Source organism: Syngnathus leptorhynchus, chromosome 15 (genome assembly GCF_054491065.1).
Source record: "Syngnathus leptorhynchus isolate UIUO chromosome 15, UIUO_Slep, whole genome shotgun sequence".
NCBI classification, from domain to species: Eukaryota; Metazoa; Chordata; class Actinopteri; order Syngnathiformes; family Syngnathidae; genus Syngnathus; species Syngnathus leptorhynchus.
In genome coordinates, this window is record NC_141209.1 from 9,585,001 (window position 1) to 9,835,000 (window position 250,000).

Below are 250,000 nucleotides of genomic sequence, written 5' to 3' on the forward strand. Positions count from 1 at the left end.
CGTCAGCCGAGGAGCTGCCAAATAGACACGCAAACCTAATTAGAGATTAAACCCCACCCCACCCCCCTCGCACACACCTCTGACACACAAGCGCGCACAAAATTCCCTCCAGCCCAGGATGAGGGGTGATTGATATGGCGGCCGCAATCCTTTTATGAGGGAGCGAATATGGACGATCATGTTCCATCTGTCAGGGCTATGTGTGTGCGTGCGTGTGCGTGCATCTCCGTGTGTGTACAGTATCTGTTACATGCTAGTTTTTGTGTGACGGCTGTGAAAAATGTTTCTGTCAAATTGTTTGTCAGCAATTTGACGCACAACAACTTTTTCCAAGATGAAGACTTAATTGTTGTTCGCACTCTTGATCCGAGTAATGGCGGCAGCTGAGCGCGTGCCAACGCGTGCATGTGTGCAGCGCGAGGCGAGCTGCCGAGCTGTAAGCGCGGTGTTAGAGGAGCTTTATTGGAGGCGGCTGGTCTTTCATTACCTGCTGTTCCCCGCAGAGCGGCATCGCGTCGGCCATCTTATTACAGTTTATTACAGCAAAACAGCGGCGGGCTCAATGAAGAACTTCCCTCGAGGGGGACGGCGGATCACAATCTTTCGCCGGCCCAACCGCCGAAAACGTACGAGTAGCAAAAATGCCCTCGAGGTCCGACGAGAAACTTGCGAGAACCCGGGCAGACGTATGCAAACCTGTGGGAGGAAAATAAAAATGTAGAAAGCAAGCCGAAAGCTAAGACGTTGGACTGAGAGCTATTGACAATATCCGACAACAACCAAAAACTACCAAGGACCTACCAGAAGCAGCCCATTCCAACATGTGCGATTTGTGACTCCTCTCAGTTGTCGAAACCGTGGTTTGATTTGTGCCGTTAGCCCTATTGATTTGATTCTTTGTAGTCTTGCAAGAAGTTCCAAGAGATGAACCGATTTCCACGTAACCGCCATCCCGTCCCTTTGCCCTTGTGTTTGTGTAGGTCCGAGGCTAGTGACGGCCAGGCCCTCGGTGACAGTGACTTGGTAATGTCGTCGCCTTCTTTTTCCTTATTTTGCTTCATCTGGAAGGTGCCGATGCGAGCCATGCTTGTCGTCCACTTGCAGGAAGCGGAGGAGCTCCTGGGCCGCGTTTGTCAGGCAGCCTCGGCGCAGGAAGTGGCCCGCTTGGGTCGGGCCCTAGTGGAGCACGTCCGGCTGGTCGCGCAGCGCCGGCGCCACATGGCCGCGCAGGAGATGAAGGCTGTCATGGAGCAACGAGACGGCTCACTCACCAAGGTCTGCCTCACATCTTTTGTTTGTCTCCCGTGTTTGTCATCGGGACGGTGCCGCGCCTCGCCCAATATTTGCATACAGCACCGCGACGTCGTGTTGACTGTTGTCGGCCCGGATGACTCAAAACAACCAAAGCCTTTCTTCCGAGCCTTTTACCTGAAAGGTGCGAGCAAACAAAGGCTCATCAGTCGCCAGTACCGTTGTTTGGACTTGACAAGTCAGTGTTTGTCAGTGACAGTGTTGTCATTGACGACAGTTTCGAGATTCGAGCCTTCTTGAGACTCTTCTACAATCGTAGTCGAAATGAAAAATTTTGAGAATTAGAAAGCGCCGTTCCTTTCTTGACATTTTGAGGGAAACATCCGTCTTGCTCACGACTCCTTGGCCGATGTCCTTTTCAAAAGCGCTCGCGATATCGGTGACTGCTCAATCGTCTTACTTTTTTAAAAACTTTTCAGCTTTATTGTATTTCGTTAATGTGCCTTTAATTTGGGATTTAGCGACACCATTCGTTTTCGTCAATCTCAATTTGTTTCTCCAATATTTCTGGAAGCGCCAAGACGTTTCCGCGTGACGTAGAGCGCCATGTTGGTCCACATTGGTGCCCGCCTCCTTCTCCGCCGCCGCCACCATTAACCCGCCGCCATTCCGCTCCCGTTAAGTCCCGCTGATGTCGGCAGCGCACCATCTATTAACACCCCGCCCCTCGGCGTTAACACCACCCTCCACAGTAACACCTTAATGCTGCCCCGCCCACCGCCTGAAATATGTTTCAAAGCAAGCGTAATCCCCGGCGGAGGAGAAGAGAGCGAGCACTCCATGCTGGAGGATTCCTCTCCTCCCCCCTGCTGCTCGCCGTCCCTCGTTCCCTCTCCTCATCTCTCAGGGATTATCGGACGCCGCTACCAGGACTTGTGGGAAATATTAGAAAAGGGGGCGGGGGGGCAGCCAAGGGGGTGCTGTGCCCCCCCCCACCCCCAAGCCTTTATTGAGCTAATATCAGGTCATTACAAGCTTATTAAATGTGTGCAGCTGCCGCCAGGTTGCCGGTTCCATTCCCCGCCTCCACAATGACCCGCTTGTTTTTTATTTTTTTGAAGTCCGTCCAACTTTCAACACTACCTTGAAAGATACTTTGCTCTCCACGTTCCAGCATGAAGACAAACATTGAAACATGTTCAGCAAAAAGCTTCATTACCAATTAGCATCGCTAACGTCAGGCGCGGCTTGAACGTAAACACCGTGGCAAAATAAAAAATTAAAAGTTGAATACAACCGACTGAACTGTATTTCACAAATGTATAAAATCGTAGCAGTCTTTTGGTCGAGCTCAATTGTTTCAGGGGTTGTATTTCTCATTGAATTCATTTGTCAACATTGATTGTTTAGCTTGCTTGTTTGATTCAATGGTTCGATCTCAGAGCACGCAACCTTGAGGAATCCCACAACGGGGAACTCGTGTTTTCTTGTCAAAACTCAGATGCTCGCTCAGATGTCAACGTCACTCTTTGACTGGTCCGCAGTGTCGACGGCTGCAGCAGGAAGTCTTGCGGGACCGAGAGCAGAGGCCGAGCAAGGTACGCACACACAAGACACAAAACAGCTTGCAGTCTTCCATCTGTTTTATGTGGCGTGTTGTTATTAATGTAGCGCTTAATGGGGGGGGGGGGATTAGTGCCTGGAGACGTTTTTAATTTGACAGCTGATGTTCGATGAGTAGCCGGCCAACAGATGAAAGTCGCCGTCGCCTTTTGCTACACTAAAGCCTTTTGTTCAACTCCGTCTTTGAGCTCATCGCTTCTTCAAAATCGTTGCATACTTCCAAAAGTTATTCTTCCGAGTACATTAAGGATGTCGTCTGGGGGCTTGTCGCTGGTCCCTTTGGGTCTGGTAATTTCTTAAGTCAGGTCGATTATATAAATAATAATTGAATTGTCGATTGTTTGACATTTTTCTCTTCTTGAAGTCATTTGTTGCGCAATGTCGATTGTCAGTCACATTAAAGTGGCGTCGGGTCGCCGCGGTTTCTTTTTCCTTTGCCTAACGGCCGAGACATGACCTTCAGTCGACAGGATAAAAGGTCGGCTCACTGGCGTGCCCACCACTTCATTTGCATATTGGGCTGATTAATGAGCACTTCGTCGTTTGAAGACGCTCGTCTGACTCTGCTGGAGAAGACACACACTGACCCTCCGTTTCCTTCCTCTTCATGACGGGTGGGGGGAACGTCATTAGCTTGGGAGACTTCACTCCTTGTCCCAAGTGACACGGCCGCTTCAAACTGGCAACCCTCCGCCTCGGAAACAAGTCACTACTTTGAGGAAATAGGAGGCTCGCGCACACAGTGGACACAACAAGTGTTTCATTCATGCCGCTTCATTAGCAAGCCGCGTGTGTGTGAAGTGGAATGCTGCGGATGTCAAAAGTCAAACGCTGTGATTGCACGCATATGTAATGAGCGTCTTAATGACGCCGTCTCGGAATCCAGATCAACTTTTGCTAAGCAAGGTCGTGTTATTTGCCAAGTGTCGGTGTTTAACGACTTCGCTGAGGTCAGCAAAATTCAAGTCAACAAATGGAGTGGTGCGAGTGAAGGCTCATGGTTGCTTTGGCTTTCGTCCAATCAGGAAGAACTGATTAAACTTCAGTGGGAGCGAGACGCGGCCTTGGACGATAGGAGGCGCCTGGAGGCAGAGTTAAAGTTGCTACAAGCCAATCACAGGTGAGTCCGTCGTCAGGCGGAAAATGTCAGCCTGTAGAGGGCGCCGTAACGCAGATTGGCTTGCCGCCTTTTAGGTTCGAGCAACTCGCAAAGGCTCCGCCCCCCGATGATGATGATGGCCACTTCCAGGCTCCGTCTCTTCTGGCTCAGCTACAGCAGCTCACCGAGGACAAGCATAATGTGGAGGCGGAGCTTCTACGCTCCCAGGAGGCAGAGCGTGACGCCAGCGAGAGAGTCTGCAGGTAAACTTTATTGATAGAGCCACTTCCAACAACAAAATTGTTTTGACATCCTACACGTCCGCGTGACTCACATGGACGATTTCCACTGCAATATGACACAAACATTCACTTTGACATCACAACGACGTTGAGATTCACCATGACATCATCAGTGGCGCATGTGACATCTTTGTTATTCTCAGTCAGAGGCAAAGTAATCTGCAGCGACGGCGACATGGGCATAACGTGACTTCCTGTCTCATCAGGCTGAAGATGAAGGGATGAGATGGTGATGAAAACAGATTAAGTCGTCCGGGCTCCAACCCGAGGCTTTCTGCTCTAATTTGGCTGCCAGCGGGGGGGCGGGGCCACCATGAAAGGAGCCGACTCGCCGAATAGAGTGTGTTTGCTCAGAGGGGGGGTCGTTGGCCGACTGATGGAATCTTCTCCTTATAACAACTTTTTCCAACTTTTTCACATCACGACATGCATCGCTACTATCTTGGCATCACACGACCAAGACCACAATTGGCCTTTGGAATTTAAAACCAAGGAAATCTCAAGCATTGTCGTCAATAACCCCTTGATCATGAAAAACAATCATGATTGGCAGGCACAATGTAATACGATTGAAACTTGTTTTTCAGATTGGAGCGTCTGGTGGAAGTTTTGAGGAAAAAAGTTGGCACGGGAAGCCTGCGCCCTGTTGTTTAATCATTTGGATTGGGCCACGACATCCTTTGTCGCCGTGACGACCAACGGTGAGATTGTTCTTCAGTGCGTCTTGTCTCAATAAAATGCCATTGAAAATGCAAATAATAGTTTTATTCTTTTTGGGGGAGAGTTGCACTCCAGCCTCCCCCACCTTACGGGGGCCAACCCCAATTGTGTGGTCTCCACGGAGATGTCGGCCGTCTCGCACTCCACTTGGGTGTCCCGCGCTGGTAATCCCTAATCTACTCGTTGACAACAAAGAGCGCCTTTCTTCACTCCTACTTGTGACGCCACCTGCGCACGCCTGCACGCGTTAAACAAGAGTACGGCTTCAAGCCTGGGTAAGGCATCCAAATGGGGTGAAGATTTGCTTACGAGACATGAAGGATTCAAAATTGGTTTCAGACCGAGCTGAGCGTTTTCAAAAAGGATTGAGCTGGAATGATAAAGTTACCGTTTCAAATAGGGCTTCATTCGAGACAGGGTTAGGGCTTCAATGATTTTCAAATAAGCTACAAATGTAGTCGAGGTCTTTTATTTTTTAAAAAGGTCGTGTTAGGGTCCAAAATATTAGGATTTGTTGCACTTCAAATAAGGCTTTGAAACATAGATGAGCGTTCTGAGTTGGGCTTTCAAACATGGCTCGGGCTTTCTGATCTGGAGGGGTGCTGGTGAAAATGAAGCTGTCAAGTCGGGTTTACAGCGTCAAACTGACTTTTGGGCTTTCAAATTAGCGCGTCACTTTGGCTTAGCCTTCCAAATGAAGGTTTTCCAAATGTGTTGCTGGAGGGAGGTTCATGCTAACCCTAATGCTAATGCTAACAAGTCACACCGCCGCGCACAAGTGGGCCTCTTTTATTGTGAAACGATGCGGTGGCTCTTAATTGTGAAAGAGGCTCTTTGCTCTTTTGCGGCCGCTTCTCAAAGGCGCCATTGTCGTTTTATTGCACATCATTAATTCGGATCCCCATCAAAAGCCCCCCCCTTGGCCCTCGGCAGGTCCTTCAAAGTTTTGGTCCAGAAGGTGCACGCCGCGGCCTTTTCTGAAAGCGTGCTGGTGGGGCTGCCTCCCCGCCCGGACCATATGCTCACTTTTGGGCCCCCCCCCTCACATTTATTAGTCCACACTTGTAGATTCTAGACACTTCACACATCTTGCCTCGGGGACGACAAATGAAAAATAGTCCCCTAATTCTGGTACAACTACAGAAGTAATCATTCATTTATACTGTCCCTGTCATGTCAACAAAATACGAAACAAATCATTATTAGTCAGGTTCTTTTGTCTCTCGTGTACGGAAGAGGATTAGGCCAGTGAAGAAAAAATAAAACGAAGGGATTCTGACTTTTTATCTCAGAATTCTGACTATACTGAGAAAAAAAAGTCAGAATCCTGTCACCCCTCGTTTTTTTTTTTTCTTCACTGGCCCTAATCCTCTTCCTGATATCTTCTCTTAGTATTCATTTTAACAAATTATTAATGAAAATCAATGAAATCGGAATTCTATTTTGAAGTAGAAACTAACTGTTCCTTATTTTTTCCTTTTGTGATTGTTTGATTAATTCAATTACTATATTCAAAGTGAAATCCTTATATGTTATAGAATTGAATATTGTTCTCGTATGTATGTACGTGTCCATGTCTTTAATGTTGGATCACTTATCAAAGTAGTTTCCTGTTTTGTATACCTGTTGTACACGGGCAATAAAGGCATTCTATTCTATTCTATTCTATTCTATTCTGTTGTTGCAAAGAACCCTAAAAGATTTCAAATGGTTCCACACAACTTGTATAATTGTTATTTTGCAATGTATTCCATTTCAGGATCAAAATGGAGACTTCTTTGAAAGAAATCTTTTTTACAAGGTGCGGAGAATCTTTTGGAGTGTTTGTATTTTTGTATTTCACTAACACCACCGATAGTGATGGCATGAATGACTCCATGATTCATTTTTAATATGAAGAGATGACAGACTGGCATAATGTTGCGAATTGCCCACCTCTGTTTGTTTGGGTGAGGGTCTCAGTTGACACTCAAGATGAAGTCATCTATGAGCAGCTGTGACTAAGCTATTCAAGCTTAAATAGCTCAAATAAAACTTTTAGCTTTTTAGGTCCATTTTTATTGTAGTCAACTTGGTTGGTTTCACATTGATGAGATCACAAATCAAGCAGTCCAAGCATTGCTGTTTTATTTTGAAAGGAATAAGTTAAAACATGCACAAAAGAGCAAAGCACCCTGCTATTATTTTCCAACTCGCCTCCCGATTTTTGTCAGCATCATGCAAACGTAACAATCTTCATCTCATCATCAAATCGTGGCAGGCTAAGGTCACCGTTTCTCTTCAACTTTGACCTTGCCAATTTTTCATGAACGTCAGACAGACTGACCTTTGACCCTTGCAGATGTTTGCCAGCACCTTCCATATGGCTCACGGTGGCGTAGATAACCTTTCACCTCGACTTTTCTCCCAAAAGTTGCCCGTCTATTTATTGGTTTATGTTTTTCCCGCCATCTCCTGCATCGCCACCACTTCTGTCCGGTTTCTTTGTCCATATTTCTCCGGCTTTTCCCTTACCTCTTGGCCACCGCCACACAAGGAGTGAAGTGAAATTGCAGAGAGCGCAATTGAAGGTGGAGTGGGCATTGCCCTTTAGATTTACACGTGGGAGGGCTGGGAAGAAAGCAGATGATATCCAAGGGCAGCGCGTCAAGTAGCCGTTGAACTGGACCGGGCCGCCGGGAACCAGGGTTTTGAGGGTGTCCATCTCAGCCCGTGGTGTCGCGTTAGGGATCAGGTTAGGGCTTAGGTTAGGTTAGGTTACGTTACGTTAGATTAGGCTGGAAAAAGACAACAGGCGGGTAATGCATCAAAAAGGTGGGAAAAAGGCAGGAAGGGCGTTCCCCGGCTCGCAGCCCTTTCAAGTTGGCAGTTTGAAGTCACCCCACATATTTTGGGGCTCCCTACGAGGTGTTGAGCAGCCCTCTGGGACAGGCGACCCCCTGGTAGTAGGGAACCTCCAGTGGCTCGCCGCCCCGACTGGCGCCGTAGGACGAGTACTGCAGGGCCTCGTAGGCCCTCAGGTCCAGTTTGTGCTGCTCGGAGGACGACATGAGGTTGTTGATGGAGAAGGGGTGGTTGAAGGAGTAATGGGCATCACCCTTCAGCTCCAAGCCATGCGGCGGGGGCAGGGAAAGGGAGGACAGCAGCTGGGGGCCTGGCAGCTTGGTGCCCTCGGGGCTGGGCGGGGAGCGGCGACTGGACGCAAGGCCCGGAGGTTTGAGGACATTGATGCAGGGCGAGTCGCTGCCGGTGCCGCCACGGCGCTCCTTCCTGCCCTCCACCAAGTTCTTCCTGTCGCATTTGAAGCGCTTCTGGCGGCGCAGGTAGCAGCCGTTCTCAAACATGTTCCCGGAGTCTGGGTGCAGCGTCCAGTAGGACCCTTTGCCGGGTTTGTCGGGCGAGCGGGACACTTTGACAAAGCAGTCGTTGAAGGATAGCGAGTGTCGGATGGAGTTCTGCCAGCGCTGCTGGTTGTTGCGGTAGAAGGGGAACAGCTCCATGATCCACTGGTAGATCTCGCTGAGGGTGAGCATTTTGCCGGGCGCCTGCTGGATAGCCATGGTGATGAGCGAGATGTATGAGTATGGTGGCTTCGCATGCGGGTAGCTGCGCCGCAGTGGCTTGGCATCGCGCCCACGGTTGAGGTTCAGGCCGCCTCCACCACCGCCCCCGTACTGGGCCCCGGGACTGACGCCACCGTATGCGTGGTGGTGATGCTGCGCTGCCGCCGCCGCCGCTTGACCCACACCACTGCCGCACGGGCTCATGGCTCCGCCCATGCCGCCGTTGCCCAGGCAGGACACACCCATTCCGGACACGGGGGCAGGGCTGATGCTGGGCCCTCCGTACGCCATGTTGAAGGAGGCCGACGCCGCCCCGCCGGTGGCCGACATGTAGCCGGACACAGAGCTCATTCCCAAACCCGCCGCCATTGGGGAGTATACCTGCACAAGAGAGAAGAGGCACAAGTCGGCCGCGATGTGACTTCCGCTCACATGAGACGCTGGAAAAGTTGGCACTGCTCAACAAAATGGACTCCATTACAAGTGAACAGGAAAGTGACTTTATTGTTCATGTGAGACAAACGACAAAAGATTTCAAGACAGGCCTGCGTGGGCTTTCAAAGTAAGGTTTCAAATTAAGACTAAGGGATGGGTTTAAATCTCGGTTTTGGGATTCCAAAGATTGTTACAGTTTCAAGCTCAGCTGAAGGTTTCAACTCATTGTCAATCAGCATTAAATTTGACACTGAGCGCAAAAGCTCAGTGTCAAATTTAATGCTGAGGTTCTCCCTTTTCAACCCTTTTCGTCTCATTTCGTGTGTATTTTTTGTATGTTGTGTGAGTGTGTGTGTGTGTGTGTGTGTGTTCTTGGGTGTGTTGTGTGTGTGTGTGTGTGTGTGTGTGTGTGTGTGTGTGTGTGTGTGTGTGTGTGTGTATGTATGTTTTGCGTGTGTATGTGTGTGTGTATGTTAGTATGTTGTGCGAGTGTGTTTATTTGTATTGTGCTAGTGTGTTTATTTGTGTGTTGTGTGAGCGTGGTTGTGTGTGTGTAGTGTGCGTGAGTGAGTGAGTGTGGTGTGTGTGAGTGTGAAAGCAAAGAGAGAGAGAGAGAGAGAGAGAGAGAGAGAGAGAGAGAGAGAGAGAGAGAGAGAGAGAGAGAGAGAGAGAGAGAGAGAGAGAGAGAGAGAGAGAGAGAGAGAATTATTGGCTGCAATGAATGTTTCACACTATTTTTGGTACAGTTAATTCTGTGTGTAAGTTTTGAACTTGCGTTGTTGAGTAATTCAAGACTTTTTTTTTGGTGCGTTTTTAACGCTTCATTTTCTGTGTGATTTCCAACGGTTGATTTTTTTGTTTTATGGAAAAAAAATCGAATGAGATGTTTGAACAGTGTCAACTTTGCTTAAATAAAAAATGGATGAGTGGCTCCAGGCGCCTCGGTGGAGCACTGGGTAGCACGTCCGCCTCACAGTTAAGAGGGTGTGGGTTCGATTCCACCTCTGGCCCTCCCTGTGTGGAGTTTGCATGTTCTCCCCGCGTGGGTTTTCTCCGGGCACTCTGGTTTCCTCCCACATCCCAAAAACATGCTTGGTAGGCCGATTGAGCACTCCAAATTGTCCCTCGGTGTGAGTGCGAGTGCAAATGGTTGTTTGTCTCTGTGTGCCCTGCGATTGGCTGGCAACCGGTTCAGGGTGTCCCCCGCCTACTGCCCGATGACCGCTGGGATAGGCTCCAGCCGTGGGGACAAAGCAGTACAGAAAATGGATGGATGGCTCCATGCTACGCACCCGCGACCCTTGTGAAGACAAGCGATCAAGAAAATGGATGGATGGGTTGCATTTTTTTTTTACACGCGACTATTTTTCTAGACTATTATATTTTCTAAATGTGGCTTTTTTTGCGCTGTCAATTGTGTGTGCACGTCCTCGTGCGTGCTTGAGTGTCTGCACGTTTGCGTGCGAATGATTCTTTAATGGCGTTTAACTTTAGAGTTTAAAAACTTGTTGATATCAGCTGCAACATTTTTGATAAATGTATTATTTATTATTTATTAAATTTATTTCAAAGATTGATGGAGGTGTAATCAATATTGACAATTAATATACAACTATTTTGCTTTATATTCTGGTGGAGATTGCGAGAACTGAAATTTCTTTTGTGTCACGCATGGAAGAAAGGAAAAGAAAGATTGGAAAAAGGAAAAAGATTGTACGTTAAAACGTCATTTTAGTTGGATTTGATATCTTTGTGTGTGTTTCTCTTTTTATTTTTTGTTACGGTTTATTCTAAATTGACGTCATTAGTCTTGTATAAGTTTATAAACACGTTCAATCATTTTCATTCATTTTCCCCTCGGTATTTTAATTATTTTTATTTTCACGAAATACCAAATTGTCCGGTGAATTTACAGGCAACAACAACAACAAAAAGTAAACCATTTCACGTGCATGTTTTCACGAGCCAGCTCCTGTTGGATAACTTGACCTTTTCCGATGTTTATTATATTGTTATCAACCTAAATAATGCGATCATTTTGCACTCGCTTTTCACTTCACATTTAATTAAATGCGTTCACGCCCCTCGAGACATTTTTACTCTTCCTCTTATTTTTTACATTTTCCTCTTAATTCTCACGCTTTATTCCCTCTCTTATTAAGAGATCTTATCTCTTATTCCCACTGGCGCTGCATCATGCCGCTGTGTAAAGTGCATTTGATTAAAATAAAACAAAAGTTTCAAAAAAACAGTTTGAATTTAACAAATAGCAAGAAATTATTTTTAGGCGTTTCTACAAAATTCCAAATGCGCGTGGAGTTGGAAACTTTGTCATGCTGGTGATGAACGGGTGCTTGCGCGTATAGTTGAGTGTAATTGTGCGCGTCAAGTGTGCGTGCATGGATTTGCGCGTGTGGGCGAATTGGCGGGAAAATAAAAGGCTTGTGGTCACATTACCTCGTCGCTGTAGAAGCAAGTCCAGTCCGGAGCCTCCTGACCTTCCATCTTCACCGAGCCCAGCATCTCCAACGCCAAAGGCCCAACACGCGTGGCGATGACGATGGTGAGGAAGATGAGGATGCGCCGGTCCTAGTTCTGGTCCTGACAGGAGGACACACACACACGCACACACACATAAGTCAGTGAGGTGACGAGAAGAAAAAAAAAGAGGGGAAAAAAGGAGAAACTCCTCCTGAACAAAGTCCAGCCCACCTCCTCTTCCTCCTCCACGTGCCAATCCATCATCATCATCGTCGTCATCATCATCAAGTTGCATTTGTGCTTTTTTTGTAGCCTTAAAAATAAGTATTTTTTTAAACGACAACGTTTTTAAACGTTCTGTTTCAACAACGCATCACTCAAAATCATAAAAAAGGGGGGGAAAAGGAGAAACTCCCCCTAACAAAGTCCAGCCCACCTCCTCTTCCTCCTCCACGTGCCATTCCATCATCATCGTCGTCATCATCATCAAGTTGCATTTGTGCTTTTTTTTAGCCCTAAAAATAAGCATTTTTTTAAACGACAACGTTTTTAAACGTTCTGTTTCAACACCAACGCATCATACTCAAAATCATAAAAAAAAAAAAGTTTTATTTGTACATACACATTTTCAAATATATTTTGTGGCCATATTTTGATAGAACACGTTTCAATATTATTATGATTGTATATAACTAATAGGAATTACAAGTTTGAATGTTGATTTGACAAGGTATTTGTTTATAAATATTGCAATCAGCGTGTGTGTTGTGTGTGCGTGTGTCTGCGCGTGCGTGCGTCTTCCTGTATTTGAAACCGCATGTATGTGTCACAAAAAACGCAAAAGTGACGTCATCAACTCGTCAAGATTCCATCCCAGCTACATAAATACGACGTCACCAACACTCATGTGGCCAGCTTGTCTCTTTGCTCCGTCTCTTGCTTTTTCTGGCTCCGTCTTCTGAGGCAGCACCAAATGGTCAATGCAACGAGCACCAGAACCAGCAGCACTACCACCGCCCCCACCAGGGCCGGCACCAGTGTCCCCGAGAAGGGCCCGGGGGCGTCGCTCTCGCTGGGTTCGCACGCCGTCTCGTTCTTGGGGCATACGCACAAGAAGGAGCCTGCCGTGTTCATACATTCATAGTGGCACCCGTGCACACCCGAGCACTCATCTAAATCCACGCAATCCCCCATGGTGTCCTTGCGGTAGCCAGTCCCACATGGGGTGCACACGGTGCTCAGGTTGGCGGGTGCGCCGCCCGGCAGACGCCACACTCCGGCCCGGCCCCAGCAGTGCAAACCCAAACGGACTTTGGACCAGCAGTCCACTTGAATCCTGCTACTGTTGTCATGGTCCAGACTGAGGAAACGAGCTCCGGTTACCACGGGGCGGGGGCACGGGCCAGACTCTGATTCTGGACCAGTGTCAAGGCCTGGCTCATCTCGTCTTCTCTCTTGTTCCTTTAGTTCATGTTCAGCAGGTGCAGGTCGAGTAGATTCAGGTCCAACAAGTTCCGGTCCGGTAGGTTCAGGTTTTGGTTGCTCTGGTTCTTGCTGAGATGGTTCAGGAGTAGCAGATTCAGGTCCAACCCTTTCTGGTCCAACAGGCACAAGTGTCGGTGGCACTGGTATTTCTGGTTTTTGCTCAGAGAGTTCGGGCCGAGGAAATTCTGGTCCTTCTACTTTGGGTCCAGGAAGTTCAGGTCTTGCAGATTCTGGTTCAGCTGTTTCTGCTCCAGGAGGTTGAAGTGTGGCAGGCTCAGGACTCGTAAGTTCAGGTCCTGCAAGTCCTCCATCATCTGACTCCAGGTTGCATATGAAGTGGTTGTTGGTCTTGCAGCTGAATGGTACCAGCCCCCAGCTGTTGACTGCGGACCCGTCCAACTGGGCGACGAGTGCCGCACACAGAACTGAGGTGCAGGTCTGTTCCGGCTCATGGGCCCAGCGGGTCTCGCTCGAGTCCTCGCCCCCGTGGGTCCACTTGAAGCCTCTGAGGGGCAACGAGGGGACCACACACTGGTTCTTGGCCTTCTTCAGCCCCACCCACAAGGCGTGGGACCCGGCGGTCAGTGACTTGGCAATCGGAGCCAGGACTTGCGCCAGCTCCTGAGGTTTAGTGAAGGAGGCCAGACCGTGGGGGTGACAGGCTTCCTGTGCTCGCTCAAAGGGCAGCGGAGTGTGACGCACCAAGTAGCGAGGGCGGGACTTGGGAGCGGTGGACAGCGACATCAGGCTGAGGGTGAAAACCAACAGCTGAAGAAAGACGGAACGGGGCGGAAGCAACATGCCTGACACCTCCTACCGGACTGAGGAGGGAGAAACAAGTTGGATAAAATAGATAAATAAATTATGTATGAATTGCTTCAATGACTTCATCTTCTCTTTCTAAATGTTAATAACACAAATATAGTATATTCTATATTGTTAATTTTATATTATAAAATATAACATTTCAAATCTAGTTGGCATACAAAGTGTTAGCGGTTATCTTTCAAAATGATAATATAATACACTAGTGAGTGTCACAGTCTCACAGTCTTACACAGTCTCACACAATCTTACACACACACACACACACACACACACACACACACACACACACACACACACGCACACACGCACACACAGACACAGACACACACATATTCTTAATGTATGTTGTAATTTATTACTCGCCAACTTCTTAACTATGTCAGCAGAGTATGTCAAGTCCATGTCAGCGCAGGATACCAACCAAACCGTTAGCATGTCACACACGTCTACGCTAATCAGCACAAAGCACTAATCAGGTCTCGTCATTTAAAATTTGACCGCATTTGAGAGCTTGTCTCAGTAGGAAAAAAAATGTAGCAGCACTTAATTTTGCAACACAGTTTGACCTAGGAACAAATGACGTGTTTCAAGTAGTTTTTATTTTAGATAAACGAGAACAGATTATTACCTTCTTTTTCTTTCTTGCGTGGTTCCAGAGTGGCTTGTATGGTGCTGAGTGGCGATCTTGCCCTCAGCGCCAAACATCCCCCACCCCACCCCCCAGACCTCCGCCTGCCTCCTCCTGCCCCAACTTCCTGCCAGGAAAGGAAGTGTGCGGTGTCTTGATACAGTCAACAGCCTCAGACAAATCCACAGTTTTTTCTCTCTTCAGGGGGCGACGTTAAGTCCACCGGGGGTCATGTCAAGGCTGCTTTCATTGGGCCTTCCTTCATGCAAGACGACGACATGCTCATCCAAATACAGCTACCACAACACAACACAACACACCGCACACACACACACACACACACACACACACACACACACACAATTACAGGGACGGGAAGGAAGCAGCTCATCTTGTTCTCATCTAATTGATTTTAATGACTCCGAGGAAATAGTCGAGTCTCCAACAGGAAGTGCGTGTTCTCATGTGCGCATGTGTGACAATCTACTTACTCATCCAGACCCTTCACCACTTCCACCTCTCACTATCCTCACTAATCTTATTCCCTCCACAGACACCTTCAAGTTCCTGGGATCCACAATCTCTCGGGACCTGAAATGGACCGGCCACATAGACTCTGCCCGGAAGAAGGCCCAGGAGAGGCTGTACTTTCTGAGACAGCTCAGGAAGTTCAACTTGCCACAGGAGCTGCTGAAGACCTTCTATACTGCCATCATCCAGTCTATCCTCTGCACCTCCATCACTGTCTGGTTTGGATCGGCCACCAAACAAGACAAGCATAGACTGCAACGGACAATCAGGACTGCAGAAAAGATAATTGGGACCAACCTCCCATCTATCCAAGACTTGTACCTGTCCAGGACCAGGAAACATGCAAGTAACATCTCTACAGAGCCTTCTCACCCAGGTCACAGTCTGTTAGAACTACTCCCCTCCAGACAGCGTTACAGAGCGCTGTACGCCAAAACCAGCAGACACAGACACAGCTTCTTCCCCCAGGCTGTCGTTCTGATGAACAAACACAGCTCATAGTCTCAGAGTCATTGCTGTGCAATAACATCCTGCTCTCGACGGTTTATCTTTGAATTGTCAATATGACTATGTGTCCTCTCTGCATCCATTGCAGCCTGGTCATCCTTGAAGAGGGACCCTCCCATCTGTGGTCTCTTCTCAAGGTTTCCCATTTCCTCCTACCTAGTAGGAGAGTTTTGAGTTTTTCCTTGCCGTCCTGGGAGTTTAAGATCAGGGGATGTTTGAGAACAATTGTCAATTTTCACACATAACCTGAATGTTGTTAGTCACCTAAATGTTGAACAGAGGCTGAAATCTACTAGAGTCAAATTCCTTATTTAGCATTCCCAAACATGGCCAATGAACTTCTTGAATCTTGAAACGTCTTGAATCCAATTGTTGTCATGGCAACGCAGTTGCTTCCTGTTTTCCGCAGGAAGTGTTTAAAGAATGGCAGGAAGCCCAAGGTCACTTATGCATGTTGTCATAGTAATAGCACAGATTTGATTTTAGTGGGTTTCAAATTGTCAAACATGTTTTCCCGTGTCATCGCAAGTATCCCCTTGCACTTGAAAAAAGGTTCATGAAGGTCATAAAGCTTTAAGGATCAATGGAAGAATCTGTAAAAGTTCCCTTAGGAGGTATTATGGCCTTGAAAAACATTCATCAAGCATATTTGGATCCATAAGGGCCCTACAAAGATCTGTGAAAGTTTGACATAGTCATTCATCCTCTGACGTGGACCACAAAGATTGAGGAAAAGATTTGACAAGGTCCATCCACAATGAGACTATGAATGGTCAATAAAGCTCCATGGAGGCACCTCAAGCTCATTAAGATACATAAAGCTATATCAAAAGTCCAAGAGTGTGCAGAAATGTCATTGAAATCTCACCAAGATCCACGAAGACCCATGAAGGTCGTGTGTTCCAAAATGTTTATTAGAACAAAGAGCAACAAACAAAATAAGCCTGTCCAAATGTTCCGAACATGATCCAGCAATCAAACCATAAGATGTCGCACACATTATTCATGGCTGAGTCAGGCAGCAGACGCAATACAATAGTGTGTGTGTGTGAGCATGTTAAGCGGCGCTGGACACGGCGAGCTTCTTCAGGTGGTCCATGAAGACCTGTAGGCTAACGTCATCTGTGAGGATGGGCGCGCCCGACTCCTGCCAGCAAAACCCAAATTCATTGAGTCAATCAATCAATGATCAAATGACGATGCGTCACCTGATGGCTCACCTGTCCCCAAGTGTACATGCTGTTGTGCGTCTGCGAGGGGTTGACTTTGGAGAGCAGGAAGCGAGCCTTGATATGGAGGAGATACATTCAAGTTATCGCTGCAGACGAGTCAGTGTCCAAGGCGCGACAGCGTCCCCACCTGGCTGCCGCCATGCTCTGTGTCAATGTATCGCGGCATGGGGAAGCGCGAGTGCAGCAGCTCTTGGGCGTCGTCCACCGGCGCCTGAAGAAGATGCCGGAAGTTCTCGTACCCGGCCATCTCCTGGTACCCCGCCTTCCTCCACTGGGACACAGTCTGACACGCGCACCCAAACGTCACGCTGGGAAACACGCTACATAGGTGTGCATTTGTGCGTGTGCGTACCTCTCCGTGGTAGATGAGGATTTGGAAGAATGTGTCCATGAGTAGGATCCGATCTGGAAGAATGCTGCTGCTGTCCAATAACACCGGCTGTGTCCCATAATCACATCAATAACTTGTCAATCCTTTGCAAAGTTCTCATGAATCATTTGCAGTTGAGGCATTCTAAACTTCCTAAGAGAGGCGAATCGCTGATGGTGTAGGGGTCCACCTGCTTGTCTTGTGTGCCGACACCGCGAGTTCGATTCCCCATATGACGGTGTGTGTGTGTGTGAGTGACGATGTGAATGTGTGTGTGAATGGGGGGGGGGAAAAAAAAAAAACTTCCTAAGAGGCTCTGATATACAGTGGCGCCTCGGTTTTCGAACGTCCCGGTTCTCGAACATTTCGGTATTCAAACAAAAAATTCTAGATTTTTTTGCTTCGGATGTCGGACGAAATTCGGTTGTCGAACCTCGCGAGATGAGCCGAGAGGACCCGCATGCCAACTGACTCCGTTCGTTACTCCATTCTCGTTACTCTGAGGATTGCATCAACTCTAATCATGCCTCCAAAGGAAGCAAGTGGGAGCAGTAAAGCCATCCTAAAACACAAAGACGCTCCTAAAGCAATGCGACAGTGAGCGCCCGGCGCGCTGCGGGCGGTTGCGCGATCGTTCCAAATTAAGCTCCCTGCGCACTGAGGTCCACTTAAATTCTGGAAAGTACATTAGGACTTTAAAAATATTTTCAAAATTTTAGCGACCGCTCTGTCACAATAATGCGACCAGCGCGGTGCAGTTGCGCGGTCAGCGGCGCGCTACGGTTGCACGTTCAGCGGTGCGCTACGGTTGCACGTTCAGCAGTGCGCTGCAGTTGCGCGATCTGACAAAATTAAGCACCTTGCGCACTGAGGTCCACTTAAATTTTGGAAAGTACATCAGGACTTTAAAAATATTTTCTAAATTTCAGCGACGGCTCTGTCACAATAATGTGACCAGTGCGGTGCAATTGCGTGGGCGGTGACACGCTGCGGTTACGTTTTCGGCGGTGCGCTGCGGTTGCGCGATCGTACAAAATTAAACTTCCTGCGCACTGAGATCCACTTAAATTTTGCAAAGTACATCAGGACTTTAAAAATATTTTCTAAATTTCAGCGGCCGCTCTGTCACAATAATGCAACCAGCGCGGCGCAGTTGCATGGTCGGCGACACGCTACGGTCGCGCAATCGGACAGAAATGCGCAAATGAAAAAAGGATGTTTTTTTTTGTTTGGAATGGATTTAATTTTTTTCCCATTATTTGTCATGGGAAAACATCGGAATTTGAACGATTCACTTCTCGAAGGGATTGTGTTCGAAAACCGAGGCTCCACTGTATTTAGTGTGCCACCATCTAGTGGCCATCAGTGGATTTACACCCAAAATAAATGGGCCCAGTTCCAATGAGAACAAAAATTGTGGGCCTGAGCTTGTCAAAGTACTGGCCAGTTTCACGCCAACTTCACTAGAGGCGTCATGGGCACAATAATGACTTGAACGAATGGGCATGCGAGACCAACCTCAGGCGGTCCCTGGAAGGAGTATGCATAGAGGACGGGCTGGATCATGATGAGCGCCTGCGTTAGCTCCTGCCGGTTAAACTGGTGGCGGTAGTACGAACTCTCGTCTGGACTGTTATTGAACACCTGCAGGAAGGGCGAGCGCCTCAGGTGGAACATGAACTGAAAGGGAGTGTACACACATGCCGTCAGTCAGGACGAGGCGGGGGCCTGCCTCACGTCGCCTTGCGTCTCACCTGAGGGTACAGCGAGAACGTCTCAGAGAACCTGAAAGAGTTGGGATCGTCTTTGTGGTAATCGCCAAACTTTTGACACTGGTGGGAAAACAACGGGTGAGCATCTCTCTCTCTCAGTACTCTACTGCCCACGGGTGGCCAAAAGGAGTAGCACAATGTGAATTTGAATCAAAGCAACACAAAATTGCAAATTCAGTCCATCAGCGCACTTTGAGAAAGCGCAACACTGGCCAGTGATATTTTGCAAATGAAAAATGTAATGAATTCAACTTGGACTGATTTGTTGCGATAAGTATGTCGATGAACTTGAGAGCAAAAGGCGAGTGGTGACGGGTGGGCAAGCACTGACCAGTCTGATGAGTTGTCTGTCCAGCCACCTGAGGACGTCGGGCCCCTCTTCCGTCTCGGCGCGGTACACAGCCAGCCGGGCCATCAAGATGGCTGCGGCCTCTTGATCGAAAGACGCGGCGATGCTTTGGATCTGCGTCTGAGCGTCCGCCCAGCTGCCGCACACGTTCAGTCACATCATCACGTGACGTTTGAACTCGTCTTTTTTAGGCCCAATATATATATCAATCGATCACTGATATTTGGAGCCGATATTTGGTTGCAAAGAAAAGTGATAATTTTTTTGTTGTTGATCAATACAAACTCCCACTGGCCGAAACAGGCTCTGTGCTATTTTTTTTATTTTATTTTGTGTGTGCGCGACTTACTTCCTGGCGATGGTGGTCACGCGTATGCGTCGCTGGCCCGACGCGTGCTGGTACTGCGTGACGAACTGCAGAGCGCCACGCCCACCTTGAGGGATGGGGGCGTTGTGCTGGCAACACACACACACACACAAAACACAAAAATCCAACTGAACGATGGGAAGAAATAGTGTACACAACCTTGGTCAAATGCTAGTTTGTGCGAGAAATAAAATCTCTTTTCTAGCGTCAATGTGTCCTATAACGTGCAACACAAATTTCCAATTGGTTTTTGTTTGTGCGTTTTGTTTCTGCTGACCAAGTGTGTTGTGTGTCACGTTTTTACCTGATTGACCACCTCAAAGTAGAGCGCTAGTGTGGTGCTGGGGTCTAAACCACACATCTTCCATTGGCACGTTCCTCCGCAGCCGATCTCCTGCCGCAAACATGAAGTCAAGGTCAGCAGAGGCAAGAGGGTGGGGGGCAGCAAAGGAACACGACCATACGTTTTCAGAGACGCAGGGCCCTTTGGCGTTGAGGGACACGCAGGGTCCGACGGCTCCGGACACTTTCACCTCCCTGGACGTCTGAAGGGAAAAGGATCATTTCTCTTGACAGCAATTCGGCAAGCTCCTTCCTGCTCGTCGCTTGGCCAATGTGGCGGCGGGAAAAGGGGTGGGGTGAGGCCGGGGTCCATACCTTGACCTCCAGCGCGGCAGCAAAAGCCATCTTGAAGGCGCCTTGAACGTCTTTGGAGAAAACTCTCTGAAATGTTTGCTTGAACAACGACGTGTTGAATGAGTCCGCCATCACCATGTAGCCTCTACGTGCCCGCACGCGCACAGTAGGTTTGGAGTTGCAATGTGAAGATTCAACACAGAATGACTGTTTTACAATGGGAAGGGTTCAAAAGAGGCCAGTGTGTATGTGCGCACACGTGTGTACCCCGTGTTGTTGGCACAGCACTTCATCTCCAGGAGCCCGGTCTGGTCGAGCGCACACGCGTAGATGTCCATCACGTGACCGCTAGTCGACGCCCTGCTAGCCAGCGACTCGTAATGCTACCGCGTACAAATCCGCAGGTCAGCAGGCGGTGCGGGACGCCAACACTAAGAAGCCAGCGTTCTCACCTTGGCAGCCTTCTTCATGAACTTGGCGTTGCCCTTTTCGATGTCGTGCCAAGACCTGATGGGGGTCTTCAGCTCGTCGCCCACCACCATGCCGGGACCGTGCGTGGCTGGACCCCCAATGAAGGTCATGATGCGTGCGCCCGTGTTGGGGAAAGTGCACTGGTACAACAACGGACATCAACATGTCAACAATCACTTTTGTCTAAATGAAGCTCCTCAACTCAATAGACTGTTTCTTGACAGGAAGATGCCACACAATGGCTGCAAAGCAGGACTTTGGTCAAAGTGGAGTCAACACTGTTTCTTTTAGGGTAAATAGATTAGGTTGATCATATTATGTTGGAATGTAACCTGTAAAAATTAACCTAAGCTTGTCCTGTCTTAACAAAGTAGTAGAACAAAGTGCTAAGATCCTTTGCACTGATTGGAAACGTGCTGAAATGGCGACCGCTCACCTCCAGCAGGCCGACGGCAATGGACATGGCCACGCCGAGGGAGCGCAGGGGCCGCTTGCCCTGGACCACGGGCCAAGAGTCGCGCTGCAGCTCCCCCAGCAGGTCAGTCAGGTTCATATCCACCTTCTGAACAGGCTGCAGGAACCTGGAAGCAAGCACACACCTAAGTGTTTGGTCCGCAGCGTTGCCACGCAGCGCCGACGCACCGCACCTGTTGTACTGCGGCTGTTGGAGCGCTTGCGATCCTCGTGCCTGGGAAGAGGCCGCCGGTTTGGCCAGCCCCAGCATCTCCTGCGCATTGCCCACAATGCACAGCACATTAGCACAGCTCCCATGGAGCATTAGCAACACAATTGGCATCCAGCTATTAGGAGAATTTGAGTAGCGTCCATGATTAGCATTAGCCCCTGAGCATCACCGACCAGCACCATTTGATTGGTTAGAGTCCGCCTGTTTGCGTACCTGCACCTGCTTGGCACTGAGGTCTTTGGTGCCTTTGAAGACATAACTTTTGGAGATGCCCTCGCAGCCCAGCTCGTGTACGTGGACGATGCGGCCGAACGTGATGAGACCCACCAGAGCCGTGGGGGGCAGCAGAGACAAGGACATCTGCAGAGACTCCTTCAGTGCCTGCAGATCATCCTCCTCCATGCACGTGTCCACCACATACAGGAAGACCAGTGGCATCTGGGGGCCACGCTGAGCGATGCCAACAACGTAACACAGAGCTTGTTACTAATAATTTCGAAACCATTTCTTTATTATTTGACATTGGATTGCACAACTGGTCTTTCAATTAATCTTTCAAGTATTTTGATGTCCACAAAACAAGAGAGAGCTCTCGGTTGGGTTCTAGTGCAGCTTACCTGGACCACATACTCGATGGTGGAGAACTGAGGCAGCAGTTCGGCCGGCTGGTTCACCTCCGAGATTCCCGAGTAGGATGGAGGGAACTAAGAGGAGTGGCGAGAGGACGATCAAGACGGTGGGTGAGTCGAAAGTGGGACCTGAGCGGCTGAGATAACTGGAAGGGGAAGCGGTACCTGGTTCCTCTGGTAGCAGAAGTTGCACGCCCACAGCTTGGCCCGGTAGTCCACTTGGCTGTAAGACAAAACGTGGCACCACTGAATGAACATGGGTCAGCATTTAAAAAAAATTCTGACTCAAATCTGAAGCGGTGAAATTTTGTTGAAGTGCGCATCTGCTTCTGTGCATGTGTGAGTGTGACGGAGTGTGTGCACGCATACCAGAGTGGGTTGAGCACGGCGCGGCACGTGGCGCGGCTGCAGAGCACGGGCTCATACTGGATAGGGGGCAGGTCAGGTCGCTCCTTGAGGGGCGTGAAGAGGGCGGCAACGGGCACCACCATGCGCGTAGCCTCCAGTCGGCTGGATGGCCACACATTCCAGCTGAAGCGCACACCGTCGCGCTCCTCGTTCTGGGCAATGTATTCGGGGAAGGTCGCCATGGCAAAGCCGACCGACTCCGCCTGCGACGGTCACTTTATTAGCAACGCCACAGTGTGATCGTCACGCACTTGTCTCTTTCGTGCGCGGACACACACTTTTCATTCAGAGAAGCAGAAACCAGGGATGAGAGTGGCAAATGTGGAAAAAACACTGAAAAGTAGCCGGGGTCACATAATTCTCCCACTTTCATTCACGATCATTTTGACAGCTCGGACGTAGTTAGATCATCTCAGTGAGTCATTCACATGGAGACGTCGACAGCCCAAGATACACTTATGACTGAAACGGAGCCTTTAAAATGTTCCTCGACTGACTTGACATGTGAGATAGCCGCTGCACCGGCAAGCTAACAGATATCTAGCTAGCTAGCACGGCTCGCTGCTGAGAATAAAAGACAAGCGGAGCAACAAAAAGCAGCCCAAGACAAAACGTCACTCACCGCTTGTCCCGCTCGCTCCTGCAACCCGCTCGCTATTCACGACTTCACTTTTCACGCGTTCACTTTGAACGCCAGATCGGTGCGGGGGTCACTCGAGTGGGCATGAGGAGAGGGACTCTCGGTGCGCACGTATGTGGGCGTGAGCTTGACAACGAAGCAAAACAACATGGCGACGCTGCCACGTCAAGACAAAGATTGCATGGAGAGCAACGAAATAAGACAACTCACTCCATCAACTATTCGGAAGCCCAAAATGTCCCGCCTGACATCATCATCATCATCAAAATTTGTTTTTTCCCTTCTAATTTCTACATTTTTCAACAGTGGGGCTAAAGTACAGAATTGTACACTTTAAACGGAGAGCCGATCACTTACATCAGATAAGTGCACGATTGACAGAAGACATAACTAGAGATTTTTATATATGTTAATGACATAGGTTTTTATAACCTCATGATCTGATATGTGTTTCTGTGCACTTTGAAATAACATATGTTTGTTGATATACTCCCTGAATAGCATAACGACCCTTAAGGAACTATTTAATGCATGCTTGATGTTATTCTAAATCACGGACACTGCTCAAGGTGTCTTAAAATGTTCTGTACTTGGTTATATCTTATGTTTTGATTAATGCTTGATGTGACGTTGTATTTTGCCGAATGCTCGACGCCAGCCTTGGATTACTATTGAATGTTCTGGACAGAAGGAAAATATTTTGACTAACAATGAAAAGATATGGTTGGAAGCATGATTAAACTAAGAATGTGACTAAGTTAGCGAATACATGAAGTGTCAAAAGAACAAACAAACAAATGCATGGTAAGTGGTGAGTAAGAACATTAACGAATTGATGATGTCACACCAAACTTCACATAAGTCTGTACAAAATGACAAAAGTCGAAGGATGATGAATGGACGAGGTGCGACAGTGTATGTGCAAGAATAGAGGAAAATGTTTACAGGAAGGTCACTTGGAGCTCAAACTAGCAGAGGTGCCAGCGGGAGAACGCCAGGAGGAAGACAGCCAAGAACCCGGCCAAAGGTCGAAAGACGGGAAGGAAAACAACTGCACCACCAAGTTAAACACACCGAATCGCCCATAATCAGCACCCAACCCCACGGAACCAGCTCTCAACGAACCAGCACCCACTCCCATGGAATCAAACTCTCCTGCGAACTTGGCCCACCCCAAAGACTCATCACCCATCAAACTCGGCCCACACCGGCATGTGCAACTGAATATAAGATGACCAAAGAACCTTGAACGTTGCCTTTTCTGAATGGAGACTTTCTGCTCTTGAGCATGGTCGCACGAAAGGCCCAGCGCTGTATTGTACTTTCCTAAAAACCGAGCTTTCTTAACAAGAATTGTGATTGAACTCAACCAACCTGTGTAAGTCTAATTTTGTTTCGGTGTCTTAGTCTTTTCCTAAAATTGAAAAAGAAAACGAACACGCAGTGAGTAAATTGGATAACAGATGATTGGCTCTGGCTTTTGCCGTGAGGCGCGGATAGCGCGCTTCCCAAATTGTGGACCAAATCCAACATTAAGTAGAATGAAATGTACTGTACTACTTTCCTTCATATAACATTTACTAAATAAGATTTGAAAGCTTATTTTATACGTGAAATGCAATTCTTAATAAACCCTCTTACCAAAAAAGTGTTTAATACAAAAAACTTATAACTGTTTAACTTTAGTGTTTTTTTAACTATTAAAAGTATTTTCAATAAAAATAAACATCAAAAGAAATTATTCGCTTGACTTGATTTTAAATTCATTCGTTTGCAATAAAGTAAAATAAATAATAGAGTTGGCGGGGCTGTCTTTGGTGGAATGTGTGCAGGATTCTGGTTTGCTGAACTGTTTCTGGACCCAGTGGTTCTGCAACGAGCACACACACACACACACGCACACGCACACGCACACACACACGCACACACACACACCTAAATTATTTTAAAAGAAAGTCGGCCATTTGCAAACTAGTATTTTGTCAAACATCAGGTAAGGCTATATTTTGAGGATTTTATTAACAAAGTCCAATCGTAAATTTCATTATTCTTTTTCAAGGTTAGTACACAGATCTTTGAGTCAGACAGGAAAATGATAAAGAAAAAAAATCATATTGAAAGAATCCCACACAAACAAAAGAGCCGATTTGAGAATGGGAAATTTTTATATTTCATTGTGAAAACTTTCACGATTTATGACGTCACTCAGCTCACATGACTTCCGATTGCAGAACAAGATTAATGGACCAATAGAAACTTTATTTGCCACACCCATCGTCCAGCCGAGGCACAGCGTCTTCATCAGAATTTAAAAAAAAAAAAAAAAAAAAGCTCTTCCATCCAGAGGACGACGGTTGTCGTGGTGGCGTGCAGCTCACATATTGTTGAATCCCATCATGCCTTTCATGTTTCCTGCCGCCCCTTGCTGGAACTGTCGCATCATCGACTGCAGGCCTTGCATGCCACCTGCAAAGTGTGCAAGTCAGAGGCGGGACAAAGTCAAGTCAACTCAATTTGGTGTTTCTTCCAAATACAAACCTAAAAGTAGCCACTCAACTCATGGATTGCCAGCTATTTTAGAAAAGTTTCATCTTAATACACAAAATGTAATGTTCTATACAAAAGCAGACAGGTTGCAATTCACCAGCTGCGATCCCAAGAGACACAATGCCTGTGGCACCTGTTTGTCATTACTGAGAGCGTGGATGAGACCCTCTGGGACTCGCTAACTATGTGACGGAGCATTACCCATATGGTGAAGCACACGGGGGTCCATCATCTTGGCCATCTGCTGGTTGAGTTTGGCCATCTGCGAAGGGTTGACGTTCTTGGACATGTCACCTCCTGAACCCGTACAGGCAAACCGGACACGGGTTACAAGACGCGTGATAGAGGCAGCCGGTCCCGAGTGAGGCGTCACCTTTGAACAGGCCTTTGATGCCGCCCATCTTCTTGACCATCTGGGCGAACTTGGTGTACTGGGTGAGAAGTTCTTGAACGTCCCGCGTGGCCACGCCCGCCCCGCGGGCCACCCGTTGTATGCGGTTGGCTTGCTTGCTGAACAGCTTAGCGCCATCCTTGCTGTCCAACTCTGCACATGATGCAGTCACTCGGGCGGTTACCGTGAGGCTGACACTATGGCGTTGTTGAGCCGTGTGCAACTCGTTTGATTTGTCAAATGTATTGTGAGTTGTTGTCCCCGACACCTGCAACTATTTTTCAGTTGTCGTCTGCAACTGCATTTCTGTTGTCTTTGGTTGTTAACAGACAGCGACCATCAGTAAATTTTCATCAGTTTTGGATCACCTGCAACTCCGTTTAATTATGTGCGAACCGTCCACAGCTATCTGCAACGCGTTCTGCTACGAACAGCGCGGGCGCGAACGGCCAGTCGGAGCGCATCTATGGTGTTTATTTTGTGTCAATAAGTTGAAAGAAGACTTTTTAAAACGCAAGCAAAAAATATCAAGTCGCAAGCAAACAATACCAATTCAAAATACCAAACCGGAAAAAGAAAAAAGAATTCAAATAAAAAATGCCAGATTTTTAAAAAAATGGTGTAAATGGTGTTGATTGCACTCCTTGACATTTTGCTTCTGCTCGGCTATTCTTTGATTCTGCTCCCAGTTTCTTTGATTGCGGTTTTGACACAAACGTGACGTGTGGGTGGGTGGGATTTCCATGAGTGCAAAGAATCGCGGCACAGAAGCAAAGAATAACAGAGCAGAAGCAAAATGTCATTGAGCATTACCTTGGTCATTCATACTGTCCATGATGGTCATGAGTTTCTTCAGCCTGGCCATGGATTCCTGCTCGTTTCCTTTGCTCATGAAGTCCGTTCCAAAGCCCGGAATCATACCCTGTGCACACGCACGCACACATGGCTTGCGATGTAGTTGGTGCTCAAAATGCCAGCAGGTGGTCCTGTGAGAGGGCTCACCATGATCTGTCCAAAGGGCCCCATCTTCATGATGTTCTGGAACTGCTCATACATGTCTCTGAGGGTGAACTGGCCTGAAGGTCAGAGAGTCCACATCAAAGCCGTCCCACGCTGCGGCGGGACGAGGAGCAACGCATAGGCGGCACGCCGCCGACCCCGCGCAAGGCCTCCTCACCGTGTTTGAGCTTGTCGATCAGCTCCTCATTGTCGTCCAGCTTGAGCTCATTGACTCTGTCGATCAGGCCCTCGATGTCGCCCATGCCTGTCGGAAGAGGAAAGCGGTGAGACGGGAGGCCAGCTTGCTTGTGGCCCTTTGACGGGACATCGTACCGAGTAGCTTGCTGACGAACGGCTGTGTCTTGAAGGGTTCGAAGTCGTCAATATGCTCGCCCGTGCCAATGAAGATGATGGGACTGCGGGTTGCTGCCACCCTGACACCAAAACGGCCGCCCGTTACACAAGAAGCTCGAAAAAAGATGGTGCCATTAAGATTTATCGTATGTTAATTGCATCTTTGATGCTGACTGGCCGATAGGGTAAGATGAAAAAAACCATTAAATCAGCCAATTAATCAATTATTGGATTTTTTTCTAAATCTAAAAAATTCTACACTGCTATTTTTCTGCTTACGCGCTGAGAGCTCCGCCTCCTTTGGCGTGTCCGTCCAGCTTGGTGACGATGACTGAGGCCACGTCCACTTTGTCCTTGAAGGCTTTGGCCTGAGACTCGCAGGCCTGACCAATGGACGCGTCCATCACATAGACAATGTTGTCGGGTTGCTATGGAGACAAATGCTGCTGAGGATAACTGACGGTGGAGGTTGAGAAGCCGAGCTGAGCACTCACCACGGCGTTGGAGACTTGCAGCATCTCCTCGAAGAGCGAGTCTTCCTGTTTGTGGCGTCCGCTGGTGTCTACGATGATGATCTCAAAGTTCTCGCCTTTGAACTTGTCCACGCCCTCCGCTGCAATCACCACTGGATCCATTTCTGTATAACTAAAGGCAACAAAAGGTGACACCAGGCAGGGAAAACCTGAAGGCAACACGCGTGATGACACAACTGCAACCTGAATACAACACGGATGAGGATCCGCAAGGCAACGACGACACAGCGGCAGGACGAATCGGAATTCAACTGAGCGAGATCCTAAAATACTTGAAATTCTCAACTCGTCTACGAGGTTTGATTTCACCAGAACAAAATCATGCACCAACGGTCAAGACTAGACGAGGCTAAACTTTACAATACAACATCCCAACATGTCACTTGCAACATATGCTACTCCCTGGACATGAATTTGGACAAAAAATGTCCGCCACGAACATGCGTGGGGTTCCCTCTGTCTCACCTGCCGTAGAAGGGTATCCTGGCCTTGGTGGCGTTCTGCTTGAGCTGATCGAAAGCGCCTGAGGACAGGAGAGACCGCCAGTGAGCGTCAAGCATAGGGCCTTGCCATTTTAATGATCGAAATTAGACCCCCCCCCCCCAAAAAAAGTATCAGATTTAAAGCTCAACTACTCAACAAAGCCTTTGTATCAAATTATAAAGGATGCAAAAAACAAGTTAACTTATTCATATTTCTCTGACAAAACATTAGAATCTGCCTAAACTACTGAGTGCGTGGCTTACCGGCTCGGAAGGTGTCGGCACATATGAGGCACGTCTTCCAGCCTTTACGCTGGTAGTAATACGCCAGCTGCAAGGCAAGACTCAATCTTGATTTCGGTTATTATTGCCAAGATGAGTTGTGTGGAAAGTGAGCAAGGTGGCACCTTGGAGCAAGTTGTGGTCTTGCCGCTGCCCTGCAGGCCCACAAACATGATGACGTTGTTCTTGCCTTTGGAGGGTGTCCACGCCTTCACGCCAGGGTCCACCAGCTGCGGGCATAAAACAACAAAGGCTCCACGCCACTGCCGCCAATTGCGTCATCTCTTTTTTTTGTGCCACTCTGACCTTGACCAGCTCCTTGAAGACTGCGTGCTGGATCATCCTCCTCTTGTTCAGACCCGACGCCATCTCCTCCAGATCGATGGCAGCCCTGCGAGGACAAAAGCGTCGGGATGTCAAAGGGGAAGCACGAGCTGCGCGTTTGTCTCAATCTCACTTGACGTTCTCTCGCAACTGCTTGACCAGCTTGATGTTGACATCAGCCTCCAGGAGGGCGGCGCACACCTCCTTCAGCATGGAGTTGAGGACCTGGCGGGAGGAGACAAAAGTGAGGCCTAATGCTTGACCGGCAATATACGAATCTTGATCTCGTGGACCATCAGGTCCCTGGCCGGGTAGTGGACACAGACACAATGCTCCTCTTTTTGGCTCTGAATGCCACCGCAATGGATGAGATATTGAAACCAAAAAGATGTGCTGCAAGGGCAGAAATTCAGGTGCACTACCTCTTCATTGATGATGGTGGCGTTGCTGAGCGACCTCAGCGCCGATGTGATCTTGCGTCCCAGATCGGCGAGCACCATGATGACGTCTGATGCTGCGCGCCCGCACCGTCCGCGTTAAACGCTTGCGCCTCTGCTCAGGAAATACGTATACACACACGCTTTGATGTGTTATACACGCATGTTATACATTTCAGGATTCAGATAAACACATGGTGATGTTGACACGCAAATTTAAAGTCGAAAAAATGGGGACTAAAATGAACGTGATGGATATGAAACGATACTTACATACAGGCGGCGGAGGACGCTCGATCAAGCGGATCAGCTGACAAGATGAGTGGACCAACACTTCTGTACACTGAATAATTAAAGTACCGTGCAACCGAACGTCACCATGGGAACGGTAGAACTACTTCACATTCCATCCATCCATCTTTTCGTTCTCTCTACTGCTTGTATAGATGGACGTAGTTAATCACCAATGCCAGTTAAACGGGAAAAAAAAGGAACAAGCTGGAAAACAACCAACCACAGATTGTGACGTTCACGTGTCACCAAAATGTTTGGCGCAGTCAACTAATGACCACCTGAGGTCATAAATATTACCGTTGGAATTTGTTCTTCAAATTTACATTTCAGTCAGTGGCTGACGAGTGATTACAAATGCTCGACTGGCAGGCACGTCTTGTCGAGACACAAACAGCCAGCTAACCAATGCTAAGTTAGCAATTACCTCGCATGTCGCGCGGAGGCAGTCCAGGCAAAATCAACCCAAGCGAACAAATACGCAAGAAAAGACAAGAAAAGGCTCCTGAGTCCCACCTGAAATCTTTTCACTCCCGACTTAGTTTGTGCCTCCGTCACAGTTGCTAGCTCAGGCTGCTCGTCATCAGTGCACTAATCCGGAAGTTAGCGTGGTCTTTCCTTCTTCGTTATGTACCGCGCACACGCTCACGTCTCCGGGTCGCCACCTACCGACCCAAGTGATAGTGCGACGCGCAACTGCCTCTCGTGTTTGAAGGCAGTAATGATGTGAATTCCAGTTCTTTTAGGTGAACTGAATCTTTAGAATCAGTTCACTCAAAAGATTCGTTCAACGAATCGTCCCTTCTCGGCCGCACCCCCCCCCCCCCCCCCCCCCCCCCCCCACACACACACACACACACACAAACTGATCTGTTTTTTTTTTTTTCAACATCCCGTGGAAACAACCCATACACATCAAACAATACAACTACACAACCCCGCAACCCCCCCCAATTTATTATATATAATAATAATTGGCTCGGGTAATTAACACATTTCTTTCTATAATAGTGTTGGCATACTTATTGCCCCCCGGCTGGGCGCCTGCACATTGGGGTTCACCCCGGTGAGCGAGAGGGTAGCCTCCCTCCGCCTTCGGGTGGGGGGGACGGGTCCTGACTGTTGTTTGTGTCTATGCACCGAACGGCAGCTCAGAGTACCCACCCTTCTTAGAGTCCCTGGAGGAAGTGCTGGAGAGCGCTCCTTCTGGGGACTCCATCGTTCTACTGGGTGACTTCAATGCTCACGTAGGCAATGACAGTGAGACCTGGAAGGGGCGTGATTGGGAGGAACGGCCCCCCCCCGATCTGAACCCGAGCGGTGTTCTATTATTGGACTTCTGTGCTCGACACAAATTTTCTATAATGATCACCATGTTCAAGCATAAAGGTGTCCATGTGTGCACTTGGCACCAGGACACCCTAGGCCGCAGTTCGTTGATCGACCTTGTAGTCGTGTCATCGGATTTGCGGCCGCATGTTTTGGACACTCGGGTGAAGAAAGGGGCGGAGCTGTCAACTGATCACCACCTGGTGGTGGGTTGGCTCCGATGGTGGGGGAAGATGCCGGTCCGACCTGGCAGACCCAAACGTTTAACGTCTAAACATTTTTATGCATTTATTAGTGAATGAGGCCCACTGTTGGGCATGGATGTTAGCACATTAGCATGTCACATTGTTCCAGAGTAAAACACTATTGCGTGACATTAACACAAATGTAAGCATGTTAACATGGATAGTGGCTAGCATATATCGCATATTATGTTAACATGTTAGCTTGTTGTTGTTTCTGGGTATGATCAATTATGTCACGTTGTTTACAAGCAGATGAAGACAGTTTATTGGTCGGCCTCCAGTTGGAAAAGCAGGAATCCGCTAAAGACGCTAAAGCTGCGCATGTCGTCATATAGTCTGTAGCTCGCTGGCAGGCTGAGACGTACGCGGTCTCCCGGCTCCAGAGGGATTAGCGCGCCGTTGGTGGCCGACGCATAGCCGCCGTGGTCGTTGAGGTCCAGGCTAGAGACGATGGGCTGCTGGTTGCGGTACAGGGTGACGCCCATGTAGCCTTTCAGGAAGTCCGCCGCCGTGAAACTGAACACGTAAATGCCGCCCACGGGGGCTGTGAACACACCTGGGCAAAATGGCCGACCAATCTTTGGTTACATCGTTGTCATTGCCATCGTGTCATCACCATCAACATCATCATCTTAAGGACGGCGAGTTATCAAAGCTCACCCGAGGTCTCGTCGTAAGCGCGTCCGATATTGGTAAAAACCTTGGAGAAGATCAAAGTGGTCTCCTGGTCGAAGGGTCCCACAGATCCCGAATCTGTCAGCGCGGCGGCAAAGGCCACCTTGGTCTCACCTGCCGACGATCATCAATGCCATCGATAATAACATCATCGTCATGCACAATCAACCAAGCACACAACTCTACAACCTGATGTCTGTCTGCCATGCTGCTCCAAAACGTGCAAGCGTAACATCAAATCTGCGGGGACGTCATCAACTTGAGAAACGCAAGTACACACACAAACATTAACACACTGTGCCTGTGTGACCTTCAGTTGTCTCCTTCAAGTCGTTCATCTTCTGGCCGCTCATGTTTAACCTTCTCAGCAACACTGACGGAACAAAATGAGTAACATGAGAATATGAGAGCGCAATTATTAAGATGACTGTCTTATGAAAAGAAAATAAGTGACCTGAGATCAACATGAGGGTTACCTTCAGTGTTGTGCGTCAGTTGAAACTCCACGTTAGAAAGGTGCGTTGTCCGAGCTGAATAACATTAGAACAGCAACAATCATAATGACGTGCCATGCAAGTTCCTCACATTGTCATACAAACCTGTGCACTCAGTCTTGAGTTCTTCAAGAACTTTTTCAGTGATGTTCAGTCGGAACTCCACGGCTACACATGGCGAGATGACAGCATGAGAACGAAATGAGATGATATGAGATGAAATGACATGAGAGCCACATTACCTGCAGTGTTGTGGATGCTGTCAGTCAATCGTGACTCTACGTTGGAAACTCGTGTTGTCTCAGCTGAAGGATGTAACAACAGTAGTGATGAGAATGATGATGATGATGCATGCAAATTCACATGCTTTCATCACCTGTATTCTTCATCCACAGATCCCCCACTTGAGCTTCTGTGAGTTTCAGTCTTTCCGTGACCATCAACAACTCGCCTTACGTCAGTTAAACACTTGTTACACTTATACAGGACCGCCCCCCCCCCCACACACACACACCTCTGCTTTCGGTCTTGAGTTGTTCCTGAAATTTCTCACTGACATTCATTCGCCCATCCAATGCTGCACACGTAAAATCAACAACACAATAGTCACACAGTAACATGAGAACAAAAGTACTGACATAAAAACATGATAGTGACAACACATTAGCGCACGTGCGCACGCACGCACACACACACACGCACGCACAAACACCTGTGCATTCAGTCTTGAGTTCTTCAAGAAGTCTCTCACTGACGTTGAGACGAACCTCCAACGCTACACACAAATTGTCAACATAAGAACAACATGAGTGATAGGAGAACAGAATAACAACTTGAGTGACATTTAACTTCATGTGGGGTCCCACGGGGGACCATACTTTTACCAGTACTCTTTTTAATTATTATATGAAGAGTATGACTAACCTGAGCTGAGAACCTTCAGCTTCTCCACATGAGCTTCAGCCATCTTCACGTTGCCTTCAAGAGCTTCAAGTGGGACGTGGCATCCAATCAGCTATTAGCTTGCATATTAGCATGCTAACATGCAAATAGTGTTAGTATACCTGCGGTGTTGTTGCAGCCGTTAGCCAGTTGCGCTTCCATGTTGGAAAGTTGACCTGATTTGACTGAAAAGTTAATGTCAACATAGAGACCCTGACCAGAACTGCTTGCAGTATCTTGGAGTTTCTAATCTCCAGACTTGAGGCCTGTAGACTCAAGACCTTCAGAGTACAGGCCTCTAGAGAACCTCAGTCAACTGTAGACAGTTGACTGAGGTTCTCTTTCCAGGACCTTTATGAACCTTACCTGATATTTCTGTCCACAGGTCTTTCACATGATTTTTCACCACATTAATTTGCACCTCCAACCCTGCAGACCAGAACCATCTCAGTGACAAACACACACGCACACACGCACACACACACACACACACACACACACACACACACACACACACACACACACACACACACACACACACACACACACACACACACACACACGCGGGTGCACAAAGTGATTGTGTGCTTACTTTCTCTTTGTGTCGCTGTGTCATTCAGCGTGTTCACTACGGCAGCTGAAAGCAAACAACGCGTGAAACCAGAGTTTTGACCCCAGACAAACAAGCCCTCCAGAGCATCGAGACCCCCAGAGTCTAGCCTTCAAACTACAGACTTGCAGAGTCAAAACCTCTTGACCCATCGCCAAGTCAAGGCCTACAGACTTAACACCTCCACAGTTTCAACTTGTAGTCCATTCCCTCAGAATCTAAAATTCCCCAGTCTGGGCCTCCAGAGTCTAAACTTCCAGAAGATAAGAACTGTGGAGTCCAGATCTTCACATTCTAGACCCCCAGAGGCCAAACCTGCAAAGGACTTCCAAAGCATAGTTACCTCTAATGTCCTGTAGGTGTTGTTCACCTGTCATCATTTTGCCCTTGAGGTGCAGTAGTTGAGCATGGAAAACACTCATGTTTTGGTGTATATTCGATGAATCTGTAAAACAGCAAGTTGATGCCAACATGAAGACCTCAGACCTTAGTGGGGAGTAGTAAGTAGGGAAGTAAATAGGCCTACATGGTCAAGGTGGCCTTGTGGTTTATTTCAGTAGACTCACATTGTGCAACTGTACTCCGATTGTCATGGGAAGCTTGTGTATTATGGGATAAGTCACAGGTGTCAAATTCTGCTCACACCTGATTCTAATGATCCCCTCACCAGTAAGCTCTGCTGGAGCCTGATAACAATTGTGATCATTTGAATCAGGTGTGTTGGAGGAGGGGAAACATCTAAAATGGCCCTCCGGGACCAAAGTTTGACACCTGTGCCACTGCAAGTGGACATTGGAGCAATCCAAGCAGACTAACATCGTCTTTACAGAACGTGGTCAGCAAGACTATGAGAGACTGATGTCAAAGTTTGTCAAACTAAAATCAGGAGTCTAACCGGTTTCCGCACGGGACTTTGTCTCCTGCCGTTGGTCGTCTTTTTCTGAAATTAAGGCCGTCGTCTGACCCTGGCTGGAGTTCTGATGGACTTGGACTTCAGTGTCCGCTACTGGAAAGAAGAAAACAATTTTGAGCCTAAGGTTCTACTCAACCTGTAACAGGGAACAGGACCCAGGAAGGGATGTTCACCTGAGCTCCTCTTCCTCAGATTTTCCACCAGGCAAAGTCGAGATGCCAGAACTGTAAGGACACCGTAAATTGATGTTATGTGATTTGTGAGGCTGGCTCCAATTGGCTGGCTCCAATTGGCTGCCTTGATCTCTGAACTTTTACAACCTAACCTGAGCTCTTCCTTTTGAGCTGGTCTAAGGCGCTCTCGCTGGCCCTCAGCCTCATCCTCAGGAAGGGAAGGTCACCCGCCAGGGCTGGGTAATATTTGTCATGGTTTGCAACAAGTCAGTGGATGTCATTGTCGTGGTTAGACACCAGTTGTCGGATGTCGGTCAGACAAAGGATTTGACTCACCTGTTGTCTTCCTCTTCAAGTCCTCCACAGAACCTTCACTGACATTCACTCTGGACTGCAGCCTTGACACTTCCTCTGAGAACCACACAATCAAACATTTGTTACCGTCAATTATCTCACCTGGACCGTGAGATTGTGCAAGAGAGGCAAGCAATACAAAGACAGATGGACACTGGTCCATATGAATGAGAACGCCTACATTGGGCTTCCTACTAGCTGTTGCTGGCTGCTCAAGGGGTTGTCCATATCAGTGACAACGGGAACCCCCGATAGAAACTGCGTGGGCACTCGGGGATACAGGACTTCCTAAGAGCCCCTATTCACTAGCTTGTTTTTTGAGGAGAGGTGTTTGGAGCAGTGGTCAACATTTCACAAACTTGATGTTTCAGAACTAAAGAAAGTCTGGACACTGAAAAACGTGTAAGGGGGCAGTCTCAACCAGACCACGTGCTTAGGTTTAGCCTGTCCCATTTAGATCATCCACAGCACAGGATCTAAGTGAAGTTAGAGGTACATGTTCTTGGTGGGCCTGCATGGAATAACAGGACTCACGCGGTCTGAGTGGCCTCACGTGGTCTAAATGTTCACTGGAATCGTCTAAGTGGACTTACCTTGCCTGTGCTCTTCCCTCTTTTTAAGATCAGCATTGATTTCGCTCAGCATCTTCTTGTCTGCCTCCACCTGGACTTGCAGTGAGTCCAAAACCTGTCTCTGCTTCTCTGCCACCTCCTCACTGTCCCTTAGGCGGGTCTCAATAGTCCGGAGGGCGTTGTGCTGGTCCACCGAAGCTGCCTGTAGACTGAGGACTAGCATCCGGTCCACATCCATCTGGATGTGCATGGCATCCAGCTGTTGTCTCTGCTTCTCCACCACCTCCTGTCCATCCCTCATGCGGCTCTCGGAGGTCCTGAGGGACTGACGTTGGTCCACCACCGCCGCCTGTAGACTGAGCACCAGCTGTCTCAAGCCCAGCAGCTCAGTCCAGATGACGGGCAGTTCAGGGGGCACAGTTGAGTCCTGTGTCCTGAAGGAGCGGTCCCGCTCCCAGGTGGGAAGCAGACCAAAGACTTCTGACTGGCCAATGAGCAGAATCAGAACCACAGAAGCTGCACAAAACTTCATGGCAACCATTTGGACGGCATCTACATGTCCCACAATGCACCTGTGTCACGTGAGTGTGCATCAAAGTGATATTTGTGTGCAGATTACAGATCATGTGACCCACTAGGCTTCTGATGCAGTTTCTGCACATACCAAACATAGCTAACATCCTAATCTGCTAATCTACTCGTTTACATTTTATAACTGGTATGGCTGCTAAACTACCACCGTTTCCTATCACTAAGTTACAACTCTCTTGCTGTGAGGTAGGACATTGTGCCCAACTACTGTAGTAATAGACTACAACTAGTTAAAGCGTGATAGTGGCTACACCACTAGTATTTACTATGCTATTACTGCACTGCCTACTATACTATGACAATACCGTACTACATCACACTAGCACTAAATTACTCTATTGTGCTATTACTATTTACTCCTACACTATCAATCGACTAACTACACTACACTATAGTACAAAACACTGTAATATACTGTTCAAAACGATGACTAAGTTATTTCAATTTTTGACTATCACTCGTATTGAGGCTGGGATGATGTAAAGTGAAGAATAAAAAACAAAAAAGTTCTTTATTAAAAAAGAACATTCCATAGTGACAGCAAATATTCATCCATGATGACTATGAAAGTCTGCGGTCAAATAAAGTCACTTTTCCATTCCAATGGGCATCAATCAATAGGCTGGCTCTTGCCGTCAGCTGCTTGGCTGATGTAACGTAGTGAGACGCAGCCGAAGCATCGAGGCTCTTCGGGACGCTGCCCTTCTTTTACACACTGGCTTCTTTGTGGACCCGAAGCACATGCCAGTACAAGTCTCAGGTCTGGTGAACTTTGTCAAAGCATTACAAAGCCAAAGCAAGACGTTGGGGGGGAAAAACACGTGAAATATTTTCTGCTTAAATAAGTAGAAATCTTTTGTTAACATTACTACACGTGTCCTTGACCACCAACTTAACACAGTGATGATACCCGATTGTGAACTTCCTATAACGGGACGAATGCGCTCGAATTGAGGTGGACATCTCTATGAGAGATGTTTTATATACCAGTGCAAGTATTTGCTCGTTGAGTACTATTCCCTACAGACGTTAGAAATGTCATTTAACACACTAAGAAAAGATTGCAAACAAGTTTTTTTTCTGATGCAGACAATTTGCTGATGTGTCAAACTGCTGCGGTATCGCGCCAACTACTGCTGAAGAGGACTTAGATTAAGTATCAGTGGCTAGTATCGACACTCTCCAGGAAAACCTGATACCTTAACATAATGCTGGTTTTGACCTTATACCTAAATCTGATATCGGTACACCCCTATCCCTTACACCCACTTCAAAATTCCAAAAAACAACCCATAAAGAAATGACAATTCGCCACATCCACATAAATTGGTTGATGGCCCGCAGTATTTTCAGCCGTTGGGCAACGTTTAGAAATTTCAGACGCAAGGTTAGAAAAAAGTGCAGCAAAGTCCGATGCCACCCCGCCAAAGAAATGCCAACGAGTGTGACGGTGATGTCACAGCCCCTCCTCGGCCTGCCTTCTAGAACTTCTAGGTTGGAAAAGGTTAGAAAGAACATTCCATTGGCACTGCACGGCCTCCAGGACAAGTCAGGAGCGACTTGCTGCACAACACCACCCTCCATCCATCTTGTAAGGGCCAAATGTGGACAGGTCAGCGCTGGCCTGTGTACGTTCGGACCCAGGATGTGAAGGAGGCCGCCGCAGATGAGATCATCCCTCCGGTGATGATGGACGGCTGGGACACCTGAAGCGCACTCTGGGAGAGATCCATCGGCTGTGGGCGGGACATCGGATTCAGATCCAAGTGCTGAAACTGTACCTAATGGTGGCTGACGTGTTGCGCATAGAAGGTGGAGAGTACCTGTGATGGTATATCGCAGAATCGCGGACTGGGCACGGTCTCCCAGTCAGTGCCGAGGTCAGTCTCGTCGTCAGTGACGGCCTCATCTCCGCTCTCCTCGGCAGCTCCCGAGGCCTCGGGCTCCACCAACTCCATCGACTCCTCCAGGTCGGCGCTCATCTCAAACGGACCCGTCCTGAAACGGAGGGGACGTGCTCAGCGCTCACTCTCGGGACGACCGTGATATGGTCGCCGGCTCACCTGCCCAGGTTGGCATTGTCGGCCGAGACCAGGAACATGATGTTGCGGAGGGTGTGGTGTGGGTGGAGCTTGTCATAGTCCACATGCTGCACACACCCAGACATCCAGCCCCCCCCCAAAAAAAAACAATGTGACTGAGTCCTTAAACTATGTGAAGCGGTAGAAGCTGGCGCAGTCGCCACAATTACCTGTGAAAAGCACAGGTGCAGCGTGTTGGTGTTGAGCTTGCTGAGTGCGCGCGTGAATCGGTAGCGACTCAGGTTGTCGCCACAAAACTCGCTGGAGGAGGAAGGGAAGAAAAAGTTGAGGATGAGGTCACGAGTCAGGAGCGAGCTATTGCGTGTTTTGGTGCAGCGCCACCTGTTGCACAGCTTCTTGGGCAGTCCCACGTCCAAGATGTGCGACAACACGGTGAGCAGCTGCGTGGCGTAGCACAGAGCGGCGCTGATTGTGTGGGCCGGGTTGATGTGGTCCAGTTCTGAAAGGGACACCGCGGGCGGCACCGGTAAACAGACACATCAGACCGCGCTGCGCTTGCAGACCACCACCAACCCAGGCCGTGCTTGGCGCTTTTCTCGTCCACCCAGCTGTAGTAGGCAGAACAGTCTCCGTTGCTAGGCAGGGTGGCGGCGGGCCCTGCGATGCTGACGCTGGTCTCGCCGTTCTGGTCGTCCCAAATCCAGCGGCCCGACAGGTAGGTGGTCCTGCGCGCCTCCGCCAGCTCGCTCACTGTGCTGGACGTCAATGCTGCCTCGCAATCGGATGCCACGTCGGCGGGGTCTCTGCGGGGTGTGGCGGCGTGTCGTTAGCATGCTTACTGCATCTTGGTGGAAAAGTAGGCCTTTTCTGTTGTGGCTCACCTGCTGCAGGCCTTCTCTTCCCGCGTGGGGAAGATGTGCGCCATCAATTCGGCGATGTGCTCACAGCGCGTGGCCGCCAGCTGAGTGAGTCGCTCGCGCAGTTCTCGCTTGCGTCGCTCCAGCAGTTCGGCCAGACGCCGGTTGTGCCGCTCGATTTTCTCCTGCTTCTGCTGGTGGCGGTTGGCGCGGCGCTGAAGGCGCTGACGCTCCTCCTGGGAGTGAAGTAGCAGCTCTTTGTCTGCGGGATGGGGGTAGCAAGGTGACGCGTAAGGACACATGGTGACACACAGTGATGTGACTTTTGACTTGAACTCAATTAAGTCTAGAGATGACGCAAGAATCGGGTGAGGACTTGAGATGACGCCAGGCGTCCGCTTACCGATCTTGACTTCTTGCCGCGCACAGGTCAGCGCCTGGCTGATCTGTTCCATCTTCACGTGGCACCACATCATTTTCCACTTCTGAACATAGCGTAGTCACAAAGCGCTTAGAGTCAACCTCGCCGTCACCTCCAACTCGGACTCACCGTCTCGTCGGTCCGCAACTTCATGCGCATGCCGTGGACGACCCTGAGGAGTATAGGCAATTCTGTGATCACTACCCAAACAAGTCGACGCGCAAGAAATCTCACCGATGCTGCAGCTGCTCCTTCTCGTCTTTCAGTGTCTTGAGCCTTGCCATCTTGTCTGCGTACCTGCGGCGTGGACACGAGACACAAAGACCAAAAGTTAGGGTCCCATCCAATCCAAATGTAATTCTGAAGCACTTTGAAAAGCATAAGTGGTGTATAATTCATCCACGACACACCGGTTAAAAACAAAATAACATAAAATATGCAAAAAAGCAAAGAAAAAAACAGTACGAAAGCAAAACTCACAACTCTCTGTGCATGGTCACGGAACTCCGAAAGTATTAAAAAGCTGTCAAAGCCAAAGTGTGACATTCATGTTGAATTCTACGTCATAGGGATTAGTTTGTGGGGAAATTGAACGTTGCAAGACTATAGCAGCAAGTCATCACCTCTACGTGCCTAACTGCTAATGGAGCTCCAATTAGCTGCAGTGCTAACGCGACTGACTCGGCTAAAACAACAACACGGACGTAAACAATGGGTGTGGGTCGAATGTGCGAACTTCAAATCAATACCCGAGAAACGACATTTCAGTGCGGGGTTATCCTTAAGAAAAGAAACGAGTGGCTTGGCATTATGTCGTGTTTTGTTAATGCTATGTTTCAACGGATTCCGCGAGCCGATGCGAGCGAGGTGCGCCGTGCCGTGGTGTTTGAATGTTGTACCATCATTTATTGTCGTTTTGGAGGGTGACAATGACGCCGAAGTAAAGAGGGGGTTTGGATTTCGGATGACGTCGCGTCAAACACCGCACATCCATCGGTTTACGGGCGTACTGTGCGGAGGTGAATCGTATATTCCCAAATATGTGTGCAAAGTTCCGCGTTGCTCTCACCTCTCCGCGTTTCTGCCGTCTAAGTACACGAAGTCTCCGGCCTGCACGCAACGGGCACACGTCAGCCTTCTACGGGACGTGCTGCACAGCGGGCACCGCTCTACCGCCACGAAAAGACCCTCTGCGTCATCCACGGACTCCACCATGACGCCGGCGGCTAGGACGGTCTGATGAGTGCGAGGCGGCGCTGTAGGCGCTGTAGGCGCTGTAGGCGCAGGCGGCTGCCTGCCAGCAGGACAAGGGTCTGCTGGGTATTCAGCGAGAAGCGGCAGCCCCGCTGACGTTGCCATGCTTGCGTGTTTATTACCCAACCTTTTTTCCCCCCCTCAATACATATTTTAAATATATATATATCACCTAACGTAACTAGTCCACGACGTCAACGCTCGTAAGGCGTCCATGGTGACGTGACTTTTTTGGGTCGTGACCAGCCAGCAAAAATGGCGAAAGCGTTCGGTGCCGCACTTCCGGGTTCTGTTTTGTTTATGTCATGACGTAGCCAATGCTGGACGGGGTTTCCACTGAACGTAAACAAATATGGCAATGTGTAAACAGATTTGTTTTTCTTCCAGAGTGACAAATACACGTTAATGGTGTGAACGTGATTAAGAAAGAACGTTTATTAGCATATTGACACCTATGGCATAAGATTTTTTATATTTATTTTACTTTTTTGTTCTGATGCTACATGACAAACTAATTGCCAAATATTTACAAATGAGCAGGAAGTGACATCACTGCTTGCGGAAGCCTCTTAAGATGGGGTAGATGTTCTCGAAGGCTTCGTAGATCTCGCTGCGCTCTTTGGCGCCTGCAAGGAAAGCAAATTGACTGGCAGATCATTGATTGATCAAGTAACCTATTGAATGTTGCAGGCACCCAGACTGGCCGACACCTACCAGTCAGGACGACTTTGCCCGACACGAAGATGAGCAGAACGATTCGAGGTTTCACCATCCGGTAGATGAGGCCCGGAAACAACTCGGGCTCGTAACTGCACAGCCGCAAGAACAGTCCAGTTAGCCCTTCAATTAAAACAACAATGTCAATGGGAAACTGTAACAGGAACAAGAACGGTGAACAGGTTGAGAACATGGGGAGTAACGCAATTGAGAACTTCATTTGAAACAAGATTAAAAGTAATGTTGAGAACAGGAACAGGACAGAATTCTAGCAGGAACATGTAGAGTAACAGGATAAAGTACATAAACAGTCACAAGATTGAGAAGCTGAGTATGACAAGTACAATAAAATTGAAAACAGGATAGCAAAACCTGAGCAGGAACAAGAATGTGTAGAGTATAATGATAGATGATCAGCGACATCACTGAGAACCTGAGTAGGAACATGTACAGCATCACCATAAACTTGAGCACACCGACAGTCACGAGATTCAGAGCTTGTGCCGAAACAAGTACTAAATGCGTAGAATCAAGATTGTGATCCTGTGTAAAAACTACGTGAGCAAGGAGTAATAGGCTGAAGAACACAAGCAGAAACAGGAAAATGATCATAAAGAATATGTTGCAGGAATTAAGTGATTGGCAGAGACAGGATGGAGAACTCGAGCCCAATCAAGAGCACCAAGAAGAACACCAGCAGGAACAGTAACAAGACTGAGCGGGAAGATGCAGAGCAACAGGATGCGCGAGGACGTTGCACAGAGAGGAAGTGCGTGGAAGCTGCGACCTGCTGAACTGCTGGTGGGTCAAGACCAGGCCCTCCAGACGGATGGGAAAGCAGACGTCGCAGCTAGCCACCATATTCTGTATCTTGAACTCCAGGAAGCGAGCGGAGAAGCCCAACTTCTGCACCACGCGGGCGTACTTCCTGGCCGCCAGTCGGGACTGTTCCTCACTGCATGCGCTCATATTGCAGTTTTTAAATAAATTAAAAAAAAAAAAAAAAAAGACGACACTGGAGCAGGAAGGCCCAGGCAAACCTGCTTGACTATGCAGACCTACCAACCTCTTTGCTCCGGTGCAGACCATCTTCCCGGAACTGAAGATCAGCGCAGTGGTTCTGGGCTCTCGGATCCTCATGATGACTGCGGCGAAGCGCTAGAAGCACAAAATGCACCTCTAATAATGGTAAACATGCTAGATTAAATATACTAAACCTGGTGAGCACAACATGTTTAAAATAAACATACTCAAAGTAAAGAGGCCGAGCTAAGCCTGGAGTCCAAAAGAAAATGCTGATCTCAACATGCTAAAGTTAACAAAACTAAATATGTTGAGCTAATCGTCCCAAGCTAAACATGCTCAAGGTTGAGTTCAAGCCTTCATCTCCTGAGGTTGTCTTGGGTGAGCTTGATACCTTGGGGTTGTACTCTGCATTTCGGGCTTGAAGGGCGATGAACTTGAGGTCCAGCGGACAACCCAGGTTCACTGTGGAGACGATGTTCCTGCGCACACATACACCCGTGACAGCATGCACTGGATGCCCAGATGCAGCAGGAACAGGAAGAGAAATGTGGACACCCTGAACAGCTTCAAGAATGTGTGCAGGAAAAAGATCATGGACAGGAACAGGATGGAAAACATGACCATGTACACTAATGACGTCAAGAGCATGAACCTGAACAGGCTCACTATGGAGACAACGTTCAATATGGTAGCTGGACGTACTGCAGCTGCGGGACGATCCCTGACCTCTCAGTCATGGGGGTCATGGGCGTCATGGGGGTCATGGGGCAGAAGACGGCACTGTCGTTTGCCAACCGTGAGGATGACGAAAAAGGTCGTTCTTCATCTTCACTTTCGTGGTGGGAGGTCGCAGCGACACTCCCACCGCCTCCTGTCAAATGCACGCAAACCTGCATTAAAGGCATCCCGTACTTTTATTCATACTTTATTTTTCACTGTGCATAATTTTGCCTTCATAGTCATGACACTTACAGGGGACCAGCAGGTGACTCGTGCAATAGTGCAGGTAGCCAGTACCTTCGGTATCCTGTGTGCTGGCACTCAGCTCGTCAGGTAGGAAGCTGAGGTCCAGGTCGTCGCTCAGTTCACCGCTTGCCTTCGGGGAGGGCGGGAGTGGGTCGGCCGAGGTCGGGAGGCCGCCATTTTCCCCGTCCAGGAAGCCAGAGTCCTGCCCAGAAAAAAAACACACCAGTTAACCCTCCATCCATCCATCCGTCCATTTTCTGAACCGCTTTGTCCCAACGGGGGTCGCAGGCGTGCTGGAGCCTATCCCAGCAGTCATCGGGCAGGAGGCAGGGGACACCCTGAACCGATTGCCAACCAATTGCAGGCCACACAGAGACTAACAACCATCCGCACGCGCACTCATACCTAGCAACAATTTAGAGTCTTCAATCGGCCTACCAAGCATGAACAAGCAATGGTTGCCCATCGCGGCTGTGCGCGAACCTGTCCTTTATGTGTTTGTGCATAAGAAACACAAGGAGACGGTGTGCCCGGCCTTCCCACTGCTGTAGATGATGATTCATCATCATGGCTTAATTTTGCAATGATTGATTGGAATAAATCGTTAATCACTCACCGTCACTATCAATCATTTGCAGTGATCACAGCAGAAAAAAATCCACAAAGTAGCCAACAATATGCTTTTCGTCACAAATATTTGAGCTTGACTTGAATTAACTTGATAATCGGCAAATGACTTGAGGCTACCGGCAGGTGTGCCAAGAATGCTTTTCTTTTGTTCAATGAAGCTATTGAAAGCGCACCACTTCGATTCTCCCTCTTGTGATAGCAACTCTGAATAATTGCAATTCAACTAGCTAGCGATGTTAAGCCATCAGCCATGCGGTGAGGCCGCAATAAGTGAAGCGCGATATAGCGAAGGACGCCTCCCCGCGGAGCGTGACTGCCGCTCAACCACTCACGTTAACAAAGGAGTCATCCAAGTAACGCTCCAGCGCCGACTCGTCCATGACTCAGCAAGCACGTGTCAAGACTCCCCAGAATTTTCCTTGCATTGCTCCCGGACAGGTAAGAAGAGCACGGGCCCAGCTGCATCCAATCTCATCATGATGGAAAAAAAAAAAAACACACACACACACACACACACACACACACACACACACACACACACACACACACACACACACACACACACACACACACACACACACACACACACACACACAATTTACAGACAATGGAAAGGCTTGAGGTTTTTATCGTGATAGATTTCAGAAAGTAATTGAAAAAATATTTTGATAGAAAACAATGTAAACCATTTTTTTTGTCTCAACCAGCTGATGAGCAAGTTTTGCAGTTTGAGAATATTGTTTCATAAATCAATTCCAGATTTGCGCATCTAACATGTACGAACAATTGAAGCACAAATTTGTGCAGACGCAGTCAGTGTATGAGGGAGGCCTTAGCATGTCACTGGTGGTGTGGCATGCTAACGTGCAAATATTCGTGCTGTTCTGCCAGGACACAAAAAACAATGGCATCTCAGCAGGAAAGTGGTAATGTACTAGCATCCACGGTAACACTTGCAGACTTTGTTGCAAACATTTATTTAAGAACATTTTAAATATCTGAATAAGTCATGTGACCTGTGTACCTTGTTCAGGTGTCAATCATCCATTTTGTTTCAACCGGTACAGAGAACAGAGAGTGATTGTTTACAGTCAAAGTTTTGTTCAAAGTGCAGTCGTCTCTAAACAATCAACAAGAAGTCTCGCCCGTAAACAGGAAGTGATGTTGAAAACAACGAGAAAGGAGGGGTGGGGGGCGATGGACCTGGGTTTAGGGGGGTGTGAGGGGTCCAAGCTTCCTGTGAACAGCTTGCAGAAGCAGGATGGAGTACTCCTCCAGGAGAGCCACTGTCCTTTCCTGGTCTGCCGTCCCCGCGAGTGCGCTGCTGCCCGGTGCCAATGGCAAGGACTGAAGCTCCGCCCTCATGGACCGGAGGGCTTCAGACAGGACACTGGCCATTTGAATGTGCTCAGGGTCTTCGTCTTCCGCACAAGTGCCACTCACCTGCAGGGGCACAAGAGGAGGCCACGTTTTAGCAGCCCTGAGATGAACGGCAAGCTGAAGTTGGGGGATGGGCGAGTACCTTCCTGTAGAGGCGGGTGGCTCGCTTGAAGCAGCTAAGCATCTGATCAGTCAACGCTTGGCAGGACTCAACGCTGGCAGGCAAGTCTGCGAAAAGAAACACGTCAAATGGACAGGCGGGTCTGCAAGAGGAGGAGAGGACAGAGCAAGGCAGAGGAAAGAACTGTCAAGCCCCACCAATTCAGAAATGTTGCTATCACACTGCAGGTAAAGTCTGAAGCAAATAAGAAGCTCAAGGTGAAACTCACTGTGAAAGCTGTGGGTCTTCCTGAGGCAATGAAAATGACTTTTAGGGTTCGTGTAACTTCCTCACTGATTTTGCTATAGCAACTTGGTTGGTCGTGAACACCCGCTAATAGTGAGTGTATGTGTGGGGAGGACAGATAAAAGAGGTTAGGGGACAGCGGCTCACCGGCTGGTGACAGACAGGAAGAGGAGGGATGATGAAGGCGAGCCCAGACGGAAAGATGACAGGATGAAGGGATGAGGAAGATGAGCGGTGTCCAAACCTGCGTCGTCCCCAGGCATAGTTGGGGGTCCGGGTGGGGGCCCAGGTGGGGGGGCGGTCCTGATGCCCGCGATGGAAGGTTTGTCAGGCAGTAGGGGGAGCGGGACAGCCTGGTTACCTTGGCAACTCGGTAACGAAGAAAGAGAAGGAACGGCCATGGCGTGTGTTTGGCAAGCCCTGGACGCAGCCCCCGCCATCACCCCCACTTGGTTGAGGGCGTCACCCAGCGAGGCAGAGCGGGACATTTTGGCGGCGGAGCTGGCAGTGGGGTTCATGTAAGAGCGCGGCACGCACACTGACGGAGCGGGACACTTTCTGGGCAGCGTCATGGCGGCCATTGCCTGCTGAGGAGACGACCTGGGGCTGGCGGAAGCGAGGTTCTGAGGAAGATGAGCTACAGCTGAAGTGCGTCGGGGGGCCGAGGGGAGAGAGGTGGGACGCTGAAGGGTCATGCCACCTGCCAATAAAAAAAACCCACAACGCTCGTCACCAGGAAGTGAGATAGTACCGTATTTTTCGGACTATAAGTCGCAACTTTTTTCTTAGTTTGGGTGGGGGCGACCTATACTGAGGAGTTATATGTGAATTTTGTTCACAAATCTTCAACAACAACAAAAAAAAAAAAGGGGGGGGGGGGGGGGGGGAAACTGCAATAAACGAACCGCGATGTAGCAAGGGATCGCTGTAATTTGAATTTCAAGTGATCACGGGATGACAAAGATGACGAAGGGCCCCACATACTACCGGCATCATTAGCGGCTTTGTTTGTAAGTGACACGGAGGACGAAGAGTTTGAAGGATTTAATGATTTGGAGTGATACAGAAGGTTTGAAAAACTATTATGGCTTATACGCACGCCCGGTCCTACTCGACGGAGCTTTCTTTCACCTCCGTGGATGGAAGGCGGGGGCCGGTGCTTGGCCGGGTGGGTGTCCGGGGACGGTGGATGGGGCTTGGACATGGCTTTTACGCACGCCTGGTCCTACTCTACGGAGCTCTTTCACCTCCGTGGATGGAAGTCGGGGGCCGGCGCTTGGCCGGGTGGCTGTCTGGGGACGGTGGATGGGGCTCGGACATGGCTTTTGCGCATGCTCGGTCCTATTCTATGGAGCTCTCTTCCACCTCCGTGGCTGGAAGTGCCACCTCCGGGGATGGAAGTCGACGCCGCCACACGCCTGGAAGTCAACGCCCGTGCTTGGGGCTGTGTGGCGGTGAACTATTTATGTTATAGTTATTTGATATATTTTATTTCGTCTAGCAACTTGTATATGTTTTTATCGTTACAGTTCTGTAGTTGTTGCCTCGTTGAACTCTTGTTTTGTTAAATAAAGAGCCGTTTACCAAACCCACGTCTTTGCTTGTATTTTATTAACGCTACAATATAGTTATGGCTGTGGAATAACGACGCGTGTGACATCAGGGCGCACGCGCGGCGTTGTTGACGAAGGACGAGGCATTTGATCAATTAATTTAATGATTTGGAGTGACACAGATGGTTTGATATTATTGCTTATATGATAGTTATTTGATATATCATTTATATATCGTTATATGGGCCTGTGGAATATTTTGAAGTGCAAGCGCACCTGGCCGGCATTGTTGACATAAAGGATGATTGATGGATTTAATGAATTAGAGTGACACAGAATAGATGTGTTATATATGTAATAGTTATTAGAATAACTCTGAATGTTATGTCAGGCCCGTTCTCAGTTCTTTGTTTGTATTTATGTCACGTTAGCATACCTATCGTTTAGCCTGTTGTTACTCGTTCATGTCTGTTCTTGGTGTTGGATTTTGTTGAATAAATTTCCCCCAAAATGCGACTTATACTCCGGAGCGACTTATATATGTTTTTTTTTTTCACGTTATTGTGCATTTTATGGCTAATGCGACCTATATTCCGGAGCGACATTTAGTCCGAAAAATATGGTACTTGTACAGCAGGCTGTAATTGCTTCCAGCTGCCATAGGGTGGCATGGCAGCTGGACGGACATCCCCCTGGACTGAGGAAGGAAGTGCAGCTTATTTTGGGGGGCAACGAAGAGTTAAATATGGGCGTACTCGACACATGCGCAGCTTGTAGCTTGTGGCAAGTAACGGAGCTTTGACGTAAACACCATCGCATTGTCTGAAATTGTGATTTCCATCAAAAACGACAAGTGGAAAGTTCAGCCCTACATCAATGCATTGCTTGTGAACAAATGAAACTCCGCCCAAGTGCAATACTGGAAAACTACCTGGAGCACTCGCCGTCTTCTCAAGGTCCTTGCTCCCTGTGGTGGCCTCGAGGTTCTGCTCCACTTCTTGTGGGTGACAATCTCCCGGTTGGTTGGGAGTCCATGTCACGGTCGGGTCCTGGGTCCCAACCTCAGGCGCCACCGGGTAGGACTTGGTCTCCATACCGTCTGACTTCGGGATGGTTCGGCTGAAGAGCCGAATCAGAAAAAATGTGAGAAGATATGAGAGACGGATCAGAACATTCTGCCGATACGGGTCTAGTGGTACCTGGCAGGAGAGTTCTGGTTGAGCAACCTGAATGACATGCTGAGACTCTCATTGGAGCTGTGCGCGGTACTGCTGGGTCCCTCTGCAATGTCGGCCAGCGTGGCAAAGTGTTTCTTGAGGAAGGTCTCCTGGTCTGGAGTCTGCGGGACCGGACCGGCGTCCTCATCCTCGTCCAGTGAGTCGGCAGCGTCGCTAAGACGATCCGTCTGCTCCGTAGGCTCGCCGTCTGGTGGGACAAATACAAACGGACCTCTTGATTCCTTTGTTCCTAACTTTGAGGATCCTGGCATCGAGGAAGCATCTGGAAGTGAGTTGAGTCTCACCTTTGGCCGCTGCTGCGTCAGGACTGGAGGTTCTGGAGAATCTGAGCGAGCAACCGCTGTCCGGACTGGGTTTGTCCTCTTGTGCACTTGCAGGATTGGCGCCCTTGACCTCAAAGTCACCGCTCAGGCTCACTCTGTCCTCCCATTGGTCAGGAAAAAGCACCGGCTGCTCCCTCTCCACAATTGGATCGGACACCATGGTGAAGTCTGCCTTTGGATTTGCCAGCGCCTCTGTGTGCTCCACCTGTTGGCACCGGTCGGATGGTCAGAAGGTCTACGGACCCACCTGGAGCCCTGAGTGACGGTTTTAGGTCTGACAGAAGTATTTTCTCATCCCAAGAAAAAGTTCTGGTTTTCAGGCAAGGTTCCCGTGAAATGAAAAGGGAAGGTTCTAGCCCCAAGAGAAGGGTGTAATCTTGATTGTTTGTTGTCCAGAAAGCAGGCGCTAGTCCTCAGGTTCTTGTTCCACGAGTGCAGCTGAGATGTCCTCATCAGGACTTTGCGGTGCCCAATTTGGCGTATACAATTCAGCACTCAAAGCGGCTACTACTTGACGTTTGTCTACGCATCGCACAGCTACGGACTCACCTGGAGACTCAGCCGACTTCCCAGCTTTTGACTGTCTCTGTGAAGCCCCGCCTCCGAGGCGATGTCGTCAATTGGGTGTGCCTTCATCGGGATGCGGCGGAGTTTAGCATGAAGTCACTTGCTGGCATTCTGGGATGGGAGTTTAAAACGATACCGGACGCTCACCGCCAACCCGCCATTGGAACAGTACGAGTCCAGCTGTCTCAGGTCCAACATGGATGTCACCATGGCAACATGGCTAGCATCACCATGGCATGAATTCCTTGCCCAGCGGCGGCGAGGCAGTCGGCTGTCCGGCGGAGCCTTAAAAAACGTCTTGCCGTCGTCACGTGTCGCCTCAGCTGAGGGAAAAGAGCCCAGATTAGAGATGCTGAGAAAGCTTGACGACATTACCGTGGCAACACGCACTCGCTTCCTCCTCCTCCTCCTCCTCTTCCTTGTCACTGTCCGATGACATGGCGACCACGCCAGGAGGCCTCGCCTCCCCGGGCTTCCCCGTACGCTGCTGCGGTGCCTGGTGGGAGGAGGCGGGGCCTTGGCCGGGAAGCCTCAGGTCAGCCAGACGCTGACGCATGCGCAGGGTCAGCCCGAGACTGAGACGCCACACAAAGATACAGCTGCACACACGCACAGGCTTAGACTTTGTGGCCGCACCCACAAGAAGTGTGTGCGTGACAAACAGCTGCCGTTTGAGTCCTACCTGTCACCTGACACGCTGATCAGGCGTGTGCAGTCGCTGCTGAACTTCAGGCCAGTGACCACCTCTGCAGAAGATACAAAGTGCGTGAGTGAAACACACACACACACGCACGCGTACCCCGACTCACCCGAGTGTCCAAACATAGTGGCCACACATTCGCCAGAGTAGAAGTCAAAAATGTTGATGCTCTTGTCCGAACAGGAAGTGGCGATGTAGAGACCTGACGGGTCGATCTGCACCTGAGGACCAAAGGGATGAAGATGCTGATGAGCTCCCGTCTCCACGATAACTCGCTCATCACCTTGATGAGAGTTCCATCTTCTCCCAGAGATCCTTTGTAGATTTTCTTCTGCTTGCTGTTGTTGATGTTAAAGATCCTGTACAAGCATCACAGTCATAATCATCATCATCATGTGGGAGGCGGGAGAGGCGGAGTTACCTGATGATGCGGTCCTGGCAGCCAATGGCAGCATACTTCCTGGTGGCCTCCACGTCCATGTCGTACAGTGTGCTCTTTCTCACCACGTGATGCGTTCGCGTAAACTCCATGTCGCCGTCCGTCTGAGACAACGAGCAAGAAGGAAGAGGTCAGAATCATTAACAGGAAGTGACATTATAAGCACAGTTCGGAAGGCGTGACGCCACCTGCTGGCCTGTGCGGAAGTAAACGCTCTTGTCGGCGCCGCAGCTGATCAGCCGCACTTTGCCCTCATTAGCTGAGGTGGGAACGAAAAGGAGGTGATTATGTCACAAGTTATGCGTCTCAGGCGAGCCTTGCCAGTTCACTCACCTGCAAAGCGGATGGCGGTGATGGACGACGAGTGCTCGTCCAGAGTCTGGACTAGACGGTAGTCGGATGCCGCGTCCAACACATGAATCAGGCGATCCCGACTGGCCGTGGCCAGAAACTGCACACCTGACAGACACAAGCGGTGTACGCACGCGCGCGCACACGCGCGCGCACACGCGCGCGCACACGCGCGCGCACACGCGCACGCACACGCACACGCACACGCACACACACACACACACACACACACACACACACACACACACACACACACACACACCAAGTCATGTGACCTGCCCATTTTAGCTGTGGATCCTTTTTGCTGATGAAAAAGCTCAATAAAGGGCATGCTTAAGATGCCACAGGACGCCTCACCCGTGTCGCATTGGGAGAAGTCGAGGGACAGAATTTCGCCGTCATGAGCTTGTACGTTGATGATCTCCTCCATGGTGCGCACGTCATGTACCCTGAAACGTACGCAAGCACAATCATTGACAAGGCGTCAACCTTCTGTTTCCAGAGTGGGGGCGGACACCAACCGAAGGACGCCCACGCGGTCCCCCGAGGCCAGGTGCCGCCCGTCGGGGCTGACCCTCAGCGACCGAATGCCTGCACGGCTCTGGTCGCCGGGCGGCGCGTCTGAAGTGCTTTGCCCCTTCTCGCTGATGGCAGCGAGCGAGACGCTATCTGGGTCCAGGAGGCTGGACGGGTTGTCCTCCACGTAAAGGACCTTGTGAAGATCCTGGGGGTCAGAGGTCAGATTTATTTGCGCGTCTGTGTGTGTACATCTCTGAAAGCATGAAGAGTGCAAACAGGATGGGGCCCTATGATTGACCCCTGAGGAACACCACAGTAAAGACCACAGAACAATATCTTCTATTTGAAATATCAAATTGATATATGTGCGTGCATACGCGGCTGAGGATGTTGTTGGGGAAGTGGCGAGTGTCTAAATTCCACACACGTATGGTGTTATCCGACGAGCACGACAGGAAGCATCCTGGTGGGAGCGCCATGTTTCCCGTATCACCACCATCTTCGGGAAACACCTGAGGACGAGATGAGAGGAGATCATCATCTAGGACCCCCCCAATGAATCTCGAAGGCTGCACCGACCTCGAGGCTCCACACGCAGGAGGCGTGGTAGAGTGCCGAGTACAGTTTGCCCACCCGGCGCGGGTCTCGGAGGTCGCCCACGTCCCACACGTACACGCTGTGATCACTGTACACGCATGACAGCCAACCGCTGCTCGGGTCGTAGGTCAGGGCTACCGTGTCCGGGTATTGGGCATCGGGACGAAGGCAGAACAGACAACTGAGGACAAAGTTCAGCATTAACTTTCAAGTTTCATGTTACTTTTTGCAAAATCTGGCAAGTCAAGTGCAGTCTCCACGGCCTTCCACGCGAGTCATAACTTAGATTAGGGAAGTCTAAAGATTGGAGGAAAGAGGGGCAGTTTTCAGCCACGAGCTTCAGTTCAGAATAACAAAAACAACACATGAATATCAAATAGGCAAGGGTTGTCTGTGTTGTTGTAAATCTTCTTACCTGGCATCAGTCATGGTGGCGATGTCGGCGCCCAGGAAGTGCGGGCGCGGCAGTGTGCAGAGAAATTGCAGTGTGTGAGGGTTGAAAGCGCGGACCGCGCCGTCCGAGCAGCCGCAAAAGATCAGCTCGTCCGTCACGCACAAACACGTGGCTTGAGATGCCTGCGAGGCACGCGCACGCATACACACACGCATACACACACGCGCGAACACACACGCGAACACACACGCGAACACACACGCACACACACACACACACACACACACACACACACACACACACACACACACACACACACACACACACACACACACACACACACACACACACACACACACACACACGCTTCAGGTGATGTCATGTGATATCATGTGACACACCAACAACAGAGAGGGCACTCAGCCGATCAGGGGCCGGGCTATCCTGGCCCACCGATGAGACTGATGACTCCGCCCCCTACAAGCCATGAGGAGTGCAAACATGCAGGGCAAACCCAACCAAACATGACAAAAGAAAGAACTGAAAATATGTGAAAGTGAAAACCTGAAAAAATAAAAGCATGAAAAAAGTGACATCTTGACAAGCAAAAAATGTGACGCTCAATTCAACCTCGAGTAAAAACCTCACGGGTAAAAACAAAACGAATAAAAAGACAAACGTTAGCACCTAATGCTATGACTTACAGCGGCGGAGTCAAGCCTCTGCCCAGGAAGCAGCAGAAGAAGCAACAGCAGAGAGGTTTGCAATTAGCATGTTCGCACATACGCGCGAGAACAAAGGTGGACTCACGCGTAGCTCCACCCACTTGTGGAGCATGCGGCGCTGGTCCAGCTGCAGCAGGAGGCCCGAGGTGCTGATGCAGAATGTGGAAGACGCCCGCTGGCCTTGGCCGCATGCCACGTCGCAGAAGAAGTTGTTCTTTAGGGCTCCCAGCAGCGCCGAACGGCCCAGCAGCGGCACGGCGGCGCTCACCTGCGGGCAGAGGCAGCATCGTTGGACTTGTTGCCCGCCAGACCTGGTTCGCACGACTAGAAACATCACCTTGGAGGTCCTGCCGTGGTCCAGGTACCAGAACTTGACGTGTCGATTGCCCGCTGTCACAAAGTAGGATGAGTCGTGCGAGAAGGACACGGCTGTCACCTTACTCGACACCTTGTTGGCTGCCACCACCATGCCTTTCTATACATACACATACACATAGACACACACACACACCTTTTACGACTCATACCTTCTGTCGGAACTGGTACCTTCTTTCATGACTACAGTAAATCCTTCTACAGGAAGGAGAACCCGAGTCCTGCGTTTTTACCCTCTCTCAAAACATTAACTTATCTCAGGGACCGGTACCTGTACCTGCAAACGTGCAGTCACGGGATGAAGAGCACCTTACTTTCCAGTTCCACACGTGCACCATCATGTCGTGTTGGTAGCCCACACTGACGATGTATTTCATGTTGGGCGAGAAGGCCACGCAGGCCACACCGTATTTGTGTTCCTGGAGGGACGCCACCTGCACGCCTTTCGACACATCCCAGACGCGCACCGCCGGCATGTGGCCACTCTGAGGAACACGCGGCGCCGGGAGTCAAACGACCGGCCGTCAAATAATTGTGGCAAATTAACGTCAAGTCACATGACAAGTTGCTCAATTATACGATCTATCTCAATGTAGATGTGCCAAGCACTGTGAGTCACATTACCAGGATCACACAAGGGAGGACTCACCTCGCCAGTGACCACATGCTTGCCGTCAGGTGAGAAGGCCAACGTGGTGATGGTCTTCCTGCAAACAGCGTGCAGCGTGTCACCAAAGCAACAGCGCCAAACGTAGCCCATGAGGAGTTTACCTTGATACATTGAAGAGGTGCCGTTGTTTGTTCTTGCGAGGATGGAGCAGGACCACAACGCACCTGCATGCACGTGATTATGGTCATATTGTGTCTCAACGTGCGCGTCATCATCATGACGTCATGAGAGTTTTAAGAACAAGCCATGCTAACTTAAGATGCTGACCCACCCCCACCCCGATGTATGTGACTTGCTCCAAATAAATTTTTCACCCACAGTCTTCAATCAACCAAGCAGCTCGCTCTGGTCTGTATGTCCTTCAAGCTTGAGAAGGACAATCGAAAAAAATGTTTCACAAAAAAGTATTCTAATAATTTCACATTGCTATGACCCTGACAATTGACCTCGGTGTCAAGCTTTCATCTGTGAAAAACTACTCTATGACCCCATCGTGAACACAAAAAAGCTTCCTGGCAGATATAAAAGGTTTTGGCGCATTAGCATTACCCAAATGCAGTCATGCCGCCACGCCACCAGGAGGTGACAAAGATATTACTTCGTGCTTTAATCGCAACGACAATTTGTCGCTCACCCGGCGGGATACGCCAAGAGTCCACTTTTCGGGTCACATGACAGTGCTCGGTTTCCAGGCACCGTGACGCCCAGAACCTTCTCCAAGGTCACCTGTGGGTGGAAAGGAAATTGAGTAGCATGTCAGCATCTGTTAGCATGCTCGTGAGTCACGAGACCCTCCCTCTCAGCCAGTGGTGCTTCTACACTGAATTACGGCCTGAGCGAGTCTACTTCAAGACCCCCCCCCCCCCCCCAGGAAAAAATAAATAAAAAATACAAATTCATTTCACATATGTTTTTTAATAGAACGTGAGAAAGTGAAAATTGCATTTCTCAATTGCACAAGCTTCACTATTGTAATCACAACAAGAAACTCTTTAAAGATCTTTGATCCACATCACTTGACTTGATTGGTGACACCTGGGTGAGCAATCTGAGGAGAGGACGCTGGCACTGATTGTTCGCCGCTTCTCCACCAGAATTAGTTTATTTTTAGTGTTTTTAGTGTTTTATTTAATTCTCCACCAGAATTAGTTTATTTTTAGTGTTTTTAGTGTTTTATTTATTTATTTTTTAGCCATTAGCCTAGCAAATGGCTAACACGCAAGTTCAGCTTTCTCCAACCGGCACTATATTAACTTACTCCATCCCCCGCTTGCTGGAGCTGAGTAATCACACCATTCCAGGGTGTGTCTCAGTCATCAAAGAACTCGGACTTCTCCGCAGACCTCGTTACATCCACAGAAGTACCCATCGTAACTTTGTTTTCTCCCAACCTGCCCATAACGGTATTCCATCCATCTGCTCCTCCACCGCCCGATATCCCGTCGCATGTCCAACACGTCATCAGAGACCCGGCACACTTGGATCTTATTGTAGCAACCAAGCGGGGCTGCAGTACTCCAGGTGGCCTGAAAAACATGGTGTGGAGTCCACTCTTACACGGAGCGGGCTCCGACTCAAGACAGACACCGGGTTGCCGGGAAAACACAGAATGGATATCTCTCTGGCACGGAACGGATTTCAACACGGAGCAGCCCCGGGGTGGCCAGGACAAAACGAACAGAATTTCACTCCAACACACAGTGGACTGCACTTCATGTGGAACAGAAGACGTGGAGTGGATTTCTCTCTTCTTCGCCCCCTACCTAAACGCAGCCCCACATCCACAATCAAAATGGATCTCAACATCCAAGCACTCACCCATAAATCATCATTTATTCACAACCTCATCCTGGACAAAGGCTTAGACATAATGTGCCTGACTGAGACCTGGCAACCACCGGATGTCTATCAATTCCTCAACGAAGCCTGTCCCTCTGGTTACAAATACATAACTAAACCCCGCAGCACTGGCCGTGGCGGTGGCCTTGCTGTATTCCATCGTCTTGATCTAAAGCTGTCCCCCCTCCCTCTACCTGATCACTCCTCATTCGAATCCCTTGCATTCAAATGTAAACCTCCATATCCTGTCACAGTTTTACTTATTTACCGCCCTCCTAAACCAAACTCCGCTTTCATTCCAGAACTATACGATCTACTCACTACCCTCTGTACCTCCACTTCCTCTAATTTAATCATATTAGGTGATGTTAACATCCATGTCGACACCCCCTCCCGCCCCCCTGCCTCTGACCTGTTGCAACTATTGGACTGTTTACACCTCACTCAACATGTAAATGTCCCCACCCATGACAAAGGGCATACACTTGACCTTGTCATTTCCTCATCGGCCATAAGCAACCTACAAGTTCACGAGGTTGGTGTGTCTGACCACAAACTTATTCAAATGGAACTGCCTTTCCCACGCCCCCTCTCCAAACCCAAGCGGCAAATCTCTTTCAGAAATTTCAAATACATCAACCAAGACACTTTAGCACAGGACCTCCTGTTTCTCTCCTCCTCCTCCGCGACCTTCCCATCAGTCAGCAAGGCAGTGGATCATTACAATAACTCTTTGGCCAAACTTCTAGGTATCCACGCCCCCATAAAAAACAAAACAGTCACTTTTTCACGCTCAGCCCCCTGGTACACCAGTGAGCTGCGGCTGATGAAGTCAACTGGACGCATCCTGGAGCGTCGTCTCAATGCCTCAGGTCTGACCGTGCACAAACAGGCCTATAAAGAACATCAGAAGGCCTACTCAAAAGCCCTTGGGATTGCACGTGCCCAGTTCTACTCCAACATCATAAACAATACCCCTGGAAACTCAAAACAGCTATTTTCAACCATCAACCACTTTCTCAAACCCCAACCCACCACTCCAACGGAATCCTCAGAGGTAGTGTGCAATAACTTCATGACCTTCTTTACCGCTAAGGTTGACAACATTCGCACCCAGCTCCTCTCCTCTTCTGGCCCCTCCACTTCACCTCCACTCCCCTTCCTTCCACCTGGGTCAGTCCAGCCTCTCCGCTGTTTCTCCCCTATTTTGCAGTCGGAGGTAGAGGACATCATCAAAAAGATGAAACCCTCCACATGTGCCCTGGACCCTTTCCCCACAGCCCTCATTAAACATCAAATCTCAGCTATCAGTCCCCTAATAACCAATGTCATCAACCTCTCACTCCAGTCTGGCTCTGTACCCCCTGCATTGAAGACAGCCATTATTACCCCCCTGCTCAAAAAACTCTCGCTTGACCCGGACAACCTTGCCAACTACAGGCCAATATCAAACCTCCCATTTCTCTCCAAGGTTCTGGAAAAAGTGGTAGCAGCCCAACTTCACGCCCATCTCACCCGCAATAACATCGCTGAGAAATTTCAATCCGGTTTTCGCTCTGGCCACAGCACCGAAACAGCCCTTGTTAGGGTCACCAACGACCTTCTCATGGCTGCCGATGCAGGCTCCTCGTCACTCCTCATTTTGTTGGATCTGTCCGCTGCATTTGACACTGTCCACCACAACATCCTCCTTAACCAACTTCACTCCACTGGATTCTCTGGCACTGCTCTAACCTGGCTTCAGTCCTACCTCTCGAACCGAACCGAGTACGTTTCCCTGGGAGGAAAAAAATCAGACACACACACAGTCACCTCCGGTGTCCCCCAGGGATCTGTACTCGGTCCTACCCTCTTCATTTTCTACATGCTACCCCTTGGCAATATAATCAGGAAGTTCGGCATCTCATATCACTGTTACGCGGACGACACCCAGCTATACCTCAAACTCAACCCCCCACCCTCTGCAACCCAGCCTCACCCTCATCCCTCATCCATCCTCTCACTGTGTCTGGAGGAGATAAAGGCGTGGATGAATCTCAGCTTCCTACAAGTCAACAGCGATAAAACCCAAGCCATGTTATTTGGCACTTCCCATCAGATCCATACCTGCCCAATCACAAGCATCTCATTCGCCGGTCACACAATCCCCCTCTCAGCCACTGTCACCGACCTGGGTGTGATACTGGACTCTCAACTCAACCTAGAGTCACACATAAAACACATCTGCAAAACCTCCTTCTTCCACCTCAGGAACATTTCCAAACTCCGCCCCACACTTACCCTGACAGATGCTGAGAAACTTGTCCACGCCTTTGTCTCCTCCAGGCTAGACTACTGTAACGCACTCCTCATCGGGATCCCTAGCAAGAGCCTCCAGAGGCTCCAGTACATTCAAAACTGCGCTGCTAGGATCCTGATGAGGGTGCGGAAAAGCGACCACATCACACCCATCCTCCGTTCTCTGCACTGGCTCCCCATCAAATTCCGAATAAATTATAAGATCGCCCTCCTCACTCACCAGTGCATCCTCGGACATGCTCCCCCATACCTCAAAGAACTCCTTGCCCCTAAATCTGCCACCCGAAACCTCCGCTCATCCAATTCTCACCTTCTCCATATCCCCAACACCAAGCTGCGTACCATGGGCGACCGGGCCTTCTGCCATGCAGCCCCCACACTGTGGAACTCCCTCCCCGACCACCTTAGAGCACCCCAATCCACTGACTCTTTCAAAACCGGACTTAAAACTCACTTCTTTAATTTGGCATTTCTGTGATTCCTGTTTTTATATCCTGGTTGTCGTCCAGTTGTTTTATACTTGTCCTTGCTTTTTATTCTTGTTTTTACTTGCCATGTAGCACTTTGAGATTCCTCCGAATATAAAGTGCGTTATAAATATAATTTATTATTATTATTATTATTATTAAGTGCACAAAGACAATGGGACGATTCTAAACATTACAGTTATCAGTGTGTGTAGGTCATACATAAAATTGGCAGAAAACCGCAATAATTTAGAAAAAAATTAAGAATGATGGCGTTGACCTTTTCCTGTCCATCTCATTTATTTGGCACTCGACAAGAACAACAGTCGATAGTTTTCTCATCCCTTAACATTGTCACTCACTCAGAGGTGAAGTGGAGACTAAACCAATTTGACATTATAGCATTGTTTCACCCATATGACACAATTCAGAAAATGTGCAGGAATAATTAGGCCTGTATTTATAATATTAAACATGACGTGCGTTTGGGGGAAGAAATTGAGGTGTGATTGACTTGTTGCCCTATATTTCATGACCACAAATCCTCACAGGTAAATTGCCCCCTGCACACCCCTTCCCTGACATTTCCCCTTGTTTCTGTGCACAACTTCTTAGCAAGCATGGGCACCAGTCTGCAGCTGAAGGGGGCGCTAAATTGCGGCGCAATTCTTTTTTTTTTTTTCAGTGTTATTTTTGACTTGAAGAACTTGACAGACAAGTTAGGAGCGTCACTGGAGCGCAATCACCTGCAGGGGGGCTTTGACACGCAAATGTTTGTAAAACGACATTTACAACTGTCGACAGTTAGCATGTTATCATCCGCTTTGAAATGCACACAAAACAAGATGGTTGGTAAAATCGATACGACCTGTAAGATGCAGTTCGCTTTGATGGTGAAGATTCCCATCCCTAGTAATACACACTGTCCTAGGGTTGGGTTGACTCACCGATATGCATCGGAAAATCGATACGACTCGTAAGATGCAGTTGCATCGTATCATATCGCACTGGATCGCATTGTTTTAAAATTAATTTGTACTGTATCGCACCGTATTGCAGAAGATGGGAGAATCGTATCGCATCTTATCATTGGCAATTCCATGAATCGTGAATCCATCGAATCGTTGGCAGTGTATCGAGATGTGTATCGTATCGCTTTGATGGTGAAGATTCCCATCCCTAGTGCTTACTAAATGACCATGTGCTAAATGAATACAAGTCACGTGACCACAAGCCAAATAACTAGTGACAAATTACCACATGCTGAGTGACCCAGTGTCAAACGACATGTCATGTGACCAAATGTCGAATTTTTACTGTTTGACTTTCACATTACAAATCACATAATTCCACTGACATGTCACGTGACCATATTTAGGCCCATGTGGGAAATGACCACAAATCCGAAGTCAATTTTCAAGTCACATGACGTATGCCGCCATGCGCACGAGGAAAATAGTCACGGAATGAATTGAACTTGCAAGACAGGCAGGTCACCACGATGTGAAAATATGACCCGACATAAAACACTTGTTTTTAATGCACAGGAAACAAGATGCTGTAAGCTTAAGCTCAACGCTAATAAACGGAAAAGTGTCGCTTTCTCGGCACGCACCTTGTCGCCCAACTGATGACGTAATCCTCGTCCCCGCCCCCGAAGTTTGATTGACGGGGATCTGAGCAGGTTCTTGATCCGGCGGCTGATGGCGCCTCCAACGTCACCGCTCATAGCTTCGCTGCTAGCGGCTAGCTCCACGCGGCATGACGGCTGCGACCCCGAACTTGCTCAGCAGAGCAGAACCGAAGCCTCCCCCCAGGTTTCTTCGTGGGTCTGGACCGGTGCGAGTCGCCGCCTGCGGTTTCACATTGCAGAGAAGAAAAGAAGAGAGGGGGCCCGCGGTGGCTCGAAAGCTGACGTAGCGGCACGTCAAGTCACCTTGTGGCACAAGTGTTTCCGGTCTTCACTTGCAAAGTAATACTTTCTGAAGGAAGTTGATGTTTTACCCTCTTCTTACAGAACACGAACAAATTATGTGGATGTCTCATTTGAGTACTTAAGAAAATAAATTCAAGATTCAAGAAGTTTATTGGCCATGTTTGGGCATGCCAAACAAGTTATTTGACTCCGGTAGATCTCAGCCTCTGTTCAACATTTAGGTGACTAACAACATTCAGGATATGTGCAAAAATTGACAATTATTCTCAAATATCCCCTGAGCTTAAACTCCCAGGAGGGCAAGGAAAAACTCAAAACTCCTACTCGAGGAAATGAGAAACCTTGAGAAGAGACCACAGATACGAGGGTCCCTCTTCCAGGATGACCAGGCTGTAGAGAGGACACGTAGCACACGTAATATAGACATTTCAAAAATAAAGCGTTGAGAGCAGGATGTTATTGCACAGCAATGACTCTGAGACTATGAGCTGCGTTTGTTCATCAGAACGACAGCCTGGGGGAAGAAGCTGTGTCTGTGTCTGCTGGTTTTGGCGTACAGCGCTCTGTAACGCCGTCCGGAGGGGAGTATTTCGAACAGACTGTGACCTGGGTGAGAAGGGTCTGCAGAGATGTTACTTGCACGTTTCCTGGTCCTAGACAGGTACAAGTATTGGATAGATGGGAGGTTGGTCCCGATGATCTTTTCTGCAGTCCTGATTGTCCGTTGCAAATCAGACAGTAATGGAGGTGCAGAGGATAGACTGGATGATGGCAGTATAGAAGGTCTTCAGCAGCTCCTGTGGCAAGTTGAACTTCCTGAGCTGTCTCAGAAAGTACAGCCTCTCCTGGGCCTTCTTCCGGGCAGAGTCTATGTGGCCGGTCCATTTCAGGTCCCGAGAGAATGTGGATCCCAGGAACTTGAAGGCATCTGTGGAGGGAATAGCATTAGTGAGGATAGTGAGAGGTGGAAGTGGTTAAGGGTCTCTCCTGAAGTCCACTGTCATCTCCCTGGTCTTGACCGGATTCAGCTCCAGGTAGTTTTGGCTGCACCAGTGGACCACCCGCTCCACCTCCTGTCTGTACGGAGTCTTGTCACCATCCCGGATCAGTCCAATGAGAGCATACTTCAGGAGCTTCACAGAGAAATCGCCTGAGGAGCAATCATTGGTATATAGAGAGAAGAGCAGTGGGGAGAGGACGCACCCCTTGGGAGCGCCAGTGTTGTTGGTCCGAGTATCTGATGTGATGGTCCCCAGCCTCACATGCTTTCTCCTGTTGGTCAGGAAGCTGGTGATCCACTGACAGGTGGAGGCAGGCACTGCGAGCTGGATGAATTCGATAATCTTCAAGAAATGAAAAACAGGTTAATCAGTATGGTTCTGTCGATTTACTGGTGACTGGTCCATTTGCCGACACATACCCGTATAATTGCTGGAGACCACTCCATTTTGTCTGCACACTCTGCTGGTAAACTATATTAATTTTTTATACACTGCTTAAAAAAATTAAAGGAACACTTTGAAAACACATCAGATTTCAATGGTGAAAAAAAAAAGTTGGATATCTATAGTGATATGGACAGTTTAATGTCTCAGGAACAAAAGGATGCCACATCTTTTGATGGAAATAAAAGTTTTCAGCCTACAGAGGGCTCAGTATATAGACACTCCAAAAATCAAAGTAAAAAAATGATGTGGCAGGCTCATCCATTTTCCCTAAATTCAATTTCTGCAACTCAAAATTATTTTCAATATCTTGTGTGGGCCCCACATGCTTGTTGTATGCATGCCTGACAACGTCGCGGCATGCTCCTAATGAGACGACGGATGGTGTCTTGTGGGATGTCCTCCCAGATCTGTCGAAGGGCATCAGTGACTCCTGCAAAGTCTGAGGAGCAACCTGGCGGTGTCTGATGGACCGAAACATTATGTCCCAGAGTTGTCCTATTAGGTTTAGACCAGGTGATCGTGAGGGCCATTCAATTGTGTCAATTCCTTCATCCTCCAGATACTGTCTGCATACTCTTGCCACATGAGGCTGGGAATGTCGTGGATCAGGAGGAACCCAGGACCTACTGCACCAGCGTAGGGTCTGACCATGGGTGCAAGGACTTATACCTTATGGCAGTCAGACTGCCGTTCTCTAGCCTGTAGTGGTCTGTTCGTCCCTCCATGGAAATGCCTCCTCAGACCATCACTGACCCACCACTGAACCGGTCATACTTAAAGGGAAATGTGCTTTCAGCAGTTTGCAAACATATTTTTTAAGGTTGTGTGAAACATATAATCATATCAATATAATATCTAGTATTGGAGTGCTTGTGTGGATTGGTGGGGGGTGAGGAATGTGCAGGCACACTGCATGAACTTGTTTTCTGCAAAGTGTTGCAAAACAGGCCCAGACGGGGAGTACCGGACGATAACACCTCAAGGTCGGTGAGGAACGAGGACAAAGAACAACACCACGTCCAGGTGGTTGGGCTTCGAGAGGAAAAAACCCAACCCCCTGACCACAGTGATGACACCTCGACGAGGAGGAGATGGCCATCGACCAATCATCACACAATATTTTGCATGCTTTAATATTCATATTGTGTTTCTTTAAAACTGGGCAACCCGGAAGAATGTGTCTTCTTTTGGTGGTCACAAAAACGCACGAGTTTTAGTGTGAGGGACCCGGCCGGGACCCAGGCCTGTATTAGTGCGCTTTGTTAGGAATTAACAATTGGTAAATTTGGTCTGATTGATCTACCGGTCTTCTCTTTGACAGAACGAACTCGCAAAATTGTTAGGTGCGCCAGTGTGTGGATTGGGACATAGTAACTTGTGTTAAGTGTTGATCGCAATTTGGAGTCAGATCAATAGCTAAAAATTCGTATCCTAACATACTGAATGATGTTGCAGGCATCATAGCGCACTCCTGGCCCTTTCACATCTATCACAGGTGCTCAGAGTAAACCTGCTCTCATCTGTGAAAAGCACAGGGCGCCAGTGGCGGACTTGGCAATTGTGGTGTTCTATGGCAAATGCCAATCGAGCTCCACGGTGCTGAGTAGTTAGCACAGGGCACACTACAGGACGTCGTGCCCTGAGGCCATCCTTGTGAAGTCTGTTTCTGTTTGGGCAGGGACATTCACACCAGTAGCCTGCTGGAGGTCATTCTGTAGGGCTCGGGCAGTACTCAACCTGTTCCTCATTGCACAAAGCAGCAGATATCGGTCCTGCTGATGGGATGAGGACCGTCTACGGCCCTGTCCAGCTCTCCTAGAGTAACTGCCTGTCTCCTGGAATCTCCTCCATGCTCTAGAGATTGTACTGGGAAACACATCAAATCTTCTTGCAACATCACGCATGGATGTGCCATCCTGGAGGAGTTGGACCATCTGTGCAACTTCAGGAGGGTTACGAAATCGCCTCATGCTCCCAGTCGTGATAACGACTCTAGCTAAAGCCAACACTCATGGAAAAACAGTTAAAAAAGATCAATAGGGAGGAACTTGAAATGGCCTCCACCTGCGAAACCAGTCCTGGTTTGGGGACCATCTCGTTGTAGCCCCTCAAGTGCACCTGTTGTTAATTCCATCAACACCCAGCTAAAAGTGTTTCACAACCCCCTCTATCACGTAGCTGACCAAAACCTTATCAGAAAAGTGTAATTGAAGTCATGCCATACCCTGATAAAAAACTGTTCAATTTTTTTTAGCAGTGTACATACCTGGACATTGGTTGTAGCCTGATGTGGACAAGCGACCAGTGTGCTCTACAACTGGCTGGGACCAGTTCCCATTTCATACATGCCCTGACACTGACCAGTGCATCGTTTGCCTAGAAGTGCACTGACACCAAGCAGTCAATTTCATCTTTATTCGCTACGACTGGTTCATTGTCTACAAGCCCTGAAATTGTAAGGCGACCAGTCAATTGTTTACTTATGCACCCCAAAGTCACCTGGGGTTGACTCCAGCTCAACCGCTCTAGAAAATGCATGAATGGAATGAGACAAGCTCATAAAGTTAGTGTAGGGGGAAAAAGGGTAAAACACTTGGTCAGACTTCATTTAAATTAGTGTTGCAGACATCTGTACTTGTGAGGTATAAAAATAAAAAAATTAGGACCAACAAAACCGGTTCCAGTGAGCGGTTGCTAGGACAACGGGCAAATCATCCGATCCTTGCAATCTCACGTAGGCGGCGCTCCCCGCAACCCCAGCGGGACCAACCTGGGCATGGGCCTCCACGATACGCCCTTGCCCGGGGACACCGGAGCCTCGGCGGGGGGCGGGTGCTCCGCCTGCCCACCACCTGCCTTCATGTGCAGCAGTGGGGGAGGGGCCAGTGTGTGGCCGTTCAGCCCCGGAGTCTCGTCCCTGGGGGCAGGTTGGTGCTCCAAGGTTGACAGCGATACCACTGGGCTGACCGTCGCAACGGAGGATGAGGGGGGCGGAGACTCAGCTGGTGGCGCCAGTGGTTGTGGTGGCGTTGCAGGAGCCAGCAGCCAGGGGCTGTTCAGGTCCTCAACTGGAGACGACATACCGTATTTTCCGCATTATTAGGCGCACTTAAAAACTCAAAATTTACTCAAAAAAACACAGTGCGCCTTATAATGCAGAGCGCCTTATATATGGATCAATTGATGAATTTGTTGATCCATACTGGTTGTACACAGCGCTCTGCCAAAATGTTTCAGTACGTTTTAGTACGACTAGTAAATTACAAGGTCGCATCGCTTCCCAGCATTACGGCAACCGTGGTCAGAGGGCGTCACTGAATAGCTGTTGTATCCGCGAGGCTATTTCATTTAAAAGCAGGCTGTTCCGTTCATGTGGAAGGGATATGGATATAGAAGGGAAACATAAGTAAGCAGTACCAATGTGTTAGATCGAACTTTAGTCAGTTCCGATCATTTTATAGGAGATAGTTTGAGAAACGCGATTGTTTACAGGGGGCTGCCACGACATTTTGCTGAGACTCATGGGAGTCTACGAGCTGAAGCTCATGGGAGTTTGCGGGTGGCTAATGCTATAATAATAGCCGCTATACGCACAAGGCTATTTTATTTCAAAATAGGCTGCTCCGTTAATGTTTCGAGTAAATTTACGGATCGATATGGAAGGGAAACATAAGTAAGCAGTACCAATGTGTTAGATCAAAATTTAGTCAGTTCCGATCATTTTTTAGGAGATGGTTTGAGAAATGCGATTGTTTACAGAGGGTTCATTGGTTATTGGCTAGTGGATGCATACCGCAACCCTAGTCAACCTCAGTTTGTTGCAGTATAGCTTTTATTTTATGCACCTTTTAATCCGGTGCGCCCTATATATGAAATAATTTCTAAAATAAAAAATTCAATGAGGGTGCGCTTTATAATACAGCGCGCTTTATAATCCAGTGCGCTTTACGGTGCAAAAAATACGGTGCTTTGATGTTAGTGTGACAACTTTAGGGCTGCAACTAACAATTAGCTTAATAACATTTTTACCTTAAACCATTCAAAACAAGGACATTTAAAATGGATAAGGCCAAAAAAAAAAAAAAAAAAAAAAAAAAAAGCAACATTCTTCTGATGAAAAGCACACGCCAATTTAGCGCTTTGGTTGTTATAGTGCGCGACCTTTCAGAACCCTTTAGCAACTATTTACTAAAAGGAAAAAAAAAACATAAGTGTGGGGTGCCAGGACTGTTTACATACCTGTTGCTGCTGAAGAAGACAGTGGCATGGCGTAATCCATCAGCAGCGGGGTCAGAGTCAGGAATGGTTGCCCTGGCAACGCGGGCCCCACCATGGATAAAAGCTCAGAGGGCACGATGGCCTGCAAGCCACAGAGGTCGCCTGCAATTATGGCGAACAGAAACAAATGAGCAAGCTTTTTTCCAGGACGTGCACCTGAGTGATATTTTTTCTGATCGAGTGCACCTGCCACTAAAGTGCAAACATTGAATCTTAGATGGCAACAAAGCAAGATGGTGTTGACGTCTTCACATCTATTTATGGCGGTCGCCCTGGCGTTATTGTTGGACCACGCTACATGTGGACTAGACACTGCCAGAGCGCAAGCTCCATAACTGTGACAACGTCCGTCAGAGATGGACAGCGAGGACGACGGCCGTCGTGCGAGCAATGCGAGTTGGGTGTGAGTGTGTGGGCGGGGCTAGTGGCCTACAGTGGTTTGCGAGTTCCATAACTGCGACAACGTCCGGCAGAGATGGACGGCTGCTGTGCGAGTAATGCGAGTCAGGTATGAATGCGTGGGCAGGGCCAGTGGCCCACAGCAGCTCCTTCCGAGTGCTCTGGGTCGCTACTTGTGTAAATCGAATTGTGGTGACGCTTTGACTCAGGTGCTGACTCGCCTTAGCTACTTACCACTCACACCGGGCGAGGGGGCGAGGCTCTTGCACCGAGACAGGATGTTGGGCACCGTCCTGGGTCGATTCTTCGCCATAAGCTCCAAGTGGGAGGCGGCGGGCGGGGCCACCTTTGGCTGATGGACCGCTGCGGTTTTAGGCGAAGGAAGGGGTGGGGCGACTGAGGCGAGGTCGGGTGGCGCTTGTTCCCGTGGAAGCTTCTGAGCGGAGGAATCAAATACGACGTCCCCGTCACCCAAAGAGGCTGCTGGGTGGAGCTCGGAAGCTGCGGGCGCCACAGCAACGGCGGAGTCGGTCGTCGCGGACGAGAGCGGGGACGTGGGACGGGGCTCAGGGGAAGGCGAGGGGCGAACGATGTTGGCATTGCTGTTTGGGTTTAAGCACATGCACCGGTTTTCAAGTCACTGCACGTAGTGACATCATCAGCCCTGTGATCAGAATGATGCAATGTTGACTCTCTCCTCCGCGGAGCCAGTCTTGGACTTGCTCCAGATCGACACACACATTGCAGCTGCTCCAACATCATATTGTGTTCCTTTCAGTTTTTTTCCCCCCATTCCTTGCTCGTTTGACACATTGGCAAAGCATTTGAGGCATAGCGGCGCGCCTCCGAATCATATGCTGAGGCTCTAATCAAGCAAATGGCATCTCTTTGCGGTCGCCACAACATGGACTGAAAATGAAAATCTAATGGAGTTGTGAGGCCAACACTCCTCCTCACCAGTTTGTTTTGTTGGCAGAACTGTTCCCGCTGGCGTCGTCTTCCGGGCTGTCTGGCCTCAACGACTTGAAGCAGTCACGGCCTCCGTCACCTGTGATTGACAAGCACAGTTTTATTGTCAAGCTGCTTTGTGGGCACGGTCCTCTCTGGGGTGCTTCTTGCGTCACCGACAGGATGAGGGGCGATTTCAAAAGAGGTGGAAACTCACGCGGAAGGAGGCTGGCCATTAAACGCTCCCTCCGTTGGGTCAGCGCCATCTTCTCCTGTCTTAGACGCTTTTCGGTAGCTCGGAGCTTCTCAATCACCTGAACGGCCTGCAAACAAAAACCAGCGGCAAAAGTAGGGCCAGACCCTCAACAGCCGAAAATGTCCCACACTCACCTCATGCAAGGTGGTGGCGGCGGACACGTTGCCCTTTAGCTGGAGTTCATTCCTTAACTTGCTGAACATGCGCGACATCCTGTGCCGCCGCAGCCGCTCCGAGACGTTGTGGGCAAGTTTCTGCACAAGGACGTCACATGGAAGGCTGAGGTGGAGGATGTCCTGATATGCCACAAACAAGCTTTCTTACGCTGTCAGCAGAGCGGAATCCTTCGCAGTCGCTCGAGTCGGATGAGTGATCCGTCCGGTCGCTGGACGATTCCACCAGGTTGATAACGCGGCCTTCGGGATCTCGGACATTGTCCTCGTCATCCACAATGCAGACCACGTCCAGGTCCGCCACATCTCTGGCTGGCTCCGGCGAGCTGGATGAAGGAGCCTGTACGCCTGAAACTTTTGACTCTGCCACATCCGGGTTATTCAGGAAGGCCGTGGGCGTTGTCTCGTCTCGCACGCTGCAGACGTCCGAAATGATGAGGTCAGGGGTGGCAGCAATATTCTTTGTGGAGGTGCCGGGAATAATTCTGTCGGTGCTGCTCTTCTGACTCGAGGAATCGAGGAAAAGCGGCAAGGAGACTCGGTTGACTGTGAACGACTTGAGGCCCGAGATGCCGGCGTTTGTGCTTGGCGGCACTGAGCCACCAGCCGTGCCGCTCACAGGAGCCATGAGAGAAGCTCCAGAGGCGCGGGTGGAACCTGAGGACAACAAGAGCAGCTTTCATCACGATTTGTAAACAAGGATCTTTGCGCGCGATTCTCGTTCTCATTTTTCATATGGCGCCAGACCATTTGCGATGACGATAAAGCACTCGAGAAGTGCACGCCCTTTACAATCATATTTTTTGATTCGGAACTCGCTCACAAGCGTCAACACAAATAGCAAATGCGGACTACGGGTGAGAGTCTGAGCTCTGACGTGCCTTTCAATTGTGCAGGAAATATTAAATGTGGCGACACTGAGCATTGGGACACTGGAGAGGGGTTTTCCTTTTGGGGACTCGCCTGTCTTGTCTGTCTCCGCTCTCAGTTGGTTGACTGGGATCAGCTGGACCAGTTTGCCGTCCGGTCTGCGGTAGTAGCGAACGCCCGACGGACTCTGTACCTGCCGCAGAATCATCCGGACTGTTGAGGAGGAGGGCACGGCCGGGCGGGCCGTCGGCATGTGGGGACCTGCGAGCGGAACCATTCAAGACTCCCAAAAGTCATGTGTGTGCTGTTTCCAAACATACGCAACCTGCTTTTTTGTGAGGAATGATTAGCTTGCTCAGTTAGGAAATGAATGGAAATTGTTACTCGACACCGGAAAACCAGTTCACTTTAAGCTCACCTGGTGATGGAGGTGGCACCAAGTAGTAAGTGACAGCAGCAGCAGGCGTAGCAGTTGATTTTGAGGTCAAGGTTGCCGTGGTGACGGCAGATGCGGTAGTAACAGGTGATGTGAAGGGGGCAATTGCCATGGAGACGGCGGTTGACGAAAAAGCGGCAGTTGCCGGGGAGATGGCAGCTACACTGAAGGCAGCTGTGGCAGCGACGAGTGCAATGGACGTGGTGGTTTCCGTGGAGACGGCATTACCCGTGGAGACGGCATTACCCGTGGAGATGGCGGGTGACGTGGTGGTCGGGGTTGTAGTAGTAACGAGTGCTGTGGACGCTGCGGTTGCCGTGGAGACAGCGGTTGACGTGGAGACAGTGGTTGACATGGAGACGGTACTTGACGTGGAGATGGCGGTTGACGTGGAGACAGCAGTTGATGTGGAGACGGCAGTCGACTTGGCGGTTGGGTACGTCAGCCCATGGCGGGGAGAAGAGATCCGCTGGGGCTCAGGTAAGGTTGGAATAATGGTCTGCTTCTTGGCGGCCGCCACACGGCCGGTCAGATACGCCGCCAGACGGTTGGCGGGGTGGAGTGCCCCCATCTCGCCTAACTGGATCTTGGCCAGAGGATAGTTTTTCCCGTTCACCTGCATGGAGACACAAGCCAGCCGATCCAATCCATCACTCAGTCGCCTTTGAAAGCGCTCTAAAAAGCTCTAAAAGAGTCAACATCATCACGGCTCACCTGGATGGGGTCGGTGCCACCCGCTTGCTTCTTGCTGGCCAACAGGAAGCCGGCGACTGAGACGCCGTTGAAGAAGGGCAGAGCCAAGCCCATCTGGCTCCTGTCCTCCCGCTCGCTCCAAGCTCGTTCTGCCAAATCTTTTTCTGTGTCGCTTTGGTTGAGCTCCTGAGGAGAGTCCTCTGTAAAATCCTCCTCGGTGACCTCACGTTGCCAGGCCTCCATGGGCTCCACCTCCTGCGCCTGCCGGGTTTGATGAGGCACCACAAAAGTTTTTGACAGCAAAGGTGGAGGTCACTGACCTTTAGAAAAGATTGTACTTTGTTTGGACTTATCTTGACTGGAGCTGAACAACATACTCTGTCAAGCGCACTAACCGTCTGAGCGCCATCTTGTTTGCTGATGAGAACTTTGTAGTGGATGGTGCCGTTGTCCTCCACCGTCTGGCTGATGGGACTGATCTGGTACTTGCGGGCCCAAAAGGGCTTTTTCAGTCGGTCCTGGGCCATGGCCTCACACAGCATCTTCAGCACGTGGTCGCGGTCCTCATCGCACGTCCAGCGACCCTCGGTGAGGATGGTCAGACGTCTGGACGCTCTCGACTCCTCCGCAAGGTTTGCCGGCTCAGCTGGCAAGACGGACGTGACGCTCACACCCCCTCTTTCTTATTCACTTCCACAAAATTCACACAAAAACTGGAGGAACTTACTTGGATACAAAGTTGCGGGTTTTTTGCCATATTTCATCTTGCACCGTTTGGGCTTCCTAAATGGCTTCTGAAGGACGATGGTGGCATAGTCAGTGGAAGGTTGCTGGCTAAAATTCTCCATTGAGTCAGTCAGCACTTACCTGCTGCGTTGTTCCACACTTTCCCACAAATCGTCTCACTCGGGCACAGCTGCCGGTGTCCTGTGTCGCCTTTTGGATCGTGCAAATTGTTTCTTAATTTCGAGGTTCATTTTTGGCTGAATGAAATAAGATGGAGGAGCACCTTGGAAAGCGAGACAGCTTCGGGGACATGCGTCATCTCTAGGTGGGCGTCGCTGTCGTCCCTCTTCCATAGCGTCCGGATGCGCTCGGCGGGCTGAGAGACGCTGTCGGCTTCCTTGAGTACTGAAGGGAAAGAAAAAGACTGACGCCGGCAAGTTCAAATCCATCTTGCAGGTGTCTTTTGACATTTTCCAGACTTTCAACAGACATTTTTTTGGTTTCTTTTCTACTGCTGAGTTAAACAGGCTTGTAACTTTTTGCAACCTCCTCCGACAGATTTGGGGAAGAAAGATGGCAGCCATCCGTCGTTGTCGGCTTTATGTATGATGTGGCGCGTTGGCCTAATTGAGACCAGCTTGCGTAAAATTGAGTCAAAAGTCCATCATGAACTCGCATGTCTTGTGTGTGCACACTTGAAGGTCTTTTGCTGAACCGGCAGTGGATGGCGTGAGCAATGCAGAGCCACACGGACTTACTGTAGGCCATCTTCATCCTCTTCCTCTTCTTCCTTTTGGTGGCGCCGCGGCCTGATGGGCTGGAGTCAGAGCCGTCCAGGTTCTTGAGCAGAACCACCTTCTGCTTGAGGCAGCGACAGCCCAGCATGCACTGCGGCCGGCCGCAGTGGCTCAGCCGGGCCGTGCGGGCCAGGCTGGAGCAGACGCAGCCCAGGCGGCAGAAGTCGTTGAGGCATGCTGGATCGGGCCGGGGTGCCAGCTGGATGGGGGCGGTGGGGTTGTCGGTCACAAAACCCTGCCGGCAATGACATGGAGTGTGTGCAAAACGTATCAAGCGCTGACATGGGAACTTTAAATCAACCTTGTCTACCTTTAAGGTGAAAAGCGACGTGAGCGATATGGAGGCCCTCTCCTCCGTGATGAAGGTGCGGGGATGCCCCGCCCAGGCAGCGCCATCCTCCAGGTCTTTCTGCCTTAGCAAGCCTCGGGTCAGCGGCAGTTGAAGGGAACTTGAATGGTCTGCGCCGGACTGCTGGGGGGCCGGCTTACGTTTGAGCCTCTTCCTCCTCTCAAAAGGAGGGGACTGAGCGGGGGGAGAGAAGAGCATGTCTGGTGCAGGGCAGACTATGGGCGGAGTTTCCTTTGATTTTGGAGACTCCTCTGCGAGGGGAGCTGGGGCCTGGGAGGAGTCTGTCAAAAGGGGTTTGGAACTCTTGGGCTTCCTTTCAGCTTTCTTGGAGGTCTTAAGCTGCAGGTGGGGGGCTTTGGCTCTCTTGGAGGGTGGGATGAACCCAGTGATGAGGTCGAAGCTGGGCGGGGCAGCGCTTTGCTTCTTGAGGACGCTGCCGAGCGTGCGCACGTAGCTGCTGCTGCTGGCGGGAAGCTCGTAGACTGGCAGCGAATTGGGCGGTGGCTGAGAGAAGCTGGCCACGCGCTGGTCGATCAGCTTGGCCTCGCTCTCCAGGTATTGGTCCAGCATGTCGCTGCAGAACGCCGACAAGTTCTTGCGGTTCTGCTCTGAGCTGACTGACACTGCTAAGAGCAAAGCTCCATGAAAGGCAATATTCGAGAGTCGCACACGAGACAGCGCACGTTATTGAGAGTATATGGGTCACCTTCGGTCCTGGAAGGTGAAGGAGTCTCCAAGGATTCCGAAGGACTGAACTTTTCCCTCCAACCTTTAATTTGCGTCACATCTGTCGTCTTCCCGGTCCTGGACACAAACGATCCAGAAGCGCCTAGAAAAATACAGAAAGACGAATGAATTACACTGAGCATCGACAAAGGCTATGGTTGCTTAGAGCTGCCTCATCATGGTGACAAACATCCATTTCGGCTTGTCTTCAACAGTCGACAACAAAAGTGCATCTTCCTTCGACAAGTTTGACAAGCTAATGTTGACGAGTCCAATCCTTAAACTCTGTGACTCACCCTTCAACGCCGGCAGTGCCTGGCTTAGAGGTTCCACGCTGGCTCCCGGGGGTGGTATGGGGAGACGCACACCCAAGTACTGCAGGTCGATTGAGAGGCTGGTGTCCAGCAGGTTCATCTTCAGTCCAACTGACCAAATGACACAACATGAACGTTAGTTAGCCTGACGGCAAAACTGCTAGTCTTTGGTGAAGAGGAAAAACACAACACATGACCATGACGACTGAGATAGGGAAAAAAGATTTTAGCAAGCCCATTGTTTTTTTTTTGTTTTTTTATAGAAGGTGACAGTGAGTTTTGAAGGTGTCCTGGAATTCTGCTGATTGACAAACAAATTTCAGGAGAGAGGAAAATTATGATTCCGACCCTCTTGCAGCACTGGGTGGATGATCTGCTGGTGCTTCATCATCTTGAGGTCTTTGACAAGAGCTTCCTCATAGAAAGCGATCGTCTCCTCTGGTGATAAAGAGTCAAAACGGGAAGCGGTGCGCTTAGCACAAAAAAGAAAAGTTGATCCGGAGACACGGCTGTTCGATTACCGCGGGAGCAATCTTCCGTTGCTCGCAGCAGGCCAATGTCCGGTAGCGACGGCACAAGCTGGCTGTTTGCTTCTTGCTCGTCACTCTCGGGGATATGAAGCTTGAGAGCCTCCTAAAACATAAAAGCATTGTTTTTCTTTGAAGTGACGACACCAGGAACTCGTCCTGGGACCAAAATCACAGAGGTGATCTAATACTGACTTGCAAAGCCAGCATTTTGGGGTCATGACCTCTAACATAAGAGTGACAATAAATTGTTGCTACACTACACTTCTTAGGCATAGTTTACGGAATATTTTGCAAATTTGCGACCTAATTTAAGTTCATAACGATGTCAAAACTATAAAAAAAAAAAAACACTATAAAATCAACAGCTTTACACTGATGTTTATGTTTTGCTACATTGGGATCGTAGTAATCGAGTACATTTCGCGAAATACAACTTCTAAACAATGGACAATGGTCATTTCACAAGAATTTGAAATGGACAAATGGGGGTAAACGTTTGAGCAAGTGCATTCTGATGGCCTCTACACGTGCAACTGCTGACTCATTTCAAATGAGCGCTTTGGTTCAAAGCCGTGAATTCCATCATCTGGAGACTGGCTCTGGTGCACATTGAAACTTTGGCGCCCACAAGATCTTCACTCGACGGTGCTCAATGAGACATCATCCTGGTGAGGACGATGGTGACAAACACAATATGGCTGTGTGAATGTGCGAGTTCGCTACCTTGGACGTGAAAGAGATAAAGAGCTGCTCCTCAACTTCTTCCAGGTTAGGCTTCATGGTCGCGTAGGCGGAGTCGTCCGTCTTCAGGTCCAAATCGGACATGGCGGCTTTTCGCCGTCGAGCCTTCTTTTTGCTCTTCAGTTGTTTGGGGGACGCCATTCTCGGGACATGCTCAGGAGGAGCCGGTGTGTTGGGTTCTCCGGAGACATCAGCCGGACAGGGAGGTAGAAGCGAATCCGGATTGGGAAACTCCACGCCCATTGCGAGGTGCTCCTCCGTCGAGAAAAACTGCATGAGATCGGCGATAGAAGGCGTAGGGGACAACGCATCGCCGTCCAAGGAGGAAAACGTTGGCGAGAGAGTCAGCGGAAGTGCAAGGGGAGACAGTTCTCCTGGGAAAGGCAGCGGCTGCTCACTCTCTTGAAAAGAAAGGGAATGGACAGCTGGGGGATCGGGCTGGACCGGGACACCAGATGGGGATGGCTCATTGGCTGCACTTTGGGAAGGCAACAAGGAGGACTCCAGTGAAAGTCTCTGAGCCGTGGGCTGGAACATTTCAAAAGAGGGCTCCACATAGGGTTCAGGAGGAGGTAACACCGTATGCCACTTAAAGACAGACGGGTCACAGTCTTTGCTTGACAATGAAGCCTCAGGAGCCTTGGAAGACCCTGAGTCCAGCTCCAATGCAAAGGTGGGAGGGAGAGAAGGCAGTGGCACTGGCGAACTCACGGGGGACAACGACTCAAAGCCAAAAGCTGAACACGGTGAGTCAGCAAGAAAATGAGAAGACTTGGACACTAAGAGCGGCGGGATGCTTGGGATGTCGGGAGCATCACGGTTCAACAGTGGAGACAAAGAGGAGGTAGGAAGAGATGAACAAAGCAAAGTCTTGTGGTTTCCAAGTGGCTCTTCAACCTTGGTAAACTCTGCTTTTGCTGGCTCACAAGCTGAACGCACCAGGACATGATGGCAAGTTCTTAATCGTTTTGCTTCCGGAGAAGCCAGACTGCAGATGGCTTGAGAAGGTTCTTCTCCCAGACTCAACTTGTCTGATCCGCTTGGGCTACAACCCTGGTTGTCAGGTTTCACGTTAGATGTTGTGTTTGGATTCTGATTAACAGAAGCGGTGCTTGTCCCGCTTCGGACCTCTGCAGGAAGTTGGGTCAAGGAAGATTCCAACTTGCTTTTGACGGCCTTGGTCTTAGTGGAATGTTTTTTCAAGAACAGCGCCAAGGCTGGCAGAGGAAGAGGCCGTTGGACCTTGGACTGACGTTCAGGCTCAGAAACAACCAGTCCCTGGCCCTTTGTTTGCGGTGGAGCTTCACTCGAAGACTCTGCCGACTGCTTATTGGCTTTATCAATGTCTTGGCTTGTGGCGTTTCCTGCACTTGTAATAGCGTTGCTTTGCTCAAGTCCCTTTGAGGAGTCCACGCTGCATCTCGTTAAAGAAATTTGCGCCTCTCGGCCCAGGTCCCCAATTATTTGATCTGCTGGTCGTGAGTTGTTGCTAAAGAAAACAACAGTAGCATGTCATTCATTTACAACTCACAAGGTGGTTGTAAGGAGACAACAAACAATCACTGGTGCCTGTCAATCAAGTCTAAAGACCATGGTGTCAGAACCAAGACAGCTCGTTCAAACGGCATCTTGAGAAGGATTCACTTGATCTACAACTAAGCACAGAGCAGATCAGGCAAGCACCAAGACATACATTCTCATTTACAGAATGGGTCACTTCCCCAAAACATTTAGCAACATGGAGGACTTCTTGAAGGACAACTCAAGCTCAGAGTAGGAAGCAATGTGATGTTGCAGTAAAGAATAAAAGCATCTTTAAAAGAAGAAGCTCTTACCAGGTAGTGTTCTTCACAACTTGGGGTGCAGGCCCCAAGGATGGTTCTTGGACACAATTTGTAGTGTTCGTAAAGCTTCGAGCTTTGTGATTTGCAAGCAAAGATTTCAAGCTTTTCTTGAGCGGTTGCTGCCGACCGGATACTGCAGCTTCATCTTGGTTGGATTTCATCTTTGGGCCGAGCGAACCGACACCGTCCTCCCTGAGTCCTTTAGCAAACGGGTTGTAATCGACTTTGAGTTGAGCAAATTGGCAGTTGTGGTACGTGGTGACAGCCATGAACTCAGTCTGTTGAAATGTGAACGTGGCAACGTTTGAAGCATTCAGCTTAACATCTTCAGGAGCTTTCTCCGTCTGGACCACATGCAAACGCGGAATGTAGCGATGCATCGGGTGCACTAGGGCGTTGCCTTGCTGGTCGGCCGCGTTGCTGGTCAGCTTCAGTTTGTAAAACGAAACCGGATTCTGCATCCAGAGCTGACCGGCGGCAGGTGACTCGGGATGGGCAAACGGAAGATTTGTCATGTGTCGTTCCGCCTTCCCGGCCGCTCGCCAGCTGGTGCCGGTCCAGGTGTAACGATTCTGGTCTACCAGCTGAACGTCCATCATCAAAACATACTTCTTGGACGGCTGCAGTCCAGAGATGCGAAAGCGGCAATATGGAAACATCCTGCTGCCTTGCTTCGTCAGAATCATTTCAGTTTTACACCTGAAGAACTCGTTCCACATGTTGTTGTTGTCCAAAGTTACTTGGATGCCTCTGCAAGTGCTCTCAGCTGGAAGCAAATCCCCTCTGGACAGTTTGGTGGCATCGCGTCTACTGCAGGATGTTCCTGTCTGCGCGTCGGCTTCACCCGACAAGGTGGCCTCTTTGTAACTTCCATTTGAGCCTTGGCCCGCCTGAGCAAAGTGTTGAGGTACATAAGCAGCATCAGGCGCAACTGCAGGGCTGGCCGACCTGCCATCATCAAACACCATCACTTTCTGTGGTGCCTTAGAGGCCATGGGCGCATCCCACACGTCTTTAGCATTTTCTATGTCTTACTAGAGGGCACAAGAACATCCTGGGGGGAGGGGGAAAACAAGTACTTTACCACGCATGATAATCATGACATCATTGCATACTAACAAAGCTGTAACGCGAACCTGGTAATGAATTAGCATGCTAACAATTCATTGTGAACACGTTACATTACACCAACAAGACTGTTCTTCCATTTAGAGACCAAATAGCAACTGGACGAGTCAAGTCAAGTTTATTTGTCCGTGAGAGTGGCCTTGCAGCAGCATTTTGTACTAACTGTAGACTTTTGATGCTGGACTTGGGAAGACCAGAGAATAATACATTACAGTAGTCCAGGCGCGACGTGATAAACGCATGTATAATAATTTTCGCATCACCGGTCGAGAGGATTGGGTGAATCTTTGCAATATTACGAAGGTGAAAAAACGCAATTCTGGTTATATTCTTAATGTGCTTTTGAAAGGAGAGCGTTTGGTCAAATATCACCCCGAGATTAGTTACAGTATCACTCTGAGTGATAGTACGGTTATCTATAGTTATAGTGGTTTCCTTAAATAAATGTTGATCACGAGCTAGACCAATTATCAACATCTCAGTTTTATCTGGGTTAAGACGTTGAGAGACATTGCTTGATCTCCGCGAGGCACGCCTCAAGATTACAACAGTCCATTGAAAACTAATATTAGCTCTTAGATTGTACGCCAACACGTAACAAGTGGATAATTTTCTCTACTAGTTAGCCTCATTCAGGTCGTGTTGCCACAAATAATCTCCAAAAAAGCTATTTTGTTCCCCCACAGGGAAAACGCAATTTTTTCCGGAACCCATCATCAGATATTCCAAATCTTCAGGATATCATTCAAACAAGACTCAGCGTTTTACAAACTGTTATTTTGGTCAATCTTGTCACATTTACATTCATAGCTACAGACTATAGTTTAATATATCTAACCTATTTGGTTTTTATTTTTTAATGCAGAAATCATCTATATTTGAAATGTGCTTTATTTTGAGATCAGACGGCGACTTAACTAAAGATGGCTAACATATTATTTGAGACAAAACAAGTTAACTTGACAACAAAACCTCTATTTTAAATTATTTATTTGCACGTTGCTTTAAACGTTATCATAAATACATATGCTACTTTTTATCCAAGCATCATGCAACAATGGAATACAATCGGCTAACTGGCTAGCTAGGATAGTAGGAAGCTATCATGCCAAACATGCTAGCTCGGCCTGAAACACAACCTCCATCAAACACGACCATGCGTTTCATGACGTCACTCTGATTACCTTCCACACGGTTAAAAGCTTCTACCGCGCGGACACCGTGACCTCAATCCACTTAACCACCCTTTGCGCTCAGTTCACGTCTCTTCGACAGGTTTCTTTCTTCCTTGGTTAGTTGTTCCTACCGCTAGCAGACTGACGTCAGTCGGTCGGTCGGTCGGTCGGTAGGTCCGTCCGTGTGCTGCTACGTCACGACGCGTGACTGCTCAGTGCGCACCCTCCTTGGCCGCCATTTTAATGCCATGCCGCCACCACCTGCCTCTCCTTCGTCGTCGGTCAGACGTCGCCGTTCCACCGGGACCGTCGTCACCGTTGTAGTTCGACAGCCGGCGGCAGCGCGTTGGCCCCGAAACGGATTTGGTAGGGTTTGTACCGCGGCGAGAACTTAAACAGCAACCTAGGACCGCGAGTCGAACGTGATCTGAAGTAAACTCAACTACGACGTGTAATAACAATGACTCGTTTGAGCTTGTGCAACGAAGCGGTAATACAACGACGGTTTTAACGCGTGTACCGGTACGCGTGCGTTCAATTACGACGACGTGTAACAAGTACAACTAGTTATGACAACGACGTGCAGTAACTCACCGACGACATAACACTAGTTTGTGGCGCAAAATGGCGGAAGTCTATTTTCGTCCTAGTGTACTTCAATGGTTAGAAGTAATTAACGTACAAAACGTAACTTTAGTAGTGTAATTATGAAACTGAAATTTGTTTACGTTTACTTGCTGTACTTGGGAAGTGCGGGGATCTGTGCATTTTATACCCTGCTATGTAAAAAAGTCAGTACTTCTAGCGAACAGAATTGAGGAGGTACAACTTAATTGGTCTATAGCCAGTGACGTGGGGTGAGGTTCATGACTGGATTTGTCCGGCACCTAACCATGTCACAAAAAAGGTTGGGGACCGCTGCTCTAATGTGGCTTATTCATTATTTAATTTGAACTATTTTAATTAAAATCTCATATCAGCAGTCTTCACACATTAAAACACTCAATAAAGCATATGGAATCCCAAACTTGTTTTCGATTGTGCGTACCACTCCGTTCCCAAGTCCCGTTGTCTGAATCAAACCTTTTTAACTCCGGAGTTGCTCTTCCTTTACTGATGACCTCTTGCTTCGACCGAAAATCCATCATTGAAAACCGTTTAGATATGTAATCCTCCATTTTAAAACGAAATGTAAAAACGGGAAAAAACAAAACGAATCTAAAACGGAACAAATGGACGACTGCTCCTCAGTTCACTGTAAATGTGAACTGGAGATCAGGTAGGCGCATGAAGCATCCCGGGATCACGAGCACCCCCTGCCATAAGGCTGGAGAACTTTTTTTTGTAGCCTCCATAAGGTCTCTTTACAAAGCCGTTTTGTTCATCTAAAGCAACACGACGTTACAGACAGATGACAGAAAACACAAGATATTATATAAATCAGCGTAACTACGGAAATTAGTTAATATAGCCACAGTGTTTGAACACTTAAACAGCTATATAAAGACAAAGAGCAGTTCTGTCTCACTGCATAGCCTGTCAACATAGGCAGCCGCGTGATTACGCACGCAATCCTCAGAGGAGGCTCGACAGGACGTTGGTTCCTCCGACGTCAAATCGTCTTCGATTTAAAATAACTATAAATATTCAGCGATTTTGGTTCAAAATGATACAAAATTATTGAGATTAAAAGGAAAATGACTAAAATAAAATATTTAGTTTTTCCGCTTTTCATGATGGCAGGGGAGGCGTACCTACAGCTCCCTTGCATCCTCTGACCGCACGTCCCTGGTAGTAACCCAACAATGATGTGTAGTTACACAACGACGGATGAAAAGACAATTACCATGCGTACCTGTCCACAGAGACAATTATGGCAATATGTTTTACACTGAAACATTTTATTTGAGGTAGTAGAATTACCACGGTCTAGTATGAAGTAAGATCTACGATACCCACTAACACAACAGCCAAGTTGAGTAGCAGTCGTTAATGTGCACAAAATGATAACACATGCTTGTCTTTTCACATGCTACGTGTAGTTCAGTGGTATGAGGTAACACAACACATATACAGCAACTGTACTCGAGTTTTGTACTTTTTAATAACAAATTAGCAATCTTGTCTCATTTGTCATGAGCCACAGCATTGGGAAATAACAAAGTACATCATATTTGAGCACTTTACTATTCTGAACTGTCATTCTCACACATTAGTATTGCAAAATAGGGATAAATAATCCTTGCGGCAAATGCTTGGATGGGTTAGCTTCATGCTTCTTGGGAGCTAGTTGCAGAGGCCATAGATATACAACAGCTAGTGTTTGGCTTCTTAATTTTAACCCATTGAACGTTTGATCGATTTTGACATGGATTGGGTTGTTACAAACATCAGATGCGCACCTATGATGCAAGCAAGCTATCTGTAATTGGGATTTTAACCAAGATACCATTGCAAGACTCCCACTTCAACGCGGGAGTAAAGGCTCTATCTATTGTTATCTATGCAGATGGCCACCTGTATCATGCGTGTTACTTTTAGGCTGAAATAATTTAGGGTGATCAGATGTCCTCTTTCTCCCAGACATGTCCTACTTTTAAGACCTAAAAACATGTCTGGGCGGATTTCAAAATCGTCCGGGATTTTGTTGGACTGCCTCAAACATAATACATGTACAGTACATTGTCAATAGAATTGCCATTTTACTCAATTCCAGGTTTTTCTGTATCGTTCGCAAATAAGTCATGCCTTTCTCCTCAAATCTAGTCACTTTGCTGCGAAGTAGGGTGGGCTGGCCAGTCTACACCAAGTGTTTACAAGCAATGCCGAAACAAAAATGAACGTTTACAGAGGAGTTGAATAAAAAAAATTCCCATGCTTTCGCCAGGGTCATGATCCTTATGAAGACAAGGTCAGTACTTCTAGCGAACAGAATTAAGGTGGTACAACTTAACTGGTTTATAGTTGTAAAAAGGAGTCTTCGGGCATAGGTGGCGCTGTCCAACTTATCTTCAGAGTAAAAATAAAACACACGCTTGACTTGCACGGCAGGCACTAACTTGTCTGTGGCAATGGTGCCAACGCAAGAGGAGGACTGAACAGGAGCCCTTTTTTTTTTTCCTTTTCAAATGTTGCACCGAAGGTTGTATTTCTTTTGTCTTTTTTTACTTCGTGTACCATTATAAAACTAAAAAATGTCAGCGTACACGTTCTTGTTGGTGTAAATATGTTTTTGTTATTGTATATATATGTTGTTTTGTGTGTAAATATGTTTTTGTTATTGTATATATGTTGTTTTGTGTTATTCGGGCCAATAAATGCAATTGCTATACAGACACCATGCCATTTGTGACATAACATATGACACAAATGACCCCCCAAAAAATACCCAAATAAAATGACCCCACCCCCCCTCAAAAAATCCAAATCTTCTCACCCTAAATAATTTAATCTACCTAATCCCCTCATCATACACTGGCCAATTGCAGATCCAATCAATCAATTTCCTGAACTAGTTATTTTGGTCCAATGTTAATCCGTACTTTTTAGCGCAAAGCTAATTGGTGCTTGTGTCCTTGCTTGGTCATGGATACTTTTGTGTTATCCTCCTCCTGGCTAGTAGGAAGTGGGCTTTCTTAGTACAAAGCAGGTTTTCTCCTCAACTGCCATTTCCCCCGCAAGCTGGTCTGTAACTGTCAGAGGACTAGTGCTAACAACAAAATGGCAGTTACGTTGATGTCGCATCATCTCATCTGGCTCTGCAAATTGCCCAATCGAACGAGTGAGTGCATTGTGCACAGTAGCAAACTATTTTGCCGTCTATAAACATTTCTGATTAGGTTGTATGGCTGGTTAGCCACTAGCTAACAAATCAGTGCATGAGACAAGTAGACTGTGAACTTATACACACAATCAAAGCAAACTGAAAAGAAAATCTTGTCAATTAAGATGGCCTTTAGAGTGTAGCTATATTAAAAACCTCACAGAGAGCTAAAACATGGAAAGCTCGCACGTTCGCAGTTCTTTAAAAGTGGCGACAACCTTCAAATGCAGCCTCTTTTAGCCACCGCTGGCTTCACTTGACGTTAACGATGAGCTTAGCACTGCGGTCAGGTTGGCATCAGTAGCTTACATATTAGGTCTCAAAGTCATAACCATGTTCAGGACGCATCAAGTAGCATTCTGGCTCACATCAGATAAATTAAGAAGTGCAACAAGAATTTTTGGCTGGGTGTACACTTGGGGAAATAGGCGGGGTACCGCCCCAGGACACCCGTAAGCGGTTCACATGATGGATGGATAATTGCCATTTTCTTTCCATTAACAGTTTGCAATCAAAAATGGTTGTCTGGCTCACACAAAGTTCCAGGGTGCACAAGAACAGCCTCTCATGTCTTCACCAAAGGTTCTAGAGACCTGGTTTTGTTGTGTTTGACGTCAGTAACCCTGCATATGAAGCTGTTAGAAATGAAAGTTTTTAATCAGTCTCAATCATTCACATTAACAAGCAAGTTAAAAAGTGCCAAAGAAAGTGTGCAAAACTCAAGTGTTTGCTCAGTGTCTGGAGTCCCATCCAGTCAGTTCACACGTGAATAACGGTGTCGTCGTCCTCTTCCAGCCTGTCCACACCTAGCCCCTGCCCACCTCCACAGGGGTCCACAATGTACCTGTAGTCTGTGCCGCCTCCGATAGCCAGCGCGGCCCCGGACGCCACCATCAGCCAGTCCTGCTCCTCGTCCTCAGCATCCCGCTTCCAGGGGACGCTCAAGCCGTCGCCCTCTCGTGGGCCGTCGCCCTCTCGCGGGCCGTCGCCCTCTCGTGGGCCGTCTGCCCCGCTGGGCCCCCTGCCTTCTCCCTCCACGTTGACGTAGTGTAAGGACTCCTTGCACGGGACGCCAGGCGAAAAACTAAGCCACAGCTCCTCCAGCAAGACCACCAGACGTTGGAACGTTGGCCGACATTTGGGGACTGGACTCCAACAGCTGTGCATCACGTCGTAACTGAGAGGTCACATGAAATTGGTGCAAGATGCATGAGTCGCATGACATTGCGGTGGTTATGAGTCATAACTTATGACACTAGCTACAATCTCATGACATCACTAAGCGGATATGACAATGTTACGTCATGGCGAGCCTGAAAGGTCACAAGAGAGCAAGATGTCAAAATGACATGTCACATCACAGAAACTTGATAATTATTATAACGTCATAGCCGAGATCACATGTCGAGAGGTCAAATCATGTGACGTTATATCACGTGACAGTCACTGTTAGGGTTGAATAGATTAGGTTGATCATATTATGTTGGAATGTAATCAGTAATAATTAACCTAAGCTTGTCCTGTCTTAACAAAGTAGTAGAACAAAGTGCTAAGATCTTTTGCACTGATTGACCAATTATAGAAGACGCAATCAAAGTTGTTCTGTCTACTCAACATCGTAAAACATCCCCCGCTATGATGTGATCAGAGGCCAGGTGTTTCACCCCCACCTTGGCCACCACACATGTAAATTGTCACCCCCACCCTTCTTCTCTCAATAAATACTGTCTTGCATGAATGCAACGGCAGACTTTGTTCGGACATTGCTGTATCTACAGCAACGAGCAAATTCTCCACTTGCAGAATTAATTCTCCACGTGCAAGTGTTCAAAGGGCGTACTGTCTCCTGTGTGATTCTTGCTCAATAAGTTAGAGTCGGAACATCTCTAACATTTTGGTGCCGTGACCCGGATCCAACATACCCACTGCTGATCGACGGAGGACGACGTGCTGCATTGTCGACAAGCCAGCGTCCATTAGGAGGACCTGGTAAAGAAAAGACCTGGCAAGCAAATTCTTCGCTGGGCCAACACCTTAGGTCTGTCTGCCTTCGTCGGACAACAGTGGATTGACGGAATCCGACCGTGCAACGAACCAGGGGACAAGTAAGTTAAAGCCCTAAAAATTGTGTGATTGTGTTGTTGTGAAAGGGGTTGAAAGAAAAAAAAAAAAAAAAAGATACGGCTTTGGTTTGTCCGAGCTATGAGATACGGCTCTGGTTTGTCCGAGCTATGAGATACGGCTTTGGTTTGTCCGAGCTATGAGATACGGCTTTGGTTTGTCCGAGCTATGAGATACGGCTTTGGTTTGTCCGAGCTATGAGATACGGCTTTGGTTTGTCCGAGCTATGAGATACGGCTTTGGTTTGTCCGAGCTATGAGATACGGCTTTGGTTTGTCCGAGCTATGAGATACGGCTTTGGTTTGTCCAAGCTATGAAGTTTACGGTTTGGTTTGTCCGAGCTAAGAAACAGCTGAGGTTCTAGCCCCCAGAGGAAGGAACCGGCTAAGAAAAAACAGAGCTTCTTTTTCTTAATTGAAGAAGGGCGTAGATTCTTTTTTTTGGGTCTGTTTTTCCGAGCTGTTTGCATGAAAGTTGTGTGATTGAGAGCGTGAATGGTAAGATAAAATAAAAATAAACATAAATAAAATAAAATAAAAAAAAAATTGGAAAAATCTAAAAATACCAAGTTAAGATGGGAAATAAAAACGGTAAATCTCTAGCTCTTGAAGGAGACGAGAAGTACATGGCGAGTAGATTTCTTAATTGTATGCGATACATGCCAAAGTGGAAGAAAAAGTATGGAGTAGAAGGGAAGTTGAAAGTTGAAATGTGGAAAATAGTGGTTGGTGTTTTAGAGGAGAGTGTGGCTAGGAAGACAAAAGGACTGGGAAAGGACAGAAAAGAGGGAGAATTGCAATGTGCTAGAGTGTGATTGAAAGCTTCACAAGAGAGAAGAGAACAAATTCGAAAGACAAAAAATATAAAGGTGAAAAGTGATGAGGCCGCAAGTATGTTTGTCAGGCCGGAAGACAATGAGGCTACAGTGCCCAGGCGCGCTGTCTCAGCCGCAGCTCAAGCAGAGGGGCAAGAAGAGCTTTCCGCTCCTGGGCAAAACTTGTATCCAAGTTTAACAGACCTGCACCCTCCCCCATACAATACCAAAAAAGGTCAGGGTCACGTAATTAGAAGTCCTGTGCAAACAAGAACTATGACCAATGCTGCTAGATTTTCTCAAACTTTAGACGATGTGTGCCCAATGATACAGGTGCCAAACCCTATTGTAGGGGAAGGCTATCCTCTACATACATATGTTTTTCGGCCATGGACTTTGGAAGAGGCAAGAAAAGCAGTTGAAGGGGTTACCCCTGTTGCAGAAGACCCAGATAAATGGGCAGAAGACATGGCTGGAATCATACATTTCTATAGACTGAATGGGCATGAGGCAGGAGAAGCTGCAATGTCATCTTTGGGAAAAGACTGGGCCAAGGTTAGAGGAAATTATACAGGTAGAAATAACCAAGGACCTTTCCCCTATCCTGTTGAGGGAAATCAATTGAGAGGGGAGTATGCAGCACAATGGAATGAGCTTGTGCAAAGAGTGCGAACTATATTTCAAAGACGAGCGAATTATGGTCATTTAGCAGGAATAAAACAGAAGCCTGGGGAAGATACTGATGATTTTCGCTTGAGATTTGAAAAAGAATTTAGGGTGCATAGTGGCATCCCATTCAATGATGCAGCTGAGAGTGCTTATCAGCAACAGCTTAAAAATGCACTCCTCACTGGTTTCCGCCCTGAAATTGGCAATTGGGTGAGGAAACACATGGTGGAAGTGGACACTGCTAGCGTTACAACAACCATGCAGTGGGCCAGACATGCTGAAAAAGTGATCAGAAGAGGCAAAAGTTCTGATGTATTTCATCTCGACGATGATGATGAGGACCTAGATGAAGATAAAACGGTCTTCTTCCGAGGCTCCCAACGGGGCAGAGGAAGAGGTCAACAGGGTCGAAGGCCACCATACAATTATAAACCCTCATCAGATTCTGACAACTGTTGGATCTGTGGGAGACGAGGACATTTTGCAAGAGCGTGTCGATATGCAAGACAAGACCAATCAAAGGGTGGAGGAAGGGGCAGTGGAAAAGCCAAATTCTCAGAATGACTAGATTCCCCCCCTTTGATCTTTCATGCTCCTACAGAGGAAGAAATAGTAGATGTCCATACAGCATGGGACATTTTGAGTACACTAAAAGAAAAACCAAATGTTACCTTAAACATTGGAGGAAGTGATGTAGAGTTTTTGTGTGATACCGGGGCGTGTAAAACCGTAATAAAAACTAAAGTCCCTAATCCAAAGGCCTCCCAAAATACTATTTGGGTGAAATCTGCTGATGGGCAGGTACACAAGGAGAGTATCTCCAATCCAGTTGAAGTAAGGGATGATGAAACTGGAAACATGGCTTCAGTCTCGATTGTCTTATCCCCAAAATGCCCCATAAACCTGCTGGGTCGAGATCTGATGACTAGATTGGGAATTGCAATAATTCCAGTAAAGGATGGCATGCGAGCATGTAGAGTGAGAGATGTTGACTTATACGCTGCACAAGCAGGTGAACAGATTTGCTGTTCGTATGACATCTCTGTTGACCAGAATCCCAAGTTACCAAACAGTTTACTGAGTGAAGCCCGAAAGCAATTGTCACGACCTGAGTCAGAGATGACTTGTAATCAATTACATGTCACCATGAATATTCCCACTGATCCACAAGATGAATATATTGAAAGTTTTCTCAGTGACACAGAAGTAACCTTAACAATCACTGCTCTGTACACGGATCGCAGGTCATTTGCAGCTGCTGCTGTGCTCCTGCCCGCTCCTCAGAAAGACAAATACAAGTTGTCGGCTGTACCCCACATTTCATTGTTTAAACCTCACAGTATAACCTGGGCAGATGTGGGTTGCCGAATTAAACTTGCCGAATCTATCACTGATTATGAGGACAAAGGTGATGGGTGGAGCTACAGTACCAGTTGTGACATGTGGAAGCAAACAGTGTGTGAAGTGGCTCATGGAAGGGCATGCGCTTATGCGCTTCCCTGACTAGTTAATGTTTGTCTGACTGAGATGGAGGAGAGGGAATTGGCTGAGCTTCCTGAAGAGCTATGGACAAAGGGCCCATCTGATGTAGGATTTTTGAAGTCCATTCCCCCAGTACAGATCAAACCAAGATCAGAGTGGCGTCCAAGAGTTAAGCAATATCCTTTAAAACAGGAGGCAATAAATGGGATTACCCCTGTTATAAAGGACCTTTTGTCAGGAGGGATCATTAGGAAGTGCTCAGATTCTCCTTGCAACACCCCTATTTTTCCAGTCCGAAAGGCCAATAAAATTGATTGGCGAATGATACAAGATTTACGAGCAGTAAATGAGGCAATACAAACAAGAGCACCTAATGTGCCTGACCCGCACACACTTCTGAACACTTTGAAACCAAACCAGAAGTTTTTCACAGTGATTGATCTTAGCAATGCATTTTTCTCAGTGCCAATCCACCCAGACTCACAGTTTTGGTTTGCGTTTACCTTTAAAGGACAAAGTTATACGTACACCAGATTGCCACAGGGATTTGCTGATAGTCCAACTATTTTCACTCAAGCTATCATGGCGTGTTTGGCTGATTTTCAAATTTCAAACAAAAGCCAACTTCTAGTTTATGTAGATGATCTCTTGATAGCCTCGGAAACTGAAGCTGCTTGCAAGGAAGACTCCTTAGCTTTGTTAAACTATCTATGTAAAACAGGGAATAAAGTAAGCAAAAATAAACTACAATGGGTCAAACAGGAAGTGAACTATTTAGGTCACACGTTGTCAGCTGCTGGAAGACAGATACAAAAAAACAGAAAACAAAACATTGCAAATGCACCAAAACCTGAGACAAAAAAACAAATGATGTCATTTTTGGGGCTCTGCAATTACTGCAGAGCATGGATCCCACATTATGCAGAAAAGACACAACCACTGCTGAATATTGTGCATGGAGTCCCCATGGCAATGACAGAAAAAATAATATGGACACCAGTAGCGGAAGATGCTTTTGTAGTACTGAAACAGGCTTTGATGGAAACTACAACCCTTATCTTACCAGACTACAATAAAACGTTTGTGCAAACGGTAGACTGCAGGAATGGTTTTATGACCTCAGTGTTGCTGCAGAGTCATGGCAGTAAACTAAGACCAATTGCATTTTATTCAAAAAAATTGGATCCAGTGGCTCAATCGTTACCAGACTGTGTCCAAGCAGTATGCGCAGCAGCGCTTGCAGTGACACTATCCGCAGATGTGGTCCTTTTCCACAAAATGGACTTGCTGGTTCCACATGCTGTAGATGTGTTGCTACTGCAAAGCAAAATGAACTTTTTGTCACCCGCCAGACACCTATCTTACACTGCTACACTTCTGTCACAACCGCATATTGTGATTAAAAAGGTGCACAGTCCTAAATCCAGCAACATTGATCCCGTTGCCAGGGGATGGAACCCCACATAATTGTCTAGATGCTACAGAACATCTACAGCTACCCAGACAAGATTTAAGTGACACTCCACTTGATAAAGGGGAAAGGTGGTTTGTGGATGGATCATGTTCAAAGGATCCGAAAGGGAACAATCAAAGTGGTTATGCAATTGTGAAGTTGCCAAACCAGATTATTGAAGCAGAGAAGCTTCCATACAATCGGTCAGCGCAGGCTGCTGAGCTGATTGCACTGACAAGAGCTTGTCAATTAGCAAGAGATAAGGAAGTCACTGTATACACAGACAGTCAGTATGCATTTTCTACTCTGTTCTATTTTGCAAAACAATGGGAGCGCAGGGGGATGACCACATCAACCGGTAAACCGGTTACCCATGCCTCCTTGTTAAAAGACTTGTTGCAGGCCATCGGTTTACCTGATAAACTTGCTGTGTGTAAATGTGCCGCTCACACCACAGGCACAGATGAAGTCTCAAATGGAAACAGATTTGCAGACAAAATCGCTAAAGAAGCAGCAGCAGGGAAACATGGCCATGAAGTTTTTTTGATAGATTCAGAGGACACGCAACTCATAGATAAAACTATACTGACAGACATGCAGGGCAATGCTCCAATGGTGGAAAAACGAATGTGGAAGACAAAAAGTGCAGTTGTGGATACAGATAATATCCACCGCATCAATGACAAACCCGTTTTACCAAAATCACTTTTTAAGGCAGCAGCAATTGCGACACATGGGCCTTGCCATGTGTCGACAGGAGGGATGAGGTCCATCATACATCAACAATTCACTACCTTTGGTTTAGATGCTTACTTAAAATTTTTTTGTAAAGCATGTCCTGTTTGTGTGAAACATAATCCACAAGGAAACATGAGACCTAAGAGAGGCTCCTTTCCAAAACCGTCTTACCCATTCCAAATCATGCACATGGATTTTATTGAACTCACACAAAGTGGACCTCACAAATACTGCCTAGTGATGATTGATGCACTTTTCAAATGGGTTGAAATAGTTCCATCTAAACGAGCAGATGCCCTAACAGTGGCAAAAGCCATTTGCAAAACCGTCATTCCGGCTCATGGCATCCCGCAGATCATTTACAGTGACAATGGTCCACACTTTGTGAACCAAGTTGTACAAAACATGGCTGTACACCTTGGGATAACGTTAAAAAACCACTGTGCTTGGCACCCATCCAGTGCAGGCCTGGTTGAACGAGCAAACGCTACTATCAAAAGCAGGTTGAAAAAATGCATGGAATCTGTTAGAGATGTTCCGACTCTAACTTATTGTGCAAGAACCACACGAGACAGTATGCCCTTTTGAACACTTGCACGTGGAGAACTTGTTCATCATTGTAGATACAACAATGTCCGAACAAATTCTGCAAGTGGAGAATTTGTTCGTTGCTGTAGACACAGCAATGTCCGAACAAAGTCTGCCGTTGCATTCATGCAAGACAGTATTTATTGAGAAAAGAAGGGTGGGGGTGACAATTTACATGTGTGGTGGCCAAGGTGGAGGTGAAACACCTGGCCTCTGATCACATCATAGCGGGGGATGTTTTACGATGTTGAGTAGACAGAACAACTTTGATTGCGTCTTCTACAATTGGTCAATCAGTGCAAAGGATCTTAGCACTTTGTTAAGACAGGACAAGCTTAGGTTAATTATTACTGATTACATTCCAACATAATATGATCAACCTAATCTATTCAACCCTAACAGAATCAACAGGCAGAGCCTGGCCAGAGTGCCTAGACTTGGTGAAACTCTATATGAGAATCACCCCCAATTCAGAAGGGCTGACGCCTTTTGAAATTATACATGGGAGACCATATAGACTACCTGTGTTCCCTGTAGATTTGCAAAAAGCAGATGAAGAACAGACCTTGGCAGATTACATGATCAGAACACTCAAAATGAAAGATGTGTTAAATGCAAATTTACTGCCGCCTGGTCTTCTTTCCCCACAGTTTGACAACCTCATCAAGCCAGGAGACTGGGTCTACATCAAGGTCATCAAAAGAAAGAACTGGGCCAGCCCGCGGTGGGAGGGACCATTCCAAGTCTTGCTGACTACCCCCACTGCAGTAAAGATTGCTGAACGGCCCAGCTGGATTCACCTCAGCCACTGCAAGTTGCAGAGAGTGCTGGACCCCTCATTCGGAGTGGTGGGGAAGGCCGACTTCAAAGGGGTTTCATCGTTTAGGGTGGAACGTCTCAACGTTGGTGAAGAATTCAGCGATCCCCACTCCGCTAGGCGAGGAGATGTCCCGGTGTCTCTGTCATCCTAGTAGCAACGGAATTCCATATGCCAGGTGGATTCTATGCTGCGCTGTGGTTGGAGTGTGCTATGGTTTGTGGGCTCATCTGAATGGACCAATGGACAGTGTCATTCGTGGAAGAAGATGGTCACATGATGAGAATTTCGAGGACTGGTTATGGGACCCCAGAAACCCATACGAAACCAACGCTTGGTACCGATATGTGAAGTTCAGTGTGAGAGCTCACACACAGGAGGGATGCTATGTGTGTTCCAAACTCCCTCCTTCCTCCACGCAAGTTCACTTGGAGGCGAGAATAACGCGGATAATATAATAATCATGGGCGATTTTAACGTCCACATGAATATACCGTCTGAGCCACTTACTTCGGCGTTTCAGACTCTTATTGATACGTTTGGTTTCACGCAAGCCGTACAGGTAGCAACGCATAAGAATGGTAATACCTTAGATTTGGTATTATCCCGAGGACTGGCAACCTCTAATATAACAGTACTGCCATACACTACTGTTTTGTCTGATCACTACTTAATAAAATTAGAAATTTTAGTTCTTAGTCAAAGACAAGATAGCAATCAGAATTACAGCAGCCGTAATGTTAACTCCATGACTGCGACTGCGCTATCTGAGCTACTGCGACCAGCAACTGCCGTATTGCCCTCATATGCCGGCTCTATTGATAATCTTACGAATGAATTCAATGCTACATTGTTAAATGCCATTGACTCGGTGGCGCCGCTACGTCTAAAAACTCGCCGTAGACTGCCTACTCCGTGGTTCACAGATGAAACACGTTCGCTTAAACAATTAAGTAGAAAGCATGAGCGCAAATGGCGTTTAACCAGACTTGAGGTTTTCCATCAGGCATGGCGCGACAGCCTCCTGAAATATAAAGATGCGCTTATCTTAGCTAAAACTCGTTATTTTTCGCAGGTCATTAATCTCAATAAGAACAATCCTAAATACCTATTTGATACGGTGGCAAAGCTAACACTACGCCAGCCAACCCCCGATAGCTCCTTTCACTCGGCTGACGAGTTCATGAAATTTTTTGCTCGGAAGATTGACTCCATTAGGGATGAGATCAAGATGACCATTCCGATCACTCAGTCAGGACCGCCGATTACCGGCGCCGATGATCATGCGATAACCTTTTCAAATTTTGAATGCGTGTCCCTCGAAAGGCTTACACAATTAGTTAGTGCGGCTAAACAAACAACATGTTTACTTGACCCGCTTCCAACCAAACTACTTAAAGAATTATTTCAAATCTTAGGACCGTCCGTTCTAAATATAATTAATCTGTCTATCTCCTCTGGGATAGTGCCTACAGCCTTTAAAACCGCTATCATTAAACCGCTACTTAAGCGACCAAATCTTGACCCGGACTGTCTCGGTAACTATAGGCCAGTTTCAAATCTCCCATTCATAGCAAAACTGCTTGAAAAAGTAGTAGCGCAGCAGCTTGTTGATTACATGGTCGCTAATAATCGATATGAATCTTTTCAGTCTGGGTTTAAAGCTAATCATTCCACTGAGACAGCACTTGCTAAAGTGACTAATGATCTCCTCTTAGCTATGGATTCAAATACTTCGTCGGTATTGTTACTACTAGATCTTAGTGCTGCCTTTGACACTGTTGACTTCAATATTTTGTTAGAGCGTCTTAAAGGTTGTGTTGGTATTTCGGGGTCAGCACTAGACTGGTTTCGTTCGTATCTATCAGACAGGACGCACCGAGTGGTCCATGGCAATGCGTCCTCTGAGCTCTATAAAGTTACGTGTGGTGTCCCACAGGGATCGGTGCTAGGACCACTTCTATTTAATATTTATATGACTCCGCTTGGGGACATAATACGTAAATATAATGTTAGTTTTCAATGTTATGCGGATGACACCCAATTATATATGCCATTATCAATGACAGATCCGCGGGACTGTTGTAATCTTGAGGCATGCCTTGCAGAGATCAAGCAATGGATGTCTCTCAACTTCCTTCGTCTGAACCCAGATAAAACTGAGATGTTGATAATTGGTCCAGCTCGTTATCAACATTTATTTAAGGAAACCGCTATAACTCTGGATAGCCGTATTATCACTCAGAGTGATACTGTAACTAATCTCGGGGTAATATTTGACCAAACGCTCTCCTTTCAACAGCATATTAAAAATATAACCAGAATAGCATTTTTTCACCTTCGTAATATTGCTAAGATTCGCCCAATCCTCTCGACCAGTGATGCCGAAATTATTATACATGCATTTATCACGTCGCGCCTGGACTACTGTAATGCATTATTCTCTGGTCTTCCCAAGTCCAGCATCAAAAGTCTACAGTTAGTGCAAAATGCTGCTGCGAGGCTGCTCTCACGGACAAGAAAATTTGATCACATTACCCCAATATTAGCCAATTTACATTGGCTCCCGGTCCATTTAAGATGTGACTTCAAAGTTCTTTTGTTAACCTATAAATCATTGCATGGCTTAGCGCCTTCATATCTCGTCGACTTAGTTGTTCCTTATGTTCCGTCTCGTAACCTTCGTTCGCAAAACGCTAGTTTTTTAGTGACACAGAGGGCCAAGAAAATGTCTGCAGGGGCTAGAGCATTTTCCATTCGGGCTCCAGAGCTCTGGAATGCCCTGCCAATGGATATTAGAACTGCTACCTCAGTAGAAACATTTAAGACACGTTTAAAGACGTATTTCTATGATGTGGCCTTTAACCTCTCCCCGACCCCACTCCCCCACCCCTCCCCGGCTGGGGAGGTGGTTAGGTGACACCCATGCTGACGATGGCTATCTAGATTCTCGTGGACCAATTCACCATGAGGGAACTGCAGTGGAATACCCTCCTGGAGGACACTGCCAGGACAATCGAAGGCACCTCCGACAGCTCTTGGCTTTGGCCTGGGCATCCACTTTTTGGTTTCCATATGATGTATTTTATGTGCCCTCTTTGCATCCATTGCAGCCTGGTGATCCTGAAAGGGGGATCCTTCCATCTGTGGTCCCTTCTCAAGGTTTCTCATTTTTCCCCTTGTAGGGGTTTTTTGAGTTTTTCCTTGCCCTTTTGGGAGCCTAAGATCAGGGGATGCTTTGAGAATTATTGTCAATTGATTGTCTATGTGAAGCCCTTTGAGACTGCTTGTGATTTAGGGCTATACAAATAAACTTGACTTGACTTGACTTGAGAGCAATGAATGTCACTGAAGCAAAATGCATGGCATCCATGGGAGGAATCGGATATCAACACCGTGCTGTCACAGTCAGTGATGCCGACCCTTTCCGCCCTGGACTTGCAGATGGTACCTGTGATCAGCTTTTCTGGACAAATCTCAATGTGACTGTTAAAGGACGAACATTGCCACAAGTGGCCTACACAAAGAGACCAGCTGGAGTGAACTACACGTTACATCCAAGGAAACGAGACCCACAAATGCATCAACGACGACTGCTCTCCAGGAGGAAACTGGATGGGAGCTTTGGACATCACCGCTGAGTGTCAGGATAAGAGAGCCATTTCAAGTGGTGAGGGATCTCCCACCGATATGGCAACACCATCAAACGGGACCTACTTCATACAGAATGGCTGGTGGCTTTGTGGTCATAAGGTTTATCCGATGCTGCCCGCCAACTGGACAGGAGTGTGTGCTCCAGTGTGGGTGACAGACCACACCTACAGGATACAACATCATCAGCTGACAACAGCACACAACTCTTCTGGACGTCGACGCAGGGCTGTTGCAACCTTTGACCCTCATGACCCTGTCTGGGGTGCGAACGTGCCAGACGACCATAAAATATGGTCCGGCGGAGACAAAGTTGTTCATGCGCTTTTTCCTTGGATCGGAGTTGGAAAACAAGGACTCTACATCGAGACACTGAACTATCGGTTCCAATCGTTTGTGAATCTCTCGCTGCAGGTCAATGATGGTCAAAACAGGGAGATTCAGGCTATCAGGCTAATGGTCTTACAAAACAGGATGGTTCTGGACTTGATGACTGCAGCGCAAGGTGGCGTGTGCCACATTATTGGGACCTCCTGTTGCACATACATACCAGGAGAAAATGACACGCACATCAACGACGCCATGAACTCACTGAAGAACTTACAGCAGGCCATGTCAAAAGACAAAGTCGCACATCAATGGGATTTCTTTTCGTGGCTATTCTCTGGCAACTGGTGGCAATTGCTGTTGAAATTTGGGACTCCTGTGCTTTTTGTGCTCGTGATGATGTGCTTATTTACAACCTGTGTTATCCCGTGTTTGAAGTCTGCTGTACCAAGATTTTTATCTCCTACCATAGCACAAGTGCAAATACAACATATCAGACATGTCAAATGTGATGACTATGACGACTGAACAATCACAAGCAGTTTTTGTCTTGACTGTTGTTATTGATAACATTATGGTCGCCTAAGGCAGAGGGACCGTGTGAGACTTTTCCTGCATTATAACACCTTGCCGCAGGTTTTTCACTCACACACTAAAATTGATCTACGTAGATTGCGTAGATGATGTTTAGCCGAGCATGTTTTACAGAAACTTAATGATTTGGCCATCGAAAATGCTTCGCAAGTGATGGGTGCAATGATACGCTGTTTCTGTGTTTTTGTTGTTTCGTTTTTTTTTTGTTTTGTTTTTTTTCTTGTTTGTTTTTCCTGACAACATCATATGATAAACAGGAGGGATATGTTAGGGTTGAATAGATTAGGTTGATCATATTATGTTGGAATGTAATCAGTAATAATTAACCTAAGCTTGTCCTGTCTTAACAAAGTAGTAGAACAAAGTGCTAAGATCTTTTGCACTGATTGACCAATTGTAGAAGACGCAATCAAAGTTGTTCTGTCTACTCAACATCGTAAAACATCCCCCGCTATGATGTGATCAGAGGCCAGGTGTTTCACCCCCACCTTGGCCACCACACATGTAAATTGTCACCCCCACCCTTCTTCTCTCAATAAATACTGTCTTGCATGAATGCAACGGCAGACTTTGTTCGGACATTGCTGTATCTACAGCAACGAGCAAATTCTCCACTTGCAGAATTAATTCTCCACGTGCAAGTGTTCAAAGGGCGTACTGTCTCCTGTGTGATTCTTGCTCAATAAGTTAGAGTCGGAACATCTCTAACAGTCACTGATGTAGCATTTGCATGAGCTGGCACGTGACATATTCCCTGCTGACATGACACCATAACTGAGGTGTCGCATACATCCCAGACTCACACGTCTTGTCTGCACTCGACAGGTTTCTTGAGGCGCTCTCCTCGTATCAGGTACTCGTAGATTTCGGAGTTCTCCACGCCGGGATATGGCGTCTGGCCACGGGTCATCACTTCCCACATTGTGACACCAAAGGCCCACTGTGACACAAACAGGTTGCGATCACCTCCGTGAGACAATGAAATCATGTTTGACTTCATCCCGACCATTCTAATGACTATTTCATTCAATTGACGATACTGATTGCTCTGGGGCTAAAAATAAAACGTAGCAGTACCACGTCGCTCTGCGTGGTGTAGACATTGTCGGCCAAGCTTTCCAATGCAATCCACTTGACGGGGAGCTTGGAGATGGATCCCTGCCGGTAATAGTCTCCCGAGTAGATCTTCTTGGAGAGACCAAAATCTGCGACGCACACCACCATATTTTCATCCAGCCTGATGCAGAGCAGAAGGACGTTACCACGATCATCTCACGGCTGTGGACGTATTGTGTGACAGAGGCACGTGGAAAGCAAAGGCAAGAGCGCTGAGGAGGACTGACATGCAGTTGCGGGCCGCCAGATCTCTGTGGATGATATTGCGACCGCTCAGGTATTCCATCCCCCTCGCCACGTCCAACATGAACTGAACCATCACGTGCGCTGACAAGTCCTGATGGGAAAGACATGGCAAGCGAGCACAAGCGACGGTCATGCGCACGAGGAAAGGCGGTGGGCGTGGTCGAGCCTAGCCCATCTCACAATGAGGGTGAAAGAAGCTGTGATAAATTGTGAGCTGCAACTCAAGTTGTGATGCGGTGAGGACGTCAGTAAAGCAAAGTGGAAGATGAGCGCCAAAGCGTGGAGCTAGCGGCCCGTGTGGGGGGCTGGCTGGGGACACGTACAAAGGGCTGGTCACCGAGCCTGGACAGGAGCAGGAATGTGTGCAGGTCTCCGTGCTTCATGAAGGGCAAGACCACCATCGGGACGGGCAAACGCTGAGCATGACGCCGCTGCAGACTCACTCCTGTTGGCCCAAACACAGCGCCCGTCAAAAGAAAGCGCTGTTCGGTAGTGTCAAAAGGCCCAATACTTTTGGTATCAACACGCAAAGAATACGTCAATACCTGCTTTTTGTGGTACCAACTACCGAATATTTAACTTTTCACTCGGCGAGCTGTTTCGACTCTTGCCGAAACTGACGAGGGCAGTATCCGTATATGAGCAGGATGGAGCAGCAGTCAGTGGCGCTGAAGAAGCAGAACACTTTCGGTCTTTCATAACAATGGCTTCAGCAAGTTGGAGTGGAAGTCCAACACGCCCGCGGCTTGTTGAGAAGCCAGGTCGCTCAAAAAGGTGTGTGTGGAAATATTTTGCATTCGAGACGGATGCAACCGGAACAATCATAGATTCGAACAAGCCAAAGTCTTGCTTGTTTGTTTTTATAGATAGTGACTATAGTGACTTGAAGGCTCCATGCCACTGCTGCTCTTTTTGAATGTATATCACAGGTATTGGTAAGACTACTGAAATTCTGGTATCATGACACCACTTGTGCTCGGTACCATAACCAGGCTGGCTTTACCAATGAGCTGGATGACGTTGGGGTGGTGGAAGTCCTTCATGTAGGCCGCCTCCTTCAGGCACTGCTCGATGTCACCTGACGCGGTGATGTCGGCTGGCCACGCCCACAGGGTGACATCATTAGCGCGTGACCTTACAAGGCAGGCCATGTGGCCACCGGAGAACACTCACATTTCAGAACCTTGACCGCTACCTTCTGGACCTGGCAGTCGTCTTTCTTCAGGAAGGCCTCGCGCACCGAGCCAAACTCGCCTAAACACACAGAGCATGCGGGCGCTGTCAGTCAACATGGCAGCAACATTCCAAGGCAAAACATGATGCGAACACACGTGACCTTTGCCCAGCATGTGGCCGAGTACAAGCAGCCTTTCTGGGATAAGAACGTCGTTCAGTTTGTTGTTGAGCTCCTCGCTGATACCCAGACTGTCCACTAGAGAAGAAACACACAACTGCGTTCAACTAACATTGCAGTGGGCGTGGCTAAATGAAAAGTGGCATGTCACGTGACAATCGGTCTGTTTTCATTGACGTCTACTAGAATATAGAAAATCTTAACTTTTGAGAAGCAGAAAAGTGTATTTCAAATCAGCAATGAAGATATCAAAAATCATTACTGATTAATTTCACCATTGACTAGTTAGCGATGAATGGATTAATTGTTGCCATGAAATTCTAAGTTAATTATTATTTGGCAAAAAACAATTAAGTTTATCACTTTGAACATTAAATATGTTGTCTTTGTAGTGTATTTAATTGAATATGGGTTGAGAAGGATTTTCAAATCGTATTTTGTTTTTATTTACATTTTACAATTTCCCAACTTCAACCGAATCCGGTTTGTGTGTGTGTGTGGATATCCATCTATCCATCTATCCATCTATCTATCTATCTATCTATCTATCTATCTATCTATCTATCTATCTATCTATCTATCTATCTATCTATCTATCTATGTATATATACATACATACATACCGGGGTTAATTAAGTTTTTCCCTGCTTCCTGACAACTAGATTTTTGACTCAGCAGTAAAATGAAGGCTAGTTTTGGAACACGACTACTACAGTAGTACTCACATGTTGAAAGTTGCATGTCGCCGGCGTTTCGGTTGAAGGAGCGAGCGACCGTGAAGGAGACCGTAGTGTCGGTGCCGGTGGGGGGGAAAACCCAACTGCAGACGGAACAAAAAAAGTGTCACACACATCGACGAGCTGCTAGATTCTGACAACTTTCTGTACCCAAACTGCGTTTCCTTCCCGCGTCGCCGAGCAAAGACGGAAAAAAGCAGTGCCAAGACTGTCAGCGCCAGAAGGGCAAACAGGACGCCCACCCAAATGTGGTTCCGCTCCGTGGGGGCGCTTGGGGACACTGCCCAGCCGTCTGCATGCTCAAAGGCACCTTCATTAGTGTGATGTGAGCACGTCATTAGCATGTTAGCGGCTAACACACCAAAAGTGGGCAGGACCACAACGGGCGGGCTCCAGGGTCCGCATCCCACAGCTGTGCAGGCCGACACCTGGACGGCCGCGTTGAAGAAGCGACCGCCACCCGAAAGTCTGGCCCTGGGCTCCTTGAACAGGAGCGGCTCCTGGACACACCGTTTGTAGACGTCTCAAAAACAATTGAATTCATTGACAACTATTTTAATTATCGAATCATCGTTTCAAGCCATCGTTTAACTTGATATTCTCCAAATCCTCAGATTTTAGTAGTTCTTCTCTGCTTTCTGTAGTCCTGCAGAAAATCAGACAGATGATCTTTGTGTTTGATCAAAATAAGACATTTGCAAACATCTACTTTTATTTTAGAAACTACTAGAATGGCAATCTAACACAAAAATAGGGCTGTACCGGACAATAAGTTTAATAATTACTTAATCTCTTGATTAATTGATGATTCAGCGCAAAAAAAAATATCTTTCATGTGTCCATCAAGGGTCGCGACGATCACACCTGTCGCTCCCCTCCCAGGATCCATTGCAGCTTGTAGGCCAGCAGCAGTCCTTGAAGCTCCTCCTCCCGAAGCTCTGCCCACCTGAGGCTCAGTTGCTGTTCCGACAACTTGAAGGTCAAGTTCCCAGGGGCCACGGAGGGTACTGCGAGGACAAAGTGGGCATCGTTGTGACGCAGCCGCGGCCATGACTCCAGATTGACAGCTCACCTGACTCGGGCGTTTGGAAGTGGGTCCAGGGGGAGAAGGGTGACGCCCCCACCTCGTTGAGACAGGAGACACGTGCGCTGTAGTTTGAGTGCTGGGTCAGATCGGTCAGAATGTGACTGTGAGGAGGGACGGCCACCGACCACTCGAGGAAGACGACACGGCCGGGAGCCAACCGTTGGAGCTGAAGGGGGACGAATTATGCCGTTTTGTTTGTGTGTGCTTGATGAAACCACACCCCACTCGCTCAGCTGCGAGTGTGTGCACATTACCTGGACAACACAGGCAGACAACTCGGAGTGACCTTTGAATCCTGGTTCCCATGACAACAAGGCATCGCTCTGAACCATCTTGGCAACCTTGAGTCTGGCGGGAGCTGCCGGCAACACTGTCACACACACAAAAAGTTTGATTCCTAAATGCCCCCACCCCATCAGCTGTTAGCCTAACGCTAATGCTAGTCTCACCTTTGATGTTGACTGTTCCGGTTCTAGAGACGGAGATCCCCCGGGCATTACGAGCCTCGCAGTAGAACTTCAGCGTGTCGTTGACACCTGTGCACCGATGACACGACACGTGAGCATGTAACTCCTCATTTGTTCACGCGGGAGGCCATGTGACATCAGGATACGCAAGGTCTTACTCGGTACCCGAAGGACGGAGGGGGACGGCGTGGCGCCTCCCTCTTGGACGCCTCCCAGCCACCACAGAACTTCCACGGGCTCGGGCGGCCCGACAGCACCGCAGGTCAGGTTGAAGGGCTCGCCGGGGAGCGTGGCCACATCCTGAGGCTCTTGAACAAAGTGGGGGACACCTGGAAAAGATGCACGCAGCCTATGAGTGCAAGGCTTTGGATAAACCAAACCAAAGTTTGGTCCTCACCTTCGACTGTGATCCAGGCTCGTTCCGACGACAATGTCTGACCGCGGAAGTCCACCTCGCACCAGTACTGACCCGCATCCTGTTGCTGGACCGATTTCGCACTGAAACGCAAAGTTGGAAACCTTAACTGGAAGCGGATTTGGGAAAGGACTGCGGTCACATTTGCTGGACGGCACGGCGAGGGTGAGAAACATGGCAAAGCGTCCCTCCCCCCAAACAGAAGCCAAGCCCCAACGACAGAGAGCAACTGGTTTTGGAAGTTGGTACCTGTGGAAGGTTTCCCAGTGTTTCTCCCCAAGGGCAATGAACATTTGGTCACTGCTGAGGAGCCGAGCGCCATCCTTCATCCAAACCACATCCGGCTCCTCCACACCATCCACAGCGCAGCCCAGACGGACGGCATTGCCCTGAGACACCGTCTGGTTGCTCGGGTGCCGACTAAATGTGACACTGCTTGAGAAACTTGATTGAGATGCCGTGGCGTCACCTAAAGGAAGCGATTCACACCAGACATAGCATAGAACTTGTGTGGTTTTGGGATTAAATTATTCGCCATCCTCACAAATTGTATTATTTTTTTGTTTCGAGTTTCTTTTTACTTTGCATTGTATTGTGTATTGGAACCACTTAAATTGAACCGCAATATGATGCCGGTGAGCTATGAACAATCCAATGGAGCAGAAAAAAACAACAGTCCAACTATCCTTGACCATGACAATGATACGTTTCTCCTTGTTTTCTTACACTTTTTGTAAAGGCAATACGTGTGCATGCCGGTATCATCGTAAAACTTGTGTCCCAAACCAGCACTCAAGAATACTTTTCTACTTGTAGCATTTCAAGACGCTTTTAAAAATGTCAATCGGCATCCCTCACACGCACACAAGTCCAACAACAACATGACATCATCACTCTTCTTGTTCATCCATGCCGAGGTCATCCCGTTGCAAAGGCCATCGCCTTCACACAATAATAAAGTGAATGGTGTAGAATAACATAAGTGTGAAGGCCTTCGCCCCTTCGCCTTCACACTAATAATAAAGTGAATGGTGGAGAATTAACATAAGTGTGAAGGCCTTTACAAATAGTTGGACAGACAACAAAGCACGATATATTACAGTTTTACCGCATTAGAGTGCTAGAAAAAACATTTTGCAGACAAAATGCACCACGTTGATCAATGCAGTAATTAATCAATCAATCAATCAATCAATCAATCAATCCATCCATCCATCCATCCATCCATCCATCCATCCATCCATCAGACTCACCGATAGCACCGGAGGCTAGCACAGCGACCAATGCGAGTCTCAGCACCAGCTCGTCCATGTTTGTTTGCTCGCCTCTGGCGCACATACTTGCCCTCGCACACACTCACGTCCCACGCGCGTGCGTGTGTAGTTGCGGAGGGGGAGTATAGATTAGAAAATGCACTTTGAGCCGTCCGCCAACAGCTGGCGAAAACAAAAGCGCACGCGTCCGCTTTATCCGACGTTCACTTGCGGCGCGAAAACACAAAAACGCAGAGGGAAGAGCAGGGAAGAGTTCTGGAAGAAAGTTGCTCGGCAATGTTAGGTGTTAGGTGGCTCCTGAGTGAACGATTCGTTCAAAAGAACGAATCTTTTCAGTGAACGAGAGTGAACGAATCACTTCCTTAAGTGATTCGTTCTTTTTTCAGTTCATATGACTTTAACCAGTGAGTGTCAGTAATGCGCTTTGAAGCTGGTGCCACCTCGCCGTAAAACAAAACGAAGAAGAAAATGACGTAACTTCCCGTTCACGAACGAGTCGTGAATTGCATTTCCCGTTCACCAACGAACGAATCAGTGAACGAACGAATCAATGAGTGATTTGCATTTCCGGTTCATCGCGAGAACGGATCAGTGAGGGAACGAATCCTGTCTTTCCCGACTTCCCGTTCGCGAACGAGTCAATGGGTGAACTGCCTTTCCATGCATCAACGGATCAGTCAGTGAACGTGTTGCGTCCCCAAGCGTGAACTATACAAACTAGAATGTAGATTTACGATTTACTTATAGTAGGTTTTACTACTTTGTCGTATACGTCTTCCCCTGCTGGCCGGACACTGAACTGTAAATCTAGTTACGTCATCGACCTTTTTCATGCATATCATTGTAATCAAATATTTTTACATGAAAAAATATTATATATATTATAATATATACTGATATAAATCAGTGAGTTGTTAATGATTGTACAAAGCAAAAACTGAGCTATGTAAAGTTTTTTTTTTTTGCTTGAAGACATGCATAAACCCTGGTAGGGTTTTTGGGAGTTTTTCCTTGCCCTTTTGGGAGCTCGAGTTCAGGGGATGCTTTGAGAATAACTGTCAATTTTTTGTCTATGTGAAGCCCTTTGAGACTGCTTGTGATTTAGGGCTATACCAATAAACTTGACTTGACATAAACAAGCGTTTTATTGCGCGCGCGCATAGTGACGTCACATCCGGGGATTTTCCGTGGACATTGCTCCGAGTGTGTGGCTCTCACAATTTAAAAAAAAAAAATGAAATAAAATTTCCACACAGTAAATCTTTTAATCGTTTCAAAGTTGTTTTACGAGAACAGCGCAGCATTTCGTCACTGTGACGTAGGTGAACCGCCTGGCTGAGTGTGGAATTCTGATAGCGCTCAGCATGCTAACAGATGTTGCTTATTTTCGTTTAGCTTCATACCCCCGCACCCCCACCCGTTTCCTCTACACACCGATCCGACAAAGTGGACCGAACCATAGGCTCAAGTAGTTCGTGTTCTCGTCGCCTTTTACGACTACTGATAATGACTAAAGGTGAAAGTCATAGTCAGCTATTTAGCGACAGGCTCATGACATCAACTTGAATACCGATGAGCCTCAGATTGACAGCTGGAGGTCCACAACAAAATTCGGTTCAATATTTGATTACTTTGAGATCGCGGTGTCACGTGAGCTATTGATACTTTATTATCAAATCGATGCTGTAATTGACATAGACTGATTGACTTTTATTATTATTATTATTATTATTATTTGTCTCACACACATGCTCACACACTGTCATATGCGGGAATCTCGTGGTGCCTGCACACAAGACAGGCGGGTGTACCAATACACCATCCGCCATCCCCAAGGCCTAGACTGATTGACGTTGATGTGCAGGACACTGCTGCAGTGACGGACACAGTTTGGACCTTCAGACTGGATGGGGAATAGTGCTCTCAAGTCCCACCTGGAGACCTCCCAGAAGACGGGAGTGTTCCAGCTCACTGGAAAAGGACTTCCAGCGGTGAGACATGTCTGGTACCATATGGGTCCTATATGCTTATTTTGGTACCCATTTTTATTATACAGTCTGCATTTTCCAATGTCATGTGATTTCTACTGTGTGCCTACACAGTAAGTTCTTAGGCTCAGTAAGTTATTTTATGTGGGTGTTGGGGTCTCTTATTTAGTCAGCAGGTATCATCTGGGTCCTATAACCAGCCTGTACTAGTCTTATGTGAGTTCAGTATGTACAGTATCTCACAAAAGTGAGTACACCCCTCATTTCTGCAACGTTTTCATTATATCTTGTCATGGGACAGGTATGGAGGAGCAAGGTTATGGATAGCCTTGAATGTGTGGAGGAGAATTTTATAATCAATGCGCTGTTTCATGGGGAGCCAGTGAAGTTGGTGTAGAACGGGAGTGATATGATGGTAGACAGGGGTTTCGGTGACAATGCGAGCAGTAGCATTCTGGACCAGTTGCAATTTATGGAGGAGTTTGTGAGGGAGACCAAAAAGGATAGAGTTGCAATAATCGAAGCGAGAGGTGACAAGAAAGTGGACTAGGATAGCAGCACTGGATGGGGTGAGACATGAATGGAGGCGATTAATGTTACGGAGGTGAAAATAGGTAGAACGGATAGTGTTGTTTATGTGGGTGCTGAATGATAGGGTGCAATCAAGGACGACACCCAGACTCTTTGCCTGAGGGGAAGGGGAAATAGTGGAGGTGTCAATGGTGAGTGTAAAACAGGGTTGTTTGTTGAGAGAAGCTTTGGAACCTATGAGGACTACCTCAATTTTGTTGCTGTTTAGTTTAAGGAAGTTTGAGGTGAACCAGGATTTTATTTCTTGAAGGCACGCACTGAGAGAGGAGGGTGGGAGACTTTTCTGAGATACTGTATGTTCTGGCAACACATGGGTACTGGTGACAGCACGTTCCAGTGCCATGTGAGGTAAACAATCAGCATGTTCTGTCCGGATACCATGTGGATTCTCGAGTCAGCATGGTCTGATTCTATGTGGGTTCTCTAGTACCGTATTGGCCCGAATACAAGACGACCCTGATTGTTAGACGACCCCCTCTTTTGCAAGACTCAAGTTTGAAAAAAGACTTTTTGAACACCAAATTTAATTTTTATACAGAAAATAATTACATCTGAAACAAATGTTCCTGTCAAGCTCTTGAAACTGGCCGCTCTGAGGACCACAGAAAGCTTTTCTGATTGTAAGCATTTTTTAGGCGATCTTTTTGAGCTTTCCATCTCCGTACATTACACTCTATGACACCATATTTCACAGCCGCTTTGCAATTGTTTGAAGACTCTGCCTCATTTATCACCATCATCATCTTGAAGTTTGCATCATAACTTCTCCTCAGCTGCCGGTAACTTGGCCGGTATTTGACCCACTTTTCTTCAGATTGTCGCTACCTTTCTGTTTGGGACCCTGAGGACTGTATAGGGGGTTGGCTCAGAAGGTTATGCTCCTTTCGCCCCCGGGTATCGGTCAGAAAACAGGAGGGAAGACGTGGTTCAGCTTTGATTGCTTTACTGAATTATTGGCAAAAACCTAACAGGCACTGTGGCTCATACAGGCAAACTGGCAAAAGGGTACAGGCACACGTTTGGTCGTAAAGCAGGTGTGTGTAGTGTACATGGGTGAGTCTTTGGGTGTGTGAATGGGTGGGTGGGTGGGGGGTCTGCAACAGACAGAAATACAGTACACAAGTCAACGCTCAATTTCTGACGTCTCACAACACAACGGCACACATTAGATAACTGACTGGACGTAATAGTTCCACTATACCAAATAACCATAAATGAAATACTCTCTGCAACAAACACTTAAGTCATCGAGACAACAAAATACATTTGCTGTCGACCGTTAGTCGCTGTGGCGCTGCACAACGGCTACTCATACGATACGAGGAAAACTTAAAGGAGCGTGCCAAAGCTATCAATCAAACGGCGCACACACGAAACAAACCGCGATCAGACAAACAGCACAACAGTAGACAGAAGTAACAATGAAATGTATATACCGTAATTTTCGGACAATAAATCGCATTTTTTTTCTTAGTTTAGATGGGGGGGGGGGCGACTTATACTGAGGAGCGACTTATATGTGAATCTTTTCACAAATTTTCAAAATTAAAAAAAAAAAGGGAAAACCGCAATAAACGAACCGCGTTGTAGCAAGGGATTGCTGTAATTTGAATTTCAAGTGACGTCAGTGGCGCGGCGGTTGTTTACATAAAGGACAAAGATTAGATCACGGGATGACAAAGATGACGAAGGGCCCCATGTATAACCGGCATCATTAGCGGCTTTGTTTGTAAGTGACACGGAGGATGAAGAGTTTGAAGGATTTAATGATTTGGAGTGACACAAAACTTTCTAACAGTTTCTCCATTTTCTGTTATCTCTAATTTTCTTCTCTTTTCTTTCTTACCACTATTTTTTAGTTTTCTTCTTTGTGCTACCGCTATTTTTATTCTTCGTGACAGGGATTCGCTTTGGCCTGGGGAGTTAAGCTTTCGCTTTAAAGATATCTGGCGTCATCTAGCGTTGTGAATGGGTATAATGTCTAGACCCCGAATGTAAGACGACCCCCACTTTTTTTTTCAATGCAAAAAACACCATCTTATATTCGGGCCAATACGGTAATTGTACTTGTTCCTTGCGGCGTCTACAGTCGACATGTTGATGACTCAACTGAGGCCCAAGCAGAGTATCAGTGCTGCTAGCTTCTGCTAACAGGTTTGGTTATGGGACTTTGTGGCCTTCAGTTTCCTGAGGAATTGCAGCGGCTTACAGCAAACCTTCGGACCGTGGACCTGTCTGACAACAAGTTGGAGTCGCTTCCTCCTTCTATTGGAAGCTATGCGCAGCTCCGGAGTTTGACCCTCAACTCAAACAGGCTGGGTGAGTTCAAACATTCAGGATGAAACGGTCAGTGTACTGGAACTCTTCAACACTTTTGTGGTGTTACTTTTTGGTACTCAGGTGGACTCCCTGCTGAGATTGGGAAGCTGAAGAAACTGGAGACTCTTAGTCTCAGTTCTAACCGAATCCAGCAGCTGCCACCCACCATGGATCAACTAAAGGCCCTGAGGACCCTCATTCTGGCTGGGAACCGCATCTCGGAGTTCCCCACCGGACTAGGAGCCTTGAGACACCTGGATCTCCTGGACCTTTCCAGGAACCAGCTTCAGAGTGTTCCCCCAGAGGTGTCAGAATTGCAGGTCATTGAGATCAACCTCAACCAGAACCAGGTACCAAACAATTAAGCCAGTCCAAAAAAAAGAACCTGAGCTTGGAACAGAATTATTAGATTGGCCCAGTAAGAATCAGATCAGTCCAATGAGACACCAAACCCGTAAAACAGAGCTGTGTCCAGAACCAGGAAGTTGTGCCTGTTTGTTCCAGATCTCGCTGCTGTCTGCAGATGTGTCTCGGTGTCCTCGCCTCAAAGTTCTACGTGTGGAGGAGAACTGTTTGGACCTGGCCGCCATCCCGTTGTCCATCCTGAATGAATCACATGTGTCTCTCTTCTCGGTTGAAGGAAACCTTTTTGAGGTCAAGTGTCTACGAGACATGGAGGGGTACGACAAGGTGAGGAGGTTCGGAGCGTGCCCCAATGGACCAAGTCTCTTCTTCTTAGATTTCCTCATGTCTTTTCTCCGCAGTACATGGAGCGTTTCACCGCCACCAAGAAGAAGTTTTCCTGAAGACCACCACCACCTCGTCCTCCTGTTTCTCTTCTGCCGATGCAAAGTGGGAAGTAGTAGTAGTAGTAGTAGTAGTAGTAGTAGTAGTAGTAGAAGAAGGAGCCAGGAGACGATTCCAGTGCAATTAGCCCAGCTTGTGTCTGGCCAAACCTGACTGGGAGTACTTTATTGATCCTGTTGTGGACCTGCCTTGGCCACCCAGAGGAACAAAGAGGAACTACAAACTGTTCTGAGAGAGACACACTTTTTTTTTTAAAACAGAAACATTGAAGTTTCCAGGGCAATGCGCTTGCTAATAAGCTGCATGTTATCTCACCCGGATGCAGGAAAACAGGAATGGATGCGCTTCCAGTGATGTTATTGTGTCAGCCATGTTGTTTGCATAATAGCTGAGTTTGGTTGCTAGCCATTAGCGTTCTTCGAGCTGGATAAACTTCCGTTCATTATCACACCACTAACAAATAAACTTCAAGCATACCCGTAAGCACATGTTGAATCTGCCAAGGACACTGCTGCACTAATTTCACTAATGTCGCGGGCCTCTAAAAAGCACTTGATTTGGCTTGAGAAAATATGAAGTCCAATTCTTTTTCTTTGTAATTTAATTTGCATTAACTAACGATTGCTGATTGAACTAAAATATAAAGTGTAGCCTATTGTTGATATCCTTGCCCGGTTAGGTGATGACCCCAACTGATGGTCGCTGTCTAGATTCTACAGCAACTGAAAAGGACAAGATCTGAGGTGGACCATGTCTTCAAGGGCGCTGTCATGATGACTGAAGGCGGCTTCCTAAATGGACTTCTACCCTTCTTTATTTTAGATTGTTTTTTATTACGTTGCCTTTCAAATGTCGTCCACTCTGCATCCGGCCCTCCCATCTGCCGTCCCTTGGGGTTTCTTATTTTTCCTTGGCTCGGGTTTTGGGAGTTTTTTCTGACGCACCTGGGGCTCAAAATTGTTAATATTAATCAAGTGCGGGCATGTGAAGCCCAAAATAAATTTGACAAGACTTGATATATCAATGAAAATAATGGAACACAACATTTTTACCTGAAGATCAGGGTGAGAATGGGGCGACATTGGGGTGTTTTTGTCCCAATTTTGAGCAAAATTCCCCAGTCAAAATCTTCATAGTATATGTATATGGTGGGGGCCAAGGTCTCAGCTTGTTGACTCCACAGTGTGACGTGACGTAAAGTAGCTAAGTGCCAGGAAAGAAAGTCGAAGAAACGTCACGCGGTAAGAGTATTTTGAAGGCGTGGAATTAGTGCGCTTTGTTAGGAATAAACAATTGGTAAATTTGGTCTGATTGATCTACTGGTCTTCTCTTTGACAGAACGAACTCGCAAAATTGTTAGGTGCGCCAGTGTGGATTGGGACATAGCAACTCGTGTTAAGTGTTGATCGCAATTTGGAGTCAGATCAATAGCTAAAATCCGTATCCTAACAGGGGCAATCTCTTACAATATGTCCACGATTTCCACATCCATAGCAGGTTGCTGATGACACATCCACTTTCATCACATTGTCCATTTTGATATTAGAGTCAAATTTCTCTGTCCCCTCAAAGCTTCGCAGTTTACTCTTAAACTGGGAAAACGTTAAGTCGTCGCTGCTTTGCGTTGTGTGAATGCTGAAAGGCTTGTATGAATCCGGGAGTCCCTTCAGAATCATAGGCTATTATCAGCCCATCACTTATAGTCTCTCTTGCATTTCTCAGTGATGTTACTGCTTTTTCAGCACGAATGATATATTCAGTGATAGTTTCTTCCGGCTCTTTCTTTAGGGAAGTCAGTTCCGCGTACAGAGCGATAATTCTGGGCTAACCCTGACTCGCGTAATGGCCGCGGAGTATTTCCAGCATTCATTCGTTGGTGAACGGGAAATGCAGGCCACGACTCGTTTGTGAACGGCAAGTTACGTCATTTTCTTCTTCGTTTTGTTTTACGGCGAGCTGGCACCAGCTTCAACGCGCATTACTGACACTTACTGGTCACTTTCGTAAGTGATTCGTTCACTCTCGTTCACTGAAAAGAGTCGTTCTTTTGAACGAATCGTTCACTCAGGAGCCAACACGAGCGCAACGCAAGCGCAGTGGGTGTGAAGAAAGCAGCATGGACGAAGCGGTCGAGCATTAAAACGTGATTTTGATGCAATGGTTGACATGGACGCCGTGAAGGAACGACTAGCTCATTTCGCATTAGAGGCTCACGGTACTACATTATATACTGTGTAAACTGCTGCTTTTACTTGTAATGTACTTACTAAGACTAATATTTATACCACTACGACCCATACGCCAATGCTACTACTACTACTACTACTACTACTACTACTAAAGTGGAGCCTCGGTTTTCGAACGTCCCGGTTCTCGAACAATTTGGCATTCGAACAAAAAATTCGAGATTAACCCTAACCCTTCTGGAACAGATTGTGTTCGAAAACCGAGGCTCCACTGTACTTGTATTGATACTTTCACGGCTTGAACTCATGCTACTTATATTTATACAACTTACATTAAACTGAACTGAACTCTACTCATAGCACCCCATTAGTACTTTATTTGCGTTACTATTCATAATAGTACTTCCTCAAAGTAGCATTAATACTGTTAATGCATTAGTATGTCTACTATTGGTACTATTATTATTACTCATTACTATGACTTGCACAACTATTCGTGGTAGTACTACTCTTTATACTAGAACTATACTACCTCTGCATATTGGACCAGTACTATCAGTAGCGTAGCTATAGAAATGTACGTATAAATATATACTTTATATACATTATTATAGCTACGCTGCTCTTAAGTACTTGCAATATTAACACTGCAAAGTATCTATACAATACGAGACATCTTCATTCATATCGTGCTTTCAAGATAGCTTAGGCTGTAACCAAACAGTGCTGTGCTACGACTACTTAACCGACCTAATCGCCCAGATTATGCTACCATTGTATCTGCATTACTGGTACTATTATTACTCCTCGTCATGTAGCTGGATTGTAACGTTGCAGATTTGTATTTGAACAAATCGGTACCGTATGTGGACGGCTCGCCCGAGCCGCTTCACTTTTACCGCCAGTGGATCGCTCCCAACAAGCCGTGCATCATACGAAACGCCTTCAGTCATTGGCCGGCTCTGTCCAGGTGGACGCCCGCATACCTCAGGTAGGTAGGGAGGAAGGTAGGACACCTGGCTCGAGCATAAACCTCCCGCTTTCTGTTTGGAGGGAGAAGATGGGCTCCAAGGTCATCAGCGTGGCGGTGACCCCCAATGGTTACGCCGACGCCATCAAAGACAATCGATTCGTGACGCCCGAGGAGCGACGTATGTGCTTTTCCTCCGTGCTTGACATCATCCAAGGAAAGGTACATGACAGCACGTTGCGCTTGTGCAACACCGCGTCCCAAAGAGCCGATGTAGAGACCACAATCTCCCACAAAAGCCCAAACTGACTGCATTTAAACATTCTGAACCTTCCAGAGGCAATGATACGTTGTCGTCTTTTTACCTCAACAAGGCGATGGTATAAGTTGAAATAAAGAATGAAATAAAAAAAATGGTTCTTAGGAAACAAATCACAGTTTGGTTGCGTTATCAACTACACGAGGAGAGCCTAAAGAGTTGATTGCAAAATGAGCCGTACACCTCAGCACATGACTTGTGTGTGCGCTCAGGTGAAGCAGCGCGGTGTGTTCTACGTTCAGAAGCAGTGCTCCAACCTGCTGGATGAGCTTCCCGAGCTGATGACTGACGTGGAAGCGCACATTGGCTGGATGAGTACCGCCATGGGTGAGCCGGCTGCCCAGCCAGCGCACTCACCCTGCTGTTTGAGGAACCTCGCCTGTTCATCATTCTTTTGTCATTTGTTCAGGAAAGTTGCCCGATGCCGTCAACTTCTGGCTCGGAGAGGCCGACGCGATCACCTCCCGTAAGATCCGCTCGCTGCATCGCCTGACTTTTTGCCGAGCTTCAATTTTTTTTTTTTTTTTTAAACAGCAAAGTGTTCCGATTCCCCTTTCAGTGCACAAAGATCCTTATGAGAACGTTTACTGCGTCATCTCTGGACAGAAGGACTTCATCCTGCTGCCGCCCACCGACAGACCCTTCGTCCCGTATGGTAACCATAGTACCAGAGTAACAACCTTGACCTCAGCAACCTTACTAACATTGGCTCCGCTAATCATCATAACCAAAAGGCAACTGCCCGTACGGTAACCATAGTAACAGTCTTGACTATAACAAGTCACAAGCCTTGTGTGACAAGTAAACGTTATGATAGTAGCCATAGTAGCAGGCCTTTTGGCAACAACTCACCCAACGACAATTACAACTGCTTAACAACCATAGTAACAATGCTTAGTGACCACATTGACAAATCACAGCCCTGACGCCTTTACATAGCAACATTTCATAGAATGCAGTACTTATGGCGCCAGGGCACGGTAACCATGGTAACCATGCGCTGCCAGGCCTATACCAGCCCGCGGTTTACCGGCAGAAGGAAGACGGTGACTTTGAGGTGGTGGACCAGAGTGATGGGGAGAAGGTGCGTTCGGGTGCTGGGTGGCTCGCTGGGTCCCACAATCTCTCTGACCCGCCGCTGCCGCCAGGTGCCGTGGATCCCCGTAGACCCGCTGGATCCAGACCTGGAGCGCTACCCCTTGTACGCGCGAGCGCAGCCGCTCCACTGCAGCGTGAAGGCGGGGGAGATGCTCTACTTGCCATCCTTGTGGTTCCACCACGTGAGACAGTCGCACGGCTGCATCGCAGGTAGGATGCGGGTATGAGGACACTAGGAGAAGCAGGTCAAAGCGCGCAAGGAATTTGTCACATGTTTTCAAATGAAAGTGAACGTTTCTGAGAGTTATAAGGTTGCAATCGCACCCCTAACCCATCCCCAGTGAACTTCTGGTACGACATGGATTTTGACATCAAGTATAACTACTTCTCGCTCCTGGACGACATCACAACCATCACCTCCCAACACTGAGCTGACCGCCAGCTGCATTACACCACAAACCACACGAGGGCGCCAGAGGAGTCCCCTCACAATGTGAATGCTGATTAAAGATAATTACTTAATATTAAAGTCATATCGGAAATTATCAATGTATTATGCAGATACTTTTCTTTTAAAAGAAATCTGACACTGCGTTTCAAAACGGTCCTTCTGTTAAAAAAAAAAACTTTTACATTGGTAGGACAGATGCGTCACTTTAAAATGGTCCAGAGCCAAAAACAAGAAGGTTGGTTTGTTTAACTAATACAAAATACAAGGGCGAAGAAGTGAAGAAAAGCTCTGAATTAAAACATTCTTAATTTTAAAAAAAATATTTTTATTGTAGCGTCTCCTAAGCTTTCTTAAAATGTAATATTATGTACACGTGAACACAAAGACTCCTTCCTCAGCCAACAAAGGGGATATGACAGGTCAACCACGAGCAAATTCAAGGAGTAAAAAAAAAAAAGGGGGGGGTAAAAGCTTTGCTATGGAGCTCAGCTGTGGAAGGTGGGTACCCAGCGGTTGTCATGGAGCCCCACATTGCAACCGGGGGCGTCCCTGCGTAGGCGGTGGCAGCATAGCCAGAAGCCGGGCCCGAAGGGCAGCGCCTGGCAGTACGGCTTGTGGTGCCAGCGGCACAACGACACGTCACCGTGCCCGTAGCAGCGTTTGCACTTCTTGCAGGGGTCGTTGCGGTAACGAGGGTCTGCCACCCACAGGGAGTCGGCGGGACGGACACCGTAGTTCTCAATGACCAGCTTGAAGTAGCGGCATGTGCACTTGAGGGCCGCGAGGCTGCGGGTGGGCAGCAGCACAAAGATGGCCACCAGCACATCCTGCGGCAGCGCTGCCAGAGTGGCTGGCGGCTCCAGGAGCTCACACAGCCGCCATCTCATCTCCGCAAAGTCATCCGATGCCCGCGTCTGCTCCGCTGCCGCAGCTTTGTCTGAAAGGACGTAGGGTGGCGCCGTCCAAGGCGTGGACAGAAACAACAACCCGGGAAGGGGCTCCGTCTCCTCCAGGGAAGGCGGCGGAAGTGTGATGCCGGCTGAAGAAGGTGACCAGGAGCATCCGATCGGGTCGCTGTCCCAAGCGTCGAGCGATGGCGAGGAAGGAGGGGACGGAGCAGGGCAGACTGTTAGCCGCACGTGCCCCGCCCAACCCTCGTTGCGACGCTGCAGACACTCTAGCTTGGCGACCACGTCCGACACGCGCACGTTATCCGTGTCCTCCGGGAGGGGCGGTGTTGGTATGACGGCGAACCCGGCGCCGCTGCGGCGCTCCTCCAGGAACGCAACAATGGCACCCACTGACACCTTCTGCTCCAAACTCGGGGTGGTTCTGGTCGCGGCGGACCGCCTTCGTCGCTTGCCATCGTTATTTTCCCGCCAGCTGCCCTTCACCTTCACTGGCCGCGTGGAGGTGGCGCGGTTTGTGCATAATGAACCCCGGTCCAGAGCGAAGAGGGCAATCTTCTCACGGACGTGGCCCGGCTTGATGACCGCCCACACGTCCAGCAGGGCGTCGGGATCGTCTTTGGCCAGACACCGTAACGGCGGCGGGCTGGCTCGCGTACTCAGCGTGTTGCCCAGGATGGCACTGAGGGGGCGACGGCCATTGCGGGGAGGCACGTGGAACAGCCCGGAATGAAGCTGCTTGACGTGCATGACCGGTCTGGAAACAGGAAGCAGACATTAACTTGATGTAGTTGCCATGTTGCGCCACGACGGCAGCCAAGAGGTGGGCAGGCTTTACCTCCAGGCGGCGCCTTGATTGGCTTACGCTGAAAGGAGGTACCGGCGGCCGGGCGACGAGGCCTCGTCTGCGGGGGCTGCAAAAGGGACATTTGGCCATGGGCAGGAAGCAACGCGTTGCAACGTGAGCAAAGTTCACATCAAATAAACAAAAAGCTCTTGTCCTCGCGACATTGTTTTCAATCCTTCTTTTCTCTCTTGCATTCTTTCCTTTTCCCTTCCAGTCTTGACCTTCCCTTCCCATATCCATTCTTTTTCTTCCTCTTATCTTTACTTTCTTCTTTTCCTTCATTCTATACCCACTTACTATCTATCCTTCATTTCTCCAATCCGTTCCTTTCCAACTTTTCATCAGTGCTTTACCCCTTTCCTTCTTCCCAACTTTCTTTCCTTCCTTCATCCACAGAAGGAAGGATTCTTCTTTCTCCCTTCCCCTTCTTTTCTTCGCCCCCTCCTTTCTTCGTCTAGACATGTTCATACACGCAAAACGTTCAAATGGAATTTAAAAGGGTCGAAAGGATCGCTGAGGAGCCATGCACTTTTCCGGGTTGTGCAAGCTCCAATGGCAGCTGACACACTACGTGCTGGGGACGCTTGCGACAGTCATATTTTTCTACCTGGCCCGCCACCCGCCTGCCTGCCTGCCTGCCTGGCTTGCCGAAATGGTTGGCTGGCTGGCTGTCAGAATCGCATCCGGAGTGAAGACCCTCAGTGTGGGCAATGTTTGTTAGCATCGCAAGCTAGGCTAGGCGGCGAAGGACTCACCTGATCCCGATCGTCACTTGATTGTCCGTCGACAGCAAACGACCGTCGGTGCCCTCGCGACGTCCTCGCGCGTCGTCGTCTTATAAAAAATCTTGAAAAGTGCACCCACGAAAAACGAGAGCTGAAGTCGGTCTTCGCGTTGGGTTTTACGTCCAGCGGGAGCAGTGGCGCCGTGACGTCATCGTACGGTCAAAGATCATCTGTACCGAAGAAGAGTGCACGTACCTGCGCCTATCATCTTATTTTGTTTTTGGCCTTTTTATTTTGGCTGTCGGGCGGCTCGGTGGAGCACTGGTTAGTTAGCACGTCCGCCTGACAGTTCAGAGGGTGCAAGTTCGATTCCACCTCCAGTCCTCCCTGTGTGGAGTTTGCAAGTTCTCCCCGTGCTTGCGTGGGTTTTCTCCAGGCACTCCGGTTTCCTCCCACATCCCAAAAAACATGCTTGGTAGGCTGCTTGAGTACTCAAATTGCCCCCAAGTGCAAGTGTTTGTCTGTGTGCCCTGCTGCGCCATGACTGCACCTGCGAGAAGCTGGCCCTCACGGAAGGTCATGACTGCTGGGATAGGCTCCAGCAAGCCTGCGACACCCGTGGGGGACAAGCGGTACAGAAAATGGATTTTGACTGTCTTTGTAAACCAATTAAGAAAAGCAGCTTACATTTAGGAACGTAAAACTCGGCCCATTGGTTAACAAGTAATTTATTAAACATCGAAAATGTGAAGGGATAAAGAACGTGCACTTATTTTTCTGGTGTATTTGCTTTTTTCTGAGTGAAGTACATTCTTTGTCTCCTCGTCTCCTTTTTCCTTTCTCTGCATTTTCTTTCTACAGTGGAGCCTCTGTTTTCGACCACAACCCGTTCCAGAAGGCTGTTCGAGAAGTGAATCGTTCGAATTCCGAATCATGTTTTCCCATTACAAATAATGGGGAAAAAAACGCCTTTTTAAAGCATTTTTTCATTTGCGCATTTTTGTCCGATCGCGCAACTGCAGCGCACCGCTGAACGCGCAAGTCGCCAACCGCAACTGCCCCGCGCTGGTCGCATTAATGTGACGGAGCGGCCGCTGAAATTTAGAAAATATTAATAAAATCCTGATGTACTTTCCAAAATTTAAGTGGACCTCAGTGCGCAGGACGTTCGAAAAACCGAGGCTCCACTGTACTTTGTTTCTTATTTCCCTTTCCTCCTTCCTCCCTTGTGTCCTTTCCCTCGTCCTTCCTTACTTGTGCCCTTTCTCGTTTTTTCCAAACAAAAACTGAGAAATAAGCGGTGTCAAAGTTGACTTTAATCGTCAGACTCAAGGAGACGCCTGCGTTCAGAGGTCGTCAAGTGAGAGGTCACTGGATGCTGACATGCGATAACGACAAGTCGTTGTAGATGTCCAAACTTCGGATCTGACTAGGGTTTCCACCGCGGAGTTTGAAATCCAACAAGTGGGAGCCTTGAACAGAGACCTTGAACATACTCGAGGTGCACTCGATCTTCATCTGAAACACGCACACACACGCACACACGCATCGAGACACGCATTCACACATACACTCCCAAAAGACACACGGCTTATTGTTAGTGTCATTCTCATCGCTATCATCATCCTTCATCATCATCATCACCTCAAAGGGCTGGCCTGCTGCAAAGGGGAAGTGCGACAGGTTCCTCTCCTCGTTGCCCCACTTGCCACCAATTCTGCTGTTCCTGACAATCACCTTCCTGCCGCTCTCATTGAAGCGGGGATTGAAGTGGAACATCAGATCCCTGTCAGTGGACAGGTCCACCGTCACCCTATCACACAGAGTGCACCCGCGTTAGTGCTTTGTGTTGTTTCATATTGTTTGTTATCTACGTCGTTATCCATTTTGTTTTCATGATTAATTGCATCCAAATTCTTAACATCATAGCATCTGCGATTGCATTGCATTATTATCATCTTGGTCATTCTTTTGTTATCATGACATCATAAACCTTATGACAAACAATACCGACTATCATCATCATCATCATCCATGACCCGCGAGGTTGTGTCCTCAGCCCCTTCTGTTGATAAGCCAGGGCTATCTTCGCTGATACAAATCCACATAGTGACCACACAAGTGTTGCGGGCTTCTGGCTATCATCATTCTCATCGTACTGACCTATCAGAATTGGGATTGATATTTCCTTTGATGTGAATAACGCTTCCACTTCTCAGTCCGTTGGGAAGCTTTTGGTTGTACGGGACCTTCTGTAACGCCAACATCAATCAATTAGTATCCCACAGCAACATCACTCTCATTATGGTTGCAAGACCGTTATTGGCCATACCAGAGAACCCAAAGCTCCTATTCCGGGCGATGGCGCGGGCCACTTCCCGGCCCCTGGTGAGGGGGTTGGCCACTGAGCTCCTCCTCCGCCAGGTACAGGCTGCTGTCCAGGCCACTGAGATTCGCCTTGGCCACCAGGTACAGGCTGCTGTCCAGGCCACTGAGCTCCGCCTTGGCTACTGGCTGATGGCTGCTGTCCAGGCCATTGAGGTCCACCTTGGCCACCAGCTAAGGGCTGCTGTCCAGGCCATTGAGGTCCGCTTTGGCCACCGGCTGAGGGCTGCTGTCCAGGCCATTGAGGTCCGCTTTGGCCACCGGCTGAGGGCTGCTGTCCAGGCCATTGAGGTCCGCTTTGGCCACCGGCTGAGGGCTGCTGTCCAGGCCACAAACCTGCACCTCCACCCCAGGTGGGGTTGGTGGACCCACCTGGTGACAGCATAAAAGTGTTATACAGACTCGTCATTAAAGTTGGATCGCTCCCTGCACCACCCCCAGAACATACCAGGCCACTGAGACTGGTTGGGCTGTTGGGGCCAAGCCCCGCTTCCTACTGATTGGCTGCCAGCCCCGGAGACGGAGCTATCATCAAGGGCGTCGGATAGCTGACGATAACAAGAAAAATTTAACGCAACGCACACCTTCAGCAGGTGTCCGTGAATGCAGCAAAGAGGGCGTGGTGCATTGCTCGTGCGTGGAAAAACTTCACACACACACACACACACACACACACACACACACACACACACACACACACACACACACACACACACACACAGGGAGGAAACGATAACACTTACATTCATCTTCTGTGTTGAAGTAGACAAGTGGCAACTTGAAAAATAATACAGACCGGTTTGAGTAACTCACAAAAATGTGCATATCTTGGTCACACTCATGCACACATAGTCAATTCATCCCTTTTGTGAGCACACATACGTCTGACAGAAACTAAATCATTAGGTACACCACCTGAGCCATAGGCCAATATGTTTACAAGTGAAAGCAACTCGGATAAAAGATTACAAACCGCGATCAGAGCAGTGGCAACATGTGACCGGATGATGTGCCTAATGAAAAGCCCTGTGACCGAGCTCACCAAAAAAATATTGGAGCAAAAAAAAAAAAAGCAGACTTTCTTCTTTCATCTATTTCCCACCAAGATCATACACTGGTCATTCTAGTAACTCATCGATCAAGTTTGTACTAATTTAAAGTAAATCAATAAAAGTGACAAGCTTCATCTTACCTGAGGTGCGCAGTGCCACAGACTTAGTGTGGGAACGCCAGTGCGTGGGGCAGCCTCACCTTGTTTGCAAATTCAGGCCACACCCTCAGGAAAATTCTTGCCATGGCCTGTTGCCATGACAGCATAGAATTGACACACCCGTGCAAACACACCCACGCACAATAATGACACCTTGCACACACAACGCATATGTATGTAAAAAGTCAAGCGACGAACTTCTCTCGATGTTGATGAAAACACCTCAATTGATAGACGGTTAGTCAAAGCCAAAAGGTAAGCAGAGGTGCAATCTTAGCACAGATTTGGGGTGTTTGTTGGCTATAACAAAAAGGATTGATTGATGATGATAACATCAACAAAATAGTTGTGTGGTTAAAAAAAAAAAAAGGTGCTGATATCACAATTTTGTTCAGTTACATTCCAGGCACCCAAAAAGCTTCAACACACACGTGTAACATTGGTGGCCACGTGCTAAGCTAATATGGTAACATGTCAAATCACGAGATGGACTGTAATCAAAATGGAAAGATCTTCCTCAAGTACTTCCGATTCACGTTGCTGACAGTCATCTTAGGGCAGGATAACCGGTAAACTTGACGTTTGTTACAGAGGAAGAATCACACAAGTCTTCGTTTTTGCTCAACTTGCCCCAGAAGAGAGAGATTTATTCAGAAAGAAAATCGGCAGGGAACCTGTGATTCCCAAAACAAACAGCAGGAGAAGACATAACACCACTATGAGAGAACAACAATTTAGAAGTTGTTAGAATAAATTGTTAAATTGTGATAAATTGTTAACATTATAGAACGTTAACACGTGTTACGTTATCAAGCATGCATGTTTTTTTTTTTATTATTAAAATGTCAACTTATCAATCATGGAAAAAAAACGGCGAGGTGACCTTTGTGGGTTTTTTTGTGCTAATCTCCATTTTATTATGGGACCCGCCTGTTGAGCTAAGTAAAGATAATTTAAGATTGAAAGAAGCTGCTAGGGGACTATTTCAACCAAATGGCAATGAATTGGTTACCATTGTAACAGGTCAATTGTCACATAGATAACTGATGAGCCAATGGTTACGAGATCAACGTTCTGTTTTATTTGGTAGAATAAACGCACCCAGTCTTCATTTTTTTACACTAACCGTGCTAAGCTATAATAACAGGAAATAGCTGTGACTATTTTGATTTGAATTTCGTTCAGGTGCATTGCAGACACGTTCAGGCTTTACACGGTGGTCATGAATCGGAGGATCTTCTTCTTCAGGTGGCAAGAGGCTTTGATCTTGACAAAAGTCTGCCTCGCCAAACTTTGTGCCGGGCCCGGCTCCTTCAACCCTGGCCTTGTCCTCGCTGGGTCTCGGGCAGTTGGATGAGCAGTTGGCAGAATATTCCGAGTCACTTCCTGTGAGGTGCTCGCCAGGGCGGGAGCTATTTTTCCGACCGCCAGGGGCCACCCGTGACAAGCGGCAGTTGCCCCGTTTGGTCTTGGTGGTGGTTTCTACAGCGATGGACATCTGGGGTGGATACTGGGGGTGGTCTCTTGCAGGCTGTCAGGGAGCTGGCGCCCGTGTCTTCCAGCATTGGGGGGTTAGATCAATGAATGAAGTGCGCCCGCCCCCCTTGGTGGTTGTGCGACGAGTTGACAGAGCTTGTAGCCTTGGCAGCGTGTTTCTTACCTGATGGTGGGCTCGATCTTCTACGCGGAATCACCTGTCAAAACACACGTGCACTTAACACTGCACTGTTTTCTGTCCAGTCTGGGTGCGAATGTCCAGCTCCGAATGTGCGTGATACCTGAGCGGGTTCACTCTGGAGGTCAGAGGTCAACATCCGACTGGCCACCGGAGTCGGGTTGACATGGTTGCCCTCATTGGTTGCCTCTAACATGGCGTCTGATCAACAATGACATCACCGTTACGTCAATGCCGTGATCCTTACGTGTCATTGTGATGATTTCACTTCCATGACGTTATATACAATGTCGCTGCGAGTCTTTGTCACACCTTCAGAGTGATTCACTTTGCCATCTAGTTCAGGTGTGATCGAATGCGTCACCTCCCCCGAGCTTAGGTCCTCCTCCTGCCCCGAAAAAGACGGCAAGTTGGAGGTCATGTTAGTGTGTGTATGTATATATGTTTTACCAGTGATCTCTCTCCACGGAGCATGTGCATGTGGACTTTGACCTGCCCTTCACTAAGGATGTCAAGGTTCTGGAAAGGGAACAGCAAGTGAATGGCGACCGAGGCTGTGTGCCAATGTCCCCCTAATCACCGGCTCGGCATTCTTTTTCAATTCAAGAAAATGAATGAATTCGATGGATCATTTGGAGCGGCCTACCTTTATGCACCCCCCAAAATAGCCTAACCCCTTATTGGTGGTAAAAGGACTGCACTTGGAAAGCGCTTTATGGACACCAAAACGCTTTTCAAAGCCTCACATTGAACCATTCACACAGCAACGGGAGGCTGCTGCGTGACAAATGAGGCTTTGTCATCTTGCCAAAGGAAGCGTCCACGTGGTCAATTAAAGCAGACAGGAAGTGATGAAGGACCCAAACAGGAAGTAAAAACAGATAAAAAGCGGCAGATGAATATTTTGGGAGTACTCACGACATCTTGAAGAGAACTCGAGAAACTGGACTCCTCTGCAAAAGAAAATATTTTGTTTGGATGGCGGCGCAACGTGAAGCTGGCTCAGTCACTGTGGGTACCTGTCGCCGTACTGTCCAGGCGGTGGAAGCTGATGAGCAGTTCTCCTTCAGAGAGCAGCTTGAGGCCCGAATTGCTTCCCGTCACTGTGCTGCTGTCTGTGTCACTAGCGGCACTGGCGGTGGTGTCGTCAGAAGGACTGAGGGGCGGCTCCGGATGGTCCGGGGGAGGGGCTTCGGGACAGGTGACGTGTGCTGGAGGTGAGGGAAGGGCCTCTTCTTCTGCTTGGTTCTCTTGCACTTGCAGTGGTTGCAAGCGCACGTCAGGATGCTCCTCCTCCTTGTCCGACAGCGGGCTAGCTGCCCCCGAGGAGCCTTGATGGACAGCAAGCTGAATTTCAGGGCTGGAGATGGGTGTGGCAAGGGGCTCTGAGGGCACAAACCAACCATTGGTGGAGAGAACCACAAATAATTTGGTTCAGAGACCGCCTTCCTGACTACCGAATGAACTACATGATGGCGCTTTGAGATACGAGTCATCGAGCCAACGTTTGAGTTTTGCGAGCCGGTACCAATATTGCCAATGCAACGTCAACTGAAGCCAAAATGGGGCTAGATCTGTTGATTCAATTGTTATCTTATCAAGTGCAATCATGAAATTTCCGTTCATTTCAAAGATGTTTGAACATACAAGTACACCGGGGAACGAATTAAACTCATATCTCAAGGCACCACTGTAGAGTGTTTCAACTTCCATCAGTCTTTTTCCCAAACACAGTATTTGTCCTTGTACATAAGTTTTGTAAACAATATTATGAAGGTTAGCTCTGACCGCTAATGCTGCTAATGCTGTATAACCTGGAGGGGCTGCGATGACAGGCGGCGGGGAAAGGTCAATTGGTTCAGATGCCGGGGGTGTGCAGAGCGGGAGCTGCTCCCAGATGGATGGAACAGGACTCGCCAGAGGCGTTGATAGAGGTGTCACAACCGCGGGAACCTCAGGAACACTATTTTTCTGAAAGGAAGAAACGAGCCCCGCACCAGGATTTGGTCTTGGCTTTTGGGGGGTTCCTGGAACTGGAGCCTCCCTGGGCGCCAGCACCTGGTCCACCATCTCAGCCAAAACGTCGTGAACCAGTTCTTTGACCAAAGGAGAATCCACCGGAATGCCGACGTCCACGAAGAACTGCAGACCTCGCCCACCAGCTACCTCCACTGCGCCAGGCGAGTACAACCGACCTTCAACATCCGCCTGGTGTGGAAAGGTCACATTGCGCCAGGCGTCTCCACTCACCAATGTCCGAGGTGACACTCGGCTGTGCCGCTTCAGACCGGTCGTTGTGGTCACGGGCAGGGAGTGGAGGCGGGTACTGCTCAGAGATGATTCTTGCCATCAGCTGTTGCTCCAACCTGAATACGAGGCAAGTCAATCTCGAGTGCGAGCGCTCGCATGAGAGCAGAGCGCTTGGCAGCACACGGGAGCGTCTCACCAGAGCACCATTTGGTTGAGCATGCCGTCCTCCAGGCTAGCTGCGCAGCTGCGATGGTGGGGAGGGATGGTGCTGCAATTCTCGGGGGAAAAGACCGGACCCTGGTATGCGACTGGAAGAGGAGACAGGCCGCTGTCCAAATGGAGCACTTCCTCGCCCACCGGAAACTCCTCCATCACGACAGCCTCCTTCCCCCGGAAGGACAATGTCACATCGTGCGCTCGATGCACCGTCGAATGCCAGAAGAGCGCTTTGATGCCAGAGGACGGTTCATGTTAGACGTCGTCATTACCGCATCAGCGGCGGATAGGAATTCCAATCCGGGGAATCGAGCATCTTCATCCAAGTCTTCCTTCCTCTTCCTCCTCACCGTTTCCACAGTGACTGACGGAGCGGGGAGAGCTTCAACCTCCATCGACTCCACGCACTCTTGATGCAAGGGTGGGTCCGGTTTTACCTAGCAACAAGACAGGAAGTCTGCCATTTAGATGTTAACAGCCTCTCTAGGCTCATTTCCAAGGCTCCTTCAGTGATGAAAGAGATTTTGGCCAGTGACTGCCAAATGGGAAAGCCCTTAAGGTCACCCGTCTTTTCAAGTGCAAACTCACATCAGACCCTTCAATTGGCGCACTTCCCAACTGCACGGCAAGCTCCTCGCATTCTTCCAGGGGCCCGGGACTTAGTAGGGAGGGGGCATCCAGGACGGGTGGGTCTGGTGTGGCGTGGTGTTCCAGGGTGGGTGGGTCTAGTGTGGCGTGCAACAGGGCAGGGGAGTCTGGTGTGGGGCGGGCCAGGCCGGGGATCTCCGGTGCAGCGTGTTCCACAGGAAGTGAAGTCACAGTCTCGTAACACCTGGGGGAGGGGCCTATCCTTGGATGCGCTTCAAGTGCAACGAGATAATGTTGAAACATTTGTGAGTAGAATTTCCTCTTGGAAAATGTGCTACTGACCTAGTGGGATGGCCATAGGGGCAGAAGGAGCCTTAGCGGGGGCCGCAGAGGTCAGGCGGGTGGACTGTCGAGTCTGGGGCCGCCAACACGTCTGACCTTTCACGCCGTCCGCCGCCAGGCGTGGCTTCCTCTGCGCGGGCGCCCCCATCCAGTTCAAGTGAAGCGGCGGGCTCCTCTGGAAGTCCGGCGTTGGGACCGCACGGGGGGCTCTCCCGTACAGGCGCGTCAAGTACGACTCGTCCGACAGCGGTGCCTGTGGCAGCGAGCGCGAAGGTGAGTGCTCACGGGCGTTCCCAGATCTGACCCGACACCATGAGGAGGGGGTGAGCTACTCGTCTGGGTGCGGCCTGCTGGCATCGGAGTTCCCTCCCCGTCGTTGTCGTCTTACTTCCTTTTCCTCTGAGCGCATTTACTGGCCGTCCTGGCAATGGCACCACGCTTCTGCTATTGGGTGCATCCTCTTGCATCCTGGCCTGGGTAGGGCAGAAAAGTTTCGTTATTTTTTTTGTCAGTTCAAAAAGCGATGAAAAGTGTCACTATTTTGTCGATGAATAGGAAAAAAACGTTCAATTTCCTTTAGGAATTATTCCTTCATTAATTGTGGTGAACTGAAAAAAGCCAAATGTGATGATTTGACGAAAAGTCCTAGTGTCACCCGAAAGTGGGAGGGGCTTGCACAGGTCACATGACCAGCAGGGCTCACCTGCATGTCTTTGCCGATCAGGTGTATCCATGCGTCCACCGTCTTCTTGATGCGAGCCTGCTCGCTGGATTGGCTGCCAAGGTCACGTGACAAAACATTAAGGCACAACGGGCTCAGGCAAGCCACCCGGAGTGTCATCCATCCATTTTCTATACCCCTTGTCCCCACGGGGTCGCGGGCGTGCTGGAGCCTATCCCAGCAGTAATCGGGCAGTAGGGGGGTGAGACCCTGAATTGGTTGCCAGCCAATCGCAGGGCACACAACACCAACAACAAACAACAATCCGCACTCGCCCCCACACCTAGGGGCAATTTGGAGTGCTCAATTGGCCTACCAAACATGTTTAGGGGATGTGGGAGGAAACCCACATAGGGAGGGCCGGAGGTGGAATCGAACCCTCCTAACAACGAGGCGGACGTGCTAACCAGTGCCCCACCGTGCCGCCCTCGGACTGGCGTGTGAATCATAAATTATGCCGTTGGTCTAACTGACAGGCATCATTGCGACATTGTTGTTTTTTTACTTCTAAGAATCTTCAAATGGTTCGCTAAAATTGGATTGGGCCTCATTTTTGGCCAATTCCCTGGAAGGACAACATTTTTTATGTTGCTCAGGCTCTTCTACCTGTTAGCTACAAGAGCCTTCAGCTGGCAGTGCAGAACCTCTCCGCCGCGGGCTCTCTCCACAGACTCCAAGTTCTCGTCCAGAACTTTCTTTCGCCACTGAAGCTGCTGGAGAAGCTGGCGAGCCTCCTCCAACATGGACGCCATAATGGGTTCACTCTGCGTTCAGCACGCAACAATCTCAGTCACGTCGCGTACTGTCCGCGTGGTGCTTACGAGAAGCATGCACAAACATTTGGAAAAATACTTGCAAAGTGCTAAGAACTGGCAGCTGAAGTGCTGCTTCCACCGCGGAAATTACAGCCAAATCTTGATGGCTGTGCTCAAAAACGTTGGCGTCACAGCGACCAAAACAAACTTGCTTTTTTTTTTTTCACTTGCAAAAAAAGTCCTTCAAAATTAGTAGTAGGTCTCCGAAAGCAAATTGTGGGTCATGATTTGTGAAAAGATCTCCAAATCGGTTGAACCCCTTCAGTTGTCATGGTTGGCAAGCTTCGATCAAGACACCCAGCTATGCCTGGAAATAATCGCGTCACATCCCCTGTCGCGTACTCACCTCCACCTGCACCGCCGCCTCATTGGCCAGCTCTGCTGGACTGTCGTTGGAATGGGTTGCCACGGAAACAACTCTGGCACAGCGCTCCTCCCTGCGGGGTAAGACCAGGGCGGACAGCAATGTCAAACAACATTCACCAAATTTGACTTCCTTCAATTACAGCGAGAAATAAAAATCTGTCAAGTTTACATTCGGACGTGATGCCGAGAGCATTGTTGATCATGTGCGCGTCAGGGGTGAAGGTGCGGATAAATCGGCTGCCGCAAGAGGCAGAAAGGCTATGTTGCTAGGCAACACATCTGCTGCAGTCTCCTGTGGCAACGACAGCAGAGGATGCTGATGGAGGAGAAAAGAGGCACAGACAAGAAGAAAATACCCACCCAGCTGTCAATCACAGCACAGAAAAAATTGACTGATGGAAGTGGAGTTTATTGACACTGCGCCGAGGCACATTCACTACATGTCACCATGGGAACACAGTCAGACGTCAACACGTAGAAAAGGCGTAAAAAGGCTGCTAGAAAGCTCAACTGAGGAGTCCCATCGGTCGAAGGAGACTACAAAAATAACAAGTTGCTATTTGCGACCCGCCGTCACCTCGGTCAAACAAAAACCACAAATGCCTTTTCTGATTAGTTTCAACCCACAGGAATTTTTTTCCCGTAATGGCCAAACACCACAAGGTGCCACCAAAACCCAAACGTAGCGGGAAATATATTGAAGTGCGAAAGTTTTATGACCAGGAAGGTGCCGAGTTTAGCCTGGGTTCTTAAAGAGTCACAGCTGGGTACAGTTTTGCTTCGCTAAACTCATTGACTGCCGTGGACGTTTTTATTGGCCAACTTGAATCGTGGCGTTTACTGCCACCGACGAGCATGTTCATCAAGTATGTTTTCAGCCCTCGCCCCATTCACTGGGGAATTCAAGCTTCGACTGTCATAACAAACACGTGCTCGTAGGTGCGCCGTGGCATCGCGTCAGATTTGAGATTGGGAGAGAAAAATGAGGCGGTGATTCTAGGCCAATTGTGTCAATTACAGGGGAGAGAAACGCAAACACAGTGTAAATAAATCGTAGTAAATTTAGGAACCTGTCACAATTTAAATTTTGCCAGATGATTTGAAGAAATCGGCCCATATTAACTGGTTTTACACTCATGTCATCAATTAAAGAAAACGTAATGCTTTCGCGCCATCTTGTTGCCTTTATAGGCAATTTTTTGTTGGTGTTATTGGAAGCAGGACTAGGTCCTTTTCCCAGTGGATAGCATGAAGCCAAATGGAACGCTGTGTCCTCAAGGGTCCCTCTCCTTCTTGACTTGGACATCGCCTGCCAAGATGGTGGCAATCTCGCCCTGCATGAAGGCCCAGGGCATGCTGGAACCCACCAGAGGGCACTTGTCCCCACTGGGGCAGTAGACCTCGGCGGCAGGGCCCTGGGCCTTGATGCTGTCTCGGGAGCATGGGAAGCAGAACTTGTGGTGGGCGGTGGACGGACACTGGACAAAGTGGGTGTCCTCCAGGCGCTCGTGACACAGTGTGCAGCACAGAGGTCCGCTGGCGGCCGCCGTTGTCGGCTCAGCGCCCCCGGGGTCTGCGTTGCGGGAAGGGAGGCCCCTATGGCCGCCCGTGGGAGAAGCAGACCCGCTGCTAGAGTGGACCGACGTGTCGGCTTCGGACATTAGAGCACCCACTGGGGACTCTGAGGATTCTCGCGGGGTGGAGCGGCCAGTGGGGGTACCCAATGGATTGGCGCCGTAGGGAGGTTTGAGGGCTTCGGCTTGGTTGGCGATCCACTGCCGGTGCTGCTCCTCCATCGGCTTCAGAGCACTCTCGGCCGAATCCTGTTCTGGAGAGGACTTCCTCTTCCTGGAGCCGCCTCTGGACCCGCTCGGGACCTGGGCCCGGGAGGACAGCAGGGAGATGGGCAGCGGCGGATGGGTGCCGTCGATGTGGGGCTGCGGCAGCATGTCCTTCCCCAAGCAGTCCTTAAAGACCCGTAGAGGTTCTGGTAACAAATCACCGAGCAACCGCCAGTCACCAGAACCGTGCTTCTTCTCGTACTCCAGGTACTTGAAGCCAGAGGACAGACCTCGGCCCAGGTCCTTCATACAGTCTTGGTACATCTGCTTAGCCACCCCCGAGGCGCTGGAGAACACGCTACCAGAACCGCTGGGATACTCAATAAAGATCTTCAGCTCGTAGTCAACACCGAGTTTGGACGTCACGTCGAAAGCGAATACGCGGCCGACCAGGCCGTGATCCTTCTTGAAGCGGACCTCAAAGGGGGTGCACCCGGACAGAGTGAGCAGGGCGTTTCTAACCATCTTGGGTTTGTTGGCCCACTCCTCCTGCCGGTTCCGAAGACTTTCGCTCAGCTCACTCAGTGTCTCTGCGTTCCTCTGCTTGTCTTTCATCTCGCGGTCCTGCTCCATACCTGACACAGAGGACGGTCGCTTTGCGGCAGGTTCACTCAGACACAGCGTGGAGCCCTGCGGTGCGGTTCTGGTCGCCATGCTCTGTGCGCCTGGTCCATTCAGCAGCGTTTGGGGCAGCAAGTTGGGTGTCTCGCTAACCAGAGCGCCGTGACCCCTGCTCCTGGAGTTTGGGCTTTGACGGTTCAGCTCGGGCTGTCTGTCGTCCTGTTTGAACCCGTTTGGTCCCCCGAGCCCATTGGGCAGCCTACCTTGGTAGTCCATCCTGGCTCGGGTGTCCGCAGTCAGCACTGGGTACGGTAAGGAGGGCTGCTGGGACTTTGCTGCTCCGTCCGCCAGATGCTGGCTGAAGATCTCCTTCCGGTTTTTGGGCTCCTGGAGGCCGTGAGTCTGCCTCAGGAGCTGGGCAGTCTCGATGGCAAACTCGATCCGATCTGCGCCCTCGTAGTTGACGCAGCCGCGGCACACAGGTTCGCTGAAGTCCCAGATCATGGCCCAGGACATGCGGGGCAAGTCGCAGAGGTAACAGGATTGTCTGCGCGCCAACGACGGCACCGGCAGCGGGGGTGAGGACATGACCGGACCCTGGGCCGCCTGCCTCCCTGCCGCTTCCAACGAGCGCATGCGGAAAATGGGAGACCAGAGCACAAGAGTGCGGGGGAAAAAAAGCTGCTGCAGAGGGGGAAGAGGGCGGGGCTTCACTGCATAGCCTGAGGAATCAGACACATGCATACACAAAGAACCCCCCCCTCCACACACACACACACACACACACACACACACACACACACACACACACACACACACACACACACACACACACACACACACACACACACACACACACACACACACACACACACACACACACACACACACACACACACACACACACACACACACACACACACACACACACACACACACACACACACACACACACACACACACACACACACACACACACACACACACACACACACACACACACACACACACACACACACACACACACACACACACACACACACACACACACACACACACACACACACACACACACACACACACACACACACACACACACACACACACACACACACACACACACACACACACACACACACACACACACACACACACACACACACACACACACACACACACACACACACACACACACACACACACACACACACACACACACACACACACACACACACACACACACACACACACACACACACACACACACACACACACACACACACACACACAAAGACAACCGCAACCCCTTGCCACGGCACTTGCAAGTGAGTGACATCACTCGTCATGCCAACAAGGAGCGACAGAGAGACAAATCAGTAGTGGGGTTCACAGCACCCAAATATTGCACGCATCAAACCTGAACGTGCGCACGCACGCACACACTCAGACAAAGGCACACAAAGAGCAGCGCGCGCGCGGACACTTGCACGCACACACTCGTACACACAATAGAAATGTCAATGTGTTGCTATGGAGATGTGTATGCAAATAGATGCTATATTTAAAATCAGAAGTGGATGACCTTCAGAGGACAAAAACACACAGACACAGAAGCACGCACACCCACCTGGTGCGGTCGGTGTGTGTTGCCATGGTAACCAGGTCGTTCTCCACACTGGTCTTTGCTGATGGGTTGATAATGGCTGCTAGGTCAAGACAACACGTAAACAGACATTAGCATGACTGTCCCCCTGGGGGGAGGGGCTCGAGGTCGTCAAAGAACTATAAGAACCCCCCAAATATTGAACTGGTGAGAAGCTAAAGATAGCAACATGTGTGTTTCCATGACAACCAGTCAAGTCATTTCATAGACATCACTGGCACCTGCTGGTAAGTGTACACATCACAACAACAAAACGTGTGTGTGGTGGGTGGGGCGTACCAGTGGGCTCCACCTGCTGATTGGCAGGCAGCAAAGGGTCAGAGGGCGTGTAGCGAGTGACTATGCTGAGAGCCGACTGCAGCAGCTTATTCTGTGAGGAGAGCGACGATAAAGATCACGAGCAGTGGGGCAAAAGGGCAGAGCAGCTTACTCACCTGAAGCTCTAACTGGCGATTGTGCAGCACCTCCATCCTGCTCAGGGGCCGCCCGCTGGCCCAGCACTCCCTACACGAAAATGTCACTCGAGTTGCTGTAAAGTTGCTGTCGAGTCACAGAGTCTGCATATACAGCAACATCCATACCTGTCAATGTTGTCCACCTGTTGACAAGCACAAACACAGTTTTATTTGTTGGTCTGCGTAGGTCACATGTGTACCTGCCTAATTAGAGCTGCGGCATTTACCTCTTTGCTTCGGCTGAGGTCTTCTCCTGGGTTGGGAGACAGCAACTGTCCCCTTTTGTGTGCACCTGCCGCATTGAGGGAGCTGCTGCTATTGCTGCTCTGCTGAGGGTCTAACAGTTGAAATTTCACCTCCCGCTTCTGGGGGGCACTATGAGAGCTGAGCGACCTAAGGAAATGCATTCAGTTCAACATTGGAGAAACAAGAAAAACACGACAGAGAAGAAAAGCAAAGCATTCAGTGCTCACCGCTGCTTGAGAGCCGCCAGCACGATCCCTCGAGACCCTTCCTCAAAATGGGAGGTTAGGAGGTCACGACCTGGAGGAGGGGATATTATCCTTAGCATTTCACTTGAGAATAGTTAGAATACTTCAAACGGCATGTTTTCTGTGCGTGCACAAGGAATAAATAGCACTGGAAAGGCAACACATTTCTATTCTACATTGTTCCTATGTTGGTAAATAATGATGAAGACATCTCCCCCCGTTGAACTTCTCGAGTTATAACAACCGTAAAGGTCCGAGGGTGTGACGTAACACTCGCCGCGTTGTGAGCCAGTCAGCGTCCGACAAAGAGCTCCTCTGTGCGCCTTGCGTCCTCGCTTTGAGTATCCGAAGCTTCGCTGGTGCACCCCCCTCGTCTTCTGGGTCGTCAAACGGACCGCACCGGGAGCCAGCCCAGCGTCAGGACTAGTCCTGGCCGACAATCGAGTCTGGGTCACGTCTACGCGTGACTGCAACACGCTCATTGCCGAATCGAGGTATGACGCGGCTAACTTCCGCTAACCCTACTTTATAGTAACCGCTGAAAGTGCTTCACTACTCAGCTGTGGCACGACGATGAACTGAAAAATTACATTTGCTTCGATAAAACGGCCCGAGCGGAGTTTTGAAGCGTGTCTTTGAGGGGAACGCAGCAGCTGGGATTATAAAAGTTATGAAAAAAGTGTGAAAACATCCAAGGTGGAGGAGTCGAAAGTTGCTCTAAAGTGAACTTCCGGCTTCCGCTCACGAATCAGGACGTCACACTATAATCAACATCGGTGACCTGAAACGAATGCTCAAATTTCACACAGGGATTGACGAAAATTGTTATGTATTTTTATTTATTTATTTAAAGTATTTAGAAAAAGTACTATCAATGTTTTTACTCTTACACACAGTATGACATTTATTAAAAGCGGAAGCAATTAGAATTACAATCGTACCACCCCGGGCCATCTTTTTGGTGACACGCCATTTGCCGTTTGGGTGACAACTTCAATTTTTGAACATTCTAATGGGTGTCGCGAAACTTAAATGCCCGCTTCTTAACAATTGTTAAGCAAAGCACCTAGTTAAAGCCGTTGCAGCTTTTTGTACCTTTTATTTCTGTATTAACGTTATTGAAGGACTCGAATGTACATTTCCTCTCCGTCCTTCAGTCCCCTTGAAGCGTTTCACGGCAAACTCAAACCAGGTGAGGAGGGAAGATCGACAAAGTCGCGGTCTTTTGCAAAGCCACAATACAAAACATCGCCGTTGTTGTTGTTGTATTATTTTTAGAGGACGTGATCTGAATAAACGAGCATCTGCGGCTATTTGAATAGAAAGCTAAATAGACTTAGCTAGCTTTTAGCCACAACGCCGGTGGTTGTTCCGTTTAACTCTATGGTTACGCCGTCGACAAAATACACTATTTTACTATTGTAATACAATAGTATTTTTGGCCAATAGACTCTAGAAATGGTGAAAGTAAAAATAAATATCTGTAAATATGTCTTGTTCTTTTGTAGCTCGCGAGAAGAGGGCTCATTGCTGGTTATTCCGTCGTCCAACATGACGGTTCAGGTGTCCGAGTCAGATCAGATCAAACAGGTCAACAAAAACATCCTATTTATGAGAAAATAACACAGATGGCTTTTTAACGTTGCGACATCATTTCCAATTTCAGTTCAAAGAGTTCCTCGGGACATACAACAAGCTGACAGAGAACTGCTTCATGGACTGCGTTAAAGACTTCACCAGCCGGGAAGTCCGCCCTGAAGAGGTAATGGCCAGGTGTTTTATTGTCATGTGATCGTCTCCAATTTCCATTATCATCTTGTCCTTGGTTCTCAGTCAAGCTGCTCCGAGTCGTGTCTCCAGAAATACCTGAAGATGACGCAGCGGATCTCCATGCGCTTCCAGGAGTACCACATCCAGCAAAATGAGGCACTGGCAGCCAAAGCCGGTCTTCTGGCACAGCCCAGATGAGACGGACATCATACCCTCAAAAAGCCTCCCATGTATTGATGTAATGTGTAGAAAAAAAAAATCTGTGCTGTCAATGTATTTGCATGTTGCACCTCTCTCTCTCACACACACACACACCCAACACACAACCTTTCACACCCTCTGCTGCTGACACGCATCTCTCACACTTGCGCATCGCTCACACACGCATCTCACACAATACGTGCATGCACACACCTAATATTTAAGAACTTTATTAAAAACCGGCACTGCATGTCCAGGAAGTGTACAAAGTCTTCTCTTAAAAATATTATAAATCATTCTTTACATTTTCGCATTTCATCTTATGTACAGGAGTCCACGAGCAAAACAGGAAATGGCAGAAACAAAGTGAGCAGGCCACAAAATATTTGACAATGTCAAGTTGACGCGAGGAAGAGCTTTTGTTTTTTTTTGTCCCGTCAGAAATAAAACTTTTAAAGTCCTAATTTTTAACTCAAACCTCCTCACTGCAATTCAAACACAAAAACACATTTATTCAACTTTTTCCTTTTTTTCTTACCAAAATAGAAGCTCTAATTTAATAGAAAAGTAAAAAAAAATAATTTTACTTGATTTCATACTTTTCTGTCAAAGATTTCATTGCATAAGCATCTGCTTTTGCCCCCCCTCCTCCGAACTTCAGTTGAACTTTAACCTCAGAAAAAAGTTCACACTAACCCAGGCGAGCTGAAGATGGAAAAAGGAACAACGAAGCAGGAAGTGAGGAGAGAAAATGATGGGGGAAAGGAACTTAAGTGATGTAATAATAGGGGAAAAAGGAGGAAATAAGAAAAAAGAGGGGGGAAAGAAAAATCAGATCCAGATGCCATCAGGAAGTAATTAAAAAGTTTTTCACTTTTTTAAAAAAGTGAAGAAATAAAGGCAGGAAGAGGAGAGGAAGTTGACAGAGGGAGGAAGTGAGTAAAGGAAGGCAGAAAGTGGGGGGGGTGCTCTGTGGCTGTCCAATCATCTTAACAGGAAGTCAGTCTTTTTCTGTGGTCCGTCGTGTTCCCGCTGCGTCTGAGCGTCAATCGGGCGGGAGATATCCAAACGTCTGTCCCTGGGGAAGGGGGGGTCTGGGGCAGGCGTGTTATCACCTGCACTCCACAGCCAAGGTGCTCTGAGTGGGCGAGGCAGAGGATGGACTCATGGCCGTGTCCGAGGAACCAGAGGACAGAGACGCCGTGGTGTTGGACACTGTTGGGGAAGGACAACACGCTAAGAGCGCACTTGTAGCTGAGGCGTTGAGCCGCTGAGGCTTACCTTCCCGCTCCTTCTTTTTTAGGCGCTTCCTACGTCTGTCAATGGACGCCACCTCAGATTTGAGGCTCATGTAGTATTTCCGGATCTCCTGAAGCTTGTCCTGCAGGAAGGAGATCCTCTCGCTGCTCGACATGCTGTCCAGGGCATCTGACGGGGAGAGCGCAAATAACCACGGGTGCAAACGCCACAGCAACGCATCGTCATTTGATCATCGGAGAGCACCGTTCGTGTTACCGAGCTGGAAGGTCCACTTGTAGGCTCGCTGTGGGGAGGTGGCGCTGTGTTTGTCTTTGGGCTGCGGCGACCCAGCCCCAGTGCAGCGAGACTTGTTGGACTTTGACAGAGACAAAAGACGTGACTGGTCCTCACTGTCGCTGCTGTGACCTGAAAAGGGAGCAGAGTCATATCAGGAAGTGACATTATGGCATTGATGGTAACACCAACAAAAGGACAAGGGATGAGCAAGAACAAGCACAGATAGCGGAGCAGAGCCATGGGAGGACGGGGATGGGTGGGGTGGACAATGAGGGACGACCAAAATTGCCAGGAAGGATGACGACAGGCAGGGATGAACAGACAGACAAGCACAATTCACCAGTGCCGTTCTTATCAGTCTTGGGGGTCCCACTGTTGCGCTTGTGGTTTCGTTTGTGTTTCTTGGAGGCGGGGCTTGTCTGACACTCTGCCAGACGTTTCTGACCTAAGGGAGTGAACGTTGACAAGGGTTACTGGACACCCGCACAACATGAGTCTGGGCGGCGAGCAACATTGACCTCGGGCCTCTTGCGTCACATCGAGGTCCAGACTGGATTGGGCGTCTGTCTCTTTCTCTGCGCCTGTTGCCGCCGCAGCCACCACTACCTTGGTCTCCGTCTCGAAACTGGCTGGGCGGAGTACTTCTGGACAGGGGGTGCAGCAGGAGATGGGCTCAGGAAAGAAGGGGCGATGGGGCGCTGGTGGCTGCTCCCGGGCGATGAGGAGGAGGGGCTCCGAGGAAGGGGTGGGTTTGTCCTTGTCATCGGGGTCGTCCAGGTCTACTTCATGGCAAAGTAATGCCTCGGCACCCATTTGCGGCTCCTCGTTTGGGGCAGGCCCGAGGGCCTCCTCGGCCTGGGGCGGTGTCCGGAGCTCCTTTTCGGGCTGTTCCTTTGAAACCTCATCCGCTTGTCCTTGCACCTCATTCGCCCTCACAGCTCGATGGCTCCTCCTTTCCGCCTCGGCACCACGCAGGGGCGATGGGTGGGACTTGGGTGACACGCCGGCACCTACCTTGGTGGGACTCGCCAAAGACTTGGGGGAGGCGGGTGTAACCTCATCTTGCTTCCTTTCAAGGCGGAGCGTCAGCTCTGGTTTTTCCTCCTCTTCCTCACTGGCGGAGTCAGTGTCTGAGGGCATGGTGGTCGGAGTTGAAGTCGGGGGCTCCGGGTGGAGGCGCGGCGCGGGGAGGCAGTGGAGGACCACCATGGGTTCATCCGGTCTCTTCGGGACACTTCGAGGAGAAGGTGCAGGAGCTGGAGGAGGTGGCAGTGGAGCTTCAGGACTGATGGCGGATGGTGAGGTGGAGATTTTAGGCGGCCTATCAGAGTTGTGAACTTTGAGCGTGGCTGGCGACAAAGGCAGGGTCTTGAGGTCTTTGGACGGTGCAGGGGTGGTGTCCTGCAGCTCGTCGTACCGAGGGGACGCCCTGCCTGGGGAGGAGGCGAGGCACAGTTTCTCCAAAACGATTTCCTGTTTATTTGTCACTTCGTCCTTCACTGTGAGCGCTTCGTCTTCTGGGTTCTCCTCGTCTTCGGAGGTACTTGCAAGCTGGCCGATGTCCTCCTGTGGCGTGCTGGAGCGGGACGGCGTGACAAGCAGCCGAGTCGTTGTTGGGACAACGACCTCGCTCAACTCCGCCTCCTTTCCTGCCCCCACGGCCTCCTCCCCCTCCCCGACATTTTCGGGTCTGCCCCGCCAGGGCGAGAGTTTCTTTTCAGGTGGCTCTTCTGATTCGCTGTCAACCGTTGAGTTCCCAGAATCCTCTGCAGGGGAGAGTGCACATGAGGAGACTGTTATGGTGATACAAAGGCGCGTGAACTAAAAGATGTTAGCAAAGCGATATAAATCGTTTTAGAGTTCACACAAAAGTTGACGAGAGTAAATGAGTACTTGAACTTTTTTTCACTTCTCTGCATATGTCCACTCACCGTTTGAGGCGCGGTCCGAGTCGTACATCCCGGAAGTCCTCCTAGTCCTCCTGAAGCGTGGCGCATCTAGAGACACAATGGACAAAGAAGAGCAAAAATGGCAGATGGAACATTTGCAGCATTGGGAAAAAGGCTAAACTTATTCATTCTTCAGAAGTTTTTCAGGGCCTTTGCATTGTTTCAAAGTTTGACCTTCAAGAAGCATGCCGAGAGGAGGGCATTTCTCCTCACGTACTGCGGGGTTGTTCTGGTCACTGTAAATGTACTTTTTACTGTTGCCATCAGTGACAGTGCATGCATGATGCCTTCTTGAGTGTTTGATGCGATGAACTGTTCCTGTGACTTTGGAAACTTTACCCAGGCAGTTCCCCTTTTGTCTTTCCAAATAAGAGCGGGACGTTGCTAAGCGAATAGCATTCTCGTTATACCCTAGAGCAGAGGTGGCCAACTTGCGGCTGGCGAGCCGCATGCAGCTCTTTGCCTGGTTTCATGGGGCTCTTTTACGTTCACATCAACATTTGTGTTTGTGTTTTTTTTTGTGTGCGTGTTGCTTTGCTTGAGTTCAATATGGTATTTCTGTCAAACGCGTATGTGCATGAGGTGAAATCCCGCAATGGAGGAGGGGCAAACCCATTCGAGGAAACAAATAGTGTCAATTTCACTCTCAAAATGGCAGGGAGAAAATATACAGCGTGTGTGTGTGGGGGGGTGATGTTCATGTGTGCTCCTGTATAATGTGGCTCTTTGCTGTAACACAGGAAAACATGTGGCTCTTAGTCTCTGACTGGTTGGCCACCCTTGCCTGGCCTAGAGTCTAGGTTTGCGCTCGCCACACCCCACAAAATATGGCGGTGAGGGAGGGCTTGCGGTGTTTTATGTGTGACGTGAGCGTGGCTTACTGTCACCGTTGGCCGCGTTGGGAGGCGTGTCTGTGTGGGCGCTCTTGCCCTCGCCGCTCGGAGTCTTACGACCGGGCGGCGCATTGGCAGGCGCAGTCCGGATCTGGGGGCGCCCTCGCCTGGCTGCCACGGGTCTGGTTGGCGGAGGTGTGGCCATCAACAGTGCCATCTTAGCCTTGTCGTCCTCCTTGTCTACCTCCTCTTTGTTCTAGGAGCAAAGTTGAGAGGTCATGGGAAGGTCGGAGCGACGCGGACAGCGAGTGGCGGCTCACGCTCACCTTCTTCCGGGTTCTCTTGCGGGTTCCTCTCTCGGGTGGCCAGATGATGCGGTCGGCCTTCACCCATTCGTCGTACCTGCAAGGAAATGCGGCAGTTAGTGTAGTACGTGGGAGTACGTCAGATGCGACCCTCTCCAAAAGAAAACATTTGGGTTTTGAATCAAAAGAGTTCAGGCTTTTACATCCAGATTCTTCAAATGAATTACGTATGACACAGCACCTTTGGTTTGAGCCAGCCCACAGCGAGCAAAGGTATTGAAACAATCTATAGCATCAACGTTCAATTCTCATGAAGAACTTTGTTCTCCATCTTTTGGGCCCCAAGGTCTGGATATGCAGCAAAAGCTAAGGTGGGTTTTGTAAGGGAATGCATCTGCAAGCCAGAAGAAGGGCGAAGGTCTGATTGTGACAGCCCTCGCAGGTGTGGCAGCTATGGTGTGGCCACTTCACCGCACCCAGTTAGGCGCACCCACCTGACGTTCCAGCCGTAATAGTGCACCAGGTAGAAATGTTCGCCGTTGTCTGTATCAGTCTTCTTGATGTGAGCCTCATAGATCTTCTGAGTCTTTCCTCTCCCGTACTTCACTCTGACCTTGGTCCCTGTCAAGGCATCGCCTTCCCCCTCGTTCTCACTCCTGAACACAATTTCCTCATTAAAAGGACGTGAGAAAAAAATGGAGACCATAATCTTTTGTGAAAATGCGTCTGAGAGAGCGAGGTTAGCCAGTTCGGAGCCCCACCGAGCTCCTAGGCGCCTGGCTCGCTCTTCGTCCTCGTCATCTTGGTCGTCATCTTCATCCTGATCCTCCTCTTCTTCTTCTTCTTCCTCCTCCTCCTCCTCCTCCTCTTCCTCGTCAGAGCCCCTGTCGGAGCCGTCCAGACGCCGGCTGCTGCGCCGCAGCGCATCCCTGGGCTCCTCGCCGTTCTCGTCTCCTCCCTTGTTGGGCGCTTCCGCCTTGGCACCGGCTCGCCTATTCCCCTGCATGGGACAATTTATTTCCACATCCACAGACCAAAGTCAAATGGATATTGCGACAAGCTGGCGGCGGTGACGGCAACTCACCCTAGGCAACAACTGTTTGTCCTTGGGGTCGTCGCTTTCGCTGTCGGACTCGGTGCCCTTCTCCTCCTCCTTGAACTCTGACCTGGCGGCCATCCTGGAGACGGCGTGCGCTTTAGGCGAGCGCGGGTTGTTGTGGTGAATAGTCCTGAAGGTGATGCAGGCGGAGCGGCAGTACTCCTCGAAGCCGAAAAGGTACCTGTAAGGAGTGGGCGGGCAGTGAGTGGTTACTGTGGGGTGGGGGCGGGGGGCACAGAGGCATACTTCTTGTACGCTGTCTTGACGTTGTACGACGCTGCCGAGTTGAGGATGGGAATGCCCAGGTCCATGTAGATCTGCTTCCACACCGTGCCGCTCTCAATCTGACACACAAACCAGGCACATTTTCCTACACGAGTCACAGGAAAGATTCAAAATGAAAGATTCCTGGAACGATTCAAAGTACTCCAACTTTGTCCCACAAAGACTGCAGACTTGAATTAATTCCACAGCATTTCAGGTCAACATGAGCTAGTCAGCACCAAGTATTCTACTTTCAGCCTGTGCAAGACAGCTCGATTCACCCGTCACCTTACGACACCCGCCGTGTTGGAAGACCAGGCGGAAGAGCTTGAACAGGTTCAGGTCCTTGTAACCCAACACCGGCGGCTTGTTGATGGGCGTGCCTAATGGACACGCACGGCATCAGAAAAAAAGCATGTGCGCATGATGGATGGCCGTCAATGACCCGGCTGGGCTCACCTCGGTCCTCCATGAACTTGTAGAGCTGCTGCAGGAAGTGATCTCGCTCCTCCGGGTCCGGCTCCTCCTCGGGCTGCACACACAGTAACCGTGTGTCATGCTTGCACACATCTCGGCATGCCACATTTTACGGCTTTTCGCAGGCGGAACTGTTGGGTCAAAGTGCGAGAGAAGGTGGGGGCCGACCTCCTCTTTGAGGAGCTTCTTTCTCTTCTCATCCTCGTCCGTGTCGTCGTCCTCGCTCTCCTTCTCCTCCCCGTTGTCATCATCTTCGTCACTGGTGGACGAGTCCAAGATCTGACTCATGTCCATCTTCCAAACCTCTGGCACCTCCCTACGCCTGGCAAATATCTGAGCCGCTTCAAAACCTGGAGAGGAGAAGAATGACAGTCAAGAGAAGCGGACAAACTTTTCCATGGAGGGAACGCACACTGACCGAGCGTGTTGGAGAGCTCCGACTTGTTGATGCTGATGGAGTTGAGGGGGTGCACGTTCCTCCTGGCAACTGTGCAGCTGCGGGAAACCACAAGCATATGAACGTCCCCAGTCAAAACCATTGACAAGATGCGCTCAAACTCACAACTTGGAGTCACTGAAGGACCTGACCAGACACTGATCCTTCTTCACCACCAGCTCGTCATTGCAGCTGGGTGACACCACCTAAACGCACATGCACGCACGTCAGGAGACGTTGGGACGACACAGAGTGTCCCGGTGCGCGGGCGGCGGCTTTACCAGCGCCAGGAACCAGGCGGCGGGCTGCTCCTCCTTCTTGACGCTACAGACCTTCCCCAGCAGTTCATCGTTCAGCCTCCTGCGGTCATCCTCATCTTCTTCGCTGGTCGACAACTCATTCTCCTCGCCCGCCCTGAGGGACGCCACGCAATCAGCGACTCCCCTTCCCCTCCCCAAAAAAAAAGAAAAAAAAAAGGATACATTCTCCCAAAGACTCACACAGCCTGCGAGAAGCGACGACCGCGGTTGGACTTCTTCCCGATGACCGGAGTGCCAAAGTGTTCCGGGTTGGTCAGAGGAAGCTGGTCCAGGGTCTGAGGGGGAAGAAGACAGAGAAAAATGAGGAGGTGAGGTGAGCGTAGTGTTGCCAAAAGGAGGAGAACAAGAACGGGATCAAGTGGAAGGCAAACAAGGAGGAGAAGCAGTCCAACAACCGAGAACAGTTGTTGGACTGCTTCAACATTTGTGTTTGTGTTCTTTCAGAAGAACAGAAAGGGGAGACTTGGTCAACTAAGAACAAAAAGTGAGGGATAAGAAGAAAAAGGAGAAGAACACCAAGGTGGTGGAGAGGAAGAGCAAAGAATTAAGTGACGAAATCAGAGAACAAGAAGGAAGAGAAGAACGGCAGAAGAGAAGGACAATAAGAAGAGACAAAAAAAAACAAGGCAAGACGACGAGACAGAACAATGAGGAGGGGAGAAAGCCAGAAAGAAGGCAAAGAACCACAAAAGACTTGAACGGGAGGCAAAAAGCCCCAACTCACCTCGCTTTCGGCAAAGTGCCGCTCACCCTTCAGGCACAAAGACGACCGCCGCAGCGTCTTCTCATCCCCGTCGTCAAAAACTGAAAGACACGTGACGTGTGGGCAACACACTTTGGTGCGTGCACGGATGGGCAGGCTGCACTTACCCACGGTGTAGAGGCTGGCATCCGTCAGTTTGCTGATGACGGCCTCGCTGCACGCGCCCTCGTTTGTCTTCACCTCCACCGTGGAGCCCACCTGCAGGCGCACATGCTGTTACCACATCCTCATTGTCAATGTGGTCATTATGGAGATGAAGCTGCTCACCCTGAGGGGGCCTTTGACCTGGTCATCGTGGACCACCTGGCTGGTGCTGTCCCCTTTCAGAGTCACCTGCAGAGAAGAAAAAGAGATGGATTCCAATTCCGTTCTGAAAAGAGCTTATCGCTCAGCGAACAAAAGAAGACGAACACTCTATAATATCGCAGATGTCGTCATCTCATTTGACCGCCAAGTGCTCAATAAACCAACATCGAAATTGACATCTCAATATCAAAATTGAGGGACTCTTGTCATGAAATGAGCGTGCAAATAAGGTGGAGTTGCCTTTGTGGGTGAAACGGAGGCTTTGGTGGAGCTTTGCGTTCAATTCATACAATTACAGTTCAACTTCCCAAAACATGATTGGAGGAGGGGCCTCCGTCAAAGATGAATGAGAGTCGCCATTTTGAGAGCTGGTGCGCCGCCACCTTACCTTGACCTTCACCAGCCGCTTCACAATCTTGATCTTGGCCTCGCAAAAGGCCCCTCTGTACTTGGCGCTCACGTCGGTGCCCACGGTCAGGTAGGCCGGCTCGTCGGCTGCCTGCAAAAACAAAACACACGCACAAACGTCAAGTCCAAAAAGTGCGCTTGACAAGACTTGGATGACATTGCCGTAAAAATCGAAAGTTTCACCTTCATCTTATGCGCTTAGGGTTAGGAAGTCCACCTTGGGTGCTTTGTTGATCGCTGGGACACAAGATGAAAAATAAATGAATTTGAAAAGCAGGCGGATAAGCTCAAAACGATGCTATGACAAATACGCCAAAAGCAGCAACATTTGAATCTGGAATCTTCTTGTAGTTAATTCCGTCCGGGAAGATTCTCACTTGTCTCAGTTTAGCTCGGCAAGCAATTCTTGTCGGCTTCAACTCGGGTGAACTTGGGTGTAACCTGAGTAACAGAGCAACCTGGACTCTTCTTGGTTGTTGATGTTTCGATGACACAATCTACACGGACGGACACAACTAATGGGAAATGATTCAAAACCAAGAGGACTAAGACAACTGGAATGGCCTCGGTTGTTGAAGTTTTACAACCAAGAAGAGAGCAGTCACCCAGAGACCGCTTTTCTGTGCTTAACTAGCTATCAGGGCAACTAAACAGAACCTTCCAAAGCTGAATCTACAAATCTTATTCCAGTTATATTGGTGTTGATTCTCAGTCACCAACATTAAGAAAGCAGCAAGCTTGAAGACATTACATCTTAAGAGAGACAATGATGACTGAGAATGTATACAGACATCATTAAGTAGATGATTCAGGTTGCTGCGGATGCTAGCAGCCGACACTTCTTGTTTGTTGAAGACGTTTCGTCCAGTGGCCTCAATCTACCTGGTGATGGCAATGCACAAAAATTGAAGGGAGGCAACTAAAAGACAACAAGAATACGGTTTCCTAGCGAGACCTTGATGACTGAGAAAGTAGCCAGACATAACTGCCAAGTATCTCCGGAGTCAGGACCCACCTGACTCCAGGTTGGATCAGAACAAATGTGTCAGCTCTCCTTCACTAAAAAGAGCCAGGGTGCGTTGGAGGGAGCCAACTGGCCCAGATCGCCAGGCGGGTTGCCCCTGACCGAGCCAGGGAGCTCGACTTCCCGCTTTGAGCTGAGCTCCACAGCGAGTCACGTCGCCATGTCAGCTCGGCTAGCGCGGCTAACTTTAGCTCGCTCCGCTCTTTTTCCCATCTCGCTCCCGAGCGGTTTGATAACGACGGTCGAACTTGGGGCGACTATAAGCGAGCGACGGGCAGCAGTCGAGTCACGGCCACAAAGTGATCGCAGCTAGACGCGACTAGACGCTCTCGGTGGTGCTCGGTGGCTGCGTCCGCCGCTCTCCGGCTATCTGGAGCTAACGTGCTAAAGCTGGCTAGCCACTTTATTGGGAGATTTAAAGCGTCTCGCTTACGTCCACTGTCTCGTGAATGCATAAGAAACGAACTTTATAGCCGATGACGTCATTAAATGTGACAAGAAATAAAAGTCCGTCGCTTTTCGGGTTTTTATTTTATATTCGGTTGTTTGACAAAAGGCACGCACGCACGCGCACGCACGCACGCAAACACACACACACACACACACACACACACACACACACACACAAGCTTTCGCATTTCTTCAGTGCGAAAACAAGCCGCGGCTGCCATTCAATTCGCGGCTGCTGCTGCTCGTAAGAACGACGATTCCCGCGCGGGCTCGCATCACGTCCGCCGGAGCGGCGAGTGAGGGGCGGCAATTTTTGGCCTCGTAAAATCTACGTTCTCTACTCACGTTCAACGAAGCGTCTTGCTTCCCTCTCGCCCCGGCTTGCGACGCAATACACGAACAACAAGCTGTCGAGTCCCGAGCTGTGTTTCCCGTCAGGCCATTGGCGGAGAGCTCGGCGCTGGTCGCTACCGAGCAAAGCGATTAGCCGAGAATATCAACGGTTTTAATTGGTCCAAACTGAACTACTCTCGCTATTGGTGGATACGAACAGGGCGCCACAAGGGAAATGACGACATGTGCAGCACAACTTCCCAATAAGAGGAAGCGTGGGAGGGGAAGCTCGCCGTTAGAGAGCGCCATTGGTTCTTCGCTGTTTGTGCAAAGCAGAGAGGCGCGACGCCATTGGTTGAACCAGCTTCCTTGTCTGGGCAAAGCCACACCCCGGTACGTGCTTGCTCTCCTTAGGGAGCTCACCGTGATGATACACGACGGACTCCGTAGGCCAGGAGTAGCAATTCCGGTCCTCGAGGCCTGGTGACCTGCATCAATGTTCCTTCCCCTGTTACTACACACCTGATTCTAATGGTCAGATCATTGGCAAGGTCTACAGAAGCTGAATAACAATCCCGATCATTTGCAACAGGAAGAGATAGAAAACATGCAGGACACCACCGGCCCTCCGTGACCGGAATTGCCCACCCCTGCCATAGGCCAACTGGCCGAGACAAAGTCATGTGTTCTTTTTCTCGACACATACACAGTTGCAACATAACATGAAGCAAAATCTAGTCACGCCACGTCGACCCCGTCAGACACGTTTGGCCCCAATCCGTGCGTGTGCCCGAGACTCGGTGTACGTACTTGAGTCGACTTTAGCGAGTACACAGAAGCTGTCTGCCACGGAACAACAATGCCAAAGCACAGTTGTGCCGATTGTGGACGATTGAAGCTCCAGAGATTGGGTTCTTGTAGTTCCAATTTCACGCGTGCAAGCAGCCAAGTCTAAGTGGAGTCTTTTGCTAGCGTGTTTGGATATGCACCTTCATCCACGTTACTGCACGGCGCCTCTGCAAGAAAAGCTCCAGACTTGCGCTTGAGCACACAAAATGAAGCACAACCTGTGAGCTTGTGAAAGACGCTTGTGGCTCTGTCACGTTCACAACGACAATGAATGCTTTAGCTAACAAGAACAGCGAGGCCATACATGGTCATTTATTTGTGTGTGACGTCCCACTTTCATCCCATCAATACGCAGAGGGACACAGAGGACCGGGCTAGAAACATTTTATTTTTAAGGCAAAATTATGAAACATGAAAAACAGGAACAAAAGAGTCAGTGGGTTCACATGTTGTCTTCATCCGAGTCGTCTTCCTCTTCCAGCGAATCCTGAAAGATGTCACGCGGTGTTAGAACGCAGTGTATAAAGTGTGTGTGTGTGTGTGTGTGTGTGTGTGTGTGTGTGTGTGTGTGTGTGTGTGTGTGTGTGTGTGTGTGTGTGTGTGTGTGTGTGTGTGTGTGTGTGTGTGTGTGTGCACGTGTCAACCTTGGCATATTTCTCTGCTTCCTCCCTGATGTCTTTGGGGACGAGGATGTGTCGACCGTTTGTGACTGAGGAGAAAGAAAGAAAGAAAGAGAGAAAGAAAGAAAGAAAGAAAGAAAGAAAGAAAGAAAGAAAGAAAGAAAGAAAGAGGTAGTTTAGTCGATATAGCGAGCGGCGGCAATCGGCTCTGGACTGACTACAGGTGGGCATGGTCAGACAGCCAAGAGGAAGTGACATCATAGGCATTCAGTCCAATGAGCGAAACCTTCTGGGCACTCATCATCCCGTTAACGGTGGAGCGGATGCGATTGAGACGCGGCTTTCGCGTGTTCTTACTTTCTCCCACCCAGCTGAGCTCCAACTCGAATGCTTTGTCCTTCACCTCGTCGTGAACGATGTAGATGCTGAACACACGCACAAAGACACGCCGTGGAATGAAAAAGTAGAATAACACGGCGGAACCTCAGTTTACTTTTTTAATGACATTTTTGACCAGTCTTGGCCACATAATTTGACATCTTTTTTTTTGAATCCCTTAAAAATGATCTCATCTTCAGAGCATGACAGATGTTATGTCATTAGGTAGCCACTCACATTTTGGCGACCTCCTTGACTAGCTCTCTGCACGTCATGTCCTTCATCTGCAACACACGCCACATGACATCATGCTCACATCCGACGTCGCAGCACACAGGCTACACACGTGACATGACCCACACAATGTCTTGACGACAACACACGCACCTGCAGTTTTTCAATTTCTGTCTTGGCTGCTTGTTTAGCTTTTCCAATGGCGCAGCCCCAGTAACCCTGAAATGAAATGAGGCACACAAGATTATTGAGAGCAAAGAGGTGACGACGGACCCACAAAGTGAACACGTGGACGGTCAGACAGCCAAGAGAAAGCGATGACATCACGTGACATCAGCTTGTTTAGCGAAACCTTCTCTGTATCATCACACTGCGGTTGCAAAATTCCAAACAAAGAATGGAGAGTATCCATGGGAATCAAGCAGTCATTTATGAGGTCAAATGCAATGAGGAGTTTGAGGACATGTTTCAGTAGCATTTGACAAGACCCCGCCAAAGTGTTTGCCATTTTTTTTGATTATTTTGCTTATGACAAAACTAAATGTCCAAGATAGCAATTGTGACCTTTGCATTCAATGATTCCAAAACTCCATCTTACATTCCCATGAAACTCATTCCAGACTTTCCTTTCCAAGCGCAGCCACGTTGAGGACTCACGTATGAGACGCCCGAGGGGTCAACCATGTAGAGCTGCGGCCCATCGTCTTTGTCGTGGGATCCCAGGATGAAGCTGCACATGACACCGATCGGCGAGAGCTGTCAGCCCGGCGACGCCCAGCGCAGGCGAGGCGGCAAACTTACCTGCAGCCGAAGGGCCGCACGGCGCTGTACAGCGTGTATGCGTGCACATACATGGCCACGCGCTCCGACAGGTGCTGCGGGCAATGGGAGGCGCCGTTAGACGAAACACACCCACCTAGCGGGTTACGTCCGTTATGCCTTTGAGCCATCAAAGAAGTAACTTACTGCAAAGCAAACTATAAAGTCATTCTAAAGCGACACCGCATTGTGGTGAAATGCCATTTTCAAAGAGCAAAAAGATACCATTTGGGGGAAAAAAACAACAACTGTGTGACTTGAGAGAGACTTATGCTTGTCATAGTTTACCTTGAGGGGGATGTCGTGCCCATAGCTGGTGCGGAAGTTGGACGCTTCATCGCGGGCCACCTCGGCTAGTGAGCGGGCGTCCGCCAGGAGGCCTGCCACAGCCTGAGGGAGGGGCATCAGATATGAAAGAAGACTCAAAATGACACTTACTTTGAATGAGGAGCGAGCGATATGTGTTTACCATGCCGACATGTCGGTCAATGTTGAAGATGCGTTTGTTGGAGCCCTCCTCGTAGAGTTTGGACAAAATCAACTTCTCCACGCCAAACACGACGCCATCTTTACAGCGGATTCCAATGGCTGTGCTGGACATCAACACACCGCACAAAACGCAAAGTGAAAGTTAGCATTTCTGTTACCTTTGCACGACGGACCCTTGGATCACATCGGGAAGGCGAGCGCAGCCACCTGCTGTTCTCCACGGCCTTGATGGCGTACTCAACCTGAAAGACTCGGCCGTCGGGAGAGAAGGTGGATGCCGACAGGTCGTACTGGAAAACATGCACATGGGACTATGCGTCAACATCGCCATTACTTGCAACAATTTCACTTCTCGCCATCAACGGGGACAAAATAATGTGCTTGCTATATTTTACAATATAATAGATAATTACTTCAATGAATTCATGTATATACTAGGTCATCACTACGTGTACACATACTGTCAAAATGTTTTAAGACAGTAATCCCTCCCTCGTTTATCGCGGATAATTGGTTCCGAGACCACCCCCAATATGTGAGAATCCGCAAAGTAGTCACCCTCTCATTTTTAACATGCATACATTTTTTGTCTATTAGTAAGTGTATGTTAAACCATATAAGTGCATTATGTTATCATTAGAACATTAAAGTCTCAAACATGTAAATACTATATTAATACGTAGTGTAAATGACAGAAAATAATGTATAATATAAATACAAATATGATCTGTGTGCAAGACATGTATATGTAGCTAAAGTATACATACTGTAAATCTGTTTTAAGAACTCTTATTAAAACAACCTTTTTATAACAAGGTACAAGAAGGTTTATTTGTATTTATTTATTTTAATTTGGAAAAAAAATCCGCAATTTACTGAAGCCACGTTAAACGATCAAATTAGCGAGGAAGCGAGTGTGGTTTTCTGTTGTTGTGTATGTGAAATATACTGCTGCATAATGGAATAAAAATCAAGTACCGGTTGATATCACGAGGATAAGCGACACACAGTACACGTGTAAGATTAGCATGGCGGCTCATTAGTGGTTAGCATTATTTGCGATGAATACATTTAAGATGAATTTGCTGATCTCAAAATATCTCCACTACATGCGACAGCAAAATATTTGCCAATAGTGCTCACCAAGCGAGAAAACGTTGCGAATATCAGACGAGGGTCAACAGCGTGACAAGCTGCCGTCAAACAGTCGCACTAACCCTTAAAGTCTACTACGCACAAAGTCAAACTACAGCCTGATGCCCCAAAACTCACATTTTAAGCTTCACGTTTGATCCTAAAAATGGGACTTCCAAACGTTTTTCTTTCTAATGTGGAAACCAAGTTGATCATGGATCAAGTGAGCGTTATCAAGGTATAATCGAAACTTAATCCCAACGTAAAATACATCACAATGTGACTGAAAAGTAAACCTTTTGCTGGTGCGGCAGCAATACACTGTAAAATGTAAACGTGTGATTAAAGAACAAAATTTCAAACCTCGGTTTCCGTCGCAATACGCTGTAAAATGTAAACGTGTGATCAACGTACAAAATTTCAAACCTCGGTTTCCGTCCCTGACACATACAATATGGCGCACGCGCTAACGTATCGCTGCAATGGGCCAACCCGCTCAATGAAGCATCACCGTTTACGAACAAAATAATGAACTACGGTATACCACAAATTGCGCGAGCGAGACTGCTAATCATGGCTACTTGGTCGAATTATAACACGACGGGACTTCTGGTCGCTTTTGGTTTCAGATTAGCATCGCAGCGCGGCGCAAGGCCAGCCTCGCTACGTTGCAGTGACTCAGCATGTCACACTAGCTAACTCACCAGCTGGATGTTCTCAACGAAATACAGTTCCCGAGACAACTCTTGCAAAACAGAACAGTTACGTTTAGAAAATAAAAAGCTTGAAGTAAGACAAAAGACTTACCCCGGTCCCAATAGAACTCATTTTGACGCCTACTGTTGGTCCGGTTTGAAAGTGCAAAAGCCAATGAAGCCGTGTTTGGCTACACTATCAAGCTAGTCGTATCGTAAGAACCTTTCCGGCAACCGCCTTCAAAATAATAGCCACTTTGATAAGCAATACGGAAACGCCGCAGTCGTGGTTAAAACCAATGATTTTATTCGACATACATTTAGGCAGTAGTTAAACGAACGAAGTAGTCTCTTGCTTACCAGAGAGGGCTTGTGTTCCAGAGCACTTGCGAAAGACAAAAAGTAGGAATATTATCTCAATACAGATTTGAAAGCTTTATGCATAATACCAGTACAAATACGCAGGTGAGATGCAGGTATTTCTGTAGTCATCTTCAAGCGCTAACTTTTTCCACCGTCACCTTTAAGAATTTTTTTTTAACAGACCTTCAAATTGCTGTGAAAACAAATCAGCTTGTTTATTGGACTGGCTGGCATCTTTCTTTCTTTCTTTCTTTCTTTACTCTATTGCCAGCTTGGATGATACAGAAGCTTTGGTCACGTTAAGTGTGAAAAACATTCGTTTACAGTCATATGCAAATCATAGAGAAACTCAACAAGAGTGATGTTAAGGCAAACACACTCAAGCTCTTCCCACAAACATCAAACAAAAAGGAGCTACAATTAAGAGAGGAAGATGACAAAGACGGCCATTCGAATGTAGCGGAATACAAACCTGTACAAGGCTTTCATTCGTTTTCATAAGAACACTAACCACACGTGCAGTAGAAGGCTGCAAAAAAAAAAAAAAAAAAAAAAAAAAAGGTTTACCAACATCCAATGAGATTGATCTAAATTAGATGACAGGAAACTGTGAGCGGCCGCAGCGAGACCAGTCTGATCCAGATTAAGCAAGACCCTCAGAGTGATTCCGACTGGACCGGACTGATCCAGGATCTGGATCACATGGATCCAGAATGACTGACTAGATTGAAGACAATACAGATTGACCCACATGAGACCAGGATTTGCACCTGGACCATAACAAATTTGACTGATCCAGATTGGACACACTGAACCAAATTGAACCAGTCTGATGGAGTGATTCTGAGCAGACCAAAGTCATCATGACTGAATTTAACTGATGCTGATTTCACACAGTGAACTCCCCAGGGCCTGGACCAGATTGAGCTAGACAGTCCCAGACTGATCTAGATAAACCTACATCGGACTAGACTGATCCAAGGACAACATTTGTGTGTGTCTGTTGATGAAGAAGAAAGTGTGTGGTTATCGTGATGAAGATTTCGTGTTTGTTCTTGTTTGCTTTTTTGAAGCCTTCTTGTGTTTTTGTAGTCCATTCGACATGGGCCCCGCAACACCCCCATGTAAAGAGAGAGCGTTGTCCAGTTACATGGGGCGCAGCTGTGACAAGTGGGGCGTGGCTAGGTGTTTCCTTTCAGGACCCCCAGACAACTCTGCAACAACTGCAGGTTCCCCTGAGAAAGAGAGGCCAAAGATGACTTCATCAACAGGCTCACTGACAAGGCTCACTGACTACCTTAGCATGTTTGAGCTCCAGCTCGGCCAGCTCCACCAGGTTCTTTCTGAATGCCGCCACTCGCCTCGTCTTAAAATCGATAAGCTCTGGGTACAACACAACCACGAGGCAAGAAAATGAGGGCCGAAGAGAGACTAGGAGACATAACTGGAGACAATGATTGGGACAAGAAGAAAAAGATGAAGAGGACATCGAATGAGAAGGTTCTGACCTTGCTTGGCAGACTCTGAGATCTTGTCAAACTTGCGGCAGCACAGCTGCTGGCTGGTGTCCGCCTGCAGGACGTCGCGGTTCTTGGCGCGAGCTTTGTCTAGAGCCTTGTTGGCGTTCTCGTAGTCCAGCAGTGCTCGACTACGGCGGTACAGGAGGTCCTGCGGGGGGGCAACACGCTGGCATTATCACTGATCAAGAATTTAAGAGGAACTGGCCCGAAGAAGGCCGGCTGGACCTTTGCAGCCTGCGACTCCCTCAGGTAGTATTTCAACAAGTCGGCCAACTTCAAGTCCTCGTCGGCGGCCACACGAGCTTCGATTTTCTGACAAAAGGAAAAGGGGGGGGGGGTGTAAAAACGTTGACAGGCTTGCAGTCCACCCACCGGGCTGGACTGCAAGCGTGTCAACTTTTTTTTTAGTAGTCATGTGACATACCCTTGTCTTCTCAAAAAGCTCGGACACTTTGAGGAAGAACCTGAAAGATAAGCAGAGAGCTGCATGAATATCAGCTAAGCTGCAGTTCCCAAAGGGAAGGCAGTTCCCTCCCTACTTGCACAGGTCAGTGGAGTCCAGTGTTCCCAAGGCGTACAGAGACGACGCCATTCGGTTGATGTCGTCTGCAGCATCTGGAGAAAAAGGCAAGAAATTTGACACGAAGGGAGGGCCTTGCCGTCTTGTCTCAATCGTTGACTTTACAAACATCCTATCACAGAGCGAATGCGTTTCCTGTCTATACATGCACTTCCTGGTCTACTCAGCACGTCTCATCTTTGCGTATATGCTCTCAATTCACATCAAGTGATGCCTTACTCTTGTGGGAGCGGATCATCCTGTCGGATTTGGCCGAAGCGTCTTTGACTCTGTTGTGATACTCCAACAGAAAAGTCTTCTCGTGCTCAAAGAAGTCATCCACGTCCTGCGGACAAATGCCAGCAGAGAGTGTCAAACTAACAGCCAGCTGCCAAAACAGGTGCCGCCGTCTCACCTTGACGCCCGCCACCAAGACACCGTCGGCCGACTTGACCACATTCTTGAAGAAGTCCTCCAACTTCTCCTTCTTATTCTTACCACGCACACTCAGCTGCAATCACAAGATGGTGATGTCATCAATGAGGGGATATCAGTATGGAAAGCTGATTGAGCCAGCACGTTCACTTTATGGTCTTCGTATGAGCGTTGCCCGGAGTAGTAAGAAAACACTCCGAACACAAACTTGCCCCTTTAGTGCAATGAATGGTCTCACTCGCAGGGACCAACAAGCAACATCGAATCAAACATAGCCGGGCTACTCACGTCCTGGTTGTACTCCAGGAAGACATGGAAGTTGAGGTCCTTCCTGAGGATGGGGTGCGCTGCTACGCGACACAGGAAAACCTCATGCATGGCCACGGTCTTCTTAAAGATGGCCAGGTACTCTCTTAGGAAGGGTGGGGGGCAATCAATAACGCTTTTATTCATAGCCACTGCTCTCTCCATCCAAACAAGACTTCTTTCCATGCGCATCCAGCAATTGGGGAGGCGGCAATGATACTCCCGAATACATCCAAGACAAACGGCTACATTTTGATGAGGGGACGGAGACCGGAAAAACAACTCACGCTTCAAGTTCCTGCTTCATCTTGGTAAACTCCTCCTTGGTCATGGAGCCTTCTCCCTCGCCCAACTTTTGCAGCTTCTCTCTGGAGGCGTCAAAATCAGGTCTGGGCGGGGCAGGCGGGATCTGAAGCGAAAGCAACACGAGTCAGCTCCCGACAAGGACGACAATTTGCGTTTCAGTGGGACCTTTCGAGCTAGCCAAGAAACATTTGAACGGAAATGTTGACGGGCGAGTATGGTGGAGGCGCTGCGTTTGCAAGGGATCAGCAGACTGCGGCCACCGAGTACAACTCAGGCCTGGCAATGAACACAGCCGGCGGTATTTGCAACACCGGGTCTCTCCCACGTAATATTGGGTTTTGAGGCTGAGGTGTGCGCTCAATTTGCTTGGCACCACCTCAAACCTAAAGAACTGGGTCAATGAGACAGACAGAGATTCATTCAAGCAGGCCATAGCCCTTTCAAATAGTGCAAAAAAAGTGCTTTGCCACCATCTTATAGCCAATCACCTGCCCCCTCGAGTGTGCGTCACGGAGGTGCGCCATTTGTGGATCAGACATTTTTCTTGATGCTTCCTCCACGTATCATTGGGTTAAAAGCGGTAAAGCGAGTCGCCAAAGTGAGCGCGCTACTCACTATGTACCCGGCGTAGTCTTCGTTCTCCACGAACGAGTCGTGCAGCCAGATGAATTCTTCGTGCTGGCGGACCACCGAGAACTCGCTCTGCTTGAAGTTGGGCAGCGTGCTCTGTGGACACAGCGGCATGTTGGCGCGCTGACAGCCAGCGAGCTTGCACCGCCGGACCGGCCATGACCTCACCTTGGTGTGCACAGTGAACTTAACCTTGTCTCGTTCGCTGAGGGCATCCGAGATGTCCACCTGCAGCGTGGCGTCCGTCTGGAGGTCCACGCTGACTGCCCTGGGCTGCGCACGCACACAAAGACAATCATGCGCTTCCCCTCAGGTTAAGCCAGGCAAGTGGCAAAAATCTTCACAAAGGCATGGACAGCTCGGCTCCCACGACTAAATGAACGCAATCATGGGTTTAGGTGAATATTTAATCAATCGGTAAGCCACAACTGGGCTGTTGAGCCCAGCTTTTAGTTTTTTGTAACGTTTTGACCTTATTGATGTAGGATTGTAAGTTTCAATCAGAAACTTGACATTTGCCAACGACTGGGTTTTAATGTTGGTTATGGTGGTTGCCTTGCACCGGGAGAGTGAATTCTGAGGCTACTCCTATCTGGCGTGAAGAACTGGAGAACCGTCGTCTGACATCGCTGCTAACTGTTAGTATGTTAGCTTTGCGTCGGGGGTGCTGATGGTGTAGGGGTACACTTGCCTGTCTTGTGTGCCGACACCGTTTGTTCGTTTCCCGCATATGACGGTGCGTGCATGTGTACGTGCGTGTCTTTTTTTTTTACCTAGGGTCTCTTACGGTGAAACCCAAACAAGTGCACGTGACTATCACGTGACCGGCTAGCAGAACCAGTTCCGGAAAAACCAACGTAGCAGGAAGCTAATGCTAACAGGCGCAGCTGAAACTAGCTGAGCTGGCAGATGCCAGAGCCGAAGCATGAGGCGAACCGGGCCGCAGCGTTTCAGCACGGGAGAGGTGACGTAGAAAAGAAGAGCGAAAAAGGACAACTTACTCCTCGGTCCTCCTCGGAGAGGAAGTCCGGTCCGTCGTCCAGTCCTTCCTGCTGCGAGCAAACGAGAGAGGCGTCATTTCAAGCGAGCGTCCGAACCGCCGTCGGAGGTGCCGTGGTCTGGTCCCTTCCGACGCGCCGCAGTCAAAAAGAGCAAAGCGCACAGAAAAGAGAAGAGGCGATCCTAACCTACCATCATGGCTGCCAACGGGTGGAGACAGGAACACGTGTGACGTCATGACGCCCTTTGAAAACAGCCAACGCATGACGTCACTTAACGCTCTCTCTCCTCTCGTCGAAACCATATTCAAATTGCAAACAAGTATTTTTAAATACTGTATTCTGTATTTTGGGTATTCTAAATTGACATATTTGTAGGAAGCGATTAAGAGGGATGAAATCCATCCATTGCAGCCTGGTAATCCCATTTTGTGGTCTCTTCTCAAGGTTTCTCATTTCCCCTAGTAGGAGTTTAGAGTTTTTCCTTGCCCTCCTGTGAGTATTTGAGAATATTTTTCAATTTTCACACGTCCTGAGTGTTGTTAGTCACCTAAATGTTGAACAGAGGCTCAGATGTACCGAAGTCAAATTTCTTGTTTGGCATGCTCAAACACGGCCAATAAAAACTCTGGAATCTTGAATCTAACTTGTATCAGATCAAATCAAATATTGAGTTCAAAGGCAGGCTCGTCCCATGTTTTCACAGAACACTGGATTGACACTTGAATGGTATTTGTGTGAATAAATAAAAAAACGAATGCACAATCTCATAAACCCACAAATGTGCAAGTGCAAATCAAGGCAATTTTTGCTGTGTGTGTGTGTGTGTGTGTGTGTGTGTGTGTGTGTGTGTGTGTGTATAATCGCAGTGAAGTTTCTCCACCCGTTGACTCTTGTGCCATCTAAGTAGGTGGCACCGCCTCTACTGACACTGAAATTGACGTCAGAGTGCCGATGCCGACGGGTTCGTCTAGCAAACGTCACACAGCCAAACCCGAAAAAAGGTGATCTGGCCTGCGACGTGAACCGATGGGAACTTTGATGTCAATGTGGAAAATGTCAGCACTATATACTTAAGTGGACTCATCATCAGAATTTGTCTTGTCTGCCACTTGTGAGAACGTAAGCACCCGCTATTGTTTTTTCACACCATTGTTTTCAAGAGTCACATAAAACCTGTAGCTTTCCACCATACCTCTCAGTCCAAGACCCGCCCCCTTGCCCAAATTAGGCAGACAGCTCATTCTCGCAGCATTTGGACCACCGCCTCCATATGGACCAATTGATGGCAACGCAGCAAGCTCATCTGTGTATTCTTGCAAACAACGAGGTGTGCGGAGAAAAACCTTTGTCAGCAACAATATGTCTCAGGGTAACGATTGCACAAACAGATAAAAACGGACTTGCACTGTTTCACAAAGTGAGTGAAGATTCCGGAGGGAACCTCAGAGCTGAGTGAATAAGTTGAGATAAGAGCCGAAAAGCACTCAAGTGCGCTAAACATGGAGCGCAGCGCAAAACAGGAGTGAGGCAGGAAAGCGCAACAGCACCAAGGAACCACACCAGTGGAATTCCTACAGGCAGATTCTTGCATGCTCTTTGTCTAAACTCGACTTCTGAGTCAAATTCCTCTGAAGACAAAAAAGTGCGATGGCAGAGCAAAAGACCATTCCCAAACGAGATTTGCCTTGGAGGCAAATGGGAACAAAAATGAACCCACAAAGAAGTAAGCAGACGGAACGAAAAAACAAACGGCCATGACTAAGATTCATTTGCAAGGACAAAGAAAGCTTATTTTGGGCGAGGCGATTGGCAGCGTCCTCTGACCTCGGTGGGCCCGACATCGCCAAAGTGTTTCTTTTGCCAACAGCCCAAGGCTCTATCTTGACGCGCTTGAGAGCAATCTCAAAGTCGACAAGCTGGGACAGGCGTACAGCACCGCGCAGCGCCGTGCGTTTCCAGTCGGCCCCTCGCGAGTCACTGAGAGCGGTTTGACCTGTTTGGGCGAGAGGTGTGGCGTTCTCCAGTCAAGACACGCTGCGAGTCATTCCGTTTTGCTGTACAGAGAAAACCACTCCCTGAAGCAGCAACATCGCGCAACACATTTGTAGAGACCGAAGCAAGCCCGCGCCCGAGACGTGCCGTTGCTGCCCGCTAACTAGCAGACAAAATGGTACGTTTGCCTCCTTTCTATTCTCTCGCTCACTTGCTCAGCCGGCTCAGTTTGCAAAAGAAGCCCGTGAGCCCACTTTTGCTTCGCTCATTAGCGTTAGCTCCCCGCTACCCAAGCGCTAGCAGAGCTTTGGCGGAACTGGTTCTCCCAGCTGCTCACACGACACGGAGGAAGGAGCAGCTCATGTTGTTTTTATAGCATGTTCACATTTTTGGCTGTTCAATTGGAAGATGATTGAGCGAACTCAACATTTGTCAAGATCTTGCTGTCTTTGACAACACGTCGTGTTCGGCTGATTCTTTGGGCACTTGATGACGGATGATTTTGGAGGTGCCAGGATTGCGTCCGAAAACAAACGAAGGAACCGCGGCGGAAGGCGGCCTTTCGAATGTTAGCAGCGAGGCTAGCGCAACTCCGGACATGCTCGGACCACTCCCAGCTCCGAGTCAGTCAGGCAGAACTTTTGCATGCCCAAATATGGTCAATTCCCCAGTTTTCATAAATTGATATTAATAGTCTGTCCCCACCCACATTGTCTGTTCCTTTTACGCAACATGAACCAATTAAAAAGGTCAACAATGGACTAATTCTGTAAAATGTCTTAAAAATTGGACACAGCCAGAGAAGTGTGTTGTTAACAAGCTTGCCAAATTGAAACAAATGAGACAAAAGGCAAGTATATGAAATATATAAAACTACAAGTACTCGTGCGGAACGATGAGATGTGAGCCTGGAACCAGCGTAGCGTCTCCACTCAGGTTGAAGCTAGCGTTTGAGCTGCTGCCATACACTAAAAACTACAGACACCGCTGTCAAAATGTCAAATGGAGCTTGATCAATAACTATTCAGTCAAGTAGGAAATGCCGACTGGCAAGTCGTAAGAAAGAGGTCGTGGCAAACATTGAATGCCAGATGTCTCCAGAATCATTACATGCCTCGCTACACACGCAAGCCTCGGAACCATCATACGCTGTTCCGCGGCCGTGTCTGTGGGATGCGCGTTGACCGGTGCCCGTGTCGCCAACAGACCTCAGGTGTGAATGTGGCTAAGGAGGTGGCCGTTTTGTATGACGACATCAAGTTCAAGAAGACCCTCAAGGTGGCCTTCTTTCGCATAAGCGATGACAAGAAGTCCATCATCGTGGACACGGAGAACCAAGTGAAGTGGAGTCAGGAGGACCCCTACGGCACATTTGTCAAAATGCTACCGGACAACGATTGCCGATACATCGTGTTCGACGTGTCCTACGTGACCAATGATTCCGGGGACAAGACGCAGCTGATTTTCATCTCTTGGTGGGTGTTCGCATGCGAGCGCGCGTGCTAATGCTAACCCAACGGCATCTGTGTCAACAGCTTGCAGCCGAGGCTTCCCAATCGCGTTTTGGTTCTTCTCGCAGGTTTGAAGCTCACTTCAAATGAATAGCTAATGGGTCCGTGCAAAAGGATTTGTTTGGCAGAGCCGCTTTGACTGTCACAGAAGCTCCGGAGAACTGCTTTGACTCTGGCAGATCGTCAATGGCACTGAAATGACTCAAGCATAAACCACTTTGACTCCCATATGACGAGCCGCTTTTAAATGGCCTTGAGCGGCAGATCAGCTTTGGGTTCCATGGGACATCGCGAGCATCCATCCACTTTAAACAAATCCTTGGTCTTTTGTCACATGTCCTCGTCACGTGATGACGCTTCAGTGACAGAAGCAAAGTCACTTCCTGTCTCCTTTGTGTGCAGGGCTCCCGAGAACGCTCCCATAGCACGCAAGATGATTCATGCCAGCTCCAAAAGCTACATCAAGAAAGAGTTGGAACGTGAGTGACAGCAGCGCCGCTGATCACAAAGCCGTCCTGGACACTGCTCTGCTGCATGTTGTCAAATGTGATGATGATGGCACGGTTGCGTCTCCTCCTCAGTGCAGAACGAGTGGAGTCTAACTGACAAGGCGGAGGCTGGTGACTGGAAGGAACTGGCCTGCAAGCTGAAAGGGGCTGTGATTGTGGAGGGGAGGCAGGTGTGATGTCAATCAGCCCAACCCGAGCCCCGACGGCAAGTTGCGCACCCCTAAAATGGAACCTTGTTTGTGACATCCAAGAAGCCACCCTTCAATAAAAAAACCTGTGGCGACGCGTCCCGCCTCATTTTTCCACATAGACAATGTGGCCAGCGATGAGCCCATCACACAAAAAATAATTTTCCTAATTCACTACTCTCAAGTTTCTATTGACAGTACTAAATTAAATCTCTCAACTAACATTGAATCTTGACCAGAAAGGGAGGGGCCAGTACTCAAAATGCCTTCAAGCCAGCCCCTGCATTCACATTAAACATTGAAGGAAAAAAAAAACAGAACATGTGGTTTGTTCAATAAATGGAGAAGCAATAATACACATGTGCTTTTCTTAATTGTTGACTTGCAGATCATTTATAAATCATCAAGGATGTGTACTCACGGCAAGGGTCTATGCAAGCTGCAATTTGGAGTCGTGGCCAGGTCAACTGGAGTCAGCTGGGGTCAGCTGGAGTCAGCTGGGGTCAGCTGGAGTCAGCTGGGGTCAGCTGGAGTCAGCTGGCTTCGTGCTGCTACTCACAACACACTCCTTCACTCCAATTGTCCTGCAAGGTCAACAAAGGTTGACAAAGGTTAAATTGGCTCATCTAAAGCTTCATTTCTCCACACTCCTTGGATCTAATTTTTTCATGATATTGCTTTCTGTGAGGAATCTATTTGGTTAATATTTATCACCCCTCTGTGGTCTGATTGACTATTAATGCACAAATCTTTAAATTGAACACCTTGTTGAGACGTTCCAGGTTCTGCTTGAAACATGGGAAATGACACCATCCTTCATCATATTTTTTTCAATATGAAAATAACGGAACAACCTTATGGCTCAAGAGGACCGAAACAGTACAAACAACCATCCATCCATCCATTTTCTGAACCGCTAAGTCCCCACGGGGGTCGCGGGCGTGCTGGAGCCTATCCCAGCGGTTATTGGGCAGTAGGCAGGGGACACCCTGAACCGGTTGCCAGCCAATCGCTGGGCACACAGAGACGAACAACCATCCGCACTCGCACTCATACCTAGGGACAATTTAGAGTCTTCAATCGGCCTACCAAGCATGTTTTTGGGATGTGGGAGGAAACCGGAGTGCCCGGAGAAAACCCATGCGGACACGGGGAAAACATGCAAACTCCACACAGGGAGGGCCGGAGGTGGAATCGAACCGCACCCATCTAACTGTGAGGCGGACATGCAACCCAGTGCGCAACTGAGCCTCCCACAGTTCAAACAATGAAACAAAATTTGTTCTAGAAACGAAATGCTGCAAACCATGTAGTTCACTAAGATTTTGAAATAGGACTTAACGACCCTGCGTTATCTGTCAGAAATATATTCAGCAGTTAAAAATAAAAGATTTGCAGCGACGGTATTACTTCAACTGTTTGTTACGTTGTTGCCTGCTGGTGGAACAACAGAATTGCAGTTACGTTCCAGCTCCAGTACTCGAACTACTAGCCGCGAAATTCGACACGGGTTTTCCAAAGTTAAGGTTTGCAGACTCGTGTCTTCTGCGATGGCTTGAAGGGGTCCTAGATACTAAGAAGCTAAGCTAATGATGCCATTTGTGAGGTTTGACTCATCTTGCAAAAAGCGTTGAGCGTAAAGGCGGAGTCGGCGTGAAGTGCTGAGCGGCACTTGGGCCGTCACCGCGACGCAAATAGAAACAGGATCACATCCTCAGCGCACTCCTGCTGCGCCATTTAAGGGCAAGAATGCGCAGCTCGCAGGAAGTGACTCTACTCACGCAGGAAGCTGTTGGCAGAACCTTCGCATTGACTCGAAATGACCAGCTCATCCTAACGTTCTGCAGGAACCTGATGAATTGAATCAGGTGTGTTTAACGAGGGAAACTCGGAAAACATGTAGGCCCCCGAGGAAAGGAGTTCGACACCCCTGCTCTAAAGGGAGGGAGGGACTCTCGTCACGGCAGGGAGGTCCGAACGGGGTTCTGATCACAACACACAATGTTGCTCTACTTTTGTTCAATTGGTCTCGATGACATTTTTCTTACAGTTCCGGTGATACAAACGTCCTCATTTTCCCGGACATATCCTAGTATTGACACCCCACCCCCCCGCCATTCCAGCGCTCTAACCACCACTGCCCCCCCCCCCTCTCCAAAAAAAGGGAGTCCTCTTTTTCAGAAACCCAAATCTGGTCACTCTAGTTTAGCTGTTGTCTTAAATGGGGGTTCTGTTGAAACCAAAGTGGTCCAAATGCAGGTCCTAAGATGGTCCTGGACAAGTTCATACGGTTCTAACAAATCTACTGCCATCAGGCTGGTTTAATTGGGTGGCAATAGAACAGGCTACAACTCAAGCCGTCATGGTTCTACTGAAGTCAGAGTCCAAATGAGATTCGACTGGCATTAAATTGATTCTAAAGGTGAAGTTGTCCTTGTAAAGTAGTTCTACTGTCGCCAAGGCGGTTTTAACAAGGTTCTCCTCAAGGCAAAGTGGCCCCAATCAGGTTCTGGTGCTGCCAAAACCGATTTTAACATGGATCTGCTTGAATCTAAAGTTGTCCCATAGAGGATGTACTCAAGTCATGGTGGAGTCCAGACGCTCCTTGCGAGCTTCCATTTTTGTGAAGCGTCCGCGCGTGACCGAGACACAGACGAGACGGGACGCAGGGCCACAAGCTTTTATTGCAGTGTGGCTTCCTGTGAGCTCACAAACAAGGTTCCACTGTAAGGCTGCGGATGTTGTCGCCGCGTTCTAGTCATCGCTGCTCCGTCTCTCACCGGGACCCGATTGGGGAAGGTGGGGGGCGGATCTGCTTTCCATAGTGTTACGCTTCCAAAATCAAAGTGCACTCGAACAACGTGTGGTGGCGGTTACATTCAAAGCAAAATGTAAGGCGGCCAGGAGAGAGCTAACACTAACGTTGCTGTGATGCATAGAGGAGCCACGCGGCGACCAGAATAAATTAGTCACGTTGAAAGGAAAAAAAAAAAAAAAAGAAATGCCTCACAGTGGGAGGGAGGCAGAGGTCTTTTTTGGCAAAACTTGGAGACGACCTTTCCTGACAGGTCAGCGATTTATATGGCAAAAAAGTGGGGTTTTGCATATTTTAAGTTACTGACATCTCCTTCATTCGGGGAATAAAAACAAGCCAAAAAAAAGAAAAGAAAAAAGATGGAGGGAAAACGACGCTGAGAGACGCCGACTCCTTCATGACATGGACACACACGGCAAGTGGTGGTGTTCTGGTGGGATCGGGAGGGGGGTGGGGTTGGCTCCGGATGGCCCGGCGGGGCGCCCGCGACATCACAGCGGCTGCCCCTCCAGGGACACCACCACGTTGCCGCCCAGCTTCTCGGCCAGTGTGCTGCGGTCCTGGATGTCGTCCAGCCCGTTCACCTGCCACTCGTGCTTGATGCCTGCGGGGGGGGGGGGGGGGGGGGGGGGGGGGCAAACCCATTCGAGGAAACAATTAGTGTCAATTTCACTCAAAATGGCAAGGAAAAAATGCCCTGCTAGACGTGGCCCATTTAAAAGCGAGCAGCCGGGGGGTGGGGGTGAGGGCAGCCTTGCTCATGCGTATGATGTGGCTCTTTGCGGTAACACAGTAAAAAATGTGGCTCTTAGTCTTTGACTGGTTGGCCACCCCTGCACTAGGCCAACTTCATCGACATGAAAGCGCCGTCGTGAGGCGGTGACATGCGAGAGAGCGCCATCCCTTTCCTGGTGTCGGCCATTTCTCTGTGTTAACTTGTGGGGCCATTTCATTTTCCAACTCACTTCGGTGCCACAAACGCGACTTTGAGCCAGCTGACGAGGCTCCCGTTGGACGGCGGGGGACGCTCACCTGTAAACTTTTTCTTGATGGCGTCTTTGGAGCTGGCGTAGATCATCTTGCTCTTGAGGGGCGCACCCTCGGGGGCCCTGTGAGGGAAACCAGCAGGGAGTGAGGTCGCGCGCAGACCAAGCAACTCCTCTGCCGCATCAGACCACTAACCAAATTAGTTAGCGCATGGGTTCTGCTCAACTTAAAGTGGTTCTAACCACATTCCCATGAAGTTGTTCAGGAGTTTCTACTGTCTTCAAATTGGTTCTACTCCTAACAGAAGTCCTTCTTTGGTTCCAATCTGGTTCTTCTATGGAAGGGGTTCTAGTTAGGCTTCTCCAACAGCAAAAGTGGATTTGAGGAGGCTCCAATGAAGTCAAAGTGCTTCTAATAAGGTTCTGCTGAAGTCACTGTAGTTCCAATGTCCTTCCGTTTAAGTTGTTATGGTTTGAGCCAAACAGGTTCTTTTCCGGAGTCCGCATTCTACTGACGTCACAGTGGACAGCACAAAAGTTATTTAAGTGCGACTTAAGTCAAACAGATTATGATGCGCAGTAAACGTGCTTCTGACAAAGTTCTGCTCAAGTCACCACCGCGTGGTCCTAAGCAGTAAACGAAAACCCAGCGCCAAGCGGGGAGGCCGCGGACACAATTAGTGCAAGGACACCGCACGCATGCACGCACCAGAAGATGAAGACCAGATCCTCCTTCTTGGACTCCTTTGTCTCGTAGGTGGCGTCATAGAGTCCGTATCGGCAGTCGTCGAGCGGGAGGAGCTTGACGAAACAGGCGTAGGGGTCGTCCACTGTCTCACCGATGTCACCCACCAGGATCTGTTTGTTCTCCTCCACGATGATCTTCTTGCGGTCGTCGCTGAGGCAGAAGAGCACCGCCTTCTTACGCTGCTTCACCTCATCCGGCGACCTGTGCGACTTGCGCACCTTCATGTCGTTGAACACCTTGATGACCTCGTCATTCACCGTCACACCTGATGCCTGGGGACACACTTGCACCGCGTTACCCCGCAAGTATGACTGCAACGATGCAACTTGAGAATGTCAAGAAGTCATTGCTTTGATTCCATCTGCACACTTCTTGAAGGAGGCAGTAAAAACTAGATACAATTAAGACTGTCACAACTCGTGTTGAATAAGAACATTTCCAGCATCTAAAACTGCAACAAACGTTTGATAGAAGTGCATTTCTAAACCACTTCACTGGACCAGTGGCTTTAAGCAGGTTCCTGGTCGGTTCCAGACCGGAGGGATTGTTAGCTTTAAATCAGCCCACTGTGGTCTGAACTGGACTTTGGCGCCCACCGGACCCTCAGCACTGGCTATGTCTGGTGTCAAGGGCAGGCAGGAAGACCGTCGGGCCTGAAAATCATGAAATAAATCCCCTTTCTATGATTTTCAAGTTGACTTAGTGTACTATTTAGAGCTTCTCATACACAATTGAATAGTCGGACTACTCAATGTTACCATAAGGGGATTTGTGTTGAAGGTGGGACCTTTCCAGCATTCATTTGATACCTGGACATTCCTGCCCCGGCCGGCGTGGCTGCTAACTCTGCCGGTGCACCGCCCAGCTGCAGCGCTAAAATGGCCGCCCCGAGGCATAACGGTCCTAGTCCCGGCGTGGGTCGGAGCACGCCGCTAAAAGCCACCAGCGTGGACTGGTCGGAATTAGGCGGCACCGCTCTCTCTCAAGCGCCGAGCCTACCACCCGTGTGGTGTTTTGTCCGGTACTAAGTGGAGAGGCGTCGGCGGCGGCGGCCATGCTGGCTAACATCACGCTGGCCGCCAATCAGCTACACGCACACACATACACACGGCACGCACGCTTCATGTGGGAAGCCGGGAGTCCAAGCGCGGCTGCCAATCCCGTCGAAAGGCCGGCTCTTACCATTCTGTCCCGGACTTTGTCGGCTTCGTTACGCCGTCACAAGGCTTCGGTAAAAGGGCGGAAAGTATCGACTAGCAAAAGGGTGGACAGCCGAGAAGGAGGGGAGGGTAGGGGAGGGCAGGCCGGGAAGGGGGAGGAAAGGGGGGGAGGGCATGAGGGGATGAGGAAACCTGCCAGGGTTCGGAAGGGGCGGGGCTACAGCCCAACTAATGATTGGTTACTGAATATTAATGAGGCAATAATTCCAATCAGTGCACGTAACCGGTGCCGTTCTCGCGTGAGCTTTGCTGTTATCAGACGCCCAAAACAAAACAAATGTCAGCCGTTCACCAGCCACAGACTGAAAGTAAAGGACGGAAGTGACGCAGCCTTGCAAAAAATAAACAAGACGTTTATAACCGGTAATTGGAAAGTGAAATAAATCAACACAATTTGTTGGGTGGTCAGGTGACGTTGTTGGCGGCTACATTTCCACTTCAATTTAAGTGCAGTAAAAATCAAGGCCAGTAGTATGACTAATATTCCTTCAAAGTCATTTATAACTTAAGTTAATAAAACACAACACAATTTCTTCTGCACATTTAAAGTCTCATCCATTTTCTGTACTGCTTGTCCTCTCGGGGGTTGCGGGCGTGCTGAAGTGCTTATCCCAGTTGTCATCGGGCAGTAGGGGAGGGACAACCTGAACCAAGCCAATCGCAGGGTGCACACAGACGAACAACCATCCGCACTCGCACTCACACTCACACTCGCACTCACGGGCAATTTGGAGCGCTAACTCAGCCGACCATGCATGTGCTGGGGATGTGGGAGGAAACCGGAGTGCCCGGAGAAAACCCACGCGGGCACGGGGAGGACATGCAAACTCCACACAGGAAGGGCTGGAGGTGAAATCGAACCCGCACCCTCCTAAATGTGAGGCGGACGTGCTAACCAGTGCTAACCCAGAAGCGTAAAAAATAAAATAAAATCAAATGTTATGATATAAAACACTTTCTTTTCCATAACAAGCAGGCTGCACAAAGTGGTGACAGCAGCAATGTCATCTTTCAGTAAGAAATAAATAAGGAAGCAAAACATGAACATTGACCTGCACTCCAAAAACACACTGGCAAAAGTCCACAACAAAAAGGGTTGAACACAAGAACAATTCTAAGCTAAGCAGCGGGATGTGTCCCAAATAACAAAAATCAAACTCTGAACCAAAACAAACTTGGTAAGTTTTATGATCACAAAGACAGAATGAAAATGTTTTTGTTTTGTTTTTTCCTGTGTGTGGACCTTTTAAACGATGACACTTGATTGCCAGCTTGCAACATTAGTAGCATTTCTGGAAGAAAAACAATGCGGAATGAGCAACACAAATGAGACTATTATTTGGTTGCCAGCAAGAATATCACTACTTTTTCATTGTTGTCCCTGAGAAACGCAAAAGATGAGTGCGTGCGTTTGCTTTCAGTGCAAAAAGATTCGAGTCAAGTACCACAACTAGTCACACATCAGCAGGTCAGAGGTCAGTAGTTGTAACAAGGCCAGCGGAGGGAAGGGATACCAGCGGAGGGACGGGATAACGCTCTACAAACGGGTCAATTCACAATGACCTCTGACCCCTGCAGTCCCATGAAATGTGGTCAACGAGTCACCTCAAGATGGCGACGTGTGAAATAGTGACAAGCTCAGAGGCGAGCCCGCTTGGCGGTCGGCGCTTGGGTCGGGGCGTGCTTCGACAGGCCGAACTTGCTGAGCTGGGCGTGGAAAAACTGTTGCAGGCGCACTCCCGCCTTGGCTTCGTTGGTATGGCGAGCATTGTACTGGAGGCAGTTGGAAAACATCAGTTCAACGTCAGAGATGAAGTCACCTGCGCGTGACGGAAACAAATCAAAGGATGAGATCGACTAACAAAATGGCAGTGCTATAACATAGCTGATTAGTCTAGCGAATGAGCGAATGGGAGGGCGCAGTTAGCAATCAGCTGGGAATCACTTGCCCCTTGGCCTGAGTGGCCGGTGCCAATTCCTATCTTAACCAGAAAAAGAAATGTGCTAATAGATTCATCAGCTGCTTAATTAGAAAAACATATCGTGACTTTCTTTGCTGCCTTAACACAAAGGCAGAACATTTGACAGTTTGTTGTCCTTTAGTCGGAGAAATAGGCAGCACAAAAGCTGCCAAAGAAAGAGAAGAAAAAAATCCTTCCGATTTAAGTTGCAAATGTAGGACAGGTAGAAGCAACGCATTGCAAGAAAATGCATTTGGTTTTTTTTCCTCTCCATTTCAGGCCCATTTCTCCCGATTCTAAGCAGTCGCCAGTGAGTCCCCCCCTTTGGCGCATTACCTGCGTTGAGGTAGTGGGAGTTGTTGACCTTTTCTTGGATGATGTTGAGCGCCATGGGTCTGCTGATGATGTCATAGTAGTCGGGCACCTGCTCACAGGAAGAGCGAGACGGGAAGTAGCATGGTGACGACGGCGAGGCGGCCAACGGGTGAGCGGACCTGTGTGCGGGTCACCAGCTTCATGAAGGGCCAGCTGTCATCGTGGCGGACCAGCTCCACCACTAGGAGCTCGCACGCCGACAGCTCGTGGACACCTTGATTCCTCCCGGACGAGCGGCGGCTACTCGAGGGCGAGGCGGCGGCTAGACGGACTAACTTGCGAGGTCCCGATGGCGTCGGCAAAGCGTCTAGGGGAGGAGGCACGTTCAAGTGTAAGCATCTTTATAAATGAATAATGAATGAGGGGGGAACTAATTCAATGCTAAACAGCTCATTCTCAGATCACCTGATCAGCGACTGCAAAATACAGCCCAAAGAACTCATTCATTTTAATGATACGACTAGAAAAAATGTTTTGATTTGTAATGTCATGTCCAAAATGAAATTTGCGACCTTGAACGAACCCTGACGTGGGATTTGTCGGCCATTGGCATTCTTACAGGCACAAACATCAGCTCCGTGAGAATTTGCACAAGTGTGGGAAGTGCTGAGGATGCGAATGTCTTTGCCTCACTTTGAGCAAGGTCATCTTGGCAAGCGTACCTGGGGTGGGCGCTCTCTTGCGCCCCGACGACCTTCTGGCACCGCTGTCTTTCTTGGTGCCGGACAGGGGCGGGGCCTTGCCGCCCGACGTGCCAGCCCTGAACAGAAGCGACGCATCCTTGCCCGACGACCTAAGAGTGGATTATATGTCGATGTTATATGTATCCATGTGGGCACAAGCACTCTCTCTCGAAAAAAAAAAATCACCAGTTTTCTAGCTCAATCAGTTCCATCTCAAATCTGTTCAGTGGGCACTGAGGCGCCCTTATTGTCACGTGATGTCAATTTACATGCATGTCAGAAGAGCAGCCCTCTCCTCTTGCCCCAACCCTCCCTCCCCACCTCTCTCGAGCAGGCAAGAGGGGGTTTATCGGCGGGGGACAGCAGAGGCCGGAGAGGAAAAGAAAATGAAGGGGGCGAGGGATTCCAAGGCCACACAACTGCTTCCAAATAAATTGGATTTCATTCATAAAAATCACCATACCTATTCACATGTAATGAATTGGGTTATGTGAAAAAAAAAAAACAGTGCATGCACTGCGTTATGGCTGCATTACCTGATGCATAAGTGACGTGATCAATGTTAAGTGAAGGTTGTTTGACGGACTGGACGGTATTTGCAAAAAGTTTTTTTTTGTTTTGAGAGCGGGGGTAGATAGATTCGCCCAGGGCGCCAGGACCGCCTCTGTATACATGCATGTCAAAATAATATGCCACCAACAGCCGCTCCTGAGCCATGGCATTACGTACTTAGATTTCCCATTTGACGTGGTGAGTTGCTGACTTTTGGACATGGCCTGAGTGCTCCTGCCTTTGGGGGGCGCAGCCTGACTCTTCCTGGTACTGAAAAGCAAACATTTGACATTTGTAAAAGCGGCTCACGAAATTGCATCAATGACTGTTCACAGCCGCAGACGGGAACGGACGATAATCAAGCCAGCTAACGACAAGATTGTCAAAAGCAGCTCAAACTTGCCAAGTGCAGCGGCAGATCCAATGTCAGAATAGCGCAAGACTCGCCTCACAACAAAATCGGGCTCGTCCTCTTCCGACTCCTCTTGGTCGTCGGACTCTTCCTCAGACATGGTCTCCTCTTCCTTGTCTCGGTTTAGCAAAGGCTGCCGTCGCAAAGGAAGGCGGCCGGACCTCTTCTTGGGCCGGCAGTCGGGACAGAACCATTCGCCCTCTGGAACGCTCTAGAGAGCAGAGCGGCAGTGAGCTGACGCACGTAAGTTGCCGCACGCATGCCGCCTGGGCCGGCCGGGCTCGGCCAGCGTGCACCTTGAGGCGTGGTCGGAGGCAGCGTGTGTGGTGGCCGCGGTCACACGCGTCGCAAAGGAGCATGTTGTCGGCATCGCCCTTGCGGCGGCACACGCGGCACCGAGCGTTCAGGACCGAGCGTGACCACCGCACGCTTCTTTCCAGGATGGCTAAATGAACAAAAACCTGCCGGCGTAAGCGTAAACACAGACAGACACACACAAATTATTCAAACGGGGCCATCCAAAAACGGAGGAAGGCGGGACCAATATAACCTGCGACAGACTGGAAGATGACAGCAGAGACTCCCTCCAGCACTCCAGCACAGACTTGGCAGCACGACTGCTGTCACTGACCCCATCTGAGGAGAAAAACAGAAATAAAATGTAGTCAGTGAGGGAGGAAAAAATAAAAATAAAAGGGCAAGACAGGGAGGGAGAGATAGTGAGCAAAAAAGGAAAAAAAAAAGAACGAGGGACACAAATAAGGGAAAGACAGAGCTAAAAAGTTAACTGTGAGCGTGTAAGGGTGAACTCTAATGAGAATAGGGAGAGGGGGGGAAAAGAAAAAAAAAAGGCATTGCTCAGGCGATCACGAGAGCAGCCATTTGCCAATCATACCATCACCGGTATACTTCTCATTCTTTTTGCCTTTTTAAAGTCCCAATGATCATCGTCACACACACACATCTGGGTGTGGTGAAATTTGTCCTCTGCATTTAACCCATTCCCACTGAATGTAGCCAATGAGTTGGGTAGGGGCGGACCTACCTAGCGGGGCTTTGAGGAAGCGTCTCTCGATGCCGCACTCCACGTGTCCCAGCGCCCGAGCTAGACTTTTCACCGCCACCATCTTGTCTGCTGGCAGTCTGCACACATTCATACCCGTCAACATTTGCACCCCTCTTACATCGGTCTCTGTCGTCATCCGAGTTTATTTGTCCATCTTCAAACTTATCTGTCTGCAATTTCACACCAGTCGCTCTGTTTTGTCTTTATGCCTGTTTGCTTCTATTTGAGTCTCATCGGCATCGTTCTGTGTCTGTTTACATCATCATGGGTTCTCATACAAGTTCCTATAGTCATCCTCGTACCCGTCTCCGGCGTTCAGGCTAGTCGAGTCCTCTGTCGGGGCTTCGCTTCCATCGGGACTCAGCAGCCGGTAGTTTCCCGTCTTCAGTGCTGCCCGCCACTTGAGTCGGCCCATCACCTGCAAAAGAGTCGGTGGGACCAGCGTGAATGCAACATCTTCACCCGATCTCAACATCTCGTTACCTTGAGCGTTCCCAGAGTTCCCTGGTGGATGCGGTCTTCGATGTCCAGCACCAGGTCTCTCAGTCGCCCCTCCATGAGGGTCTCGGCCGCGGCGGTGCATTCCGGGACAGATCGAGATGACTCAGGATCGTCTGGACGGAGGCGACAAGTACGCTATGAGGAGATAAGGTGCGCCAGGGGGCATGGCCATAGTCGCGCTGCAGAGAGATGCCAGGAGGGGAGCCCCCAAAATAGGGGGAAGATTGGTACCGGTGCAAGTGTACTTTCTGCGCTGGCAGGCCTGCAGAACCTCCTGCAGACGCTCACGCTCCTGCTGTAGTGCCTCCTTCAGGCCACTTTCACGATGGCCTCGCGGGTTCAGTGCGTCCATCAGCTGGTCCAACTCATCCACCGAGCTGTAGAAGAACCACTGGTTGGGACGGTTGACCGGCGGGCCGCGGCAGTGCAGGGGTGCTGGACTCGAGCCGACACTGCGGGGACAAGAAACTGGGATCATTCTGGGCCAGAACCAAAACCAAATCCGATCGGTGTGGAGGAAAAAAAAAAAAATCTACTATGTTCATACGACCCCAAAATGATTTTACTCAACTGTGACAGGTTAACCAAACTTTCCATTTCAGCTAACGATTCCTTTAATGACCAATCATCTCTTGATTGCCTTTTTCAATGAAGTGATGTGAGGAGAATGGCAAAAAAGTAGACTTCCCTGGAATCTTGTGGGCCCAAATGATTTCAAGCTTTACTTTCTGAGTGACTTGAAACCAACCTTCCCTCCGCAGGCTCCTGCTGGACACGCTGGCCGTCCTCCAAGTCGGTGGCGGCAGGGTCCGGGGTGGCTTTAGGGCAGGGCCACAGCATGTCCTCAGTCAGGCCAAATGCGTCCTCCTCCACAAAAAGCGCCGAGGCCGAGGGGAGGAACCAATAGCGTCGGTAAAGGCGGTCCCGGCCCAGCGGGTGCAGGCTGGTGCAGGCTGCCGCCTTCTGGATGCGCTCCTGCAGCTCGCGTACCTGCGGCAGGGGGCCCAGACGCACATGACACCAACCGCAAATGGCAGATTTCTTCCTCAAGTGAGCGCACTGGATCAGTCGGGCCCTAATTTGGAAACGGGCGGTGGCTGCGCGGCTTCATGGCCCCGTCTCGAAATCGGCGTGGGCTCACCTTCTCCTGGTCCGCCTCCAGTTCCTCTGCCGTCAGCACACCGGGAGGGTCTGTTGGAGCTTTGGGGTCGGCGGTCGGTGGCGATTCTTTGACTTTGGCTGAGGAGAGAGACGTGTCCTCGGACGAGTCACCTTCAGTGTCAACATTTCAGACCTTTCAGTTAAATCGTGGAGGTCATGTTTGGAAAAAGGTTTCCGTAGCTCAAATGGAATCTGAGCCAACCGCGTTTGAAATTTTGGGGCCAAAACAAAATAACTTGTGGGATTTGACGTGGGCCATATTTGCCAGCAGCACAACCTTTTGTGTTCTTGGGGTGGGCCGACGCTTCCGTCATCTCATCTTTCATCTTAAGGCGCCGCTCTTGGTCGCGCAGACGCTCCTCTTTGCGAAGGCGTACCCTGCAGGAGGCCACATGCAGTGGTCACACGAGGTTGGCAGTGGTTGGCCGGCCAAGCGCGTACCTGCGCGCCGCCTCTTCTCGCTCCCGGCGGTGCCGCTCGACCCGGAGCTCCCTCAGCTCTTGCCTTGCAATGCGTTGCTCCTCCACGCATTCCTCGATTAGATCTCTGCTGGACGCCAAAGTCAGCAGCTTGCCCATCAAGGATTGCAGTATGCTCAGTTTCTCGCCTGGACAAACGCAATGCAGTGCGGGTTGGCTTCCGACAGCTTGACGAGAAAAGCCGGGAGCTCACCCACCCGCTGTCAGGTCGTAGACGGCTGTGCGCGCCAGCTTTGTCATCAGCGCTGGCTGTGCTGAGCAGAGCTCCACGCAGGGGTCATCTGTGGACGTGAAGCCGCCCTGCCTCTGGTAGCGGAACTTGGGGTTGCTGTGGTTACAGTCGGCGCCGGACGCTAGGATGTGCAGGCGCAGGATTTCCGAAAGCGTACAGCTGTCCAGGTCCACCTCGTGCAGGCCGCAGCCCAGGTGGAGCTGAGACCAGGCGGCGGCCGAGGTCACGGCGGCACTCGCGGCTGACGCCACCCGCTCCGAATCGTCGTCCTGAGCTTCCGACTGATCTGCAAATGCGTGCACACTCAACATCTTGCTCAATGTCTGCCACACATTGTTGCGTCGCATCAAGATGCAAAGAGAACTCGGCAGGTGGCGAGAAGAAGACAGACCCATAGCGTGACCTCATCAAGGTACTAAGGGGGAGGGAGGTGGAGGGTCTCACCCTCTTGCGTATCTTTGGCCGCCTCCTCTCGCTCCTCATCCAGAGCCTGAAAGATGGCCGTGATGAAAAAGAAGAGCATCTCACACAGAGGACCATCCGGATCGGAACCCACGAGAGCCTCCTCCAGAACCTCTGTAAATGGAGCCAAAGAGAGAATGAAGTATCGCTTGGCGACGGACACAACTCACGGGGAGCAATTTCAAGACATGACAAGAACTACACTTCAGGCTCCTACCCAGAGTGACTCCTTCTGGGAATTCGTCCTTGAGGCCAAAGTCCTCGCCGAAGGCCCGCAGAAACTCCAGGACCATCAGGGCTTCCCCGAAGAGCTCGGCTGGCAGACGAGTCCTAACGGGCGTGGGAGCAGGCAGATCCTGCGAGGGGGAAATGAGAAGCTGAATGTACTCTTAATTGCGGCAGGTGAGGGCCCGCCGATGTTTTGCTAACCTTCAGGTCTTCACATTCCATGTCCTCTCTGGGTTTGTTCCACAGTTTTAGCCTCTCCGCATATTTCTTTTTCTCCTCCTTCAGCTTTTCACGCTCCTGCAAAACCCAAGTCAGACATATTTCAAGTTTTGCTGCATGGAAATAGGAAATATCACTCGTGGACTTTTATTTTTTAATGTGAATTTAAATTCATAACTCAAGATTGTTTTTTCATCATGAAAAACAATTTTCCGCGCTTTTGAATTAAAATTCAATACGATGAATTATGATGACTACAATGGTACAAAATAAATTCTGACTAGAGATTCATTAAAAAGAAAAACACAAAGTCACGTGGCAAAGATATTTTGAGTTGAAGATTTCAATTGTTTGGGGAAGACTCACCAGATCCTTCTCCTGCTTGCGGCGCTCCTTCTCCTCTCTTTTCTTCTGCTTGTCCCGCTCAAAGCGCTGCCTCTGCTCTTCCTTCAACTTGGCCGCCTCCTCCTGGGCCCTCTTCAGCCCGGCCTTGGGCATCATCTCCTTCTTCTTCTGCAGCAGCTTCAGATTCTCCGCCGCCGCCGCCTTCAGCAGCCACGTGCCGGCCTGACGTTTTGTACGCTCAAGTGAAAACATTCAGACACCGATGGATTTTCGTCCGGTTCGTCATTCTTGTTTGACGGAAAAACAGACCCCAGCCTTACTTGCATTTGTTGTAAAGATAATCGGTCCACATTCCCGGAGGACTACACAAAGCCGAGAATATTTCGATTTATCGTGTAAGGAGCAAGGCCGCTGTTCGTGGCTCTGTCTCACGAGGCGGTCTGCCCTTAGAATGGCCTGCGCTAAAACTTGCTCGCACCTGTGCTGGCGAGCAGCCCGTCTCATTCTTGACGCTGCAGGGGAACCGGGGCGGCTCATCCGGGAAGAAGTGGGAAAAGTTCTGCTCTGCCAACCGATACTTGACCACGCTGGATGCCTGGTGGAGGAAAGTCGCATGAGAGGAAGTGACGCGTCGTTGGGAGGCGGGGGCGGGCTTCTTACCTTGAGCCGAACCATCCCGTCGGCTGGCTCGCAGTGCTGCTTGAGCAGCAGTTTCAGGCGCTCGCGCGACATCACGTTTTTCCTGCGCCTGAACGCAACAAAAGGTGCCGCATCAAATGTTTGCTCAAATATGGGAATGGGGGGCGGGTGGGAGGGGGCACACCTGATCTGATTGGCTCTGACGACAAACGGCTCGCTGTGCTCCTCAGTCATGATCCTCACCTCGTACTTGAACGCCGATGGACTCAGAGGCCTCTTCCTTTTTCTGTTTACAAACACATGGACAAATGACGTGCCACAGAATCATTGTATCTGGCCCGCAAAAGCATGGCAGTATTTTTTTGACTCCCGTTTGAATCTAGTTAGGCAGCAGAAAAATTAAGGCTCAGCTCAGGTGGGTATTGAGAGAACAATGGAGCTGAGCATTTCAGCACGTGTTGTGATTCAGCACCAGTTGTGATTTGATCAGTGGGCTAAAATGGGTACAAACTATTTTGGCATCTGTGTTTTGTTTTGTTTTTTGAGTAGCGTTACAAAAGCCCAGCGATCACGTTCATGTTGTGGTTTCTCAAGCGCGCCAGTGGTGAAAACAAGTCAGACAACTCCAATTTGGGACTTGACAGGCTAACAAACTCGAACCTGCTGGGACTCTGAAAGGCAGTGGCTTCGTCATCATCGCTGTCACTGATGACGATGACGTTGCTGTTGGCTGACTTATTATGTCCGTTGACGGTTGGTGCCCCGTTTGTGCTGGAATGTGACAAGTGGACCTGAAGGATTTCGCACATGTGCCTAAAACACACACAAACGTACGCATTTTGTGTGTGTAGAGTTGGGCATTGTGAGCTCCGATGAGTGGTTGCCTGCCTAGAGGCGAACCGTCCTGCTTAGCAGGAAACATTCAAGCGACCTCAAGTGTCCTACCTGGCCTCGTCGCGACCGCTGACGTCCACCGTCTCGCCGGGGAAGAAGCGGTCTTTGGCAAAGCCGTAGACGTCCTCGCAGAGCTCGCTCAGGCGGCTGCGACGACCAAGTGCCGCCAGGTGCAGCAGTGGCCGCACCAGTGAGTGGGGAAAGTTCTGAAGGCTCTGCTTAGCTCGTCGCTCACTCTCCACTGCCTCCAGATAGGTGAGACCCGCTCGGCCAGTCAAGGAGCAACTCCACACCAGGCTGTTGCAAAGGATGGTCCTCTCGAAAAATTCACTGAGGGCAAGATGGTGACAATTTTAGGGAACCAAGTTTTTCTGTAGCCATCAAATGAGGAACACGAGCGTCCACTCGCTCACTGTGCTAAGATCGAATGAAGTCAGGGTGCTCTTGCCCTTTAAGAAGGGAACGTCTCCAACGTGCTTGGCCTGTTAGCAGTTAGCGGCTAAAGGTAGCTAACAAGTTACAACTAAGCGGCGGGCTAACTCTTCTAACGATACACCTGCCACTAAAGTGCTTTCATAGAAACACAAATGATTGTGATTCAAGTACTTTGTGTGGAAGTTTAAAGTGAGCTCGTGAGTGGGACCGGACCAACGTGTCGTGACGTCACGACGCCGGGCTCAGGTGATGTTGGTGTCGGTGAATAACGACAGCCGTGGGGCTGGCGGGCGGACCAGCGAGCCGACCAGTTGAGACTCACTCGTAGCTGCGGAAAATTTCATGGGTGATGCGGCAAAGGAAGACCTCCTCGTCGGGACGCAAGTCGGCCGGAGGCTCCTGGCGGACGAAGGCTTTCCTGTGAAGAAGCGGCATCTCGGGTGGCCGCTCTAGAAACAAGAAAAAAAAGGAAAGGGGAGCGTGCGGCACAGTCGAACTCACAACGGACACCCCGATGGGGTTTCATCTGGGTCTCCGAGGAGCTCCTCGTCGGCTCTTTTGTTTAGACGCGCCAAGTAAGCGTCCGCGTGGAAGGGAGCCTACCGCTCGGCTCTTGTTTAAGGGAGACCCAATCGAACTCCGCGGCACTGGACTCACCTGTTCGGGCTCAGTATAACAGCGAAGGTTCGGTTACTTTGTGACCCCTCGACGAAGTTGTGTGTCTGCGTGCGTTTGTGGCAACGCCAACTAATCCGCGAGGCGGAACAACAAACTTTCCCGGGTAGAGCGGGCTCACTCACTGGGGGCTTGTTGACTAAATTTTTGTCTACTTTACGTACCGGAACAAAGCTCGTAAATGTCTCTGTGCTAATCTAGGCTTTGTCGAGTGGCACGTTAAGTGACGCCCAAATGTCTCTTTGAATGAAATCAGCAACGCTACTGACGGCACGACTTGTCACGCTTTAGTTAAACTAGTTTCAAAACTTTCCACCACCGGCACGCCACCTTCAAGGTACTTCCGAACTGAGTTTGAAATCTCGTCAAATTTGAAAATTTCCATCATTGTTCATCTGGAATTATAATCTAATGGTTTACGTAACTGTCACTTTTCATTCATCGAAAAGTCATCCGTGTGCCGATTAGATACAGTTGAATGAACATCGTTCATCTGAAAAGTAGCCCGCCCTCCGAGTTGCAGTGAGTTTCCTGAACGCAACACACCGAGAATGAATGGGTAAATCTTAACCGCCATTGGCCGGGTGCAATGATCAAGCCGCGCCGTTTTTTGTTTTGCAAACTTTATACAAACATTAAAGTTTTCTTTTGTAGAATGAACATATCAAACAGATCAAAGGATAAATTCGAAGAAGCAGCACAAAATGTAAGATTCAATTTGGTTGAAGGACACACCAAAGACTTTTGTCTAAAAATAACAATGGACGCGCACTTTTCTTGTTAGAAACGAGTCAAAATACGGACATATTACTTCAGCTCAAACAAAAAATAGTGAGAAGTAAAGACAAGTTACAAACTTTTGCTTTGTGAATATGGAACTTTCCCAAGAGCAGTAGAACGTTAATAAAATGCTTAAGCGTAGTCTTCTGCCGGTCCCAAGCCCGGGTAAATGCAGAGAGTTGTGTCAGGAAGGCCATCAGGCATAGAGAATTGCCAAAATTGCTCATGATGCGAACTCAGTCTGTTAATTCCTTACTGGATCGGTCGAGGCCCAGGTTAACAACGACCCCTATCAGTGCTGTTAACCTGTTTGACGACTGTGGATTGAAAAAGGAAAGGAGGAAGGTGTGTCAGTAGGCAGTGTTGCGTTTGGTTCAAGATGTCCGTCGTTGAGCAATGAAAAATAAGATGTGGAGTAACAGTTGGTTCTTTATTTGCAAGATCTTGAGTTGCTTTATGGCAGTCAGTACACATTGCACTTCAGCAGATGAAACAACATCCTCATAGTTCCGGTCATAAGGCTTTATAGTGCCCACAAGCAGGAATAAGAAAGAGAAGAAAAGGGAGGGGAAAAGAAGGAAAAACATTTCCTCATAAGGCAGACATTTGTTCTGTTATCACCTGAATGCCTTATATACTTAATGTTTTGTGTCTATGTAATGGAAGGTTACCAGCTCTTTCCTCAGGGTGTCTCTGACCTGTTGTGGCCGCAGCTGTCATCCCCTGGTGGAGTAAGGATGGGGTTTTCCCTGCTGTGATGGTCGAAGCGGGCGAAGAACTGGTTCAGTGCGTCTGGGAGGGTGCGATCTGATAGTACTGCGGCTGTGGTGTCGTTATTGTAGCGAGTCAGGGCCTTAATCACCTACCACATCCCTCTGGAGTTATTGTTTATGAAGTGTGTCTCGATACGCTTTTGGTAGCTGTATTTGACCTTCTTAATGCCCCTCCGCAGGTTTGTCTGTTCTTCCTTGTAGCTTAGCAGGTCCCCTGTTTTAAAGGCAGTGTCCTGTGCCTTGAGCAAGGTCCTCACTTCACTGTTGAGCCACGGTTTCTGATTAGGGAACACTTTGATGGTTTTAGTCTCCGTCACATTCTCAGTACAAAAGTTGATATAATCCAGTACCGCAGATGTGTGATTGTGAAGTGTGCTGATACCAATCTATAAGAACAAGGGGGATGCGCAGAGTTGTGGCAACTACAGAGAAATACAGTTAATGAGCCATACAATGAAGTTATGGGAAAGAGTGGTAAAAGCTAGACTAAGAGCAGAAGTGAGCATCTGTGAGCAGAAGTGTGGTTTCATGCTCAGAAAGAGTATTTCAGATGAAGTATTTGCTTTGAGGATTCTGATGGAGAAGCACAGAGGGTCAGACGGAGCTGCATTGTGTCTTTGTAGATCTGGAGAAAGCATATGACCGGGTGGCCAGAGAGGAACTGTGCTATTGTATGAGGAAGTCTAGAGTGGCACAGAAGTATGTGAGAGTGGTACAAGAAATGTAGGAAAGGTGCAGAAGTGAGATGTGTTGTAGGAATGACAGAAGAGTTCAAGGTGGAGGTGGGACTGCATCAAGGATCAGCTTGGAGCCCTTTCTTGTTTGGTATGGTGATGGACAAGCTGACAGATGAGGTCAGACAAGAATCTCCATGGAGCATGATGTTTGCAGATGGCATTTTAATCTGTAGTGAGAGTAGGGAGCAAGTGGAGGGAGAGGTGGAGGTATGCCCAGGAAAGGAGAGGAATGAAGATTAGCCGAAAGAAGTCAAAGTACCTGTGTGTGAATGAGAGGGAACCAAGTGGAATGGTGAGGCTACAGGGAGTAGAGATCCAGAAAGTAGAGGATTTTAAGTACTTAGGGTCAGCTGTCCAGAGCAACGGAGAATGTTGGAGGTAAAGAAGCGCGTCCAAGTAGGGTGGAATGGGTGGAGAAAAGTGTCAGGGGTGATGTGTGATAAGAGTATCAGCAAAAATGAAAGGAAAGGTGTACAAGACAGTGGTGAGACCAGCGATGCTGTAATGTTTAGAGACAGTGGCACTGGGGAAAATACAGAAGGCACAGCTGGAGGTGGCAGATATGAAGATGCTGTGGTTCTCTTTGGGAGTGACTCGGTTGGATAAGATCAAGAACGAGTGCATCAGAGGGAAAGCGCATGTTAGGTGTTTCGGCGATAAAGCCAGAGAGGCCAGACTGAGATGGTTTGGACATGTACAGAGGAGGGATAGTGACTATAATGGTATATCGCTGTGTGGGGTGGTGGCTGCTCTGAGTACAACATGAAGACCCTGCAGCGCATAGTGAACACTGCTAGTAAGATCATCGGGGCTCCACTCCCCTCCCTGAAGGACATTTACGCCTCCCATCTCACCCGCAAGGCGACCGCGATTGTGTGTGATGTGAGTCACCCCGCTCTCGCTTTGTTTGAACTTCTGCCCTCTGGGAAGAGGTACAGATGCCTGCGCTCCCGCACCACCAGACTCAAAACCAGCTTCATACTCCAAGCTGTCAGGATCCTGAATTCCCTACCTCCTCTGTTAGGGTTTATAAACTATCTTGATCGTATGATTATGTTGGGATGTAGACTAGAATGATGAACTTTGTTTGAACCTTTTACCTTCCCGTGATTCTGAACAGTTGAACCATTCAGTTGTTGAAGCTCTCCAGGTGGTGTGGAGGCGTCCTTGTTTTGCTCCACTAGAATTTATGTCCACGGCCTCGTGGAGAGATAGACTGGGACCCTCCCAAGTGGTTAATCATTTGTTGAGGTGCCCACTACACATGTCAAATGTCACCCCCACCTTGGCTGACTCTCACCCCCACCCTTCTTCTCTCAATAAAGACTCTCTTGCATGACTTCAACGGCAGACTTTGTTCGGACATTGCTGTATCTACAGTACCGAACAGATTCTCCACTTGCAAGTGTTCAAAAGGCATACTGTCTCTCTGTTTGGTTCTTGCAAAATAAGTTAGAGTTAGAACATCCCTAACATTTTGGTGCCGTGACCCGGATCCCACATACCCGTTGCTGACTGACTGAGGACGACGTGCTGCTTTCCGTCGACGGGCCAGCGTCTATTAGGTGGACCTGGTTAAGAAAGTCCTGGGGAGTGAATTCTTCGCTGGGCCAGCATCTTAGGTCTGCCTTCGTCTGACAGCGGCGGATTGACGGGATCCGGCAGTGCAACGAACCAGGGGACAAGTAAGTTAAAGCCCTAAAATTGTGTGAAGTGCACGGTATATAGCTTGGGTTTAAGTCCCAGTGGAAGGAACAGACTAAGGAAAACAGAGCTTCCTTTTCATTCATTGAAGAGGTGCGTAGATTCTTCTTTGTCTGTTCTTCCAAGCTACAGGATCTGGCTTGGGTCCAAGACCCAGTGGAGGGAACGGGTTAAAAGAGACAGAGGTTCTTTTTCTTAATTGGAGAAGGGCGTAGATTCTTTTTTGTCCGTTTTTTTTCTAGCTGTTTGGAAGGGTTTTTGCACCCATCCGGGATAGGCCTAAAAGTTAAAAAGCGCTAAGTTGTGTGGTTGAGTGTGTGACTGGTAGGATAATTTGACTAAGAGGCAATTGTTGTTGAACGGTCAATTTAAACCTGCATTGAGGATCCTCAAAGAAATAATTTTTATTTTATATAAATCTTGAAAAACCAAGTTAAGATGGGTAATAAAAACGGTAAATCTCTAGCTCTTGAAGGAGATGAGAAGTACATGGCGAGTAGATTTCTTAATTGTATGCAATACATGCCAAAGTGGAAGAAAAAGTATGGAGTAGAAGGGAAGTTGAAAGTTGAAGTGTGGAAAATAGTGGTTGATGCTTTGGAGGAGAGTGTGGCTAGGAAGAAAAAAGGACCAAAAAGGAAAGAAAAGAGGGAGAATTGCAATGTGCTAGAGTGTGGTTGAAAGCTTCACAAGAGAGAAGAGAACAAATTCAAAAGACAAAAAATATAAAGGTGAAAAGTGATGAGGCCGCAAGTATGTTTGTCAGGCCGGAAGACAATGAGGCTACAGTGCCCAGGCGCGCTGTCTCAGCCGCAGCTCAAGCAGAGGAGCAAGAAGAGCTTTCCGCTCCTGTGCAAAACTTGTATCCAAGTTTAACAGACCTGCACCCTCCCCCATACAATAGCAAAAAAGGTCAGGGTCACGTAATTAGAAGTCCTGTGCAAACAAGAACTATGACCAATGCTGCTAGATTTTCTCAAACTTTAGAAAATGTTGATGTGTGCCCAATGATACAGGTGCCAAACCCTATTGTAGGGGAAGGCTACCCTCTACATACATATGTTTTTCGGCCATGGACTTTGGAAGAGGCAAGAAAAGCAGTTGAAGGGGTTACCCCTGTTGCAGAAGACCCAGATAAATGGGCAGAAGACATGGCTGGAATCATACATTCCTATAGACTGAATGGGCATGAGGCAGGAGAAGCTGCAATGTCTTCTTTGGGAAAAGACTGGGCCAAGGTTAGAGGAAATTATACAGGTAGAAATAACCAAGGACCTTTCCCCTATCCTGTTGAGGGAAATCAGTTGAGAGGGGAGTATATAGCACAATGGAATGATCTTGTGCAAAGAGTGCGAAATATATTTCAAAGACGAGCAAATTATGGTCATTTAGCAGGAATAAAACAGAAGCCTGGGGAAGATACTGATGATTTTCGCTTGAGATTTGAAAAAGAATTTAGGGTGCATAGTGGCATCCCATTTAATGATGCAGCTGAGAGTGCTTATCAGCAACAGTTTAAAAATGCACTCCTCACTGGTTTCCGTCCTGAAATTGGCAATTGGGTGAGGAAACACTTGGTGGAAGTGGACACTGCTAGCGTTACAACAACCATGCAGTGGGCCAGACATGCTGAAAAAGTGATCAAAAAAGGCAAAAGTTCTGATGTATTTCATCTCGACGATGATGATGAGGACCTAGATGAAGATAAAACAGTCTTCTTCCGAGGCTCCCAACAGGGCAGAGGAAGAGGTCAACAGGGTCGTAGGCCACCATACAATTCAAAACCCCCATCAGATTCTGAAAACTGTTGGAACTGTGGGAAACGAGGACACTTTGCAAGAGAGTGTCGTTATGCAAAACAAAACCAATCAAAGGGTGGAGGAAGGGGCAGAGGTAAAGCCAAATTCTCAGCATGACTAGATTCCTCCCCTTCGACCTCTTGTGATCCTACAGAGGAAGAAATAGTAGATGTCCATACAGCATGGGACATTTTGAGTACATTAAAAGAAAAACCACATGTTACCTTAAATGTTGGAGGAAGTGATGTAGAGTTTTTGTGTGATACCGGGGCTTGTAAAACCGTAATAAAAACTAAAGTCCCTAATCTAAAGGCCTCCCAAAATACTATTTGGGTGAAATCTGCTGATGGGCAGGTACACAAGGAGAGTATCTCCAACCCAGTTGAAGAAAGGGATGATGAAACTGGAAACATGGGTTCAGTCTCGATTGTCCTATCCCCAAAATGCCCCATAAACCTGCTGGGTCGAGATCTGATGACTAGATTGGGAATTGCAATAATTCCAGTAAAGGATGGCATGCGAGCATGTAGAGGGAGAGATGTTGATTTATACGCTGCACAAGCAGGTGAACAAATTTGCTGTTCGTATGACATCTCTGTTGAACAGAATCCCAAGCTACCAAACAGTTTACTGAGTGAAGCCCGAAAGCAATTGTCACAACCTGAATCAGAAATGTCTTGTAATCAATTACATGTCACCATGAATATTCTCACTGATCCACAAGATGAATATATTGAAAGTTTTCTCAGTGACACAGAAGTAACCTTAATAATCACTGCTCTGTACACTGATCCCAGGTCATTTGCAGCTGCTGCTGTGCTCCTGCCCGCTCCTAAAAAAGACAAATACAAGTTGTCGGCTGTACCCCACATTTCATTGTTTAAACCTCACAGTATAACATGGGCAGATGTGGGTTGCCGAATTAAACTTGCCGAATCTATCACTGATTATGAGGACAAAGGTGATGGGTGGAGCTACAGTACCAGTTGTGACATGTGGAAGCAAACAGTGTGTGAAGTGGCTCATGGAAGGGCATGCGCTTATGCGCTTCCCTGACTAGCTAATGTTTGTTTGACTGAGATGGAGGAGAGGGAATTGGCTGAGCTTCCTGAAGAGCTATGGACAAAGGGCCCATCTGATGTAGGACTTTTAAAGTCCATTCCCCCAGTACAGATCAAACCAAGATCAGAGTGGCGTCCAAGAGTTAAGCAATATCCTTTAAAACAGGAGGCAATGAATGGGATTGCCCCTGTCATAAATGATCTTTTGTCAGGAGGGATTATTAGGAAGTGCTCAGATTCTCCTTGCAACACTCCTATTTTTCCAGTCCGAAAGGCCAACAAGATTGATTGGCGAATGATACAAGATTTACGAGCAGTAAATGAGGCAATACAAACAAGAGCACCTAATGTGCCTGACCCGCACACACTTCTGAACACTTTGAAACCTAACCAGAAGTTTTTCACAGTGATTGATCTTAGCAATGCATTTTTCTCAGTGCCAATCCACCCAGACTCACAGTTTTGGTTTGCGTTTACCTTTAAAGGACAAAGTTATACGTACACCAGATTGCCGCAGGGATTTGCTGATAGTCCAACTATTTTCACTCAAGCTATCATGGCATGTTTGGCTGATTTTCAAATTTCAAACAAAAGCCAACTTCTAGTCTATGTAGATGATCTCTTGATAGCCTCTGAAACTGAAGCTGCTTGCAAGGAAGACTCCTTAGCTTTGTTACACTAACTCTGTAAAGCAGGGAATAAAGTAAGCAAAAATAAACTACAATGGGTCAAACAGGAGGTGAACTATTTAGGTCACACGTTGTCAGCTGCTGGAAGACAGATACAAAAAACCAGAAAACAAATCCTTGCAGATGCACCAAAACCTGAGACAAAAAAACAAATGATGTCATTTTTGGGGCTCTGCAATTACTGCAGAGCATGGATCCCACATTATGCAGAAAAGACGCAACCATTGCTGAATATTGTGCGTGGAGTCCCCATGGCAATGACAGAAAAAATAATATGGACACCAGTAGCGGAGGATGCTTTTGTAGTACTGAAACAGGCTTTGATGGAAACTACAACCCTTATCTTACCAGACTACAATAAAACGTTTGTGCAAACGGTAGACTGCAGGAATGGTTTTATGACCTCAGTGTTGCTGCAGAGTCATGGCAGTAAACTAAGACCAATTGCATTTTATTCAAAAAAATTGGATCCAGTGGCTCAATCGTTACCAGACTGTGTCCAAGCAGTATGCGCAGCAGCGCTTGCAGTGACACTATCCGCAGATGTGGTCCTTTTCCACAAAATGGACTTGTTGGTTCCACATGCTGTAGATGTGTTGCTACTGCAAAGCAAAATGAACTTTTTGTCACCCGCCAGACACCTATCCTACACTGCTACACTTCTGTCACAACCGCATATTATGATAAAAAGGTGCACAGTCCTAAATCCAGCAACATTGATCCCGTTGCCAGAGGATGGAACCCCACATAATTGTTTAGATGCTACAGAACATCTACAGCTACCTAGACAAGATTTAAGTGACACTCCACTTGATAAAGGGGAAAAGTGGTTTGTGGATGGATCATGTTCAAAGGATCCTAAAGGGAACAATCAAAGTGGTTATGCAATTGTGAAGTTGCCAAACCGGATTATTGAAGCAGAGAAGCTTCCATGCAATCGGTCAGCGCAAGCTGCTGAGCTGATTGCACTGACAAGAGTTTGTCAATTAGCAAGAGATAAGGAAGTCACTGTATACACAGACAGTCAGTATGCGTTTTCTACTCTGTTCTATTTTGCAAAACAATGGGAGCGCAGGGGGATGACAACATCAACCGGTAAGCCGGTTACCCATGCCTCCTTGTTGAAAGACTTGTTGCAGGCCATCCGTTTACCTGCTAAACTTGCTGTGTGTAAATGTGCTGCTCACACCACAGGCACAGATGAAGTCTCAAATGGAAACAGATTTGCAGACAAAATCGCTAAGGAAGCAGCAGCAGGGAAACATGGCCATGAAATTTTTTTAATAGATTCAGAGGACACCCAACTCATAGATAAAACTATACTGACAGACATGCAGGGCAATGCTCCAATGGTGGAAAAACGAATGTGGGCGACAAAAGGTGCAGTTGTGGATACAGATAATATCCACCGCATCAATGACAAACCTGTTTTACCAAAATCACTTTTTAAGGCAGCAGCAATTGCGACACATGGGCCTTGCCATGTGTCGACAGGAGGGATGAGGTCCATCATACATCAACAATTCACTACCTTTGGTTTAGATGCTTACTTAAAATTTTTTTGTAAAGCATGTCCTGTTTGTGTGAAACATAATCCACAAGGAAACATGAGACCTAAGAGAGGCTCCTTTCCAAAACCGTCTTACCCATTCCAAATCATGCACATGGATTTTATTGAACTCACACAAAGTGGACCTCACAAATACTGCCTAGTGATGATTGATGCATTTTCCAAATGGGTTGAAATAGTTCCATCTAAACGAGCAGATGCCTTAACAGTGGCAAAAGCCATTTGCAAAACCGTCATACCGGTTCATGGCATCCCACAGATCATTTACAGTGACAATGGTCCACACTGTGAACCAAGTTGTACAAAACATGGCTGTACACCTTGGGATAACGTTAAAAAACCACTGTGCTTGGCACCCATCCAGTGCAGGCCTGGTTGAACGAGCAAATGCTACTATCAAAAGCAGGTTGAAAAAATGCATGGAATCAACAGGCAGAGCCTGGCCAGAGTGCCTAGACTTGGTGAAACTCTATATGAGAATCACCCCCAATTCAGAAGGGCTAACGCCTTTTCAAATTATACATGGGAGACCATATAAACTACCTGTGTTCCCTGCAGATTTGCAAAAAGCAGATGAAGAACAGACCTTGGCAGATTACATGATCAGAACACTCAAAATGAAAGATGTGTTAAATGCAAATTTACTGCCGCCTGGTCTTCTCTCCCCACAGGTTGATAACCTCATTAAGCCAGGAGACTGGGTCTACATCAAGGTCATCAAAAGAAAGAACTGGGCCAGCCCGCGGTGGGAGGGACCATTCCAAGTCTTGCTGACTACCCCCACTGCAGTAAAGATTGCTGAACGGCCCAGCTGGATTCACCTCAGCCACTGCAAGTTGCAGAGAGTGCTGGACCCCTCATTCGGAGTGGTGGGGAAGGCCGACTTCAAAGGAGTTTCATCGTTTAGGGTGGAACGTCTCAACGTCGGTGAAGAATTCAGCGATCCCCACTCCGCTAGGCGAGGAGATGTCCCGGTGTCTCTGCCATCCTAGTAGCAACGGAATTCCATATGCCAGGTGGATTCTATGCTGCGCTGTGGTTGGAGTGTGCTATGGTTTGTGGGCTCATCTGAATGGACCAATGGACAGTGTCATTCGTGGAAGAAGATGGTCACATGATGAGAATTTCGAGGACTGGTCATGGGACCCCAGAAACCCATACGAAACCAACGCTTGGTACCGATATGTGAAGTTCAGTGTGAGAGCACACACACAGGAGGGATGCTATGTGTGTTCCAAACTCCCTCCTTCCTCCACGCAAGTTCACTTGGAGGCCAGAGCAATGAATGTCACTGAAGCAAAATGTATGGCATCCATAGGAGGAATTGGATATCAACACCGTGCTGTCACAGTCAGTGATGCCGACCCTTTCCGCCCTGGACTCGCAGACGGTACCTGTGATCGGCTTTTCTGGACAAATCTCAATGTGACTGTTAAAGGACGAACATTGCCGCAAGTGGCCTACACAGAGAGACCAGCTGGAGTGAACTATACATGTTACATCCAAGGAAACAAGACCCACAAATGCATCAACGACGACTGCTCTCCAGGAGGAAACTGGATGGGAGCTTTGGACATCACCGCTGAGTGTCAGGATAAGAGAGCCATTTCAAGTGGTGAGGGATCTCCCACCGATATGGCTGCGCCATCTAACGGGACCTACTTCATACAGAATGGCTGGTGGCTTTGTGGTCACAAGGTTTATCCGATGCTGCCCGCCAACTGGACAGGAGTGTGTGCTCCAGTGTGGGTGACAGACCACACTTACAGGATAAAACACCATCAGCTGACGACAGCACACAACTCTTCTGGACGTCGACGCAGGGCTGTTGCAACCTTTGACCCTCATGACCCTGTCTGGGGTGCGAACGTGCCAGATGATCATAAAATATGGTCCGTCGGAGACAAAGTTGTTCATGCGCTTTTTCCTTGGATCGGAGTTGGAAAACAAGCACTCTACATCGAGACACTGAACTATCGTTTCCAATTGTTTGTGAATCTCTCGCTGCAGGTCAATGATGGTCAAAACAGAGAGATTGAGGCCATTAGGCTAATGGTCTTACAAAACAGGATGGTTCTGGACTTGATGACTGCAGCGCAAGGTGGTGTGTGCCACATTATTGGGACCTCCTGTTGCACATACATACCAGGGGAAAATGACACGCACATCAACGACGCCATGAATTCACTGAAGAACCTACAGCAGGCCATGTCAAAAGACAAAGTCCCACACCAATGGGATTTCTTTTCGTGGCTATTCTCTGGCAACTGGTGGCAACTGCTGTTGAAATTGGTGGCTCCTGTGCTTTTTGTGCTTGTGTTGATGTGCTTATTTACAACTTGTGTTATCCCGTGTTTGAAGTCTGTTGTATCAAGATTTTTGTCTTCTACCATAGCACAAGTGCAAATACAACATATCAGACATGTCAAATGTGATGACTATGACGGCTGAACAAACACGAGCAGTTTTTGTCTTGACTGTTGTTATTGATAACATTATGGTCGCCTAAGGCAGAGGGACCGTGTGAGACTTTTCCTGCATTATAACATCTTGCCGCAGGTTTTTCACTCACACACTAAAATTGATCTATGTAGATTGCGTAGATGATGTTTAGCCGAGCATGTTTTACAGAAACTTAATGATTTGACCATCGAAAATGCTTCGCAAGTGATGGGTACAATGATGGGCTGTTTCTGTGTTTTTATGTTATTGTTATTTTTCTTCATTATATTTTCCTACTTATGTTTTATTGATCGGGGTGAGCATAATCATATGATAAACAGGAGGGATATGTTAGGGTTTATAAACTATCTTGATCGTATGATTATGTTGGGATGTAGACTAGAATGATGAACTTTGTTTGAACCTTTTACCTTCCCGTGATTCTGAACAGTTGAACCATTCAGTTGTTGAAGCTCTCCAGGTGGTGTGGAGGCGTCCTTGTTTTGCTCCACTAGAATTTATGTCCACGGCCTCGTGGAGAGATAGACTGGGACCCTCCCAAGTGGTTAATCATTTGTTGAGGTGCCCACTACACATGTCAAATGTCACCCCCACCTTGGCTGACTCTCACCCCCACCCTTCTTCTCTCAATAAAGACTCTCTTGCATGACTTCAACGGCAGACTTTGTTCGGACATTGCTGTATCTACAGTACCGAACAGATTCTCCACTTGCAAGTGTTCAAAAGGCATACTGTCTCTCTGTTTGGTTCTTGCAAAATAAGTTAGAGTTAGAACATCCCTAACATCCTCCACCCTCGGCTGCATAACATCCTGTTCTTTTGCGCTATACTCTGGCTGTCTGCTATTAGCACGCTTGCTCCGTTTTGCTGCTCTTATTTGTCTATTTATTTATTTATTTGGGTTATTTGCTTATTACTTATTCATTGCTCTTGTCTGTTCGTTTTTACTCTTTGTGCTATTTGATTGTATGTGTTGTGTACTGTTGTCTAGTCACCGTGGGACGGTGGGAAACGTAATTTCGATCTCTTTGTGTGTCTTAACGTGAAGAAATTGACAATAAAGCAAACTTTGAACTTTGAATAAGGACGCTGAGGATAGGACCACCAGGCAGGAGGTCAAAAGGAAGACTAAAGAGGAGATTTATGGATGGAGTGAAAGAGGACATGAAGTTAATTGCGGTGAAAGAAAAGGATTCACAGGATAGGGTGAGATGGAAACACATGGTTCGCTGTGGCGACCCCTGATGGGAAAAGCCGAAAGGAAAAGAAGTAGAAAAGGTGAATTGTAGTTTCAGGATCAGAATTGCAAAAAAAAAACCACAATACTTCAATATTGAGAACTTTGGAGATTACGATTTTACTGGGATAAATATTGTGTAAGATTTTAAAATGAATTTCTTTATACTCTTATTTGAAATACAAAATTTAAAGGGCCACAACCACGCATTACTCCAATTTATATTGTCAAATTGTGAATTCCAAAAATATTTTCCTCTGGGAACAATTTAATTCTTACTTTGAAGCAGAGATTGAACATGGTTGTTGGTGCATTTCTTGTCAGTTAAGGGTGAGAAATCAGAGTGGTGAGTCGAGCCGCGCCGCTTTTTCGTGACGGCCGACTACGATGACTGAACCGGGTGGTGACGTCAGAACAGGAGACGCCTGTTACGCAAAAACGACCTTGCACGTGCAGTGAAATGGTTCACGTGACTTTCAGACAGCAGTAATTTGACTAGTCAAAACAACCAATTTCAATATGATTTCCTGATATCTGCGATGACGTCACAAGAACTTACGTTTGACTCATCATATTGCTAAAAGATTAAAGATAATTCATTCATTCATTTTCTGAACCGCTTAGTCCCCACGGGGGTCGCGGGCGTGCTGGAGCTTATCCCAGCCGTCATCGGGCAGTAGGCGGGGGACACCCTGAACTGGTTGCCAACCAATCGCAGGGCACACAGAGACGAACTACCATTCACACTCGCACTCACACCTAGGGACAATTTGGAGTGCTCAATCGGCCTATCAAGCATGTTTTTGGGATGTGGGAGGAAACCGGAGTGCCCGGAGAAAACCCACGCGGACACGGGGAGAACATGCAAACTCCACACAGGGAGGGCCAAAGGTGGAATCGAACCCGCACCCTCCTAACTGAGGCGGACGAGCTACCCACTGCTCCACCGAGACGCCCAGATTAAAGATAATGTGAATGGTAAATATCTACAAATTATGTTCGTGAATGGCATAATTGAAGTCATTTGTCTGAGGCAGATATGTAAAATTTAAACTGGGTAGGACGAATTAAGTTTGTTCTTTTTTGACATCTTTTTAACAATGTTAAATAACGAATGCTTTTGTAGTTATATATCTACAGTCCTGTTAGTTTTTCATAATAATTCACATTCCTGAAGACTAAATCAGCGATCCCCAACCTTTTGAGCAGCACGGACCAGATTGTTGTCAATATTTTTCCACACCGGTGTTTGATGACATCACGATTTTTGTGACAAAAACTTCTGAAATCAATTATAGAAAGAAAAAAATCAAAAGTCGAAAGCATCAATAAATGAAATCTTCAGACTGCACAATGTTTTTAGAAGTTTTCTATGCAAAAATCGTCCGTGTTTGAACAACAAATCCAACCATCCATTATCTGTGCCGCTTATCTCCACGGGGGTCATGGGCGTGCTGGAGCCTATCCCAGCTATCATCGGGCAGTAGGCGGGTGACAATCGCAGGGCACACAAAAACGAACAACCATCCGCACTCGCACTCACACCTGGGGGCAATTTGGAGTGCTCAATTGGCCTACCAACCATGTTTTAGGGATGTAGGAGGAAACCGGATTGCCCAGAGAAAACTCACACGGACACGGGGAGAACATGCAAACTTCACACAGGGAATCAAACCCGCACCCTCCGAACTGTGAGGCAGATGTGCTAACCAGCACCCCACCGAACCGCCCTAGAACAACAATCCCATTTCCGCAAAACAGCCTACCCATAATCTTAAACGTCACTGTCTTCAGCCAATCATATAGCACGACGTCTCAAAAGGGTAAGGGAGCTCTGAACACAGAGTGGATGTGGTGCCGGCTTTTAAGGTGTGGCGGATAAATTCAACAAAATAAAATGATACGACCGGCATAAAAACAATGGTATTGTGGTGACAAAGAAAAGGAGATGGTGTGCGGCAAAAAAACTACTGAACATACTTGTAAAACGAGGAATAGAAAGACACATCACATGCGCATCACGGTCCCAACACACCCTTCAACTCTTAGTTCCATGGTGGAACTCTGTATGCAAACACCTATGCAACTTTACTCGCAGCGTCCTCATAACATCGGGCCAACAACATACGTAACATGAGTAATGTTATGTTTTGTTTACATCACAAGGTGTAGGAGAATCCGGTCCATTTTTCAAAATAAGATAGTTCAGATTCAGATAAATAAAATGGAAGTAATGCAAGTTACTTGTACTTTCTTAAGCGACCTGGTACCAAATGATCCACGGACCGGGACTGGTACGCAGCCCTGGGGTTGGAGACTGCTGCTCTAAATGACAAGACAGATCAGACAAAATCTACAAGTACAGCAAATATGGACAGGTAGATGTGCGGGAAAACAAGCAGGACAGCGGCCATCCCTCCGGGACTGAGTTTTGACACCTCTGATGAAGATCAAAAGAGGCATCAACATTTAATTATTCGCACAGATATCAGCATGAACATTTGTATTTTTGCTGATTTGAGACACAGAAACACTCGACATAATAGTCCAAGGAACTTTCAGGTCATAAGACCCTATACAGGTGGATCTGTCGCAGATTCTCTGGGTCGCCGTCTTTACCCACGTATACATGGTAGTCCAAAGGAAGCTCCTCCACCCAGCCTGCCGGCAGTGCCTCCTGATGGGCAAAATGAGGACGCACAGAATAAAAGAAATCAATGCTGCCCGGGTCTGTGGTCAATCGCTGAGCATCAGCCTTACCCGCAGAGGCTGGAGAGCGTCGTGCAGGCTGGGCACTGTCACCAGCAGAGAACCTTGTTTCCGCAACGTCCGTATGATGAACCTCCAGGCCCTGAACGGGAGGGGCCGAGTCACACACTCAAGTTGCATGCCTTCGCTTTCAAGCAGTCACATTGGAAAGGTCTGCTCGTGACTCGGACAAACCGCAGCAAGTCAGACGATTGTCAACCTTGCACCCGTGTTGTGTGCGTTTGCGTTTGAACTCTTGTGTGTTAATCGCGTGCGTGATGATATTGTGTGGGTGCGTGCATGCGTGAGCCCACCCTGACCTGACTTGCTGGTCGGGCTCCAGGAAATACTCAAAGACGTTGTTCATGACCACAATGTCGGCGGTCCGCAGCAGAGCTTCCTGCGTGCACACGTCAGCATGGACAACCTGCGGCAGAAAACGCTTCACCAATAACTACAAATGAGGCATCAAACAATCTCTGAATACTTGAAACTTGCCATCGACGAATGAAAAACATTCCACAAACGACAGTGGCAAAAAAAAAAACAAATTCAACACATTCTGTAATTCTGAGAACCAGAATACATTCAAAGAGCAAAAAAAACAACATATAAAGCACCCCAGATTTACTGCCCATTAAACATTCCAAATATATATTTGAAAAAAAAAATCCCAAAAGACATATTAAACATAAAAGCAAATGTAGCACATTTGACTTTTTTTAAACATTCAATGAATATAAATATCACATGAATATCTTGAAATATCGCATGAACACAAGAAATATCATTCAGATTGTCAATAAACTGGCAATCTCACAAATACATGCGGGGAGCCATCCCATGTCTCAAATCCCAAGACCCCCTTTACCACACATCGGAGGCGGCCCCACCTGGACTCTGGCCTCCATCCCGTACTTGAGAACCATCTTGTTCTGCAGTTGAACAAACTCCTCGTCGAGCTCCACGCCAACAAGCCGGGATGCCGCGCTGTACACAAAACCCTGAACGACACAAAAGGTATGGGCGTATAGGGGCAGCAAAGACAAAGTGAGGGCAAATGTGGGATGCCAGAATGGTGTGAGAAAGGCCTGAAGTGACACAAGCGTGAAACGGGCATGGATGTCTGTCGAAAAGGATGACCAAGAGAGGCCTACGCTACGTCGCTAGGGAAGTGCCAAGTCAGCACTGCGGTGTATGTGTGTTGCAACAATCTCACCCCATAGAGCACGGCACCCAGCCGCGAGCCAACGTCCACCAGCATGCGGCCACTCAGGTCCGGCAGCACATTTTGGAACAAGAAAAGCAGCTCGCACATGGAGAACGAGTGCGACACAAAGTCTGTTGGCGCACACAGCAGATAAACGTGGGTTAGTGGTGCGCCGTGATTCGGCGGTGGTGGCTTCACGCACCAAGGGGCGCCGTGCTGTGGGATCCGCACTTGAGACAGTAGCATCGACTCATCCGTCCCGCCTCGCACAGGGCGTCCACATGATTGTCGCTGTACAGGAAGGCATCAACGTGGATGGACAGACGCGAGTGGCACTGCATCTGCCAGGTACAAACGCACATTCACTAACAACATACGCCGCATAGGCCAGCGTGAAAGGGGCTACATGAAAGCCATGTGTGCTTGTGGAACCTTGTGGAGGGCGTTGGCTTCAGACGGCAGCATGGCATCCAGTGGTAGGCTCTCTCTGATGTCATCAGCGATGCACCTCAGGATGACTTGATTGTTGTCCACCAGGAGCTCATCCAGCTCATCTACGCAAGGAGAGACAATCAAGATGGCGGAGTGAGTGAGTGAGTCCTGAGCAGGGCCTGATACACAGTTAGAATTTCACGTCCAACTTTGTTTTGATGAACCAGCAACCAACCCAGAAGGCAACGGGAGTGATTTTCGAACTTTTTGGGAAAAACTTTCAAAGTCTTGGAGTCCTTTTTTGTTGAGCTTGCTTTACGAATCACTGTAGAGCTGGCTAACCACAAGAATGCTAACACCCGCGACCACGAGTATGGCAGCCTGACATCAGCTGAAGTCAGTGGTGGAAAGGAAAGTGAGGAAATGCAACAAACCCGTGACTGGTCTGATGACAAAACTCCCGTCAACAGCCCCATGAAGAAGACGGTAAAGAAGAGAAGGGCGAAAGAAAGAGATGACAATTCGAATAGCTTCGACCTAGCTATTCAGTCACTTATGCAAAGATTTGATGGGCTTGATGGAAAATTGGAAAAAATTGAGGGGCGGGTGAACAACATGCAAGAAACATTGAAAAGGTTTGATTTCTGTTAGAGATGTTCCCACTCTAACTTATTTTACAAGAACCACACGGGAGACAGTTTGCCCTTTAACCACTTGCAAGTGGAGAGTTTGTTCGTTACTGTAGGTACAGCAATGTTGGAACAAAGTCTGTCGTTAGGACAATTTGGAGTGCTCAATCAGCCTATCAAGCATGTTTTTGGGATGTGGGAGGAAACCGGAGTGCCCGGAGAAAACCCACGCGGACACGGGGAGAATATACAAAAATTCTGTCCCTCCAGCTTGATTACAAATGATATAAAATACAATCTTTTTTTCTATTGTCCCGATAAAACTTCCAACTTTAAGAATTGGAGAGTTGAACATTACAGACATAAAATATGATAACACTTGAATAGAACTATTAAAGGTCAAATATTCCTTGATGATAATAGAAAAGTCAAATACAAAATATTAGACAATCAAACAATACATACAAAACATTGGGAGTTTTTAAAATGGCCAATCGCACCCAAAGGGAAAGAAATGCAACTTAAGATCCTCAATAATTATTATCCATTGGCGGAAACTTTGAGGGGTAGATTTGGCTTTGAGGTTGATTTGGGTGAATTCTGTAAAGTAAACCCGGAAAGTTCAATAAAGTTGAAGTTCAATAAAAAAATCTGCAAACGCAAGGCATTGTGGGTAAACACGGTCGACCCCGCGGGTCCCGTCGACAGCCGAAGCTAGCAAATGCGGCAGAAGACGTCGCAGGGAAGCAACCGTACCTGAAGTTCGGATCCAGTCAAGCAACTTCGGCTGCTGAGAAGGTTCGACTCTACTCAAAAGATACCGTAGTTCACTTTGAGCTTCACGCAAATTCATCGTGGCTTCCACGCTTGCTATTTACAACACTTCCGGCTCCTTGCCGCGCCGCCGGTTGGTCCCATTGGCTTGTCGCCTCAAAATAATATGTTACGTCCAACGAGACCCGGATGCATTTTGAACCCAGTTTTTAAAGTTAAAGTCAAATTAAGGTCCCAATGATCATCGTCACACACACATCTGGGTGTGGTGAAATTTGTCCCCATCCCCATGTGATTTGGATCCATCCCCTGCCCTGGGGGAGAGAGAGGGGAGCAGTGAGCAGCAGCGGTGCCGCGCTCGGGAATCATTTAGTGATCTAACCCCCCAATTCCAACCCTTAATGCTGAGTGCCAAGCAGGGAGGCAATGGGTTCCATTTTTATAGTCTTTGGTATGACCCGGCCGGCCGGGGTTTGAATCCACAACCTTCCAGTCTCAGGGCGGACACTCTACTAGGCCACTGAGCTGTTCAAACGCTGTTTTAAATGTTATTTCATTTTTATTTTCTTATTTTTTATTTGAGCATTAAAGGTTCAACAATCAATTAGATGTTGATTTGATTAAAGAATTTGTCCTTAATGACTTGAGACACCAGGCCGTGAATGGCTTCGATGGTCGTCTTGCAGCTGGCCCGTGTGGTTTTGGCCAGCTTGTCCATCTGACGGACATGTTGAGTCACAAATAGGCAAAAATATTCATTGAAACTGAACTCAAACTTTATTGTTTTTTTTATGACAAGACGTCCCAAAACACATGAAGTTTGTCCCAAACACACATTTGCAAACCTTTTTTTTTTTTTTTTTTTTTCATCAAATGCGATGCGCTATTGTGAGTTGACGTGTTGCAGTTTTCATGGTGTCCTTGGGTTTGGCGGCGCTGTGGAACGGCGACATCGTCTCGAAACACAAGTCGAAGAAGACAAACGGAAACTCAAAGCGTCTGGCGGGCTCGAATTATTACCAATGGCTGTCAAATTTAGAACTTTGAATTTATAAGGCCAAGAAGTCTGTTGGTTTATCACGGTAAGTCGTTTGCCGTATTTTTTTCTTTTAACCAATACCTGTTTAACTTTGTAACAAAATAATAAGCGCGCATATTTACTATGTTTGTGCAAATGGTTTAAGTGCACATCGAAGGAGGAATTCCTTTCCAAATGTTAATACGTCAATCATCACTCGATATGTGCGTAATTGAGTGTGACATCACAACGTTGTCAACTTCCCCAGAAGCCTCAATGCACCGCAGCTCCCTTCACCATGACGTCATCAGCCAGACTGCTAGCCAAATGTGTGTCCAGTGGGGCAGTGTATCAGGTCAGATTTATAGCACGTTGCTTTCGTTACTCTTTAATTTGTAACTGGCAAGTTAATCTCAGTCACCTAAATCAGCAGTGGCTTTCAGGAAGAGCTACAATCCGCCGACTCATCGCAGAGCTCCGTCTTCTCCTCTCAGTTGCATGAAGCCGAACATCGAATCAAAATGCAGAAAGAGCTGGAGCAGGTTGACCAGCCCGCCCGTTGTGATTCATCACGCGGTGATGACCTCATTAGCCTCACTTTCTGGTTTGCAGCTGCAACTGGAGTTGGAGCTACTGACGGCGGACAAGAAGAATGCAGACGCCACGCACGTGTCCTACCTTGGTAAAGAACACGCATGCACGTTGATCGATTGGTGAGTTTGAGCTCAGAACTCTGTAACACAAATTTTACCTTCCTTGCCAGCTGCCAGGCTGCAGGCGCTGCAGACGTTCTGCACTCACCTGCAGGATGTCCTGAAGGACCACAAGCTCCTGGCCCACCAACTGAGCAGGCCGCTGGGAGGCGCCAACCTTCCTGTCCCGGCTCACCTGCGCCGGTAGCGTCCGACGCGCTTATACTCCTCACAGGAGCCGCTCAGATGTCTGTGTTTTGTCTACAGCGGGTCACGTTGTTATTGCTTCAGGTTTGTAGTGCAAGTGGTCCAAATGGCGATGGACTTTGTGGAGACTTGGGACGACAAGAGAAGTACTGTAAGCAGATGCATCGGGGCTGCCGCCAACCTGGATCAGCTGGTAGGACGTGTGGGTCTTTGGTCTGAACATAAAACTCATGCATGTGCCCTATTTATGTACATTATGTCAATAAAAACAAATTATGTTATAAAATACTTTGTTCATGAATTAAAATTTAAATTGTAATTTAGTTCTTATTCAACTGTAATAATAAGTTGAATTAAAAAACTTATTTTTGAGTAGTAATGATCTACTCAAATTTGCGCCTTTGCTCTACGCCTTTGTGTCAGAACACGTGCGTCTCGCAACTTTTGGGCCTCACCTCGCAGGAGGAGGCGTTGGCCGATCGGCTTTTTCGATGGAAGGACGCGTAACCAACCTCAACCGACGCTCGTCCTTCAGACTGCACCGGTCCGCTTCTGTCTTTTGTGACCACTTGTTTTTCTTTGGAATAAAAAGGACTGATTGGAAATCTTTGTTTTGGACCTCACTGATGCAGTTTCACTTTGTGTCCGCTAGAGGGCTCTCAAACATAGTAGGCAGGGGACATCTTGAACTGATTGCCACTCAATCGCAGGGCACACAGACCATCAACAATCCACACTCGCGCACATACCTAGGGGCAATTTGGATTGCTCAATCGGCTAACCAAGCATGTTTTGGGGATGTGGGAGGAAACCGGAGTGCCCGGAGAAAACCCACGCGGGCACGGGGAGAACATGCAAACTCCACACAGGGAACGCCGGATATAATCAAAGCCACACCCTCATAACTGTGAGGCGGACGTGCTAACCAGTGCCTTACCGTGCCACCCTTGGCCCTCAAACAGACGACAGTTAAATGTGAAAATAAAAACAGGTTTTGTCTTCAAACTTAATCGAAATTTCTTGATTACAGGTCTCTATTAGTGGTGACTCACTGGAAAATTGGGTGAAAGCTTCAGAAAATAAGGCTGATTGAATGATGCCTTCACGACATCACGGAAACGACATCTCTATTTTGGTCAGGTTGCTTTATATTGTTTTTAACATGACTATCAAATATCACACTTTAAGAAACATCAATCGAAAGATATGGATGAAGTTAAATCGTTAAAGTAAAGTTGTCACGTCTCGTCCCCAGCCGTTCCACTATGTGTCTGTTGTCATGGTTTCTGTCTGTGTGCTCGCCCCTCCCCTCCTGTGTGCCCATGATTGGTTTGATTGTTCTCACCTGCCTCTTGTTACCTGTTGTGTATATAAGTCCTCTCTGCCCCTTGCTCTTCGTCGGATCACTGTTGTCTTGTTGATGTCTTTTGGCTCACGTCTTTGTCGGTCAGTTCTGTTTCTTTTATCCAGTCTGTTGGTCAGTTCTGTTGTTGGTTTTGTTAGGAAGTTCGCTCGTTTTGTTGGTTTGTCCACTTGCGACAATCGGACGGACATTGAGGAGTATGCTGACTCTGTGACCTCTTACATCGCTAAGTGCATTGATGATGTGACCCTCACGAAGTACGTCGTCACTCGGGCTAACTGGAAGCCATGGCTGACAGGGGCTGTCCTCGGGCTGCTGAGGGCCAGGTACGAAGCCTACAGGGCTGGGGATGAAGCGGGCGTGAGATCAGCTAGGGCGAATCTGTCCTGGGGCATCAAAGATGCAAAAAAGGCGTTCTCTTCCAAGATTAATGCCCACTTCGAGGACAGCGGGGATGCTCGGGGCCTGTGGTGAGGCATTCAGACCATCACGGACTACAAGCCCGCGCCGCAGAGATGTGAAAGCGACGTCCCTCTGCTCAACGAACTGAACCGCTTCTTTGCTCGCTTCGACGCACAGAATGACACTTGCCCGCTGAAGACCCCTCCCCATCCGGACGAGCAGCCACTGTGCCTCTCTGCCGTTTGCGTGAGGAGGACGCTTGCTGCTATCAACACCCGTAAGGCGGCGGGCCCGGACACCATCCCGGGACGGGCGCTGAAGGACTGCGCTGAGGAGCTGATGGATGTCTTCACGGACATCTTTAACATTTCCCTGCGGCAGGCCGTCGTCCCGTCTTTCTTCAAGACTGCCACCATCATACCTGTGCCGAAAAATCCTGCTCCCTCCTGCTTCAATGACTACCGCCCTGTGGCACTGACCCCCATCGTCATGAAGTGCTTTGAGAGGCTTGTCTTGGCGCACGTCAGATCTGTTCTTCCCCCCCCATCGTGGACCCCTTCCAGTTTGCCTTCTGACCCAATCGGTCCTCTGAGGATGCCATCTGCTCTGCCCTCCACTCTGCCCTCACACACCTGGAGAAAAAGACTCGTATGTGAGATTGCTGTTTGTGGACTATAGTTCTGCATTCAACACCATTGTTCCACAGCGTCTCATTTGCAAACCCGACAAGCTGGGCCTCAGTACCTGACTACTGGACTTCCTCTGTCAGAGGCCTCAAGTAGTGCGTGTGGGCGACAGTGTCTCCGGCAGCATCACCGTGAGCACGGGGGCCCCTCAAGGCTGCGTGCTCAGTCTGCTGCTCTTCACCCTGCTGACGCATGACTGCACTGCGACCTACAGCAGCAACCGCGTGCTGAAATATGCCGACGACACGACTGTGGTGGGTCTGATCACCGGTGGCGACGAGACTCACTACAGATCGGAGGTCGACCTTTTGGCCGCTTGGTGCTGGGACAACAACCTTCTGCTGAACGTCAACAAGACCAAGGAGATCATTGACTTCCGGAAGGGTCACGCCCACCACCTGCCGCTGACCGTCGACGGAGCTGTGGTGGAGAGAGTGAGTAGCACCAGATTCCTGGGGGTGCACATCAGTGAGGACCTCTCCAGGACCACCAACACTGCGTCGCTGGCGAAGAAGGCTCAGCGCCGCCTGTACTTTCTGCGGAAACTCAGGCGGGCAAGTGCTCCTCCCGCCGTCATGACCACATTCTACCGTGGCACCATTGAGAGCATCCTCTCCAGCTGCATCGCTGTGTGGGGTGGTGGCTGCTCTGAGTATAACATGAAGGCCCTGCAGCGCATAGTGACCACTGCGAGCAAAATCATCGGGGCTCCACTCCCCTCCCTGAAGGAAGTTTACGCCTCCCGTCTCACCCGCAAAGCGGCTGCGATTTTGTGTGATGAGTCACCCCGCTCACTCTTTGTTTGTACTTCTGCCCTCAAGGAAGTGATACAGATGCCTGCGCTCCCGCAGCACCAGACTCGGGGACAGCTTCGTGGTCCAAGCTGTCCGGATCCTGAATTCCCTCCCCCCTCCACCCTCTGCTACATGACGTTCTGTTCTTTTGCGCTATGATCTGGCTGTCTGCTATTAGCGCGCTTGCTCCATTTTGCTGCTCTTATTTGTCGATTTGTTTATTTATTTGGGTTATTTGCTTATTACTTATTTGTTGCTCTTGTCTGTTCGTTTTTACTCTTTGTGCTATTTGATGTGAGTGTTGTGTACTGTCTAGTCACAGTGGGACGGTGGGAAAAGTAATTTCGATCTCTGTGAGTGCCTGGCATGTGAAGAAATTGACAAAGCGGACTTTGACTTTGATCCTCCCTTCCAACTTTTCCTCAATAAACCCTGGTCCAAGCTGCATTTGGTCGCTCTGCTCCATTCCGATCCGTGACAAAAGTATGTCCACACATAAACTGTATATGGGGATTAATTCTGGTAAATGATTGCCGCACAAAAAAAAAAAGGTTGGAGATGTGCGTATTCCCGACAGCCTTGAATGCAGCATACCCGCGCCTCTCTCCATCCTCAACGTCCGCTGAACGCCATCATTGTCACGTCTCCTGTTTCTTTTGCTTGCCAAACCGGAGCCACCATGGAGCAGAACGAAGACATAACAGCGCAGACTCCGAACCGGGACCAGGCCGCCGCGGAGGTGCAGGACGCGCCAAGCAAAGTGGACGAAGCTCCATCCAAGCAGCCCGAGGCAGCGAATGGTGATGATGCGACGGAGGCCAACGTGAGCGAGGTGCTTCTGGCTGCCGATGTCGAGAAGCAACGGCAGGAGGGCGAACAGGATAAGCCACCTTGCGTGAACGGAGCAGGAGACTCAGGAGCTGCGCTGCCGGAGAAGAAGGGCTGCGTGAAGGTGAAGATGGGGGAAGAAGAGCGGGAGGTGATGTTTTCCGGGCTGAACAAGGAGGAGCTGCTGCGAGTGGCGGGCACACCTGGGTAGGAACACAGCCGCAGTCACCATTCTGCTTTACAGAAAAAACAAGATGCATTTCATTCCGGCAGGAAAACGACCAGTTGAAGGCGTGTGCAAAAGAAGTTTTTTGGGGGATTTCGAAGTGTAATTCGTTCCAAACCCACGCTCGTAACGCAAAGCAGTGTCGTGCAGAGCTGCTTCTACCCAAGGCTAGGCACAAAAAAAAAAGTTTTGAAATTACTACAAGAACAAAAAATGCTTAGAAGCCCGCTATCCAATTTATGAAAGGGAAAAGCAAAGTCTGCTGCTTTGAACTATGGGCTCCACTAATTTAACAGAAAATGACCTCACCATCGACCGGATCTCAGGTCGCGACCTGTCATGTGTTAGGATACGGATTTTTAGCTATTGATCTGACTCCAAATTGCGATCAACACTTAACACAAGTTGCTATGTCCCAATCCACACACTGGCGCACCTAACAATTTTGCGAGTTCGTTTTGTCAAAGAGAAGACCAGTAGATCAATCAGACCGAATTTACCAATTGTTTATTCCTAACAAAGCGCACTAATACAGGCCTGGGTCCCGGGTCCCTCACACTAAAACTTGTGCGTTTTTGTGACCACCAAAAGACGACACATTCTTCCGGGTTGCCCAGTTTTAAAGAAACACAATATGAATATTAAAACATGCAAAACATTGTGCGATGATTGGTCGATGGCCATCTCCTCCCCATCGAGGTGTCATCACTCTGGTCAGGGGGTTGGGTTTTTTCCTCTCGAAGCCCGACCACCTGGACGTGGTGTTGTTCTTTGTTCTCGTTCCTCACCGACCTTGAGGTGTTATCGTCCGGTACTCCCCTCGTCCCGTACTCTCTTCGTCTGGTACTCCCTTCCTGGGCCTCCCTGTTCCACAACTCTTAGAAGAAAACAAGTTCATGCAGTGTGCCTGCACATTCCTCACCCCCACCATTCCACACAAGCACTCCAATACTAGATATTATATTGATATGATTATAAGTTTAACACAATCTTAAAAAATATGTTTGCAAACTGCTGAAAGCACATTTCCCTTTACATGGCTCACCTTTTTTCTGAGGTTGGTCGTGTGACCCTCGCAAGTCAATAAAATTGTCCGCTCGATAAATCTACTCGATAGTGCTTTATTTGGGCTGACGGTAAAGGCTAGCTTTGCTAGTTGTTTTGAAAGCAGCTCGGTTGGCAAGGTTATGTCAAGGAGGCTGGCAAATGCACTGTGGATTTCAAAGGGCCAACGCCCCCTCCCCCCCAACCTCTTGGAGGCTTGGGCGAAAGGCACTTATTGCGTGTCCCACTGCAGGTGGGTGCGCACCCGCTGGGCACTGCTGGTTCTTTTCTGGCTGGACTGGCTGGGCATGCTGGGGGGCGCTGTGCTCATCATCCTGCAGGCCCCACGCTGCCGGGACCTGCCCGACACCCACTGGTGGAACCAGGGGGCACTCTACCGTGTCCCCAGCATGCACGCCTTCACGCACGCTGGTGACATCAAAGGTGAAAAAGTGTTGCAACCCCTGGTTGGCCGCGTCCCCACTTGATTTTAGATTATTCCATTTTGACTGACTCAAAGGTCCTTGTGTGTCAGGTGTGATGCAGAAGGTGGACGCCTTGTCCCAGCTGAAGTTCAAAGGTTTGGTGATTGGGCCGGTTCATGTGGCCCCGCCCGACAATGCCGCCGAGCTAAACTTTCAGGAGATTGCAGCTGAAGCCGGAAGTCTGGAGGAGTTCAAGGACCTTGTGCGCACCGCGCACAGGAAAGGTGATTGAGCACAAAAGGACATTTTCGTTTTGGAACTGAGACACGACGTGTGGGCCCCCACATTTTGGGGGTCTAAGATTCCATTCACAGAGTTAGCGAATTAGTCCTTCCTAGAACTTTTGCCATTGCGGTCTTGCAGGTATGTCTGTGGTCTTGAATCTGACTCCCAACTACCGTGGCTCCACCGGGTCCTGGTTCTCCAACGCCAGCGTGAGCATGGTGGCTGAGAAGCTAAAGGTGATGTGGCTGCCGGCCAGCAGGGGGCGTCATCCATCCCTGACTCTTTGTTTGGGTGTCCTCAGTCGGCGCTGGTGTTCTGGTTGAGTGAGGGCGTGGACGGTGTCGAGCTGGAGGACGTGGAGGACGTGGCTAACGCCGTACCGTTTCTGTGGGCTGACATCCGGGCCATCGTCCAGAATGGGACCAACGAGCGGCCCACCAGAAGGTCGGAGGAATTGTTCAAAAATGTTCTTCAAAACTGCCGCACCCATTTATAAGTCTTGAGAAATTTTTACCAAACATGGCCAAATGTACTTGCGAGTCGCCCATCCGGCCATGGCGTTGTGGTGAAATATACAGAAAAGGTACATCTTTCCTCCCTGCAGACTTTTGATGGGTGTGACCGAGCACCGTTCGGCAGCGACCGTGTCCACCCTTCTATCGTCCACCGGCGTGGACCTCCTGACATCCAGGGTGCTTGCGGAGGGAGACGCGTCCCAGCTCGTTCAGTCCGTGCTGGACCTGTACGCTCGCCACATGCCAACCCACCTTGCCTGGAACATGGGGGGGCGGGGTCTGGGTCACTTGGCTTCGCTGGTGGGCCCGGCGCTGGTGCCGCTGTACCAGCTGCTGCTCTTCACGCTGCCCGGGACGCCCGTGCTCCAGTACGGCGATGAGATAGGCCTGATGGATGAGGTAAGCCCTTGCTCACGCGTGCTCATCTGCTTTAACACTGCAGCTGTGGTTACCTTTTGACCTCCACATGAGAATGCTTCCGAGTAGTTGCTTTCTGTCGAGTTTGGAAAAAGTTGGGGTGGGGTGTGGTTATTTAAATGAGCCAAATTGTGATGACGAATAGAGTTGAATTTCAGAAAAAGGCTTGGTTGACACATTTTCAATGTTTCATTTTGTTTTAATGTGTCTTTTGAAGGGCACAACATTTCCCACAATGATTTGGGACTTACCCGCTGAGGAGGAGCCTAACGCAACCGTGAAGGTAAACGATTACAAACAAGACGTGATGAGGATGAAGACAAGTAGAATGAAGTTGGTGGTGGTGAGGAGGGGCAGGGTGAAGATGCAGAGGATGAAAATGATGTTAAGATACATGGCTGATGAAGCTGATGGGGTTACTCAGGAGGATAAGGATGAAAACGAAGAGGATGAAGATGGTGGTGGTGATGGAGCAGATGTGGATGGAGATTGTGACGTGTCGATGAGGTTTACTTTGGAGATGATGAAGATGCAGACAGCCAAGATTATGACGTTGTCTTCCTCCAGGAGGATCGCGCTCGCAGGACTTCGTGGCGCGCGTTGGTGCGCGACCTGAGCGGCCTGCGCGTCAAGGAGCGCTCCCTGCTAATGGGTGACTTCGTCCTCCTGGTTAACACTTCATCGACGCTGGCCTACGTCCGCTCGTGGGACCAGAACAATCACTACCTGGCTGCCTTCAACTGGGCTGACGGTGAGGCCCAACTGGAACCCACCGGTTGGGTCCTTCCGCCGCTGGCCGAGGTGGTCCTTGCCACTCCCGCCGTCGATGCCCTGACGCCAGGCACCCGCACGGACCCCGCCAAGCTGCGCCTGGGTGCCCAGCAAGCGGTGCTGCTTAGGTTTCCCTACGCAGGCTAAGAAGTGTGACGTCGTCATGTTGGTGTCGTGTTTGTGTGAAGAAAAAAAAAAGTCAAATAAATATTAAGGTGAGCTGCAGGTGTCGCCCACTTGTCATCAGACTTTGTTCGGGACATTTCCTCATCAATACGCAAGCGTGGAGCTGCTTATGTGGAGTAAATACCTTTTTTCATCTGATGTGTAGACAATAAGTGACAAGAAAAAAATTCACATTAGTCAGTAATACGTTTGTGTTGGGTGGTCCGTCGGCGTCTGAAAGCGCTTTAAATGTCAGCAAGTGTAAAATGAGCTCGCATGAATGGTCGATCTGAACCACCCTCTGGTGACCCTGGACCGCCTTAATTGCTCATTTTAATTACGGCTGGACTTATATCCAAACAAATATTGGCTTCAGCAAGTACTAAGTACTTGTAAATGTTGCCACCTGTGGAAGCCCTTGGAGCAAAAGTCAATCGCTCCAAAAAGAGAAGTCATCTTATCAGTTACCACCAGAGGGAGACCAAGGAAACTCTTTTTCCATTGCTTTGACAAAACATTTTTCACATGTACAATATTACGCCATCCATGACACTTATTTGTGCTATAAATACAAACAATTTGGATGGAACGTGACATTCACAAACAGTGTTGACTTGATATGGAAAAAAAACCACAAAAGTTTAAAGTACATTTTTTAAAAGGAATGATTTGATCGGTCCATTTTAAAGATGCGGCAAACGTCGTAGAAAGAATGCTGAATCTTGCAAACGCGGCCGACGTTCTGATGAGAGTCGGGCCGCGCGCAGAAGCACCTCATTCGGGATGGCCGACGTCATTGGAGCATCTGGAAGTAGCGCAGGATGGCCATGATGTGCTGCGGCATGAACACGTAGCCCGTGTACACCGCCATGCCCGCCACGCTGACCAGCAGTGAGTCTGACGCGCTCAACGTTAAAGGCGACAACGATAAACTTTAAATAGTACTTTTGTGGCTGACTGTCCCCTTCTGCACCAAAACATACAGGACTGTCTCAGAAAATTAGAATATTGTGATAAAGTTCTTTATTTTCTGTAAGGCAATTGAAAAAACAAAAATGTCATACATTCTGGATTCATAACAAATCAACTGAAATATTGCAAGCCTTTTATTGTTTTAATATTGCTGATTATGGCTTACAGCTTAAGAAAACTAAAAAATCCTATCTCAAAATATTAGAGTATTTCCTCAGATCAAGTAAAAAAAAAAAGCTTTATAACAGCAAAACAAAATCAAACATTTGAAAATGTCCATTAATGCACTCAGTACTTGGTTGGGAATCCTTTTCCATGGATTACTGCATCAATGCGGTGTGGCATGAAGGCAATCAGCCTGTGGCATTGCTGAGGTGTTATGGATGCCCAGGATGCTTCAATAGAGGCCATTTGCATTGTTGGGTCAAGTGTCTTTCAGTTTCTTCACAATACCCCACAAATTCTCTAAGGGGTTCAGGTCAGGGGAATTGGCAGATCAATCGAGGACAGTAATGCCATGGTCAGTACACCATTTACTGGTGGATTTGGCATTGTGGCCAGGTGCCAGATCATGCTGGAAAAGGAAATCATCTCCATAGAGCTTTTCAGCAGACGGAAGCATGTAGTGCTCTAAAATCTCTTAGTACTAGAGATGCACCGATCCGATATCTGGATCGGATATCGGCCCCGATATCAACAAAATAGATGGATCGGGTATCGGAAAATGCAGCCGATCTGTGGGCCGATCCTTTTCTTAATCTATTGGGACGCGGGCTACGTCATACGTCAGCAGCACGCGTGCCGCATGTCACGAGAGTTTTCTAAACAAACGCAAACATGGAGCAAACGAAAAAGTCAGCTGTGTGGAGGTACTTTAAACTGAACACGCCAACTACCTCGACGGCAGTTTGTAATGTCTGCAAAGCTAATGTTGCCAGCGGTGGTGGTAGTACTGCCAGTTATAGTACTACCAATTTAATTAAGCATCTCCAGAAACACCACGCAACGAAGCACCAGGAGTTCCAGCAGTTGAGCAGATCAAAGAGAGCGTGAGGTGGACCTACACAGCAGTTAACGCACCTAATGTTTACATGTTTACTATTTCTTTTAATATTTGGTTACTGTGTGCTTGATCACCCTTTCTATATTTGCCCAGTGCAGTTTCAGCTGCAACATTTGTATTTTTTTTAAGAAGTTTGTATCCTAATTTACTTGAATTTAAATGCTGATACACTTTATTGCTGCTGTTGCACAACTTTTGTTACAAATAAATAGTTCATTGCATTAATCTGCTTTATCTTGTTACATTTTGTTTTAGGAAAGAACTGTGTAGTCATGCCTGATGCCATTGCCTTTAGTCTTTTCTGTTCCACATGTAGAGGTATGTAGCTTGTCAAGTCAACCATAATATCGGATCGGTATCGGGTATCGACCGATACGCATAGCCACTGTATCGGTATCGAAACTGAAAAAGTCGGATCGGTGCATCTCTACTTAGTACACAGCTGCATTTACTCTGGACTTGATGAAACATTTTGGAGCAACACCAGCAGCTGACATAGCTCCCCAAACCATCGCTGACTGTGGGAACTTCACACTGGATTACAAGCAACTTGGATTTTGCTCCTCTCCAGCCTTTGGCGCTTTGACTTGCAAATGAAATACAAAACTTGCTTTCATCTGAAAAGAGGACTTTGGACCACTCTGCAACTCTTCAGTGCTTCTTTTCCATAGCCCGAGTCAGACGCTTCTTCCGCCGTCTTGAGTTCAGAAGTGGCTTGACCCTGGCTATTGTAGCCCGTTTCCCGGACACGTCTGTGAACAGTGGCATTTGATACCTGGACTCCAGTTTCAGTCCACTGTCTTTGAAGCTCTCCCAAATTCTGGAAGCGACTCTTCTTCGCAATGCTGTGAAGGCAGCGGTCATCTCTATCTCTCTTGGTTGTGCAGCGTTTCCTGACACATTTCCCCCCCCCCTTCCAACAGACTATATGTGGGTGTGCTTTGAAGCTTGCTCTTTGAGAAATTTCTTTTTGTGTCTTAAACTCCTGATGGAGGGTGTCAATGATGGTCCTCTGAACAGCAGTCAGATCAGCAGTCTTCCCCATACTTGTGATTTAGTTTACTGAACCAAGCTGAATGTTTTTCAAGGCTCAGGAAACCCTTGCAGGTGTTTTGAGTTAGTCAGTCAGCTTTACAGAAAATAAAGAACTTCATCACCATTTTCTGAGACAGTCCTGTAAATACACCTCAAGAAACCTGTGAAGTTGTTCTCGCTCAGCATTGACTTCACAAGTAAGCGCAAAAGTAAACTGCAACGGCTAGCATTTTTTTGGCCGCCTCTTCGACCTTTTTTTCAACGCATATTCAGGGTCAGCCCAAGGGTATTTGTCGCCCCAGGCAATTTCCAAAAACAGCGCGCCCTACTACAGATGCACTATACTACTAGTAGTAGTTCAAAGATAATTGGGGGTCCGAGTTAGAGCGCTGGTGTGGGCGGCGGCGGCGGAATTTTTCCGCCCCCTATATTTTGACGCCCTCGGCGACTGCCGAGCTCGCTCGCCTAACAGTAATGCAATTATTTGCCACCTCCTCTCAGACGTCCTCGTGACGTCAACGGACGCATCGTAGCTTAACAGATAGCTTCGTAGCTCCCATTTAGCTATCAACAGCGCCGGCGCGAACCAAAGCCCCCAACGATGACGTGTTCACTGTCCGACTGGACTGGAAAGTGTTCGACGTAAATCATAAGTTCACATGCAACCAAAACGAACTAATCAACAGAAATAGGCTTCCATTTTTGAACGCACTGCACACGGCCTCGAAGCCGAATGAAAATGTTTCGATGACAACGCCACCTTTTCCGGGCAACACAGGAGACGCTAAGCAGTCAGGGCGCAGCCCGTCTGGGAGGTGCAAAGGATACTGAAGACTGTCCTCTCCCACGGCTCCAGCATGTAGAGAGCCGTCACCAGAAGGTACTGGTGGTAGAACCACGACAGTTTCTTCCAGCAGTCGCCGAGAGCCATATTATAAACTTCTGCTAGCGGCTAGGCTAGTCTACACGTTTATTTGCCTCTATCTCGGCTTCCCGAGTTTGAGGTGGTACGCAATTCCGGATTGCGTGTGACGTCAACAGGCCTCCGCTAGTCTCGGGACGTAAGTGAACGATTCGTTCAAAAGAACAAATCTTTTCAGTGAACGAATCACTTCTTGAAGTGATTCGTTCTTTTTTCAGTTCATATGATTTCAACCCTTGAAGCTGGTGCCACCTCGCCGTAAAACAAAACGAAGAAGAAAATGACGTAACTTCCCGTTCACGAACGAGTCGTGAATTGCATTTCCTGTTCACCAACGAACGAATCAGTGAGTGAGTGATTCGCATTTCCCGTTCACCGCGAGAACGGATCAGTGAGGGAACGAATCTTGACTTTCGCGTTTGCGAACGAGTCTATGGGTGAACTGCCTTTCTGTGCATCAACAGATCAGTCAGTGAACGTGTTGCGTCTCCTTGCATGAACTATGTAAGCAAGAATGTAGATTTACGATTTACTTATAGGTTTTATATAACGTGTATGCATATATCCATCCATTTTCTGTACCGCTTTGTCCCCACGGGGGTCGCGGGTGTGCTGGAGCCTATCCCAGCGGTTATCGGGCAGTAGGCGGGGGACACCCTGAACCGGTTGCCAGCCAATCGCTGGGCACACAGAGACAAACCATTATCCGCACTCCCACTCATACCTAGGGACAATTTAGAGTCTTCAATCGGCCTACCAAGCATGTTTTTGGGATGTGGGAGGAAACCAGAGTGCCCAGAGGAAACCCACGCGGGCTCGGGGAGAACATGCAAACTCCACACAGGGAGGGCCGGAGGTGGAATCGAACCCGCACCCTCCCAACTGTGAGGCGGACGTGCTAACCAGTGCCCCACCGAGCCACCTGTAAGCATACATAAGCCTAAATATTCTTATCCAATATAGCGACTGCAGTTTCACATTAGATTGCTGGTTTGAGATGTACGTTTATTATTATTATACATTTATTCCTCGTTTTAATATTGGTCAATCTTTAACGATTCGTTTGAACGAATCTTTTGAGTGAACTGATTCTAAAGATTCAATTCACCTAGAAGAACTGGAATTCACATAACTAGCCTCCGCACGCCAGCCAATGAAGACCTCGCGCCACAGCGATACGTCTGAGGTCCGCCATTTTGGAAGTGGTGGATATAGTATGCCCATGTTCATCCAAATATAAATATTCAGTCTCTAGCTACATCGCGGTACGTTTATCGCGGCTTCAGTACATCGCGGATTTCTTTCCAAATTAAAGATTTCAAAATTCACAAATTCAAAATAAACCTAAATGGAGGAATTATGGCACGAAAGTTGCCCACACGCCACGAGAAGGCAGGGAGCGTTCACACAATTGCAGTACGTACACTTGTACCTTTTTATAAAAAAAAAAAAAAAGTTGTAATAATAAGAGTTCTAAAAACATGTTTACAGTATTGTACCTCTATATAAAAAATATATAATAAAAGAGCTCTAAAAAACATTGACAGAATGTACACTTGTAAATTGTTATAAAAAGGTTGCTATAATAAGAGTTCTAAAAACAGATTTACAGTATGTATACTTGAGCTACATATACGTCTCTCTCACACACGCACGCACAGACACACACACAATCTCACACACGTATCATATTTATATTTATACATGATTTTCTGTCATTTATACTACATATTAATGTAGTATTTACATGTTTGAAACTTTTATTTAATGTTCTAATGATAACATAATGCACTTATATGGTTTAACATACACTTACTAATAGACAAAAAATGTATGCATGTTAAAAATGAGAGGGTGACTACTTTGCGGATTCTCACATATTGGGGGTGGTCTTGGAACCAATTATCCGCGATAAACGAGGGATTACTGTATACCACAGGTGTCAAGTAAAGGCCCGGGGGCCAGATACAGCCCGCCTATTCATTTTAGGTGGCCCGCGAAGACAAATTGTGCATCAAATTCATGTCAATTCCAAAATTTCTAATTGTTTTCACTTAAAAAAAAAATAGAGCTTTGTTAGCAATTTTTTATTACCATTCATTTTTCAAATCATTTTTATTTTCAAATACTTCATTTTCAAATATTTGAACAGTTTTTATTAGTCTCTGTTTTGAAAACTAGTTATTCATCAGTTTGTTGTGGAGCCTATATTATATATGCAATATGAGACAATTGTTTGGGTTGACACTTTTAATGGCCCTTTGAGAAAAACAATGACTATGATGTGGCCCGCGACAAAAATAAGTTTGACACCCCTGCTTTATACCAACATTAACAGTACCACTGTTTCTTATGCATTCACATCAGCAATCGGCAACGAAAACAACAATACCCTATAATTCAAAGTTTAAAGACATATTGAAAGGAGTGAGTGTTTGGGGAGTTACTATATAAAAGCCTGTTTCAATTATTTCGTTTGACTTTGTATGTATTCATTTCTATCACATTTATTTTTCAGAGCAACATATGTCAGTTTTGTTAGTTTTGACTTAGAAAGATGACAATGTGCTTGATAATTAAATGTGCTGTACTTTCTGATTTTGGAGACTCGCCGACACCTGGGTGAGGGGTGCACGGGTACACAAGACAATAAAAGTTGGGACTCTAATGCATTAATGTATGTGTATGTATGGGAAACTGAGTTGTTTTTTTTTTTTGTATTATCAGTGAGCGGCAAATACATTTTGACTTTTCATGTGATAATGTTGCACTGATCTGTGACTGTACTTGAGACCTTTCCATGAAATAAGTGAAAGGTAAAAATAAAACGCAATTTCTACAGATGATACAGAAGGTGATAAGTTTCTTTTGATAAAAAAAAAAAAGAAGAAAACTTTCAAAATTCCACCTTATGGTGCCACTTCACTCCACAATCTGCTATATACACAATGATGACAGAATATGGAATAATGTGCATAGAGAGATGGGGGGGCAAGTCAGCAGTGGCTGGACAGGATGTTGAAGAAGTGGTAGACGTCGTCCTTGTCTAGCACAGCGACCTCTGTCGAGCACTCGGAGCACTGCACGGGATGGTATACCTCATCAGCGTCCATCCCGACAGGCACCGCAGTCGCCTGCTCTTTCCTGCGCTTCCATTTCTTTCCCGGCATCCTGTCAGTTTGCTTCTTGTAGCGCAGAACTTGCTTCTTATTCACGCTGCAGTTCATGACGAACATGGCACGATACTGCGTGCGGTACTTCTCGTGTCTGCGGAGAGTGGCGGGACATGACATTATCCCCATCCAACTCTGCCCGTTTCGAGCGCGCGTGTCCTCACCGCTGACAGTCGAGACACAGCGTGGTCATGCAAGCGGGACAGTTGAGGATGGCGTCGCTGCTAGGAAGACTTTTGGGCCCCGGGCGCCGCGGATGAGCAGACATTGCTGGGCGCTTCATCACACGATACCTGCAGAAGTGGGCGGGGACAGAAAACTTGATCGCAGAAGCAAGAGCGGCACCCACCCGGCCGGCCAGGACACCCTCACCCGCGCCTGGCGTCCACCCAGGCCTGGTCCCGCTCGTCCTCATCGGGGTCATACAGCAGCTCGTCATTGGTCATCATGCGCCGCCCAGCGGAACACCCTGCAAACGCTGTGGTAATCGGCTACTTATATATATATATATATATATATATATATATATATATATATATATATATATATATATATATATATATATATATATATATATATATATATATATATATATATATATATATATATATATATATATATGGTAATTTGTCATCGGCAACTTATATGTATTCTAATGTATGAAAATCAAACAAATGAGATTGTCATGAAATATAACTTCAATTTTGGCCCCAACACAATGCCCATAAAAAATGAAATGACTAAATGAATGCGGCAAAAGGCGCAAGTTGTGGTTTCAGAAACAACGATTTAAGCTAGGTGCAGACGACGCAAATTTACTTGGCTGGTGGTCTTCGTCTTCGTCCGAGTCAAAGTAGATGTTGTTGTACATCAGTGGCTCGACGCGTGCTGGGCCGTTGCCTCCACTCCCGGAACCCTGCACTGGCTCGCACGGGTAACAACAGACTAAGAAACGGATGCAAAAAACAAATATCTGGCAGGCGGCAAGTCAGGTCGACCTCGGAAGATGAAAACATATTTGCGAGGGCTCAACAATTCAGCCGACTCAAATTGACATTGGCGTGCTCTCGCGAATGGACTTAATCAGTTATCGGCTGCTGTCCATCTGGGTGTGTTAGGGGGCGGCGGTTACAGAAACGGACCTGTGCCAGTGGGCGTCCAGGTGTCCTCCATGGTCCTGAGGGTGGAGCTGAGCTCGGCCTCCATCTCCTTTTCAAAGTCGTCATCGCTGGACGACTCGCTCTCACCCGTCAGGTATTCTCGGATCAGCTTCTTCTTCTGCTCCGGCGTGCCACCGAGAAGCACGTCCAGCTCGTCCTCTGAACTACCGCAACAATACAAGTATTGCGTTGCAATTATTTATTTATTTTTTAAATACGTTCCAAAAATAGGCAGAATTGGACAAAAAAACAAAAAGAATTTAAGTTGAAGACACTAAAACCAATGTAAAAAAAACTGCGACGAATGAAATGAATGGATGAAGATCAATTATCACTTTCTTTTACCGAACAGAACGTTAAAGGTGATGATGTATCATGGTTATAATCCTTTCTTTTGACATTTTACTCATTCAGTTGTGGTCTATGTAAAGTAGAAGAGAAAAGCTTTTGTCTATATTTCTCATCATAGCATCATCTTTTCCCCTTGTCCTGAGAAGCGGCTTTTGGTGCTGTCTCTTTAAATGCAAATGAGATACTTCACAACCCACTCCCTCCAGGCCGCAAGATGTGCACCACCCTTTCCGGTTAGACATATTTGTAGTTTTTTAGCCGAGGTAGAGTTTACTTGCGCTGCAAACCTTTTGATTGACTAAAATATGTCAACAACAGAAGACTTGTCCATACAACCATGTATAACACAAACAAATAAACCCCCTCAAGATATTTATGAACACGTCTTTGAAAACAAGCACTGTAGTCAAGTTATGAAGTAAGCTAATAATAGCGTTAGCGAAAAGCTAACGAATGCATTTAACACATTGTGTTCCCCCCAAATAAAACAGCACCTTTGATGCAATTCATCTGATACAACTACTAAAAATACATCCACAAGAAGTAAAAACAAGAGTGCACAGCGCTAAAATCATCATATTCCAGAAAGCGGGTTATGTGAAAACTCTAAGTTAACCCTGAACTGAGTTATCCATTCCAGAAAGAGAGGTAACTTAAACTCTGGGTCAGTTACTGCGGTGCGGTAATTTACACTGTGAACATAATCTGCTCACTGGCAGGTTTACTTTACTATAAGACACCCAGAGTTTCTTCCTGTCTCCTCCCACACAAAGAAAGCGGTTAATCATGGATTGTCCATTCATTCAAAATCCAATCGTCATTAAAGCCGTAATTATTCGAAACGCGTTACGTCGCGAGAGAATCTTCCAACCCAGATTAGATGTTTCATCATTTCCAGAAGAATATCTTTTTGAACGCTACCGCTTTTCTTTGAACAGTATAATTTATCTCAATAACCTTCTCCAACCTCACATACTGCGGATGAGCACTCACATCAGAGCAAACTTTATGCATAGTACAACGTTTTTTGGTGTGCAAACGCTTTCTTTATATCGGGGATGCAGAGCATTACTTTTTTCTGTTGGCTGAGCAGAACTCAATGTTTGTTTTAAAATAGTATTTTAATGAGTGTTGGTGTAGGCTACAGCATCACAATTTAAATGACTTCCATAGGTAGGTAAATGAGTTTGTGTCAAGTGTTAATCCACGACGTGTAGAGTTAATTGAAAGGAAATTGGAAAACATTTTGTTTGGGATTTAAATTATTTGAAGTAGCCAATGAATTAATATTTGAGTTTAAATTAATATCGAGTTTGTTTAATAACACAAGTCCATTTAAAATAACTATATTAAAATCAAAGTGAGGTGCAATCACAGCCTAGCAAAACATGCCTTAGCTTTTTAACTCATGTTTTTGTTTCATTTTGAGCTGCTTTCAAGTCCTTTTTTCTGCTGTTGGATTGAACCTAAATGGAAATCTGATTTCATTCCTACTTAAATTAATAACAGGTTATGTATGCTATGATCTTATGGTTAAATGTTACATCAATGGAAGAATACATTCAAATTTGCGCATTGACTCAGGTAGCAATTTCCTCTCATGATGTCTCTCTCCTTCGCTGCTGCAGCCGTATTAGATTTGGAGCAAAAAATAGGTTTGTTCGTCCTCGCCGTAGGCCTGCATGAGGATCTCCAACTCCATCGTGGTAAAATAAGGTGATCTGTTTTTCCTCATTTGTCATGGTGACTCGTGGTATTGTGGCTTCATTTATGATGGCTTTTTATTGCGGTTGTGCACTTAAAAAACTCCAGGTTAACATGCTCAGAGTTGATTGACCTAACTCAGACTAGCTGTTCTGGAACCGAATACTCAGTCTCCCATCTCGGAGTAGGTCAACGCAAAGTTCAGGGATAGAATGCGTGTAAAAATGCTGCCCCGAGGAAAGGAGTTTGACACCCCTGGATTAGAGCAAACTTTTCTAAAATCCTGGAGACGCCAAGTGCAAAATAAAATGTATTTAAAAGCTAAAAAAGTAAATTCTCCATAACACGTCTCCTTTAACGGACTGATTACAGTCATGTTGCCTATTAGCACTCTATATGGGTAAAAAATTGATGTGCCACAAAGCAATGAACGACGTCATAGAGTCGCTAAGTGCAAAAGCTTCACTGGAAATGTGAAAAACCATTAGTAAACGGGTAAAATCACGAGAGAAGACGGTGCTAATAAACAACATAGTTGCTTATGAAGTTGATACAAATTTTTACTTTTGCACTTCATAGACCCTGTCTGTCATGCTATAACGCAAAACAAATCGAAATGTCCGACGCTCCACTACATGAAAATGTTGACAATTTCACACATTCACCAGAGTTAATCAACGATGCGCAAATTCGGGCGAACGGTGCTAAGCCTATGTTTATTTACAACCTGTTAACCGACCGCATTACACGCTTCAGCCGCCGGCTAGCGCTGTGCCGAGCTAACAAAAGCACAAGACGAGTTGGTGAGACACCTGCTTGCTGCTCTCTCTTCGTCACTCGGCTCCTCGATCTCATACGAGTCGACATCACCGCATTTGTTCATCTTGCTGGTCTTTATGAGGTCTTCACTGAAAGACACATCGGGGCTAAGCGTGAGCGAACGACGGGAAATTCTTTCTTCTTCTTCTTCTTCTTCTTCTTTTTCTTTTTCTTCTTCTTTTTCTTCTTTTTCTTCTTCTTCTTCTTCTTCTTCTTCTTCTTCTTCTTCTTCTTCTTCTTCTTCTTCTTCTTCTTCTTCGTTGGGATTTAACGGCAGCTTGCATCCTAATAGTTGCATTGCTGCCCCTACTGGTTCTTTACATCATCACACTAAATTCTCTTCACCAGACCTGTACTTTTGAAAAACTCAAAGAACCAGCGCTTTCCCCTCCCACTTGACCCCACTTCCAGAATGTTTTTTACAGATATTTCCTCAAGCCCTTCTGTCTGCAGCTTCTCCACCAACTCAACCCTTTGCCCGTGATATTTCCTACAGGAAAGCAGAGCATGTCTTCACTTGGTCTACTCTTTGAACGAGACCCATTTCCACAGCTTCTCGCCGGCTGAGCAGTTACCTACAGCAGTTACCTTTCATTACATACACAGGAAAAGTGTATTCTTTACCCTTGTATACTGTTTTGGCTGTGAACCACCCCCAACATCTGAGCCACCCGCCAGGACCGACAAATGGTCTCTCTGCTTTATTTCATTTCAGGGATGTGGGGAGCTTCACGAAAGTAACTTCATTTATAACAGTCACATCAGCCCCTTTATCAATTTTGAATCAAAGTGCTATCTTCTCTATTTCAAGTGTAACAGTTCAATTGTCTGAGTTGGCCTCACCTAAAAACTGGAACTGTCCCGTGTTCTCAGTGACTTCATTCACTTCTTTAGTATGACACTCCTGCCCAATGTCCTCTTTTGTTGCACTTTCTACATGTACTTTTGTGAGCAGGACATTTTTCTTTTGCCTGATGCTGAGTGCCACACCTGCCACAGTTCCTGTCCCTTTCTGGCCTGTGGCGCCATCTTGTGGTCTTTTCTGTGCCTTTTGCTGTATCCCCCTCCAACTACCGTCACAACATGAGCCACTTGTATGTCCGTCCGGTAGCTGGGACTGGAGGCCAATTTGTATTGCCACCTCCTCAGCTTGACGCACCTGCTGGATGACTTGTGATAGCGTCAGGTCTGCCGTGAGCAGAAACTTCAGAGATAATTCCTTATCACAAATGCCAACAACTAGTTCATCCCAGATGTGTTCATCTCTCTTGTCGCCGAACTCACAGTTCTCCGCCAAATCGAACAAAACTCTGATGTATGCTTCTGCCTTTTCCCCGGCCAGCTGACTTCGCTGATAAAAGCAGGCTCGTTCGTGTATTAAGTTCCGTCTTGAAATGAAGTCATCATCAAACTTCCTTAGAATGATGTCATAGTCTTTCTTATGTCCTTCTTCCTCAAACCCGAAGGAGCTGAATATTGTCTCCGCCTCACATCCCATGGCGTAAATGAGCGAACTGACCTGGACCTCGCCCCTTCTCCTAGTTTGTTGCCGTCCAAAAGCGCGAAAATCTCTGTTTCCACTCCGGCCACTCTCTTGGGCTCGTGAACTTGAACTCATCCGGTGGACTAAATTTTGACATCTTAATCGTGTTCGTCGAGTCACACCATGTGATGTTTTGCTGACATCAAACAAATAAATCTGTAGGTTCCCAAGAACACGGTTTTATTACATCCAGTACGAAACTTCACATACACCGACGGCCATTAACTATCCACCTTCTCGTTGTCCCAAAAACACTTAACATTTCTTATACTCGCGAGAGTTAACTGTGTGTAGAAATTTCCATACAGTACACAAGCTAAATTATTTGAGCGTATACAGTAGTTTTCTGCAAAAAGACAATGAGTTAAAAAAAACTGATCATGAAAAACGTTTGTGAAACTGTAGTTTAAGCAGATAACTCCAACGCACAAGAACTGAAGCTCAAGTCTTCCGCGAGGGTCAATCAGAGGTCAGGGACAAGTGAGAACTGTACACAAGCCTTTAATGACTTTTTTTAAAATGAGCTTTAGAAATTGAGACAATGATAGATAGTGATGTGAAGTTTACAATATCTCATATGACTTATATAATTGCTCAAAGTCTCATTGTTAAATTCAAGCCATGTTCGTATTTTGTTTGTTTGTTTGTTCGTCGAGCGGGTGCCAATCGGCGCTTTTCAGATGCTGAATAAGCAAGCGGTGCAGGCCACCCACCGCCGTCCACCTTTGCGGCCTTGTGACGAGCTCATTCAGCCAATTAGATGCTAATTAGAAAGCAGCAGGCGAAGGAGGTCGTGCACATCTGTACACGCGCAGCCCGCCCGTCTGCCTGCCTGCCTGCCTGCCTATCTCTCACACTGGGTGACACTCCCACACGCGTGCGCACGCACAAACACCGAGGACAATAGAGGCAGGCGCCCGCCCGCCCGTGCGTCAAATTCATTCTCTTCCTCTCATTTCTTTGAATCTCCAAGAGTATTTAGTCAGAACAACAGACTTTCAGCATTGGAAAATCACATCACTGTAAACACAGTCATTGTCTAGGGCATTTTCCATTCTATCTGGGAGACGAACAAGATTTTTATTTTACAATGCCTCTTCTTGTCCCACGAAATACAAGTCCACATGTTGCTGTGTCTGCTTCTTCTAGACGATGTGCATGTCGTGTGTGTTCACGTTCATACGTGTTGGACATGGAACATGTTCTCCGGTAGGAGGAGGAGGAGGAGGACGACGGGACCCCCGCCCGTGGCACGACTCCACCTGTTGGTCCGCTGAGAGACGTGCACTTTCATTATCTTCTCTCACCTCACCGTCACCTGTCAGCACACACGCACACAAACACACGCACACTTTCGAGCGCCACCTCCTCCTACACGGCGACATGTGTGGAGGTTATTATCGGATCATGTCAGCGGGCTGCCGACCGCTGGATCACGCACGCACGCACGCACGCACGCACGCACGCACACACACACACACACACACACACACACACACACTTGCAGCAAATGAAATGTATCAACTCAAGTGTGTTAGCTGCTCACACATAATGTTCTTCTGACAAGTGTGTGTCCATATGCGTGTACACAGTGTGTGTGTGTGTTTGTGTATATGTGTCATTGAAACGTGTCCTCCATGGTCACAGGACATGTCAGTCATGCCAACACACATGTAAAGTCCATCTCTTCGTTGTCTGTGGCAACGACTTGAGATATCCAAGATACAGAATTGTCTTCTGCGTTTTTTATTTCTGCTTTGACCTACGTCTAATTCAGTCTCAATTCAGCAATTTGGATACACAATTGTCTCCTGTGTGTTTTCTTTCTGCACTGACTTGCGTGGTGTTGAATTCAGTATCAATTCAGCAATTTGGCAAATCGCGTTGATGGGCTTAATAGCTCATTGCTAATGAAGTATATTTTTATCCTGCTCTTATTCTTATTTATTATTATATATTGTGACTGAGGGTGCGGGTTCGATTCCACCTCCGGCCCTCCCTGTGTGGAGTTTACATGTTCTCCCCGTGTCCGCGTGGGTTTTCTCCGGGCACTCCGGTTTCCTCCCACATCCCAAAAACATGCTTGGTAGGCCGATTGAGCGCTCCAAATTGTCCCTAGGTGTGAGTGCGAGTGCGAATGGTTGTTCGTCTCTGTGTGCCCTGCGATTGGTTGGCAACCGGTTCAGGGTGTCCCCCGCCTACTGCCCGATGACGGCTGGGATAGGCTTCAGCACGCCCGCGACCCCCGTGGGGACTAAGCGGGTCAGAAAATGGATGGATGGATGGATGGATGGATGGATGGATATTGTGACTGAGTCACACCTTCATCCATCAACTGATAAAGATGCGTCACAACCACACCGGTGACACTCTGATGAAGGCGAAAGTGATAGCCGAAACGTCAGGTATTGAAACCTAAATGATTTGTTTGTGATAAAAGAACCAGTAAAATAATTGACAATTGAAAACAAGATGAACATAGTACAACTGCTTTCATTCTTGTATGTTATTCTCATAAGGGCGGGGTCGTGTACCAGGTCAGGCACTGGCCAGTTCGCGCAGGATATTGGGGTTTGGTTTCAGGAATGTAGATTTACCGGTGACAGAATATAGAACGTCCAGTTGGTTGTGACCAGAAAAGGATGATAGGGAGACCGCATAGGGGCTGCAGGATGAACTAGCGAGTCATAAGTGAACCCGCAGCTGTTAGGCAGAGCTATGGGGTCAAGCGTCGCCGGGTATAAAGCATGGAGACCGGAAGACTTGGGGCACGCACTCAACATTTATTCCTGGGCGTGAGGCACTTCACTCTGACTTCGGTTGAATAAAATATTTTCCCAATCAGCCGTGTGTCACTGAAGTTTTCCTTCCCCGAGCCAGCCACCTTCCATGCTTTTGAAGACCAGCTGACCGAAGACAATTCATTACACTAACATGAATGTCAAAATAACATTGACATGCTAATTGCATGTTTATGAACAAACACTGGACTGGTCTCCACACATTTTCAGGCTATGTATGGACAAAGAACTGATAGATAGAAAGAAGCAAACATGGCACTGGTCACCCTGCAAGTATTTTGTTTGTCTGTCTGTCGTCTTCTTTGGCCTTCCTGCAGTGAGCAACCAATCGGCATGCTCGACTGACAGGCAGGAAGTGATCAAGGAGACGAGTACAGAAGACAAAATGTCCAGCTGGGAGCGGACTCCGCCACAAAACAGGATGCGGATGTGTGCCAAGCAAGCCTCTGAGCGCAAGTGATTGGTCGCTTGTGAATGCACTAGTCTCCCACTTGCTATATGGACATACGTGCTTTTTTGTGTGCCGACCAAATTAACCCAATTACTCCTTCGGGAGGAGTATGGGCAGTTTTAATACGAGCTTGCGCGCAAAGGGAGCTGGCACGCACAACAGGTGGCTGCGCGCACACATACACGTGGCCGGCCCATCATCCACCTAGTATCCATCATGGAGACCACATGCGTGTCATGGCGTGTAAACGTCTGCAACCCGCGGCCGCTGCTAGCTTAGTGCCCGCGACGCAAACCTGTCGCCTCACATCACACGAGAATGTCGATCAAATGTTGTGCGACATCAAGCAGACGGCAAACAGCCACCATACGCACGCACGCGCGCACAAATGTGTGTTCCTTGAACACGCCACAGAAGAGTGTTCAAAGTTTCCTCAACATGCCTTAAACCACCATCACACGTGTGCCTTTCGTTGACATTTGCTCAACATGAATGTGCATGCGTTTCCGGAACCTATCTCAGTCCACCATGCAGGGCAGCTTCGATATGTCAATACACGTGCGCGTCACATCTGCGTCAATGAGTTTATTCCAAACCTGGACGGGAAACATCATCCCTCAAACATCATGTCGACATCATGCCGCGCGCGCTCAAGAAATATTTCTTCCAGTCTTGTGTGTGCGTGTGTGTGTGTGTGTGTGTGTGTGTGTGTGTGTGTGTGTGTGTGTGTGTGTGTGTTGCTACTTTCAAACACACACGGGCACACACACGCAGGTTGAAAGCTGAGCTGTGAGAACATTTTTTTCTTTTGGCCTCAAGGTGTCCGATCAAAGCACCAACATCTCATTACAAGCCTTGCCACTGCGCGGGCTGTGTGCGCGCGTGCGCGAGCTCGTGAGAGCAGCTCCCTAGTGTGCGCTGCTCCATAATGGCTTTTGGAGGAGATTGGCGCTTTGTAAAGACATTTGATTGGCAGCTCCTGATGTCGCACTCCAATTAGAGCGCTCTTTTGTTAGTGTACACCAGTCAGTGCGTGTGCGTGCGCTCGCTCGCGCGCGTGCGTGTCGCAGTGAGCCGCGGGAATGAATAATAATAATATGCCAGTGTGTGTCTTTCTCACATACTTGGCTACTTAAAGCGGTCGATTAATTAGCTGATTAAATTGCGCCAGCTCGTCAATCCCCAAAAAGGAGAGATGAAGACGATGAAAATGATGAAGATGACGATGATGATGGTTTACAGTGTTTACAGTTTCAGTGTTGCGACGCCTTTGTTTAGACACCTCACAGCTTGATTTATACATTTGAAAAACAAAACAGACTTCATGGCGACAAGCAAATGTTGATGTTAGCGCTAAATGAGGCAGCGGAATTGGAATGCTGCATGGACGATGTTATCGTCATTTGCAACAAAACAAAACAAAACACACGAGACCATTAAATTCATCATTTAGTCAAAGTTGTCGTTCTTTCACATATATACAGTAGTGCTACAATCTACACCAAAGAGGGCAAATAAACAAGAAAATTCAAACAATGCACGACCATCCAAAATTGACAAATTCAAAATTCAAGTTGGTAAATTCATTACATGTAATCAGACCGTAATATGGAAAATTGATCTTGTGTGGATATTAAACATATTTCAACCATATAAACACACGCACGCACACACCCACATGCGCGCGCGCACACACACACACACACACACACACACACACACACACACACACACACACACACACACACACACACACACACACACACACACGCAAACGCGAGCGTGTTAATACATGTACGATGTCTCGCATCACACGAGAATGTCGCGCAAATGTCACGGGACACCAAACAGGTTTTCAAAAACCTTAGCAAAATGTTTTGAGAGTCTAAAATTAACGTCATTTATTGCAAGAAATTGACATTTCACGGGAATAGAAGAGGTTACTTGATATTCAGTCATGCCGAGTATTTTCCCCTATCAAATAAATTTTATTTTTTTTCATAATTGAAGAAAAACATAGCCTCAAATTATAGTTATAGACTTGCAAAATAAACAAAAACAAACAAATAGAACGATATTTTTGAATATGAATGTATTTGCAAACATTCATCACCACATGTAAAAACACATCAAATAAAGGATAATAATAATAATAATAATAATAATAATAATAATAATAATAGCATTTGCTAAAACTGTTATTTCTCAGTATTATGACTCATATTCTGTAGTGTACTTTATTTGTTTCCTGGGTGTCTTAGAGACCCAAAACACACAACACATTGTGTCCTTGCTTTTGCTTTGTAGCGAGTGTGTGTGCGCGCGCGCGCACAATGTGAGGCCGTCCAAGCATGCAGTCAGACCTCCGGCGTGCACGTGTGCCTGCAGTATGTGTGTGTGTGTGTGTGTGTGTGTGTGTGTGTGTGTGTGTGTGTGTGTGTGTGTGTGTGTGTGTGTGTGTGTGTGTGTGTGCGTGAGCATGCATGTGACACGACCAGATATGCAATCGTGGCTCAGCTCAGCGGGGCCGGAAAACATCTTTTGGCGCCACAATGACAAGATTTCAATGTGGCTGTCTCAAAATGGGAAGCGTGCGTGTGTGCGCGCGTGCGTGCATGCGTGTGTATGCCATTCCACATTGAAGGGACGCCATAGAAAAAAAATCATAGGACGTCAAATGTTATGATGTGAAAAAAGGTCCTAATGGAAAACGTCAAATAAGTTAACGATCGTGTACATTAAAAAGAAAATTCACAATATTGTGTCCTGATCCTTGATCGTCTCAGAAGAAATGTTTTAAAAAACGTCAAATGACATCAAACATGAAGAACACGATCTTTTCACACAAAATCACAGCAACCAAAATGGGTGAAATTCTGTGATCACTCACTCGCTCAGTTTTCTTTCGTCAGGGCTCAACGTGCATGCGTCAAAGTGATGGCAAGCGCTGCAATGGCATGTCAACGACGGCAAGCGTGTTCAACAAATTGGGAGTCGCTGGTAGTGTTAGCGTACACTTGCCTGCCGACACCGTGAGTTCGATACCCGCATGTGACTGTGTGACAAAATAAGTGTTAAACAAAGCCTGTCATTGTGTCTCAATGGAGTCATGTGAGGCGTGAGGAGTTCCAAATAAATGCGAAAGAAAGAAAGCTGACTTCCATTTTCTCGATTTCCCCATTTTCCTTTCTGTTCTCCCTCATTTGCTTGCTTCTCTTTTCCTCCTTTTTCTTCTTCTTCTTCCTCCTCCTCTTCTGTCTTCCCTTTCTCTTCCTCCTCCCCCTGCTTCCTTTCCCCCCCCCCCTTCCACTCTTCCTTTTTTTTGGTTGCTCGCGTAGTTTGCGTGACGTTTTGGTTGTGTTTTCATCGCTGTCGAGACCTTGCTAGCAAACGCCACTGCCTCCGCTCCAATTCACACACGCACGCGCCAACACATGAATGAGCACACACACACACACATACACTACTTGCAGTTATATTCTCGCCGTACACGCAAACACACATTTCACTGCACACACTTATAATGACTCTCTGCATACACACGCACATTTAATCTCACACACGCGCACAAATTTAAAAACGTTGAATCGTTCACCCGCGCGCCCGATTTGTATTCTCTCCATGCACATTTAAACTCACGCACAAATTTACACGATCTCTCGCGTATTCAGTTCATAACTCGAACACGTGCGTGTGTGTGTGTACGTGTGTGTATTTGGGCTGTGAACTGAATATTGATCGTTAAAGTAGTTTGAGTGTAACATGTCATAGTGTGTTAACGTCAACGCACTCAACCGTACTCACAACAGCGCCGCTAGCACGCAAGCACCCGGGAAGGGGGAGGGGGGCAGATAGGGGGGCGAGAGACGACCAGAGAAACAGAGAGAGAAACAGAGAGAGAGAGAGAGAGAGAGAGAGAGAGAGAGAGAGAGAGGGAGCAAGGGAGGGAGGGGCGACACTGTCATTGGACTAGTGCAAGCGGGGATGAGTGGATACGTGTGCGTGTATATGCGTGTGTGCGCACGCCTGTGTGTGTGTTGTCAAACAAAGTCACAAACAAACAATCCCTCAGGCTTTCATGCAATCTGTAAACTGTGTGCGCCTGAGTGAAATACCCAACACGCACACACAGCATGTAGAGTTTCAGCAGGAGTGCCACACAATAGCGTTATGATATGACTGACCGTGTGTTTCGTGAACATATCTGCGTGCCCTCACCTGGCGCATAAATGTCCGTTTTTGTGCGTTTCTGCGTGGTTAGAGAACAAGCACACCGCTTTGGAGCGTTAATATGTGAGCGTGTGTTCTCCAACATGCTCAAAGTTGTGTTTGGATGCGGACGTGTGTTTCCTTCCTTCCTTCCTTCCGAGGCTCACCCGCACGGATCGTGAGACTGAAAAGTTGTCCAGGCCCTCTGGCAATTGATTTCCTTCCTTGGTCTGACCTCAGCCCGACCTTTGACCCAATTGACCAGCACCTGCTAGTAGAGAGGTGTTTGGCATGAAAGGAAAACGGCCCGCTCGAAATCCTCTTTGACGGATCGTATCTATCACTAACGAAGGATCTGTTTCAAGACCAGTCTTGGCGTTCAGCAGGGATCTCCGTTTGAACTCGTAATATTCAGTCAGAAGGGAGTTTTCGCAAGCATTCTCCATCTTAAGATAGCAATAAGAGAATGATGCCTTATGTGGGTCAAACAGCCAAACGACACGTAAGGAAAGGCCACGCGAGCTCAACGCTAACGCTAATCAGCACCTGCCCTTCAGAGTCGTAGGCAGAAAACAGTAGCATATGTTTTTGTCCTCTGCGTAACAGTGCTGGACTGACGAGGTCACCGATAGCATTCTGATGTGACAAAAACTCTCAGAGTCGTTTGTATCGATTACCCTGCATTCATATTATCATGTGCAATATTTCACCAGGCATTCACTGCAAATGTGCCACGCAGGATCGCTCCCACATAAACGTACACAACGACGGGGACGTGAGCATCGGCGGGCGGCACGTGGTTGGCGTCGCCACGGCAACAAGCCGCATTCAGATTTGACGCCGCTAAATGACTGGCGGCCACTCAGCCGAGACAAAAGACAAACATTTACACCTCTGGCTTCGCAGCACTTCCAACTCATCAGCGCACTTTCTCGCCACTACATCGCTCAAAGGTGTGCTTATGACAACATGTATGTGTGTGTGCGCGTGCGTGCGTGCGTGTGTGCGCGCGCATATTGCAGGTGCTAACAGCCAGAGCTAATTGGGCCGCCGAGCCCATTAAGGCGGAGGGAGCCTGACGAAATTAGCGATGATGAGGTGCCTAAGCGACAAAGACCCGCGGTGAGATGAACGTTCAAAGCGCAGGGACGACCTCCCCCCACTGCCACCCTTTCTGCTTGGCCTCGTCCTGCCACTAGGGGGGGACAAAGCAGTCACATCGTGTTCTGCAAGCCATGCTGAACAAAAGGAGGAAAAACACGGGTGCGTGCCAAAGTCACACTTTGATGGCGTCACCTGGCATCCTCCAATCAGAAAAACTCATTGCCATTGGCTTTCTTGTTGCCTGGCAACCACTAGCTGCATGGAAATAACTAGCATGCGTGTGTTTGTGTGATTTCTGTACGTGTACACGTTTATGGGTGCATGCATTTGTGTGCACACGTGTGCTTTCCCGTGTGTGCATTGACAGGAATGGGTGTGTATGTGTGATGTCTGTGTGTAAATCTGCGTGGGTTTTGCGTGGGCATGGTTGTGTGTGCATGTGTGTGCCTTTTGCATGCAAAACGTGTGAATACGCTGTGTGTGTGTGTGTGTGTGTGTGTGTGTGTGTGAGTGTGTACGTGTGTGTGTATATTTAATACCGTGTTCCTCCCATCGTGCCTGACAGCAACAAACGAGCAAGAGAGAAAGATGGCGCCAATCAATGGCATCCCGGCTTTGCCATAGACACGCACAGCCGCGCGCGCGCACACACGCGCATGCAGGGGCTGCAGAAAAGCGCACATGCGTCGAGGGTGTAATTACGAGGCCTCTGCTCAGCTCAGCTCCGCTGCCTGCCATTGATGTGCAGATGAAGATGGCGTAGTGAAAGCGGGCATACGCTTTGTGTGTTGCGGGTTGTGTGTGCGCGTGAGCGTGTGCGTGTGTGTTGTGCGTGTTTTGCTTTGCGTTCTGTCAACTGAACAGCTGGATTGCCATTTTTCACTTAAATTAGATTTGGCCTCAAGCACCGGCGCTGGGGGGAATTAAAATCCGAGGAGGAAGACAGTACTGGCACGCTTTAGGCCTTTTGAAAAAGGCACGCAGCCGTTGCGGCAGCGGCGGGCGGGCGGCGCCGTTTAGCGTTTACCGGCAGTGCTGTTTAGTGGTGGCGGTGGCGGCGGCGCTGGCACCAATGCATATTCAGCTGTCGCTTGCTCAAACTTTGCACTTTTCTTCGACCGTCTTTCAAAAGCACTCAAAGCGCTTCGCCGTCGGCGGCATCTCCGCCGCTAGCCGCGCCCATGCACATCGCGACGCTTGACAATGTTTGCGCGTTCAAGATCATGCTGGCCGGACTCCAAGTGTTGTTAAACTACTGCTAAGGCAATCTTAAGCTAATGCTAGTCGTCAAGTCGTGTGTTCTTGTGTTAATGAGATTTGATGCGATCGTGATAGGTCTGTTCTGTGGCACACTAAAGTGAAGCTTACGCTCCGTAATTGCTAAGCACATGACCAGATTTGGGTTTCTAAAAAAGAGGACACCTTTTTTTGAAGGGGGGAGGTTAATCAGTGTATCGGGAGATACAAATGACATGGGGTCTGCATAGCAATTGCATTTATTGCCCCGAATAACACAAAAGATATGTACAATAACTAAAACATAAATACACTAACAAAAACATATGTACACCGAAGTTTGGCGAGGCCATGGAGAATGACTTCCGGACGGCTTCGAGGAAATTCTGGTCCACCATCCGGCGTCTCAGGAGGAGGAAGCAGTGCACGGTCAACACTGTTTACAGTGGAGATGGCGTGCTGCTGACCTCGACTCGGGACGTCGTGAGTCGGTGGGGAGAATACTTCGAAGACCTCCTCAATTCCACCGACATGCCTTCCATTGTGGAAGCAGGGCCTGGAGACTCTGAGGCGGACGTGAACATGTGGGCGCGTGCCAGACTTGCTGGAAGGGTTGTCTCGGCGCCACCCGCGGCTTCGTAAAGCCAAAAAAGGTCATAATTATTGCCGTCGTTTTGTTTTACTGCCAGATCTCACGCAGGTGAGTGTTATCATTCTTGCTCTTGTTATTTTTGACTTTCCGCTGTGGGTATGTGTTTTCCAGTTGGTTGTGGCCAGAGTTGAATGTCCCTCGAGTGGCCTGCAGGTGGCAGCAGAGATCAGTCAACAGCAACACTGGCCAGGCTAGTTAGGCCGTAGCGGAATATTGGCCACGTGAGCAGCGCTATAAGAGACCAGCTCAGGATATACAGGGTCCGCAAAATGATCTGACACATTTGTAGGTTTAATACAATGCAAATAAATTAAAGAAACAAAAAAGTTTTGATTTTATTTCCAAAAAGTACATATAATGCCATTTTGTTTGAGTTGAATTGTGTTCATTATGTCTTCATGGATGATAGCCACTGTATTCTTTTGTTCAGACAAGGGTCGTAGGTCTTACCATAGCAAACCTTTCCAACAGTTTCGGCAGCAACTTCCGCCTTCGTCAGGTCTGGTCTTACCGCTGCCACATTTTCTGGAGTTCTGGCCGTGCGAGGTTGGCCGGTTGATTTTCGTTTCAATGCTGATCCACTGGCATAACAAGATCGTCTTTCGAGCTGGTACGGGATCATGTCTACCAAGTCTGAAGCGCTCGTTGTGTTGCAGTTACAGATTCGTTTAAAAAAATGAAAGCGCGATGCTTACCGGTCCAATTCAACTGTCCAACTGAAACAAAACAAAGTGACATTATACAAAAACAAAACAACCAAACAAAACGGTATTATATGTACTGAAGAGAGAGCAACAGCAACAGCAATGTGTACGTATTCTGTTAGGTTAGACAATGTCCGATACGTTTTCATGTTCATATGTGTGCAAATCTTCTCATTATTTTATATAAACATAACTGCTCAATCAGAACACGGATACAGCACACACAACTGTGTAAACCTTCCAATATACACACACACAAACACACACACACACACACACACACACACACTCACACAAATACACGCACACACACACACAGGGGGATGACACTCATAGATACCACATGGTTAGGTGACACTTCCCCGCCTTTTCCGGACAGTATAAAACCATCTCACCTGTCAGAGGGAGGGCATTGTTTCATCTGCTGTGTGCTGACCGCCATTAAAGATCTTGCCAATAAAGAACCAACTGTTACTCCACATCTTTTTTTTTCCTGGCTCAACAACGGACATCGCTCACAACCCGCAACAGTACCTTTTGAAAAAAAATAAACAACTTTTTTGTTTCTTTAATTTATTTGCATTTTATTACACCTACAAATGTGTCAGATCATTTTGCCGGAGGCTGTACAATAGAAACTCTTTAAAAGACTAGAATTTGCAATTTCTGGAGAAATTGCGTGTGAAGGCGAAATAGTTGAATTTGGGGGAATACTGCGGAATGATTTTGAAATGAGTTGAATTTCTTGAGAAACGTAGAATTTAGAGGTGAAAAACGGAATTTTTGAGAATTTGGTGGAATTTCAAATTTGAAAATGTGACATCTATGGGAAATGGGAATTTGCGGAATAGGGAGGAAAAAGATGAAGAGTTGAAAGTCGGAATGGGTTGAATCGGTGGAAAAATGTGAAAATTAGAGATGAAAAACGGAATTTTGGAGAATTTGGTGGAATTTCAAATTTGAAAATGTGGAATTTATGCGAAATGGGAATTTGGGGAATAGGAAAGAAAAAGATGAAGAGTTGAAAGTTGGAATGGGTTGAATCAGTTGAAAAATATGGAAAATAGAGGTGAAAAACGGAATTTCGGAGAATTTGGTGGAATTTCGAATAAATATAAATATTTCGGTTCAATTTGGGTCACTTCCGGTTTATTTGGGTCACTTTCGGTTCAATTTAGGCCACTTCCGGTTTAGATGATGACTGCCTGCGTCCGGCAGGGTGCACGTCTCATTTTGTGTTGGCTAACGCCCAAAATGTAAACTAGAATCCTAAATAATACATGAGATGAAATCTCCAGGTAGTTTTCCCTCAAGTGGCTGGCAGCCCATCTGGATGCACCTGTAATGGTGCGCGTGCGTGCTTGCGTGCGTGCTTGCGTGCATGCATCTGTGTCTTTATTAACAAGTTGCCACATGTTTACAGCAGCGAGGTGAAAGACGATTCCAGCAGGACAAATCATCAGTTCTGTTGAGGGACTTGTTTTCCTCCAAAAACGTGGCAGCTAAGATAACTCTGAGATGTTTTCTTTTTCATCTCATGGATAGAAATATACTTTGGATTTGATTTCATTCATATAGTATACTTTGTAAACACATACAGCCGAGCTTGACAGGCTGACTATTACTGAATGTTTCAGGCGGCCCCCATCATCAAGATGAGATGTCAAGTATACGTAATAGTATATGGATGGAATGAAACTCAGATGACCATGTAACTTGACATGCATGGGCATTGGTAATCATGCATACAATGGAGGACTAATTTTGCTGCATGAAAAGATCAAAAGGTCTCCTATTTAGGAACAGACACGTTTTCTTTATAGGCGACCGTCGGCGGTAATACTGTTGAGGAGCTTAAGGGTGTCTTCACAGACATCTTTAACATTTCCCTGCAGCAAGCCATCATCCCATCATGTTTCAAGGCTGCCACCATCATACCTGTGCCGAAGAAAGCTGCTCCATCCTGCTTCAATGACTACCGCCCTGTGGCACTGACACCCATCATCATGAAGTGCTTTGAGCGGCTTGTCATGACGCACATCAAATCCATTCTGCTCTTCACCCTGCTGACGCATGACTGCACTGCAACCTACAGACAACTGCATGCTGAAATTTGCTGACGACACAACTCTGGTGGGTCTCATCACCAAAGGCGACGAGACTCAATATAGGTCGGAGGTCGAAGTGAAGACCTCTCCTGGACCACCAACACTGCATCTCTGGCAAAGAAAGCTCAGCGCCACCTGTACTTCCTGCGGAAACTCAGGCGAGCAGGTGCTCCACCAGCCATCATGACCACATTCTATCGTGGCACCATTGAGAGCGTCCTCTCCAGTTGTATCGCTGTGTGGGGTGGTAGCTGCACTGAATACAACATGAAGGCCCTGCAGCGCATAGTGAACACAGCTGGTGGGATTATTGGTGCTTCACTCCCCTCCCTGAATGACATTTACACCTCCCATCTCACCCGCAAGGCGACCACAATTGTGTCTGATGTGAGTCTCCCCGCTCACACTTTGTTTGGTCTGCTGCTCTCTGGGAAGAGGTACAGAAGCCTGCGCTCCCGCACCACCAGACTCACCAACATACTCCAGGCAGTTCAGATCCTGAACTCTCTCCCTCCTCCACCCTCGGCTGCGTAACGTCGTGGCCTTTTGGGCCACGTTGGCTGCCTTGCACTACTCTTGGGCTTTATTCTGACTGTATGCTGTATGCACACTTGCTCCATTTTTGCTCCTCTTATTTATTTATTTATTTATTTATTTATTTATTTATTTATTATTCATCGCTCTTATTTATTCATTGTATGGGCCTTCTTGTTTTTACTTTTTGTGTTGTTACTTGAATGTTTTGTTTGTCCGTGATGCAATATGTCTTGTCACCGTGGGACAGTTGGAAATGAAATTTCGATCTCTTTGTGTGTCTTGGCATGTGAAGAAATTGACAATAAAGCAGACTTTGACTTTGAAATGTCATTTTGGTCCTCAACTAGAAGGAATGCAACGTACGTCATGAATGTTATTCACATTCTCCAAAGTATGTCAAATGCGTGCAAATTTAATGTATTGCGTCGTCACCATGGAAACGCAGCACACCATCCCACACATACTTGAATTGTCACTTTTAATGTATCGATTTATAAATTCGCAAATTGTATCAAAAGTCTCCAGAAATAAATCAACTTAGGCAGCTCCGTCTTAATTGCTCTCGCATGCACACGTGCGCGCACGCACACACACGCACGCACAATAAGGCAACATTTTCTCCTGAGAGTGTGTGTGCGCGTCCGTGTGTACGTGTGTTTGTGTGCGTGTTGTTGGTAGACAGGTGACACACACACATGCACGCACACGTTCGACACAGGTGAACTCGTTTACGCTTGATTATTAAGTCTAACGAGGCTTCATGTGTTGCAGCCGCTGGGAGTTTTTCTCTCAGGACCTGGAAACAATTACACCCTGCCTGCGCGTGTGCATGCGTGTCACATTTCTATCCGGCCCATGCGTGTGCTTCTACGTAATTGACGTGTGTGTGTGTATAGTACTGGAGACCTGTGCTCGCGTGTGGATTCAAAGTGTGTTTGTCCTAGTGTACTTTCGTGTGCATACTTGATTCTGGTTACCATAGCAACCTGTAGACATGGCTCATCACTATATCGACCAGAAAACATCTTTTACTTGTCACAATGTTCTCGAGGAACATATAAGGTGAGCATTTTGTATTTTTTTCTTGTTTTGTTTCAATCCAGTTCACTCACTTTCACATGCACATACACACGCACAGCAAATGCACATGCTCCACGTACACACGCACAAGCACACAAAATACACGCGTGCAGCAAAAATGGAAGCTCAACACGCACCAGCACACGCACTCACGCAAACACGTATGTTGAACAAAAACACGATGATACACGCACGCACACTCACACGTGCACGCGCGCACACAAAAACAGACACACTCATACACACGCGCGCACACATCCACGTTGACTTTCACAACCGCGTGCGCACTCGGGCTCCTGTGCTAAGGAAGCTGCAGCACATCATCCTTGAGTCTGTCAATCAAAAGCTTTGCTAATGGCTCTCGAGATCCCCCCCCCCAAAAAACCCAAAACAAAACAAAACAAAAAACACGCAGCTGTACCTTCTCAATGAGAAGTGTGTGTGTGTGTGTGTGTTGCAGGCATCACACGTGCACTCACTGAGACAAAATGGCGTCGGGTCAGAGTGCCAGTGGCAACATGGCAGAAAGACAACCACAGCCGTTCAATCTCTAGAGACGCTATATCAACACATCGCTAACGCTTCCGTGGGGAGTTGTGATACTCTGCTGGCGCGTTATATGTGATGTCACTTCCTGAATGTTGCATGCTTATCACCATCTTACGTGATAACTTGGCTAGCGACAATGTGTGTTTTGAGCATTGTCTGCCCTGCATCTGAAAAGATCTTGCTGAATTCAATGACAACGCAAAAGACTGTGTAAAGACATGGGAAACTGTCATCTGACTGGCACGTCAAAGACACGAAAAGAAGAAGCATTGGGAAAGCCACAAATCCAGTTGACCTCCGCTATTGGCGGCAGTTGATTACCATTAAACCAGTAGTAAAAAGCAATTGGATCAATGGAAAAAATCAAATATTGTTGAAAATAAAACACACGAAATAACTGCAAACTGTGTTTACTATTACTATATACTTTTGGTTGAATGGCTTGAGAGAAAGTAAATAAAATGGAAATTGTTTGCTTGTGGTGATGAAGATGAATGTTGATGTGAGCAAGTTGGGCATTTGCTGTCATTCTCGTAGTACAGATAGTTTTGTTTAGTGCGACCCCCGCTGGCCAGGTGCGGCTACAGCACCTCAAGTTTGAGCTCCTTGCAAGGGTCAAAAGCAAGCTGTCTCCCGCAACTCATTATTTCTTGCATGACAATTGACTCCCATTTTTCAATGGCCACCTTGCTGAGGATGCGAAAGTGGCCGAGCCACTAAAGACAAATGGTGAGAGAATTTTGGGGAATTGAAGAGCTGTTCAGACTTCCGCCTGCTTTCAAACTTTGAAACTTGGGGATAAATGACACAAATGTGCAACGAACATACTTAATTCATTTACATCTTAAACACAGTTTTATTATGTTGGCTGTCATGCATGCTCATACAAACAATTAGCAATCATGCTAACTGACTTTTGTAATCTGTGAGTGCGTTAGCATTTACGCCAGATCCAAGACGGACGACTTGAGAATGGCAAACTCTTGATGTGCGCATTCTCGAATGAAGGCACGCACGCGCCCTCACACACATCGAGACGATGCAAAGGTGTTGTTTGTAGAGACTTAACAAGCTAAACCTGCGGCCAATTATGCAGAGACGGGCACACGTGAAGCGCATGCATCTGCCATAGTTAAAAACACATGTACACGCACACCATTTGGGCAATTTATAGAGTAATGAGAGCAAGAAAAGCAACCATATCATTATCTGTGCGTGACCAATGTCCAAAATTTAAATGCAACACACTTCGAAATACAAATTCTTAGCGGCACACGCATGCATGTTGTCACGCTCGGCCTCATGGCATCACACGTGTGCACTTAGCAGCATTGTTTTTCTTGTTGTTGTTGTTTGAGCACATTTGTCAACTTGCGCAGAATCTTCACTTCCTCTCATGAGGTCCTGCAAGTCAGAAACTCATAAATGCAACAATACAAAGCTTCCAAAGACACACACACATAGCACACTCGTGAGGACTTTCTTGGGTCCAGTTTGTCAATTCAGAGTAACGCCTCTCGCTCCTCTCTGACGCTGTCTGTGCGCTGCACAAGAATCTGAAAAACACACACACGCACACGCACACACACGCACACGCACGCACGCACGCACGCACGCACACACACACACACACACACATAGTGACAAATTTGACACCCTTCACCCCCCTTCCCTTCATGGGTGCTATTCCTGTGACTAGTGTGTGTGTGTGTGTGTGTGTGTGTACACACGTGTATTTGAAAGTGCTAAAAAGGTGACGCACTAACTAAACTTGTGCGTTGTTGTGCAAATGTTTGGAGGCATAGTTTGCCGACACCACTCGCAAGTTGACGCACAAGAGTGGCGGAAACTTACATCCACTTCATCTGCTATGCTAGCATCCACTAGCTTGGTGCTAGCACATAAAGTAAAATGTGGATGCTGGATGCGCTGAGAACTAAATTGTGGAAAATCCATCCATTTTCTGTACCACTATGTCCCCACGGGGGTCGCGGACGTGCTGGAGCCTATCCCAGTGGTCATCAGGCAGTAGGCGGGGGACACCCTGAACCGGTTGCCAGCCAATCGCAGGGCACACAGAGCCAAACAACCATCCGCACTCGCACCCAGACCTAGGGGCAATTTGGAGCGCCCAATCGACAGAACTTATATAGACAACAGGTAAAAAGAGGCAGGTGAGAACAATCAAACCAATCATGGGCACACAGGAGGGGAGGGGCGAGCACACAGACATAAACCATGACAACAGACACAGTCAAAGTTTTGCGAGCGAAGGTTACGGGGACGGAACGTAAGGAACAACTAGGTCGACGAGATACGAAGGCGCTAAGCCATGCAGTGATTTATAGGTTAATAGAAGAACCTTGAAGTCACATCTTAAATGGACTGGGAGCCAATATAAGTTGGCTAATATTGGGGTAATGTGATTAAATTTTCTCGTCCGTATGAGCAGTCTCGCCACAGCACTTTGTAATAACTGTAGACTTTTAATACTGGACTTTGGAAGACCAGAGAATAATGCGTTACAGTCGTCAAGGCGCAAATCTTTGTATTTCAGGAGGCTGTCATGCTATACCTGATGGAAAACCTCAAGTTTGGTTAAACGCCATTTGCGCTCAAGCTTTCTTCGTACATAATTGCTTAAGCGTATGTGTTTCATCTGTGAACCACGGAGTAGGCTTTCTACAGCGAGTTTCCAGACGTAGAAACGCTACAGAGTCTGTTGGGAAAAAATGTTCTATATTATCATTAGATTCTATGTTCCTAATGGAAGATGTTGGCTGTATGGCAGTTTGACCTTGTGCCAGAGTGTTTAAGAGTGTTTTTCATGGTACAGGATGCATATGGCTGGAACCATGAGTCGCTTTAAGCAAGAACATCCTGGTTTGAACAATGACATCGTTGAGAGGTCCATACTGCTCGCCTTAACCAATGACATTTTTGAGCTGAACGTACTACTGTGAACATGAGAAGCTGTACATTTGTCTTAACTCGACCCATTGCAATTATCCAATAAAAAGAATCCAGTCTGTGGCTGGAGCGCGGTTCGGGACACACACACTGTGTTGTTATACGCAGAGTTGAAGAGGTGAGTCTTGAGATGGTGTTTGAAGGAGTGCAGGGAGTAGGTCAGCATTACGGATGGTCAGGGGAAGAGAGTTCCAGAGAGTAGGGGCGGGCAGCAACAGCAAAGGCTCTATCTCCAATGGTCCGGTATTTGGTCGAGGTAAAGGGGGTGAGCAAGTTGGCCTCAGCAGAGCGGAGTCGGCGGTGCAGGAGTTCAGATAGGTAGGTGGGGGCAAGGTTGTTTAGGGCCTTATAGGTGGTGATCTTGAAATGTATGCGCTGTTTTATGGGGAGCCAGTGACAGGGGTGAGTGATGTGCTTAGTGTGAGCATTCACTCTCTTAGAGACTCTGTATCAAATCTACACTTTTTGGAAAAGTAAAGCACAATTGTTGTGATATCAAGTATTTTCTCAGCTAGAAAATTCCATTTGTTGTCACAAAAATACAACTTTATTACAGTTTCAGTCTTTTCAGTAACTTGTTCCTTTTTTTGCCCCTGAAATGAATTTGTTTTGCTGCTTTTATTAATACTGTTGCATTTTGTCCGTCGTTGAGCAAGAAAAACAAAGATGTGGAGCAATAGTTGGTTCATGATTTGCAAGATCTTGGGTTGTTTTACGACAGACAGTCAGTACACTATGCACTTCAGCAGATGAAACAACAAGGTCAGACTCCAGATCTGAAGGAGGGAAGAAAAGGGAGGGGAAAAGAAGGAAAAACATATTCTCATAAGAATGTTTTGTTATCGACTGAATATTTTGTATCAATGTGTCATGACGTTAATGAGCTCTACCTTAAATGTAATGGAAAAGTTACCAAGCTGTGTGTGTGTGAGTGTTCTGATTGAATACATCAATTAATAAGAGTATTTAGACATTGCTGTTGCTCCCTCTTCAACAGCCAAAAGAAAATAAATGATGTTTTCATGCTGAATGGACTTTTATTGTTTGGATGACATAATCACCAAGCTAGCCGGTCTGTTGCTAAGCCTACGAATTGCCTCTTGTGATTGGCTGCCCCTCTCTGTCACGTGAGCATGTTGGTCCAATGGGAGCGGCGCGGGGGCAGCCCGCTGCGTCGCCACGGCAACCTTGATAACTTTGTGTATTCAACAAACTTGTGCGCGCTTTCTATGCATAAGCGTGTCACATGATCATCATCATCATCAGGATGAAGATAAGGATGATGATTCTAACTCTTCCTCCTCCTCCCTCCTCATCCCTTGCTCCCCTCATCCTCTTCCATCTCCTTTCCCTTCACAGTAGCGCCAGTCCAGTGGAGTGTCTCTTGCTCAAGTCCCTCTTCCTGCTTTCCACCTTGCGTGTTCTTGTTCCTTTTTGGAACTTCTGACCTCAGCTCTTCCTCCTCCTTCTTCTCCTCCTCCACCTCCTTCTTATTCTCTCGCTCTTCCTCTTCCCCCTCCGCGGCCGTCTGGATCTTTTCACGCTTTTGCTGGCATGAATGCACCTCCGGTCCTTCGCGCTCCCAGTCCGCTCTCTTTCCCTGTGGGGCAGGCAGGGGGAGGAGAAAGAGGAGGAGGAGGAGGTGGTGGCGGCGTCGGCGGCGGCGGCGGCGGAGGCGTGCTGTCCTTCCACATCCAGATCGGTCTGAGCCGAGAGCCGGTCCTGCTGGACTCGGCGGGTGTGAGTCTGGCTCAGGTGCGCGAGGTGGCCTGCTCCATCGTTGACCAGAAGGTAGGACTGGAAGCGTTACCATAATCCTCGCAATAAGCATCATAACCATAGTCCTCAAAATCATCATCAGCATCATACGCAACAGCATGCTAAGAAATGCATGGCAGGATTGCAGCCTCCACCATAAGCAACTTTTCAAAGAGGTCAGTGACAGAACAATGGCTAGCAAACATTTCAAATGTAAATGCTCACAAACCATTCAGCATTAGGACAGTGCGAAGAAACAAATAAACCTTTCATGGTAGTGAGCACACATGCAAAGAAACATGTAGCGTAAAGGCAGCGTATGCCAATAAACTCTTTGACCAAGGGTCAAATGTATGCACACAAGCTAGTTTGAGCACTAAGAAATAACAAAGTCATCAACTATGCTGTTATTCTTTAAAATAGCACAATGCCGCATCAGTTGTCATTAACGGCTGGTAGCTAGCAGCTCGCGACCGCTTAACATGTGACAGCCGGCGGGCTAATTTCCCGCAAGAGTTCAAAATGAATGCGCCCCTTTATAAGTTATTTGGATTGTTACTAAACAAATGTAATCATCAAAAGCCTGCGTTTTGACACGTGCTAGCACATACAATGTTATTTTTCCTTTGAACTATTGAGAGCATACACACTAATAATCATGTCAACCTATGATAGCACAGACGCTATTCCACAAATTCAGTTAGCGTACATGCCAAAAACATTTAGCCCAACAGGACAAAAGACAAGAAAAATGATACTTTGGCTCCGAAACATTTTACCCTTAGCACACATGCTCGTCAACTTTCATTAAAAAAGATAGACACAAGCAAATATTAGCATGTCAAAGAAAAAATATTGGCCAGCAGACATGCTTATCAACAGTGAGCCAATAATGAATCACCAAAATACTTCATTTCAATTCTCAAGGCAATGGTTACGAGCAAACTGACTCTTTCACCTTTCAAATGTCAACAAAGTTAATACAGCTCGCTAATACAATTTGTGGCTATTTGTGTGTGTGTGTGTGTGTGTGTGTGTGTGTGTGTGTGTGTGTGGTTAAAGGGAAAATGCAGGTCATGCAGAGATCATGTGAAATGCGACAGGGTAACCGTCAATAGTGTTTCAACCTTGCCCCCTTTGGGTCACATGATGTCAGTCAGTCTCACGTGAGTGCGATCACTTTGGAATGCACGAAGCGCTCTCATTTAAATATTTGCCACTTTGCTCATCTAAATGTGCCAGGGGCCATCTTGGTGTGTGTGTGTGTGTGTGTGTGTGTGTGTGTGTGTGTGTGTGTGTGTGTGTGTTACATGACTGGCGTTGGGTGACTTCCAGTTTGGCTCATCCAACATACGTAGTCCAAAAGTCATACTTTTGTTCTCACTGCAAACAGACACAACTTTACATCATTTTCATGGTGTGTGTGTGTGTGATCATGTTTGCATGTGGACTCTTAATGTTGGAGAACAGAAGCATCCTACCTCTGTTCACTTTGTAGCCTCCAGTGAAGAAGCCTCTCGCAAACACGCATTTGCACACACAGACAGATACACACACTTAGAACAACTCAACTCATCTTTGTTTATAAAGCACTTGAAAACAGCCATTGGTGCACCCAAATTGCGCTACATGGAGTAAAATTGGTCAGATAGTAACAAAGACAGTTAAAAAATGACACACACACACACACACACACACACACACACACACACACACACACCGGCCAGTGTCTACAGCTACGTATATACACAAAAGTAGATTGCGCACACTCAAACATTTACATACATACTGTGTGTGTGTGTGTGTGTGTGTGTGTGTGTGTCTTTGCACATGCATAGAGACACAAACACACGTTTGGCAACAAACATGCATACGCGTGTACATTCACTCCCAAACACAGACCCACATGCGTACAAAGTGACGTGTCCATTAAGTTTCTCTAATTGTCACACTTTAGGTGACACTTTTGCACCTGAACCGTTAGCGACGATGCTATAAGAGTTCGGGAGCGCGCGCGTGTGCTAGAAAGAGCAGCAGGTGACCTCAACACCTGCATGATAGATAGCATGCCACACTTAACACATTCCCACAAATGAACTGATTAGCGTGCGTGTGCTCGTGTGTGTGTGTGTGTGTGTGTGTGTGTGTGTGTGTGCGCGAGACTGCTCCGAAATGAGGTTCCATAAAAATTCAAAATGCCCCCAACCGTGTGAGAAATATCTAGCCATGACATAACATAGCACAATAGAGTTTATCGCCTAACTGAAGTGCACTAGCCTAATGCTAACATACAATGTGGAACACCGTAGACGGGCTAACAGAAATTAGCACAAGTTTGACTTTCTTAATAAAACAACCAAAATGAAATAGGACCTTTGTTCCAGAATTTCCAGTCAAAAATTGGGCCTTCAATAGAAAAGCTCAGAGGGATAACGAATGTTTCTCTGGCCCGACGGTGTCACACTCGAAAGTTATGCGATTGTTTGTTGTTGATTGGCAGCTGAAACAGGATGTGTTACATAGTGCTTGGGTGTTAAATGGATTACAGGATCCGGAAACCAATGGACTTGCATATTTTGAAGAGCGAATCATACAAAAACCAGAGAGAAAGTGAAACAGTGAGGTCACGCTGTATTAGGCTGCGTAAATGGTGGCGACACAAAATTGATTCCACACAGACGCACCTACGTTCTTGCGCGCGCACACGAAGGTGCACATTGTGGCCGACAGTTCAAAAAAACTTGTTTGTGTCAGTTGCGTTTTTTTTCCTGCTGTTGCCCAGCAACTGAAGATGATGATAGTGATGATTGCGCCTGTGAAGTGTCCTCCTGCCATTATAGCTTTTAGACACATGTATGCACGCAGTGCTGTGTGCGTGAGCGGGTCTGTGTGTTTGCGCAAAGTTTTTTTGTCTCCTCCACACTGCATTTTGAGGCCACACGTTACCCATCATGCTAATACGTGTGTGTACACGTGTGTGTACCTGCGTGCACGAGGCACATTTAAGACAGGACAACTTTCAGGGCCGCTGGCCATCACGCACGCGCGTGTGGTCGAAGAGGAAGCGGCAGCCTTGAGCGGCGGAGGCTGCTGCCATGCCAACTGAGTGGGGTTACCGTGGCAACGAGCTTCGGGAGCAAAAGAGATAAAGGAAGTGAAGAGGTCTGACGCAGACAGCGCGTCACCCTGGTGTGGTCCGCGATGACGCTCTGTCACTCCCGAAGGCCCTTCAGGTTGCCCAAATGACATGATTGGAGGTGCCACCTCCTGTTATCTCGCATAGCAGACTGCTCCTGGGTTTTTCCTTCAAACCCGAGTTTTTCTGCACTTTTGCAAGAAGGCAAAGGGACCTCATCAGAACTTAAGCCGATCGCCCGTTTGCGGCCGCCTCATCGAGTTTGCGTCTGAGGTGCGTCCTCATAAGCTAATGTTGCTAAGCTAACTTTCCCGTGCGACTTCATTCAGTTTCCTGAGTGCGGCTTTTATGGCATGCATGACAAGATCCTGCTCCTCCGCCACGACTTGGCGTCGGACAACGTTCTGCAGCTGCTCCACTCGGCCTCGCAGATTCAGGATGGAGATTTGGTGGAGGCTGTCCTCTCGGGTGAGCTAACTTTCATCCTTTTGGGCGACGGTTATTTTATGTTGTTGACATTTTTGTACGCGAGCCATGCCACGAATGTGTCCAAAACGTTTCCATGTTTGATTTATGATGTGTTTTGTGTTTGCATGCGTTCAGCTTCGGCCACAGTGGAGGACTTCCAGATCCGGCCGCATTGCCTGTTTGTGCACTCGTACCGGGCGCCCGCCTTTTGCGACCACTGCGGCGAGATGCTGTGGGGGCTGGTGCGCCAGGGTCTCAAGTGTGAGGGTAAAAGAAAACAAACAAACAAACAAACAAACAAACAAACAAACAAACCAACAAGATGACGGTCTCCTCTCTTTCGAGATTTTGCGTTGGCGTCAAAAGCGGGCTTAAAGAGCATCTTCAGCACATGAGCGGTGTTTACGCTTCTTCTTTGAAGTTTGCAGTGCCAAACCAAACAGGTTGGCGCCATCAAGTGGTCGTCAGTGGACGTACACCCAAAATAAAAAATAAAGCCTTAAACTATCCCTGCAAAATCAGCAAAACAAAAAATGCACTTTGTTGGAATCAAATCTCTGCCTTGGTTTTGATGGCTGCTGAGGCCATTGAGGCTGAAAAGTTTTTTATTATTTTTTTTTATTATTTGGAGGCTGCGGTTTGAACTACCACAAGCGCTGCGCCTTTAAGATCCCCAACAACTGCAGCGGCGTGAGGAGACGGCGCCCGTCCAACGTGTCCCTGACGGGGGTGCCGGCCAACACGGGGGGGCGCCCCCTCTCCGCTGAGCCCTCGCCGCCGCTCTACGCCGACGAAGCCCTGCTGGTCAGCGTCGTTGCGCGCCTTGCCTGCAGGCCTCGCGCTCGTGCGCCGCTTAACTCACTTCCTCTTTCCTCTTTTGCCTTGCAGTCTCCCGTCAGTCCCAACATGGAGGTAAGGCCCACAACGTTGCCCTTCGCATGATGCTCACAGCTTCAAAGCAGGGTCTTTGGGTTTCAGATTGGGCTTTTGAGTCTGGCTTGGGGCTTCAAAGAAGCGGACGTTACAAATCGGGGTTACATTTGCAAATCAGGCTTTTGAACCAGAGTTCCGGCTTCAAATCAGGGACTTACAGAACAGATGGGCTCGAGCCTTTCGAGCCTGACCCAAAGGGGACAGAAGCTTTGCGAGGAGCCGGCCTCGGCTTCTGCACGGAGGACACTGACAGGGATGCTGCGGCGGCCTTGCACTTGGCAGAAATGGTCGGCGGAGGCGGCGTGGTGGGGTCGCGAGCGGCGTGCCAGCTGCCAGTCGTACGTGGGCCGACCTGTCCAGCTGGACAAGCTGCTGCTGTCCAAGGTGAAGGTTCCTCACAGCTTCCTCATCCACTCGTACACGCGGCCCACCGTCTGCCAGCACTGCAAGAAACTCCTCAAGGGCCTCTTCAGGCAGGGCCTGCAGTGCAAAGGTAAGTGTTGTCTTCACTTTTCACTTGACCTTTGCACTCCTCGCGCACCTTTTGGCCTACCACTTTGCTACTCAACCTCATTGAACGACTTTGAGTCACTCCAGCGGGTCGACGAGCCTGTCTTCACTGCTCATATTCACTTGTCACCTCTTGCTTTTCTTCTTTAGATTGTCGGTTCAACTGTCACAAGCGTTGTGCTCCAAAAGTTCCAAACAACTGCTTGGGAGAAGTTTCCAGAAATGGAGGTGATCACGCACATATGCGCGCGCACATACACACATACATTTTGATGCCTGATTCCGCAGAGTTGTTAAGTCCTGGGCTGGAATCTGATGGCGGCACGGTGGACGGTTGCCTTGAAGATCAGGAGAGGGGCGGCTGCCTGACGGACGACGCTGACGACATGGCCGTCACGACAGACGACATGACCGTCGCCATGACGACGGAGGCGGGGACCGAAGACCTGGGAGACTCCCAAGATCCGGATGGAGATGAGTCCAACCGAGCCATCAGGTGCACGCCTGCAAGTTGGGGTTTCAAGGCAGGGTTGTTGTTGTTTAAAATGATAGTTTGGAGTTCTGCAAAGGAATTTGGAGTTCCAGCGAGGGTTAGCGCTATCAAACGCAAGGTGTGATAGATAGGCTTTCAAATTCGAGTGTCAAGTTTGGCACTGCAATTAGATGTGAAGCAGAGGGTGAGGACTTCAAAATGTGCTTTGAAGCAATGATTAGTGGCATTCCTGTTATAGTCTTGCACCAAGTTGATGTTTAATTGGCCATATCAGAGCCCTGAGGTCCGCCATGCTTCATTCCAACACAGAGCTTGTCAGCAGTGTTTGTCCCCCCCACAGCCCATCAACCAGTAACAACATCCCCCTCATGAGAGTTGTCCAGTCTATCAAACACACCAAGAGGAAGAACAGCAATGTCATGAAGGAAGGCTGGATGGTCCACTACACCAGCAAGGACACTCTGGTAATCCTGACACCTAGCATAGAGTATAGCATAGCATAGCACCTAACATTGCAATTGGTATTGCATGTAGCATAGCATCCTACCATGTAGCTTAGCTCCTAGCACTGAGCCTAGCATTTCTGCTTGCTGTGTGTCATTGATGCCCCTCTAGAGAAGTCGAGAGCAAGATGGCGCCAGATGGTACCAAAGCACTACTTTGTTTGAAACAGAGCACCTCAACTCACAACATAGGCACAAAGATGACGCCAAAGCACTACTTTTGTTGAAACTGAATCGCCTCAACTCACTTCAGTGCCTTGCCACTGGATAGCGCCAAAGCACTACTTTTGTTCAAAGAAAGCTCTTCAATTTCTCTAATGAGCTTTATGTTGCATTTCAGAGGAAGAGACATTACTGGCGCCTGGACAGTAAATGCATCACGTTGTACCAGAATGATACAGGAAGCAAATATTATAAGGTAATTTACAAAGTCAACCAAATGACCACAACATGGGTTTGGAAGATTTCAAATGCTTTCAAGTGCTTGTGCGTCATTCAGGAGATTCCGCTGTCGGAGATCTTGTCGCTGGAGGCCGCCCGGACCTTTTCACTTCTCCCGGACGGTGCCGACGCGCACTGCTTCGAAATCACTACCACAGCCGCGCTGGTTTACTTTGTGGGCGAGGACTCGTGCGGCGGCCGTGGCGTCACGGGTGCCAACGTGCTGGTGACGCTCCAAACACCACAACAACCAAAACCGTGCTCATGTGGTCGCAACACCACGCAGCTGACGACTAAAGTACCGAATTTTGAATTTTTGTTCCAATTTGGTTGTAAGCCGACAAAACCCGTAAGCCTCTGGATAGACGCGTCAAAACAGTCACAGCAGACTCGACTGGTGATTTCATATTGCTCGGTCAAACCGGGTATGCATGGCAGACTTCCCGTGTGGGTTAAGTCCCTGAGCCTTTTTGTGAGTCTGCCAACATTGCTTGGCCAATTGGATGTCCCTCATAAAGTGTTCCGTGCATGTGCGCGTCTGTGAGTGACGACGACGACGACGACAACGTTAATTCCTCCCATGCAGGTGAGCGGCGTGGGTCAGGACGTGGCCCGCGTCTGGGAGATGGCCATCCGACATGCACTCATGCCTGCCGTCTCCTCGGGCGTCTCCTACAGTTGCCGTGGGAACGGGCACAGTGAGTCTGTCACCAATGCGAACACTCCTTGCTTGACTGCTGGACTCCTGACTCCTTCAATTGCAAATTCCAACTGACAAAATTTGATGGCTCTTTTCCCTTTGTGTTTTGTCACAGAGGAAATCTCCATCAGCATTTCTGTTTCCAATCGTCACATCCAGGAAAATGTGGTGAGGATGCCACGCGCGCAACAGCTGTAGCTCATTGAGCAATGTTATCCCCGAGTGTTTGTGCAAAGTGCTCCCTTGGCCTGTGTGTGTGTCTGTGTGTCTGTGTGTCTGTGCGTCTGTGTGTCTGTGCGTCTGTGCGTCTGTGCGTCTGTGTGTCTGTGTGTCTGTGTGTCTGTGTGTGTACCTGCGCATGATGCTAACAAAGTGCGCGCTAGGCTGCCCGCTCCCGCCCGCATGCCACCTCGGCTGGAGATGATTGCCATTATCAGTGAGGCTGAGCGTGCGTCGCCATGGCGACACGTGGCAATTAGACAGCCACCAATATTGTCTTCTTTGTGCGCTCAGTCCTGAGCGAGGTGTGATATTAGCCTGTCAGCTAGCGCACACGTGCACCAGCCGATGTGACAATATTTCATGCACACAACGTGACCGTAAACGCAGGCTGAGCACTCGTTGAATGTCTCCAATCAAATGTCTTTCTGGCTCTTTCAGGACATCAACTCCATCTATCAGATTTTTCCAGACGAAGTTCTCGGCTCGGGACAGTTTGGAATCGTCTACGGAGGTAAAACGGGATACAAGTAGCGATCTCAGACAAGAGCATTTGGTGAATGCTACAGCTGCCGTCATCGGTGGGCTGGCTTTTGTCACCTCACAAATAGTGTCAGAACTCAGTTGCCCGGCAGGCCAGGCCAGGCTGCACAAGTCTGGCCCGAACCGCGTGGAGGTGGAGAGCCGGCGGCCACTGAGGGAAAGTTGCAATTCGATTTTTGCCTTGCCAGGGAAACACAGGAAGTCGGGCCGCGATGTGGCCATCAAGATCATCGACAAGCTTCGCTTCCCCACCAAACAGGAGAGTCAGCTCAGAAATGAGGTGGCTATATTGCAGGTACGCGTCACGGTTTGGGCAAGCAAGGCGCCGTTATGGAAGCAGACGTCTGTCTGTCCCCTTTTTGCGGCAGAACCTGCACCACCCTGGCGTGGTCAACCTGGACTGCATGTTTGAGACTCCTGAGCGCGTCTTTGTGGTGATGGAGAAGCTCCACGGGGACATGCTGGAGATGATCCTGTCCAGCGAGAAAGGGCGCCTGCCCGAGCGCATCACCAAGTTCCTGGTCACGCAGGTGCAGGCCGCCACTTCCGGCATATGTCTTCCTTTTCCAGCCGTTGAATTTGGCACCTTTTGGATATGTGGTCTTCAGATCCTGGTGGCTCTGCGTCACCTCCACTTCAAGAACATCGTCCACTGTGACCTGAAACCCGAAAACGTCCTCCTGGCGTCTGCTGATCCGCTCCCGCAGGTGAAGAACAAACTCGGCCCGCGGGGGAAAAATGCTGGTGACTCATCCTCTGCTTTTTTTTTTCTTTTGGTTTGCCGGCACAGGTGAAACTGTGCGACTTTGGATTCGCCCGCATCATCGGCGAGAAATCGTTCCGCCGCTCGGTGGTGGGCACGCCAGCGTACCTGGCGCCAGAGGTGCTGCGTAACAAAGGCTATAACCGCTCGCTGGACATGTGGTCAGTTGGCGTTATTGTTTACGTCAGGTACGTCCACCGCAACGCTAGCTCGCTTAGTCCCCTGCTTTCTTTCATTGCTTTCGTTACTTTGTCCGTTTGCTCATTTTCTGACTTGGTTTCTTTCTTTTTTTGTTCAATGGTCATTTGGGGGCATTGTTTGTTTGATTGCTAGTCTCGTTGGAACACTAATTGCCAGCGGCGCATTGGGATGAATGATCTTTTGGATTTGTTTCGAGGCCGGTCTTTGGTGTTGCTGTTCATATTGCGCATGCATCATCTTTGGCTGTCTTCAGTCTCAGCGGAACGTTCCCGTTCAACGAAGACGAAGACATCAACGATCAAATCCAGAACGCCGACTTCATGTACCCACCGCACCCCTGGAAAAACGTCTCCTCCGAAGGTATGTGCACTTTGTCCCCTTTTCCAATTACTTTCCAGAATGCAGCCATGTTTCGTGCGTTGCGCTATTTTGACCTCCCGTGTTGGAATGTAGCTTTTGGCATGCTGACTCGCGCTAGTGCTTTTGTTTGTTGCTGAGATGCTAAGCTAATCACACACACAACGTTTGAGTCGGCAAAGGAATGAAATGTGAATGGAAGCGTCGACTGCGAGACGCTTGAGACTTTCCTGTAAGCCGGCCTCCCTCCCTCCCTCCCGCTGGCTTTAATGAGCAACTTTCACATCTTGCGTGTTTGGCGTTAGCACGCTAGCCCATTTCACGCCGCCTGTCGACGGCCATTACGCTCACGCCTTCATCTGTCTTGGCCCCGCTGAGACGACTTTCTTTGCTTTTGTTTAGGCAGCCATGACGACCTCCGCTTGGGTTCAACTTGTCTTTCGGGTGCCTTTGATCGGACCTGCGTTAGTCAGTCAGCAAGCTAGACAATGGTGGTGTTTTTGTTTGTTCCATAGCGAGGAGTTTCAAAGAGATATTGATGCGGTGGATGTGAGCAGTAATGTGGCGCTGAGAATAAAAAAAAAAAAAAAAAAAAAAAAGTTGTGCTTGTCCCTTACAGCACAGAAAAATGCGTGAAGTTGCAGGGGGCGCTTCAATAGAGCGTTTCTGTGCAGTGAGGGACAAGCATTCATGTGGATAATGCCAAGCGATGGAGCCCCGCCCACCCCGCTTCCCCTCCTTCCTCTTACCCCGCCGTCTCCCCAACTCGGGGCCCTGCCCTGCACTGCCGGAGCCGCTCAGACCGATGACCCCTGAAGAAATGTTAACATCATGTTAGCTTAGCTCATTAGCCTCTGCTGACCCTAACTCGGGTGGGGGGGGGGAAGGAGCGTGCATGGGGAGGGGGCCCCCGCATCCTCTGCGTTCATAGCTCCTAGATGGCATCCCTCCTGAAGCTGAAGGGGGCTTTAATGAAGAATGTATTTTAGAATATCTATTAAAATCCTGGGTGGGGCTAAAGAGCGCAGATTTGTGACAGGGCTACAGCGCCCCTTTGTCCCACCAGTCTCTACCCCCCCCCTTCTTTTTCAGCCATCGACCTGATCAACAATCTTCTGCAGGTGAAGATGAGGAAACGTTACAGCGTTGACAAAACACTCAGTCACGCATGGCTGCAGGTCAGACCGCTCAACCTGGAGAAATATGCTTGAGCTACGTAGTGTGAATAAATGAGTGAAAGCGTGAGTGTGATGATGTGTGCAAATGCACAAAGGATGAGTGAATGCTTGAGCGCGCGCGCCAGCCAGAGTGACAATGCAGGATGAGTGAGTTAGTGAATGTGAGCGGATGGATGGAGGAATGAGCGAGTGAAAGAAGCCAAGGCGGCTTGCGCTGCTTTGCAGGACTACCAAATGTGGCTGGACCTGCGCAGCCTGGAGAGCCGCGTGGACGAGCGCTACGTGACGCACGAGAGCGACGACCTGCGCTGGCATCAGCATGCCAGGCTCACGCCTCAGGTCCACGCGCACGCCTTTCAGCAGGGGGCGCCGCTCTACCCGGCCCGCGGGGACGAGCTGGAGACGCTGAGCGAGCGTGTCAGCGAACTCTGAAAGCAGTAGGAAGAAAACACGGAAACAAACGGGAAGTTGATGCAAAAACAACAGGAAATGGATGGGGACAAACAGGAAGTTGATGCAAAAACAAGTGGATGGAAATAGAATAGTATAAACAAAAGGTTGCTGGCTGGGGAAAGACAGGAATTTGGGACAAAACGGACAGACAGCAACTGTTGTGCCAAGCAGCCGCCACAATCGGAAGCTTTCCTACTCGTCTTTTGGTTCCTTCTTGAGATTTTCCTTTCTTGTGCCACTTGATTTGGATGCAAGCAAGCAACTGGTAGCAGCTTGTCTCTAAACTTTGTTGACTCTCTGCTATCAAACACCCATGTGCTTGCACAGTTGGCATCCGATGCTAACGGTGCCTTTCTTGTTTCTCTTTGTCTTTTGTTAGCATCAACGCTATGGCAAGCAGTGACGTTTCATTCCAACTAAAGCCGCTTGTCACAGTAATGCGCTAGGCGTTAGCACTAAAATGACAAACCGGATGAAACGACAACAAACTTTGTTGAAAAGATGTGCTAACAGGTTAGCAATTTGTTAAGGGTCTCTGACTGTACCACAACGTCATTATCTATTGGTAGTGTGTGAATGAGTGAGTGAATAAATACGTTTTAAAAATTTGTGCTTACGTGTAATCAGATAAATTATTAAAGTTATTCTGTCTTTTTTTTTTAGGATTGGCAACCACTCCATTTTTTTTTTTTTATAAATGCCTGGGTGCACTTGCAACCTGTCCATTGTTGTTGTTCCCCCCGCCCCAAACTAAAGCATTAATTTCCCCAAAAACCCCAAAACAAAGTTGTGACAAGACCAAAAGTTCAAATAAGACACCACTCCAAGAAACAAACGTGACTGGGACAAAGAAGCGACATAAAACAAAATTCTAGTCAAAAACAACCATGACGTTGTTTGTACAGCTAACCGTGTTTTCCATGTTGAACTAAATTCGCTGATTTATACAAATGAAAAGAAACCCTTTAAACAAAGAGTCAGTCTCTGAATGAGCTCGACAGTACCCATTTACATTTGATTGTGGAATATCACAATCATATCAAAAAAATGAAATAATAGATTTCATTTCAATAATGTTTTCAGAAAATAGCTTTTTAAGTTATTAAAAACCACTATAACTTAAGTGTATAGTTATACAGTATATAGTATATAGTATACAGTGTATAGTTATTAACTAGTGAATAGTTAATAGTCCTAACTTAACTATTTAAGTTATTCAACACCAGGGGTGTCAAACGAATTTTTTTTCGCAGGCCGTATTGTAGTCATAGCCATTATGACTGTCAACCCAAATAAATGTATGCAAAACAAACTGACAAAAAACGTTATTTTCGGACTATAAGTCGCTCCGGAGTATAAGTCGCACCAGCCATGAAATGCACAATAAAGTGAAATAAAACATATATAGGTCGCACCGGAGTATAAGTCACACTTTTGGGGCAAATTCATTTGTCAAAATCCAACACCAAGAACAGACATGAACCGGCAACAACAGGCCAAACGATACGGTATGCTAACGTGACATATACACAAACGAGGAGCTGAGAACGGGCCTGACGTAACATTCAGAGTTATTCTAATAACTATTACATAAATAACACGTTTATAAAACCATCTGTGTCACTCCAATTCATTAAATCAATCGATCGTCCTTTATGTAAACAATGCCGTGTACGCGCGCCGTCGGACTCGTCGTGATTTGCATTTCTAATTATTCCACAGACCCATATAATGATATATAAAATATATTTCAAATAACAATATTATCAAGCCATCTGTCACTCCTAATCATTAAATCCATCGATCAAATTCCTCGTCCTTTATGTCAACAATGCCGCGCACGCCGCACAGATCTAGTATATAACTACTATATTGTAGCGTTAACAAAGTACCAGGAAAGACGTGGGTTTGGTAAACGGCTCTTTATTTAACAAAACAAGAGTTCAACGAGACAACAAGTACTGAACTGTAACGATAAAATCATATACAAGTTGCTACACGAAATAAAATATATCAAACAACTAT

At 48.1% G+C, this 250,000-nt stretch overlaps 30 protein-coding genes and 2 non-coding genes across 92 annotated transcripts in view; 8 read left to right on the forward strand and 24 right to left on the reverse strand.

The window, feature by feature from the left end:
* Positions 1 to 6,636, forward strand: part of mipol1 (mirror-image polydactyly 1) — a 13,740-nt gene extending 7,104 nt beyond the window's left edge. For all 3 annotated transcript variants that reach the window (XM_085931414.1, XM_085931417.1, XM_085931416.1), the window contains exons 8-13: positions 981 to 1,023; positions 1,105 to 1,275; positions 2,796 to 2,849; positions 3,900 to 3,994; positions 4,069 to 4,236; positions 4,863 to 6,636. In XM_085931414.1, the coding sequence (XP_085787540.1) occupies positions 981 to 1,023; positions 1,105 to 1,275; positions 2,796 to 2,849; positions 3,900 to 3,994; positions 4,069 to 4,236; positions 4,863 to 4,929 (598 nt within the window). In that variant the 3' untranslated portion in view covers positions 4,930 to 6,636. The remainder of the gene's footprint in view (positions 1 to 980; positions 1,024 to 1,104; positions 1,276 to 2,795; positions 2,850 to 3,899; positions 3,995 to 4,068; positions 4,237 to 4,862) is intronic.
* A 546-nt stretch (positions 6,637 to 7,182) lies between these two features.
* foxa1 (forkhead box A1) lies at positions 7,183 to 11,841 on the reverse strand. Of its 2 annotated transcripts, XM_085932050.1 has the most exons (3): positions 11,706 to 11,841; positions 11,451 to 11,594; positions 7,183 to 8,939 (listed from the first exon to the last, which is right to left on the reverse strand). In XM_085932050.1, the coding sequence occupies exons 2-3, from the start codon at positions 11,514 to 11,516 to the stop codon at positions 7,896 to 7,898; spliced, it is 1,110 nt and encodes a 369-aa protein (XP_085788176.1). In that variant the 5' UTR covers positions 11,517 to 11,594; positions 11,706 to 11,841; the 3' UTR covers positions 7,183 to 7,895. The 2 variants fall into 2 exon arrangements, with proteins under 2 accessions (XP_085788176.1, XP_085788177.1); XM_085932051.1 differs by lacking the exon at positions 11,706 to 11,841 and having other exon boundaries at positions 11,451 to 11,689.
* A 222-nt stretch (positions 11,842 to 12,063) lies between these two features.
* On the reverse strand, positions 12,064 to 14,471 carry clec14a (C-type lectin domain containing 14A). Its single transcript, XM_085932242.1, has 2 exons — positions 14,416 to 14,471; positions 12,064 to 13,780 (listed from the first exon to the last, which is right to left on the reverse strand). Exon 2 carries the CDS (start codon positions 13,758 to 13,760, stop codon positions 12,378 to 12,380), a length of 1,383 nt encoding a protein of 460 aa, XP_085788368.1. The 5' UTR covers positions 13,761 to 13,780; positions 14,416 to 14,471; the 3' UTR covers positions 12,064 to 12,377.
* A 1,883-nt stretch (positions 14,472 to 16,354) lies between these two features.
* sec23a (Sec23 homolog A, coat complex II component) lies at positions 16,355 to 23,182 on the reverse strand. Of its 2 annotated transcripts, XM_085932532.1 has the most exons (20): positions 22,995 to 23,179; positions 22,334 to 22,575; positions 22,130 to 22,187; positions 21,953 to 22,039; positions 21,549 to 21,785; positions 21,298 to 21,377; positions 21,087 to 21,231; positions 20,632 to 20,790; positions 20,447 to 20,562; positions 20,201 to 20,324; positions 20,008 to 20,088; positions 19,848 to 19,937; positions 19,526 to 19,632; positions 19,159 to 19,312; positions 18,810 to 18,887; positions 18,574 to 18,735; positions 17,038 to 17,124; positions 16,813 to 16,968; positions 16,674 to 16,739; positions 16,355 to 16,600 (listed from the first exon to the last, which is right to left on the reverse strand). In XM_085932532.1, exons 2-20 carry the CDS (start codon positions 22,552 to 22,554, stop codon positions 16,511 to 16,513), a joined length of 2,298 nt encoding a protein of 765 aa, XP_085788658.1. In that variant the 5' UTR covers positions 22,555 to 22,575; positions 22,995 to 23,179; the 3' UTR covers positions 16,355 to 16,510. The 2 variants fall into 2 exon arrangements, with proteins under 2 accessions (XP_085788658.1, XP_085788657.1); XM_085932531.1 differs by having other exon boundaries at positions 21,087 to 21,377; positions 22,995 to 23,182.
* A 1,972-nt stretch (positions 23,183 to 25,154) lies between these two features.
* srp54 (signal recognition particle 54) lies at positions 25,155 to 30,332 on the reverse strand. The gene is made up of 17 exons (XM_085932488.1): positions 30,169 to 30,332; positions 29,635 to 29,704; positions 29,347 to 29,476; positions 29,058 to 29,149; positions 28,907 to 28,991; positions 28,726 to 28,830; positions 28,583 to 28,649; positions 28,302 to 28,359; positions 27,798 to 27,948; positions 27,583 to 27,731; positions 27,283 to 27,383; positions 27,128 to 27,214; positions 26,953 to 27,026; positions 26,764 to 26,872; positions 25,933 to 26,103; positions 25,761 to 25,856; positions 25,155 to 25,478 (listed from the first exon to the last, which is right to left on the reverse strand). Exons 3-17 carry the CDS (start codon positions 29,422 to 29,424, stop codon positions 25,387 to 25,389), a joined length of 1,515 nt encoding a protein of 504 aa, XP_085788614.1. The 5' UTR covers positions 29,425 to 29,476; positions 29,635 to 29,704; positions 30,169 to 30,332; the 3' UTR covers positions 25,155 to 25,386.
* A 939-nt stretch (positions 30,333 to 31,271) lies between these two features.
* On the reverse strand, positions 31,272 to 36,523 carry LOC147045623 (uncharacterized). 3 transcript variants are annotated; one of them, XM_085931257.1, is made up of 20 exons: positions 35,981 to 36,523; positions 35,370 to 35,444; positions 35,186 to 35,269; positions 35,034 to 35,084; positions 34,843 to 34,953; positions 34,291 to 34,392; positions 33,930 to 33,974; positions 33,704 to 33,766; positions 33,460 to 33,513; positions 33,320 to 33,382; positions 33,108 to 33,170; positions 32,910 to 32,972; positions 32,772 to 32,846; positions 32,638 to 32,700; positions 32,501 to 32,563; positions 32,378 to 32,431; positions 32,212 to 32,274; positions 32,091 to 32,141; positions 31,887 to 32,015; positions 31,272 to 31,782 (listed from the first exon to the last, which is right to left on the reverse strand). In XM_085931257.1, exons 1-20 carry the CDS (start codon positions 36,498 to 36,500, stop codon positions 31,490 to 31,492), a joined length of 2,085 nt encoding a protein of 694 aa, XP_085787383.1. In that variant the 5' UTR covers positions 36,501 to 36,523; the 3' UTR covers positions 31,272 to 31,489. The 3 variants fall into 3 exon arrangements, with proteins under 3 accessions (XP_085787383.1, XP_085787382.1, XP_085787384.1); XM_085931256.1 differs by having other exon boundaries at positions 33,460 to 33,522; XM_085931258.1 differs by lacking the exons at positions 34,843 to 34,953; positions 35,034 to 35,084; positions 35,186 to 35,269 and having other exon boundaries at positions 33,460 to 33,522.
* Positions 36,524 to 37,042: 519 nt separating this feature from the next.
* atg14 (autophagy related 14) lies at positions 37,043 to 41,416 on the reverse strand. Of its 3 annotated transcripts, none has more exons than XM_085931259.1 (11): positions 40,940 to 41,416; positions 40,105 to 40,167; positions 40,000 to 40,042; positions 39,853 to 39,934; positions 39,474 to 39,711; positions 39,166 to 39,395; positions 38,974 to 39,091; positions 38,802 to 38,892; positions 38,614 to 38,699; positions 38,374 to 38,548; positions 37,043 to 38,286 (listed from the first exon to the last, which is right to left on the reverse strand). In XM_085931259.1, exons 1-11 carry the CDS (start codon positions 41,227 to 41,229, stop codon positions 38,164 to 38,166), a joined length of 1,539 nt encoding a protein of 512 aa, XP_085787385.1. In that variant the 5' UTR covers positions 41,230 to 41,416; the 3' UTR covers positions 37,043 to 38,163. The 3 variants fall into 3 exon arrangements, with proteins under 3 accessions (XP_085787385.1, XP_085787387.1, XP_085787386.1); XM_085931261.1 differs by lacking the exon at positions 40,940 to 41,416 and adding an exon at positions 40,770 to 40,918; XM_085931260.1 differs by lacking the exon at positions 40,940 to 41,416 and adding an exon at positions 40,351 to 40,744.
* A 116-nt stretch (positions 41,417 to 41,532) lies between these two features.
* Positions 41,533 to 44,956, reverse strand: tbpl2 (TATA box binding protein like 2). 13 transcript variants are annotated; one of them, XM_085931266.1, is made up of 8 exons: positions 44,796 to 44,956; positions 43,885 to 44,035; positions 43,594 to 43,738; positions 43,259 to 43,346; positions 42,908 to 42,999; positions 42,629 to 42,814; positions 41,839 to 41,964; positions 41,533 to 41,750 (listed from the first exon to the last, which is right to left on the reverse strand). In XM_085931266.1, the coding sequence occupies exons 1-8, from the start codon at positions 44,841 to 44,843 to the stop codon at positions 41,651 to 41,653; spliced, it is 936 nt and encodes a 311-aa protein (XP_085787392.1). In that variant the 5' UTR covers positions 44,844 to 44,956; the 3' UTR covers positions 41,533 to 41,650. The 13 variants fall into 13 exon arrangements, with proteins under 13 accessions (XP_085787392.1, XP_085787394.1, XP_085787391.1 ...); XM_085931268.1 differs by having other exon boundaries at positions 41,839 to 41,933; positions 42,629 to 42,796; positions 43,570 to 43,738; positions 44,796 to 44,955; XM_085931265.1 differs by having other exon boundaries at positions 42,629 to 42,796; positions 43,570 to 43,738; positions 44,796 to 44,955.
* Positions 44,957 to 45,406: 450 nt separating this feature from the next.
* Positions 45,407 to 61,256, reverse strand: mapkbp1 (mitogen-activated protein kinase binding protein 1). Of its 8 annotated transcripts, XM_085931250.1 has the most exons (27): positions 60,920 to 61,256; positions 55,335 to 55,426; positions 54,802 to 54,864; positions 54,680 to 54,737; positions 54,345 to 54,515; positions 53,993 to 54,130; positions 53,741 to 53,923; positions 52,952 to 53,112; positions 52,519 to 52,717; positions 52,317 to 52,451; positions 51,942 to 52,144; positions 51,778 to 51,869; positions 51,403 to 51,528; positions 51,258 to 51,328; positions 51,052 to 51,173; positions 50,914 to 50,989; positions 50,740 to 50,851; positions 50,613 to 50,676; positions 50,321 to 50,529; positions 50,078 to 50,253; positions 49,913 to 49,993; positions 49,325 to 49,568; positions 49,002 to 49,227; positions 48,734 to 48,921; positions 46,494 to 46,949; positions 45,986 to 46,071; positions 45,409 to 45,906 (listed from the first exon to the last, which is right to left on the reverse strand). In XM_085931250.1, the coding sequence occupies exons 1-27, from the start codon at positions 61,031 to 61,033 to the stop codon at positions 45,673 to 45,675; spliced, it is 4,080 nt and encodes a 1,359-aa protein (XP_085787376.1). In that variant the 5' UTR covers positions 61,034 to 61,256; the 3' UTR covers positions 45,409 to 45,672. The 8 variants fall into 8 exon arrangements, 6 of the variants coding, with proteins under 6 accessions (XP_085787375.1, XP_085787374.1, XP_085787377.1 ...); XM_085931249.1 differs by lacking the exon at positions 60,920 to 61,256 and adding an exon at positions 56,092 to 60,336 and having other exon boundaries at positions 45,407 to 45,906; positions 50,613 to 50,851; XM_085931248.1 differs by having other exon boundaries at positions 45,408 to 45,906; positions 50,613 to 50,851.
* A 115-nt stretch (positions 61,257 to 61,371) lies between these two features.
* On the reverse strand, positions 61,372 to 79,542 carry mgaa (MAX dimerization protein MGA a). Its single transcript, XM_085931276.1, is given in 23 exon segments — positions 61,372 to 65,756; positions 66,928 to 67,068; positions 67,600 to 67,967; positions 68,323 to 68,413; positions 68,531 to 68,639; positions 68,641 to 68,823; positions 68,894 to 69,399; positions 69,706 to 69,873; positions 70,031 to 70,664; positions 70,763 to 71,002; positions 71,137 to 71,387; positions 71,469 to 71,535; positions 71,609 to 71,677; positions 71,751 to 71,872; positions 72,226 to 72,499; positions 72,575 to 73,236; positions 73,320 to 73,442; positions 73,636 to 73,764; positions 74,002 to 74,091; positions 74,175 to 74,286; positions 74,907 to 76,413; positions 76,760 to 77,822; positions 79,081 to 79,542. Coding segments are annotated over 22 exon segments (7,188 nt in total). The 5' UTR covers positions 77,764 to 77,822; positions 79,081 to 79,542; the 3' UTR covers positions 61,372 to 65,418.
* A 1,429-nt stretch (positions 79,543 to 80,971) lies between these two features.
* Positions 80,972 to 103,154, reverse strand: tyro3 (TYRO3 protein tyrosine kinase). Of its 2 annotated transcripts, none has more exons than XM_085931255.1 (19): positions 102,824 to 103,154; positions 101,820 to 102,039; positions 101,553 to 101,653; positions 101,314 to 101,484; positions 101,138 to 101,224; positions 100,943 to 101,058; positions 100,674 to 100,854; positions 100,466 to 100,608; positions 99,963 to 100,101; positions 99,752 to 99,893; positions 99,590 to 99,684; positions 98,847 to 98,942; positions 98,684 to 98,764; positions 98,514 to 98,606; positions 97,834 to 97,955; positions 97,492 to 97,601; positions 97,226 to 97,385; positions 96,952 to 97,088; positions 80,972 to 84,071 (listed from the first exon to the last, which is right to left on the reverse strand). In XM_085931255.1, the coding sequence occupies exons 1-19, from the start codon at positions 102,906 to 102,908 to the stop codon at positions 83,654 to 83,656; spliced, it is 2,697 nt and encodes an 898-aa protein (XP_085787381.1). In that variant the 5' UTR covers positions 102,909 to 103,154; the 3' UTR covers positions 80,972 to 83,653. The 2 variants fall into 2 exon arrangements, with proteins under 2 accessions (XP_085787381.1, XP_085787380.1); XM_085931254.1 differs by having other exon boundaries at positions 99,752 to 99,911.
* Positions 103,155 to 103,994: 840 nt separating this feature from the next.
* lrrc57 (leucine rich repeat containing 57) lies at positions 103,995 to 110,162 on the forward strand. Of its 2 annotated transcripts, XM_085932209.1 has the most exons (7): positions 103,999 to 104,162; positions 104,240 to 104,360; positions 104,709 to 104,835; positions 107,607 to 107,742; positions 107,824 to 108,092; positions 108,247 to 108,432; positions 108,507 to 109,032. In XM_085932209.1, the coding sequence occupies exons 3-7, from the start codon at positions 104,752 to 104,754 to the stop codon at positions 108,546 to 108,548; spliced, it is 717 nt and encodes a 238-aa protein (XP_085788335.1). In that variant the 5' UTR covers positions 103,999 to 104,162; positions 104,240 to 104,360; positions 104,709 to 104,751; the 3' UTR covers positions 108,549 to 109,032. The 2 variants fall into 2 exon arrangements, with proteins under 2 accessions (XP_085788334.1, XP_085788335.1); XM_085932208.1 differs by lacking the exon at positions 104,240 to 104,360 and having other exon boundaries at positions 103,995 to 104,162; positions 108,507 to 110,162.
* On the forward strand, positions 110,022 to 113,667 carry jmjd7 (jumonji domain containing 7). Of its 6 annotated transcripts, none has more exons than XM_085932203.1 (9): positions 110,022 to 110,046; positions 110,338 to 110,764; positions 111,641 to 111,726; positions 111,796 to 111,927; positions 112,237 to 112,351; positions 112,434 to 112,490; positions 112,584 to 112,679; positions 113,032 to 113,332; positions 113,464 to 113,667. In XM_085932203.1, the coding sequence occupies exons 2-9, from the start codon at positions 110,707 to 110,709 to the stop codon at positions 113,489 to 113,491; spliced, it is 873 nt and encodes a 290-aa protein (XP_085788329.1). In that variant the 5' UTR covers positions 110,022 to 110,046; positions 110,338 to 110,706; the 3' UTR covers positions 113,492 to 113,667. The 6 variants fall into 6 exon arrangements, with proteins under 6 accessions (XP_085788329.1, XP_085788330.1, XP_085788328.1 ...); XM_085932204.1 differs by having other exon boundaries at positions 112,267 to 112,351; XM_085932201.1 differs by lacking the exon at positions 110,022 to 110,046 and having other exon boundaries at positions 110,575 to 110,764; positions 111,573 to 111,726; positions 111,789 to 111,927; positions 113,032 to 113,108; positions 113,173 to 113,332.
* Positions 113,668 to 113,874: 207 nt separating this feature from the next.
* Positions 113,875 to 116,629, reverse strand: fbxo34 (F-box protein 34). Its single transcript, XM_085932199.1, has 3 exons — positions 116,084 to 116,629; positions 115,320 to 115,395; positions 113,875 to 115,238 (listed from the first exon to the last, which is right to left on the reverse strand). The coding sequence occupies exon 3, from the start codon at positions 115,229 to 115,231 to the stop codon at positions 114,059 to 114,061; it is 1,173 nt and encodes a 390-aa protein (XP_085788325.1). The 5' UTR covers positions 115,232 to 115,238; positions 115,320 to 115,395; positions 116,084 to 116,629; the 3' UTR covers positions 113,875 to 114,058.
* Positions 116,630 to 116,765: 136 nt separating this feature from the next.
* lgals3b (lectin, galactoside binding soluble 3b) lies at positions 116,766 to 119,746 on the reverse strand. The gene is made up of 7 exons (XM_085932207.1): positions 119,631 to 119,746; positions 119,182 to 119,215; positions 118,887 to 118,986; positions 118,386 to 118,810; positions 118,217 to 118,305; positions 117,698 to 117,866; positions 116,766 to 117,571 (listed from the first exon to the last, which is right to left on the reverse strand). Exons 2-7 carry the CDS (start codon positions 119,185 to 119,187, stop codon positions 117,422 to 117,424), a joined length of 939 nt encoding a protein of 312 aa, XP_085788333.1. The 5' UTR covers positions 119,188 to 119,215; positions 119,631 to 119,746; the 3' UTR covers positions 116,766 to 117,421.
* A 1,170-nt stretch (positions 119,747 to 120,916) lies between these two features.
* kiaa0586 (KIAA0586 ortholog) lies at positions 120,917 to 132,364 on the reverse strand. Of its 5 annotated transcripts, none has more exons than XM_085932196.1 (24): positions 131,910 to 132,364; positions 131,615 to 131,684; positions 131,369 to 131,534; positions 131,268 to 131,284; positions 131,121 to 131,190; positions 130,966 to 131,056; positions 130,651 to 130,729; positions 126,602 to 126,692; positions 126,047 to 126,204; positions 125,423 to 125,495; positions 125,052 to 125,192; positions 124,720 to 124,972; positions 124,378 to 124,649; positions 124,062 to 124,226; positions 123,770 to 123,957; positions 123,574 to 123,689; positions 123,138 to 123,494; positions 122,343 to 122,708; positions 122,242 to 122,276; positions 121,774 to 121,842; positions 121,636 to 121,711; positions 121,427 to 121,524; positions 121,309 to 121,342; positions 120,917 to 121,203 (listed from the first exon to the last, which is right to left on the reverse strand). In XM_085932196.1, the coding sequence occupies exons 1-24, from the start codon at positions 132,112 to 132,114 to the stop codon at positions 121,061 to 121,063; spliced, it is 3,333 nt and encodes a 1,110-aa protein (XP_085788322.1). In that variant the 5' UTR covers positions 132,115 to 132,364; the 3' UTR covers positions 120,917 to 121,060. The 5 variants fall into 5 exon arrangements, with proteins under 5 accessions (XP_085788322.1, XP_085788320.1, XP_085788321.1 ...); XM_085932194.1 differs by having other exon boundaries at positions 130,651 to 130,726; positions 131,877 to 132,364; XM_085932195.1 differs by having other exon boundaries at positions 123,770 to 123,954; positions 131,877 to 132,364.
* Positions 126,922 to 129,841, reverse strand: irf2bpl (interferon regulatory factor 2 binding protein-like). Its single transcript, XM_085932198.1, has one exon. The coding sequence runs from the start codon at positions 129,765 to 129,767 to the stop codon at positions 127,896 to 127,898; it is 1,872 nt and encodes a 623-aa protein (XP_085788324.1). The 5' UTR covers positions 129,768 to 129,841; the 3' UTR covers positions 126,922 to 127,895.
* On the forward strand, positions 131,935 to 133,927 carry timm9 (translocase of inner mitochondrial membrane 9 homolog). 2 transcript variants are annotated; one of them, XM_085932211.1, is made up of 4 exons: positions 131,935 to 132,126; positions 133,141 to 133,222; positions 133,299 to 133,394; positions 133,466 to 133,927. In XM_085932211.1, the coding sequence occupies exons 2-4, from the start codon at positions 133,184 to 133,186 to the stop codon at positions 133,598 to 133,600; spliced, it is 270 nt and encodes an 89-aa protein (XP_085788337.1). In that variant the 5' UTR covers positions 131,935 to 132,126; positions 133,141 to 133,183; the 3' UTR covers positions 133,601 to 133,927. The 2 variants fall into 2 exon arrangements, with proteins under 2 accessions (XP_085788337.1, XP_085788336.1); XM_085932210.1 differs by lacking the exon at positions 131,935 to 132,126 and adding an exon at positions 132,383 to 132,824.
* On the reverse strand, positions 133,818 to 144,347 carry arid4a (AT-rich interactive domain 4A). 5 transcript variants are annotated; one of them, XM_085932190.1, is made up of 25 exons: positions 144,119 to 144,347; positions 142,483 to 142,536; positions 142,280 to 142,390; positions 141,853 to 141,918; positions 141,693 to 141,783; positions 141,547 to 141,626; positions 141,003 to 141,097; positions 140,784 to 140,916; positions 140,629 to 140,708; positions 140,485 to 140,561; positions 140,235 to 140,416; positions 140,049 to 140,121; positions 139,878 to 139,972; positions 139,572 to 139,669; positions 139,311 to 139,506; positions 138,988 to 139,226; positions 138,721 to 138,882; positions 138,248 to 138,323; positions 137,970 to 138,177; positions 137,071 to 137,136; positions 135,658 to 136,905; positions 135,480 to 135,584; positions 135,119 to 135,268; positions 134,885 to 135,031; positions 133,818 to 134,839 (listed from the first exon to the last, which is right to left on the reverse strand). In XM_085932190.1, exons 2-25 carry the CDS (start codon positions 142,486 to 142,488, stop codon positions 134,715 to 134,717), a joined length of 3,909 nt encoding a protein of 1,302 aa, XP_085788316.1. In that variant the 5' UTR covers positions 142,489 to 142,536; positions 144,119 to 144,347; the 3' UTR covers positions 133,818 to 134,714. The 5 variants fall into 5 exon arrangements, with proteins under 5 accessions (XP_085788316.1, XP_085788318.1, XP_085788314.1 ...); XM_085932192.1 differs by having other exon boundaries at positions 133,818 to 134,818; positions 144,119 to 144,346; XM_085932188.1 differs by lacking the exon at positions 144,119 to 144,347 and adding exons at positions 143,091 to 143,181; positions 143,315 to 144,085 and having other exon boundaries at positions 133,818 to 135,031.
* A 977-nt stretch (positions 144,348 to 145,324) lies between these two features.
* psma3 (proteasome 20S subunit alpha 3) lies at positions 145,325 to 150,860 on the reverse strand. 2 transcript variants are annotated; one of them, XM_085931476.1, is made up of 11 exons: positions 150,160 to 150,860; positions 147,703 to 147,785; positions 147,476 to 147,599; positions 147,295 to 147,396; positions 146,989 to 147,062; positions 146,845 to 146,917; positions 146,341 to 146,406; positions 146,191 to 146,237; positions 145,933 to 146,000; positions 145,600 to 145,664; positions 145,325 to 145,442 (listed from the first exon to the last, which is right to left on the reverse strand). In XM_085931476.1, the coding sequence occupies exons 1-11, from the start codon at positions 150,184 to 150,186 to the stop codon at positions 145,398 to 145,400; spliced, it is 774 nt and encodes a 257-aa protein (XP_085787602.1). In that variant the 5' UTR covers positions 150,187 to 150,860; the 3' UTR covers positions 145,325 to 145,397. The 2 variants fall into 2 exon arrangements, with proteins under 2 accessions (XP_085787602.1, XP_085787603.1); XM_085931477.1 differs by lacking the exon at positions 150,160 to 150,860 and adding an exon at positions 149,437 to 149,588.
* LOC147045638 (small nucleolar RNA SNORD53/SNORD92) lies at positions 145,805 to 145,884 on the reverse strand. The gene has a single exon (XR_015068395.1). It is a non-coding gene; the product is annotated as a small nucleolar RNA SNORD53/SNORD92 (small nucleolar RNA).
* On the reverse strand, positions 146,480 to 146,561 carry LOC147045639 (small nucleolar RNA SNORD53/SNORD92). Its single transcript, XR_015068394.1, has one exon. It is a non-coding gene; the product is annotated as a small nucleolar RNA SNORD53/SNORD92 (small nucleolar RNA).
* snx6 (sorting nexin 6) lies at positions 149,747 to 160,563 on the reverse strand. Of its 3 annotated transcripts, XM_085931474.1 has the most exons (16): positions 160,426 to 160,563; positions 159,066 to 159,228; positions 154,635 to 154,686; positions 154,445 to 154,495; positions 153,612 to 153,716; positions 153,429 to 153,539; positions 152,795 to 152,916; positions 152,490 to 152,613; positions 152,182 to 152,277; positions 152,007 to 152,112; positions 151,747 to 151,822; positions 151,632 to 151,671; positions 151,433 to 151,519; positions 151,196 to 151,355; positions 150,985 to 151,070; positions 149,747 to 150,922 (listed from the first exon to the last, which is right to left on the reverse strand). In XM_085931474.1, exons 3-16 carry the CDS (start codon positions 154,638 to 154,640, stop codon positions 150,869 to 150,871), a joined length of 1,224 nt encoding a protein of 407 aa, XP_085787600.1. In that variant the 5' UTR covers positions 154,641 to 154,686; positions 159,066 to 159,228; positions 160,426 to 160,563; the 3' UTR covers positions 149,747 to 150,868. The 3 variants fall into 3 exon arrangements, with proteins under 3 accessions (XP_085787600.1, XP_085787601.1, XP_085787599.1); XM_085931475.1 differs by lacking the exon at positions 160,426 to 160,563 and having other exon boundaries at positions 154,445 to 154,492; positions 159,066 to 160,286; XM_085931473.1 differs by lacking the exon at positions 160,426 to 160,563 and having other exon boundaries at positions 159,066 to 160,285.
* LOC147045641 (cofilin-2-like) lies at positions 156,445 to 158,739 on the forward strand. Its single transcript, XM_085931480.1, has 4 exons — positions 156,445 to 156,614; positions 157,643 to 157,911; positions 158,350 to 158,426; positions 158,529 to 158,739. The coding sequence occupies exons 1-4, from the start codon at positions 156,612 to 156,614 to the stop codon at positions 158,630 to 158,632; spliced, it is 453 nt and encodes a 150-aa protein (XP_085787606.1). The 5' UTR covers positions 156,445 to 156,611; the 3' UTR covers positions 158,633 to 158,739.
* Positions 160,564 to 161,310: 747 nt separating the features above from the next.
* LOC147045642 (cofilin-2) lies at positions 161,311 to 164,528 on the reverse strand. 2 transcript variants are annotated; one of them, XM_085932854.1, is made up of 4 exons: positions 164,376 to 164,528; positions 163,155 to 163,465; positions 162,492 to 162,568; positions 161,311 to 162,063 (listed from the first exon to the last, which is right to left on the reverse strand). In XM_085932854.1, the coding sequence occupies exons 1-4, from the start codon at positions 164,376 to 164,378 to the stop codon at positions 161,951 to 161,953; spliced, it is 504 nt and encodes a 167-aa protein (XP_085788980.1). In that variant the 5' UTR covers positions 164,379 to 164,528; the 3' UTR covers positions 161,311 to 161,950. The 2 variants fall into 2 exon arrangements, with proteins under 2 accessions (XP_085788980.1, XP_085788981.1); XM_085932855.1 differs by having other exon boundaries at positions 163,155 to 163,476; positions 164,376 to 164,510.
* An 824-nt stretch (positions 164,529 to 165,352) lies between these two features.
* On the reverse strand, positions 165,353 to 176,228 carry baz1a (bromodomain adjacent to zinc finger domain, 1A). 2 transcript variants are annotated; one of them, XM_085932853.1, is made up of 28 exons: positions 175,715 to 176,228; positions 175,380 to 175,506; positions 174,674 to 174,952; positions 174,389 to 174,541; positions 173,913 to 174,014; positions 173,750 to 173,837; positions 173,568 to 173,684; positions 173,111 to 173,311; positions 172,727 to 172,822; positions 172,515 to 172,653; positions 172,280 to 172,411; positions 171,801 to 172,121; positions 171,566 to 171,731; positions 171,402 to 171,502; positions 171,105 to 171,202; positions 170,712 to 170,953; positions 170,195 to 170,415; positions 169,946 to 170,076; positions 169,765 to 169,880; positions 169,442 to 169,539; positions 168,947 to 169,032; positions 168,693 to 168,857; positions 168,432 to 168,607; positions 168,162 to 168,254; positions 167,412 to 167,542; positions 166,869 to 167,056; positions 166,711 to 166,798; positions 165,353 to 166,233 (listed from the first exon to the last, which is right to left on the reverse strand). In XM_085932853.1, the coding sequence occupies exons 2-28, from the start codon at positions 175,490 to 175,492 to the stop codon at positions 166,052 to 166,054; spliced, it is 4,023 nt and encodes a 1,340-aa protein (XP_085788979.1). In that variant the 5' UTR covers positions 175,493 to 175,506; positions 175,715 to 176,228; the 3' UTR covers positions 165,353 to 166,051. The 2 variants fall into 2 exon arrangements, with proteins under 2 accessions (XP_085788979.1, XP_085788978.1); XM_085932852.1 differs by having other exon boundaries at positions 171,105 to 171,235.
* Positions 176,229 to 190,944: 14,716 nt separating this feature from the next.
* On the reverse strand, positions 190,945 to 194,525 carry LOC147045644 (uncharacterized). Of its 2 annotated transcripts, none has more exons than XM_085931769.1 (8): positions 194,321 to 194,523; positions 192,936 to 193,057; positions 192,706 to 192,844; positions 192,513 to 192,634; positions 192,187 to 192,297; positions 191,614 to 191,720; positions 191,306 to 191,396; positions 190,945 to 191,222 (listed from the first exon to the last, which is right to left on the reverse strand). In XM_085931769.1, exons 1-8 carry the CDS (start codon positions 194,415 to 194,417, stop codon positions 191,109 to 191,111), a joined length of 903 nt encoding a protein of 300 aa, XP_085787895.1. In that variant the 5' UTR covers positions 194,418 to 194,523; the 3' UTR covers positions 190,945 to 191,108. The 2 variants fall into 2 exon arrangements, with proteins under 2 accessions (XP_085787895.1, XP_085787896.1); XM_085931770.1 differs by having other exon boundaries at positions 190,951 to 191,206; positions 191,352 to 191,396; positions 194,321 to 194,525.
* haus2 (HAUS augmin like complex subunit 2) lies at positions 194,234 to 196,860 on the forward strand. Of its 3 annotated transcripts, none has more exons than XM_085931772.1 (7): positions 194,234 to 194,362; positions 195,625 to 195,711; positions 195,800 to 195,898; positions 195,969 to 196,038; positions 196,120 to 196,252; positions 196,340 to 196,448; positions 196,679 to 196,860. In XM_085931772.1, the coding sequence occupies exons 2-7, from the start codon at positions 195,655 to 195,657 to the stop codon at positions 196,760 to 196,762; spliced, it is 552 nt and encodes a 183-aa protein (XP_085787898.1). In that variant the 5' UTR covers positions 194,234 to 194,362; positions 195,625 to 195,654; the 3' UTR covers positions 196,763 to 196,860. The 3 variants fall into 3 exon arrangements, with proteins under 3 accessions (XP_085787898.1, XP_085787900.1, XP_085787899.1); XM_085931774.1 differs by having other exon boundaries at positions 196,718 to 196,860; XM_085931773.1 differs by having other exon boundaries at positions 194,250 to 195,420.
* Positions 196,861 to 200,161: 3,301 nt separating this feature from the next.
* Positions 200,162 to 204,264, forward strand: LOC147045646 (amino acid transporter heavy chain SLC3A2-like). Its single transcript, XM_085931777.1, has 8 exons — positions 200,162 to 200,535; positions 201,852 to 202,042; positions 202,134 to 202,307; positions 202,447 to 202,544; positions 202,610 to 202,752; positions 202,913 to 203,222; positions 203,458 to 203,523; positions 203,808 to 204,264. The coding sequence occupies exons 1-8, from the start codon at positions 200,180 to 200,182 to the stop codon at positions 204,156 to 204,158; spliced, it is 1,689 nt and encodes a 562-aa protein (XP_085787903.1). The 5' UTR covers positions 200,162 to 200,179; the 3' UTR covers positions 204,159 to 204,264.
* sptssa (serine palmitoyltransferase, small subunit A) lies at positions 203,445 to 208,271 on the reverse strand. The gene is made up of 2 exons (XM_085931775.1): positions 208,075 to 208,271; positions 203,445 to 205,073 (listed from the first exon to the last, which is right to left on the reverse strand). The coding sequence occupies exons 1-2, from the start codon at positions 208,175 to 208,177 to the stop codon at positions 204,970 to 204,972; spliced, it is 207 nt and encodes a 68-aa protein (XP_085787901.1). The 5' UTR covers positions 208,178 to 208,271; the 3' UTR covers positions 203,445 to 204,969.
* Positions 208,272 to 210,930: 2,659 nt separating this feature from the next.
* eapp (e2f-associated phosphoprotein) lies at positions 210,931 to 215,570 on the reverse strand. Of its 2 annotated transcripts, none has more exons than XM_085932460.1 (6): positions 215,369 to 215,570; positions 212,484 to 212,665; positions 212,161 to 212,286; positions 211,714 to 211,819; positions 211,506 to 211,634; positions 210,931 to 211,435 (listed from the first exon to the last, which is right to left on the reverse strand). In XM_085932460.1, exons 1-6 carry the CDS (start codon positions 215,437 to 215,439, stop codon positions 211,165 to 211,167), a joined length of 885 nt encoding a protein of 294 aa, XP_085788586.1. In that variant the 5' UTR covers positions 215,440 to 215,570; the 3' UTR covers positions 210,931 to 211,164. The 2 variants fall into 2 exon arrangements, with proteins under 2 accessions (XP_085788586.1, XP_085788587.1); XM_085932461.1 differs by having other exon boundaries at positions 211,714 to 211,810; positions 215,369 to 215,569.
* A 20,030-nt stretch (positions 215,571 to 235,600) lies between these two features.
* On the forward strand, positions 235,601 to 248,566 carry prkd1 (protein kinase D1). 9 transcript variants are annotated; one of them, XR_015068342.1, is made up of 22 exons: positions 236,606 to 237,110; positions 240,543 to 240,681; positions 240,817 to 240,948; positions 241,313 to 241,485; positions 241,570 to 241,593; positions 241,897 to 242,107; positions 242,275 to 242,352; positions 242,413 to 242,620; positions 242,958 to 243,081; positions 243,461 to 243,538; positions 243,620 to 243,859; positions 244,148 to 244,259; positions 244,377 to 244,429; positions 244,922 to 244,994; positions 245,212 to 245,318; positions 245,392 to 245,553; positions 245,632 to 245,730; positions 245,814 to 245,974; positions 246,241 to 246,347; positions 246,747 to 246,835; positions 247,437 to 247,522; positions 247,748 to 247,810. XR_015068342.1 is itself a non-coding variant. In XM_085932140.1 (21 exons), exons 2-21 carry the CDS (start codon positions 236,874 to 236,876, stop codon positions 247,952 to 247,954), a joined length of 2,823 nt encoding a protein of 940 aa, XP_085788266.1. In that variant the 5' UTR covers positions 235,601 to 235,637; positions 236,679 to 236,873; the 3' UTR covers positions 247,955 to 248,566. The 9 variants fall into 9 exon arrangements, 8 of the variants coding, with proteins under 8 accessions (XP_085788266.1, XP_085788271.1, XP_085788269.1 ...); XM_085932140.1 differs by lacking the exon at positions 246,747 to 246,835 and adding an exon at positions 235,601 to 235,637 and having other exon boundaries at positions 236,679 to 237,110; positions 241,313 to 241,593; positions 243,620 to 243,787; positions 247,748 to 248,566; XM_085932143.1 differs by lacking the exon at positions 246,747 to 246,835 and having other exon boundaries at positions 236,608 to 237,110; positions 245,212 to 245,303; positions 247,748 to 248,566.
* Positions 248,567 to 250,000: the final 1,434 nt, after the last annotated feature.

Bases quoted from the DNA above. Each gene is read 5' to 3' on its own strand.
- LOC147045646 (XM_085931777.1), top strand. From the start codon at position 200,180: ATGGAGCAGAACGAAGACATAACAGCGCAGACTCCGAACCGGGACCAG. The intron at 202,545-202,609 runs GTGATGTGGCTG...GGGTGTCCTCAG, and splicing joins TGGTGGCTGAGAAGCTAAAG to TCGGCGCTGGTGTTCTGGTT. The intron at 203,223-203,457 runs GTAAGCCCTTGC...TGTCTTTTGAAG, and splicing joins AGATAGGCCTGATGGATGAG to GGCACAACATTTCCCACAAT.
- lrrc57 (XM_085932208.1), top strand. From the start codon at position 104,752: ATGGGGAATAGTGCTCTCAAGTCCCACCTGGAGACCTCCCAGAAGACG. The intron at 104,836-107,606 runs GTGAGACATGTC...TGTGGCCTTCAG, and splicing joins CTGGAAAAGGACTTCCAGCG to TTTCCTGAGGAATTGCAGCG. The intron at 108,433-108,506 runs GTGAGGAGGTTC...TTTTCTCCGCAG, and splicing joins ACATGGAGGGGTACGACAAG to TACATGGAGCGTTTCACCGC.
- LOC147045644 (XM_085931769.1), bottom strand. From the start codon at position 194,417: ATGAATTTGCGTGAAGCTCAAAGTGAACTACGGTATCTTTTGAGTAGA. The intron at 192,635-192,705 runs GTGCGTGAAGCC...GTGCGCCAACAG, and splicing joins CCACAGCACGGCGCCCCTTG to ACTTTGTGTCGCACTCGTTC. The intron at 191,721-192,186 runs GTGGGGCCGCCT...TTTCTGCCGCAG, and splicing joins GGATGGAGGCCAGAGTCCAG to GTTGTCCATGCTGACGTGTG.
- psma3 (XM_085931476.1), bottom strand. From the start codon at position 150,186: ATGAAAACGAATGAAAGCCTTGTACAG. The intron at 147,600-147,702 runs GTGGCTGCGCTC...GTTGATGTCCAG, and splicing joins AAGGCCGTGGAGAACAGCAG to CACAGCCATTGGAATCCGCT. The intron at 145,665-145,932 runs GTAAGAACACGC...CTTTCTCCTCAG, and splicing joins GCTCAGCTGGGTGGGAGAAA to TCACAAACGGTCGACACATC.
- clec14a (XM_085932242.1), bottom strand. From the start codon at position 13,760: ATGTTGCTTCCGCCCCGTTCCGTCTTTCTTCAGCTGTTGGTTTTCACC.
- srp54 (XM_085932488.1), bottom strand. From the start codon at position 29,424: ATGGTGCTCGCCGATCTGGGACGCAAGATCACATCGGCGCTGAGGTCG. The intron at 27,384-27,582 runs GTAAGCAGAAAA...TTTTGGTGTCAG, and splicing joins GGAGGCGGAGCTCTCAGCGC to GGTGGCAGCAACCCGCAGTC. The intron at 27,215-27,282 runs GTACGATGTCCC...CTCTTCCGACAG, and splicing joins GTTCGTCAGCAAGCTACTCG to GCATGGGCGACATCGAGGGC.
- tyro3 (XM_085931254.1), bottom strand. From the start codon at position 102,908: ATGTGCGCCAGAGGCGAGCAAACAAACATGGACGAGCTGGTGCTGAGA. The intron at 98,765-98,846 runs GTCACGTGTGTT...CTGTGTGTTTAG, and splicing joins CGGCCACATGCTGGGCAAAG to GCGAGTTTGGCTCGGTGCGC. The intron at 97,956-98,513 runs GTAAAGCCAGCC...TTGGGCCAACAG, and splicing joins CAACGTCATCCAGCTCATTG to GAGTGAGTCTGCAGCGGCGT.
- LOC147045623 (XM_085931256.1), bottom strand. From the start codon at position 36,500: ATGGTTGCCATGAAGTTTTGTGCAGCTTCTGTGGTTCTGATTCTGCTC. The intron at 35,270-35,369 runs GTGAGTCAAATC...AATATTACCCAG, and splicing joins CTTGAAGAGGAAGACAACAG to CCCTGGCGGGTGACCTTCCC. The intron at 32,016-32,090 runs GTTGTAGAGTTG...GATCGTCGGCAG, and splicing joins GCATGGCAGACAGACATCAG to GTGAGACCAAGGTGGCCTTT.
- sec23a (XM_085932531.1), bottom strand. From the start codon at position 22,554: ATGGCGACCTTCCCCGAATACATTGCCCAGAACGAGGAGCGCGACGGT. The intron at 19,938-20,007 runs GTATGGTCGTGT...TGTTTGCGGCAG, and splicing joins GGCCCTGCGTCTCTGAAAAC to GAGATCGGCTGCGGAGGAAC. The intron at 17,125-18,573 runs GTTGGTCTCGCA...TATGGGACACAG, and splicing joins CCTTCCAGGGACCGCCTGAG to CCGGTGTTATTGGACAGCAG.
- baz1a (XM_085932852.1), bottom strand. From the start codon at position 175,492: ATGCCGCTTCTTCACAGGAAAGCCTTCGTCCGCCAGGAGCCTCCGGCC. The intron at 174,953-175,379 runs GTGAGTCTCAAC...TCTTGCCCTCAG, and splicing joins GAAATTTTCCGCAGCTACGA to TGAATTTTTCGAGAGGACCA. The intron at 167,543-168,161 runs GTACGTAATGCC...ATCCACTCTTAG, and splicing joins ACGTCAAATGGGAAATCTAA to GTCGTCGGGCAAGGATGCGT.
- timm9 (XM_085932211.1), top strand. From the start codon at position 133,184: ATGACGGTTCAGGTGTCCGAGTCAGATCAGATCAAACAG. The intron at 133,223-133,298 runs GTCAACAAAAAC...TTCCAATTTCAG, and splicing joins AGTCAGATCAGATCAAACAG to TTCAAAGAGTTCCTCGGGAC. The intron at 133,395-133,465 runs GTAATGGCCAGG...CTTGGTTCTCAG, and splicing joins GGGAAGTCCGCCCTGAAGAG to TCAAGCTGCTCCGAGTCGTG.
- fbxo34 (XM_085932199.1), bottom strand. From the start codon at position 115,231: ATGCACGTCAAGCAGCTTCATTCCGGGCTGTTCCACGTGCCTCCCCGC.
- mapkbp1 (XM_085931248.1), bottom strand. From the start codon at position 61,033: ATGAGCGGTGACGTTGGAGGCGCCATCAGCCGCCGGATCAAGAACCTG. The intron at 54,865-55,334 runs GTGAGCGACAAA...ACGTGCATGCAG, and splicing joins CTCTTGGCGTATCCCGCCGG to GTGCGTTGTGGTCCTGCTCC. The intron at 48,922-49,001 runs GTACCACTAGAC...TCGGCTCTTCAG, and splicing joins AACCAGAACTCTCCTGCCAG to CCGAACCATCCCGAAGTCAG.
- foxa1 (XM_085932050.1), bottom strand. From the start codon at position 11,516: ATGCTGGGCTCGGTGAAGATGGAAGGTCAGGAGGCTCCGGACTGGACT. The intron at 8,940-11,450 runs GTAATGTGACCA...TCTCTTGTGCAG, and splicing joins CTTGCTTCTACAGCGACGAG to GTATACTCCCCAATGGCGGC.
- LOC147045641 (XM_085931480.1), top strand. The intron at 157,912-158,349 runs GTGGGTGTTCGC...CTTTGTGTGCAG, and splicing joins CAGCTGATTTTCATCTCTTG to GGCTCCCGAGAACGCTCCCA. The intron at 158,427-158,528 runs GTGAGTGACAGC...TCTCCTCCTCAG, and splicing joins CATCAAGAAAGAGTTGGAAC to TGCAGAACGAGTGGAGTCTA.
- eapp (XM_085932460.1), bottom strand. From the start codon at position 215,439: ATGAACAAATGCGGTGATGTCGACTCGTATGAGATCGAGGAGCCGAGT. The intron at 212,287-212,483 runs GTCCGTTTCTGT...TCCGTTTCTTAG, and splicing joins CTGGACGCCCACTGGCACAG to TCTGTTGTTACCCGTGCGAG. The intron at 211,820-212,160 runs GTAAATTTGCGT...CGATTACCACAG, and splicing joins AGACGAAGACCACCAGCCAA to CGTTTGCAGGGTGTTCCGCT.
- tbpl2 (XM_085931263.1), bottom strand. From the start codon at position 44,843: ATGGACGAGTCGGCGCTGGAGCGTTACTTGGATGACTCCTTTGTTAAC. The intron at 43,000-43,258 runs GTATCAAGCTCA...TTGTGCTTCTAG, and splicing joins ATGCAGAGTACAACCCCAAG to CGCTTCGCCGCAGTCATCAT. The intron at 42,815-42,907 runs GTTGGTAGGTCT...ATTTAAAAACTG, and splicing joins GTCTGCACCGGAGCAAAGAG to CAATATGAGCGCATGCAGTG.
- arid4a (XM_085932187.1), bottom strand. The intron at 139,670-139,877 runs GTGACGGGTGAA...TTTGTGTGTCAG, and splicing joins AACACGGCGGGTGTCGTAAG to ATTGAGAGCGGCACGGTGTG. The intron at 138,178-138,247 runs GTGAGCGTGAGC...CTTTGCTCCTAG, and splicing joins GCAAGAGAACCCGGAAGAAG to AACAAAGAGGAGGTAGACAA.
- irf2bpl (XM_085932198.1), bottom strand. From the start codon at position 129,767: ATGCATGTGTCTGATTCCTCAGGCTATGCAGTGAAGCCCCGCCCTCTT.
- kiaa0586 (XM_085932193.1), bottom strand. From the start codon at position 132,114: ATGAGCGTGTTGCAGTCACGCGTAGACGTGACCCAGACTCGATTGTCG. The intron at 130,730-130,965 runs GTACGCCCCACC...GTCTTGACCTAG, and splicing joins TCAGCAGGTGGAGCCCACTG to CAGCCATTATCAACCCATCA. The intron at 125,193-125,422 runs GTGAGCCCTGCT...TGCCCTACCCAG, and splicing joins TGATCGGCAAAGACATGCAG to GCCAGGATGCAAGAGGATGC.
- prkd1 (XM_085932140.1), top strand. From the start codon at position 236,874: ATGAATGCACCTCCGGTCCTTCGCGCTCCCAGTCCGCTCTCTTTCCCT. The intron at 237,111-240,542 runs GTAGGACTGGAA...GACTTCATTCAG, and splicing joins GCTCCATCGTTGACCAGAAG to TTTCCTGAGTGCGGCTTTTA. The intron at 246,348-247,436 runs GTATGTGCACTT...CTTCTTTTTCAG, and splicing joins GAAAAACGTCTCCTCCGAAG to CCATCGACCTGATCAACAAT.
- sptssa (XM_085931775.1), bottom strand. From the start codon at position 208,177: ATGGCTCTCGGCGACTGCTGGAAGAAACTGTCGTGGTTCTACCACCAG. The intron at 205,074-208,074 runs GTATCCTTTGCA...TGAGCGCGTCAG, and splicing joins GTGGGAGAGGACAGTCTTCA to ACTCACTGCTGGTCAGCGTG.
- snx6 (XM_085931474.1), bottom strand. The intron at 152,278-152,489 runs GTGAGTAGCCCG...TTGTGATTGCAG, and splicing joins TCCTGGAGTACAACCAGGAC to CTGAGTGTGCGTGGTAAGAA. The intron at 151,520-151,631 runs GTATGTCACATG...TCCTTTTGTCAG, and splicing joins AGCTTTTTGAGAAGACAAGG to AAAATCGAAGCTCGTGTGGC.
- jmjd7 (XM_085932200.1), top strand. From the start codon at position 110,707: ATGGTTGACATGGACGCCGTGAAGGAACGACTAGCTCATTTCGCATTA. The intron at 111,727-111,788 runs GTAGGTAGGGAG...TTCTGTTTGGAG, and splicing joins TGGACGCCCGCATACCTCAG to GGAGAAGATGGGCTCCAAGG. The intron at 111,928-112,236 runs GTACATGACAGC...GTGTGCGCTCAG, and splicing joins TTGACATCATCCAAGGAAAG to GTGAAGCAGCGCGGTGTGTT.
- LOC147045642 (XM_085932854.1), bottom strand. The intron at 162,569-163,154 runs GTGCGTGCATGC...TTTCCCTCACAG, and splicing joins GATCTGGTCTTCATCTTCTG to GGCCCCCGAGGGTGCGCCCC. The intron at 162,064-162,491 runs GTGAGCGTCCCC...CCCCCCCCGCAG, and splicing joins CATCAAGAAAAAGTTTACAG to GCATCAAGCACGAGTGGCAG.
- haus2 (XM_085931772.1), top strand. From the start codon at position 195,655: ATGACGTCATCAGCCAGACTGCTAGCCAAATGTGTGTCCAGTGGGGCA. The intron at 196,039-196,119 runs GTAAAGAACACG...CTTCCTTGCCAG, and splicing joins CACGCACGTGTCCTACCTTG to CTGCCAGGCTGCAGGCGCTG. The intron at 196,449-196,678 runs GTAGGACGTGTG...CCTTTGTGTCAG, and splicing joins CCGCCAACCTGGATCAGCTG to AACACGTGCGTCTCGCAACT.
- atg14 (XM_085931259.1), bottom strand. From the start codon at position 41,229: ATGGCAACGTCAGCGGGGCTGCCGCTTCTCGCTGAATACCCAGCAGAC. The intron at 39,396-39,473 runs GTGAGCCACAAC...CACACCCCGCAG, and splicing joins GAAGAGAAGGCCTGCAGCAG to AGACCCCGCCGACGTGGCAT. The intron at 39,092-39,165 runs GTTGGTGGTGGT...TGTCCCTTTCAG, and splicing joins AAGCGCCAAGCACGGCCTGG to AACTGGACCACATCAACCCG.
- lgals3b (XM_085932207.1), bottom strand. The intron at 118,306-118,385 runs GTATGGCCAATA...TTGGCGTTACAG, and splicing joins TAGGAGCTTTGGGTTCTCTG to AAGGTCCCGTACAACCAAAA. The intron at 117,867-118,216 runs GTCAGTACGATG...TCTGTGTGATAG, and splicing joins ATCAATCCCAATTCTGATAG to GGTGACGGTGGACCTGTCCA.